We start from the raw sequence: 276,705 nt of genomic DNA, 5'->3' as shown, positions 1-276,705 counted from the left end.
GCTCCAAGTCTCTGATTGTCAGAGAAATGCAAATAAAGCCAACAATGAGATACCACTTCACTCCTGTGAGAATGTCATACATCAGAAAAGGTAACAGCAGCAAATGCTGGAGAGGGTGTGGGGTCAAAGGAATCCTCCTACACTGCTGGTGGGAATGTCAATTGGTCCCACCTCTGTGGAAAACAGTCTGGAGAACTCTCAGAAGGCTAGAAATGGACCTACCCTATGATCCTGCAATTCCTCTCCTGGGGATATATCCTAAGGAACCCAACACATCCACCCAAAAAGATCTGTGTACAACTATGTTTTTGGCAGCACAATTTGTATAGCCAAAAGCTGGAAGCAACCCAGGTGTCCAACAACAGATGAGTGGCTGAGCAAGTTGTAGTAAATATACACAATGGAATACTACTCAGCTGTAAAAAATGGTGACTTCACTGTTTTCAGCTGATCTTGGATGGACCTTGAAAAATTCATGTTGAGTGAAATAAGTCAGAAACAGAAGGATGAATAGGGGATGATCTCACTCTCAGGCTGACGTTGAAAAACAAGATCAGAAGATTTGAACTCAGGCACCCATGTGGGACTGCCAAGATCTGAGAGAAGCTCTCCCACTACTCTGGTGCCTTTTTCTCTCTCAGTCTTTCTGTAAAGTCCACATGGAACAGTGAAATAATGCATGTGTGAGGCTCCAGCCCTCCCCTCACCCCCCTTAAAAATAAGTGTAATAGTTTGTCTTTAAAAAATCAATGTTGTATAGATGAGTATACTTTTTTCTTTTTTTAAATTTTTTATATTTATTTGCTTATTTTACCTTTTGTTGCCCTTGTCATTTTATTGTTGTAGTTATTATTGTTGTTGTTACTGATGTCATCATTGTTGGAGAGAGAGAAATGGAGAGAGGAGGGGGAAGACAGAGAGGGGAAGAGAAAGATACACCTGCAGACCTGCTTCACCGCCTGTGAAGCAACTCCCTTGCAGGTGGGGAGCTGCGGGCTTGAACCGGGATCCTTATGCCGGTACTTGTGTTTTACGATACATTTTTTCTTTTAAAAATATTTATTTATTTATTCCCTTTTGTCGCCCTTGTTGTTTTGTTGTTGTAGTTATTGTTGATGTCATCATTGTTGGATAGGACAGAGAGAAAAGGAGAGAGGAGGGGAAGACAAAGAGGGGAAAGACACCTGCAGACCTGCTTCACTGCTCGTGAAGCAACTCCCCTGCAGGTGGGGAGCCGGGGGCTCGAACTGGGATCCTTACGCCGGTCCTTGCACTTTGTGCCACCTGCACTTAACCCGCTGCTCTACTGCCCGACTCCCGAATATACTTTCCTTAAAAAAAAGATTTTATTTATTTATTCATGAGAAAGATGGGAGGGAGAGAAAGAACCAGACATCACTCTGGTACATGTGCTGCCAGAGACTTTATTTAGGACCTCATGCTTGAGACTCATGCTTTATCCATTGCACTACCTCCCAGACCACTCAGTATACTTTTTTTTATTGCCAGCAAGAACTTCCAACTTCTATCTTTAAAACTTGGTTTGAAATAATTTACCAGAGCAGGAGACATTTTAGAAGGCCAAGGAGCCAGAACTGTGAGTCATGGAAAACTAAGAATGTAGAAAAAAACAAAACAAAACACTACTGTCTCTTTAACACTTCTGCCCAAGTTCACTCCCCCTTAAAGTAAAATCAGTTGCAACTATCCTTCTCCAAGTTTCTCAGGCCTGGAAATACTGAGTATTATCATCATTCATTCATCTCAAAAAGCCCCTCAGAAATCACACATACCTTAGATGCAGGGCTGAAGTATATAACTAGCAACTGTAATTGCAATGTGTACAAGAAGTCCTGAGGCCACTGAGATGGAAGAAATTAATTCTGCCTAGAGGGGGCGCAGGAAGGAGTGGACCCAGGAATGCAGAGACATCTGAGCCAGCCCTAACTGAGTAGGATTTGCCCCAGTGAAAACCTGGGGGTGTGGGACACTGGTGAAAGGGGAAGAGGAGGGAGGGAGGTGGGTAAATAGAGTAGCCTGCTAGGTAAAAATCTACTCATGCTGAGGAATGACAATTCTAGTTTCCAATTCCTTTACTCTTCTTTTTTTTTTTTCTAAATATTTATTTTATTTACTTATTCCCTTTTGTTGCCCTTGTTGTTTTATTGTTGTAGTTATTATTGTTGTTGTCGTTGTTGGATAGGACAGAGAGAAATGGAGAGAGGAGGGGAAGACAGAGAGGAGGAGAGAAAGATAGACACCTGCAGACCTGCTTCACCGCCCGTGAAGTGACTCCCCTGCAGGTGGGGAGCCGGGGTTCGAACCGGGATCCTCATGCCGGTCCTTGTGCTTTGCGCCACATGCGCTTAACCCGCTGCGCTACAGCCCGACTCCCTCCTTCACTCTTCTTCCACCCACTTTCTTCACATCTTTTCCCTTTTTCTTGGAAAATTGGTACTAAAGCTGTTGTTTTCCTTCGTGGAAGAGTCCAGTGTAGACAGTATATATATATATATATATATTATTGGGGAATTAAATGTTTTACATTCAACAGCAAGTACAATAGTTTGTACATGCATAACATTCCCCAGTTTCCCATATAACAATACAACCCCCACTAGGTCCTCTGAATCTTTCTTGGACCTGTATTCCCCCCACACACACACCCACCCCAGAGTCTTTTACTTTGGTGCGATACACCAATTCCATTTCAGGTTCTACTTGTGTTTTCGTTTCTGATCTTGTTTTTCAACTTTAGCCTGAGAGTGAGATCATCCCATATTCATCCTTCTGTTTCTGACTTATTTCACTCAACATGAATTTTTCAAGGTCCATCCAAGATCGGCTGAAAACAGTGAAGTCACCATTTTAAAAAATTTCTTTTATATTTTATTATTTTATTTTTATTTATTTATTTTATTTCTTTATTGGGGAATTAATGTTTTACATTCAACAGTAAATACAATAGTTTGTACATGCATAACATTCCCCAGTTTCCCATTTAACAATACAACCCCCACTATGTCATTTATTATCCTTCATGGACCTGTATTCTCCCCACCCACCCACCCCAGAGTCTTTTACTTTGGTGCAATATGCCAATTCCATTTCAGGTTCTACTTCTGTTTTCTTTTCTGATCTTGTTTTTCAACGTCAGCCTGAGAGTGAGATCATCCCCTATTCATCCTTCTGTTTCTGACTTATTTCACTCAACATGAATTTTTCAAGGTCCATCCAAGATCAGCTGAAAACAGTGAAGTCACCATTTTTTACAGCTGAGTAGTATTCCATTGTGTATATATACTACAACTTGCTCAGCCACTCATCTGTTGTTGGACACCTGGGTTGCTTCCAGCTTTTGGTTATTACAAATTGTGCTGCCAAAAACATAGTTGTACACAGATCTTTTTGGGTGGATGTGTTGGGTTCCTTAGGATATATCCCCAGGAGAGGAATTGCAGGATCATAGGGTAGGTCCATTTCTAGCCTTCTGAGAGTTCTCCAGACTGTTTTCCACAGAGGTTGGACCAATTGACATTCCCACCAGCAGTGTAGGAGGATTCCTTTGACCCCACACCCTCTCCAGCATTTGCTGCTGTTACCTTTTCTGATGTATGACATTCTCACAGGAGTGAAGTGGTATCTCATTGTTGGCTTTATTTGCATTTCTCTGACAATCAGAGACTTGGAGCATTTTTTCATGTGTTTCTCGGCCTTTTGGATCTCTTCTGTGGTGAATATTCTGTCCATGTTCTCCCCCCCCATTTTTGGATGGGGTTATTTGTTGTCTTGTTGTTGAGTCTGGCAAGCTCTTTATATATGTTGGTTATTAAACTCTTGTCTGATGTATGGCATGTAAAGATCTCCCATTCTGTGAGGGGTTTCTTGGTTTGGGTAGTGGTTTCTTTTGCTGTGAAGAAGCTTTTTAATTTGATGTAGTCCCATAGGTTTATGTTTTCCTTAGTCTTCTTTGTAATTGGATTCGTCTCACTGAAGATACCTTTAAAATGTATGCAGAAAAGAGTTCTGCCAATATTTTCCTCTAAGTATCTGATAGTTTCTGGTCTAACATCCAAGTCCTTGATACACTTGGAATTGACTTTTGTATTTGGTGAAATACAGTGGTTCAGTTTCATTCTTCTGCATGTTTCAACCCATTGTTTCCAACACCATTTGTTGAAGAGACTCTGCTTTCCCCATTTAATAGTCTGAGTCCTTTTGTCAAAGATTAGATGTCCATAGGTGTGGGGGGACAGTATATTCTTGATTAAGTGGGGTCTACTGCTCTGCTCTGTGCCACTGTGAACACGGAGGTTGAGTCTGAGGATTGGCCCCAGGGCACACTGCAGAGACTGGGATGTACGGAGGAAAAGAGAAGAGGCAGAAGGTTTTCTATTGTGTCATCTCCACTTCTGCCACCCCTCCACACACCTGTTTCATACTTACGTTTTTCTATAGCTTCTAAGTCTTTTTTTAATGTTTTTTATTTTTTTTATATTTATTTATTCCCTTTTGTTGCCCTTATTATTTTATTGTTGTAGTCACTGTTGGATAGGACAGAGAGAAATGGAGAGAGGAAGGGAAGACAGAGAGGGGGAGAGAAAGACACCTGCAGACCTGCTTCACTGCCTGTGAAGTAACTCCCCTGCAGGTGGGGAACCAGGGGCTCCAACCGGGATCCTTACATTGGTCCTTGTGCTTTATGCCACGTGCGCTTAATCCCCGGCGCTACTGCAGGACTCCCAGCTTCTCAGTCTCTTTGTCTCTGTCTCTCCCATTTGCTCATGGCTGGAAATTCCTTGTTCTAGACGGAACGGAGTAGGAGGGGACCTGGGGGTGGTGGGGGTGGGCGGAAAGCAAAGAACAGACATCTCAGCAACTCCGGTTGTGGGGGCGCTCTGGGCCACTGGCGGGGCTTAAGTCAATTCTCAAAATGTATACGTTTGAAAAAGCTACAGATCAAGACTCACAGGCAAGTCCTGAGTGAGACAGACACACAGATACAAAAGTATCGGAGAAGGAACACACACACACACACACACACACACACACACACACACACACACACACGCACACACACATTTTAGGGCACAGTGGCACAAGCTGGCAGCAGCGCCCAGCAGGGGCTTTTTCCAAGGGGCAGCCACCCATGCCCGCCTTCCTCCCTTAGGCACCGAGAAGTCTCCGTCTCCCGCGGGGGTTCGCTCCCCACCAGAACACTTCTGAGGAAGTGGGGAGCCCCGCCCGCGGAGGTTACTGGCTCCTTCTTTCTCTGGCCTGGTAGCCGCCCTAAAACGGGGGAGTAGAGCCCTAGAATCAGTTCCTCCCTCGCCCTCCGCACTGGGCCGGGTCCCAGGCGCGCAGCGCCCGCTCGGTGCCGCCCCCTAACTTCAAGCCTCACCTCGCCCCACTCCCCGCTCCCTGGGGGCCGCTCCCTCTGGCTCCGGGGGCTCAGCGCCGCCCCGAGGGCCCCGGGTGGGATGAAGGGGGCGCCTGGAGCAGAGGCTGCGTGGGCGGAGGATGTGCGTCACGGGGAGCGTGGGCCGGGAGAGGGAGGAGGCACGTGGAAACCCGGGGCCAGCGGCTGGCAGCCCAGGCCCCAAAATAACCAGAGGGGAGAGGGGGAGGGGACGCCCACACAGTGCTCAGGAGGTCGAGGAGGGCCCCCCAGGAGACCACGGGGACTCACCCTCCAGCTATTGGATCGCAGACTGGGAGAGGTGGTGGGGACCCATCGCCGCCCCCCGACCCCCACCCAACACAAAATTTATGGAGTTGAGTGGGAATGGGGGATCTAAACTACTACAGCCGCCCCCACCCCGAGTGATGTACCCCTTCTCTCGAGCCCACCCCGCCCAGGAGGAAAGATCCCATTACAGGCCGGGAAGCAGCGCCAGCCTCCACCCCCGCCGCCCCCGCCCAGCCGGCCGGGTGGCTCAGCAGCGCCAGGAGAGCCCGGCACGGAAGGGGTTTCGGACTGGGGGGGGGGAGAGATGCTGTCCTCGGGCGGGCCCGCTCGCTTCCCGCCGCCCGCCCCCGCCCGCCCCCATTTCCTCGCAGCTCCGAGCCACAGGGCCTTCAAAGTCCCTCCCCCCAAAACCGTGGGCGAGAGTGTAATGGGAACCAGATGGGGCGAGGAGAAAGCAGAGGGGGAGAGAGGGGGGGCGGCTGCAGAGTCTGGCTCGGCCCCTTGGAGGTGCCCCTCTCCAGCTCCTCCCGGGGAGCCCCCGGGGGGGGGGGCGCTCCCAGTCTCTGGTCCGCCTCCCACTAGATTCCCGTACAAGTCTCTCCCACCCCCGGGTAGAAGTTCCCTGAAGGTGGTCTCATCAGGCATATCCCACAAAATTCTCCAGAAGCAGAGTCTCACTTGTAGAAAACAGGGTGCCACGAACAGAGGAAGGCGGAGCACCCCACAACCCTGCCTGACCAACGTGCCCACGAATTCCAAAGCATCTATCAGCGTGTCTATTAAGGGGTGGCTGAACCAGCCCATGCGTGCTCCCCAAACTTCTGCATGGAGTCCAAGCAGGGATAGAGGGAGGAGGCCTGGTTTCCCAAAGAAGCCCCTCCAAAATGCTCTTGGGGGTCCCGGAAGGAGCAATGGGGTGGCTCGGGGATGTCTGCAGAGCCTCACGCTATCGGGGAGCCCAGTGCACGCGCGCCCCGCACCCCAGCTAACTTTCACCCCGCTCCCGTTCGCGGGGCGGCTACGCAGGGTCCCGGGCGGGCAGTGGGCTCCCGCGGAGTTGTTTGGGCGCGTGTGCTTGGCCATGCGCGCCTGTGTCTTTATGGATCTGTGCGTGGTTGTGAAACGCCACAGTGGTGGGGGGCGACGACTAGGGGACCGGAATGTCGCCGACTGGGCGCTCACGTGGGCACGTGGGCGAGGAGAGGGCCGGCTGTGCATCCGGCGTGGGCGGCCGAGAGCGACCTCGCCCCTCCCGCCGGGTCCCCAAGCCCGCCCCCTGCGGCTCGGCCTGGGTCACCTCGGTCTCGGGCTCCGAGGCGGTCGCGCCGAGCCAGTCCCCGACTCCGCTCGCCCTTCCTGGCCCCGCCCCTCGCGGCTCCCCGCCGCCCGCCCGCAGCCCGCCCCCCGCCCGCCCCCGGCTCCCGCCCCCGGCTCTGCCCACGCCCTCCCCCCGCCCGGCAGCCTGCGCAGCGCTGGGCCTCGCTCCCGTGCGTCCTGCGGGGGCGGAGGCGCGGAGAGGCGGCAGGCGCAGCCGGCGAGTGGGGGGCAGAGGCGCAGACAGGCGCCGAGCAAGGAGTCGCCGAAGGAGGGACGGAACCCCGACCGCGGCGGACACGGCCTCGCGCAGCGGGCGCCGAGCGCTGGGCACCGGTAGGGGCGGCCGCGGTGGTCCCGAGCTGTCCATGCACAGAGAGTCCGCCCCCGTCGCCGAGCAGCCGCCGGGCGGAGGAGACAGCGCCCGCCGGACCCCGCAGCCCAGACTCAAGTTAGTGGGGAGAGGGGCGCGGCGGGGATTCGGGATGGGTGGAGCTGGGCGAGGGGGAGCAGCGAGAGAGATCTGGAAGGTGAGGGTCGAGGAGAAGCCAACGGGGGTAGAGGGTAGAGACTGGTGGGAAAGGGGGTGCGCCTTGGAATTAGGGGAGCACTCAGGAATCTGATGAAGCTGGAGATGGAAGAATAGTATCTTAATTCTTCAGTCTCCGTTTACTCCGTGGGCACGACCTGGTATGTGAGCCCCTACAGGGAGTATGGGGGCCCCCCAGCGCCAGGGAAGCCCCGGAGCTCTAGCTGAACTACAGTGGGGTGAGGAGGGGAGAGTGGGCTCCGCCATCGCTGGCGCTGAGTCTGGGGCCCTCAGCCTAGGGCGAAGGGAGCATCAGTGGTACTGGGCGCTAGTAGGGTGTCCCTTAGGCTTCCTTTCTTGTCGGAGTGGGAGTGGGACGGTTCAGTGGCAGCCCCTCCCTCGGCAGGCCCTGAGCCGCTCCCCCACTCCACCTGAAGGTGTGGGTGGAAAATGAAGAGTAGGCGGGAGCCCCCGGGCGGTTGTCGCCCACAGACGCTACGACTGTGGGAGTGTGTGAGGGTGGAACAAGCCCCAGAGCAGAACAATTGAGGCAGCCCCCCCCACCTGCCGGCAGGTGGGAAAGGTGATTTGGGGGAGAGGGGTTATCTGAGGGACCTTGACATGTGGGGGGTGGGGAGGCTGCTAAGAAAGGGCAAGGTTACAGCGCTCTGCTTCATCTGTGGGAAAACTCGAGGGGGAGGCTGGGGGTCCACCCTGCTCACCCAGTGGGGAAGGGGCCACACCCCTCCCTTTGGGCGATGACGTGGGCGCTGGATGCCACCAGGGAGTGAAGCTCGCCAGTCCATTGTGGTAACATCTTATCCTCAATGCTCCCTCAAGTAAAGCAGTAGAGTGTTGGAGACTGAATGGGGGCTGGTGACCATCCCAGGGCTGTGCTGCCTGCCCCAACACTTGAGAGCTACAAGCCTCACTTCTACAGAGACTGGGGCTGTTTTCTAATAGTTGCTGGCCAGCCCTGGCTCACACTGGCATGACTTCTCTTAACCTGTGCTCAGGCTTGGGCACTGGGTATGGAGGGCATTCTGAATAAAGGAAGAGAAGTGGGCAGGAGAGAAGATAATTGTGAGTGTGGGTTGGTATCCAGCAGGGGCGTGGGGTTGCTCTAACCCTCCCCCCTTTTCGTGTCCCTCTTCTGCAGGCCAAGTGCCCGAACCATGGCACTGCCTCGGACACTGGGGGAGCTACAGCTGTACAGGGTCCTGCAGCGTGCCAACCTCCTCTCCTACTATGAGACCTTCATCCAGCAGGGAGGGGACGACGTGCAGCAGCTGTGTGAGGCAGGGGAGGAGGAGTTCCTAGAGATCATGGCCCTCGTGGGCATGGCCACCAAGCCTCTCCATGTCCGACGCTTGCAGAAGGCACTGAGAGAGTGGGCCACCAACCCAGGGCTCTTTAGCCAGCCAGTGCCTGCGGTGCCAGTCTCCAGTATCCCACTCTTCAAGATCTCTGAGACTGCGGGCACCCGCAAGGGGAGCATGAGCAATGGGCATGGCAGCCCTGGGGAAAAGGCAGGCAGTGCCCACAGTTTTAGCCCTAAGAGCCCCCTTGAACTTGGAGAAAAACTGTCACCACTGCCTGGGGGTCCTGGGGCAGGGGATCCTCGGATCTGGCCAGGCCGGAGTACTCCAGAATCTGACGTTGGGGCAGGCGGAGAAGAAGAGGCTGGCTCACCTCCCTTCTCCCCACCTGCAGGGGGGGGAGTCCCTGAGGGGGCTGGAGCTGGGGGACTGGCAACAGGTGGAACTGGGGGTAGCCCAGATCGACTGGAGCCAGAAATGGTCCGCATGGTGGTGGAGAGTGTGGAAAGGATCTTTCGGAGCTTCCCAAGGGGCGATGCTGGAGAGGTAACATCCCTGCTGAAGTTGAACAAGAAGCTGGCGCGGAGTGTGGGCCACATCTTTGAGATGGACGATAACGACAGCCAGAAGGAAGAGGAGATCCGCAAATACAGCATCATCTATGGGCGCTTTGATTCCAAGCGGCGGGAGGGCAAGCAGCTTAGCCTGCATGAGGTGAGGGGCCACCTACAGGCCTCTGAGGAGCCTCATGTCCCAAGTCTGTTTCATTGTCCCCTGGCAGGGACCCCATGTTCTCATCCCCACTTATTCCTAAATCCAGCTGCTACTGTGCTTCCATCCTCAATGGAGTTCAGCTATCCTAATCCATGCTATGTGGGGCTCCACAGGAATGGGGGAGGTCTCAGTCTCTGGCTTTCCTAGGAAGCCTGAGGGTGAAGGGCTGTGAGGGTTCTAGGCTTCTGATGTCCCTCTCTCCCCTACAGCTGACCATCAACGAGGCTGCGGCCCAGTTCTGCATGAGGGACAACACACTTTTACTGCGGAGGGTAGAGCTCTTCTCACTGTCTCGTCAGGTGGCTAGAGAGAGCACCTACTTGTCATCTTTGAAGGGCTCCAGGTAAGACACCCCAGATCCCAGGTTTTGAAGCCTGCCACAGACCTGGGTCCTGTCTTAGAGCCTGCCAGCCATGTGTGTTTGGGTATTCTTCCCAACCACCTGTGATTCCTGTCTCTGGTCAAGTCAACTTATCTGAACTTTGACCCGCTCTCCCCTCCCCACCCCATAAATAGTGCCTTTGTTGGCCAACTCTTGCTCATCCCGCCCACTTTCTTTCCAGTTGGAGGTCCATGCATACTCCAGGTTCACCACATATCCCAACCTCACCTTCATTGCTTTTGACCTTTTCAGGCTGCATCCTGAAGAACTGGCAGGTCCCCCACTGAAGAAACTGAAGCAGGAGGTAGGCTCCCTAGGGTGCATGTGGGAGGTTAGGGTGGCCTTCCCCAACCTCCTCCCTGGCCAGGCCTTCATTTAACTCCTTGGGTAACCCACAGGTTGGGGAGCAGAGTCACTCTGATGTCCAGCAGTCTGCCCCAGGCCCTGAGTCTTATGCAGTCCCTTACCGACCCAGCCTGGAAGAAGACAGTGCCAGCCTATCGGGGGAGAGTCTGGACGGACACTTGCAGGGTGAGTGTCTCCAAGCAGCCTCGCTGGCGTGGAGGCGGGAACAGGGTGGAGGGAGGCAGGTGACCACTGCCTGGAGCAGGGTTGGGAGGTCTGTCTGGATGGGGCAGAAGGGCCGGGGCCTCCGGGGTCTGGCTGTGGTTGAGGGTGGGGGTTCGATTGACTGTAGCCCCTTACCTGACCCATGCCCATGCCCACAGCTGTGGGGTCATGCCCAAGGCTGACGCCGCCCCCTGCTGACCTGCCTCTGGCATTGCCAGCCCATGGGCTGTGGAGCCGCCACATCCTGCAGCAGACACTGATGGATGAGGGGCTGCGGCTCGCCCGCCTCGTCTCCCATGACCGCGTGGGCCGCCTCAGCCCCTGTGTGCCTGCGAAGCCACCTCTCGCAGGTGAGGCAGCGGCAGAGCTGTCCCCAGCCACCCCTCCTGCCAGACACAGGCCCCACACCGCAACCCCAGCGTCCCAGAGGGAGGGTGCAGTTGCCAGAGAGAGCTGTAACCAACGGGACTGCCCCACCAGGATGGGGCAGCCTTCAGTGGACACCTGTGAAGGGGACAGCTAGCCGACAGAGTGGGCGCCTAAGGGGTTCAGAAGCTCCACATTAGAACTTACACTCAGTACTCCGAGGTGGAGGTGCCCACAGGGGGGACACTGTGTGTGTGTTGGGGGAGAGGGCAGGCCACTGTAGGGCCGGGCGGTGGCTGGGCTGAGTGATGCAGCAGACAAAGCCACCAACCCTGGCTTGGTATTTTTAAACTGCGTGGGTGGCAAGTGGGGGCGGGGACTGGGAGGGGGGTTCTCGGAGGAGGAGCTGGGAGGCTGGCTTCCTGTGTTCCCCCTGATTTGGCTTCTAAGAAACTTGGTTGGGGGGCAGGGCTGGAGGTGGGGGGAGGCAGTGCTGGGTGGGTGGGGTCTGGGAGAGGGACTGGGATGAGTGGAGGCGGCAGAGCCTGAGAAGGGGGGAGGGGGAGAGGTCAGAGCCAAGCCGCCCCCGCAGCTCCTGACAGAACCAGAAATTCCAGCAGAGCGGAGGCGGGAGAGACAGAGATACAAAACAGAGACAGATAGCTACACACTGTTAGAAAGGGGAGGGGGTGCGCACTCGGCTGGAAAACCCCCTCACACTACAGGAACAGTGGACAGGAGGCAGCAAATTCTGTGAATCCAGCCCGTTCCGCCGGCTTCTCCACCCCTGCCTGTTTCCAGTCCTCTCTCTCCAGCCTCCTTCCAAGGCAGACAGCCTCCTAACCTCCCCACTCTCCCCGCAGAATTCGAAGAAGGTCTGCTGGACCGGTGCCCAGCCCCAGGACCCCATCCGGCGCTGGTAGAAGGTCGCAGGAGCAGCGTGAAAGTGGAGGCTGAGGCCAGCCGGCAGTAAGGAGTGGGCTGGTGTTCTCAGACTCCCACCCCCACCCCCCACCCGCGGACCCAGGACCCAGAACTTTTGGCTCTCACAGACCCACATCTGGATCCCTGGCATCAACTCACAAATCTGGATCCTTCCGCTGCCCTTCTCCTGCTTCCCCACCTGCTCCATGGACTTAAAACTATGGAGCTTCAAGCAATAACAAGCAGGGCCTGGCGAGAGGACACAAGGATGGTGTGTGGTGCCCCCTCCCCCAGAGCAAGGGGACAAGGCCACTGTCCCCAGGGCATTTGGGGTTCTCCCCTCCTAACCAACACACTCCCATTCTCTAGTTTAAACCAGTGGATTAGTTTGAAGCAGTTGGACTCAGTCTGGACATGGGGAGAAGGGGGGCTTCTCTGGGAAAGTCCAGCAGCTAAATATGGGAACATTAGCCTCCAGAATTGGGGGTGGGGTGGGGCTGGGAACACTTGACCTCCTGCTCCTCTCCTCTGCACCCCATCTTTGTGCTTCTAGTTTGTTTCTTTAATTTAACACAGTGAGTGCTGCGGTTTGCCCACCCATTCCTATCTCCCCCCCCCCCAGCTCAGCAGCTCTTTTCCTCCTGCTCTTTCTGTGGGGAGTGGATGTGGGGTCCCTTTCACCGGCCCCCTTGGGAGGCCTGGGTTGGACTCTCTCCTGCAGCTGGGAGCTGGGCCGCAGCACCTATCTGAGCAGTTAGAGCATCTTTCTTTTCAGATTGTGTACAGTAGATTATTTATTTTGTTATTTTTGAATAAAATTTATTTTATGGCTTAGGACCTATGATCCTGCCCTCCAAGAGGGAGGAAGGGTGACATGGGATGGGGCAGCGGAGGTGAGTTGGGAACTAGAACAAAAACAGTGGGCAGGACCTCCTACTACCCTAAAGGAACCACACACCTGGGCTCCTCCAGACTCTCACCCTCCCTCTGGGTGGGATTGGTAGTTCAGAGCCACCAAAGCTATAGCCACATGCAGAGGTCACGGTCACATGAGTCCCTTTGAGCGCACAGCTGTACTGAATGCCAAGGTTAGTTAGTACCCATGCATCAGAGAGGCCAGCATATGTGCTGGGGTTCCACATAGTGCCTTACTATATGGTCATCACTGGTAAAACCAGACAGGTACGAGATAAGGGCGTATAGCTGACATAATGGCATCTGTGTACTAGTATATTTCAGGTACACACACTTCCACTCTGCTACCCACAAAGGAATTCAACCCTTATCCTTCCACACAGTCTCATACACAGAACCCAAACCCTCCTGACAGGGATCTGGAACTGTTTGGAACATGTTTTTAATCTGGACAAATCCCACAGCAAATGGATGTGGCATTCTTCCTGCCCCAAGGTCGGACCTGCTTCCCATTTCCTGCACCCCACAACCCAGCTCAAGGGGTTCCACTCCCAGTTGCTAGTGCAAATGTGCACATATGTCTACCTGTTTCTACAGGTGTCCCCTGGGCCTTGGATGGAAAGGAAGCCTGCCCTGCCCTGTGCTGTTGCCCAGCCTCTAGTCATTTAGTCCAGTCCTTCAGAAAGTGAGGGTGTGTGTGTGTATTTGCGTGTGCAGGCGCGTTAGGGTGTGTCTCAGGTGCAACTTGAATTTCCCTTCCCAGAGGAAGGAGGGAGAGCAAGAGTGTGGTGGGAGGGCAGGAGTGGATAAGCTCCACCCACTGTCTCCTGGCAGTCTTTCTCCTGACCAGGTGGGGCTAGGAGGACATCTCCCCATCTGCTGCTTGGCAGGAGTACAGGCAAATGTCCAGAACAGTCGTAGGGGCAGAAGAGCTGTTTGTCTGGATTCCCCATTCCAGCCACCATCACCAACTGGGGTTGGCCCTTAGGTCCAGGTGGGACATTGAGATCCCAGGCTGCCCATAGGGGGAGGGCTGCAGAAGAGGCTGGGCTCCTGAGGACCTACCCCCTGACTCCCCTTGCCCTTCCAGGAGAAGCTTGGTGAGGTCCTGTTCCGTGGGAGGGAGCAAGGGCGGGAACATGTCCTCTCCAGCCCTGCCAGGAGGAAGGGAAGATGACAGGATAGGCATGAATCTGCTCCTCTAGCTGCCACCCCCAGCCACCACCCCCGACCACACTCACCAGGTGCCCTGAGGAAACCCCCCCACTGGCTGACTCAGGCAGCTGTCTTCTGCCATGGTCACATCTGAGCAGAGCAGGGACTCAGAGCTGGATACAGCATGCTCCCGAGGCTGGCAAGGCATCAGGCCCCTGCCCGGGCTGGGGAAAGAAGAATCAGGCTGGAGTGGGGGGTCTGAAGCTAGAAATGAGTGGGAATTGTGGGATGGGGGGTATCACTCACTGGGGGTGAGGCTGTTCAAAGGGCAGGGTCATCTGGCTTATGTTGGGGGTCATCGACAGGTGAGGTCTAGAGGTAGAAAAGAAGGCACAATAAAAGAAAGGGAAGGGGCTGGGTGGTGGTGCACCTGGTTGAGCACACGTTACAGTGTGCAAGGACCCAGGTTCAAATCCCTGGTTCCCACCTGCAGGAGGAAAGCTTCACAAGTGATGAAGCAGAGCTGCAAGTGTCTCTCTTTCTCTGTCCTTCTCTATCACCCCTTCCCTCTGTTTTTGGCTGTCTCTATCCAGTAAAAAAATAAAGGTAATAAAAAAATTTAAAAATTTTTAAAAGGGAAGCCTGGGTGGATCCCAACTTGAGGCTCACTGATGATATAGCCTTGAGTGAGCCATCTCTTCCCTGAACTTAGTCTTCTCATCTGTCATGTGTGTATACTGGGTTCTAGGAAGCTGTGGGGGAAGAGGGGTGGACTGAATGAGCTAATTTTTGATGCTTTTTTGCACTCTGAACTTTTGGGGTTCCAGGTCTCCCAGTTCCCATTCACACCACAGCTCCTAGGAGGAAAGATGTTTATGCCCTGAAGAAGAGTTTAGAAGCACCTGAGTGTTACCTGAGGAACAAAAGTGTTCTGGTCACTTCAAGGCCAAAATGAATAAATTTTAAAAAACAGACCTTAAAGGGACATGTATATTTCAGGGATAGGACTGTAATGATACACAGCCCTTTCAGCCAGGCACTGTGATTCACTCCAGATACATTACTAACTCACTTAGCCTTCACCATAATTCTGTGAGGCAGGTGGTGTTACTGCTACACTGTTACCCCCTTCCCAGTTTGCAGATGAAGTAACCTGCCCAAGCCAGTCAGTGGCAAAGTCCCAGTTCAAGCCCATGGAGACCTTGATCTTAACCACTAGTGCCTCAAGGGAATTAGCAGAAGAAACAGAGTATTAGCTATAGACTGCCCTTTTTTTCCCAAAAGAGTCTCTCCTAACTGCCAGTTCCTTCCCCCCCCCCCAGCCCCACCCCCAAGCACATCCACTTACTCTGAGAAGGCTGACAACACACTGACTGGTTCCTCAGGGGGGAGGGCTGGATAAGAGGGGATGGAGTGAGAGTGTTGTGGGTATACCTGGGGCCTGGGGAGAGAAATCACATGCTGTGAGGCCAGTGCTTCTCCTGGGTACCCCCTGCCCCCCCCCAAAGAAGAATTAGGGAATTCCTTTCACAGAGAAGGCAGCTCCTGATATTTTAGTCATGTTCTCCCTGCTGCTTAGCCTGCCAGCCCATTCACACACAGACCACCCCCAGTCCTGCCAAGCCCCTACACCATGTCTGGGCAGATCGGCATATTTAAGGAGGGATCACGGGCCATTCCAAGCTCATAGGTGGACAGCATGGCAGCCATATGGGACTCTGGAGCAGGAAGTGGCTGGTCCCTGTAGGAGGGGAAAAGGTAATTGTGACTGACAAAGAGTGGGAGCTGCCGCCCCTACCACCTACCATGCCTGCAAACTCACCTTTCCACGGTCATCTTGATGGTCGCTGGGACGTAACCCCTGCCGTCCTTACCCATCTGTTCAGCTGTGTAGGGAGGAAAGGAGAGCCATGTGGTACTCCAGAGTGAGGGAGGGAACAGTGAAAAAGATGGGCGTGGCTGCTGTGCAGGTAGAAGGGGGTTACAGAAATGGTGAAAGAATTCAGGAATGATACACAGCATGCACAGAGCAGGATGGGGGAGGGGAGAGGACAGGGCGGAGGTAGGCCAAGGGGAGTCCCAATGCTGGTGCCAGCTCACGCTTGTAGTGGCTCCGGAAAGCTTCGTCCTTGGGTTTCTTGGGATAGAGGTTTTTTAGTTGAGCAAGGTCTCGGATTCGGTCCCCCAGTGAGCGAATGGATAGGTCTTTGGCTGAGAATGGCTGGATGTTCTCTATCTGTGGGGAGCCTGTGCAAGGAAGAAGAGACTGAGTCATCTGTCTAGATGTTCTGCCCTTCTCCAGCCTCCAGAGGACTCATTTTCAGTGTGCCACATAGTGTGGGGGTCCTGAAGGAGGGGGGAACCCCCTAGTCTCCATTCTCAGAGCTCACAGTGGGAAGGTACACAGCTAAACCACAGAAAGACAGAAGAAAGAATCTTCCTGCAGATCAGACTGACACCATGAACACTTCCTTCCCAGGAATAACCCCAGAGTGAGGGCACAGGCACAGAGACAGGATGACTAGGGTGACCTCACCATCCTGGCCCCTGATGACATGCGCAATGGTGATGCCACCGATCTCCGAGTCACTGAAGCGAAGGAGGAAGGTCCCGTCTGGCTCGTTGAGGAGGAGGTTAGTGACATACTGCTTGCTGATGAAACCAATGATCAGCCTGGCCAGAATGAAGAAGAGATGGGCTGGGGGCTCTGGAGGAGCTAGCAGAACTGCTACTTGGGCCATCTGGGCCAAGGACTCACCGATCGGACCAGTAGCTCCGGAGACAGCGTTTGGTGAGGTCCAGGACCCCATCGAACCACTGCCAGAAGGTGAAGCCACGACCAAGCAGGATCTCCTGTGGGACGAGGGGAGCAAGTGTGAGAAGGAAGGGCCAGAGCCAGTGCTGTGAATGCCTGCCTGTAGGACAGAGTCACAGAGCTGAGATCAGTCTGGAGCCAAGACCCTATTCATAGCACTGACCAACACTCAGAACATTGAGGTCTGACACCAAACCAGGCCCTTCCTTCCCATGTATGAATCTATATGCTTCTTACAAACCTGGGAGGTAGCGGCCTACAACTAATTCACCCTACATTTTGTTTTGCTGCCAGGGTTTTACCTAGGACTTCATGCTTATATGATTTCACTACTCCTGGCATCCTGGTGGGCTACCCACCCCCCATCTCTCAGATATTAGGTGAGAGACAAAAAGAGAGGGACAGAGAGAGGAGAGACACCACAGCAGGGTTCCATCATTCATGAAGCTGCCCCTTTGCACAGTGCTTTGGTCCTTGAGTAAGATGAAGTGTATGCTATACTTGGTGAACTAGCTCCCAGTCCCCTAACCACCTCTTTCTTAAAGCTGGAACCTTGGGGGGTTGGGTGGTAGCACAACAGGTTAAGCACATGTGGTGCGAAGCACAAGGACTGGAGTAAGGATCCTGGTTTGATTCCTCCAGCTCCCCAACTGCAGGGGGGTCGCTTCACAAATGGTGAAGCAGGTCTCTCCCCCTCTGTCTCCCATCGTCTCTCAATTTCTCTGTCCTATCCAACAACAAGATCAATGGCAATAGTAACAATAAGACAACAACAAGGGCAATAACAAGGGCAGAAAATGATAAAAAATGACCTCCAGGAGCAGTGGATTCATAGTGTAGGCACCAAGCCCCACCAATAACACCGGAGGCAAAAAATTTAAAAAAGCTGGAACCCTGGAATGGTCAGCTCATTTACCCAGGTCTGTAGCTGGTGAGAGGCAGAAGTGGAGGGAGGGGTTTATAATCACCACACTTCACCCTCCCTAATGATACTTGGGTGAAAGTGGGGTCCAGAGAGGGCAGCTTGAGAGTGTCCTCTCTCTGTACTAGCACATCCTCTACGGACGTGGACTTGCTTTTCTTCCTTTTTTTTTTTTCCCCCTGAGAGAATAGTGCATGGATGCATTTACTCATCCAGTCATCTGTCAAGACACTTTGTTCTCCTTTTCTTATGACAGACCCAGTCCTGACCACATTACTTAGGAGGCAGCAGCAAGATACAATAGCAAGAGGCTGGGGAGAAATCTCACCTAGTTGAGCACTGGACTTGCATGCCTGAGGTTTCTGATTTGTTTTTTTAATGCTGTGATTTATTTATTTTACCAGAGCAATGCTCAGCCCTGGCTTATGGTAATGCTGAAGATTAAACCCGGGACTTTTCATGCCACAAGCATAAAATTCTTTTTGTATAACCATTATGCTATCTCTCCAGCCCAAGATTCCCAGTTCAATCCTCAGTGCTGCATTCACCAGTGTATTCTGGTGTGCATCTCTCTCTCTTTCACACTCTCACTCTTTCTCCTCTTTGTCTCATATGAAACACTCTCATATGTTATTAGAGAGAGAGAAGCAACAATCAGAACCCTGAAGGTTCATTCCAGCCATGCCACACTCCTACTTTGAGGTCTTCACCAGTCTACATAACCCTTGGAGCATCAGGCTCCTGGTATGTAAAGTGGGGATAAGAACACCAGCTTGCAAGGATGCTGAGAGGGTGAAGTGAGATGACACACAGGCAGGGCTAAGCCCAGTGCCTAGTTACCCTCACGACATACATCCCTGCAAGGTTTCATCCCAATTTTTGCAGTAGGAACTATTTTCCCCATGGGTCAAAGTCATTTTGAATTTCAGCTGTTTACACACAATAAGTCATGGAAGTCATTGGTTCAGCAAGAGGACAAAGGGTTCCCGGACCAAGCCCTAAGGGCTGCCAGAGAACACATCCTTTAGGCTAACCCCAGAGCTGAGGTGTCTCTTTGCCTTAGCAGAGAGGCTACTACAGAGACTTGACCCTAGCCATGATGGCAGCCATGACAGGATACTGGGCAGAAGTTGGAGAGGTCTTGAGTAGCTTAGGACTGAAGAGTGTGTGTGTGTGTCTGTGTGTGTGTCTGTGTGTGTCTGTGTGTCTGGGGGGGGGGTAAAAGGGTTGGGAATGACCTTGTTGAACTGTGACCAGGACACAGAACGGTGCTGGAAGGCCTCCATGCTGAGGCTGTTATCACTGAAGATCTTCTGAGCCAGGAAGAGGAAGTGCTCAGGGAGCAGCCCCTGGTTGGTCCCCACCTCGGCCATGAACTTGAGGTTCAGAGTTTCACACATCTTCTCCCAGGGCACTCGCTCAGCCACCACAAAGGGCACACGGTCCTGAGGTGAAGGGAGAAGGGAAGCACCTGAACTGTCAGCCCTGCCTCAGGTGGGTCTCATCTTTCCTGTCTCCCCCAGGCTGCCTCTCCCCTGCCCTGTCCCTCTGAGTTCACTCTCAAACTGGTACTTTTCAACAGTAGTTTTAGCTGCAACAACACAGCTTAGTGGGTAAAGCTCAGGGCTAAGCCTGAGGACCAATGTTTAATCCCTGGTGTTCCATATACCAGAATTCTGGCCTACAAACCCTTGTGATAGCTCACCCAGTACAACGAGGCCCCAGGTTGGAGCATCAGCACTACATGGGTGCATCCCAGCATCAGGGAATCTCCAGGGATGATGGAGTGGTGCTGTGATGTTTCTTCCCCTCTTCTCTCATCCTCATATACATATATGTATACATATATGTATGTAAATGTGTGTGTATATATACTTGAAAGGAAAATAAAGGAAAAGATGTAGACATGGGGGGGGAGTCAGGCTATAGCACAGCTGGTTAAGTGCACGTGGCACAAAGTGCAAGGACCAGCTTAATGATCCCGGTTCGAGCCCCCCTGCTCCCCACCTGCAGGGGAGTCACTTCACCAGCAGTGAAGCAGGTCTGCAGGTGTCTTTCTCCTCCCTTCTCTTCCCCTCCTCTCTCCATTTCTCTCTATCCTATCCAACAACAACAACATCAGTAACAACAATAACTACAACAATAAAAAATAAGGACAACAAAAGGGAATAAATATTTTTTTAAAAGTGTGCTCTACCACATGAGTTGTCTTCTGGTCCCAAAGTAAATCATTAAAAACAACATGAGGTGGCAAGATAAACCACAGGGTAGGGCAACTGCCTTGCCATGCTATCAGCCCCAGTTTGAGTCCTGACATCACATGGGAGTGTCACAGCATCTCTGGTGCTCTGGTGTTTCTCCCTCTGTCTGTCTCCTGGTTTGAATGAAAAAGCAGCCTGACAATAGTGAAACTGTGCATATGTGAGGCCCCAGATTGTCAAACAAATACAGCATGAAGCATGATAGTTGTTTAGACAGCAGGTCTACGAGAAGGTTCTAATTTAGGTCCCTTCCACTTGAACATGCCTGTCACCCCACCAGCCTGCACCTGTCCCTGTCCCTCTGACTCCTTCCAGATCCTTCCTCACCATTTCAGAGAAGGCATTGTCCCACAGGATGGTAGCTTTGGCATTGTTGTCTTGGTTGCCATGGACGATGACCACCAGGGGCAGAGACAGGGCCTGGAGGTGGGATGTAGAGAGAAGGCTTTGCTGATGGGGCTAAAGGCTTTCCTCAGGGGCTGATTCCAAGGGTGAAGGGAAGTGACTGGACACACACAAAGGAGTTCAAGCCTCTTGGTGTGCTGTGAAACACATTCTGGAACATAGTTATGGTCTCACTGTGAAGAACTGGTTATGTATCTGCACTAAGGAGCTGGATCTCCAGCTGCCCATGGCCCCCTCCAACACTCAGCAGTTGGGTGACCTGGGCACTTACTCCATCTCCTGTCGCCACGTCCTTATCTGCAAAGAGAGGCTAGTCATGATAGTGGCCTTGTCATGATAGTGTGAAAACTACATGACTAATCTTCAAGAAATATGGAAAAAATGAAAATAAGAAGAATGCAATGATAAAAGGATGGTTCAGGTCTGTCAGGCTTGTAACATGCTTTAGGCCAGTAACCATGGACTGAACTCAATTCTTTTCATTGACTGTGACTTCTCCAAAATTAATATTTTAATGCTGAGGTGCTCTGATTCTCTCATTAATAAGTTAATGAATTAATTTTTTTTTAGGCTAGAGCACTGCTCATCTGTGACTTATAGTGATGCTGGGGATTGAACCTGGGACCTCAGAGCCTTGGCATGAAAGCTTTTAGCATAACCACTATGCTGTTTCCCGACCCACAAATCTTCAAATAAATAATAAGAGCCAAGGGGTGGCATACCTGCTTGGGTACATACATTGAGAGTGCACTTAACAATGTGCAAGGACCCAAGTTCAAAGCCCCTGGTCCCCACCTGCAAGGGGAAGCTTTGTAAGTAGTGAAGCAGGGCTGTAGGTCTCTCTCTCTCTCTCTTTCTCTCTCACCATCTCCTTCTCTTTCAATTTCTGTCTCCATCCAAAATAAATACAATAAATAAATAATAAAGAAGAAGAAATGTAGGGTTGGACTTATAAAGCACGAGGCCCCAGGTTCAGTCCCAGCACCACCATAAACCAGAGCTGAGCAGTGCTCTGGGGAAAAAAGAAAAAGAGGGTGGAGGATAGATAGCATAATGGATATGTAAACAGACTCTTGTGCCTGAGACTCCAAAGTCCCAGGTTCAATCCCCTGTGCCACCATAAGCCAGAGCTGAGCAGTGCTCTGGTAAAAGAAAGAAAAAGAAATTCAAGTGACGTGGATGTGCGAGACTTAGCCAGTGCACAAAGCGTGTAGGAAGTGCTACAGTTCCCACATTGCTGTCCCTGGCCCCAACCCAGGCATTTGGGATGGGGTGGGGTAGGGGGAAAGCTCCAGGTTGCGCTGTGTGGCCTGGAGGGGACTGGATGGGAAGGCCCAGGGCCCTGGTTCACCTGTAGTTGGATGGGGAGCTTGCTGGGCCCCAGTGTGAAACTGGTGGAGAAGAGCACAGCACACTTCTCCTCGGTGACAGACTCAGTGCCCTTTCTCTCACAACGCTTGATTTTCTTCAGGAGCTGCAAGGGGAGGGAGAAGAAGAACAGAATTAGGCCTGAGACCACCCCCCAACACACACACACACACACACACACACACACACACACACACACACACACACACTCCTCCAAGGACCCTAAAGTCCTCACCAAGTTCTTGAAGAGGGCAGAGCAGCAGTTCCCGGGGATACTATTCTCCAGTGGCACTGTGTGGTTGATGATTTCTCCAGTGCTTTCTCTGCCAGGAAGGGAGAAAAACATGTTCTGCTCTCCACTTAGGTTCCCATTTGACCCCATCAGGGTACCACAACCCCATTCCAGCCCCATGGGTCCCTCCTTTTCCTCCCTGCCTTGACTATTCCATATGCCCACTGTCCTCATCCAGCACCAGCTTACGTTCCAGCCCCCGGTCCCTGGGGCATGCTGAGCTCCCTCGCCTGCTTCTCGGTCACCATGTCCGCCCTGACCAGAGGAGGCTTGGTTGCAGACCCCAGGAACCTAAGACCCAGCAGGAACCGGACCCCAGCCTGAAACTTGGTCTGAGTCTTCAGAACCTGAGGGGGCTGCTTCTCCACCAGGAAAGAGCTAGGAGTGAGGACACAAGAGGAGTTAGAAATTGGGGCCATCTCCACACTCAATGCTCTTCCTTCCTGAGGATGTACTGTGGACAGACTGGGGACCATGGCACATACCTGGTGACCAGGGCTCGAAGGACTTCATCCAGCCGCTTAATCAATGAGGCCCGGGTCTTGGGCTCAAGCTCCCCACCAGCAGCCCCCACTTCCTGCTGCAACTGGGAATAAATGTCCACCAGGCTCTCACACCTGGGGCCAGGACACAGGTCAGGGGGCACAGGGTTCAGGCTGCCCACTCCAGTCCATACCCCTTGCCTCTAAGTCCAGGAAGGAAGCAGGAAAGTGTGTGTAGAGAGGTGATGTGAGTGGTGGGAATGACTGGGCTACCGGGGTCCCAGGGCCTGCCTTGGCTCTGAGTGGGAGGTTCTCAGTGCTTAGAGCACCTCTGGAAATCCAGCACCTCTTCCCCAGACCTATTCTACCCAGGCCAGTATCAGCATAAATGGTGCTTTTGCACAAATTGGAAGGTGTCTGAGCCAAACAGGAAAAAAAAAAAAAAAAAAAGGGAGGGGGATAGCAAGAAAGACACCACAATGTTTATTTGAAAAGACTCTCATGCCTAAAGTTCCAAGGTGGCTCTGAAGTCCCAGATTCAATCCCCAGCACCATCAGAAACCAGAATTGAGCAGTGCTCTGATAAATAAATAAATAAATAACAACAATAAAGGAGGAGGCAGTAATACACCCAATAGAGTGTGCATAGTACCATAATGTTAACATGTGCAAGGACCTGGGATCAAACACCTAATCCCCAATGCTTCTAACAAACACCTAATCTAAAGCTTCTCAAGCATTGGAACAGTGCTGCAGGTCTCTCTCTCTCGCCCCATTATTATTTCTATCTATAAAAAAAAGAAGAAATTTTTAAAAAAGAAAAGAAAAATATGGCCTTCAGGAGGCATGGAGTCAATGTTTGGACCCCTACCACCAGTGACCCTGATAGAAAAATAAACAAACAAACAAATAAATCAAGAGATAGCTCACCCAGTAGAGGGCACACTTTACCATGTGTAAAGATCTGAATTCAAGTTCCTGATCCCAGAATAGAGTACCACACACAGGAGAAGCCCCATTAACAGACATGCAGTTCTATGGAATCAGTCTCTCTCCTTCCCCCTCACTCCTCTCTCCCTCCCCTTCCGTTTCTATCAGAAATCAAAAAGGGAAGAAAACATCTGTAAGGGAGTGATAGAATCACACATGCTCAAGATCTTGGTGGGCAAAATAGGGATGGTGGTGAAGGTTCAAGCCCCCCAGTCTCCATCTGCAAGGGGAAAGTTCACAAATGGTGAAGCAAGTCTGCAGGTGTCTCTCAGTCTCTCTCTCTATATATATCCCCTGTTCTCTCAGTTTCTGGCTGTTTCTATCAAATAAATAAAGATAAGAAACAAAAAGAAAGAAAGAAGGAAAGAAAGAAAAGAAAAGCAGGAGCTATTGCATCTGAGGAAATAGCTCAACTGTGTTTGCAAGTCTGAGGTTCCCATTTCTATCCCTGACACCACAGATGCCAGAGTGGTACTCTGTCTTCTCTCTGTTTCATGGGAATTCTCTCTCTTGCATATGTACTAAATAAAATAAATCTTAAAAGAAATTTTAAGAAAGCATGAATTGAATGCACTCCCACTCAAGCTAGGCCCAACCTGAGCAGCAGTGTACATGGCTCTGTGGGTGCGGGCCACACTGAGGTCTGGCCCAGCTCCCTCTCACATGCGTGGGCCTCTAGTAGGGACAGCAGGTGCCCACTCCTGCTCTCCGTCAGCCATGCTCCAACCTCTCCTGTAGCGGTGCCAGGCTCTCCTCAAAGGGCGCGCCGTTCCCTGCCAGCTGCTGTTGCCGTTTCCAAATCTGGATCCTTTTCAGCACCAGCACCTGGGCAGCCTCCAGCTCCCCCACGTTCTCCTGCAGCAGTGTGGCCAGGTCCTGTAGGGAGGGGTGATGGTGGTGCTGAGCAGGCAGAAGGGTCCTTCTCTCTCCAGCATCCCTGTCCCCATGGGGGCTATTCTCTAGCCCCCCTCTCCCACACACAGATAAGAGATCCCTCATAGCTGGTCGCTACAGCCCAACCTCCACCTTTCAGCCCATTACTCACCTTACTTGGCCCAGTCCCATTGGCAGAAGTTTCTATCAAGCTGTGCAGGGACACTGAGGGTTGAAGCAGAAACGGGTGTAGTGATATTTGAGGCCCAGTTATGGCTGAGACCCAGGAGGAAGTTGCTCCCATATACTACCCCCCAAACCCCCTTTAGGTTCTTGGCCCAGGCTCCCACCTTGGCCAGCCTCAGCCTGCTGCTGCAGGGCTTCTCGGAGAAGGCGGGTTTCCCCCACGTGGTGCTTCAGTCTCTGCAGGATTGTGCTAAACTTGAGCTCTTCCTGCTTCCAGTGAAAGGGCATTGGCAGGTGACGGAACTGCACAAGAGGGACAGATGCCAAGAGGTGAAGCACTCTCCCATCCCTCTACACTTGGCTTCCACTCCCTAACAACGTACCTGCCCTCACACTCTGCAGAGTATGATTTACTTATTAACGAAGTAAATAAATAAGATTTACTATTCATTAATGAGAGAGAGAGAGAGAGAAGGAAAACCAGAGCATCACTTTGGCACATGCAATGCCAGGGATCAAACTCTATACCTCATGCTTATAAGTCCAACATTCTAGCCACTGTACCACCTCCTGGGTAGCCAGATCTTCTTTTTTGTTTGTGATTTGCTTTGTTTTGCTTGGTTGTTTTCCAGACCAATGCTTAGCTCTGGCATATGATGATGTGGGGGTATTGAACCTAGAACCTTGGAGCCTCAGACATTAGAGTATATTTGCATAACCATTATGCTATCTCCTTCATCTCTAGATCACTTCTTTTTTTTTTTTTTAATTTTTATTTATTGATTGATGAGAAAGATAGGAGGAGAGAGAGAAAGAGCCAGACATCACTCTGGTACATGTGCTGCCGGGGATTGAACTAGGACCTCATGCTTGAGAGTCCAGAGCTTTGTCCACTGTGCCACCTCCTGGATCACTCTAGATCACTTTTTAAAAAAGATTTTATTTATTTATTAATGAGAAACATAAGAGGATAAAGAGCCAGACATCTGGTACATGTGCTGCCGGGGACTGAAATCAGGACCTCATGCTTGAGAGTCCGATGCTTTATCCACTGTGCCGCCTCCCGGACCACTCTAGATCACTTTTTATTTCTGGCTTCCTTCTTTCTCCTTTCTGACCTTTTCCCCTGATCTTTTGGAATTTCATGGGCATAAGGCATCTCTCCTGGCAGAATCTGCTTTTTTTTTGCCACCAGGGCTATTAGTGTGGCTTGGTGCCAGCATTACAAATCCACTGCTCCTGGTAGCCATTTTTTTCCTTTCTATTCTGTTTGATAGAACAGAGATAAATTGAGAGAGGAAGGGGAGATAGGGAGAGAGTAAGATAGACACCTTCAGACCTGCTTCACCACTTGTGAAGTATCCTTCCTGTAAGCTACGATTAGGGACTCAAACCTGGGTACTTGGTAATGTGTGTACTCAACTGGGTGAACCACTGCCCACCCCCAGAATCTGTTCTTTACCCCCTATTTATCCTCCCTAGGTCTCACTACCCTCAGTCCTTTATTTAAAGCTTCTAAGGCTTGACTTGGGGTTCACTGTCAAGGGACCTCTTTGGGTCACTCTAGACCCAGAACCCAGAGCCTTTCCTAAAATTCAAATTCTTTCCCATTTCTCATGACTCAGGCTAAAGTCCTAGGGAGCTGAAGTGGGGTGGGAAGTGAGGTGTTATGGATACCTGTTCCATAATAGCTTTTTTCTCTCCTTGAAGTATTTGTCTGAAAGTAGCTACCAGCTTCAGGGGGTCCCGCTGATATATGCTCTATGGAAAAGAAAGGTGTTGGAGAGTGTTAGCTTGGCTCTTGTCCACATCATTCTCCCATTCACTCTCCCCATTCATTCACATATACACTGAAAGACAGTCCAACTGTAGACTCCAGAAGTTTTCATGCATTTGAATGTTCTTAAAATCTAATTTGCATGCTAGCAAATAGCTGCCCACAGGAATGCCAACTTCTTCCAGTGTCCGACCAATTTTCTGTCGGTATCCCATGCTTTCCAGAGCTCCAGTGCCCTGCTCAGACCTTCCTGGCTTCCTGTCCCCTTACCTCCAGAGTGCTGATGTGCTGCAGGAGCGTGCTCCCCTCGCCCTGCTCTCCAGTGGAGGTCTGCAGGCGCTGCACGGTGGCAGACAGCAATGCACTGGCCATGTTGTGGCAGAAAGTGTCGGAGCCAACCAGGAACTCCCTGCAGGTAGACAGTGCCAAGCAGCTCCAGGTCAGGGCTTCAGCCTCTTCCACCCAACAGCTCAGCAGCTCCTTTCTCCCTCCTAGTCTCTTCAGCCATCTGCAGCTCTCACCCACACCTCCTTGTCCCCCAAGACCAGCTGCTTCAGGAAGTGCCCATGCCCGCCCCCCACCTCCAGCTGTAGTCTCCTTCCTCTTTGGCTCAGCCTCTCAAGGAGACAGGAATTCCGAGTATCAACACACACAGTCCACTTGATGTGACAGAAACTTCCCAGTAAAGCTAGGTGAACCCCATGAAAGAACAGGTCCAAGTCCCGAAGTGGAGAGGAGAACACTAAAAGAGGAGAGGTGGGTGAGGGAGACCTGGGGACCAGCCTGGGCCAGCCAGAACTCACCAGGGTTGGTTCTCTAGCCAGTCCCCCAGAAGATGCCGCAGGTGTTGAGGAAAGTCAATGTAAAGCCGCTGCAATTTCTCTGGGGGCATCTTGGAAACCAGGTCCCACAGAGACATGATCTGGGGTTTGGAGGGTGCCTGGAGGAAAGGAAGGTATGCACTGGGAGAGGCTCTCGTGGAAGCTGGCCTGTGCTGTGGGCGGACAGGGATGACCTGTTGGCAGCTCCTCTGCCCCGCCCTCCCCCATTGCAGCCAGGCCACCTCCAGCCAGGGACTCCCCTGGTTAATGATGGAGACAGTCATTCCTTCAGTAGGAGACACAGTAAGGAAGGAGGAACAGAGTCATAGTCAGAATGAGGGGTGGGGTGGGCACAAGGGAGATGGGACAGTGGGGAAAGTGAAAAGGTAGAGGATGTTCCAGACTTGGTGGTGTGGGTCCTAGGGTCCAGGGACCTCCCCTCTGTGTACACTTATCTTCATCTATAGAACACAGAGCTTGAGGGAGTCGGGCAGTAGTGCAGTGGGTTAAGCACACATGGCGCTAAGCACAAGGACCTGATGCTGGTTGGAGCCCCTGGCTCCCCACCTGCAGGGGAGTGGCATCACAGGCAGTGAAGCAGGTCTGCAGGTGTCTATCTTTCTCTCCTGCCTTTCTGTCTTCCCCTCCTCTCTCCATTTCTCTCTGTCCTATCTAACAACGACGACATCAACAACAACAATAATAACTACAACAACAATGAAAAACAACAAAGGAAACAAAAAGGGAAAATAAGTATAAAAACATTTTTTTAAAAAACTAATAAAAAAAAAGAACACAAAACTTGGGTAAAAGCATAATTTTCTCTCTCTCTTTTTTTTTTTTTGCCTCCAGGGTTATTGCTGGGGCTTGGTGCCTGCACCACGAATCCACTGCTCCTAGAGAGCATTTTTTTTCCCCTTTTTAACTTGCTGCACTACTGCTCGACTCCCAAAAGCACAATTTTCTTTATCTTTCTAAAATTTTTATTGTCTTTATTTATTGGATAGAGATAGTCAGAAATTAAGAGAAAGGGTGGTAGAGAGGGAGAGAGACAGAGACACCTGCAGCACTGCTTCACCACTCATGAAGCTTGCTCCCGAAGGTAGGGACAGGGGGCTTGAACCCAGATCCCTGCATATTGTAACACATATACTCAACCAGATGCGCCCCCGTTTTAAAGATTTTATGTATTCATGAAGAAGGTAGGAAGAAAGAGAGAAAGAGAACCAGACACCACTCTGGTACATGTACTGCTGGGGATGGACCACATGCCTGGTAGTCCAATGCTTTATCTGCTCTGCCACCACTAAAAGCATAATTTTCTAAGCTTTTTAAAGCAGTGAACAATTTTAACCTGTGGAATCCCAGTTGAAGACTAAATTTATAACTGGGGTTTCTCTGTTGAAAAGCAAATGTGGAAGGTCTCCTCCTGTCTCCTGGCCCTAGAAATGCCCTTACAGAAATCTTTTAAAATTCCAGGGTTCTGGCACTGGGGAGACAGATAATGGTTATGCAAAAGACTTTCAGGCCTGGGGCTGCAAAGTCCCAGGTTCAATCCCCAGCACTATCATAATCCAGAGCTAAGTGCTCTGGATTACAGTGCTCTGGGTCTTTCTCTCTGTATCTCTAATTAAAGTAAAAGAAACAAAATATTTTTAAAACTCCAGGGTTCCATGAAATAATTAAAAATCACCAGGTTAGGGGCCAGGTGGTGGTGCACCTGATTAAGCATACACATTACAATGCACAAGGACCCAGGTTCAAGTCCCTGGTCCCCACTTGCAAGGGAAAGCTTCATGAGTGGTGAAGCAGGGCTACAGGTGACTCTCAGTCTCTTTCTCTTTCTATCTTCCCCTCCTTCTCAATTTCTGTCTTTATCTAATAAATAAATAAATAAATTTTAAAAGTCACCAGGCTAGATGATGGTGATGGCAGTAATAATAGCTAGTAATTATTGAGCACTTGCTGCTGAGGAAAGAGCTCATCTGGCAGAACATCAGACTTGCATGACCGAGGTTCTCATTTTGATCCCTGGTGCTGCCATGTACCATAGTGATGCTGGGGCTAATCTGCCTCTCTCTCTCTCTCATGTGAAACTCTCACTTTTTCTCATAAGAAACAAGTCATATAGTGGCTCAGGAGGTGGCACAGTGGATAAGGCACTGGACTCTCAAGCATGAGGTCCCAAGTTCAATCCCCAGCAGGACACGTACCAGAGTGATGTCTGGTTCTTTCTCTCTCTCTCTCTCTCTCTCCATCTATCTTTCTCATTAATAAATAAACTATTAAAAAAAAAAAGAAGCAGGGAATTGGGCGGTAGCACAGCGGGTTAAGTGCACATGGCGCAAAGTGCAAGGACCAGCATAAGGATCCCAGTTCTAGCCCCCAGTTCCCCACCTGCAGGCGAGTTGCTTCACAAGTGGTGAAGCAGGTCTGCAGGTGTCTCTCTTTCTCTCCCCCTCTCTGTCTTCCCCTTCTCTCTCCATTTCTCTCTGTCCTACCCAACAATGATGACATCAGCAACAACAACAATAACAACTACAACAATAACAGGAGTCGGGTGGTAGCGCAGCGGGTTAAGCACAGGTGGCGCAAAGCGCAAGGACCGGATTAAGGATCCCGGTTCGAACCCTTGGCTCCCCACCTGCAAAGGAGTCACTTCACTGTCAGTGAAGCAGGTCTGCAGGTGTCTTTCTCTCTGTCTTCCCCTCCTCTCTCCATTTCTCTCTGTCCTATCCAACATCGACGACAACAATAATAACTACAACAATAAAAAAGGGGCAACAACTACAACAATAAAACAAGGGCAACAAAAGGAATAAATAAATAAATATTAACAAAGAAACAAATCCTATAAATCTTCAAAGTTATCTTTTAAAAATATTAAGCATTATGTAAGAGGCATCATATAAAATGCACTAATTAGAGTCTCTCAAAACAATTCTTTAATTTTTTATATTTATTTATTTATTGGAGATAGACAGCAAGAAATTGAGAAGCAAGGGTTGGATAGAGAGGAAGAGAGAGACACCTGCAGCACTGCTTTACTACTCGTGAAGCTTTCCCCATGCAGGCGGGGACCAGGAACTTGAACCTGGGTCCTTGCACATTGTAACATGTGCACTCAACCAGATGTGCCACAACCCAGCCCCAAGTCTCAAAACAATTTTAAAAATGCACACTTGCTGGGCGGTGGCACACCAGGTTAAGAGCACATAGTAAAAATGCACACTTATCCTCTTTCACAGATAAAGAAACTAAGGCCCATGGCCCAGGAGGTAGTACAGTGGTAGAACTCTAGACTAAGAAGCGTGAGGTTGCACAGTCAATCCCTGTACTACTATAGCAGAGCGCTACTCCAACCTCTCTCACTCTCATAAAATAAACATAGTAAATACAAAAATAAACAAATATGCAGCCTGGGAGATTGCACAGTGGATGTGTTTCTTGTTTTAAAAATTTTCAATTATGGGAGTTGGGCGGTAGTGCAGCAGGTTAAGCACATATGGCACGAAGTGCAAAGACCTGCATAAGGATCCCGGTTCGAGCCCCCCTGCTCCCTACCTGCAGGGGAGTGGCTTCACAGGCTGTGAAGCAGGTCTGCAGGTGTCTATCTTTCTTTCCCCCTCTCTGTCTTCCCCTCCTCTCTCCATTTCTCTCTGTCCTATCCAACAATGACGACATCAATAACGACAACAATAATAACAACAACAACAACTATAAAACAACAAGGGCAACAAAAGGGAAAATAAATTTAAATATTTTAAATTATATTTATTTGGTAGAGACATCCAGAAATTGAGAGGGTAGGGGGAGGTAGAAAGGGAGAAAGACAGAGAGACACCTGCAGCACTGATTCACCTCTTGCAAAGCTTTCCCCCTGCAGGTGGGGACTGGGGGCTTGAACCTAGGTCCTGTGCATTGTAACATGTGCACTCAAACAGGTGTACCCCTTGGAAAATGTGCTGGATTTGCAAGTATGGGGTCCTGAATTTGATGCCTGCCATCACACATTCTCTGTCATATATATTATACAATTATCAAATAAATATATAACACAAATTATTAATATATATTTAAATATTTATTCTCTTTTGTTGCCCTTGTTTTGTTTATTTATTTTTTTTAGTCATTGTTAAATAGGACAGAGAGAAATGGAGAGAGGAGGGGAAGACAGAGAGGGGGAGAGAAAGATAGACACCTGCAGACCTGCTTCACAGCCTGTGAAGCCACTCCCCAGCTGAGATCCTTCCATGGGTCCTTGCGCTTTGTGCCACATGCGTTTAACTCGCTGCGTTACCACCGGACTATATATATATATATATATATATATTTTATTTTTTTTTTTTAAGAGGAAGAAAGTTAGAATTAGCTTCTTACACTTGTCAAGACTACCCTGAAAGCAAGTTCAGAAATCAGGATTTGATTCCAAGTGGGCCTTAGCCACCAGCTTGAAATGTTAGGCACCCTACTGAATCCTGTCATCCTAAGAGAAGGCAGAAGATAAGGATGGAAGGGAAAAGAGAAAGGAGAGAGGAAAGGAAGAGTTAAGAGCAGGGGAGAGGGTTGCACATACACTTCTGGAAGGAGTAGGTGAACTAGTGGCTCCCCAAGTTTTCCCAGTTCATGTTCCTCATATGAAACGTCCCTTTCCCAGAGACCCAGGGAGGGGATGGGGATGGAAAGTCCCTGGGTGTCCCCCAATTCAGTACCCTAAGTCCTGTTGGTGGAAGACAGGGAGAGAGGGAGAAAGGGAAAGAGGGAAGGAGGGAGGGAGGGGCCAACAGGGGGCGTGGCCACCATGCCCCCTCCGCCCACCATGCCCCCTCCACCCCAGGACAGACAGCCTGCTCTGTCCAGAATCCTCCTGCTTCGATGGCCTAAAGCCCATCACTTCACCCCCTGTTTCCCTGCCCTCTGACCACCGGACCACAGGATCAAAAGTCAAAGGCGCTTCTCTGAGTTGCCCAATTGGGGGGTGGGGGCGGAGCCAGGCCAGCACGAGGAGGGTTAACCCCGCGGGAAATCTCGACTCTCCCGGCAGCTCGCAGGGCATCTTTAAGGGGGAATTCCACCCCCCCCTTTCCTGGAGCACCATGAGGTCTACTGCTGGGGCTCACTCACCCCCAGCCACACCCTTGAACAGGACCCTTGGGGGGAGCAGGGTGGGGTTTGTTAGCGATCTCCTGCTCTCTAGCATCGGCCTGCTAAGGAGGGGCAACCACTTCCCCCAGGGGCAGAAGGGTACTTCGGAATCCCCCTTCTTTGACTTCACATGTCCCGGGAGGGGAGGGAGTAAGATGTGGAAAAAGTGACCTGGGGGACGTGGGTGAGAGCACTGGGCCTGCACCCACCCCAGATTCCTCTGAGTTTGAAACCGTCCAAACCCAGAGCCACCAACTGAAACCAGTTCTTGGGGGGACCTTCCACCCTGTAAAAGGGAGGATCCTCAGAGACACCCCCCTACCCAGCCACCTCCCCACACACTCAAAGTCAGAGGCCCCCACCCTCCCCTCCTCCAAGCTATCCCCTCACCTTGGCAACCCCTCTGTTGTCTTCTCCCTCTCAGTGGGCGCTGCCAGGCCCCATGGGACTGTAGCTCTGTCCAGCGAGTTCAGGGCTGGCCCTGGGAGCACCCCCTTCACCACCACTGAAACACACACACACACACACACACACACACACACACACACACACACTCCTCTCAGTCCTCCCTCTTCAGAGTAAGCAGTGGCTGCCCCAGCCCGCTGTTTCCGGCTTCTCTGACTACCCAGGTCCCTCCCTGGAGCTCTGACGACACAGAGAAGAGAAAGTGGGCTGGAGGAGGAAGAGGAAGAAAGTGGGGTGAGAGCCTCGGCCTCCTGTGCTGGGTGGGGGAGCACAGGGAGAGGGAATCATGACTAGGACTTGGGGGCTCTGGTGACAGGCTGTAGGGGAGACAGCCACATTTTTCTCAGAAAGGACTAACTTCTCCAGGAAGTGCCCAGTGATCAAGCAGAGACTTGCCACCCCAAACTGACACCAACTTTGTCGGGGACCCCCGGGTTTGGGCCAGGAAGACCTGTGTCCCCCCGCACACACACACAAAGACACCCACAAGGCTTCTGAAAAAGCAAATCCCTCTGGGCTTTGCACTCCCCCCTATGGAGGACCCCGTCAGCTAGCTGCAGCTCTGAAGCAGCTGGGAGTCCGAGGTCCCCCTCCCTTTGGACGGGAACGCCTCAGAGGTCTCATGATCACTGAGGGGAGGGACTGGAGGTAGAGACCCTAAAGCACAGCTTTCTGGAAGATTCCAGGAAAGTCCCCAAGGACTGAGACCCATTTCTGCCCCCTTCGTGCAGGGCACTACTCCTCAGCTTCTGGAGGGAGGGCATAGAAACTGGAGCTGCTGCCTGCAGACTCCCTAGGGACAAGTTTGAGTAAAATCTGCTCTGCTGTCTTGGCGCATTTCCTATCAGTCTCTGGGGTAAACACTGAGACACGCCCAGAAACAAACACATCCACAACTTCCTTGGCCACAAGACCACACACACACACACACACACACACACACACACACACACACACGGCGGGCTCACAGGCATGTCAGCACACAGAGCCACAGGCAGCCACAGCAAAACACACACACACACACACACACACACACACACACACACACACACACACCTTGCTCAGCTTTTGAGTCACCGTCGGAACTTGTGCAGAGTTTCAGCAGCTTTTGCTGGAGAAGGAACTGCAGGAGAGGAAGGGACCCAGGGAGGCCTTCCTTGGCCCAGACCTGAGGAATGTGCCCAGAGAGGGTGGGCTCTGCGGGGCCTTGAGGAGTTCCCACTTTCCACTTCTCTCCCCAGACAGGGCTTGGCTGAAGGAGCAAAGCAAGGCTTATGCTGCCCTCTGGTGTCCAAACTGATTCTTAGTTCCAGGTTTCTCACATCCCCTCCTTCCCAGCCCATGTGGAGGGGCTTGTGTGTGCATGTGGGGCCACTCAGGTAGCCCTTCCACTGCTCCCGTGACTTTTCCTTCCCCTGTTCCCCCCACCTTCACCATTTAAGGTGGAGAATGATAGACAGAGGGGACAGGCGGTGAGGTTAAGTTCACATAGTACTAAGCACAAGGACCTGGGTTCAAGCCCCCATCCCCACCTGCAAGGGAACACTTCACATGGGGTAAAGCAGGTCTACAGGTGTCTCGCTCTCTCCCTATCTCCCCTGCCCTCTCAATTTATCTCTGCCCTATCAAATAAAATAGAAAAGGGAAAAAAAGGCTGTTGGGAGCGACGATTTGTAGTAATAGCAGTCAGCTCTAGCAGTAACTCTGGAGATGAGAGGATGAGAGAGAACCACAACACTGCTCCATCATTCATGCTACCCCAGTTCTGTGCATGGTACTCCCAGGTGGTACTAGGGCCTCCAACCTAGGTGTCTTTCTTTCTTTCTTTTCTTTCCTTTTTGCCTGTTTGCTTGTTTTGTCACCAGGGTTATCACTCAGGTTCAGTGCCTGCACTACAAAGTCACTGCTCCTGATGCTCATTTTTTCATATGTATATGTATATATACTCTTTCTATTTTTATTTGAAAGAACAGAGAAAAATTGAAAGAGGAGGGGAGATAGGGATGGGGAGAAAAGATAGACACCTGCAGACCTGCTTCACCGCTTATGAAGTGACCCCCCTGCAGGTGGGGAGCCGGGGGCTGGAACTGGGATCCTTGCGTGGGTCCTTGTGCCCATACTATGTGTGCTTAACTTGGTGCGCCACTGCCTGGCCCCCCAGTTCACACTTCTTAATGATTTTTTTAAATTGTATTTTGTTATTTTATTTGATAGGATAGAAAGAAATTAAGAGGGATGGGGAGACAGAGAGGGCGAGAGAAAGACAGACACCTGCAACACTGCTTCACTACTCATGAAACTTCCTTGCCTGCATCCTTGTGCATTGATAACATGTGTACTCAACCAGGTGCACTGCTGCCCAACCCCCTTAATCCACACTTTGTAGTTTGGTTTTGTAATCTGTAAAATGAAGAAAATTATCTTTTTTTTCTGGCTTAAAATTTTTTTTATTGGGTGGATTAATGGTTTACAGTAAATACAGTTGTTGGTGTCCAAGTAAAATTTCTCAGTTTTCTTTTTTAAATTTAAATTTTTTATCTTTATTTATTCATTGGATAGACACAGACAGAAATTGAGAGGAAGAAGGAGGTAGAAAGGGAGAGACACAGAGACCCCTGCAGCCCTGCTTCACCACTTGCAAAGCTTTCTCCCTGTAGGTGGGGGCTTGAACCTGGGCCCTTGCACACTGTAATGTGTGCACTCAACCAGGTGTGCCACGGCCTGGCCCCCTTTTTAATTTTTTTATTCATTTATTTATTATTGGATAGAGACATAAAGAAATTGGCAGGGGAGGGGAAGATAGAGAGGGAGAGAGACAGAGAGACACCTGCAGCCCTGCTTCACCGCTTGTCAAGCTTTCCCCCTGCAGGTGGGGACCGGGGGCTTGAACCTGGGTCCTTGCACACTGTGATGTGAGCACTTAGTCAGGTGTGCCACCTCCTGGCCCCCAAATTTCTCAGTTTTCTACAAAATATTCTTACCCCCAGCCTACGTTCTCCTTCACCACCATGCACCAGGACCTGAAAGCCCCCCAGTCTCCCCAGAGTCCATTACTTTGGTGTAATACATGATCTTATCTCTTTAAGAGTGAAATGTGAGGCAGAGAAGATAACATAGTGGTTATGCAAAAAGACTTTCATACCTGAGACTCCAAAATCCCAGGTTCAGTCCTCTGTACCACCCTAAGCCAGAGGTGAGCAATGCTCTGGTTTCTCTCTCTAGCTATCTTGATCTTTCTCTCTGTATTCCTTTCAATATATATACTTATTATGGAGAAAAATAATGGGAGGGGAGAGGGAGAGTATGAAATGTGATCATATACATATGATGGTTACAACTATAGGTGGAGGGATCAGGAGGTAGCACAGCGGTTAAGCGTACCGCACGTGGCACAAAGCTTAAGGACTGGCCTAAGGATCCCGGTTCAAGCCCTGGCTCCCCACCTGCAGGGGAGTCGCTTCACAGGCGGTGAAGCAGTTCTGCAGGTGTCTATCTTTCTCTCCCCCTCTCTGTCTCCATTTCTCTCTGTTCTATCCAACAATGATGACATCAACAACAACAATAATAACTACAACAACAATAAAAAAACAAGGGCAACAAAAGGGAAAATTAAAAAAAAATTTAAAAAAGAACTATAGGTGGCACAGAGTAAATACTAGTAAATGTGACTAAATTGGGTGAGAGAAAGGCAGCAGACCTTCTTCCTACAGAAAAGTCCCTGGGGTGGGGCTATAACGCCTGCCACAAAGACAGACTCCGTTGGAGCTATTTGAGGGTGTGCTCATTGTGTCTGGAAAGCAGCAAAATGAAGTGGGAGAATTAGGGCTAGAAATGGGGAGCCAGGAATTTGCCTGTGAACTTGAATGGCTAGGACTGCAGTGTGTGCATGGCAGTGCTGAGCACACACCCTTTACACACACACACACACACACACACACACACACACACACCCTGGTGCTCACCGTATCTGCAGATATCATCAGCAATTAAATCAGGTTTTGCCAGCTAAGACCTCAGAAGGCCCAAGCCCTCTCCTCCCCTCTGCCCTCCTCCCCACTTTCCCTTCTCCTCTCATCCCAAACCCCAAACTTTGGCCTGGTGGGTGGTTTGAACACATGTTCTTTGACTCTTGGTAGGAGAGGCAGGTAGGAAGGTGAAGTGCTGATAGACAAAGAATACTGTGGGGCTGGGTGGCGTGCCTCCTCGAGCGCATGTTACAATGTGCAAATGGACCTACCCTACGACCCTGCAATTCCTCTCCTGGGGATATATCCTAAGGAACCAAACACACCCATCCAAAAAGATTTGTGCATAACTATGTTCACAGCAGCACAATTTGTAATAGCAAAACTTGGAAGCAACCCAGGTGTCCAACAACAGATGAATGACTGAGGAAGTTGTGGTGTATATATTATTCAGCTATTAAAAATGGTGATTTCGGGGGTCAGGAGGTGGCGTAGTGGGTTAAGTGCATGTGGCACAAAGCGCAGGGACCGGTGTAAGGATCCCGGTTCCAGCCCCCAGCTCCCCACCTGCAGGGGAGTCACTTCACAGGCGGTGAAGCAGGTCTGCAGGTGTCTCTCTTTCTCTCCCCCTCTCTGTCTTCCCCTCCTCTCTCCATTTCTCTCTGTCCTATCCAACAACGAACAACATCAACAATAGCAATAATAATAACCACAACGAGGCTACAACAACAAGGGCAACAAAAAGGGGGGAAAAATGACCTCCAGGATCGGTGGATTCACGGTGCAGGCACCGAGCCCAGCAATAACCCTGGAGGGAAAAAAAATGGTGATTTCACCATCCCATCTTGGATGGAGCTTGAAGGAATCATGGTAAGTGAGATAAGTCAGAAACAGATAGATGAATATGGGATGATCTCACTTATAGGCAGAAGTTAAAAAACAAGATCAGAAGGGAAAACACAAGTAGAACTTGGACTAGAGCTGGTGTATAACAAAAGAGAAAAAAATAGCTTCCAGGAGCAGTGGATTTGTGAGGCAGGCACCGAGCCCCAGTAATAACCTTGGAGGCAAAAAAAAAAAATTACCATTCAAATATTGGTGACCATCACTTTGCATTGATTTTTAATTATTTTGTGGTTATATCCCTTGTCATCAATGAAAACACAACCTCTGGACAGAGGTAGATAGCATAATAATTATGCAAAGAACTCTCCTGCCTGAAGCTCCAAAGTCCCTGGTTCAATCCCCTGTACCACCATAAGCAGGGCTGATAAGTGCTCTGGAAAATACACACACACACACACACACACACACACACACACACACACGCCTCTGGGGGGGGCACATAGAGTCATATTACTTAGTACACACTTCCATGAAGCAGAAAAGACAACATGCTGGTGACTCTAAGGACAGCCACTTACTGGGTGTTCACTACGTACCTGATACATACACATGGTCACATAGGCTAGAGGGGACTTAGGGAAAGACGGTCTGCAGGAGACAGCATGCTCCACAGGCAGATGAAAGTCTGCCCAGTGTTTGAGGAAGGACTGAGAGATGGGAGGAAAACACCACAGGTGAAGTGTGGGGAACTGCTGTGGTAATTAATGGTCAGCTCTGTCAGGTCTTTGCTGTTCTCCCCAGCTTCCCACTCACCTTGATGCTGACTGACTCATCACCTTCATGAGTAGAAAGAGAGGCCATCAGGTGGGAACTACCTTATTTGCCTCCTCCCTTGAGGCATAGTTACCAGAAGCTGCCCCCTGCCTGCAGACTCAGAGGAGATGTCCAGGGATGTTCCCCCACAATGCCAGCACCTCTTCCTGCTGCCTCTTCAGTCATCCTCCCTCTACCTTTTGATTATCGTTTTTTTTTTTGTTTGTTTTGTTGTCACAAGGATTATTGCTGGGGTAAGTGCTTGCTTCTAGTGGTCATTTTTTTCCTTTTTTTTTTTCTCTCTCTCCTTCTTTGTATTATTTTATAGGACAGAAAAAAATTGAGGGGGGAGATAGATAGATAGATAGATAGGCAGACAGACTAAACTGCAGCACTGCTTCACTAATTGTGAAGCTTCCCCCCACCCCACCCCCACAGGCAGGGACCAAGGATTTGAACCCAGAAGTCCTTGTGAGTGATAACATGTATGCTCAAACAAGTGTACCATCACTCAGTCAGATCTAGACATTTTCAACCCCTCCTTTAAAAAAAATAAAATCGATAGCAAACAAGCAGAATTGACTCTCCCAGAGTTTGTTCTCAACTAGTTTGACAAACATTTGTCAGGTGTCCATTGTCAAGTTCTTGCACCTGAGAGGGAGAGTCAGATTAGTTAACAAATTATAGACTATAGGATATAGTCCAGCTTGAGTCCAGTGAAGCACAGGGTGTCAGAACAGGAAACAGGGGAGATCAGGGAGGGCATCCTTGAAGGAGGTGATACCTGAACTGAATCTTGAAGTCATTAATTGAATAGAAATTATTCTGGCAAAGAACAAAAGGAGAATTAACCGAGGTAAAGGATTTAGCATGTGCAAAAGCATGGAAACTGTGGAAACATGGCACCTTCTGAAACCAAGTAGCAATGGGTAAAACAGTAGTTGGCAATGGGCAGCACTGATGCATTTAGATAGAGAAGTAATATGATGAAACTGGGCATACAGACAACTGACCTGCAATATAAAAGGTACATTATATTCACTTTGTTATCACTAGGGCTTCACCACACTGATGTTTTCAGATAGAGAGAGGCAGAAGCAGAAAGAAAGACATCACAGAACTGACGTTTCCCACAGTGCAGTGGGGAACAAGCTGGAACTGGGGTTGTGGGCAAAGCAAAAGTTGGTGCACTATCCAGGAGAGTTATCTCACAGACCGAAGGATGGTGTAAGTGTAAATTTTGCCAGAACAATGTAGGCCCTCTTACCATATCATTTATGATGTAAAACAAATAGATCTTTAAAAAAATACTTAGGGGGTCGGGCGGTGGTGCAGTGGGTTAAGTGCATGTGGCGCTAAGCGCAAGGACCGGCATAAGAATCCCGGTTCGAGCCCCCAGCTCCCCACCGGCAGGGGAGTCGCTTCACAAGCGATGAAGCAGATCTGCAGATGTCTATCTTTCTCTCCTCCTCTCTGTCTCCCCCTCCTCTCTCCATTTCTCTCTGTTCTATCCAACAACGAACAGCATCAACAATGGCAATAATAATAACCACAACGAGGCTACAACAGCAACAAAAGGGGGAAAAATGGCCTCCAGGAGCGGTGGATTCATGGTGCAGGCACCGAGCCCAGCAATAACCCTGGAGGGGAAAAAAAATTATTTATTCCCTTTTGTTGCCCTTGTTGTTTTATTGTTGCTGATGCAGTCGTTGTTGGATAGGACAGAGAGAAATGGAGAGAGGAGGGGAAGAAGGGGGGGGGATAAACACCTGCAGACCTGCTTCACCCCTTGTGAGGTGACTCCCCTGCAGGTGGGGAACTGGGGGCTCAAACTGGGATCCTTATGCTGGTCCCTGCGCTTTGTGCCACCTGCGCTTAACCCCCTGCGCCCGACTCCCTTCCTTCTTTTTTAACCAGAACACTGTTCAGCTCTGGTTTATGGTGGTGCGAGGGATTGAACCTGAAACTTTGGAGCCTCAGCATGAGAGTCTCTTTGCATAACCATTATGCTATCTACCCTCCACCCTTCTCCTCTTCCTCCTCCTCCTACTTCTTACCAGAGCACTGATCAGTTCTGGCTTAATGTAGTGCATGAGAGTTTCTTTGCATAACCATTAACCACTCTCTCCCCCTCTCTCAATTTCTGCCTGTCCTATCAAATAAAAATAAAGAAACTTTCAAAAAGTTATATTTATTTTCCATTTTGTTGCCCTTGTTATTTAACATTGTTGTTGTTATTGATGTCGTTGTTGTTGGATAGGACTGAAAGAAATGGAGAGAGGAGGGGAAGACAGAGAGGGGGAGAGAAAGAGAGACACCTGCAGACCTGCTTCACCGCTTGTGAAGCGACTCCCCGGCAGGTGGGGAGCTGGGGGCTTGAACTGGGATCCTTATGCCGGTTCTTGCGCCTTGCGCCATGTGCGCTTAACCTGCTGCGCCACCGCCCGACTCCCAAAAAGTTATATTTAAAACATAAACAAATAAATAAAAATAAGTGTGATTTCCTGGAGAAGATTCATAAGAATGGGTTAGAACCAAAGCTGGTTTGGAAGACAGGCCACGAGGAACCAGTGGATAAGGAGAGAACAGAGTCCAGGAACAGGAAGTCTCAAAAGACTAAAGGCCAGCCTTTGTGGGAGTTGGGAAGAAATAGCTGGAGGGCTGGAATGCTGAGGTCAGAGATAAGAGGGTGAGGTTTCAATCCAGTTGTCCCTGAAGAGTATGATGCAGGTTGCGCCATAGGAGTGAGTGACCATGGCGTCTCAGAGGTGAGTCATCGGCATTGAGAGGAGCAAGGAGCTCAGAGGCCACGGTGCTGATGAACATAGAAATATGGGAATGGGGGCAGTTTTCGAAAGATCTGAGGCAGGTACACCACCACCTGGCCCCTAGGATTTATGCTTTACTTCAATTCTAGCTTCTTTTGTCTATTTTATAAGAGGGGGAGAGAGAGAGAGGGAGAGGGAGAGAAAAGAGCAATGTTGGGGGCCAGGCAGTGTATATCTAGTTAAACACAAGCACTATAGTGTGTAAGAACCTGGGTTCAAGCCCCTGGTCCCCACCTGCAGGGGGAAACTTCATAGGTGGTGTAGTAGAGCTGCAGGTGTCTCTCTTTCTCCCTTTTTTTTTTTTTTTTTTAACCAGAGCACTGCTCAGCTCTGGTTTATGGTGGGTGGTACAGGGGGTTGAACATGGGACTATGGAGCCTCAAGCATGAAAGTGTTTTATGCTATCTAGCCCCACCTCTCTCCCTCTCTATTTCTCCCTCCTATCACAATTTTTCTCTGTATCTATCCAGTAATAAATAAATAATTAAGAAATAAAAAAAAGAGTAATGTTTAGCCCTGCCATATGGAGGTGCAGGGGATTGAACCTTGGGGGCATGGGGCTTCAGGCATACAAGTTCTTTGCTCTAATGTTGAACAATCCCATGCTCTTTCAATACACTGAAGCACTGTACGTGCTTCAATTCTATGTACAATTCTATGAGACAATATAGTAGCTGCTAATCATGGCAATTAAGATTATTTTATGTGGGCAAGGAAGATAACATAATGGTTATGCAAACAGACTCACATGCCTGGGGCTCTGAGGTCCCAGGTTCAGTCCTCCACATCACCATAAACCAAAGTTGAGCAATGCTCTGGAAAAATAATTAATTAAAACAAATAAGTAGGGGCTGGGGAGATAGCACAGGGATTATGCAAACAACTATGCATGAGGCTCTGAGGTCCCAGGTTCAGTTTCCTGCACTACAATAAGGCAGAGCTGAGCAGTGCTCTGGAAAAAAAAATTACATATTATATATATGCCAGAGAATAAATGGAGGTCCTCACAAGTGAGCAATATATAAGCTATCTTCCCAATTCTGTGTTTTTTGAGAGCTAAAGGGATACAGAGAGATGGTTTGGCTCCTAGAGACACCAAAACCCAGCTCTGTCATCTACAGAGCTTCCCCTGGTGCTGCTTATGGTGCTCGCATGAGGTGTGGGAATCAAACCCAGGGCCTACTGCGCTGGAACCGAGCTTTACCTGCTGACTCATCTCCCTTCTGGCCTCTGGCTATTTAATTTAATCAAGTAATTAAAAAAATATTTTGCTTTCCTTTGTGACTTTATCTTTCATCATTTTTTTTTCCAAAATGTTTTACTTAGCACTTTCTAAAATCAGAGTGCCCTTGGCTCTTTTTTGCCTCCCAAAAGATCTATTTTATTTATTACACATGAAACAGTCTCACATGACACAGAGAGAAAAGCCAGAGCACCACTCGGGTCCGTGCAGCATCTGGCGCTCGACCAGCTGAGCCATCTCTCCAGACAGCCTATTTAATTTTAATTTAAAAAATTCAGTTTCTTGGCTGCACCAGCCTCATTACAGATGCTCAATAGCCACATGCAGCTGACGGCTACTATTGATACTATCGTTACACAAATTCAGGTCATTGCCGTCATCACAGAGAGTTCTGTTGGGTAGCATTGACAATCCTTTTCTCACAGCTGAGGAAATATTAAGTAACTTGCCTAAGGCCAAAGAGCTAGAAATCAAGAGAGCCAGGATTTGAACCCGGTTAGACTGGTGCACACCCTGTTGCCCTCAAGCAGTTCTCTCTATGTGTTCTCCTTGGAAGGTAAAGAAAGTCACTGACCCTTGAAAGCAGCAGGAAGGTACCTAACTGTTGGAGTGAGCAATGAGAGTGCCTACTCAGCAGATGCTTTTCTTGCACCTGGCAGTGACTGGCTCCCTCCTAGCTGTTCCCCTCCTGTGCATCCAGGACACAGATCTAAATGGCTCAGTCAACTATGGCACCTTCCACCCCTTGGCCAGAGCTCCACTCCTAGACAGCAAGACCTAATGGGGGTTCTGAGGAAAATTTTATTTTATTTTATTTTATTTTATTTTATTTTATTTTATTTTTGAGAGAAATGCAAAGAGAGAGGGAGAGAGACACAGAAACACCAGAGCACTGCTCAGTTCTGGCTTATGGTGGTGCAAGGACTGAACCTGGGATTTAGGAGCCTCAAGCATGAGAGTCTGTTTGCATAACCACTATAACACACAGACACACACACACACACACACACACACCCGGCCCTGAGGAAAACTTTTGCTCTTCTTGGTAGCCAAATCTGCAAGTGAGAACTTAACAGGTTGCAGCTGTGCTGGGTGACACCGTCAAACCACTGAGAGCAGAAGAGCAGTGCTGAAGAATCTAGTGGCTCTGGCTCAGTTCTGGAATTCCTTGTTGTCCACTCTGTGTTAATTGTATCTTCTGTTCCTTGCTGCTAGATGTGGCCCTGAGACCTCACTGCAGCGATATTGGCTGCAGGGAAATGGAGAGCTCAAAGTAGGCTGACTTCCCAATGTTTCCCAAAATGCCACTCATTTTGAGCACATGGAAGAGTCAAGGCTAACTCTTTAAAAGGACAGTGATCGGGAGTCTGGTGGTAGCACAGCAGGTTAAGCGCATGTGGCACAAAACGCAAGGACTGGCATGAGGATCCCGGTTTGAGGCCCCGGCTCCCTACCTGCAGGGAAGTCGCTTCACAAGTAGTAAAACAGGTCTACAGGTGTCTACCTTTCTCTCCCCCTCTCTGCCTTCCTCTCCTCTCTCCATTTCTCTCTGTCCTACCCAACAACAACAACAACAACAACAACAATAACTACAACAATAAAAACAAGGGCAACAAAAAGGAATAAATAAATAAATTTTTTTTTAATCTTAAAAAAAAAAAGGACAGTGATCTCAGGGAAGAACCTGGTTTCAGACCAGTAAAGAGGAGCAGAGCCAGCTGAGCATAGGGGGTCACAGGCTCGGTGCAAGAAACGGGGTAGGGAGTGTGGTCAAGAAGAGGAACCATTGGACTGGGCAGAGAAGGGTGGCCTGCCAACGATGACAGGATGTAAGCAAAGGCAGCTCAGCAGATCTCTACTTTCCAAAAGGAGGCCTAGTCGGTCAGGGGCTCCCTGTGGCCCACAGACTTCAGAGAGTAAAAGTGGAGACCTGGGAGGGTGGGCAGACTTAACTCTTTGGGATGGGACCAGCTGTGGTCAGGATTGCGCCTGACAAAGAAATAGCAGCCCTCTGATTACTATGTTCATCTCTCTCTCTCTCTCTCTCTCTCTCCCCACTGTGGGGCCAGACTTCTTGGGAATCATTCCCATTCTGTCTTCCCTTCTTCACTTCCTCAGTGTACTGCCAGATGGTTGCTGCCCTCACCAATCCAATGAAACTGTTCTGACCACCAGTGCCACACATGCCATTCCAAGTGCCAAGCCTGGTGGTGTGTGTCTGACCTTTTCTTGCTAGATCTTCAGCCCCCAGACAGTTTTTCATGTTCACATTATCCTTCCTGGCCTTTCTCCTGTCTCTCAAGGTGCTCTGCTTCTCATTTATTTATTTAAACTATATTTTATTTATTTTAGCTTAGTGAGAGAGAGAGAGATAAAGAAGAGAGAGAGACCATAGTAATATTCAGCTTCTATTCATCTATTTATTTTTTACCAGAGCACTGTTTAGCTCTGGTTTGTGGTGGTGCAGGGGATTGAACCTGGGACTTTGGAGCCTCAGACTTTGGAGTCTCTTTGCATAACCATTATGCTATCTACCCCCCCATGCTCTTTCGTAGGCTTCCGTCTTCACAGACTGCTCTTCCTGTGCCATCATGCACAAAAGCAAGGCTGTACATTTCAGGGGCCAAGCAACTAAAACAGTGGTTGAAACTTTAGCCTTTGGAGCTAGGCCACCTGGGCTCAAATCCTTGTCCTGCCACTTGGTTGCAGCAGAACTTCCAAAACCACCTCAGATGTTGATCATTGCCCTCATCTCACCCACCAGGGAGAACCACTGTTCTAATGTTTGTTTGTTTGTTTGTTTTACACTTCAAATAAATGGAATAAAATAAATATGATTTTATTTCTGGCCTCCCCCCACCCCAACTCATGTGAAGCTCGACTTTGCCTTGGTGTCATACTGCTCAGTAGTATCCCCAACCCAGTTTTCTATTTTATCTTACTCACTTTTTAAAAATTATTATTTGTTGTGGGATTATTGCTGGGGCTTTTTGCTTGTGTGATTCCACTATTCCTAGACTCTTTTTCCCAGGTAGAGGGAGAGACAGAGAGGGAGAGAGACACAGAAGAGAGACACCATAGTGTTGCTCCACCATTCATATCGTAAAGCATGTACTACTATAGTAGATGAGCTTTCAGCCTCCCCTATTTTAAATTTTTTTAATTTATTAATTCATGAGAAAGATTAGGAGGAGAGAAAGAACCAGACATCACTCTGGCACATGTGCTGCTAGGGATAGAACTCAGGACCTAATGGTTGAGAATCCAAGTGCTTTATCCACTGCACCACCTCCCGGACCACAATTTTTTTTTTTTAAGATTTTATTTATTTGTGAGAAAGATAGGAGGAGAGAGAAGAACCAGACATCACTCTGGCACTTGTGCTGCCGGGATTGAACTTGGGACCTCATGCTTGAGAGACCAAAGCTTTATCACTGCGCCACCTCCCGGACCATTTTCTTTTCTTTTTTTTTTAACCAGAGCACTGATCAGCTCTGGTTTATAGTGGTGCAGGAGATTGAACTTGGGACTTTGGAGAGCCTCCTTGTTTTATTTCTGAGAAAGGAGAGAAGAAACAGACAGATAAAGAAGAGAGATGCCACAGCACTGCTGCACTACTCATGGAGCTCCCCCTGTATCGTCCACAGTGCCAACTGTGGTGTTCCCGTGTTTTTCCCGGGCTCAAACACAGGACCTTACACACAGCAAAGCACACACTCCTGCCCCTTTTTGTCTATCTTATTTTATTCACAGGGCTTTACCTGTGGTTTTGCAAGTACTCATAGCTTGTCCATTTTTATTACTAAGTAGCAGCCATTGTGGCGATATATCGTTTTGTTTATCTTTTTTCAAAATAACAGACACCTGTGCTGTAATCAGTTTGGGGCTATTATGAAGAGAGATGTTATGAGTATTCCTGCTCAACTTTCTGAAAATCCTTTTTTTTTTTTTATGGTGGTGCGGGGGATTTTTTTTTTATGGTGGTGCGGGTGCCTTTGGAGCCTCAAGCAAGAGAATCTTCTTTGCATAACCACTATGCTATCTATCCTCATACCCTGTTCAACTGTATGAGTATGCTAGTCAAGATCACAAGATGTCTGCCTCCATGGGTGGCCAACACTATATCGTTTCTTCTCCAAAACAGAAGATTCCGGGTGCATCTGGGTGACAAGTCTAGCAGATGGAGACTTGTCTCAAGTGGCCTCCCTCAGGGCTCTGTTCTGGCTCCTACGCTAATGTTTACATCAATGACCTTCCAGAAACTTCTTCAAGGAAGTTCATCTACACCGATGACATCTGCTGTGCAACTCAGGCATCCAAGTTTGACATCCTCGAGGAAACACTCACGAAAGACATGTCTCTGATATCTGATTACTGTAAAAAATGGCAACTAATCCCTAGCACTGCAAAAACGGTATCATCTGTTTTCCATCTACACCATGCCTCGGCCTCGTGTGAGCTTAATGTGCAGCTTGACGATACGAGAATCCAGCATGAAGCCCAGCCAGTCTATCTTGGCGTTACTCTTGATCGCACCCTGTCATTTCACGAACATCTCATAAAAACTGCAGCAATGGTGGGCGCGAGGAATAACATCATTGCAAGACTGGCCAGCTCCTCATGGGGCGCAAGTGCTTCCACACTACGATCATCATCTCTGGCATTATGCTATTCCACTGCAGAATACAGTATGGTTCCGTAGCCCCCATGTCCACTTGGTGGATTCCAAATTATCCTCCATGAGGATAATTTCTGGAACCATCCGTTCCACCCCGGTTCCATGGCTGCCAGTTCTTAGCAACATCGCCCCGCCAGATATTCGTCGGGATGCGGCAGCATCTAAGTTCATTTCCCACGTCTACGCTCGACCGGACCTGCCAATATACGCGGATATCTTCGCCCACCCTGTCCAATGGCTTGACGTCTCATCATCCAATCTGGTCCCCTACGCCTACACTGAACTTCTCTGTTCCAGACTCTTGGAAACAGAGTTGACAGTCAGCTGAGGTAAAGAACAAACACCTCATCACAGACCCCTGCAAGCGTCAACCCGGCTTTGACCTAGCACATTATGATTGGGCCCTCCTCAATCGCTATCCAACAGGCCATGGCCGGTGCGCCACTATGTTCCATCGCTGGGGAGCCAGAGACGACCTGAACTGCCCCTGCAGCTACAGACAGACTATGACCCACACAGTCAATGACTGCCACCTCTCCAGATTCAAAGGAGGTCTCGAAACTTTACATCAGGCTCAACCTGACGCTGTTGACTGGCTACGGAAGAAGGGCAAACGCTAGAAGAAGAAGTATGCTTTAACTTCTCGTGAATAAATACATCAGAGTATAACTGATGTGTCATAGGATATGTCTATGCTCCATTTTATCAGAAACTGCCGTACATCACTCCACGTGGAGCATATTGTATATCCTCACGCACACTATAGGAGAGACATCCTGCTGATTCACATTCTAACATCTAATCATCTCCAGTTTTTGGTTTTGTTTTGTTTTTCCCAGCAGATCCTCTTAGTTTTGAAAGTGTAACCATTTGGGCAGGTGTGGAGAGATATTTCAATGTTGTTTTAATTTATGCTTTCTTTTTTTAAAGAAAAAACTTTATTATCTTTATTTTGTTTGATAGAAACAGCCAGAAATAAAGAGAGAGCAAGGTGATGGAGGAGAGACAGAGAGACACCTGCAACACTACTTCACCACTTGCAAAGCTTTCCCCCTGCAGGTGGGGACCAGGGACGTGAACCTCCATCCTTGTGCACTGCAATGCATACACTCAGCCAGTTGTGCCACCACCTGGCCCCTAATTTATGTTTTCTATATGATTAAAAATATTTGGTATTTTCACTTATTGATCATTCATGTATCTTCTTTTGTGAAGCTTCTGTTCAAATATATTCAAAAGATTTATTGGGCAGGGGTAGATAGCATAATGGTTATGCAAACAGACTCTCATGCCTGAGGCTTCGTCAAGTCCCAAGTTCAATTCCACGCACCACCATAAGCCAGAGCTGAGCAGTGCTCTGGTCAAAAATAATAGTAATAAAATAAAATACAAAATTATCTGTTTGTTTATGAGAGAGGAAGAGTGTAGAAGAGACAGAGTGCGTATGTCAAAGAAAGAGAAAATCAGAACCTCAGTCTGGCACACACAATACCAGGGATTGAATTTGGGACCTCATGCTTGAGAGTCCAGTGCTCTATCTACTGCACCACCTCCCGGGCCAACTATTCAAATCCTTTGCCCATTTCTTAAATTGGGCTATACTTGTAAGACCATATTATAGAAATACTTTCAGGGGTGAGGGTAGATAGCATAATGGTTATGCAACCAGACTCTCATGCCTGAGGTTCCAAAGTTCCAGGTTAAATCCCCTGTACCATATAAACCAGAGCTGAGCAGTGTTAAAAAAACAGACAACAACAACAACAAAACAAACAAAGAAATACTTTTGATATACACTGGATATCAGTCATTTGTAATATCTTTATTTTTTTTAGGATTTCTTTTTAAATTTTATTATCTTTACTTATTTATTGGGTAGAGAGAGCCAGAAATCAAGAAATAAGGGGGAGATAGAGAGGGAGAGACAAATGCAGCCCTGCTTCACAACATTCAAAGCTTTCCCCCTACAGGTGGGGGCAGGGGCTTGAATCCTGGTCCTTGTGCACCACCTGGCCCCCTTATCTTTATTTATTATTGGATAGAGACAGCCAAAAATTGAGAGGGAATTGGAAGATATAGAGGGAGAGAGGCAGAGAGACACCTGCAGATTTTCTTCACCATTTGTGAAGTTTTACACCTGCAGGTGGAGATTAGGGGCTTAAACCTGGGTCCTTGTGCAGTGTAACATGTGAGTTCAACCAAGTGCACCACCACCCGGCCTGATACCAGGTGTTTGTCAGATCAACATTTTACTTAACTCTTTGACTTATTCTTTCCATCCTTCCTTCCTTTCTTTCTTTCTTCCTTCCTTCCTTTCCCTTTCTTTCTTTCTTTCTTTCTTTCTTTCTTTCTTTCTTTTATTTTTTAACCAGAGCACTGTTCAGCCTGGGAGTCTCAGGCATGAGAGTCTCTATGCATAACCATTATGCTATCTACCCCTGCTCCACTTATTCATTTCTTAATATTATTTATTTATTTATTTATTTATTCATGAGAAAGATAGGAAGAGAGGAGGAGATAAAGAACCAGACATCACTCTGGTACATGTGCTGCCGGACCTCATGGTTGAGAGTCCAGTGCTTTATTCACTGTGCCACCTCCCGGACCACGACTTATTAATTTCTTTTGCTTTTTCTTTTTTTAAAAAAAAAAATATATATATATATATATTTATTTATTTATTTATTTGTGAGAAAGATAGGAGGAGAGAGAAAAAGAACCAGACATCACTCTAGTACATGTGCTGCCAGGGATTGAACTCAGGACATCATGCTCGAGAGTAAAAACATTTATCCACTGCGCAACCTCCCGAACAACCCAGCTTTTCTGCTTCTTTAAAAATATATGTTTATTGGGAGTCCAGCGGTAGCGTAGCGTTAAGCGCACGTGGTGCAAAGCACAAGGACCAGCATCAGGAGATGGGTTAGATCCCCCAGCTCCCCACCTGCAGGGGAGTCGCTTCACAGGCGGTGAAGCAGGTCTGCAGGTGTCTTTCTCTCCCTCTCTGTCTTCCCCTCCTCTCTCCATTTCTCTCTGTCCTATCTAACACCAACGACATCAATAACAACAATAATAATAACTACAACAATAAAACAACAAGGGCAACTAAAGGGAAAATAAATAAATAAAATATAAAAATAAATAAATATATTTATTAATGAAAGAGAGAGAGAGAAATCACCAGAGCTCACTCTGGCACCTGTAATCCTGGGGACTGAATTAGGGATCTCACACTTAAGAATCCAATGACTCATTCACTAGGCCAACTCCCCAGTCACTGCTGTTTTTTCTTTTTTCTTTTTTTTACAATTTTACTTTATTTTATTTTTTACATAACAATACAACACCCACTAGGTCCTCAGTCATCCTTTTTAGGAGCCGAACTGCCCCTGCGGCTACAGACAGACTATGACCCACATAGTCAATGACTGCCACCTCTCCAGATTCAAAGGAGGTCTCGAAACTTTACATCAGGCTCAACCTGACGCTGTTGACTGGCTACGGAAGAAGGGCAAATGCTAGAAGAAGAAGACCTCCCCCACCCACCCCAGAGTCTTTTACTTTGGTGCAATACACTGTGTTTTTTTTTCTTTTCTTTCTTCTATTTATTGGATAAAGACAGTCAAAATAGAGAGGGAAGGGGAGATAGTGAGGAAGAGAGACACCTGCAGCAGTTTCACCACCTGTGGAGCTCCCCCTTCTCCTCCCCTACCCCTGCAGGTAGGCTCGAACCTGGGTCCTTGTGTATTGTAAGGTGTGCTCAACCAGGACACCACCACCTGACCCTTTATTAATTTATTTAACCAGAGCACTGTTCAGCTCTGGCTTATGGTAGTGCGGGGTATTGAACCTGGGACCTTGGAGCATAACTATTATGCTATCTACTCTACCTCCCGTCCTTTATTTACCAAAGCACTGCTCAGCTCTGGTTTATGCTGGTGGTGGGGTTGGGAGGACCAAATTTGGGACTTTGGAGCCTCATGCTTAAAAGTCTCTTTGCATAACCATTATGCTATTTATTCCCCCCCCCCTGCTCTTTTCTTCTCTCTCTCTCTCTCTCTCTTCTTCTTCTAGCGTTTGCCCTTCTTCCGTAGCCAGTCAACAGCGTCAGGTTGAGCCTGATGTAAAGTTTCGAGACCTCCTTTGTTTGAATCTGGAGAGGTGGCAGTCGTTGACTATGTGGGTCATAGTCTGTCTGGAGCCGCAGGGGCAGTTCGGGTCGTCTCTGGCTCCCCAGCGATGGAACATAGCGGCGCACCGGCCATGGCCTGTTCGATAGCGATTGAGGAGGGCCCAGTCATAACGTGCTAGGTCAAAGCCGGGTTGACGCTTGCAGGGGTCTGTGATGAGGTGTTTGTTCTTTACCTCAGCTGACTGCCAACTCTGTTTCCAAGAGTCTGGAACAGAGAAGTTCAGTGTAGGCGTAGGGGACCAGATTGGGTGACGAGACGTCAAGCGTTGGACAGGGTGGGCGAAGATATCCGCGTATATTGGCAGGTCCGGTCGAGCGTAGACGTGGGAAATGAACTTAGATGCTGCCGCATCCCGACGAATATCTGGCGGGGCGATGTTGCTAAGAACTGGCAGCCATGGAACCGGGGTGGAACGGATGGTTCCAGAAATTATCCTCATGGAGGAATATAATTTGGAATCGATCTCTCTCTCTCTCCCCAGCCCCCCTTCTCTCCCTCCCTCCCTCCCTCCCTGCCTACCTCTCTCATCTCAGGAGCAGTGCTCAATTCTGCCTCTGGAAGTGCTTGTATAGACCCTGCAGGCCTTAAAGTCATTTGCATAACATTATGCTGTCTTCCCAGACCTTTTTTTTTTTTTTTTAATTTACTCACTTTTTGATGGTGTCCTTTGGTAAGCCAAAGATACTATACTGGATTTTTTTTAATTAATTTTTTCTTTATGGTTATTACTTTCTATGACTTCAGGAAATTTTTGCCTACCTCATGAAATCATAAGAATATTCTTTCACTAGTCTTATGCTTTTTATGGATTAGGTCCATCTTTAACTGAAATACAATTTATATAATATCTGGTATAATCTGATATATGTATATATTTCAAATAATCACCATAATAATCTAATTATCATCCATCACCATATGTAATTAAATTTTTTTCTAGTGATAAGAACTTTTAAGATACACTCTATTGCTAACTTTCAATATCAAATACAGTACTGTACACTACATCTCTAGGATTTATTTGCTTTATAACAAGAAATTGTACAATTTAACTAGTTTTATCCATTTTGCCCATTCCACTATCAGTCTGTTCTCTGCAGTTGTGAATGTGTTTTTTAGATTCCACATATAATTGAAACCACACTGTATTTGTTCTCTGTCTGGTTTATTTCACTTAGCATAGTACCCTCAAGTTCTACCCACATTGTTGAAAACATAAGAATTTTTTTCACGGATAACTGATATTCATATATGTGTGAACATTACGGCTGTGCCTGGGTGAATTACCATCCACTGATTGGTGATCCACACTTGGGTTATTTTCCTGTCTTGTCTGTTTATTGCAAGTAATAATGCTGCAATGAAATTTGAGTACGATCTACTTTGAATTAATTTTTTGCATATGGTGTAAGGTAGAGGTCAAGGTTTCCTTTTTCTCTCATATGGATACTCAGTTGTTCTATTACTATTTATCAAAAAGGCATTCTTGGGTTGGGGCGATATCAAAATGGTTATGCAAAAGATTTTAATACCCGAGGCTCTGAGGTCCCAGGTTCAATCCCCAGTACCACCATAAGCCAGACCTGAGCAGTGCTCTGGTCTCTGTCTCTGTTTCTTCCTTTCTGTGTCTCTCACTCATTAAAAAATAAATAAATAAAATATTTTTTAAAAAAAGACAGATGGGTCTGGGGAGACAACATAATGGTTATATAACAGACTTTCATGCTTAAGTCTCTGAAGTCACAGGTTCAATCTCCAGCTCCATCATAAGCCAGAGCTGAGTAGTGCTCTGGTCTTTCTGTGTCTTTTTTTTTTTTTTTTGGTATCTTTCTCATTAAAATAAAATAAATATATATTTTTAAAAGAAAGAAATAAAAAGGAAAAAAAGGAAAGAAAGAAAGAAAGAAAGAAAGAAAGAAAGAAAGAAAGAAAGAAAGAAAGAAAGAAGCAGATGGATTCTTTGGCATCTTTGTCAGCATCAAGTGACCCATAAGTACAAGTCTATTTCTGGTTCTGACTTCAGTTCCATGGGTCTGTTTGTAGCTCTTTATTCTAGTACTGTGCTGTGTTGATGACTGTAGTTTACAAATCTGGAAGTCAAGCAATATAAATCCTCCTGCACTGTGATTACATTTCTTTAGCACTGGGATTTTTAAAAGCTCCCCAGGTGATTCTTCTAATGTGCAGCCAAAAAATGGAAAACATGCTACTGTGAGCCAAAGTTTCTAGACTCAGCTTTCTAAGTTCCTATCCTCTAGGCTGATGTGATAAAACAATTATTATAGTTGATTCCTGCCTTCTTAGTTCAGAATCCTTTCCTTCTCCTCTATGGTTGATACATTAAGAACTTCATCAGTTTCTCATCTGATTCTCCACTACTTCTTGAAAAAGAAAAAAAAAAGTTCTAAGTCCTCAGTGTGGCTAAAAACAGCTGCTGGAGAAATAGCTTGACTAGTGGGACATTTGCTTGTGTGCCTGGGGTTCCACCACATGTGCTGGAGGGTACCTTGGCTTGCCTCCCTCCCTTTTTTTTTTTTTTTTTAAAAAAAGTAGGGCACCAAAGGAAAAACGCTGAGGTGAGAGTAAGGGTGGATATCCGGGCTTACCGGGGCAGTGTGAGGGTGGGGTGGGGCGTGGGTGGGATGGGACATGGTCTTTTGGTGGTGGGAATGGTGTTTATGTACACTCGTATTAACTTGTAGTCATATAAGTCATTATTAAATTAATACGAGAGGGGAAAAATTGATTGTATGTCTCAAACTTTTTAAAGCACAGACTGAATCTTTTTTATATTTTTTTATTTTAATTTTTTATATTTATTTATTTTCCCTTTTGTTGCCCTTGTTGTTTTTCATTATTGTTGTTATTGATGTCATTGTTGTTAGATAGGACAGAGAAATGGAGAGAGGAGGGGAAGACAGAGAGGGGAAAAGAAAGACAGATACCTGCAGGCCTGCTTCACCGCCTGTGAAGCGACTCCTCTGCAGGTGGGGAGCCAGGGGCTGAACCAACGTCCTCACGCTGGTCCTTGTGCTTTGTGCCATGTGCCCTTAACCCAATGTGCTACTGCCTGGACTCCCAGACTGAGTCTTTTTAAAAAACAAAGCGCAAGGACCTGCGTAAGGATTCACGTTTGAGCCCCCTGGCTCCCCACCTGCAGGAGCTTCACAGGCGGTGAAGCAGGTCTGCAGGTGTCTATCTTTCTCTCCCCCTCTCTGTCTTCCCCTCCTTTCTCCATTTCCCTAATCTAACAATGATGACATCAATAACTAAAATAATAAAAGAAGGGCAACAAAAGGGAAAATAAATAATTTATTTTATTTTGGCTTTTAAAAATGTCTTATTTTATGTGGTCCGGGATGTGGCGCAGTGGTTATGGAACTAGACTCTCAAGCATGAGGTCCTAAGTTCAATCCCCGGCAGCACATGTACTAGAGTGATGTCTGGCTCTTTCTCTCTCTCCTCCTATCTTTCTCATTAATAAAATAAATAAAATCTTAAAAAAAAATTTTATTTTAATGTGAGAAATATAGAAACTAGAGCACTTCTCAGTTCTGATTTATGGTGGTACTGGGGACTGAACCTGAGACCTCAGGCTGGGGAGACAACATAATGGTTCTGCAAAAAATGATTTTCAATCCTGAGGCTCCAAGGGTCCCAGGTTCAATTTCCAGCACCATCATAAGCCAGAGCTGCACAATGCTCTCTGTATCTCTCTCATTAAAATAAAAATATTTATAAAAGACTTAAATAAATCTTTTTTTAAAAAAGTCAGACTAAATAGAGACTAGAGAGAGGGCTCAGTAGGTAAAGCCCATGCTTTGCAAGTATGTACTCCAATCCGCACTGATTTGGGAGGAAGGTCATTCCTTAATCTCTCTGAGCTTCTTCCTTCCTTTCTTCCTTTCCTGTTTTTTTTTTAAACAAAACACTATTTTTTCCTTTTTTTAAAATTTATTTTCCCTTTTGTTGCCCTTGTTTTTTATTGTTGTTGTAGTTATTATTGTTGTTGTTGATGTCGTCATTGTTAGATAGGACAGAGAGAAACGGAGACAGGAGGGGAAGACAGAGGTGGAGAGAAAGATAGACACCTGCAGACCTGCTTCACCGCCTGTGTAGCGACTCCCCTGCAGGTGGGGAGCCGGGGGCTCGAATCCTTACTCCGGTCCTTGCGCTTTGCTTGCTTATAGTGGGATGGAGGACTGAATTTGGGACTTTGGAGCCTCACGCTTGTGAGTTTCTTTGCATCACCATTATGCTATCACCCCAACCCCCAAGTCTCTATTTCTGCATTTACAAACTGGAAATCTCTTTCCTGCCACAGGTGGTTATGAGACTTAAGTGAGCTAACCTATGTGCAGCCCACTGTGTGGACCTAGTACATGGTGAGTCCTCAATAAATCTTGATTATTTTTCTACTTTCCACCATGCTGTTCAGACCTTTCCTATTGATGATTCTCTAACTGGCCACTAGGTGGTGTCATTCTCTGACCTAACGTTGAGTGTCAGAACTGCCCCTTCAATGCCTCATCCCAGTGTCAGATTCTGACCAGAAATTAGTGTGAGGGTCAAGAAACATTTTCCCATTTTCCCACACCAACTTCTTTGTTAATTTCCATCTTTCCAGATATGTCTATCATGTATTGCATGAGATGCCTTCTTGACTTTCCAATATTTTGGTTACAATGACAACCTAAGGATTTTGAAGATGAATAGAAGTCGGGAGAAAGAAGACACTGAGGCAGTGAGAAACTGCACGTTGAGTTCTGTAAGAGAAATGTGGAACTGACTGACGCCTACAGTCATATTCTGTTCCACAGGAATTGTGATCATCTCTTCTCCCAGGCAGGCACCCCTAGTTACTCTTGCCAGCCTTCCCATCAATCAGGCAGGAGTGCCAACTACTGGTGGGATACAGAACTGGAAAAGACACAGTCCCTGCCCCCAAGGAGTTTATGGTCTGATGATGGACACAGAGCCCAAAAAATTAAGAGCTACATTTTATACACTGAAACTATCTTGAATGCAAGCTTGGAATAGGAGAGATGGGCAGAGCAAGAGTAACAAGGAGAGCTTTTCTGGCAAGTATAGGGAGGAGCCAGGACAACAGTATAATTAAAGGCTCAGGTAGAAATATGTGTTCTCTCATCTTACACAGACACCCTCAGCAGTTCCCACACTGGAAATAACCCAAGTGGTCAACAATCCCAAAAGACCGTAGAGAATCACATCAAGGGGTACCCCAGTAGCCACAGAAAGAGGCCTCCCTCCAGCTCCATCATAAGCCAGAGCTCAGCAGTCCTCTGGAAAAAAGTAAAAATAAAAGTTTAATAGAAGTATGTATGGTGTGGAAGGGGTCAAGAGAACTGGCAAATTAATTGACAAAATTAAGTTTCTGAGCAGTATACATTGCATGGGCTCTTTAGTACAAATATTAGAGGTTTATTCATTTATTTATTACTATTTAAAAATATTTATTTATTTATTCCCTTTTGTTGCCCTTGTTGTTTTATTGTTGTAGCTATTATTGTCGTTGTTGGATAGGACAGAGAGAAATAGAGAGAGGAGGGGAAGACAGAGATGGGAGGAGAAAGATAGACACCTGCAGATCTGCTTTACCGCCTGTGAAGCGACTCCCCTGCAGGTGGGGGAGCCGGGGGCTTGAACCAGGATCCTTACGTCCTTGCACTTTGCACCATGTGCGCTTAACCCACTGTGCTACCACCCGACTCCCTATTCATTTATTTCAAGAGAGATACACACAAAGAGAGCAGAGTGGTCTAGGAGGTGGCGCAGTGGATAAAGCATTGGACTCTCGAGCATGAGGTCCTGAGTTCAATCCCTGGTAGCACATGTACCTGAGTGATGACTGGTTCTTTCTCTCTCTCCTCCTTTCTCATTAATAAATAAAATAAAAAGAGAGCACTATTCAGCTTTGATTTATGGAAGGGTGCTGGGGACTGAAGCTGGGTCCTCAAGCATACAAGTCCTGTGTTCTAAAAATGACTGAGTTATATCCCTAGTTTTTGTTGGTTGTTGATTTTGTTTTGTTTTACCAGAGCACTGCTCAACTCTGGCTTGGGAGACGGGGGGGGGGGGGACTGAACTTGGATCTTCAAAGCCTCAGGCATAATCTCTTTGTATAACCATTATGCTATTCTATCTACCCCACCCTGTTTTGTGCTTTTAAAGTGAAATTTCTATTAGTTTGTCATTAAAAACTAACCCTCAGAAGTAGTTACACCAAGGGTAGAACTGAAGAATGGAAACAGAGAGTGGCAAACTTACTTCTCACCTTGTACTTCCTTTTACTCCAAATGTTTGTTTTTTTCCCTTAAACTACTAAGTATGTGTGTATTTACAGTATAAAGATAGTGAAAAATAAATAGACATTCAGGAGATCGTGAAGGAAAAGAGGTAGCCGGTACAAAGTGTCTATATGTGGGCTGAGGCTAGATTTGGGAAGGCCATAACTGGGAAAGTTCACATGAATCCTTGTCTCAGACAGCCATGAAGAGACACAGGGAGAAAGGTCTCCTGGGGACCAGGTGGTGGCACACCTACAAGCACGCAAGGGCCCAGGTTCAAGCCCCTGGTCCCCCCCTGGAGGGGGAAACTTCATGTCTCTCTCCCCTCTCAATTTCTGGCTGTCTCTGTCCAAGAAATAAATAAAGGTAATTTAAAAAGAAAGTCTCCTGTGAGATACCTGGAAAAGGAAGGAAACCACCATCTCACAGTCTTCCCATGCCAGAGAGATTTTCCCTTTCAAAACTGTTTGCAGTCTGTTTTAATCTGATGCCACTTAGAACACAATATCAGGTGTTCTGGGAGGTGGCACAGTGGATAAAACATTGTATTCTCAACCACGAGGCCCAGAGTTCAATCCCCCACAGCACATGTACCAGAATGATGTCTGGTTCTTTCTTTCTCTCTCTCTCTCCTAGTTTCCTCATGAATAAATAAATAAATACATAAATTCTTTAAAGAAAAAAAAAAAAAGAACACCAGGAGGGAGTCCAGAGAGGAAGGAACTTAACAAGCATTCATGCAAAACATTTAGTGAGTCCCTGCCATGTATCTGCAGCTGTGTTGCCAATGAAAACTGGATCAAAGGGCAAATAAGTATGTAAGACCCAGGTTCAAGCCCAGCCCCCAGTCCCCTGAAGGAAGCTTCAGTGCTGTGTTTTCTCCCATTCTCTCTAAGCCTCTCTCTCATAACAAAAACAAAAACAAAAGGCAAATAAGATCTGGAGAAACCTTCTGGCAGTGGAAATGAGGCAGTGAGATCTGTTTCAAAGCTGTTTTTTTTTTAATTTTTAATTTTTTTTTATTTTTATCTTTTTGGAGGCTAAGACTCAAACCCATACCCACTGGGAATTTGGAATTTTTGCCTTTGGAATTTTTTTTATTTTTTAAAAATATTTATTTTATTTATCCCCTTTTGTTGCCCTTGTTTTATTGTTGTAGTTATTATTGTTGTCGTTGTTGGATAGGACAGAGAGAAATGGAGAGAGGAGGGGAAGACAGAGAGGGGGAGAGAAACAGACACCTGCAGACCTGCTTTACCGCTTGTGACCGCGACTCCCCCTGCAGGTGGAGAGCCGGGGGCTCGAACTGGGAACTGGGATCCTTACCCTGGTCCTAGGGCTTTGCGCCACATGCGCTTAACCCGCCGCGCTACCGCCCGACTCCTTGGTTTTTTTTTTTTTGTTTTTTTTTTAAGACCGACTTGCAAGGTTGGATATACTAAGTCTATAACTCGGACAAAGTCAACAATTTCTGAGGTTTCTAGCTTGGGAATGGAAAGCTAGGTGGCCTTGGGTCCTTGAGCTGAGTCAACAGGGAGGAAGCTCTGGCTGGGGGCTGGGCGTGGGGGGTGGGCTGGGGAACTGAGTTCCTTTAGGATTTCTCTGCTTCTCAATGCCACCAAGGGGCACATTCTCAGTGCTGCTGAGCTTCCTGCCAGGGGCAGATTGAGGACTCGGGGCCCTTTCTCGACTGGAATTTTAAAGAGGGAGAAGGGTGGTGGGAGGCTCTCATCCTTTAACGTCAATCTCTGGCAGCAGATCTCGGTTGTCTCCTGAACTCTGACACCAGAAAAGTCAGTCACCCGGGCACAGCCGCAGGACACCGACCGGAAGGGGGCAGTGGTCCTAAGCACACCGACCGCCCCTGGGAGCCGCCCGGCGCCGCACTCCCGAGCGGGCTCGGGGCCAGGACAAAGGTCCGACTCCCGCAGACACCCTCCTCTGGACCCACCCGCGGCTGCAGCCCAGGTCCAGAGTCCCTCCTCTGATCCTCAATCCCTGTGGTTCGGAATCTGAAACCCCGATTTGGTGGGGAGCCAGTCAAAAGGTATTTCTTAAAAACACACATAAATAAATGAGCCCAATCTCTCTGAGCGCTGGGTGGGGGTGGCTTTCCCTCAACCCCACCCGCTGGTGACTCACCTCCCTCCCGGCCGTGCCTGCCCCTCCTGCGCCCAGTGCCAGGCGAGCGGGGCGGGGCGGGCACTAAGGTGGGCTCCATCCCTAAGCCTGGGCGGGCGGACAAGCTTCGGCGTGTCCCCGCGGGTGTCCCTGTTTACTCCGAGCCTGGGGGGGGGGGGACTGGCAGCCCCGCCCCCGCCCCGCCCCCCTGCACGGCCAGCCCCAAGCCAGGTCCGCGTTTCACCAAAGTCTCCAAATCACAGCACCGCCTTACCCCGGACCTGCCCTGTAGGTTGGCGGCCTCCATCCCAAACAAGGGGAGGACGGCCAAGATCCCCCCACTGCCTCCCTGATATCAGGCCTCTGCCCAGACCCACTGGGTCAGAGATGCCGAGTTTCAAAGAGAAGCCGCTCATCTCTCCCTGTGCACTGCCCAAACCCCCTGCTCCTCGCTCCCGGCCCCCCACAAAAGCTCCCCTTCAGCTCTGCAGCGCGAGCGATCAAGAGAGGCCGGGCCCGCGGGGAGCGCGCTGCAGGCACCGCGCCGCCCCGCGCCCGCCAGCGACCCCCGGCCCCGAGCTCCGCAGCCGCCCGCCGGCGCCTGGAGCGCGGAGGCTGCTGCGGCTCCCCCTCCCCAGGGCAGCACGCCAGGACGGCGCATGCGCACTCCCCGGGCTGCCGCGTAGCTCTCCCCCCTTTCTTTCCCCGCCCCTTCTCTCCCTCCCTCCTCTCCGGGTCCCCTCCCTCTCTCCCGTTACCACCCCCCGCAACTCGCGGCACCTCAGTCCAGGGAACAGTGGTGCGAGCTCCAGGCCTGTGCACTGAGGAGGCGGAAACGAGGGGAGCCCCCAGAGCTCCCTCAAGCCCCTTCCAAGGGCTCCCCCACCCGGTCCACGCCCCCCACCCCCCACCCCCCACCCCGCCTCCTCCCAATTGTGCATTTTTGCAGCCGGAGGCGGCTCGGAGATGGGGCTGTGAGCTCCGCCTGGGGAGGGGGGAAAGCAGAGCCGAGAGAAAAGCAGGGGGTGAAAGATTTGGATTGGGGGAGCAGGGGACGCGCCCGGGTCAGCAGGCCCTCCCCAAGGGGCTCAGAAGTCTGCCTCTTCACCTACGCCCCTGGTGCGCTCTACTGGAGGATAGGATAAGAATAGAGGAAGGGGGAAGAAAGGAGGAAAAAAGGGGACCCCCCAAGTGGGGGGGGGCGACGGCGAGAAGTAGCAGGACCAGCGGGGAGGGGGCGGCTGCTTGCATCAGCCCACACCATGCTGACCCCGCCGCCTCTGCTGTTGCTGCCCCTGCTCTCAGCTCTGGTAGCTGCTGCTATCGACGGTGAGTGTGATTCCGCGGCCCCCCGGACCCCTGAGGATACCCCCTCTGTAGTCCCCTGTGCTGCGCTGGGATGGGGACGGGAGACGCGGGAGGGGTGCCTTTTGTTATCCCAGTCCAGCTGACACAGCAGCGCCAGACTGGGGGCGGGGATGGGGGGTCTGATTTAGAGAATGGGGCACCCTGGGCTAATGATGCTTCCGGGACCCCCCAGCCCAAACAAAGACCCAGAGGCCTGGGAAGGGAGGAGAGGACTCCCCCTTTTCTGATTCTGGGATCCAGAGGCCTGCTCTTCCTATCTGGTCGGGGAGGGCCTCCGCCTCCCTCCATCCTCCACCCCCCCATCTGAATTGTGAAGGAATCCGGATTTGCGATGTATGCTGCAAGGGGTGTGGGGGGTAGGTGGCAGTAGGGACTGTGGCCTGTGAATCCGGTCAGGGGGTGCTCACTGGGTGCAGGGCAGGCAGGCCAGGGGAGATTGTGGGGAGGGCCCCCAGTTTGGGTGTGGAATACGGCCCAGGCGACCAGGCTTGGAGGCCCAGGTTCTGAAGTGGGCACTTCCCCCTCTCAGGGCCTCTGTCAGTGGCCTGGATAAGGCTGTGCTGGGGGGTGGAAGTGGGGGCTGCTGGCTGACGCTCTGTGACTTTGAATTTTCCTTCTTAATTCCTGGGAGCTCTGAGATGGAAACACATACACAAAACGTCAGATGTCATCATTGGGGAAGGGGACTGGAGAATGGCCTGGAATGTTGAGGTGGGAGGACTTGTGCTTCACCACAGTTTGGGCTGGAAGGAGAGTTGGAGGTTGGCTGGGGGTTAATGCCATGCCCGCTGGGCTGGGTGCACCCCCCCCCCATTCCTTGCTCCTTGGGTAAAATGTCTTTCTTGCCTCTGCTTCCTCTCCGACCTGCCCCCCCCCCCATACATACACACTTTGTATACTGCATTTATGTTTGGGCTGTGTCCTTTTGGGGAAATGGGGTGCTCCTTCTCCCCTTTTGCTGTCAGCTATTTTTCCTTTTACTTGTGAGTCATTGGTTCAGGTCTTGCCCAAGCTTTGAGCTGGGGTCATAGGACTGTGCTTTGCTGTGCTGGGTTGGGCCCCTAATTTGAGAAGGGGTGGGATCTCACCCCTTCCGGCATTTCAGTCCTCTTTCTAGCACTGGGCTCATCCTGCACCCCTCCTCCATCTTCTAGGTTTTGCCAGGTTAGGATTGGGAAAGTTTTTCCCTGAAATGAGATGATCTCTTCCTCTTTCCCCCCCTTCCCTGGACTTGCTTCAGTTGAGGGAGGGAAGTAGGAAGGGGGGGTGTCAGGAAGTGACAGTATATTCATTCAGTGGCTTTCAATTATGCCATTTTGGGGACTGTCTCACCCCCACCCCATCCCCATTACTTTAATTATCTGCTCAAGGTGAGGAAAGAGGCTGTGCTGGGAATATCCTCCAGGCCAGCCCTGACAGCTAACCCTGACCCATAATTCTCTTTCTTTCATCTTTTCCTGAGGTGGGAAGGGAAACTGAGGCCAAGCTATATGGTATGGTGACTTCTGGGAAGAATAGAAAAAAATATTTTAAAGAGGGAAAGCCCCACCGGGGACCTCATGGAGGAGAGTCTCTGTGGAGACCAGAAGTACCCGGCCCAGTCACAGACTGCCTCAGGTAGCTTCACCCCAGTTTTCCAAAGTCATGTATTTATCACATCAGTTTGGTTAATGGTGACTGGAATAGAGAGACCAGACATGTCCTTAACAATATCCTAGCCCTTTTAAAAAACCCTTCCCAACCCACACTGCATCCCTAACTAACACCAAACTCTGTCCTGAGGCCCAGGGAGAGGACCCCTCACCAGACTCTGTCCCTCTTACTTTGGGAGAGGAGCATGATTGATTTGCTCCCTCCCCCCCATCCTGGGGCCCAGAAGTGGGTAGTTGTCTAAAACACGTTCACCTCTGTACGGGACAGCCTAGAGGGCCTTCCCATCTTTTCCCCTGCCTTCACGTTCCAGGTCAACAGGTACAGAACTGTCTTCTCAGTGTTGGGAGAAGAGAAAACATGGGTCCTCTTACCTTTAATGTTTTTTTCCTGCCGCTCTCACAAACTGCTGTTCCCAGCTGATGTCACAGATTTTGATCACAGACTTCTCCAGGGAAGCAACCTGAGGAGCCTTTCCCACTCCCTCTGCCTCCTCTTCTAGGTCTGAACCCATCCCTGGGCCCACTATCTCTCTGGGCAACTCTATCTCTCCCTAGTAGATGAAGTCAGGGAGCTGTGAGAAGCCTGCTGAGATGGGACATGTTGTACTGGGGAGGGGAGTCCCAGACAGATATTATCTGCTTCCCTCGCCACATATCCTCCTGAGCAAGGCTCTTCCCAGTGACCAGGTGAGGTGGGCAGTGGCAATGAGTTATTAAGCTGAGGTGTTGGCCTTCTGGCTCCCTGAAAAGAGAAAAAGTTGCATTCTCCTTTCTCCCTTGGCTGCCCCTAGATCTTTGAACATGTCCTCTTACCTTCTTATCTTAACACAGGGATACGTAAGACATTAATTTTGGGATTGGAGGAATATTCTGACATTTGGGAATGCTTTATAAGATTTTCTTTTCTTCCAGTCTTGTTATCCTCTCTAACTCTATATTTAAAAATATTTATTTGTTTATGTATTTATTGAGAGAGAGTGATAGGAACAGAGAATCAAAGCATCACTCTGACATATCATTGTTGGGGTTGGAATATGGGACTTCATGCCTATAAATCTAGAACTCTAGCCATTGCACTGCCTCCTGGGCCACTCCTCCCTCCTCCCAACCTTCCCTCCATCACTGGTCCTCCTAAGGGGGGGAGGCAGCTGGACACCTGACTTACTAGAGCCAGATCCTCTCCAAATCCCCCCAACTCTTCAAAACTCTTTTATTACCTTTGGGAAGGAACTCTCTCTCTCTCCTTTTTTAAATCTTTATTTATTTATTGGATAGAGACAGCCAGAAATCGAGAGGGAAGGGGATGATAGAAAGGGAGAGAGACAGAGACACCTGCAGCCCTGCTTCACCACTCACAAAGCTTTCTCCTTGCAGATGGGGACTAGGGGCTTGAACCCAGGTCCTTGTGCACTGTAACATGTGCGCTCAACCAGGAGCGCCACTACCCAGCCCCGGGAAGGAACTCTTTCCTTACTCAAGTCTAATTTTCATTCCTATTGCATCTCAGCTTTGGCACATCAGAACCCCAACCCCTAGGATCCCCCCCACCCCCAGACCCCACCCTGCATCCTGTAGTCTTTTCCCTGAAACCTGCCCCCATCATCTTTCCAACCTTCAAGTCCTCTGGTGTGTGACGATGGCTCCTCTGGGTGCAGTTAATGTGTCCATGGGTCCTTGACCTTATGGGGGCTGTATACCAGGTGTGTGCATTTTGGGGAACCCTGCTATGTGTCCCCTGTAGTCCCTCCCCACACTCCCCCATATTTAGTCCCAGATTTCAACCCAGTTAGTAGGATACTGCATTGTTTGGAGAAGGAAGCTGTTGGCTCTGGAGTGCTTCCGGTGCAGTGGCCCAGACAGCCATTTAAGATGGGGGGGGGGGACAGGGAGGTAGCATTTGCTCCTCTTGCTCCCCCAGGGGAGACTCTGAGGCGACACTTGGTTAGCCAAAGACTCCGGTATTTTTTTCCTCCCCATTCTCCCAATTTCGTGGCAGGCAGTAGCCTCTATTTTGGGTCTCCATTGGTCAGACACTGCCAAGCAGGGACTTTCTCCCCAGATCAAGATTTGCCTGCCTTCACCCCACTCTCTCTGAGTCCCTGGGGTTGTATGGAGTGTGGCGTTATTCTCTGGGTTCAGCCCCAGACAACTGTGTCATTATCTTGGCGAGCTGAGACCAAGACTCCTTTCTGTCTCTTCTGCCCCTCTCTCCCTGTCATTGCTGTGTGCTGCCTTGGCACTCGGAACCTCTGTCTCCTGTCCTCTTGCTGCCCGTCCTCTGCCCTCTCTTGCTGTGTCTCCCAGTCTCTGTTGCTTCCTTTGTTCCTGCCTGTCTCCATCCACCTCCATGCGGACGGACCTCTTGGTGTCCCTTGAGCAGCCTAGAGGCAGAACTTTCCCACATGCTCCCAGGTCCCCTCTCACCATGTGGGCCTCCTCAATAGTCCAGTTTGGCAGGGAGAGTCTCTTCCACTTCCCTTCAAGTTCCTCCTTCAACCCTCCCACCCCCATTTTGGGAATGACTTTTGGAGAGAACTGTTTCTTATAGAAAGGAACTTGATACCCTTTGTGGACTGGGGGGGGGGGGTCCTGGAATGGAGGTATTTTTGAAGGAAAGAGGAGAGGCTAGATTTCTAGCAGAACTTCCTGGTGACCAGGAGCCTGAGGGCTGGAGAAAGGGGATGAGAATGGGCCAGGAGCTCCAAAAGTTCACACAGTGAGTAGAGGCCAGTGGGTGTTGAGGGTGGGCTGAGAGAGGGTGGTGCCCAGAGAGGCCTGGGGAGCAAGGCGATGACCTCCGGACCCATTCAGGGATATGCGTTTTATTTGTGAGGAGACAGGAGACGAAGGGATGCTGGTAAGGTCACTGGCCAGGTTGATGTCCCGCTGAGTCAATATTGACTCAGGATGGAGGGGGAGACCCTTCCCTGCCCCTGGCAGTCCACGCCATCCAGTCTGTCCTTCTGTCCAGGCCGCAGAGCAGAGGCCCAGACTCAGGAATGACAAAAATGTGTCTGAGCCTCACAGAGCTGCGGGGAAAGAGCCACCGGTAACACCCAAAATACATAAAATTCAGTGAAAAGCTCTCGTTTTTTGGGTCTGGAAGGCCCCACTCCCTTACCCCCACATGTTTGAAAGTTCAGATTCCTGCAGGCTGTATCCTCCACCCCCTGCCCACCCCACCCCCCAGCTCCTCTGTACCCTCAGAGAGAGCATGTGGTTCCCTTTAGAAAACACTCCCCCCACACAGCCTATCTCTGTCCGCTGCTGAGAAGGGCCTCAAGGCTTCTTTCCTGCTTTTCTTGCCTCCTGTCCTTGTCCCTAAGAAGAACCACTGAGGTTTCACTTCTCTCCCTCCTTCCCTCCTTTCTCCTTCCATGGGGATCAGCAAATGGGTCCCCTCCTAGAGAAGGCTCTGTCAGGGTCTGTCTTCTCCTGTCCCCACTCTCTTCCACTCTTGGCCCCTTCCCCACCCACTGCCAAGGTCCTGGAACTGGATGGAGGATGCCAGCCAAGGCTCAAGTGGGGTGGCAGGGTCTGTGTTGTGTCTGGATAGATACACACCCAACCCTACACCTCCTGTCCGGGCTCCAGCATGGTGGCCCTGGGGGCCAGGGCTGGGCTGGGTGCCTGGCTTGGAGGGGAGGCAAGGGTGTTGGCCAGTGTTAGCATGTCGGTCACATTCATCTCCAGGCAAAGCTGAGAACAGACGGCCCCTGTGTCCTGGCATTCTCTCTGCAACTTCACTCATGCTCCTCCCTCGCTAGTCCTCTCCTCCTCCTTCTCCCTCTCTCTTCCTTCTCTGTTGTTCTTCCTCTCTCTCCTCCATGTCTTCCTCTCTGCTCTGAAGGTTGCTGAAGTCCACCCCCACTCCCAGGAGACCACTCCCCATTCCTAGTGCCCAAGAACCAACATTTTTTTCCTGGTGTCTCCAAACCTCGTTCTCTTCATCTGTCTCCATTGTAGTGGTCAAGAGGAAGTTATCCATTCAGTTATTCACTACTCTGTGCCTCAGTTTCCTCTTCTGTAGAACGGGGACTGCAAAGGCTTGTGAGGGTCTAACTGAGTTAATAGGTACAAATGCTTCAGAACAGCAACTGGCACCCCTTTGCCATGTTGAAAGGCATCTGGGACTTCCCATAGTTGGGAAGTCCCAGTTCTAGGTCTCCAATTTAACACCCTGTTGTCCCCTCATCTAGGCTGCAGGCCATGAAGGTGGAGTTTCTGGGTGCTGGCATCAGACTAGGGTTGGCTGCTGGCTCTGAGCAGATTACACATTTCCTCCCCCCTCAGAGTGAGGCTGCCTTGGCTGTGTAGACTGCCCCAAAGTAGGTTATTTGTTTCTTCCCTCTCCTCTCCCCCTGAAGGAAATCAAAGACAGGCCTCAGACTTCAAATCTGAGATTCCTGGGGCTTTCTCCACCCTGACTGACTGGAGGTAAAATCTCTCACATGTTTCTCCACAATCCTTTTGCGACTGGCCCCTGGGAGATACGCCCCCCCCCAAAAAAAAAAAAAAACACCTCCCAGACCCTAGTCCTGAAGGGATGTACCAGGGGACAGGGGTCCTAGTGCTCCTAGTCCCTCCCCCATCCCCCACTCATTTCCCAGCACATCTGGTTTGTGAATCTCTCTCATTCCAGCTTTTGGAGTTTGCCAGCTGCTGTTTCCTCTGTCGAGTTTAGGCCAAAAGTGGGGGAGGGGGACAGTGGGGGGTGAAGGGTAGACGACAAAGTGAGGACACCAAGGAGGGAAGCATGGCTGGGATGCAGAATGGGGGGGGGGGCTGGAGTGACCAATAGTGACCCCCAGCTGGGGGCTGGGATTGTGAGTTTTGCATTGAGGAGGAGTGGGTATATGAACTGAGTTCAGGTGTGTGTATGTGTGGGGGGTGCTTGAGGGCATGGGGGCTATTTCTGGGCTTCAAATCACCCATCTGCCTGAGTTCCATTCCAGCCTCCTGAACTCCCCCAGCCACTGTGGCTGGCCAGGGGATGAGGAAGGTTCTCGGCATGCTAACGAGGTTGGCCGGCTGTTTCCCTGGGAAGACCTCACAGCTGGCCCAGTGGGGCAATGAACTCAGCATTATCCACCTCCTCAAGGGGCCTTTATTCCCTACTCAAAGAGGGTTGGGGTGGGGGGAAGCTGAGAGAGGGCTGGGGGGGGGGGCGGCGGGCTAGCCTATCCTTGATGTGTTTCCTGAACTCCCCGCCTGAGTGCAGTCCCCTCTGCCAGTGATGGGGGTTAGCAAGGAGGACATCACCTCGGACTCTGTCCCTCCCAGCATCCCTCCCTGCACAGAGTCCTGACATACTTTACTGATTCTTGATCCCAGCCTTGAGTGCTTGGTGTCCTGCATATGAGCTAGTGTGGGCAGCTGTTGCCCCAGGGGGCTGTGGCTTCTGAGGGGACAGCTGGTTTCTCTTTGGCACCCCAGGGCCTAGGACAGCACCAGTACAGAGCTGGGCTCCAGTGCACATAGCTGAACAGAAACATCCCAGGAAAGGGTGGCTGAGGGCTGGAAAGCTGAAAGCCCAGCCCTGGATGGACATGGAGGCACCTGGGGAACATTTCTCCTCGTGAGGGACAGGGCTGTGGATAGCAGAGAAAGCTCCCCAGTGTCTGTCCTGAGGGGAGATGGAGAGACTGGTGTGGATCACACCGTTGGAAAGCTTAGTCAGCCAAATGGGTTTGAGTCACTGTTTGCTATGGGGCCCCACCCTCTCTGAGCCGAGTTTTCTCAGCTTCGAAAGGGTGGTATTTGAAGACATAGCTTGTCATACTGTGCAGGGGATTAAATAAGGTGATACCGGAAAAGGACTGGTTTACCATAGTTCTTGCCACACAGAGACCCCACAATAAGAGTCAGTGGTGCCATTCTCATTTCCTCCTTGGAGAATGAGCTCAGGGTTGGGCCTGAGGTAAAGATGGGAGTCAGAGGGAGGTTGCTGTAGGTGGGGAGCTTTGGCCCCACAGTCCTGGCTATGGTGACTTCACAGGCTGGCTGGACCCAAACCATCCTGACGGTCATCCTGGACATCCTGATCAGTGTTGGGTGTCTCTGCCTTCCCATGACATCTGCTGAAAGTCCTCCCCTCCTAGAGGCCTAGCTGGCAAGGGAGGCTGTATTTTTAGGGGGTGGAGGTGGAGACAGGGAGCCTTGCGTTGCCCTGCCCTGCCCAGCCCAGCCCTGCCCTGCCCTCCTCCTTCTCAGCTGTTACCACCTGCAGGTCACCCCTGTGTCAAGGGCACCCCACACATGGACTTCCGTTTGCAGGCCTAGTGATGAAGGCTTGAAGGTGGGTGGGCTCCATCAGCTGGGTGTGTCCCAGTGGGTGAAAGAGCCAAGCAGTTCCATGAAGACCAGCTCTGACCTTCCAGAGGGAGGAGAGGAAGTAGAGTTACTGCTCCCTTCTCTTTGTGCAGAAATTGTTGAAAATTTATACTTGAACCAGATGCCTTGTACCAAAACCCAGGCCTCAAATGACAGTTCCTTTTTTTAAAATATTTATTTATTTATTCACTTTTGTTGCCCTTGTTTTATTGTTGTAGTTATTATTGTTATTGATGTTGTCATTGCTGGATAAGACAGAGAGAAATGGAGAGAGGAGGGGAAGACAGAGAGGGAGAGAGGAAGATAGACACCTGCAGACCTGCTTCACCGCCTGTGAAGCGACTCCTCTGCAGGTGGAAGGGAGGGACTCGAACTGGGATCCTTACGCCGGTCCTTATGCTTCGCGCCACATGCGCTTAACCCACTGTGCTATCGCCTGACTCCTGACAGTTCTATTCCATAGTGCTTAGGATTCAATTTTTCTTTTCTCTTCAACCTTGTAGTGAGACTATGTTGAAGAAGATGCTATTATTCCAGGACCTGCTATACAGAAAGCATGTCAAAGACCTAAATGCCTCATCCATCATTGTCAGTCTGTCAGCAAAGTGGGGGGTGCTGGCATCTGACCAGTATCACCCAACACAGCTGGAGGTTTGACCCTGAGTCTGGAGGCACGGGACAGGCAGCCCAGGGATTAGATGGGGGGAGACAGTAAAATGTGCATCCTGAGCCCTCTCTAGTCCTACCCCAAAGGTGCATGACATCCCAGGAGTAACCCTGAGTGACCTGGTTACTCCTAGCACAGGAACTGGGGCTCAGAGTCTGGACCAGTGGGAACTTGTGCTGGGGCAGGGGGAGGAACCCAGGAGGCGTTAAGGTAACAACCACCCTTCATTTACATCTCCCCCTTTGCCCTTGCCCCTAGCCCCCAAGACGTGCAGCCCCAAGCAGTTTGCCTGCCGAGACCAGGTCACCTGCATCTCCAAGGGCTGGCGGTGTGATGGCGAGCGGGACTGCCCCGATGGCTCTGACGAGGCCCCTGAGATCTGTAAGTCCCTTTTCTTCACCCTGGGCCACCTTTTTTCAGTCACCCCCATGCTTCTGATCTCACCCCTTTCCTTTTGGCCTTGGCCTTGGGATGAGGACAGCTGATGTCCATCCTGCTGTGGACCTTGCTCTGGGATTGTTTGCCTATGACACAGCTGGAACTGTCCTCTCCTGCTCTTCAAAGTGGCCGGCACAGTGGGCTGTGCCCTTAACCTCTGGCTACAACCCAGAGTGCTCCTAGGCCTGTCTGGCTCTGCTTTCTGGGCAGAGGAGTGGCCAGGCCTCTCTTCCTTTGTCCCTGAACCACTTGACCATTGATGGGTGCCCCCAAGTCTTGTCCTCAGGTCCGAAGACCAAAGGCCACAGGCTCTTGCTCAGTCTGCCCCTCCCTTGCTTGTGTCTTTCCCGCCACCCCTGCTCCCAGTAAGTGGTGTAATCAGAGGCAGCTGTTTAAACTGGGAGAAAGGTCCCTGCCCAGCCTTTCCCCTACCTGTGGGGGGTTGCAGCACATGCTGGCAGGACCTCATAGTCCTGGGCAGCTGAGAGAGTTTTGGGGTTACCACTTTTGGGTGACTCAGCCTGGGTCTTGGCCACCCTGCATCCTCAAACCCGTCTCTCTTCTCTTTCCTGGGTTCATCCTGCTCCAGCCCCAACCCCTGTCCTTTCCCTACACCCCCACTCATAATTATCAGGGGGTAATTTTATGGCCTGAAATGGATCCAACGGTTCTCTCTATCTTACCCCTACACCCTGCCCTGGAGAGCGGATGCCAGGGGTAATCTACTGTGTCTCTGCAGTGGGGGCACTTCAGCTGGAATGTCTTCTTCCTGATGCCACCTTTATGCCCCTTGCATCTGACTCCATGCTTGGGGTTAGGAAAAAGAAAACCATGCTGAGAGGCAGGGGTGGATCTGGCTCTCCTAGCCTGTCCTCCCCATAGTTTGGTGCAGGGCTCACCACCTATCTACACATCCCCATACTGTCCCTGCTCATGCATTCCCAGGCCCCACATACTCACGCAGCCACTTCTGGGGTTTGACATCCCCCTCCACATGTCAACACACAAAGGTAGATGCAACTCAGGTGCACCCTGAAACAGATGTAGAAACAGCCTGTGTGCAGACAGACACTCCCACCCCCAACCCAGATTCAGCCTCTATGCACCCGGAAACACGCTGCAGGCACCAGCATGGGCTGACACACTAGCACACCCTCTTTGCACCCTGCCACAGTCCTGCCCCTCAGTGTGCTCAGACCCAGGCCTGAAGGAAGATGCTCGTACATGCAGACCCTCCTTGGCTTCCATGCCCTGTCCAAGCCTGGGAGCCCACAGTTAGTGATCTCTCTGCTAGTGCACATGCCTCACTTGTTTGGCCTCCTGAGTATGGCCTGAGCAGCTCTTCCTACCAGTTCATCTTCTTGGGCAACAAAGGAAAAACCAGACACACCACTAGTAGACTATAACCTTTGACCTTTCCCAGATCTTTTTATCACACAGATCACTCAAGAATACTGCTTTGGGGTGGGGGTAGATAGTATAATGGTTATGCAAAGAGACTCATATGTAAGACTCCAAAGCCCCAGGTTCAATGCCCTGCACCACCATAAGACACAGCTGAGCAGTATTCTGGTAAAATAATAATAATAATAATAATAATAATAGCACTTTCCAGTGGCCTGGGAGGTGGTGCAGTGGATACAGTGTTGGACTTTCAAGCATGAGTTCTTGAGTTCTATTCCTGGCATTGTGTGTTCTCTAGTGATGCTCTAGTGTCCTCTCTCTCTGAGAAAGAATGTATTTTAGTGAATGTGTTCAAAATATTTCAGTATGCTCTATTTGATAGGTCAGAAAGAATTGGGAAGGGAAGGGAAAATAGAGGGGGAGAAAGAAAGATAGACACCTGCAAACTTGCTTCACTGCTCGTGAAGCATTCTCCCAACAGGTGGGAAGTGGAGGCTTGAACCCAGGTTCTTCTTCATGGTACTGTACCACCAACTGGCCCCCAAGATTATTATTTTTAATTCAGTGCCCACAGCCTTTCACAGACATGACACCTCAGAACTTGATTTAAAAAAATTTTTTTATTCTCTTTATTTATTTATTTATTGGATAGAGACAGCCAGAAATCAAGAGGGAAGGGGGGGATAGAGAGGAAGAGAGATAGAGAGACACCTGCAGCACTGCTTCACCACTCGTAAGGCTTTTCCCCTGCAGGTGGGGACTGGGGACTCGAACCTGGGTCATTGCGCACTGTGACATGGGCGCTCAACCAGGTGCACCACCACCCAGCCCCTATAATTTTTTTAATCTTTATTTATTGGATAGAGACAGACAGAAATCGAGGGGGGAGGGGTGATAGAGAGGGAGAGAGACATCTGAAACACTGCTTCACCACTCACAAAGCTTTCCTCCTGCAGGTGGGGACCAGGGACTCTAATCTAGGTCCTTGAGTTTTATCACATGTGTTCAACCAGGTGCGCCACCACCCGGCTCTAGCTCCTCTTATGTATTTATTTATTTATTTATTTATTTATTTTTGCAGATGTAGTATTAAGCCTTCAAAAGTAAGCGTGTATAAGTGTATGTGTGTTTTATTTTTTCACCAGAGCACTGCTGCTTATGATGGTTCCAGAAATCCAGTTTAGGACCTTTGAGCCTCAGGCATGAAAGTCTTCGCATACCCATTATGCTGTCTCTGACTCCAGTGTGTGTGTTATACTTACAGTTTTACTACAGCACACCTGAATAGCTGCACATGACTGGTGTTATCTATTTGTCCAGTTCCAGGAACCTTGGTCCAACTCTCAGCTCCAGGCTCTGTGACCTGGGGAGCTATGGAGATGAAGTGTTCTTCATCATTCATGTTTTTCTTAGTGCATTGAAACCTTTCAGCTCTCACCTCAGCCTACATACACCCTGAATGTGGAATATTGGTGTATTGGGGTGCTGACGTGTGGGGCACTTGGCAAGTGGCCTCTTCACCCAAGGCTGCCCCCAGGCATGTGACATCTGTTGTGTGTAGAAGAACTCTAGGTGAAAGAATAGTTAGCCCTGGGGCTGGGAAGTGGCGCACCTGGTTGAGTGCACATGTTATAATGGACAAAGATCGGGTTCGAGCCCCTGGTCCCCACCTGCAGGGGGAAAGCTTTGTGAGTGGCGAAGCAAGGCTGCAGGTGTCTCTCTGTCTCTCTCCCTCTCTATCACCCTCTTGCCTCTCAATTTCTGGCTGTCTATCCAATAAATACATAAAGATAATAAAAAAATAAAATAAAAAGAATAATCAGCTCCTGAGACTTTCTGAGAGCTAAAAATGCACGTGTCCAAAACCCCAATGCCCCTTGCCCCAATGAACAAATGGCTTGGTCACACCTATCTGCCTGTCCTTCCAGGTCCACAGAGTAAGGCCCAACGATGTCAGCCGAATGAGCACAATTGCCTGGGCACTGAGCTGTGTATACACATGTCCCACCTCTGCAATGGAGTCCAAGACTGCATGGATGGCTCTGACGAGGGCGCCCACTGCCGAGGTAAGGAAACTCCCAGCTGGGTTTAGTAAGTGCTCAGCTGGCACTTGATAGTTTGGGCTACCTCCACCGGAAGGTTGTCCTCACACATTCGTGGGGAAGAGGTGGCGGAGGGTAGATAGCATAATGGTTATGCAAACAGATTCTCTTGCCTGAGGCTCCAAAGTCCCAGGTTCAATCCCTCTTACCACCATAAGCCAGAGCTCAACAGTGTTCTGGTTAAAAAAAGAGAAAAGAAAAGAAAAGAAAAGAAAAGAAAAGAAAAGAAAAGATAATCCTGTTGTCCTGCACAGAGTACCAGCAGAGAGTAGTCCTAGGTCAAGCTTGCACTTGTCTTTTTTTTTTTTAATTTAATTTATTTATTTATTTTCCCTTTGTTTTTGCCCTTGTTGTTTTATTGTTGTAGTCATTATTGTTGTTGTTATTGATGCCTTCGTTGTTGGATAGGACAGAGAGAAATGGAGAGAGGAGGGAGAGACAGGGAGAGAGAAAGATAGACACCTGCAGACCTGCTTCACCACTTGTGAAGGGACTCCCCTGCAGGTGGGGAGCCGGGGGCTTGAACTGAGATCCTTATGCCGGTCTTTGTGCTTTGCGCCACCTGCGCTACCGCCCGACTCCCTTGTCTTTTTTTTTCCCCCTCCAGGGTTATTGCTGGGGCTCAGTGCCTGCACCACGAATCCACTGCTCCTAGAGGCTATTTTTTTCTCTTTTGTTGCCCTTGTTGTTTTTAAATCATTGTGGTTATTATTATTGCTGTTATTGATGTCATTGTTGTTGGATAGGACAGGGAGAAATGGAGAGAGGAGGGGAGGACAGAGGGGGATAGAAAGACACCTGAAGCGACTCCCCTGCAGGTGGGGAGCCAGGGGCTCGAACCAGGATCCTTACGCCAATCCTTGCGCTTCGTGCCATGTGTGCTTAACCCGCTGTGCTACCACCCGACTCCCTGCACTCAAGTCTTACTCTGTGAGCCTTGCAGGCCTCTTGTGGGGCTGACTGGGAACTTTCCTCTGGCTGTATGTACTTGGATAAGTCATTGTCCGCCTCCAGACCTCAGTTTCTCTCTTATAAAATGAGAGTTTTATTTATTTTCCTTTAATTTTTCTTTATTTTTATCAGAGAGAGAGAAAGATACAGTGAGAGAGAGGCCAGAGCACTGCTCAGCTTTGGTGTATGATGGTGCTAGGGCTTGAACCTGGGGCCTCAGAACCTCAGGCATGAAAGACTTCTGCATAACCAATTATACTGTCTCCCCAGCCCAAAATGAGTGTTTTATACTAAATCAGTATTTGTGTACTTTTTGTATTTTTTTTTTCTTTTGGGCAAATGGTGGGGTTCTTTAAATAGTTTATTACATGAAATCTGAGTGTTAGCAGAGCAGAGCCCATGCTGTGATGCAGTTGGGGGATGGAGGTCTGGCTTTTCACTTCCCCTGCCAGTGCCCCCAATCATCCCTCAGGAACTGCAGGTCCTCAGTCCCTTAGAGCGGGGGCCAGCCACCTGCGCGAGAAGGGATTGCTAAGCAAGGCTTCCTTCCTACTTGTCACTGGAGTTACTGCCATTCTACCCTCAGGCCAGGGCTTGTTTGAGGGAGGACTCTCAAGGAGGGAGGCACAGCCCTGGGCCTGGAGGTCAGGGAATCATAATTTCTGCCTTCTGCTGCCCTCAAGGTCTTGCATGGAGGCCAGAGCAAGCCCCTCAGGGGTGGAGATGGCTTGGGGGAGGAGGGTGCCCTATACTGGTACACATGTCAAAAAACACATCTGCCTGTGGGAGGAGACACATCTGGATCCTATTCACTGTGGACAGGGAGCTGGTGGGAGATTTTTATCCTACACTTTGGTTGATGTTGCATGTTTTTGCCTGAAGCTTCTGGGATGAGGGTGGGCATTGCACTGCCTCCCGTACCACACTCAGCCCATCTTCAGTGGAGCACATTCAGACCCGCTTCCTCCCGAATGTCTTTTCTGTTTCAAAAACAACAGTGAACTCTGAAAACCTAGAGTTTGAACTGCCTTCTCTGGTCTTATGGAAATTGGTCCACCCCATATTCAAAAGAGAAAGTCTTTTCTAGATTTTTCAGAATAAACTATACTCCCCTTTCTGGAGGATTACTGGATAGGCTCTCTGGTAAAGAGGGGAGGCGTATCTGGGGCCTCCCATCAACCCCTCTGTTCCCAGCAGGCTTAGTGCCTCTAAATGTCTCAGCATCTTGGGCAAGCTCTGTCTCCTAGGTGTGGGGGGGTGGGGGTATTAGGCAGCTGGACAATGGGGGCTTTGTGGTAAGGCCACCCGGCCCCACGCAAAGCCATTAATTGGGTCGCTGGTCTGGGGGTGAGGGGGAGGCAGCTAGCTCCCACCTCTCCGCCTCCTGCCTCCTGCCCTTCTGTCTCCCTGTGGAAGTGGGTCAGTGACAGGAGAAAGATTAGAGAGGGGTCCCGTGGGAGCTAGTTTTGCTCCACCTCCTTCCCTCCACCTGGACCTGAAGCTTTCTGTTTGAGGTCTCTAGGCCTCAAGGGATTATGCCGAGGGGTGCTTCCAGACACCTGGGACCCTGCATAAAAATTTGCCTTCTAGGCTCACTCTCCACTCACAGGCCTGAAGCAGTTTGACAGTGCCCAGGCAGTACAGACAAGAGGCATGCAAGGGGAGTAAGAGTCACTGTCCCCAGGCCCCCACTGATGTCAATAAGTCATGAGGACCCTCTCTCCATGGGGTCAAGTAGAGTCCAGAGTAGGGGAGTGTGAGTCCTAAGACATTAGCTGATTGTGTGATGTTGGACCTGTCTTATACCTTCTCTGAGTATCTGCTTTTTAAAAAAAAATTTTTTTAATTGTATTTATTAGTTGGATAGAGGCAGCCAGAAATCAAGAGGGAAGGGGGAGATAGGAAGAGAGACAGAGAGACACCTGCTGCACTGTTTCACCACTTTCCCCCTGCAGGTGGGGACCGGGGGGCTCGAATCTGGGTCCTTGTGCATTATAACATGTGCACTCAACCAGGTGCACCACCACCCTGCCCCCCTTCTCTGAGTATCTGTTTCCTCTCTTCCAAAATCTTCTGAAACCTCTTCTGCATCTGACACTGCAAGTCTGGAAAGTGGTTTTGGGGGAAGGTTGTAGTTGAGATGTGGCTGCCAGGTCTGGAGGCCTGAGTGTGTGTTCCTGCCTCACACAGAGCTCCGGGGCAACTGTTCTCAGCTGGGCTGCCAGCACCACTGTGTCCCCACACTGAGTGGGCCTGCCTGCTACTGCAACAACAGTTTCCAGCTGCAGGCAGACGGCAAGACCTGCAAAGGTACGTGAGCACACATGGCCACGTGTGTGTGTGCTGGGGTGGGGTGGGGCCAGCGGGTCAGAGACTGGAGGTCTGACTTGGGGGAGGGGATGGGAGTTTTGAGGGAGAAGTCTAGCCTAGAGGCAGGACTCAGGAGCCTTAACCACTTGTTTCCACCAGACTTAAAACTCTGGTCTTAAAATTATCCAGCTCATCTGTTTAGTTTTCTTGTAAAGAAATCAAAGCAGTGTATCTGAAACCAAAGTCCCCCTTTGACAAATGCACTTCAGTCCTGGCCCCTTTCCCATATCTGTGGAGGTCAACAGTGTTATCAGTTTGTTCTCTCTCCTGCTGGGTCTCTCGGTGCGTTTGTGTACACACACTCACAGGAAACCAAAGCGAGAGCATTGTCTCAGGGCATGTGCTTGTGCTTTGCTTTGCTTTGCTTTAATTTGGTTTTCTTTCCTTTTCCTTTTTAACATGTAAATGTCGTTTTGTGCATATCTCTTTTCAACTTTTCCACTCAGTATGTTCTAGAGATGTTTTCCATGTGAATGGAAAGGTAGAGCAAGTTCTACCTTGCTCGTTTAGAAACCACTGTGATGGAGGACTAGTACAATAGTTTACTTGGCCACCTGATGAGTAAAATGTTCCCTCTTTCTCTCTATTACAAATAATGCAGACTTTTCTGTTTTAAATTTATCCCCTTGAGCCATTGCCTAGATGCAAAAAACTCCCAGTCACTCTCCCTTGCACTTTTCACATATAATTTATCTTATTTTATGTGTTTTGGTAATAACAATGTGTCATTCCTTAGCAGGGTTGAACTTTCACAGAAGTAGCAATAGGAATCTGTGTTATTCACTGATGCACCCCTCCCCCAGCCTTCTGGGCATAGAACCTGGCACATAGTAGTTCCTCAGGATACCTTTCCTGAGTGGGCGGCTGCTAGGCCACGTGGAGCTATTTCTCTAGGGCAGGTTCTGAGCCTGGACTTGCCGAGTGATAAAGTTTGTCCTTTTCTTGTTGTCATGGATTCTACCAAGCTATCTTCCCACATAACTGTGGGGATGGACACACCCATCAGTGGCAGCTGAGGGGACCCACGCTCCTTCCCTTAACACCCTGGAAATGACCTCTGCTTGTCCTTCCCCACAGACTTTGATGAGTGTTCAGTGTACGGCACGTGCAGCCAGCTATGCACCAACACCGATGGCTCCTTCCTGTGTGGCTGTGTGGAAGGCTACCTGCTGCAGCCGGACAACCGCTCCTGCAAGGCCAAGAATGGTGGGTGGTGTCACTTGTGGCCACAATGCTGGGTTTCTGGGGGGGCCATTTCCAGAGACATCCTGGAGGTCTTGGTGATATTGACTTGTCTTTCTTCCATCCACAGAGCCAGTAGACCGCCCCCCAGTGCTGCTGATTGCTAACTCGCAGAACATCTTGGCTACGTATCTGAGCGGGGCCCAGGTGTCCACCATCACGCCCACCAGCACAAGGCAGACCACAGCCATGGACTTCAGCTACGCCAATGAGACTGTGTGCTGGGTGCATGTGGGGGACAGTGCTGCCCAGACACAGCTCAAGTGTGCCCGCATGCCCGGATTGAAGGGCTTCGTGGATGAGCACACCATCAATATCTCCCTCAGCCTGCACCGTGAGTCACCAGCCCTCCACTTGGAGGATGGGGTGGGCTGGGGAGATGGGCAAGATGGTGTCTTGGATGGGTCCACCCCCGAACTAGAAGGCAGAGGCAGAGGGCTGGGCATAGTGATGCCTAGTTGGGGTGGAGACAGAGCCCTTCCTGGCTCTACTCTTTCCTCTGTCTCTGGACTAAGTCTCTGGACAGATCCTGTGTTTTGGGCCCAAGGCTGAGGAAGGCCTCCTAGGAGAACTGAGGATGGACAGAGCAATGCTTGGTCAATCTCTAGAGAGTAGGTACTGTCCCTTCTCAGAGAAGAGTGCTGATTAGACTGCAGAGGGGCTTTCCCACACTCTGAGAGGTCGGGCAGGGGAAAGCAGCCTGGGCCTGGCTAAGGGCACAGAAGCTGGGGCCTGGCTGCTATTTTCTCTCTGTGTCCCATCCTTTCACTTGCTGAAGGCTGGATGTGAAAGTCCTGAGGCTCTTTGGGGAAGACCATGTGGCAGCACATGAACTTTAGGAGGAACAGTGCGAGCTGAGGTCTAGTGAGCATTTTTTTAAAAGATTTTATTTATGTATTAATGAGAAACATAGGAGGAGAGAGAAAGAACCACGCATCACCCTGGTACATGTGCTGCCGGGGATTGAACTCAGGACCTCATGCTTGAGTCTGTGCTTTATCCACTGCACCACCTCCCAGACCACTCTTGTGAGCATTTTAAGACCCCCGATGTTCCCATAGGGGCTCCCTTCACTGGCTGTACTTGACTGTCATGAGGTAGAAGAAGGGGTGTCAGTGGGGACAAGACTCTGGCACAGAGCCACCACCTGGAGCAGTCCTGCTCATCTCAGATGCTGTTAATTAAGCAAACAAAACATCCCATTTCCAGAAAATGAACCAGGGAGCATGGTTTGGTGTGTGTGTGTGTGTGTGTGTGTGTGCGCGCGCGCGCGCGCGCGCGTGTATGTGGATTGAGGGATGATTTGACTCTCAGCGGGGCAGGTAACTTCATCTATGACTGTGAGCAAACCTGAATTCCCTGCCTCTGCTCTGATTTCCTAATCTGCATAATGGGTTTGAGATTATCTACTCAGATAAATTCAAGTGACAGCCAGAGGTAAAAAGAGGAAGGGCCTGTGTGAGGGCTAGAATGGTGAACCATGGACACTGCCTAGAAGATCTTGGAGTTCCTTCAGGGGAGCCCATAAGATGATGCACACAGAAGACAGAGACCCCCAGAGGACACAAGGGAGAGACCTGGGGGCTCCATGGTCCCCCATAATATGGCCCACACCTGAGAACCAGCTCCTCCAAGCATCCCAGTGCTGTCCTTGGCCACTGGTGAGCAGGACTCACCTGTCAGAAGACCTATGTCCTCTTGGAGTGCTGGGCTGGGGGCTGTCCCACTTAGTGGTTGAGCTCTGGAAGGGTGAGCAGCTCAGGGATCCCCATGGCACAGAGCTTAAGATTGGGGCAACCCCCCTGAGACAACTGTCCTCTTCCTGCTCCTCTCTGCAGCCCCACCCAACTGGCCTGTCTGGGCAAAGAGCCCTGGTGGTTCCTTTCCTGATCCTGCCTCAGGCCCAGCTCTGGGCGGACCTGATGGCAACTTCCTCAGCTTCTGCTCCAGCCTGGCCCTTCTCCTCCCTTCCTCTCCTGGAGAACCAGGAAATAATCTCAGACGGGTATCCCTCCTTTGGCAAACAGAGGTCTGCTGGATCTCCTCTGGGGCAGAGTTCTGGAGGCTGAATGAGATCAAGGTTCTGGTGGTCCTCTCTTGCCCCTACCATTCCCTGCCCTGCCCCCACCCCACGCCCCATGTCGCCTGAATGTCTGGCTGTCACCCGAAGATGGTTGTTTTGCTCTCATCCCACAAACTAATTATGGGCCCTAGCTAAGGATGTCGGAAGTGTCTTTTCCCTAGCACCCTCCCCGCCCCCAGTCAGTCCCCCTTTCCAGAAGGGGCTGAGTGGGGTGCCCTGGTGTGCTAGGCACCTGGGCCCAGGCTCACCTGTGTGGTGAACTGCTGGCCTGTAATTAGTTTCCCCAGGGGGCTGGGGCAGAAAGGCTGCTGCTTTCTCCTGCTTTCTCCCTGCCCTCAGGGGCAGCCCTCCCTGCAATCAGCCCGTTCTTGGCTCTGACAGTGACCTCCATCAGACCAAGGGCTGAGCCCTCTAAGGGGAGGAGGAGCCTGACAATTAGAGGTTCTGGAGCTGGAGAGAGAGGCCTAGAGAAGCCAAAGGAAGCCCACCTGCTGGTGTGGGAAGAAGGGGGAGCCTGCCCCAAAGAAAACTCTGGAGACAGAAATAGAATAGAAAGAAGGAAGGAGGCCAGGAAGTGAGGCTGTTTCACATGGGTGCTAAAGCATGTGTGAGCCTGACCTGCTATGAGTCCTGCGAGCCCCCAGCCCCATGGTCAGTGCAGCTTCAGGGAGTGGCTCCAACCCTTTGCTGTCCTGATCCTCTGTTCCTACTCTAGAGCGGGGGAGACCTGCTGACCTGTGTCCTCTGCCTTCCAGGAGGTGTGTGGCTGTGTGCTGTTCTTCCTTAAACCCACCACTGACTTTTCTTAATCCAGCCCCACTGTATTTTACTGGTCTGGGCTGGGGTGCCCACAGGGAACTCCATGTCTGCCCCTCCCTCCTGCAGTGGATTCCTCCTCCTCTGATTCCAAGACTCCTCTTCCTCTCATTCATTGTCTCCGATGGAGGGGGGGAGTCTTTGAGGACTCTGACTCTAGGACTGGAGAATAGGATGGTGACAGTAACAAGACGTAAAGAGAGGACCAAGGCCAACCATAGTTATCATGTGGGGCTTGGTGCCTGCAAGACTCCACCACTTTTTTTTTTTTTTCATTTTTTATTTATAAAAAGGAAACATTGACAAAACCATAGGATAAGAGGGGTACAACTCCACACAACTCCCACCACCAGATCTCTGTATCCCCTCCCCTCCCCTGATAGCTTTCCTATTCTTTATCCCTCTGGGAGTATGGACCCAAGGTCATTGTGGGATGCAGAAGGTGGAAGGTCTGGTTTCTGTAATTGCTTCCCCACTGAACATGGGCGTTGACTGATTGATCCATATTCCCAGCCTCTCTCTCTTTCCCTAGTAGGGTGGGGCTCTGGACAGAGCCCCAGGACACATTGGTGGGGTCATCTGTCCAGGGATGTCTGGTTGGCATCATGTTAACATCTGGAACCTGGAAGTTGAAAAGAGAGTTAACATACAAAGCCAAATAAATTGTTGACCGATCATGGACCTCAAGGCTGGAATAGTGCAGATGAAGAGTTGGAGGGGTGTCTCCATTTTGTAGATAGCTAGTAGGCATATTTTAGTTATATTCCAAAGGGTCTATGGCTATACTAGTGGGTTTTTATTTTTTATTATTTTAATTTTTTGCCTGAGCCTGAAATCTGATATGCAGGTGGATCCTAATTATTGTCTGGGGAGATGATGCCATGGCTGGAAAAAGGACCAGAAAGCTGGATCAGGGAAGAGAGTAGCTCCCAAATATGGGAAAGGTGTATAAATATTGTTGATTATAAACCCTATCTATTTGATGTGATCTGGGGCCCATATTCAGCTTAGGAGCCTATGTGACCTCTGCATCCCTGTAGATCTGAGCTCACATTCTGTGGTCATAAGTAGGAACATTCCAAGCTGCCCCAATATCAGGATCCATCTTCCTCAGGTGTAGCATAGAGTATGTTGTCCAGCCTCCCTTCGGAGGATGGAACATTCTCTACCATTGTTGGTCCAAGTTGAGGGCAAGGTCCTATGGGGGCCCACAATGGGGTCTATTGTGTTGTTCCTGATAGGAATGACTGATAATAATGGAGAGAGGGATTTATTTGAGGTCTAGGCTCATCATGTCTGTTTGGGAATCTCTGGACTCCCCGATTAGGGCCCATGACTCCACCATTCTTTGGTGACCATTTCCCTCCTCTTTCTTTGACAGAGAGTTTGTGGGGTGGGGAGAGAAGGAAGAAGTGAGAAGAGAGACACCTGCAGCACTGCTCCATTGCTCATGAAGCTTCCCCCACCCCCTGCAAATGGGAACTGGGTCCTTGTGCATGATAACCTTGCACTACCATCGAGCCCCACCTCTTGATTTTTTTAATTCTCTTTCCCAAAGTGAGGATGACTTGATTTGGGGTTGAACATAGATGTACCTTTTTAAAATTTTTACGCTTTACTTAATATTCAGTGAGGAACTTTGTATTATAACTGGCATATCAAATCTGTGATTTGATAAATTGTGATTTCATGAATTGTTTAGATTGAAGCAAAAAAGTGAGTTGACTCAAAGAAACACTAGACTGGAGCCAGAGAGATAGCTCCTTTAGTAGGTAGGATACCTGCCTGCCATATGTGTAGCCCAGGTTCGAGAACTAGCACCACATGGGAGATACCGTGGCAGTGGGGGAAGCTCCAATACTACAGTGTCCATTCCCCCCACCCTCTGAATGAAAAATTTGGCCCAGGAGTGGTGAAATCATGCAAGGCCCCAATGTTACCAAATAAGCAAGTAGTGGAAGATAACAGTGCAGGCTGTGTATGAACATGGGAAGCATTTTAAAAGTGGTAGATACTGGAGTGGGGCGGTAGTGCAGTGGGTTCAGCACACATGGAGCAAAGTTCAAGGACCGGTGTAAGGATCCCGGTTCGAGTCCCGGGCTCCCCACCTGCAGGGGAGTCACTTCACAGGCGGTGAAGCAGGTCTGCAGGTGTCTATCTTTTTCTCTCCCTCTCTGTCTTCCCCTCCTCTCTCCATTTCTCTCTGTCCTATCCAACAACGATGACATCAACAACAACAATAATAACTACAACAACAACAACAAAAACAACAAGGGCAACAAAAGGGAGAAAAAAAAGTGGTAGATACATAAGACTGAAGTTCTGGGAAATGAGGCCCAAAGGAGTCAACAGGTTTGGTAGTGCCAGAGACAGTAGTGGCCTGCCCACCCTGTCCCCCACCTCTGACCTCCCTTGTACTCCTGGCTGAAGGTCAAGTCTCAAGTCGTATCCCTCACCACTGTCCCTCACTGCCCAGACTGAGCTCCTGTGACCTCAGTTTAGAGAATGTTCCACTGTAGAAAGAACAAGGGCTGACTGCAGGAGTGGGCCCAGGAAAGGTGTGTGTGATGAGGGGAAGGTCCTGAGGTTGCAGGCCGAAGCTTGGGGTGGATTAAGGTTTGCTGACGTCCCTTTGTTTTGGTCCGGGCATGAGGGCTACTCAGGAGTCCTTGGGGCCCCTCCTGGCATCATGCTGCTTTGAGGGAAGAGGAGTAGGCGCTGAGGCCCAGAAAAGGTCTAGGCTGCAGGCAGCAAGGTTTCGAAATGGGTCCCCTAGTCCAGCTGGCCTACTTCACTTTTCCCTCCCCCATGTGCGTGCGTGTATGCATGCGTGCGTGCGTGCGTGCGTGCGTGCGTGCGTGCGTGTGTGTGTGTGTGTGTGTGTGTGTGTAAAATCACAACAGGACATGGTGTAGTGATTTGTCTCACTGGGAGACAGAGAGTTGCCCCTCTGAATCTGGGGTGACTAGCTGCTCCATCTGGAAGGAGAACTGGACTGGGGACCCCTGACCCTCTCAGCTCCACGCCATACTGAAGGTTTGCTTCTAGATTCTATATATGTGAAAGCCACTCTCCCATTTCCCTGGCTTTTCTTAATTCACAAGGGTCAGAGTATTGGGGGAGCTCTAGTCACCCTGTCCTTTGGCCTTGGGCCCCTGAATCCTGGGCTTTTGCTTCCTATTCCAGTTCCAAGTTTCCCAATCATTTCCCAGCCATTTCTCTCCATTTCCCAGCAAGGGCCAACCGTGCATCTCCCGGCATAGCTCCAGCCCTGTCCTCTCCTCCCCCGCTGTCTCCTTGAAGTTGCCTCTCCACCCAGCCTGTTTCCAAACACCACCCCCCTTCCCTGTTTCCAGCCAAAGGAAGTAACTTAAGCAAGAGAGATGTGTTTTAGAGCACTGCAAGGATTTCTCAATAGTGGGAGGATGCCTGTTCTGATTCTGAATCAGATCTACAGCATCCAGCCCTCACAACCGCAAGACCCAGATCCGAATACCTTTGTGGCCCTGGTTCAGATGGCCAGGGGAGAGGAGGCTTAAACCCCAGGCTGGGAGTGTGTGCAGGTGGGAAGGGAGCCCAGGGACAGAGGTTGCACATGGTGGCTGAGCCGTGAGCTTGCAGGAGGAATGAGAAGCGCTGCAGCCAAGAGAGGCAGGAAGCAGGAGCACGAGGGTGTGCTGTTGAGCAGAGCCTCTGCCAGGCCAGCCTCGCAGTCTCTTCCCGCCCTGTGAAGACTCCACATTCCCGCTCACTCTTTTTTAAAAATTTTTTTTAGAACTCTGGGTTCTTCTTTTTTTATATATATTTATTTTATTTATTTATTCCCTTTTGTTGCCATTGTTGTTTTATTGTTGTAGTTATTATTGTTGTTGTTGTTGTTGGATAGGACAGAGAGAAATGGAGAGAGGAGGGGAAGACAGAGAGGAGGAGAGAAAGACAGACACCTGCAGACCTGCTTCACCGCCTGTGAAGCGACTCCCCTGCAGGTGGGGAGCCGGAGTTTGAACCGGGATCCCTACGCCGGTCCTTGTGCTTTGCGCCACCTGCGCTTAACCCGCTGTGCTACAGCCCGACTCCCTCTTCTTTTTTTTAAATATTTATTTATTTATTCCCTTTTGTTGCCCTAGTTGTTTTATTGTTGTAGTTATTATTGTTGTCGTTGTCGTTGGATAGGACAGAGAGAAATGGAGAGAGGAGGAGAAGACAAAGAGAGGGAGAGAAAGATAGACACCTGCAGACCTGCTTCACCACGTGTGAAGCGACTCCCCTGTAGGTGGGGAGCCAGGGGCTTGAACCAGGATCCTTAGCTGCTCCTTGCGCTTTGTGCCACGTGCGCTTAACCCGCTGCGCTACCACCTGACTCCCTCTTTTTTTTTTAATTTTTTTTTATTATCTTTATTTATTGACTGGATAGAGACAGTCAGAAATCAAGAGGGAAGGGAGGGATAGAGAGGATGAGAGACAGAGAGACACCTGCAGCCCTGCTTCACCACTTGTGAAGCTTTCCCCCTGCAGGTGGGGACTGGGGGTTTGAACCCTGGTCCTTACATATTGTGTGCTCAACCAGGTGCGCCACCACCCAGACCCCCTTTTAAAAAAACTTTTATCTTTATTTATTAGAGACAGCCAGAGGGTAAAGGGGAGAGACAGAGAGGCACTTGCAGCCCTGTTTCACCACTTATAAAGTTTCCCCTCCGAAGGTGGTGGCTGGGGGCTCAAACCTGGGTCCTTGCACATTGTAACAGGTGCACCACCATCACCTGGCCCGAAGACGCCACAACTCTCTGTCACCCCCCCAGCCCCTGGGCAGCCCTGACAGACAGCCAGGATTACTGGACAGGCATCTTCTCCCACTGTTCTGGGGCATCCCAAGACCAGATGTTAGAAGGGAAGGCACTAGTCGCTTCACAGGCGGTGAAGCAGGTCTGCAGGTGTCTATCTTTCTCTCCTCCTCTCTGTCTTCCCCTCCTCTCTCCATTTCTCTCTGTCCTATCCAACAACGACAACAACAATAATAACTACAACAATAAAACAACAAGGGCAACAAAAGGGAATAAATAAATAAAGTAAATATTAAAAAAAAAAGAAGGGAAGGCACTCTGTGACAAGAGAAAGAGGACTGTGAATTCAATGAGTGTTTGTTTTTTTAATTTTTTTTAAATTTTATTTATTTGTTATTGGATAGAGACAGAGAGAAATTGAGAGAGAAGGGGAGATAGAGAGGAAGAGAGACAGAGAGACACCTGCAGAACTGCTTCACCGCCTATGAAGCAGGTGGGGAGCCCTGCAGGTGGGGAGCCAGGGGCTTGAACCGGGATCCTAACTGTTACTTGTGCTTTGCTCCACATGTGCTTAACCCGCTACACTACCACCCAACTCCCTCAGTGAGTGTTTGTTAATTGAATCAGCTCATGTGTGCCAGGTGCTGGGGCAGACACCAGCCTGTGTCTTGCCCTCACAGTACCCACAATTAAGTAACAGGCTGTGAGAAGGCAAGCGCTGGCCATGGGAGTGGGTGAAGAGACATCTCTCTGTGGGGTCTGAGCTGCTATCTTCCTGGAGGGTCCATCTGTAGTCAGAGTGACCGGAAGCACAAGTGGCAGCTTGGTAGAACAGGGAAGAAGACTGGGGGTGGGGGGTGGGGTGTGGGTTGGTGCAGGGGCAGCACCAAGATCAGTCCTACTTACTGGTAGAGTGTTAACTCCAGGCCCTGCTGCGGCTACTGCAGATAAGCAAATTGAGTCTGAGGGACATTGTGTCCCTAGCTCTATGGCAGGGGACAGATTCCAAACCAGGCCTGGCTGGGCCCAGGCCTAGAGCAGTGTGGAGGGAGAAAAGGGGAGGTTTCTGGGGTAAAGGCCAGAGGCACTGCATGTCTCCAGGGATGTGGTTAAGGTGGGAACGGAATTCTCTTTCCTCCTGCAGGGACCTCACATACTGTCCCACCACCTTTGAGTTTGTGAACAAATTGGGGGACATCTCCTTATGGCACAGAGACAGATTTTCCTCTCCAGATTTATGGGGTGGGTAGTGGGGGTTGAGTGACTGGAACCCCGAAGCTAAAGCTGAGGTTCTTGGGAATGGGACAGAGGCTTAGAAAGGGCCTCCTGAACTCTGTGAATGGTGGGCAGCTGAGGAAAGCTGGAGTTTTGGGGACTGCAGAATGCTGATCAAGAGGCAGGGGTGCAGGCGCTCACACACCCCACATCTATTCTGGGGCCTGGAACTGAAAGTCCTTTGCAACATCACAGGCAAACTGTGGTCTGGACTCTGTCTTCATCTGCTTCCCAGCTTCCTAGCGTCCTCCACAGTTTTGTGTAGAACCCCACTTTTGTCTCTCCCAGACCACCCCCAGGCTCCTCCCACAACATGGCATCCCTCCCCTGCGTTTATCTGAGATTCTCCTGACCTTAGCATCCGAGGCCCTTGTCAGAGCCCCTCTGGAGGGTGCTATGGATGGGTGCTTAGGGTTGGGCCACTAGGTCTCAAACACCCTTAGGGAGTGGAACCAGGACTTTGCCCTCCCCACCCACCAGAGACAAGAGGTGGTGGCTCAGATATTGCCTCCAGGGTAGGCAGGGCGTTGGGGGTGGGAACCTCTCCTCTCTGCACTGGTCTCCGAAGGGTACAAGAGGCCAAGCATATACATGCAAGTGTCCGTGTGAGTGAGTGTGTGTGTGTGTGTGTGTGTGTGTGTGTGTGTGTGTGTGTGTTAGGGTGGGCAGAGGAATCTGGACTTTAGGAGAGAGGAAAATAATGTGGTGGAGGGGGGTTGGATAACAAAGGATTTTTGCTTGCAACTAATCATCTCCAGCTGCAAAAATACCAAAGGGAAGGCCAGGCCACATTGGGGACTCCAGTTCTTGCCAACTCCTCACCGGCCTGCTGAGTGGGGCCCTGCCTGGTCTTCAGGAGGTGGAAGGGGCAGGCAGCCAAGGGTAAATATCTGCGAGCAGGCACAGTCCCTCTGCCTCCCTTCCCCAAATCAGGAGGGAAGCCACACAGGACTGCGGGAGGCTCTAAGCCTGGCCATGCACGTCCTGAAACTTGTGGGGGATGACTGAAGAGCTGCACCTGGTGGTGGTGGGGTGCAGCATAACTTTTCAGGCTTCTTCCTCCCCCCCTCCAGGGTGGGGGGTAATGGTGGGCAGGGTGTTGCCAGGCCTAGAGTTGGGCAGTGATTCAGGGAAGCCTCAGGAAATGGAGAGAGGGACACAGCTGCACCAGCCGGTGCTGGGAAAACAGTTTTGAATGATGACACTCCTGGGCATGCCAGCAGGCCCCAGACCCCCACTGCACCCACCGCCTAAAGGCTACACAGCCTTGTTTGCCTCTCAGCAACCCTGCGGTGGGCCGCCGTGGCAGGGCCCCACTGGGACTCTGGTTTCCTCTGGAGGTGGCCCAGCGGTGTTCATTTTCCTCTGTTTTCTCAGTGAAAACAGTGTGGGGGGCAAAGGCCTTCCCCTGCACCAGGCCCTCCTGCCCACAGCCCCCATGACAGGTCATGGTGGAGTAGGTCAGGGGACCTAGGGTCAGAGTAGTGGCTGTCTCAGCTTTTATAGAGGAAGCACCTCATCTCTGTGACCTCTTTCTCCAGTCCTCTTGGAGTGGGGCTAGACTCAGGGGAACCTGGAAAAGAAACCAGTTTGATGAAAGCCCTGCACTGGCTCTTTCCCCTCCTTTTTCAGCCGAGGTCCTGTGACTGTGAGTCAGTGTCAGGGCTGGGCCAAGTGCCTTAGGAGCCACGTTCCCTCACACCATTAGGAAACAGCCCCTGAGTCTTTTTGGGGAAGGGGAGGAACTAGGCAGGGACTGAACAGAAAGCACAGACTTCATACCTGTAGCTGTGTGGGGGCAGAATGATCCCTGGTGGGCAGCCTGGAAGGTTGAGCATGGGACTTGCAGGTTCAGAGTTCAATCTCTGGGACCCCACATGCCAGAGTGATACACTGGCCTCTCTTATGAGGTAAAGTCTTTAAAAGAAAGTGGAGAAGGAGGAGGAGGAAGAGGAGACTAAGAATAGGAGCTGGAGGGGGTCAGGCGGTAGTGCAGCGGGTTAAGCACATATGGTGCAAAGCGCAAGGACTGGCATAAGAATCTTGGTTCGAGCCCCCGGCTCCCACCTGCAGGGGTCAATTTATGGACAGTGAAGCACGTCTGCAGGTGTCTATCTTTCTCTCCCCCTCTCTGTCTCCCCTCCTCTCTCCATTTCTCTCTGTCCTATCCAACTGCAACAACAGCAATGACAATAATGATAACAACAACAAGGATAACAACAAGGGCAGCAAAATGGGGAAAAATGGCCTCCAGGAGCAGTGGATTCATAGTGTAGGCACTGAGCCCCAGCAATAACCCTGGAGGCAATAAATAAATAAATAAAAATAAAATAAAATAAAACCATAAAAAAAGAATGGCAGCTGGAGAGATATTTCAAACTATTAAAGCACAGACCTTGCTTGTATCCACGAGGTCTTAGAAGCTACAGGTTCAGTCCCTGGCCCCTCTGTATGCCAGGGCTGAGCTGTGTTCTGGTTCTCTCTCTCTCTCCTTCCTCTTTGTCTCTTTTATAATATATATACAAATAATTGTTTTAAAAAGAAGAAGACAGTGTGGTCCCGGAGATGGTGCAGTGGATAAAGCATTGAGCTCTCAAGCATGAGGTCCTGAGTTCAATCCCTGGCAGCACATGTACCAGAGTGATATCTGGTTCTTTCTCTCTCTTCTATCATTTCTCATGAATCAATAAATAAAATTTAAAAAAAAAGAAGACAACTCTTCTGGGTTGAGTGTGGGTTTCAAAACAGGTTGTCCTGTCCAGGAAATTGTAGGAGTTGACATGTGAGGCTGGGGTCCAGAGACCTGGAAATGTCCCAGCATGCAGGAGGCCTCACTTCTGATGGTTGTTGTGAGCAGTGGACAGATAAGAGCCAATTGGTCCTGGGGAGGTCCCAGAGAACACCAGCAGGGGCTCCTGTTCCAGATGTTCTGCCTCCAGACCCTTGCCATATACCAAGGCTGGGTACTTGATCTTCATCCTCCCCCTCCACTCACCCTTCTGAGCCGTGCCTCAGTTTATCCTCGAGTTCTCTGAGGTCCCTCTCTTATGCACTGCGTCCTCCAGCCTCTAGGTCTTAGTCCCTGCTCCTTCACACCCTCCTGAGGCCCTGAGGACATTGAGCAACAGGGACATATAAGAAATAGGGAAATGGGGTGCACAGAGGAAGTGACTGTCATCACTCCTTTGCTACTATGACCTTCTCTTTCCATCACAGTGAGCCCCATGTTCCTCTCTTTAAGGGCTAATTGATGGTTGTCATGCTTTCGCACTTCTAAAAGTCATGCAATGACTTCACACCAGTGCTCCTAGTTCCCTTAAGCTGCTGTAGGCACTATGTAAGGCTGATGGAAGCCCACCCCAGGCTGTGTAATGGCTGGCTGAGCAGAGCACCCTGATTGCAAGTAAAAGAAGATTCAAAATATACAAAAGCATATAGATGTGTAGTAGTGCATGTTGTAAGTCATTGTCTATATTAACTTTAAAAGACGTTATCAACATGAGAAAAGAGGAGAGCCGAAGAATCACTCCACCACATAAGATGCAGGGAGCCAACTAAGGACCTTATATGTTTTTGTTTTAAGATTTGTTTATTTATTTTAAGGACCTCATGCTTTGAAGTCCAATATCTAGCCACGGTGCCACCTCCCAAGCTGAGTAATTATGTATTACAAATGGGTAACATAGATTCCTCTGTATGCATATATATTGGACTAAGTCAGTGGGCCTGTCCTTACTGATTTTTGATGAGAGGAGAGGCTAGAGTTGGGGAGCCTGTCAGTCCACTAGTTGGTCAGTGTTTACCCACTGTCCACTGTGTCTGCCCTGAGCTTGGGACCATGGCTGTGTAGGAGCACTCAGAGACTCCTCTCTGGAGAGACCAGCTGCGTGGAAAGGGAGCTGGGACTATGTGGCAAAGGGTACTGTCGCTGGCAACCCTTTTAGGGGCTCAGGGAGCAGAGGCAGCAGCCTGGCATGGAGGAAGGCACCCCCCAGGAGGTGGGCCTCCAGCCGTGAGGGTCCCACAGCAGAGGGCAGGTATGTCTGGGGGAGGACATTCCCTCATGGCCCTTCCACTGTTTCCCTCCAGACGTGGAACAGATGGCCATCGACTGGCTGACAGGCAACTTCTACTTTGTGGATGACATCGACGACCGGATCTTTGTCTGCAACCGAAATGGGGACACATGTGTCACTCTGCTGGACCTGGAGCTCTACAACCCCAAGGGCATTGCGCTAGACCCTGCCATGGGGTGAGGATGGCCGGCGGGAGTGGGGGTTGGAGCTGGAAAGGGGGAGCTAGAGTCTCTGGTGGAAGGGAAGGGACTACATCTCCTGACACCACTGATTGCCTTGCCGTCTGCCCACGCGTAGGAAGGTGTTTTTCACCGACTATGGGCAGATCCCAAAGGTGGAGCGCTGTGACATGGACGGGCAGAACCGCACCAAGCTGGTGGACAGCAAAATCGTGTTTCCTCATGGCATCACGCTAGACCTAGTCAGCCGCCTCGTCTACTGGGCTGATGCCTATCTGGACTACATTGAGGTGGTGGACTATGAGGGCAAGGGCCGGCAGACCATCATCCAAGGCATTCTGGTGAGGAGAAGCCTTGGCAAGGGCCTCTAATAAGGAAGTTGGGCCTCGAATAAGGGAGGAGGGCATGGGCACGCTAGACAGAAGTTGTGGGAATCATCACTGTAAGGGTACTCTTTGCTTACCTTTTTTCCTCTGATCCTTCCAGCACCTCTGGGAGATGAGCCAGTGGGTGACCTTGCTCCCTTTTGGCAGATGCAGGACAACAGGGTTCTGGGACTGGGAGGTGGCACACCCACATGACCATGTGCTAGGACCTGGGGGTGGGTGGGGAGAAGCTTCATGGTGGTGAAGCAGGTCTGCAGGTGTCTCTCTCTTCCTCCCTTTCCCTCTTAATTCCTCTCTTGTCTTATCAAATAAAAAGTAGAAAAGAGAAAAAGGGGAAAAAAATGGTCATGGGGAGGAGTGGTTTCATAAGTCATCATCAAGCTTTAGCCATAATCCTGGTGGCAATAAAATTAAAATAAAAATAAACAAAGGAAGAAAGGAAAAGAGGGGGAAGCAGGGTTCCAGAAGGTTAGCTAAAGTGCTTGAGGTTGCACAACAGGGGAGTCTGAAGTGGTTCCCCCAGGGTTAGATGATGAGGGTCACCCATTATCTCCTCTGCTCAAGATTTCCTGGTGTCAGCCCTGCAAGTGCCACAACTAGCAGATCCCTTTGTTCTAATCAGACTATGACAGTGGGTCACCCTAGATAAGTTCAGTGGGTACAGGACTTGTGTGGGGGGCCACTGTGTCCTCTCTGCCCTTTCAGAATAAGGGACTGGAGTCAGGCTAAAAGTGTTTTCTGTAGGGGTCAGGTGGTGGTGCACTTGGTTAAGGGCACATATTATCATGCACAAGGACCTGGGTTCGAGCCCCCAGTCCCCACTGTCAGGAGGAGAGCTACAGGTCCCCCCCCCTCTCTCCCTTTATATCTCCCCCTCCCTCTCAATTTCTAGTCTATCAAGTAAAATAATCTTTTTTAAAAAAAAGTGAGCTGCAAAAGTCTCTTAAAAAAAAAAAGAGTCGGCGGTAGCGCAGCAGGTTAAGTGCAAGTGGCGCAAACCGCAAGGACCGGCATGAAGATCCCAGTTCAAGCCCCCGGCTCCCCACCTGCAGGGGAGTCACTTCACAGGCGGTGAAGCAGGTCTGCAGGTGTCCATCTTTCTCTCCCCCTCTCTGTCTTCCCCTCCTCTCTCCACTTCTCTCTGTCCTTTCCAACAACGATGACATCAATAACAACAACAATAACTATAACAGTAAAACAACAAGGGCAACAAAAGGGAATAAATAAATAGATATTAAAAGAAATGTTTTCTGTAGACAGATTTTAGGACCCCACTTCCAGCTTAGTCCCAAATTATACCCTCGCTTACTGTGTGTCAGACTCTGCTGGCCTCTGGGGCTTGAGCAGAGAGTGTGGGTAAGTCCGCAAATCACCAGACAGTGGATGGGAGAGAGATGGAGCATAGAAGGAGAGATAGTCTCAGGCTAGAAGAGTCCAGAAACTCTCCAAAGAGATGCTCTGTGAAGAACAAGCAGGATTTTGATGGGCAAGGGTTCATAAGGGCTAGAGAAGAAGCTCACCAGGTTTGAGTCCAGGCACCATATGGGAAGTGTTAGAGCACTGGAGGAAGTTGTGGTGATGATGGCATATCTCTCCCTATCTCTGAATGAAAGAGTGACCTGGTGACTTGGGAAATAGCTGTGTTGGTAGAGAACGGGACTTGCATGCTCCAGGCTTTTGGTTCAATCCCTGGCACCACATGTGCAGAATGGTGCTCCAAATTCTCTTTCATAAAACTCTTATCTTGTGTGAAATAAATATATATTTAAAAAAAATAGCCTGGAGCTGTGAAATCACACATGTATGAGGCTCTAGCTCTGGAAAGAAGACAAACCAGACTTCGTAAGTAGGATAGTGCAGTCAGGAGATGCGTTAAAGCACAGAGTAGACAACTGTGGAGTACACTTGGGGTGTGAATAACCATGTTTGTTTGGGAAGCTGGGATCAGAGGGAAGACTCCCCTCCTCTCTGCTGCTGACCATTCCCACCCGCCCATCACAGATCGAACATCTCTATGGCCTGACGGTGTTTGAGAACTACCTGTATGCAACCAACTCGGACAACGCCAACGCCCAGCAGAAGACAAGCGTGATCCGTGTGAACCGCTTCAACAGCACCGACTACCAGGTCGTCACCCGTGTGGACAAGGGTGGCGCCCTCCACATCTACCACCAGAGGCGGCAGCCCCGAGGTGAGCAGGCCTTCTCCGTGGCTGCTTCTCTCAGCCATCACCCGGACTGTGTTGGCCCCTCAACTCTGTCAGCCCAACCTCCAGGGCTTACCCCAGGGAGCCAGGGATGGTGGTGGCCCCTCCTGTCCCACTGTGACTCTCTCACCACCCCACCCCACCCTATCCCCAAAGTCCTCACCCAGGAGTCTACAGGCTAGCTAAGCCCACTGTGCATAGGAGCTAAGTCCTGTGACTTCCAAGTACTCAACTGGGATAACAGGCCCAGAGACTACAGCAGAGGGGAATATGGGCAAACTTGAGGAAGCCTGCTTAAGGCATGGGGCCTTGGGCTCTTCGGGGTCCTGACCAGCTCTCACTCTGCCCCCCCCCCGCACCCTTCCATCCGCAGTGAGGAGCCACGCCTGTGAGAATGACCAGTACGGGAAGCCGGGTGGCTGCTCTGACATCTGTCTACTGGCCAACAGCCACAAGGCTCGAACCTGCCGCTGCCGCTCAGGCTTCAGCCTGGGCAGTGATGGGAAGTCATGCAAGAGTGAGTGATGGGGAAGGGCCGGCAGCCCTGCTGGCATGGAGTGGGAGCATGTCTTTTTTTTTTTTTTTTTTATGGGAGAGAGAAAGAGAGAGTGAGAAGACCAGAGCATCAGTCTAGCACATTAGATGCTAGGGGTTGACCTCAAGACCTCATGCTTGAGAACCCAACACTTCTTCACTGCACTGCCTCCTAGGTCATAGGAGAGTATCTGTCTCCTGTAGCCCAGCTGCTTCTGTGGAGATGCAGAGATGAGGGGGTTTACCCTGTGCCCCGGTAATGCTCAGAGATAGAACTTGACCCTACATCCAAGAGCAAGGTTCTCCTACGACTACACTCGGAGAGTCGGTCTCTCTTTCTCTCTCTGTGCGTGTTTTTAAAGATCTCTTGCTATTGCATTTTTTGTTTGTTTGTTTTTTAAGATTTATTATATTTGAGAAAGAAGAGAATTTCACATGAAATACAGAGAGAGAAGTCAAAGCACTATTCTGGTATAAGCAGTGTCAGGGCTCAAACTGGGAACCTCAGGCACAATGCTCTACCAGTGGAGCTATTTCCCTGGTTGACTGTTAACTGGTCACCTCCTCTCTCATGCAGCAAGTGTCTAGTGACTTCTCTCTGTGTGTCTGCCCCTGTCACAATGGTGAGGTGTCAGCCCTGGAAGCTTACAGTTGGGTAGGGAACAGGGAGGAGCAAACCAAATGCATCTGTGGTGGTGGTAGGTGTTAGGAAGAGTATAGCATGGAGAAGAGGGTCAGTGATGACAGTGAGGGATCTGCCTTAGAGGCTGTAGTCTGGAAGGCATCCCTGCAGAGGTGAAATTTGAGCTGAGCTCTCTGTGAAGTGAGGAAGGGGCCACGTGACTACCTGAAGGCGACCATATCTGCAGAGTTTACCAACCATGTACTGGCCCTGTGACCAGGCCAGGCTGGGGTGAGAACAACACAGCTCAGAGGCCCCAGGTAGGCAAGCACAGTGAGGGAAGGAGGCCCAGTGAGAAGTTGGCTTTGGCTCTCCCTGAAGTGAGGTGCTCTTGGTGACTTTTGCCCAGAGACATGATGTGAGATGAGCCACGCTTGTGAACTTACAACACTGGTGCTATTGGGGGGCTGGGCCAGAGGGAAGTGGCAGGGAGTTGTTTCTGTGGCATCTGCAAGAAGCTTTGTGGCTCAGACCAGGATGGCAGCACAGGAAGTGGTGAAAAGTGATAGTGATCAGATTCCAGCATGTTTCAGAGGTATTCCTCTTGGGCCAGGAATTTCACCACTGATTAGAGGACGCTTAACTAAAAACATGTGACTTGCTACTCTCATTCCCTGTCCCTCTCCTACAGTGCATAGGTAACCTCTTAGGTCACTATCCCTTTTTCTGTCAGTCTGAGTGACCAGGAACCCCTGCTATCGTCATATTCTCTGACCTAGTTCAGTCGGGGTGGTGATGGTGCTTGTGGGCCTGAGTCTGACCTTGCACCCCTACCCATGCCTGTCTCAGAGCCAGAGCATGAGCTGTTCCTCGTGTATGGCAAGGGCCGGCCGGGCATCATCCGGGGCATGGATATGGGTGCCAAGGTCCCAGACGAACACATGATTCCCATTGAGAACCTCATGAACCCCCGAGCCCTGGACTTCCATGCCGAGACTGGCTTCATCTACTTTGCTGACACCACCAGCTACCTCATCGGCCGCCAGAAGATTGACGGCACTGAGCGGGAGACCATCCTGAAGGACGGTAGGGCCTCCTGGGTGGGAGGCGCACCAAGGGGACTTCTGCAGCCTAGCTCCCTCTTTCCCAGTGGCCTCAACTTGCAGAGTCCCTGCTGCCTGGCTGTTTGGGCTGTTGGCATGGAGATCACGGGACAGACAGATTGACCCCTGCATGACCCCCGTCTTGGCTGAGCTGAGCGGGGAAGAGGCAGGAGGATGGATGGGTTAGGAGTGCAGGCCGGCCTTGCCAGCCCTGGGAAACACGCAGGGTCTCCCTGTCACTGGCTCTGGGCCCCTGAGCTGTACTCAGCTCACAGCCGGGAACTGGAATGGGAGCAGCAGCACGTGTGCGTGCATGCTGGGGCCATCTGCCAGCATGCACAGCCGCCCCAGCCCACATGCCGCCATGGCCCAGGAAGTGTGCTTTGTGGAGTGAACCCAGTGTTTCCCTCTGAGCTTCTTGGGCACATCAGCAGAGCCTTGTCTTCTGATTACCCATCTGCATGGAGGCGGCTGAACTGCCAAGTTCTGTTCCTACCCTGCTCCTTGACTCATCAGTCACTGCTCTCTGCTCTGCTTCCCACCACAGCAAGGAGAACCTTGGTTGTCAGCAGTCATAAGACTGGGGGAAATCAAAAGTTAACTCCTCATCAGGAAAAGATTGGGGTTCCCTATACCAGGGGAACTGCTATTTAAAGGGCACTTGAGATGAAGCCTTTGGCTAAGTGAAAAATCACTTCCTACTTTATCTATTTTGTTAATTCAGGATTTTCAGGCTTGGGACATGGCATCACATTTTGTGCCCAGAGCCACACGCACATTGTGTTGCCTCAGCTGTCCATTCCAGCTCGGGCAGGTCACACACTCCCACAAGTGCCTATGTCCACCTGGCAGGCTTCCTGGCTGCCACATAAAGCTCTGAGAGGTGCCAGGTCTCAGCACAGTGACAGCAATGGTTTCTCCAGCTCCTTCCTCCACCCTCCAGCCCCATCCTACCCAGCTGCAGAGCACAAGCACTTGCTGCACTACCTGCCAAGGAACGTGTGTCTGAAGGGTCTGAGGCAGATATTTGGAGCTTCCTTTGGGGTTCTCCATCATTTCTCCTTTCCATCCTCACAGGCATCCACAATGTGGAGGGTGTGGCCGTGGACTGGATGGGCAACAACCTATACTGGACGGATGATGGGCCTAAGAAGACCATCAGTGTAGCTAGGCTGGAGAAAGCAGCCCAGACCCGCAAGACTTTGATTGAGGGCAAGATGACCCACCCCAGGGCCATTGTGGTGGATCCACTCAATGGGTGAGTCCTCCCAGGACCTATGTGGGGGAGGGGGGCAGGAACTCAGTCAGTCTTGGAACTGGATGCTGAGATATGAACAAGGGAAGGCAACCTACATGGGATGTTGAGGCTGGAATCAGGCTGGAAGGGGAGGCGTCAGTCTTGGGGCGAGGGGAGTGATGTCTTCAGTGCAACGACAGAGATCTGCTCCATCATTCCCAGCTCAGAGCCCATCATGGAATCCTGAGAGTGACACCTGTGTTCCTCCTCAGGCCAGCGTCCCCTAGGGCCTGCCTGCCACTTGCAGGGCCTCATCTCCACCTCACTTCTAGCTCCTGGAAGCTCTGCTCCCACTCCAGCTCTTCCTGCTCCACCCAGCCCCCTCTGCCTGCAACTCCCAAATATTTGCAGAATTAGCTTCTTCTCAGTGTCTGAACTGCAACTCAAAGGCCACCTTCTCAAATAGGCCTTCCTACTACCCTTTCTCATACTCACCTCCCCCCCACCCCCCCCAAGCCTCCTCCCCTTCCTGGATTTTGTCACTCTTCAGTGGGTGACTTCTTGCTTGGATTGTTTCTTGTCTGTCTTCCGGGGTGGGGGGTGGGGGTGGGATGTGAGTGTCAGGAGAGCAAGGGTGTGGAAACCCTTAGTCCTAACCAGGCCTACAAGTGCCAGAACTATGCCCAATCCATAACAGGCACCCCATTTGTTGAATGAAGGAATGAATTAATTTAATGTGTGGCCCCAGGATGAGCTGGGCAGGAAGGACCCCTGTGAGGGACTCTGGGATGTCAGATCCTGGATTGGGCTTACAGGGGTGACTGTTGAAATTTAAGGTGCTGACCAATCACTGCCCACAGGTGGATGTACTGGACAGACTGGGAGGAGGACCCCAAGGATAGTCGTCGGGGACGGCTGGAGAGGGCCTGGATGGATGGCTCCCACCGAGATGTCTTTGTCACTTCCAAGACGGTTCTTTGGCCCAATGGGCTGAGCCTGGACATCCCAGCTGGGCGCCTATACTGGGTGGATGCCTTCTACGACCGCATTGAGACCATACTGCTCAACGGCACAGACCGGAAGGTGGGTGGGCCTGCCCCTGTACTCCTGTGTTCACTGTGTATTGCTAGACCATGGCTGCGCTGTATGTGTTAATGTGGTACTTGTGTATCCAGGGCTGGCTTTACATCTGTTTGTCTGTGGACTGTGCTGCTGGAGGATCACCTTTGTGAGAGATGGTATCTGTGACTGTGCTTGTTGTTGTGAGACTTGACTGCCCATGTGCACCTCCGCACACAGCCTCTGTGTAGTGAAAAATGGCTGCACCTAGCAGGTGTGAACACGGGGTGGCTCAGTGCCCCTTGAGACATTTACACATCAAGTGTGTGAACCAAACTACTTTATGGTAGACAAAATCCAAGACCCTTTGGCATATGGCCCCTGACTAACTTGGAGCTATTGCTCCCCCTGTTACCTGTGCCCTGAAAACTTTTTTTAATTGAGGGGTTAATGGTTTACAGTATAGTTTTTGGGGGGGGCGGGGGAGGCACTACTCCCATCACCAAAGGTCTGTGTCCCCACCTACACCCCTGTAGATAACCACTATAGTTTATACACCGTCTTAGATATAGTTTGACTTTTTTTTCACATTTGTATGTTCAATTCATTACATTCCACATATGAGTGAAACCATTCTGTAGTTGTTTACCAGCTTACTTACTTCACTGAGCATAATCTTCTCCTATTTCATCTACTTTATCCCAAAGGACACAGTATCATTTTTTTTATTGCTGCATAGTAGTCTGTTCCATGACTTCTGTTTTAAAAAGTATTTATTTATTTATTCCCTTTTGTTACCCTTGTTGTATTGTTGTCGTTATTACTGATGTCATCATTGTTGGATAGGATGGAGAGAAAAGGAGAGAGGAGGGGAAGACGGAGAGGGGGAGAGAAAGATAGACAGAAACCTGCAGACCTGCTTCACTGCTTGTGAAGTGACTCCCCTGCAGGTGGGGAGCCAGGGGCTCAAACCGGGATCCTTACGCCAGTCCTCGTGCTTTGTGCCATGTGTGTTTAACCTGCTGTGCTACCACCCGACCCCCTATTCCATGACTTTTTTATCCAGTCATCTGTCGAAGGGCATTTTGGTTGTTTCCGTATTTTTGCTATTGTGAATAAAGCCTCTGTGACACGGGGGTGCATATATCCCTTCAAATCAGCGTTATATCTTTTGGGTAAATGCCTAGGAGTAGAATTGCTGGACCATAAGGTATTTCCATTTGTATTTGTTTAAGGATTCTCCATACTGTTCTCCATAATAACTGTACCAGTTTGCATTCCTGAGAGCCCCAATAGGGAAGAGCTAGAGCGAGAGAGAGAACTGGGGCTTCACCACTCCAGGCCTCTGTGTGTGTGCACATGCTTATGTGGAAGGGATAGGAATGAGTGTGAATGAGCACAAGAGAGGGCAGCATGGACAAACTCTCCATCAGCATCCTGTTAGGTTCAGGGTCTGGTACCTCATGGTGAACAAGCTATCACCAGGTCAGGTGATAGCTTTGTAGAGTGCACATGTTACTATGCTTGAGGACCTGAGTTCAAGCCCCCAGTCCCTATCTGTAGGAGGGACCTTCATGAACAGTGGAACAGTGCTGCAGTTCTGTTTCCCCTCTCTCCTCCCCTCCCTCCCACTCTCCCTCCATTCCTTCCTTTCTACCTTTGTATCTCTCTCTGTTTCTCATCCTCTATCAAAAAAGAAAGAGACCACCAGTGCGCACACATTACCATGCGCAAAGGCCTGGGTTCAGGCCATGCAGGACAAAGTTTCACAAGCAGTGAAGCAGTGCTACAAGTATCTCTCCTCTCTGTCCCTGTTTTTCTCCCTTTCTTTCTTTCTTTCTTTCTTTCTTTCTTTCTTTCTTCTTTTTTTAAAGATTTTATTTATTTATTAATGAGAAACATAGGAGGAGAGAGAAAGAGCCAGACATCACTCTCGTACATGTGCTTCTGGGGAACCTCACGCTCAGAACCTCATGCTTGAGAGTCCGATGCCTTACCCACTGCGCCACCTCCCGGACCACTATTTTTCTCCCTTTCTATAACATCTACAAAAGAAAAGGGAGAGGGATGACAGAAATGTCACTGGGAACAGTGGAGTCACCATGCCTTAGCAGATAGCTCCAGCAGCAAAAAAAAAAAAAAAAGGAAATTTTTAAGAAGGCCTCTGGGAATGATGGAGCTATGTAAGCACTGAGTCCCAGTGATAATCCTAGTGGCAAAAAGGAAGAAAAGAAGGAGCGAGCTATTCCCTATGGGGGCTCTCAGGCTAATGGAGGAAGCAAGACCCACGCTGAAGACATGGATAATGAGTATGCAGAACAGTGGTCCTGGTCTCCCTTGGCCACCTGAGCCTCCCACCTCAGTAGCCTCTCTCTTTTCTTAGATTGTCTACGAGGGTCCTGAACTGAACCACGCCTTTGGCCTGTGTCACCATGGCAACTACCTCTTCTGGACCGAGTACCGGAGTGGCAGCGTCTACCGCTTGGAGAGAGGCACAGAGGGGGCTCCCCCCACAGTGACCCTTCTGCGCAGCGAGCGGCCCCCCATCTTTGAGATTCGCATGTATGACGCCCAGCAGCAGCAAGGTACTCCTAAGGCTGTGGCCAGGGATGTGTGTGAGCCGGATGGGGTGAGACTTCTCTGGCATAGTGAGTGGAGGAGACCTCCTGGCCTCTTGACAGATAAGGTTGGAGGAGAGAAGTGTGATGCTCAGGGAACCTGCTCCCCTTCTACCCCTGTCTCCGCTCCTCATTTTCTCCTGTCTCCTTCCTTTATTGCCTCTCTTCATCATCCCCATGCCTCCGTGCCTGGTGGTCGCTGTCCTTCCCTCCACCGCTGACCTCCTCAACTCTCCTCTGCAGTGGGAACCAACAAATGCCGGGTGAACAATGGTGGCTGCAGCAGCCTGTGCCTGGCCACCCCCGGGAGCCGCCAGTGCGCCTGTGCCGAGGACCAGGTGCTGGACTCCGACGGAGTGACTTGCTTGGGTAAGAAGGGCCTGGCCAGCTGGAAGGGCCACGAGCGAACCCCAGAGGGAAGAGACCAGAGGGTTCAGTCAGAGAGGACCCGGTGGTGACAGCAGGGAGAGAGAGCTCTGGCCAAGAGGGGCTTCAGAGATGAAGGGAGAGGCCCTAAAGCTTAGGGGAAACTGAGTGATGCAGGGACACCGTGGAGAGAGGAGACTTCTCTTACACTTCTCTCCCCACATTAAAGCAAAAGTGACAGTTCACAGTATTGGAAATGAGACCAGAAATCCAGCCCCGCGGCTGCACTGTAATGACGAGGAGGCTTGGTGCTTGTTGCTGATAGTGTCGGCTCGTATGCAGCTGTGATCACACCGTGAGAAACGCCTCCTGCCCCTTTCCACTCACATGTGTCGTGGCGCTTGCTGACTAGGGCTGTGTTTTTATAAGGATTTATCTTACTTATGTGTATGAGGGTTTCATAGGCGATAGAGAAAGAGAAAGAAGCCAGAGCATCATTCTGGTACGTGTGGTGCCAGGAGTTGAATCAGGAACCAAAGGTATGCAAGTCTGATGCTCTGCCTTGAGCTACTTTCTTGACCACATGGTACTGCATTTTAAATTGTCCCCATCCCTTCATTGCTACCACGGTCACTGCTGGGGCTCTGTGCCTGCATATCACATCACAGCTCCCAGCAATTTTTATTTTTTATTATTTTTTATTTTTTTTAATTTTTTTTAAATATTTATTTTATTTATTCCCTTTGTTCCCCTTGTTTTATTTTTTATTTTTAACCAGAGCGTTGTTCAGCTCGGGCTGATGGTGGTGCGGGGGATTGACCTGGGACTTTGGACCCTCAGGCATGAGACTGTTTGCATAACCATTATGCTGTCTACCCTCCACCCCAAACTTTTTTTTTCTTTGTAAGATTTTATTTATTTATTAATGAGAAAGAAAGGGAAAGAACCTGACATCACTCTGGCACATGTGCTGGCAGGGATCAGACTCAAGACCTCATGCTCGAGAGTCCAGCGCCTTATCTACTGAGCCACCTCCCGGGCCACAAAAACTTTTTTGTTTCCTTTTTAGATAGAGAGTAAGTATCCAAGAGGGAGACAGAGCGAGGAGAGACACCATAGCACTACTTAGTACCTGTCCCACTGATCATCACCCTTTTGCATGGTGCTCCCATGTGGTGGCCAGGCTCAGACCTGGGTCCTAGAGCATGGCAAAGTATGTCCTCTATTGGGTGAGCTATCTCTGGCCCCTTAGCTCTATTTTTTAAATAAAAATGGGTCATGCTTATTGTACAAACAAAAATATATAAACATAGCAACTGGAAGCAGCACAGTGGGTAGACCTTTGGACTCTTAAGCATGAGATCCCGAGTTCTGTCCCATCATTGCATATGCCAGAGCATTGTTCTGGCTCTCTCTCCCTCTGGCTCCCTCTCTCTTTCTTTCTTTCTCTCCCTCCCTTCTTCATTAGTAAATAAAGCTTTAAAAGAAAAAAATTACTAAAGGAGAAAGTACAAAATACCCCAAATTTCACCTCTGTTTTAACTTGGGGGACCGTCCTCTCAAACATTTCTCCAAACATGAGCTTACTTAAAGGGACTCAAGCTGCACGTGCTACTGTCTGCCTGCTTTTGTCCCTTGACGTTATGTCATGAGTGTGTCAGAAGAATAATTTTCTTAAAAATGTGTTCATTGTGTGTGGGGGGGGTAAGGGGCACCAAAGCGCATATGTAGTGCCAAGGATCAAACCCGAAGCCTCATGTATGTGGTTGAAATATATTCCACTTCAGAAATGAGCCGTAATTTCTTCAGTTGTTTCTCCTGATGCATTTTCAGTTGGCTAGTACTGGGCATTGCTATAAGTACATGTGGTAAAGTATGTGTCCCACTGGTAAGCTAGTTTCCAGCCCCAAGAAAATATCTAAGAAATTCTTACACTAAGGGAAAAAATCGTTCCATATAGTTTTTGAGGTAGACTGGGAGGTGGCAATGCACCTCTTTGAACACACGTGTCGCAATGTACAGGGACCCAGGTTCTGGCCCCCAGTCCCCACCTGCAGGGGGAAAGCTTCATAAGTGGTGAAGCAGGGTTGCAGTTGTCTCTTTGTCTCTCTCCCTCTCTACCTCCCCATTCCCTCTCAATTTCTGGCTGTCTCTATCCAATAATAAATAAATAAAGATAATTTAAAAAGAGAGAGACTAGAGCACCCCCTTGTCCTATGTGGTGCTGAGGACTAAACCCTTGGATTCAGGCATGCAGAGTATGCTCTACTCCTGAACCCCCTCCACAGCCACAGGGGATATTACTTTATTAATAAAACAAGTGAACAGACAGGGGACCAGGTGGTGATACACCTGGTTAAGTGCACATGTTACAATGCACAAAGACCTGGGTTTAAGCCCCTGATACCCACCTGCAGGGGGAAAACTTCATGAGTGGTGAAGCAGGGCTGCAGCTGTCTCTCTCCCTTTATCTCCCCCTCCCTTCTCAATTTCTCTCTGTCTATACCCAATAATAAATAAATAAATAGGGAGTCAGGCGGTAGTGCAGTGGGTTAAGTGCACATGGCACAAAGCGTAAGGACCTACATAAGGATCGCGGTTCGAGCCCCAGGCTCCCTGCCTGCTGGGGAGTCGCTTCACAGGCGGTGAAGCAAGTCTGCAGGTGTCCATCTTTCTCTCCCCCTCTCTGTCTTCCCCTCCTCTCTCCATTTCTCTCTGTCCTATCCAACAACAATGACATCAATAACAACAACAATAACTACAACAATAAAACAACAAGGGCAACAAAAGGAAATAAATAAAAATAACACTATATATATTTATTTAAATAAATAAATATCTTAAACAACAACAGCAGCAATTGAACAGATGGGGCAAGGCTTAGCACCTGTCCCACGATCTGGGTCTCACTTACCCCTCACGTCCCTGTGGTGCCCACAGCAAACCCATCCTACGTGCCCCCACCCCAGTGCCAGCCAGGGGAGTTTGCCTGTGCCAACAGCCGCTGCATCCAGGAGCGCTGGAAGTGTGACGGGGACAACGACTGCCTGGACAACAGCGACGAGGCCCCTGCCCTCTGCCGTGAGTCACCCGCCCCACAGAGGCAGAGCCTCTGCCCTCTCAGAGAACGGAGGCCCCACCCCATAGCTGACCACTGACCCACCCCCTCCCCAGATCAGCACACCTGTCCCTCAGACCGGTTCAAGTGTGAGAACAACCGCTGCATCCCCAACCGCTGGCTCTGTGACGGGGACAATGACTGTGGGAACAGCGAGGACGAATCCAACGCCACTTGTTCAGGTGTGAAGGGCTGGGGGGCGGACCGCACTGCACACCCTGAGTCAGTGTGGCCAGGTGGGGCCGGGGGCAGTCAGGCTGAAGAAGATAGAGCGGTGGTGGGGCCGGGGGCAGTCAGGCTGAGGAAGATAGAGCAGTGGTGGGGCCGGGGGCAGTCAGGCTGAGGAAGATAGAGCGGTGGTGGGGCCGGGGGCAGTCAGGCTGAGGAAGATAGAGCGGTGGTGGGGCCGGGGGCAGTCAGGCTGAGGAAGATAGAGCGGTGGTGCCTGGGGAGAGGAAAGAGAGGAGGGCCCAGGCGGGAGCACCTTGCTGTCCCCTCCAGGAGGACAGGATTAGCTGGGGGCACAGAGCTCAAGTTGAGACTGGAAGTGAGGCTTGAGGAAGGGGAGATGGGTGACTCTGTTAGGGATTACCAGACACCCTTGGAGAGATGAGGCTACACAGCAGGTTTTTTTTTTTAAATATTTATTTATTTATTTATTCCCTTTTGTTGCCCTTATTTATTGTTGTAGTTATTATTGTTGTGTTATTGATGTTGTTGTTAGATAGGACAGAGAGAAATGGAGAGAGGAGGGGAAGACAGAGAGGGGGAGAGGAATATAGACACCTGCAGACCTGCTTCACCGCCTGTGAAGCGACTCCCCTGCAAGTGGGGAGCCGGGGCCTTGAACCAGGATCCTTATGCCGGTCCTTGCGCTTTGTGCTACGTGCACTTAACCCGCTGCGCTACCACCCAGCCCCCTCACACAGCAGTTTTTATTTAAAGATGTGTGTATTAATAAGAGGGAGTGACAGAGTTACACTCTGGCACACGCACCACCAAGAATTGAACTCAAGACCCCATGCTTTCAAGTCTGGCTCTCTACTCAGTGCACCACCTCCTAGGACACATGTGGAGGTGGTTTTATATTATTTTATCTTAACCAGAGTACTATGCACATAGGTGATTTTATATATCTCTAAGAGAAATGGCTTTGAGACTCAGGGGAGGACTTCCTGATGGACAGAGCAGAGCAGGAAAGTAAAGGAACTAAGGTACATGTGGGGGGAGCAGGATTCTCAACGCTTGTGCTCATCCCTGTCCCTAGCTCGCACCTGCCCACCTAACCAGTTCTCCTGTGCCAGTGGCCGCTGCATCCCCATCTCCTGGACATGCGATTTGGATGATGACTGTGGGGACCGCTCCGATGAATCAGCTTCATGTGGTGAGAGGGACAGCAGGAAGGCCAGGCTGGCCTGAAAACACGCCAGGGCTGGGAAGAGGTGTGGAGGACACCACCCGGCTCGTGCAGCTTATTGTAAAGAGATAGTGATGGCAGAATAGTTCACCTGGATTGCGTTCCTGCTTTGTCATGCGCTCAACCCAGGTTCAAGTCTGGCCCCCACTGCATTGAAGGAAGCTTTGGTGCTGTGGTTTTTCTCTCTGTCTTCTCTCTGTGGTCTTCCCTGTCTCTGTCTATCTGAAAAAGTTGGCTTATAACAAACTAAAGAAAGAATTGCTCATAAGGAGTGGGGGTGGGCAGAATACCAGGTTAAGGGCCCCTGCCAAGCTGTCCCTGCCATCCCGCTGGGACAGGGGCTGCTGGTGGTGGGAAGGACCTGCCTACCTGCTCCATGTTCTCTTCCTGTGTGCTCTGGAGGCCCTACTCAGCTACTCTTTCTCTCTGGCAGCCTATCCCACCTGCTTCCCCCTGACTCAGTTTACCTGCAACAATGGAAGATGCATCAACATTAACTGGCGATGTGACAATGGTAAGAGCTCAAGTCCCTTCACCTGCCCTAACTCCTTGGAAAGTTGGCAGTGGCAGCCTCATCCTGGTGGGAGGGGATGGGCATCAGCACCCAGTGGGCTGTCCTCCAGCTCACTGAAGTCCCCTTGGAGTCACCAGAGAAATAGGGATGAGCTAGAAATGCCACAGAGGAACCATGATGGCTGCAGGGGGGCTGCTGTCACCGGGTGATTCCTGCACCAGGCAAGGCCTGAGCTATGCATCCCTCAGAGGTGGGAAGGGCTAGAAGGCAGAGCAAGGACAGCCCAATGCCAGCTCCCTTCTCCCTGTGAACCTCATCTCATGGGATCCCTGGTGCCCCCCAGACTCAGGCTCTAGGCTCGGGACCCTGCCTGGTAGTGAGCCACGTTGCAGGTGATGTCAGCCCTGTGCCACGGGGGCCAGAGGCCTGTTCTGTGTGTGTCTTCCTGTATGTCAGTGGGGCTCTGGGTGTGTCTGATGTGGGGGTGTGTGGCAGCAGTGGCCCCAGCCCTGACTGCCGTGTGAGAGGACATATCAGTCAGTGCCTCGTGGCCTCTCATCCGTGCCGTGTCTCGAATGCCAATGGTTGCCTTGGCGGTTTCTGTGTTTCAGAGAAGGATTGTGGGGACGGCTCTGATGAAAAGACCTGTCCTGAGCCTGCCGGTCAGTGCATAGAAGCACATGCACCATCACCCTAGGGCCTCCAAGGCCCCCATACAGCACCCCTTCCTAGAGCTCCTGAGATACAAAGAGAAAACACAGGAGACACACATGGGGGGAGGGGGAGGGAGAGAGAAGGAAGGAGCAAAATAGTGGAAGAGAAGGAGCCTCTCTGAGAACAGGAAGTGACAGAGGAGTGAGGACAAGAAGACGAAGACAGTGGGGAAGAGGGGAGAGTAACCAGCTTGGCTAAAAAGAGGCAGGAACACAACCAGAGCAGATGGAGGAAGCTTCCATCCCAGGGCCTAGGAAGCAGGGCCCCTCAGATGCCTCCACACAGGCCCCTGGCACTCCCCCGTTGCAGGCATCACCCTGGCATATGAGCCCCCCCCCCAGGCTCCTCTCAGAGCAGACTTTCCACCTGGCAGAGGCCTCACCTAGACACCACCCACTTCCTCTCCCTGGAAACCCGAGAAATCCCTGCCTTTGCCCCTAAGCACCTGTCCCCATACCCTGCCAGAACAGGAAGGGAACATCCTGTCCCAGCCCAGCATTTCTGAGACTTAGAGCAGGGCCTCCCAGTGCCCCCAGCACGGGCCATGGTGCATGCTGCAGCCTATGCAGTTTCTGTGTCTTTTCTGTTTGTTATTTTCTCAACTGGGCGGGCACAAGGGGTGGAGGAGGGCAGGAACGGGGTAGGTGGGGGTGTGGGCCCCAAGCTGGGGTCACAGAGAAGGCTACTGCTGACCCCCTCCTCACCTCTCTCCTTCCTGCCTCCCCCCAGACAATGACTGTGGGGACAACAGTGATGAGGCCGGCTGCAGCCACTCCTGCTCCAGCACCCAGTTCAAGTGCAACAGTGGCCGCTGCATCCCAGAGCACTGGACCTGTGACGGCGACAACGACTGCGGGGACTACAGTGATGAGACACATGCCAACTGCACTAACCAAGGTGGGCGCCCAAGGGCTGGTGAGGTGACACCAGCCTCTCTCCCCCACACCCACTTACTCACCCGATGTTGTGTCACTGCTCACTGGGAACAGATAACCTTTATCTTTTGGGACTTTCCAGTCCTGTGGGAGGAGAGATTATCATACATGCTGTTAGCATCTTAGATTGAGGACTTTGCAGTTGGGTGGCCTTGGGTCTGAGCTCTAGCTTTGCAACTCACTATCTGGGTGGCCTTGAACAACTTCCTTAATCTCCATGGGACTCTGAGTTTTGTCTGCAAAGTGGGGTTAACAGGAGCACCTGCAGCACAGCATCGATGTGGGGGTTCAGTGAGCTCATGCATGAAAAGCACTCAACACAAGGCCAGTGTTTGGAAGCTGGTAGCCTAAAAAAATGGTGTCCCGATGGATGGGAACACATGGGGACAGTGGGAGCCAGTGGAGAGGGGTTTCCTTTGTGATGATCCCAGGGCCTAGGCCTCCAGGGCCCAACTAGGATGCAGGGGGGCTGAGTTAACTGGAAGGTACAGGCCCTGTGCAGAGATACTGGTTGCTCAGCTGTTTCCATGGAGGGATGCAGACTCTGAATTGTTCTGGCTTCAAGAAATGCAGATTTTATGTGAAATATTCCCCTTCTGAAGCACTGGCATATGGTTTTCCCAGAACTGCTGTGACAGAGTACCATAAACTGAGACAGCATAATAGTCACAGAAAAGGCTCTCATGCCTGAGGCTCCAAGGTCTCAAGTTCATTCCCCAGCACCACACCATAAACCAGAGCTGAGCAGTGCTCTGATATTTCCCTCTGTGTTTCTCTGTTTCTCTCATTAAAATAAATCATTAAAAAAAGAAAGGAAAAAGAAAACTAAGGAATAATTAAAAAAAAAAAAAAAGCAGTACCATCAAGTGGAGCAGGTTAAACAGTTTATTGTCTCACAGTTTTGGAGGCTAGAAATCTAAGACTAAGATGGGGGTGGGGGTGGTCCCTTCAGGGCAGTGTGAGAGAGACATCCCCAGGCCTCTCTCTGGCTTCTGTGGCATCGCTTGGTTGGCATGTGTTTCCCCCGTTCTCTGCCTTCATCTTTACAGGGTGTTCTTGCTGGGTCCACATTTTTTCTTCCTATAAGGACGTAGGCCTAGTTGGTCAGGACCCACCCTCATGACCTCATCTGAAATTGATTATCTGTAAAGACCAATTTCCAAATAAGGCCCTATTCATAGGTACTATAATTTAGGACTTCAACATCTTTTTAGAGCACTCAAATCAACCTATAACAACTGGCAATTGATTTTAGAAAACTTTTTATTAAAAAATAAAAATCTTTATTTATTGAATAGAGACAGCCAGAAATAGAGAGGGTAGGGGGAGAGAGAGAGAGAGAAAGGCAACTGCAACCCTGCTTCACCACTCGCAAAGCATTTCCCCTGCAGGTGGGGACCAAGGGCTTAAACCCAGGTCTTTGCACATCACAATATGTGTGCTCAACCTGGTACGCCACCACCCAGCACCCCCCCTTTTTTTTCACCAGGGTTGTCACTGAGGCTTAATGTCTATACAACTTTACTTCTTCCAATTACTATATATATATATATATAGAGAGAGAGAGAGAGAGAGAGAGAGGAGAGAAGGAGGGAAACAGGGAGAGACAGACACAGAGACACAGAGAGAAGGAAAGATATCATGGCAGTGCTTTACCACTCATGAAGTTCCCCCTGCAGGCACTCCCATGTGGCTGGGGTCTTGAACCCAGATTGGTAATGTGTATATCTACCTGGTGAGCCACCTGCTGGTCAACCAACCTTAGAAGTTAGATACATGGGGCCAGGTGGTAGCACAGCGGGTTAAGTGCACGTGGCACAAAGCACGAGGACCTGCATAAAGATCCCAGTTCAAGCCCCAGCTCCCCACCTGCAGGGGAGTCGCTTCACAGGTGGTGAAGCAGGTCTGCAGGTGCCTATCTTTCTCTCACAGTCTCTGTCTTCCCCTCCTCTCTCCACTTCTCTCTGTCCTATCCAACAACAATGACATCAATAGCAACAACAATAATAACTACAACAACAATAAAATAACAAGGGGAAAAAAAGTTTTTGAAAAAGTTAGAGTGGTCCAGGAGGTGGTGCAGTGGATAAAGCATTGGACTCTCAAGTGTCCTGAGTTTGATCCCCAGCAGCACATGTACCAGAATGATGTCTGGTTCTTTCTCTCTTTCCTCCTATCTTTCTCATTAAGAAATAAATATTTTCTTTAAAAAAAGTTAGACACACACATAGATTTTCCTAACTGCCACCAGTGTTACTGTTGGGACTTAGTGCCTGCACTATGAATCCACTGTTCCCAGAATCCTTTTTTTTTTTTCTCTTTCTGTTTTATTTGATAGGACAGAGGGAAATTGGGGGGAGATAGAGAGGGAAAGAGAGACACTGAAGACCTGCTTCCCTGCTTGTGAAGTGCCCCCTCCTCCCCGCAGATGGGAAGCAGGAGCTTGAACCCAGGTTCTTGCACATGGCAATGTGTACACTCAGCTGGATGTGCCATCACCCAGCCCCCTTAAAAGTTTTGTAAACACTGTAGGCTAAGGTCTTTCCCCCGCTTTCATGGGGATCCTTGGACCACTGGCTTATAACCTCTGTTCCTAGAGTCAGAGTGCACTTGGTGGAACAATAGTGATAGCATGAGACACCACTGTGGGGCCAAATTTAAGAGGATTGAAGGGCTCCTCCCAAACTTCAGGAAACAGTAACTGAGTCTCAAAAGCTGCTCTGAGAAGGCCAGGGTTAGGGGAAGGGCTAGGGGACAGGTAACTGTGCCTTGGGATTCTGAGAAGGGGCCCATAAGATCTGGGGTAGGGTCAGGTAGGATGGCCAAAGTGTCCTGCCCCTTACTTATGATCCAGGCAAAAGGGGACAGGCTACCTCCCCTGAACCTTGGCTTGTCTAGGAAGCAAGAGCTGACACACAGAGCAGGGTGTCATGACCATGATCATGGTCACTATGGCCATGAACCTGCAGGGTCCTGGCCCCAATAAGGGGTTAGACTGCAAATAGACGGATTAGAGGAAGTCTTCAGATGAGGCCAGCTGACCTGGAGAACCCAGCAGCAATTCTTAGATGAGGACTCAGCACTTTTGTGGGGGCCAGCGGGGACCTGGTACAGGAAAAGGCAGGAATGAGACCGTCCCCAAAGCAGATCACCACAGCATGTGAAAGCCAGGCACTGGAGACCTTGCGAGGGGTTCAAGGCTGGGTGGTGATACCACAACGTAGGAGGTGCTTTAGGGAGACAATCTGGAAGTGGATTAGGCTGCAAAGAGGTCCAAGGGCCCCGAGGAAGGGAGGCCAACTCAGAGGCTGCTGCTGGAACCCAGGCACAGACTGAGACCATCCCCATGTGCACAGTGGTATGGACAGGGGCAGCTGTTTGAGCGTGGATGGTGCTCATACAGTCATCTGCTCCTGCGCCTCCCCCAGCCTCCTGAGCCAGATCTCAGCACACAGCCTTGTGATCTAGCAGAACATAAGCAGATCAGGCCCAGACTCAGCACCCAGCCTAAGATGTAACTGGCAGGGCTCGCCCACCTTTATCCCTGCCCCTCATCTCCTTCCCTCTACTCTGTTCTAGAGCAGGGCAACCTGTTGGGCATGTTCCTTACATGCCCTGCAGAGACGCCTAGCTCAGAGACTTTGCACTGGCTGCTCCCTCCTCTCAGAACACCAGGGATTCCCACGTTTCACCCTCCCGGGTCACGTAACCTTCTGCTCAGATGTGCCCTCGTCATCTTATCTGAAGCTACTCCCCCATCTCTCTCTGGCCTTGACCTGGCTTTATCTATTAAGCTTTCATCACTCCCTGCACTTGCGTTCTACATTTCTGTCCTCACTGTCCCTTTCCCAACCCCCAACTTCAGTCCTATGAGGGCAAGGACTTGGTCATGTTTGCTCTGGTGCCAGGTACATACACAGCAAGTGCTTAAGAATGTTTGTGGGGTAAAGAAATTAGACCGGGGAGTTAAGCGCAGGTGGCGCAAAGTGCAAAGACTGGCGGAAGGATCTCGGTTGGAGCCCCTGACTCCCAACCTGCAGGGGGGGCACTTCACAAGTAGTGAAGCAGGTCTGCAGGTGTCTTTCTCTCCCCCCCATCCTCCCCTCCTCTTTCCATTTCTCCCTGTCCTTTCCAACAACGACATCAATAACAACAAAAATAATAATAACGACAACAAACCAAGGGCAACAAAAGTGAATAAATATATATTTTTAAAAAAAGAAAGAAAGAAATGAAACAGATGAGGCTGAGGGTGGGGCATTTGAACTCTAGCCTAGACAACTACTTATTCATCCGTGCTCTTCTATATGAAATGAAAGGTGGATGGATGATCCTTGGGGTCCCAGGAGGTGTAACATCCAGTTCTAAGCTGGTGCTCCAAAGAGTGGCAGCAGTACTCAGAGAATGCTCCCTGTTTGCCTCAGTTTCCAGCCTCTGGCTGGGCAGAGCAAAATGGCTGAGGAGAGCAAAGAGGAGCTCTGTTAACCTGGGGCCTTGCCTCCTCTGCCCATCGCCTGTGCCCCTGCAGCCACAAGGCCTCCTGGCGGCTGCCACACTGATGAGTTCCAGTGCCGGCTGGATGGTCTCTGCATCCCCCTGCGGTGGCGCTGTGATGGGGACACTGACTGCATGGACTCCAGTGACGAGAAGAGCTGTGAGGGAGTGACCCATGTCTGTGACCCCAACGTCAAGTTCGGCTGCAAGGACTCTGGTACAGAGCAGGGTTGGAGGGTGCTGGGGGTGGGCAGTGTGGGCAGGAAGAGGGCATGAGCAAGGCACCAGCACTCATTTGCAGAGTGAGAGTGACCACATCATGAGGCAAAAGGCAGCACAGGGAAAGCTTGTGCCTGATGTGTAGGGAGAGGTTTGAAAGGGCCAGGGAAGCAAAGCCCTCACCAGAGCTGAGCTTCCACACCTCCCGCGGCTTTCTGCCTTCTTTGCAACCTGACAAAACCTTCTTTGCAACTTGACAAAAAAGGCCTCAGAGTTCCTAGAGGACCCCAAGGCCTTGTAATCACGACCTACTAGAGAAGCCCACAGAGTCAGGGGAGAAGGGCACAGATAGCCCTGTCCCTCACACTAGCCCCATCCCTCAGCTCGGTGCATCAGCAAAGCTTGGGTATGTGATGGGGACAGCGACTGTGAAGACAACTCAGATGAAGAGAACTGTGAGTCCCTGGCCTGCAGGCCACCCTCACATCCCTGTGCCAACAACACATCTGTCTGCCTGCCCCCTGACAAGCTGTGTGATGGCAACGATGACTGTGGAGACGGCTCAGATGAGGGAGAGCTCTGCGGTGAGGCCCAGGCTGGTGGGGTGGGGTGTGTGTGTGTTTTGCAGAATGAATGAGAAGATAAGCAGAGGAGGGTGTACATTTTAAGCTCAAAATAAATGAGTGAGTAGGGCTGAGAGGTAGCTTAGCCAGTAGAGCACGCGTTACCATCCACAAGGACCTGGTTTGAGACCCAGGCCACCCATAGGAGCACCTGCAGGGGGTATGCTTCACACATGGTGAGACAGTACTGCAGTGTCTCTCCTTCTCTCTCTGCATCTCTCTTGGTCTCTCACTCTCTTTAAGAAAAAGATATAAAAGGGGCTGGGTGGTGGTGCACCTGGTTGAGCGCACATGTTACAATGCACAAGGACCCAGGTTCAAGCCCCCAGTCCCCACCTGCAGGGGGAAAGCTTTGCAAGTGGTGAAGCAGTGTTGCAGGTGTCTCTCTGTCTCTCTCTCCCTCTCTATCATTCCCTCCCCTCTTGATTTCTGGCTGTCTCTATCAAATAAATAAAGTTAATTTTTTTAAAAAAATTTTTAAAAAAGAAAAAGAAGAAAAAAATGCTGCCAGGAATGGTGGAGTCAGTTGCTGGCAGAGAGGCCCAGCAATAACCATGGCGGCAAAAAATAAAAATGAAAGTAAAAAAGTGACCCCAGGATGTAGCACAGGAGGTAGTGGATAAAATGTTGGACTCTCAAGTATAAAGTCCCAAGTTTGATCCATGGCATCACCCATGCCAGAATGATGTTCTAGTTTTTCTCTCGCACACAAGTACATTTTTTGAGTGAAAGAAAGGAATGAACCAGGAAGGTCGCCAAGGCAGCAAACTTGGACGCCTGAAGCTTAGAGATCCCAGGTTCAGTCCCTGGCCCCACCATAAGCCAGAGCTGAGCAGTGCTCTGGGCTCCCTCTCCCTCCCTCTCTCTGTCTCATTAAAGGAAATCAATTTGGGAGTCAGGCAGTAGCGCAGTGGGTTAAGTGCGCATGGTGGAAAGCACAAGGACTAGCCTAAGGATCCTGGTTCAAGCCCCCGGCTCCCCACCTGTAGGGGAGTCACTTCACAAGCAGTGAAGCAGGTCTGCAGGTATCTATCTTTCTCTCCCCCTCACTGTCTTCCCCTCCTCTCTCCATTTCTCTCTGTCCTATCCAACAACAACGACATCAATAATAACTACAACAACAAAAAAAAACCACAAGGGCAACAAAAGGGAATAAATAAATAAATAAATATTAAAAAGAAACCAGTCTTTTTTAAAAGGAGCTAAAGAAAATGAGAATTTGGAAGTCGGGCAGTAGCGCAGCAGGTTAAGCGCACTTGGCATGAAGCACAAGGACTGGCGTAAGGATCTGGGTTCAAGCCCCTGGCTCCCCACCTGCAAGTCTGCAGGTGTCTATCTTTCTCCCCCCCCATCTCCTCCTCCCCTCTCCACTTCTCTCTGTCCTATTCAACAACAACAATAATAACTACAACAATAAAACAACAAGGGCAATAAAAGGCAATAAATAAATATATATTTTTAAAAAAGAAGATGAGAATTGGGGGATTCGGGCAGTAGCACAGCAGATTAAGCACACATGGTGCAAAGTGTAAGGACCCGCATAAGGATCCCAGTTCGAGCCCCCAGCTCCCCACCTGCAGGGGAGTCACTTCACAGGTGGTGAAGCAGGTCTGCAGGTGTCTATCTTTCTCTCCCTCTCTCCATTTCTCTCTGTCCTATCCAACAATGACAACATCAATAACTACATCAATAAAACAAGGGCAACAAAAGGGAATGAATAAATAAATAAATATTTTTTAAAAAGAATATGAGAATTAGGAAGCACCACATGAAAAGTGGTTCAGGGATGAAGAACAGAGCAGAGCAGTCTTATTTCTGCTGCGCCAAGCAAAGCATAGGTTCCTTGAAGTAGAGGCAAGGTGAGGGCGGTGAGGCAGGCCAGGGCAGGCCCTGAATGCCACTGATAGGTCACCAGTCAGGGTTGGCAGGTTCCAGGGTGTGTCAAAAGGTCCCAGGGGAAGACATGCCCTACCACACCCAAAATCAGGAGTGATCGAGGAAAGAGGAATGGGTCCAGGAAGAGAGTACAGTATGGGGCCCCACCATGGGCTGAGTTGGGGGCAATAGAGTGAGATATGGCAGTGATGTGGGTTGCTTCTTGGAGAAGGGGAGAGATGCTCCTGGGAGGCAGGTGCTGCAGCCCCAACCCTGGCCTGGGGGGCAGAGGCTTGGCCAGAGGTGGAAAGCAGGACATCTCAGGCTGGGCTCCATCTGCACTGGCCAGGACTTGGGACCTCTTCCCTGATGATGACCCTGTTCCTGCCCCCCAGACCAGTGTTCCCTGAATAACGGCGGCTGCAGCCACAACTGCTCTGTGGCACCTGGCGAAGGCATCGTGTGTTCCTGCCCACTGGGCATGGAGTTGGGGCCTGACAACCATACATGCCAGATCCAGAGCTACTGTGCCAAGCACCTCAAGTGCAGCCAGAAGTGCGACCAGAACAAGTTCAGCGTGAAGTGCTCCTGCTATGAGGGCTGGGTGCTAGAGCCAGACGGCGAGAGCTGCCGCAGCCTGGGTGAGCCATCGGGAGTGGTCGGAGGCTGAAGTCGTCACCCTGACACCAGAGCCCCAGCCCTGGCTGTGGCTGCTGACTCCTTGCTGACCCAAATCATGGCCCTTCCCCAGACCCTTTCAAGCCATTCATCATCTTCTCCAACCGCCATGAGATCCGACGCATCGACCTTCATAAAGGGGACTACAGCGTCCTGGTGCCTGGCCTGCGAAACACCATTGCCCTGGACTTCCACCTCAGCCAGAGCGCCCTTTACTGGACGGATGTGGTGGAGGACAAGATCTACCGCGGGAAGCTACTGGACAACGGAGGTGACCACTTTCCCCTTGGCTACGGGGACTGACAGAGGGTGGGGTGTGTGCAGATGGGGACGGGGTATTCAGTGCCACTGGCCCAGGTCCAGGTGGCCCGAAGTAGAAGCCCTGAGTGCCACCATCCTCCACACTCTTGTTAATTGGGTTAGATTTTTGCTGTGGGTCTCGGTGCCTGACGCCCCATAATTATCGTCAGCAGAGCCGCCAGCCTGATAATTAACAAAACGATCAGCCTTTCTCTAGAACGGCCTAGAGCTTGGCTCCCCAAATCCTAGAATTGCAGGCTCAAACAGGGAAATAAAGCATTTAGGGGTGGGGTCTTTGCAACCCACCTTCTGTCCCAGGGTGACCTGACCCATCACACACACTGAACCACACTGAGCAGGGGTTCATGCTGGGCCCAGCAGGCTGGCAGTGACCTCAAGGCCTGTCCTCATGGAGCTTGTGTGCTGTGGGGACATCATTATGTGAACCAAACACTGATTCAAGATGGGAGATGGGAGATGGGAGTGGAGGCTGGTGCACAGAGGGTAGGGAGAAGGAATGGCATTTTAAATTGATTGGCCAAAGAAGGTTTGTCCTCCAAGCAGAGACCCGAAAGAAGCACATTTTACTGGGGGAGTTTGTATTATTTGTAATAATAGGGCAAACATGAAATCATCTCAAATGTTCTCCTAAGGAGACAGTGACAGTGTCCACACTGTCAGCAGTTTGCTCTGACCTCTGCTTATGGGTTAACCCTTCAGGGAACTGCAGGCAGAAGATCTCTCCCACCTCCCCTTCTCCAGGATTCTGGAAGCCAGATTTCTCCTTCTTCTCATTTAACCTCCTGGTGAAGCAGGGAGCCTGAGTGAGGGTCTTGGGGGGTGGGGTGTGTGGAAACCCCAGTTGAATTCAGGGCGCATCAGAGGTATTGGCACAGTTGTCAGTGTTGAGAATGGGTCCTCAAGGGTTTCTGAGTCTTCCACATGTCTCTAACTCACTGCAGGGTGCTCTGACCTCCTGCAATCCTCTCTTTATCTCTCTCTCCAGCCCTAACCAGTTTTGAGGTGGTGATTCAGTACGGTCTGGCCACACCCGAGGGCCTGGCTGTAGACTGGATTGCAGGCAACATCTACTGGGTGGAGAGTAACCTGGACCAGATCGAGGTGGCCAAGTTGGATGGGACCCTCCGAACCACCCTCCTAGCTGGTGACATCGAACACCCAAGGGCAATTGCTCTGGATCCCCGGGATGGGTGAGGACCCTGCCGAGTCCTCTTCTGGCCCTATGGGCCCCGCGAGCCTGATAGAACCTGTCCTGTCTCCTCACTCTCCTTTGCCCTTGACTGAGGATCTCTTGCTGCCCCTCCACAAGCCCCTGACCAAGGCCTTCCTCCCTTCCCCCTCCCAGGATCCTGTTCTGGACAGACTGGGACGCCAGCCTGCCCCGAATCGAGGCTGCCTCCATGAGTGGGGCCGGACGCCGCACCATTCACCGGGAGACTGGCTCGGGCGGCTGGCCCAACGGGCTCACCGTGGACTACCTGGAGAAACGCATCCTCTGGATCGATGCCAGGTCAGCATCTGCCCCCAACCCAGGGCCTCCTTCCTCCCAAGGGACGGGGTGGGTTGGGGGGGGGGTCTGGGACCCCGGTGAGAACCAGGGGAGCTTGAGCCAGAAGCAGGGTGTCTATGAGCTGGTACAGTAGGACCAAGGTGAGGGTCATGGCTGGGCTGGGGGAGGGTGCTAGTGAGGGCTGGGAGGGGGGGCGGTAGAGTCAGGGCTGGCCCTGAATAGGCTTGTCTGCCAGAACCTCCTGTGTGCACTCAGTCTGTGCAGGGGCAAGAGGGAGTACCTGAATCCTGATGGTGGCCCTGGGGAAAGTGAACTTGAACTGAGGTCTGAGAGTTGGACTCCCAGCCCTTAAACCATGTGGTCTCACTCCATAATTGCTCCATCTGCCTTTCCCAGCCCCAGGGCTGAGGGTGCTGTGGGCTGGGTGCTCTGGAGGCTAAGGCCCCAGCAGCGTCCTCACTGTGCCCGACCATGCTCCCAGGTCAGATGCCATTTACTCAGCCCGTTACGATGGCTCCGGTCACATGGAGGTGCTTCGGGGACACGAGTTCCTGTCGCACCCGTTTGCAGTGACGCTGTATGGGGGGGAGGTGTACTGGACCGACTGGCGAACCAACACATTGGCCAAGGCCAACAAGTGGACTGGCCACAATGTCACCGTGGTACAGAGGACCAACACCCAGCCCTTTGACCTGCAGGTGTACCACCCCTCCCGGCAGCCCATGGGTAAGGGGTCTCTTAGGAACAGGAGACGACGGGGCAGGGAGGGAGTAGCTTGCTGATAGGGGGCGCTTTGCCGTGCACGAGGACCCAGGTTCAAGCCTTTGGCACCATGCATATCTCTATTTCTCTCCCTTTCTGTCTGAAACTAAAAGGGAAGCGAATGTCCAATAGCAGTGAAAACTGCAGACACAGGTCTCAGCAGGCAAAAAAATAAATTAAAAAAAGAGAGGAAATGAAAACAGGAGGGGTTTTGTTGAGCAGAGGTAGGCCAGCCTGCTGAGTGAAGGGTCAGCAGTGCGTGATCCTAGCACTGGGAGGGTGAGGCTGGGAATCGTGGATGAGAAATACCAGGTAGGGACCAGCAAGTCACCTTGCTTCTCCCCTACCCCCAGCTCCCAACCCCTGTGAGGCCAATGGGGGCCGAGGCCCCTGCTCTCACCTGTGTCTCATCAACTACAATCGCACGGTCTCCTGTGCCTGCCCCCACCTCATGAAGCTCCACAAGGACAACATCACCTGCTACGGTAGGAGACCCACCCCTTCTGCAGCTGGGGTTAGCAACCAGGGAGGTGGCACAGTCAAGCGCAGGGCTTGCAGACTTGCCCCAAGTCCCATCCCTGGTACAGTGTATGCCAGAGTGCTACTGTACTTCTCTCTCTAGCTAATAAAAATAACCTTTGTAAAATGCCTGTGGTAAGTGGAGGTGTCAAGCAGCCAGGCCCCCGTTTGTAAGTAAATCAGACAGCTGGAAGGGTTGGCAGGGGAGGGTACAGAGGCAGTCACTGTCAGAAGAGTCTAGAAGTCCAGCAGGCAGGTGACACAGGCAAGGATCAGCAGAGGACTAGAGGGGGGCCCCTCGGTCTAGGCAGTGGGTAACACAGAGACAGGGGCCACCCTCAGTGACCTGCCCGCCCCGCAGAGTTTAAGAAGTTCCTGCTGTACGCACGTCAGATGGAGATCCGGGGCGTGGACCTGGATGCCCCCTACTACAACTACATTATCTCCTTCACGGTGCCTGACATTGACAACGTCACGGTCCTGGACTACGATGCCCGTGAGCAGCGCGTGTACTGGTCCGACGTGCGCACGCAGGCCATCAAGCGGGCCTTTATCAACGGCACGGGTGTGGAGACTGTCGTCTCTGCAGGTGCTGTCCCAGCCTGGCCCTTGACCTTCTAGCCTCCTGTGCCCTGTAGACACTCCACACCAGCCCCCTCTCCCATTGTGCCCCCAGATTTGCCAAATGCCCACGGGTTGGCTGTGGACTGGGTCTCCCGGAACCTGTTCTGGACAAGCTATGACACCAACAAGAAGCAGATTAATGTGGCCCGGCTGGATGGCTCCTTCAAGAACGCAGTGGTACAGGGCCTGGAGCAGCCCCACGGTCTGGTGGTTCACCCCTTGCGCGGGTCAGTCCAGGGCCCAGGGCTGGGGAGCATGAGATATGGGGTATAAGAAGGGAGTGTCTCTGACTCTTCCTGATGCCTCTCCCACAGGAAGCTCTACTGGACTGACGGTGACAACATCAGCATGGCCAACATGGACGGCAGCAACCGCACCCTGCTCTTCAGCGGCCAGAGGGGCCCTGTGGGTATGAGCTTGCCCTGCCTGCCCAGAGTGTGCCCCAGTTCCCCCTCTAGAAAGAGGCTCACTAAATTCCCTCCAGCCCACAAACTCTCATGGTACCACCCTGGAGTGCTGACCCTGCCCCAGGCTCTCAGGCAGTCACACACACCCCCCTTTCAGGCCTGGCCATTGACTTCCCTGAAAGCAAACTCTACTGGATCAGCTCCGGAAACCACACCATCAACCGCTGCAACCTGGACGGGAGTGGGCTGGAGGTCATCGAGGCCATGCGGAGCCAGCTGGGCAAGGCCACCGCCCTGGCCATCATGGGTGAGGAGTAGGGACGGTGCAGGACAGCCTATGGGCCTGGCCAGGGGATGGGAGCTGGGGAGGGTGGTGTGAGAGCCCACCCTAGGATCTCATCCCTTCCTGCCACCCCAGGGGACAAGCTGTGGTGGGCAGACCAGGTGTCAGAGAAGATGGGCACGTGCAACAAGGCTGACGGCTCGGGCGCCGTGGTTCTGCGCAACAGCACCACGCTGGTGATGCACATGAAGGTGTACGACGAGAGCATCCAGCTGGGTGAGGCGGGCAGACAGAGCGGCTGCCCAGGCCAGGCTGGGCCAGGGGACCGGTGGGAGTGAGAATAGCTCAGGCTCCTCTCTCCACCCAGGGGCCCTTCTTTCCACCACTGCCATAGGAAGTATACTGTATGCCCCTCAGCTGCCCTGGCCAAGAGGCCCGGGGTCAGACAACCTAAGAGTTGGAAGGGGGGAGTAGCAGCAGCGGTGGTAGCGTAGCGGGTTAAGCACACATGGTGTGAAGCCCAAGGACCGGCGTAAGGATCCCAGTTCAAGCCCCCAGCTCCCCACCTGCAGGGGAGTCGCTTCACAGGTGGTGAAGCAGGTCAGCAGGTGCCTATCTTTCTCTCCCCCTCTCTGTCTTCCCCTCCCCTCTCCATTTCTCTCTGTCCTATCCAACAATGACGACATCAATAACGACAATAACCATAAAAAAAAACAAGGGCAACAAGAGGGAAAAAATAAATAAATAATTTTTAGAAAAAAAGAGTTGGGAGGGGTGGTTGACCCCCACAAGGTCCAGAGTGAAGTTGGTGACCATCCTTCCCTGAGGAAGGCCCTAACCCTCTCTCTCTCTCTCTCTCTCTCTGCCTCCCACTGGCCTCCAGGCCATGAGGGCACCAATCCCTGCAGCGTCAACAACGGTGACTGCTCCCAGCTCTGCCTGCCCACATCAGAGTCCACCCGCGCCTGCATGTGCACAGCTGGCTACAGCTTGCGTAGTGGCCAGCAAGCCTGCGAGGGTCAGTGCCGGGTCCCCCATCCCCACCCCTTTCCCTTCCACCTTGGGGTGTCATTCCAGGCCCCTGGAATCTCAATAAGACCTTTGAAAATGCAGGGTTGAAGACTTAGAGATGGGGCTAAGGTTCCTGGCCTGTGTCCGCAACCTGAACCAGGAAGTGGGGAGCAGAGGGACCAACGCATAAGAGAAACTGAGCTGTGAGGTGGCTCAGCTGCTGGCGCCTGCAGCAGACTTGTGGAGAGACAGGCACCTGCAGGCAGCTTCTCAGAAAAGATTGCTGAGTGTGGGAGAAGTCAGCATGTGGGTGACACGTCAGGGGTGACGTAACACGTCAAGCAGTGCCTGGAAAGTGGTGTTTGAGGCTGTGGAGAGTGGAGGAGGGAGAAACCAAGGCACTCAGACCAGTTAAGAGGTGTCTTGGCTTGAGTAACCTTGATGGTGTTGGTGTGAGGAAATGGGCCTAGACTAATGTTAGCAGCCTTGGCTCAAGAGATGGACAGATGAAACTGAGGTGTTTCCCCAGAACTTGATGACTGATTTACGAGCTTGCCTGGGGACAGCATTTCTCACAGTGCGCTCCTGGGAGCCTTCCTCTTTGATGTGGGAATGTTTCAGAAAGAGAGAGATGTGAGGTTGGACAAGGTTTAAATGCTTTTGTCACTATAAAACTTACCAGAGCCTTGAACGTGCTCTTCAACACAGAGGGTTTTTCAAGAGAAGGTGCTCGTATCTGAGGTGTCCCCAGACTCACTTGACTGAATCTTTCTCCCCCCGGATCCTGAGCAGCCTGACCTGATGGCACTGCAAGGCCTGGTGTAGCAGAGAGAGAGCAAGGGCAGGTCGTTAGGATGATGAGCTCCGGTGGCACAGGCCAGACGGAGGGCAAAGAAGAAAATAAAGTGAACACCTAAACTTTGGAGCCATCCAGTCCCAACTGTCCAGTCTGAATCACCCTCCAGATTCTTCCTAAATCCTTCGGAGGCCCAGGTTACATGGTTGAAAGAGAAGTGGGGTTGGGGGTAGGGGTTGTAACACACAGGGAGAGCAAGCCAGGCTCTGCTTCCCCCTAGTGGTGAGTAGTAATCTTGCAGGCGGTTGCCCAGAGTGCTTTCCACGCCACAGCCGGGGGCTCCAAGTTAGGTGTGTGTGCTGGTGTACTGAAAGCCAAGGAGAAAAAATTGAGGGGAAATACCAGGAAGCGAGTGGGGAGATAGCACAGTGATTTTGCAATAGACTTTCATGCCTACCGCTTAGAGGTTCCAGATTCAATTCCAGGCACCACCTTAAGCCAGGGCTGGTGGGTGCACACATTACCATGTGGTGGAGTGCCAGGGCTGGTGGAGAGCCTGGTGGAGTGCACACATTACCATGTGCAACTATTCAGGCTCAATCCCCTACTCCCCACCTGCAGACAGGATGCTTCATGAAGTAGTGAAGCAAGTCTGTAGGTGTCTATCTCTCTTCCTCTCTATCCCCCCTTCAATTTCTATCTGTCCAATCAAAAAAAAAAAAAAGGCCACCAGAAGCAGTGGATTCATAGTTCTGACACTGAAGTCCCAGCAACAACGTTGGTAGCAGTTAAAAAGCAAACCCAAAGGAGGCCAGGCTGGCGCACCTGATTAAGTGCACACATTACAGTGTGCAAGGACCTAGGTTCAAGCCCCTGGTCTCCACCTGCAGGGGAAAGCTTTATGAGTGGTGAAGCAGGGCTACAGATGTCTGTCTCTTTCCCTCTCTAGTTTCCCCTTCGCAATTATCTCTGTCTCTATGCAACAATAATGTTTTTTAAAAATTTTATTTAAAAAAAATACCAAAAAGTAGAGGATAGGTCTGAGTGTGACAGAAGCCAAGTTGCAAGGGGTTGTGTGGGCACAGCATATGCCTAAAGCGGCCTTGGGTTTCAGGTGTGGGCTCCTTCCTGCTCTACTCTGTGCACGAGGGGATCCGGGGAATTCCTCTGGACCCCAATGACAAGTCAGACGCCCTGGTCCCAGTGTCGGGGACTTCCCTGGCTGTAGGCATCGACTTCCATGCCGGTGAGCTATTTGGTGGCAGGAGTGAGTGGGGGTGGTGTACTCTTGGGGTCGACTGAGTGCCCACTGACCACAGTTGAAGGGGGCACTTCCCACAGGTGCCCCAGCCCTGCTCTGCCCCCTCCCCAGATTCATCCATGTATCTCTGTCCTAACCCCCATATGATTGTCCCCCCACCTCCAGAGAATGACACCATTTACTGGGTGGACATGGGCCTGAGCACCATCAGCCGGGCCAAGCGAGACCAGACCTGGCGTGAGGATGTGGTGACCAATGGCATTGGCCGAGTGGAGGGCATCGCTGTGGACTGGATTGCGGGTGAGCACGGGGAGCACTATGTGTGAGTTTTGGGGTGGGGTAGGCTGTAGCCAGTAGGGGAGCCTCAGGGGTCCATGGGGCTAGGAGGGAGGAGAGCACACACACATGTCCCCATCCAGCCCCCATGCAGCATGGCACCTTTCTCTTTAGGCAACATCTACTGGACTGATCAGGGCTTTGATGTCATCGAGGTTGCCCGGCTCAATGGCTCTTTCCGATACGTGATCATCTCCCAGGGCCTGGACAAGCCCCGGGCCATCACTGTTCACCCGGAAAAGGGGTGAGGAGCAGACAGGCTGTCCGTCGGCCCCTCTCTTCTTAGAGTCTGGGTCCTGACACCTCCCCACTTCCACCTTCTCCCTACAGGTATCTGTTCTGGACCGAGTGGGGTCAGTACCCACGCATTGAGCGGTCTCGGCTCGACGGTTCTGAGCGAGTAGTGCTGGTCAATGTCAGCATCAGCTGGCCCAACGGCATCTCCGTAGATTATCAGGTCTGAATGCAGGCGTGGCCCTGGCACCAATAGGGTGGACCCTTGCTCAAGGGGAAAGTTCACTTCACCCACTGCCCCACTCCCCCACCAGTCTGCCTGCAAGGAGGCCCATTCAGTGGGGAGATATAGACTGAGGGGAGTTGTGGGGTCTTCTGGCTCAGCCCTCTTTTTAAATTAGGATTCCTGCTCCCACACAGATGGTGGGCAGTAGAGTGGGGTAGGTCACACAGAGGTGGGCAACGGAAGGACAGCTAGAGGGCAGCAGTGGGGACCATGGGGGTGCTGAGTATTCAGGGCCCCTGAGGTGAGGTGGGTGCTGTGGCCTGCAGGATGGGAAGCTGTACTGGTGTGATGCCCGCATGGACAAGATCGAGCGGATCGACCTAGAAACGGGTGAGAACCGTGAGGTGGTTCTGTCCAGCAACAACATGGACATGTTTTCCGTGTCTGTGTTTGAGGACTTCATCTACTGGAGTGACAGGTGAAGAGGAAGGGCATCTGTCTGGCCTCCTTGGCAGTGTGTGTGCCCTCTCCACTGGGCTCCTGTCAACCTCCTGCTCCTGCCCCTCCCTTCTCTCAGGACTCACGCAAATGGCTCCATCAAACGTGGCAGCAAAGACAATGCCACAGACTCTGTGCCCCTGAGAACGGGCATTGGCGTCCAGCTCAAAGACATCAAAGTCTTCAACCGGGACCGACAGAAAGGTGAGGTCCTGGGCCCCTGTGCTGGGTATGCTCACCCAGGGGACCCAAGTGAGAAGGACCATGAGAGAAGCTGGGTCCAAAGGGGGCACAGAGATCCCAACACAGCAGGAGAGGCTGGGAGGTTCTAGGACTGTCTGGGTATTGGGTCTGGGGCAGGAGATGTCTGACGCAAGGATGCCAAGGCAGGGCAGGGCTTCATGCAGGGCTGGCCCGTGGGTGAGAGTTGCCCTCTGTGACCTCCTCCTCCAGGCACCAACGTGTGTGCAGTAGCCAACGGTGGGTGCCAGCAGCTGTGTCTGTATCGGGGCGGCGGGCGGCGGGCCTGTGCCTGTGCACATGGCATGCTGGCTGAGGATGGGGCGTCGTGCCGAGAGTACGCCGGCTACCTGCTCTACTCGGAGCGCACCATCCTCAAGAGCATCCACTTGTCGGACGAGCGCAACCTTAATGCGCCCGTGCAGCCATTCGAAGACCCCGATCACATGAAGAATGTCATTGCCCTGGCCTTCGACTACCGCGCCGGCACTGCCCCCGGCACGCCCAACCGCATTTTCTTCAGCGACATTCACTTTGGGAACATCCAGCAGATCAATGACGACGGCTCCCATAGGATCACCATCGTGGAGAGTGAGCCCAGCACCCCCCCCCGGGAAGTGGGGGGTGTCTGGGGCCGGGGGGTGGTCAGACTCAGGGAATAAAAGTCCTCAGCTACCCCAGGTGTGCCTCCTGCCTGCCCCAGAGTCCCTGACTCACACAGTGACTTGTGCAGCCACTTCAAAGTTTCTCCTCCCTTGGAGTCCTTTTTCTCCCCCGTCAGTCCTGGTTCTGCCCCCAGGGTGATACAGAATAAGCCAACACTGCCTGTGAGTGTGGGTTCGGGCTTCTAGTCCCATGGTCTTCAAGCCTCAGACCTGGTGTCTGTGTAAAGACACAGGGTTGGGGGCCTAGGAGATGGCTCACCCAGCAGAATGTACACATTACCATGTGTGAGGTCTGGGATTCGATCCCCTGGCACCAACCACATGGGAGCACCATGCACAGGGGAAGCTTCATGGTCTCTGGAACAGTGCTATGGTGTCTCACCTTCTGTCTCTCCTTTATCTCTTACATTTAAAGGGGAAAGAAAAAACAGGCTGTCAAGAGCAGTGGGATCAAGGTGAAGTCATAAGGAACAGTGGCAGGAAAAAACAAACTTTTGTTTTAAGGGTTTAGACTGGAGGGGGTCAGGCAGTGGTGCACCCAGTTAAATGCACATACCAAGTGCAGGGATCTAGGTTTGACCCTCTGCTCCCCACCTGAGGGAGGGATACACACTTCATGAGTGGAGAGTCAGGTCTATAAGTGTCTTTCTCCCTATCTCCCCTCCCCACTCAATTTCTCTCTGTCCTATTGAATAAAAATTAGGGAAAAAATTAAGGGGGGTGGGGAGTGCTAGAAAAACCGGGAGAAGTGGATTTGTAGTGCTAGAACTGAGCCCCAGCAATAACTCTAGTGGCAAACAAAAAAAAATTAGGCTGGATACCACCTTTAGGATCTGGATGTCCCCGGTCTGTGACTCTTTCATCTGTCTCTTTACCTAGTCAACCTGTCCAGGCACTGAACCCAGTGATGGTCTGAACAGACCTGTCCTTTCATAGTCCTCTGGACATTTTTGCTTCACACAATCTCATCTGCATGTCAGTGTGAAAACGCAGTGTCCAGAGCTAAACCTGACACTCCGCAATCTAGGCTCGATCTGGCAAGGCTGGCAGCACTGCCCCCTCCCTTCACAGTGTTGTTCAGGCTACAGAGCTCCCGTTAAAGCACTTCTGGCCGTCACATTGTCACATGTTATGAAGCCACAAAAATCTTGTGTCTTCTCTTAAGCTGTTGTCTGCTGCATCTCTCTCGTTGGGCACTTATTGTTCTTAAAGTTGAGTTAAAGACATACTGTTTTTTAAGACATTTCTAAAGCAATCTGGTGTGGGGTCTTTAAGTAGCAAGTTTTTTTAGTACAAGACAAATAAGATCTGAAGTCCCATGTTCAGTCCCTCACAACACCACCATAGATCAGAGCTGATTAGTGAGATGGTAAAAATGAATAAACAAAAACCTGTGTACAAAAGACGTGTGACCCTACTTGTAGTAGCTCTGAATATAAAGGCAGCCTCCCGGGCGGGGGGGAGGTGCAAGGGTGATGGGCCAAGCGCCACTAGGCAGGAGCTGCTAAGAGCTGGGGACACTGAGGACCACACCCCACAGGCTCCCCAGTGCCCACTTTTCATAGGAGTGAGTGCCACAGAGTAACCCCTGAGTTCCTCCCCAGGTCTCTCTTCTGCTCGATGTCCAGTCCCATCCTCATGCACGACTGCTTTTGTCTCCTCACAGATGTGGGCTCTGTGGAAGGCCTGGCCTATCACCGTGGCTGGGACACTCTTTACTGGACAAGCTACACCACATCCACCATCACCCGTCACACAGTGGACCAGACCCGGCCGGGGGCCTTTGAAAGGGAGACTGTCATCACCATGTCTGGAGATGACCATCCTCGGGCCTTTGTGCTAGACGAGTGTCAGAAGTGAGCCTGGGGCAGGATGGTGGGGGGTGGGAATGAGGGTGGGGGCTGGGCCTAGAGCAACAGAAACTGCACCAAGCAGACTGGGGAGGGGGAGCAGGAAAGACTGGCTGTGACCTCAGCTCAGCCACTTGCACTGTGGGAGCTTGAGCCAGCTGTGCGACCTCTCTGAGCTTTGGTTTCCTCATCTGAAACACCAGGCTGATAATACTTCAGGTGCCTGAACCCAAGGGGACTTTGGAGGGCCATTCTGGCTCTATGTGGGTCCATCCAGTCCTTCAGTTGAGAGCCATGTGCAGGCACACAGTGGGTGCTCTGCCTTTCTGGGATTCCAAGCTTCAGGCATGTGCATTGAATGTGTGCCCTATGTTAGGAGGTTGAGCTGGGGAGAGAATTCAGACTGACAGGAAGTGCTGTGTGCATCACAGAGGCAGGGAGGGCTGGCACAGGGCCTGGAAGAAGGTCCGGACAGTGGTATGCCCAGTAGAGCACAGGTGTTACCATTCACAAGACCTGGGGCTTAAGCCCCTGGTCCCCACCTGCAGGGGATAAGCTCAATAAGCAGTGGAGCAGTGCTACAGGTGTCTCTCTTTCTTTCTGTCTCTCATACTCTATCAAAAACAGAAAGGAAAAGATGGCCACCAGAAATGGTGGAGTTGTACAGGCACTGAGCCCTAGCAATAATTCTAGTGGCAAGAAAAAAAAAAAAGAAAGAAGGAAGGGATTTGAAAAGCATAAGGATAGAAAGAGGGAGAACTCAAAGCAGAGAAAGGGTGTAAGGGGTTCTCCCCTTGCCCTCTCAGAGGCTTCCCAGGATTGGGGGCAGCCTGAGGAGGCCCAGGAAGCTGGCATCAGGTTGTGCAGGACTTGAAAACAGGGAACATTTGGGAGGAGGGAGTGGTGTCCACTAGCAGCCCTGCCAGGCAAGCTCTCCTGCCCCCGCTGTGGGGCTTAGCCAACATCCTCCCCCATTCACCTTAGCAATCCTGGCTCACATATGAGCAGGACATTTTTCCTTCGACTCCAGCAGCACTTGGAATGTTTCCCCAAAGCATCACTAGGAAACTAAGGGACAAATAGAACCCAAAGCAACTACATAGAGACACTGAGTGGACTGAACCCAGATTCCTCAGCGTGATGTAACTCAAGGCCAGCCTGGTCCAGCCTGCCCAGCCCAGTAACCAGCACAAGGGCCCTCTGTCCCCTTCTGGCCTCTGCTCTGTCTGGCACATACTGTTCACGATACAACTCCCATCTCCCAGGCCATGAGCCTTGTTGACTTCACCTGTCTGGAACTGGCTCCAGGACCTGTCTCTCAGGGCTTCCAACCTCCCTGAGGTGGCCAGGTTGCCTCCCACTCCAGGTCTCGAGGCTGAAGGAGCCTCTCAAGGCTTCCAGCAAGTTCCTCTGCTCCATGCCCAGTGAGGCTGCCTAGGCACTCAACTCAGCACATGGCTTTGGGGAGCCAGACACGTGCTCAAGCCCCCAGGGGTGGCACAGGGGCATGAGCCTTGAATGTAGTTATTTTTAGTTGTGATGAAGTAGCAGAAGGCTTCCTGAGTGTGACAAGGACCTGAGTCAGGTTGGCAGTCCCAAGACTGCTTTTGAGGTGACATGAGCTGGATCTGGAGGTAGTGGATCAAAAGCTAAGCTACTCTTGACCAGAAAGAGTAAGGGCTTTTTTTTTTTTTTTTTTTTTTTTTTTTGGTGGTGGGAACAGTGTAGACCAGACTGCTGAGTTCAACCCTGACTGAGATCCCCTGCCCTCAGGGGCCTAGTTTCCCAGCCCACTAGGGCAGTGGCTTTAGCAGTCACACTTGCCATGAGTGGCACTCCTCTACCTGTCACCCAGGAGGGAGCACTGCTCATGGCTTGGTGGGCTGAGAGTCCTGGTGTGTGTGTGTGTGTGGGGGGAGGTATGGGAGAGAGAGCACAAGGGAAGAAGAAAACTGGCTGCCTCCTCCTCTCCCTTTTGTCATCCAAAGCCCCTCAGTGTGGAGGTGGGAGGCAGCAGCTCAAATGTGCAGGCTACAGGGCAAGGGGAGTGGAACTGCTGTAAGAGTGAGACCTGGACCAAAGGAGAGCTCACCCGAGAGGGTGCCACCTTGGCCCTGGGGGAAGCTTTTGTTTTGTGGTACTTCTCTTTCTCTCTCTGTCTTTTGTCTCTATCTGAAAAAGCTGGCCCAGACCACTGATGGCAAAAAAAAAAAAAAAGTGAGACCTATGGCTGGAGAGAGAGCTCACTGGATAGGGTTCATGCCTTGCCATGCACATGGCTAAGAGTAGGGCTCCCACCCCAATGGCGCAAAGGCCCCCAATTAAATAAAACTTCTAGGGGTGGGATCCAGCACACAGCGGTTCTCATCCATGGTTTCTTATTACAGGGAGAAGAGAATAGATATAAACTAGGTAGTGACACACTGACATGGGGGTTAGGTGGTGGTGCACCAGTTAAGCACACATATTACCTTGCACAAGGACCTGGGTTCAAGCCCCTGCTCTCCACCTGCAGGAGGAACACTTCATGAGCAGTGAAACAGGTCTGCATGTGTCTTTCTCTCTCCCTCTCTTCCTTCCCTCTCAGTTCCTTTTTGTTCTATCAAAATAATAATAATAGGTGGGGGTAAATAGCAAAGAGATTCTCCTGCCTGAGGCTACAAAGTCCCAGGTTCAATTCCCTGCACCACCATAAACCAGAGCTGATCAGTGCTCTGGTAAAATAATTAATAATAATAATAATCATAATAATGTAGGGAGAAAAAGGGGAAAAAATTGGCTGCCAGGAGCAATGGATTCGTGTGCCTGCACTGAGCCCCAGCCATAGCCCTTGTGGCAATGAACATATTACAAAGAAGGAATAAAGAAAACTAACATGAAGATGGGAACCAACTCATTTAGTCCTCAGACTATTCTCAAAACAGAGAGTAGTGGGTTCCTCAGCTCATTAAGAAGAAACTGTAGTACAGAGAGGTCAAGTAACTATTTATTTACTTATTTTTGTTACCAGGGCTTCACACCTGCATGATTCTACTGCTTCTGGTGGAAATTTTTTCCCTCTTCCTTTTGTAAAACTTTTTTTTAAGATTTTATTTATTTATTTATTTATTTGAGGTAAAAGGAGAGAAAGAGAACCAGACATCACTTTGGTACATGCACTGCCGGGTATCGAACTCAGGACCTCATGTCTGAGAGTCCAACATGTTAGCCAGTGCACCACCTCCCAAATTGCTATTTATTTTTAAAATATTTATTTATTCCCTTTTGTTGCCCTTGTTGTTTTATTGTTGTAGTTATTATTGTTGTTGTTATTGATGTCGTCATTGTTGGATAGGACAGAGAGAAATGGAGAGAGGAGGGGAAAACAGAGAGAGGGGAGAGAAAGATAGACACCTGCAGACCTGCTTCACTGCCTGTGAAACAACTACCCTGCAGGTGGAGAGCCGGGGGCTCAACCAGCATCCTCACGCCGGTCCTTGCACTTTGCGCCACCTGCGCTTGACCTGCTACCGCCTGACTCCCTGTTGACTTTTAACCAGAGCACTCTTCAGCTCTGGCTTATGGTATTGCTAGGGACTGAACCAAAGACCTTGGAACCTCAGGCATGAAAGTCTTTTTTGCATAACTACCATATTATTTCTCCTGCCCTTTTCCCCCTTTCAATCACAGATAGAAGCAAAGTGGGAGAGAGTCGGGCAGTAGCGCAGCGGGTTAAGCGCATGTGGTACAAAGTACAAGGACCGGCATAAGGATCCCAGTTCAAGCCCCCAGCTCCCCACCTGCAGGGGAGTCGCTTCACAACCGGTGAAGCAGGTCTGCAGGTGTCTGTCTTTCTCTCCCCCTCTCTTTCTTCCCCTCCTCTCTCCATTTCTCTCTGTCCTATCCAACAATGATGACATCAGTAACAACAACTATAATAATAACTACAACAATACAAATGGGAAAATAAATAAATAAACATTAAAAATATATATTTAAAAAAAAAAGAAGCAAAGAGGGAGAGAGACAGCAGAAAAAAGAGACCTTAGCACTGTGGTACTGGGGAGCCAAACCCAGGCTCCGGCCCAGGGCCAAAAAGCCAGTTGCTCCAGATTTCATTTATGACCCCGTGCTTCTCTCACCCCCCAGCCTCATGTTCTGGACCAACTGGAATGAGCAGCACCCCAGCATCATGCGGGCAGCCCTGTCGGGAGCCAATGTACTAACTCTCATCGAGAAGGACATCCGCACCCCCAACGGCCTGGCCATCGACCACCGGGCAGAGAAGCTCTACTTCTCTGATGCCACCCTGGACAAGATCGAGCGGTGCGAGTACGATGGCTCCCACCGATACGTGAGTCTCTGGGGATCCACCTTCCGGTGCTGCGGGATCCACCTTCCAGGCTTGGGTCCTCAGTCACGTGCAGGAGATGCCAAGATGCTTCTTCTACCTGCTGTGTCTAGACAGCCCAGGTCTGCTTCATTCTCCAAGTCAAGCACAATGGGGTGACATCACAGGTGATGTTCTCTGGCCTCCCCACTGTCCCTTCAGGTGATCCTGAAGTCAGAGCCGGTGCACCCCTTTGGGCTGGCTGTGTACGGGGAGCATATTTTCTGGACAGACTGGGTTCGGCGGGCCGTGCAGCGGGCCAACAAGTTCATGGGCAGCGACATGAAGCTGCTGCGTGTGGACATCCCCCAGCAGCCCATGGGCATCATTGCTGTGGCCAACGACACCAACAGCTGTAAGTGATGGCTGCCCCCATCCTGACTCCCTAAGCCAGCGCACACACACGCACACACACTAACACGCACACACACCACCCTCTGCTCCTGATATACGTGAACACACATTTACCTTCAAGGAATCCCAAAACACCTGACGCCTCTGCTCCAGCTCCCCAAGTCAGCCGAGTGAACACGCACACTCAAATCACCCTCAGTGGGGCTCCTCTGCATCCTTGGAGCCTCCAACACAGGCTCCACTCCTCATGCCCACCCAGAACCATCCTCAGAACCTGATAGCACACACACACACACACACACACACACACACACACACACACGGCCAATCCTGCCTACAGTGCACGTGCACTCCCATGCTGGGTTCTGATGGCCAACGGCCCACACACTGCTGAAGCTTCCTCCCTGCCTCTTTGTCTCCCTCCCTTGCTCTTTTCCCCTCTTTCTTTCCTTCCTCCGCCTCCTCTCCCTCCTCTTCATTCTCTTCTTTCTCTTGTATAGTCAGGGCCTCACTTATTTGTGATTTCAGCACTCCAGTTTCACTTTTTTTTTTTTCATACAGAGAGAGGGAAAGATACCATAGCTACAGAGCTTCCTCTGGTACCATAGCGCCTCTCAAGTCATGCTGGGGCTTGAACCCAGGCTATGGGCATGGCAAGGCATGCACCCTACCCTCTCAGCTATCTCTGGCCCTTCTCCCGGCCTCATGCATTCTGAGCCCCTCACATGATCTCAAGGCTCTTTAAGTTTGTATCTCCTTGAAGCATCCCTCAAAGTCTGTATCACCCCACAAAGAGCGCATGGCTGAGTGTGGACATAGCAGCTGACACTCAACCCCACCTCACCCCCACTCCCCATAGGCGAGCTGTCCCCCTGCCGCATCAACAACGGAGGCTGCCAGGACCTGTGTCTCCTCACACACCAGGGCCACGTCAACTGTTCCTGCCGCGGGGGCCGCATCCTCCAGGAGGACCTCACCTGCCGGGGTGAGCCAGGGAGTAGAGAGGGGACCTGGTGGGACCCCAACACAGACTCCTCCCAGACTCTCCAACAGTCCAGTTCCATATAGCCCCCCCCCCAGAGATGGTGAAGAGGACTGCAGTTCTAGGCCTCCAGTCCCCAGCCCATCTCCTGACACCCCTCTCTCCTGGTCCCTCCACAGCGGTGAATTCCACTTGCCGGGCACAAGATGAGTTTGAGTGTGCCAATGGTGAGTGCATCAACTTCAGCCTGACGTGTGATGGTGTCTCCCACTGCAAGGACAAGTCTGATGAGAAGCCATCCTACTGCAGTAAGGGTTCTTCCCAGCATCACCCCAGCTCCCAACAGGCAGACCATGGGACTGAGAGCAGAAAGCTACACAGCCTGGGAGTTTGGAGACCCAATGAAGTACAGTCCCCCTGTTAGCCCTAAGCAGGCCAGGAGTGGGGCTGAATGCTCTGCCAAGGAACTAGTGCCTGACAGTGTGTGTGTGTGTGGGGGGGGGGCTTTATACCTCATGATTCTATTACTTCCAGCATACTTTTTCTATTTATTTATTTATTTATTTGTAATTTAAGATAGAAATGTGGCCTAGGAATGTCACATTGAGCAGAGCACAGGGCTTGTAAGCATGAGTTTGATCCTCAGTACCACATATGCCTCTCTGTCTCTCTCTTATGAAATAAGTAAATAAATCCTTTTAAAAGGGTATATAAAGGGCACCGGCCAGTGGTGCAGCGGGTTAAGCCCATATGGCGTGAAGCACAGGGACCAGTCTAAGGATCCTGGTTTGAGCCCCCAGCTCCCCACCTGCAGGGGGGTTGCTTCGCAGGTGGTGAAGCAGGTCTGCAGGTGTCTATCTTTCTCTCCCCCTCTCTGTCTTCTCCTCCTCTCTCCATTTCTCTCTGTCCTATCCAACAATAATACTACTAACAACAATAATGATAACAGCTACGATAAACAACAAGGACAACAAAAGGCCTCTAGGAGCAGTGGATTCATGGTGTAGGCACCGTGCTCCAGTAATAACCCTGGAGACAAATTTTTTTTAAAAAAAGTATATAGAGAGGAAGCCAGGAAACAACCCACCCAGTAGAGTGCACACTTTCCCATGTATAAGGACCCAAGTTCAGGTCACCAGCCACCACATGGGAGCACCATGAAATGGAAGCTTCATGAGCAGCAGAGCAGTGCTGTGTTGTCTCTCTCCCCCCGCCCCTCGTTTCTCACCCTCTCTATCTGGAAGAAAAAAAATGGAAGTCTGCCAAGTGGCAGGCACAAAGCCCTAGTGAAGTCCTGACAGTGGAAAAGAGATAGAGTGGGAGAGAGATATAGAATGAGAGACACCACAGCAGCAGTCATGCATGGTGCTCCCATATGGTGCCAGGGGCTGGGTTCTGAGTCCCAGATCCGGGCAGAATCAGTCCGGTGAGCCAGTCCTGGCCCCGTGCTATGCCTCTCAGCAGAGGCAGCTCCTTCCCTGGAGACTCAGGCCTGCTCCCCACACAGACTCGCGCCGCTGCAAGAAGACCTTCCGCCAGTGCAACAACGGGCGCTGTGTGTCCAACATGCTGTGGTGCAACGGGGCAGATGACTGCGGGGACGGCTCTGACGAGATCCCCTGCAACAGTGAGTGGGCCCCAGACCTCCACTTGCACCCTTCCTTGCTGAGCTTTGAGTCTGTGCCGGAGCTCAGCCTGACTGTTTACAGAGACGGCCTGTGGCCTGGGTGAATTCCGTTGCCGGGACGGCACCTGCATTGGGAACTCCAGCCGCTGCAACCAGTTCGTGGACTGTCAGGATGCCTCTGATGAGATGAACTGCAGTGAGTGATGCTGCCAGGAGCGGAGGGGGGTGTCCACTGCTCTGCTTGCCTGGCTCCCTACTGAACCACACTCCCCTCTAATCCCTTCTTTGGGGATGAGCAACTGCCCTGGGAGGGTGTTTGGAGGGAACCTGCTTTCAGCCCTTGTTCCTGCCCCCACCAGGTGCCACTGACTGCAGCAGCTACTTCCGCCTGGGGGTCAAGGGTGTGCGCTTCCAGCCCTGCGAGCACACCTCCCTCTGCTATGCACCCAGCTGGGTGTGTGACGGCGCCAATGACTGCGGGGACTACAGTGACGAGCGAGACTGCCCAGGTCTGGCTGGTGGGTGGGCCTCAGGGTGGAGGGCAGGAGGCAGGGGACCACCTGCCCCCAGGGTCACCCTCACACCTCCCTGGCCCCCAGGTGTGAAGCGCCCTCGCTGCCCCCTGAATTACTTCGCCTGCCCTAGTGGGCGCTGCATCCCCATGAGCTGGACGTGTGACAAGGAGGATGACTGTGAACACGGAGAGGACGAGACCCACTGCAGTGAGTCACCTCGTGTCACTCGCACAGCTGGAGCCCAGAGGGCTGAGGAGGGGTGGGAGCTTCACCACGGCCACTAGGACCCCGGCCAAACCCTGCCTCCTGGTTCCCTCCAAGGTGCCCTCACCTCCCAACCCCCAGGCTCAGAGAGGACCAGTTCTCTGGCTCCAGCTGAGCCCTGCCAGAGAGATGTCATCCATCCCACAGCATCTGTCACCCCCCTGCCCTGTCTAACTGTGGCTTCTGGCTCCCCCAGACAAATTCTGCTCAGAGGCCCAGTTTGAGTGCCAGAACCATCGCTGCATCTCCAAGCAGTGGCTGTGTGATGGCACCGATGACTGTGGGGACGGCTCAGACGAGGCGGCTCACTGTGGTGAGGAAGGGGAAGGCTCAGAGTGGGGAGGGGGTCCACGCACACGGCACCAATGCAGCCCTCCTGCAGCAGCAAAGCCTGCGGTCTGGGTCTCTGAGTGGCTCCCTGTCGTGTCCACCTTTCCCCCCACAGAGGGAAAGACGTGCGGCCCCTCTTCCTTCTCCTGCCCGGGCACCCATGTGTGCGTCCCTGAGCGCTGGCTCTGTGATGGTGACAAGGACTGTGCCGACGGTGCTGATGAGAGTGTTACGGCCGGCTGCTGTGAGTGAGGGGCAGAATTGGGGGAAGGGGGAACAGACTGCTAAAGTCTCACTTTGTAGGAGGGAAACTGAGGTCAAGAGACAAAGTGTAGTGGTTTGGTAATTGACACAGTGGATGAAGCTTGGTTGGACTCTCAAGTATGGGGTCCTGAGTTCAGCCCCTGGTGTCATATGTGCCAAGAGTGATGCTCTGGTTCTCCCACCCCCCCCATAAATACCACTAAATCTGAAAATAAAAGCAACATATATGAACCAGGAGATGGCTCATCCAGCAGAGGACACACTTTGTCCTATGCAAGAACCTGGATTTGGGTCCCTAGTCACCATATGGGAGCATCTGCATAGGGGAACCTTCATGAGCTTCTCTGTCTCTAAACCATCTATCTTGAAAAAGGGTGGGTGGGGGGAATAAGACTGGGGAACAGCATAATGGTTATGCAGAAGACTTTCATACCTGAGGCCTTGAAGGTCCAGGTTCAATCCCTAGCACCACTATAATCCAGAGCTGAGCAGTGCTCTGGTCTCTCTCTCTTTCTCTCTGCATCTCTCTCATTAAAGTAAAATAAAATAAAATATTTTATGGGTGTCTGGCAGTAGTGCAGTGGGTTAAGTGCAGGTGGCTCAAAGAGCAAGGACCGGCCTAAGGATCCTGGTTCGATCCCCTGGCTCCCCACCTGCAGGGGAGTCGCTTCACACGTGGTGAAGCAGGTCTGCAGGTGTCTATCTTTCTCTCCCCCTCTCTGTCTTCCCCTCCTCTCTCCATTTCTCTCTGTCCTATCCAACAATGACGACAACAACAACAATAAAACAACAAGGGCAACAAAAGGGGAAAATAAATAAATAAAAACTTTAAAATAAAATAAAATATTTTATAAAAGTGAAAGAAAAGAAAAAAGAGGAAGGGAACGAGTCTGTAGGTGCAGAAAAATCACTCAGGTATGAAGCCCCAGCAAAACCCTGCTGGCAAAAATCAAACATAATAAAAAGACCCAATGTTCCGGCCAGGCTCTCAAGGGGCAGGGAGGTCCCATGGATCTGGATGTCCCACCCCGACCTCAGGAGGGCTGTGAGGGACAATGGGCGGGCTCTCAGGGCTTCTCAATTGCAGTATACAACAGCACCTGCGATGAGCGAGAGTTCATGTGCCAGAACCGCCAGTGCATCCCCAAGCACTTCGTGTGTGACCACGACCGAGACTGTGCCGATGGCTCTGACGAGTCCCCTGAGTGTGGTGAGTCCGGGGCTGTGGTGGGAGGTGGGCCAACCCCACCTGGGACCACCCCCTCACTCACCCCATTGCTCCCCCAGAGTACCCAACCTGCGGCCCCGAGGAGTTTCGCTGTGCCAACGGGCGCTGCCTGAGCTCCCGTCAGTGGGAGTGTGACGGCGAGAGTGACTGCCATGACCAGAGTGATGAGGCACCCAAGAACCCCCACTGCACCAGCCCAGGTGAGCCATCTCCGCATCCCTGCCTCCTGGCCCCCTGGGACTCTCTCCCACTGACTTGCTGCTCCCTCCACCCCAGAGCACAAGTGCAATGCCTCCTCCCAGTTCCTGTGCAACAGCGGGCGCTGCGTGGCCGAGACACTGCTCTGCAACGGCCTGGACGACTGCGGCGATGGTTCCGATGAACGTGGCTGCCACGTCAACGAGTGTCTCAGCCGCAAGCTCAGTGGCTGCAGCCAGGACTGCGAGGACCTCAAGATTGGCTTCAAGGTGGGCACCCCATTCCCCACTCCCCGCAGGGGCTCCTTGATCCTTCCCTTGCTCACTCACTGAGGGCGTGTTGCACCCTCTACCCCCATTCTGCCAGACAGTGTTCTGGGCCCTAAGAATGCAGCCGTGGACAAGACAGAGATCTGTGTGTGTGTGAAGACAAAGCCTGCAGGCCTTGTTAGCCAAGGAGATAAGGAGTATGAGAGCAGGAGGGACATATGGGTGTCAGGGAGTCAGCAGGTCTGCAGGTCTGCGGCTCTAGGGAGAACAAATAGTACAGTGAAATTGTGGAGTTAGCTCCTAAGACCCCGTCTCCAGAGACGATCCCAAGGGAATGGGGGAGGAGGTAGCATCTAAGGCCTATCAGCGCTTAGCCTGGGACTGCAGACCTAGCCCTTCTAGGACTCACAGCGGTGTTTCTGGTTGGGGGGAGGGGATCCTAATGTGTTTGCTGCCTGCTCCTGGTCACCCCTGCTAGGGCTACCAGTGTGAGTCAGCCACCCAGGGTAGAATGCATCCCAAAGTGGTGGAAGGCCTGCAGCTCTTGGGGAGCCCAGCCCAGCGCCCCCGTTCTTGCAGTGCCGCTGTCGCCCTGGCTTCCGTCTGAAGGATGATGGACGGACATGCGCAGACGTGGACGAGTGCAGCACCACCTTCCCCTGCAGCCAACGCTGCATCAACACCCACGGCAGCTACAAGTGTCTGTGTGTGGAGGGCTATGCCCCCCGTGGTGGGGACCCCCACAGCTGCAAGGCTGTGACTGGTGAGGAGGATGTGGGGGCTGTAGGTTGGGGCCCAGGGTGCTCGAATATAGCCCGGAGAGCTCAGCTGGGGCTTCTGTCTCCAGACGAGGAGCCGTTTCTGATTTTTGCAAACCGGTACTACCTGCGCAAGCTCAACCTGGACGGCTCCAACTACACGCTGCTGAAGCAGGTACCGGTGGCTCCCCGGGTCCCTCCTCACCCCGTGCAGCCCCCTCACCTTCCTGGCCTCCTCCCCATTCTAATTCTGGAGTCTTCCTTCTCCCCCACCCCTTTCCCCCCAAATTCAGGGCCTGAACAACGCTGTTGCCTTGGACTTTGACTACCGGGAGCAGATGATTTACTGGACAGATGTGACGACCCAGGGTAGCATGATCCGGAGAATGCACCTGAATGGGAGCAATGTGCAGGTGAGATGGGCCAGCCCGCACTCCTGCAAACCAGGAAGCCCTTCATCCCTTCCCGTGTAAAGCCAGCTCTCCTCCACATCCACCTACCAAATGACCCCTTCCTGGGTGGAAGCACTGGCTGCCTGCTGGCTCTTTCTGTCCCCTCCCCTCTGAGCCCAGGAAGCAAGGGCTGGGAGACTCCATGTTCTCTTTCCCTAGTCATCAGTGACTTCCTCATTATGTCTGCCACCTTGAGACCACTCCCAACACTGAGCTTAGGTATGGGCTCTCTCGTTCCTGGAGCCTCATTGACATGAGGCGTGAGCTAGGTATCTCCCATCACTGCCCCCTCAGTCACCTAAGTCTACTCCCCCCTGCCCTGCCCGCAGGTGCTGCACCGCACAGGACTCAGCAACCCTGACGGGCTGGCTGTGGATTGGGTGGGCGGCAACCTGTACTGGTGTGATAAAGGCCGGGACACCATCGAGGTGTCCAAGCTCAATGGGGCCTACAGGACTGTGCTGGTCAGCTCCGGCCTCCGCGAGCCCAGGGCGCTGGTGGTGGACGTGCAGAATGGGTATGTGGGCAGAAGGGTGGGGGCTGCCACCAACAGCAGGCAGTACGCTCAGGCATCCAGGCCCAGCCTCCTTGCAGGGTCCTGAGGGGACTGGACATATTTCCTGGGACTCACACAGCTCACACCCCTGCAGGTATCTGTACTGGACAGACTGGGGTGACCACTCCCTGATTGGCCGGATTGGCATGGATGGGTCTGGCCGCAGCGTCATTGTGGACACCAAGATCACATGGCCCAATGGCCTGACGCTGGACTATGTCACCGAGCGCATCTACTGGGCAGACGCCCGAGAGGACTACATAGAGTTCGCCAGCCTGGATGGCACCAATCGCCATGTGGGTCAGTCTGTAGGAACCAAGGGTCTGAGGCCAGAGGGCATGGTCCTGGGACACCATCTGGGGTGGAGGGGATGGTGAGGGGTCAGCACCCCAAGGTACACATCCTGGACCCCCTCAGCTCTCTCAGAGCAATGAGAAAGGGTCCTATAATCAGTTCCATATGACAGGCACCCAAAGGAGGTGGGTATGGGAACATCAGCCCACTTCCTGATGGAAGAACTCTCAACACTGCAAACAGGAACCTTCTATGACCATACAGGCCTGGATTTTTTTTAATGTTTTATTTATGTATTTATTAAGTGAGAAAGACCAGAGCACTGCACAGCTCTGGCTTGTGGTGCTGCTGGGGCTTGAACCTGAGATTTTGGAGCTTCAAGCATGAAAGTCTTTTGCAGAACCGTTATGCTTCATCCCCAGCCAGGCCTGGGTGTGTGTGTGTGTGTGTGTGTGTGTGTGTGTGTGTGTGTGATGGGAGAGATTGTGTGTTAGGAAGAGACTGGGTCACTCCTGGCCACTTTCTCGTTCAGACAGACAGAAACATAGAAGAGGGAGAGAGAAACACCACAGCACCAGAGCTTCCTCTAGGGCCATCGCGCCTCTCATGTGGTGCCATGGCTTCTGGAACTGGGGCCACTTCCTGCCTCACAGAACCTTGGAGGCTCTGTAGGAATGGCAGCCAGTAGGTACTCAGCACTGACCTGTCCCCTCCCTGCAAACCCTCAGTGCTCAGCCAAGACATCCCGCACATCTTCGCACTGACCCTGTTCGAGGACTATGTCTACTGGACCGACTGGGAGACCAAGTCCATCAACAGAGCCCACAAGACCACAGGAGCCAACAAAACGCTCCTCATCAGCACTCTACACAGGCCCATGGACCTGCACGTCTTCCACGCCCTGCGCCAGCCCGACGGTAGGCGGCTCAAGAGCGGAGGGGCCCTGGCAGGGTGCTGTAGACATGCTGGGGTCAGAGGCTGGCAGGCAAGGCAGGGGAGCACAGGAGGTGGTTAGCACATAACCAAGGAGGGGCACCAGTGAGGTGGCCTGGGGGTCAGGCCTGGCCTGGTCCTGGGACTGTAGAGGAGCCTTTCTCCCAGGGGGTGGAGCAGACTTAGGAGCTTCTAAAAGACCAGGAAATGTGGGCGAAACACTGCCAAGCTCGTCCAGCGACCACTGGCTAGAGTGGGGGACAGAGCCTCACAGAGTGGGCCCAGTTAGCACCCCTCTCTCTGGCAGTGCCCAACCATCCCTGCAAGATCAACAACGGCGACTGCAGCAACCTGTGCCTCCTGTCCCCTGGGGGCAGCCACAAGTGCGCCTGCCCCACCAATTTCTACCTGGGAGGTGATGGACGCACCTGCGTGTCCAACTGCACAGCCAGCCAGGTGCGCTCTCCTGAGACCTACACACCATGGGGCAGCTCCCCTGCCCCCAGGACCCCAATCCTGTTCAGGTGTCCTCACACCTGCAGGGCCTCCACACTACACCCCCATGTTTCTCGCCGGCCTCTTGTCCCCCTCCCCCCACAGCAACTTAAATCTATCACCTCACACAGATACCCCTGACCATTCTTCACTAACCCCCCCACTGTGACCTCCAGTCCCCCTTACACACCCACAAAGTCCCCTGCCTGACCTTCCTGCACCTCCCATTGCCCCAAACTCACATCCAGCTCAGCGTCATGCCCAAACAGCTTGACCCAGCTGCTGTCTCTTTAAAACTTCCCAGACTCTCAAAAGAAAGCCACTGAGCTACCCAGACCCCACCAACCCCCTCCTTCCCCGTCTGCCCTCCAGTTTGTGTGCAAGAACGACAAGTGCATTCCCTTCTGGTGGAAGTGTGACACAGAGGATGACTGCGGGGACCACTCAGATGAGCCCCCAGACTGTCGTGAGTGCCCAGAACAGGGTGGGGAGGACATGGCCTGAGGCTGCAGCAGTTCCGTCCACCCTAGCATTCTGAGCTGGTTTTATTTTATTTTCTTTCTTTCTTTATTTTAAGATTTTTGTATTGGGCTGGGCAGACAGCAAAATGGTTATGCAAACAGACTTTCATGCCTGAGGTTCCGTTGTCCCAGGTTCAGTCCTTATTACTACCATATGCCAGAGCTGAGCAGTGCTCTGAAAAAAAAAATTGTTTATTAATGAGAGAGAAGGAAAGAAAAAAAGAAAGAGGAAAGGAGGAGGTCTAGAGCATCACTTTGGTATATGCAGTGCCAAGAATCCAACCCAGAACCTCATGCCTTCAAGTCCATGGCCCTGGTGACTGTGCTACCTACCTCCCACTACTCCCCCCAGCTCTCTGACTTTGCACCTCCCTCCTGGCAGCTGAATTCAAGTGCCGCCCAGGACAGTTCCAGTGCTCCACTGGCATCTGCACAAACCCTGCATTCATCTGTGATGGGGACAATGACTGCCAGGACAATAGTGACGAGGCCAACTGCGGTATAGGACTCCCCGACCAGGCCTGTCTCTCCCTGGGGGTTGGGGGTTCTGTCCTGTGCTCTTCTGAGAGGAGGAAAGAAAGAAAGAGAGAGAGAGAGAGAGAGAGAGAGAGAGGGAAAGAAAGAAAGAAAAAAAGGAACGAAGGAAGGGAGGGAGGGAGGGAGGGAGGAGGGGGGACTGGAGCATCCCTCTGGTATATGCAGTGCCAAGAATCTAACTCAGGACCTCATGCCTTCAAGTCCATGGTCCACAGCTGTCACCTCTCCAGGCTGAGCTCCCCACCCATCACCACCCTGAATTCTCTATCCACCATCAGTCACCCTCCACCCTTCCCACTGCCCACAGACATTCACGTCTGCTTGCCCAGCCAGTTCAAGTGCACCAACACCAATCGCTGCATCCCCGGCATCTTCCGTTGCAACGGGCAGGACAACTGCGGGGATGGCGAAGACGAGAGGGACTGCCGTGAGTGTGGGGCGTGGGGGTGGGGGTCCTGGGCTGTGGGCAGGGTGGAGCCGGTTCACATGCTGCTCTGGGCAGCCTGGCTCCCCTCGGTGACTTGATTAGATGGTCAGCTTGAATGATGTTGGCTGTGACTTGGCTTGCTCAGAAAGTCATCGTGGCCAGAGAGATGGCTTAGTGATGATGCAACAGGCTTTCATGTCAGAGGCTCTAGGATCCCAGGTTCAACCCCCAGCACCACTATAAGCTAGAGCTGAACAGTGCTCTGGTTTAAACTTTTTAAAAGGAAGAGAAAAGAGAGTGGGGGGAGAATCATCATGCTTGTTATAAACATGCAGATCCAGAAGACAACAAAAGCACCAGAATCATAGCTGAACAGCCCCTGCCTCCCACAAGAGATGAGGGGAGTGGCAGTCTTGAACCGTGAGGCAGGCCCTCACGTTCTTCCACCCACCCCTCCCACAGCTGAGGTGACCTGTGCCCCCAACCAGTTCCAGTGCTCCATCACCAAGCGCTGCATCCCTCGGGTCTGGGTCTGTGACCGGGACAATGACTGTGTGGATGGCAGTGACGAGCCTGCCAACTGCAGTGAGTGGCCTAACCCCCAGCTTGAGCAGCCCCTGTCCCTTCAGCCCCTCCCCCCCAGCACTCTCCTGAAGGGAGTCCCACTCACTGTACTGCCCACCCCCTGCAGCCCAGATGACCTGTGGTGTGGACGAGTTCCGCTGCAAGGACTCAGGCCGCTGCATCCCTGCCCGCTGGAAGTGTGATGGCGAGGACGACTGTGGGGACGGCTCAGATGAGCCCAAGGAAGAGTGTGGTGAGCCTCCAGGGTCCCCCATGCCTGGTGCATCCTGCCTGGCACGACTAGGGCAGCAGCTGCCAGCCAGGAGCTGCCTGCCACGGTGCCTCTGTGCTACCTGGCAGCAGCTTCCTGTGCCACCTCCCTCCACCCCCAGCTCCTTATCTGCACGAACCTGTGTGGAGTCTCCTCAGTGGATTCTACAGGATCTGTCAGCCTGATCCAAAAAGCAACACCGCCTCCTCCCCCTGCCCTATAACATCATAGAGCCCACATCTGATCATGGCCTGGGCTCCCCACTGCTGCAGCACCCCCTCCCCGCCCCACTCCTGGCCAGCCTGGCCCGCCTACCTGCGACCCTAACCATTGCCCCCCACCCTCTTCTGGCCTCCCCCAACCCCACCAGATGAGCGCACCTGTGAGCCCTACCAGTTCCGCTGCAAGAATAACCGCTGTGTGCCAGGCCGCTGGCAGTGCGACTATGACAATGACTGTGGGGACAACTCGGATGAGGAGAGCTGCAGTATGTCCCCCACCCCACACAGCCCCACAGACACCCTTCCCTGGGAGACCCAGCCCCCCCCACCACCACCAGGCTGCACCAGGGCAGGTGGCCCCCTCCCAGGAGGGGTCAGGAAGCCCTCCCTCCTCACCCACCCCCACCCCCACTCCATGCTGTGTACTTGAGTTTGTGCCATTTCATCTCATCTCATGTTTCTCTCCATTTTCACACTGTCCTTGCGGGGGTGCAGAGGTAGGTGTCTCGGATGTGTCCGTGCTCCCGCCACACTCCCTGCCTCTGCCCCCGGCCTGCCCGTCCCCTGCCGTGCCTCAGCCTGCCATCCTCCACCGGCCTCTCCAATAATCCTGGTGCTTGTCTCAGTGGTTTTGTCCCATCCCGCCGCCCCCACAGACAGACAGTCTGTCCTGAGTGCAGGGCCAGGCCTGGGGCCTGTGAATGTCCCTGAGCCAGGCTGGGCTGAGAAGCAGCCAACTGACTGGCACAGCATTGGTTGAGCACCTTGGTCTTTTACCAGCCAAAGGGTGGGGTACGCTCTGGCAAGGGCTGAGTCCCTCTGTCCACCTCCCTGGGACCTATCTCTCCCTGTCCTTCTCTAGCCCCTCGGCCCTGCTCCGAGAGTGAATTCTCCTGTGCCAATGGCCGCTGCATCGCTGGGCGCTGGAAATGCGACGGGGATCATGACTGCGCAGACGGTTCCGATGAGGTGGGCAAGGGGGGGACCCAAGGAGGCAGGAATGTCCTAGGGGAGGGGTAACCAGGCCTGACAGGGAGACCTGCATTGGTGCCCACAGAAAGACTGCACGCCCCGCTGTGACATGGACCAGTTCCAGTGCAAGAGTGGCCACTGCATCCCCCTGCGCTGGCGGTGTGACGCAGATGCCGACTGCATGGACGGCAGTGACGAGGAGGCCTGCAGCACTGGTGGTGAGCTCCTCAGCTCCATCCTGGTCCCTCAACACAGCAGAGGCCAGCTGGGTTGAAATTCAGCAGAAACTTGGGGAAAAACCAAGCAGAAACCCCAACCCCGCCCCACAAGCTCCCCAAAGCTGCCAGGTACCCTGAGAAGTAGTCCCATCTTTCCCCAGCCAGAAGGCAGGGCCCAGAGGATACAGTGTGACGCCCAAGTGAGAGAAAAAGTTGGACCTTGGATCAGAGACCTAAAGGTGAGGGCAGAGTTCCTGACTCTGCTCTGGGAGCTGGGGACGAGGATAGTCCCCGTGGGGACTCCCAGCTCAGTGCTCCTTGGTTCCTGCCACTGAACTGCAGAAGCCCAGTGCCCTGTATGCCTGCAGCCCCAGGCCCTTGTGAACACTGACCCTCAAAAGGCTTCTCCCCAAGGGGGTCAGTCGGTAGCGCAGTGGGTTAAGCGCACATGCTGCAAAGTGCAGGGACCAGCATAAAGATCCCAGTTTGAGCCCTCAGCTCCCCACCTGCAGGGGGTCGCTTCATAAGCAGTGAAGCAGGTCTGTAAGTGTCTATCTTTCTGTCATCTTCGCTGCCTTCCCCTCCTCTCTTGATTTCTCTCTGTCCTATCTAACAACAACGATAAACAACAAGGGTAACAAAAAGGGGAAAAGTGGTGTGGAAGGTGGCAGCAGTGGATAAAGCACTGGATTCTCATCGTGACTTCAATCTCCGGCAGCACATGTGCCAGAGTGGTGTCTGGTTCTTTCTCTCTCTGTCTTTCTCATGAATAAATAAACAAATTCTTAAAAAAAAAAAAGGGGGGGGGAGAAAAATAGCCTTCAGGAGCAGTGGATTCGTAGTGCAGGCACTGAGCCCCAGTGATAACCCTAAATGCAAAAAAAAAAAAAGGCTTCTCCCCCAAACATCAGGGGAGACAGTTTCGCCCCAGCTGCCTGGCAGGTAGAAAGCTAAGGGACCCGAGTTCACTCCAGCTGTGCCTCTGCTGGCCCGGCCACCCCTTTGGTGGCCCTCCCAGCTTGGGGCTCAGGACTTATCCTTCGCTCTTCCGGTCATGCCCAGTGCGGACCTGTCCCCTGGACGAATTCCAGTGCAACAACACCTTGTGTAAGCCACTGGCATGGAAGTGTGATGGCGAGGATGACTGTGGGGACAACTCGGATGAGAACCCTGAGGAGTGTGGTGAGAATCCCAGGGCAGGGAGGTTCCAGAAAAGGGGCGGGACCGGCTCCAGAAAATGGCCGGGGCTCCAGGATAGGGGCGGGGCTCCGGGTGGGACCCGCTCCAGAAGGGGCGGGGCCAGGGGAGGACCAGGGCATCATAGAGACCCATGTGGGCTCTTCCAGACTGATTCGGGTTCTCTCTCTTCCCTGCACTGCAGCCCGATTTGTGTGTCCTCCAAACCGGCCCTTCCGATGCAAGAATGACCGTGTCTGCCTGTGGATCGGTCGCCAATGTGATGGGACTGATAACTGCGGCGATGGGACTGATGAAGAGGACTGTGGTGAGCAGGGAGAGGGAGCCTGAGGTGGGGGGGGGGGGGTCTCCAGCCATAGGAGCTATTGATGTCTGTCCAGGAGGCCCTTTGTTGGGAGAGAGCAGCTCCTGAGTGAGGCTCCTGAAGCCTTCCAAGTGCCGTCCCTCTTGCAGAGGAGACAGGAATCTAAATGTTTAGCCAGCTTGGCCTGAAAGCTTGAGCAAAGGCCAGGGTTGGGGGCTCACCTGTACCTGGGGGGCCCCCACGGGTGGAGGCACAGGGTGGACAATAACTAGAATCTGAAGTCCCTGCCTTTGCCAGAGCCCCCCACGCCCCAGTCTGCCCACTGCAAAGACAAGAAGGAGTTTCTGTGCCGCGACCAGCGCTGCCTGCCCTCCTCGCTGCGCTGCAACATGTTTGATGACTGTGGGGACGGCTCTGATGAGGAAGACTGCAGCATTGGTAAGAGGGTGCGGGGACCGTGCTGAGGAGAGCAGTGCGGTGCCACTGCGCAGGCCCCTAGTGGCTCAGAAGACAGTCTCTCTGTCCCCTGCAGATCCCAAGATGACCAGCTGTGCCACCAACACCAGCCTCTGTGGGGACGAAGAGCGCTGTGTGCGCACTGAGAAGGCTGCCTACTGTGCCTGCCGTCCCGGCTTCCACACCGTGCCTGGCCACTCCGGCTGCCAGGGTAGGAAGGCAGGGTCCAGAGGGCTCAGGCAGGAGCCCTGATGCCCAGACTGTGCCTTACCCACCCCTGTCACCCCCAGACATCAACGAGTGTCTGCGTTTCGGTGCCTGCTCTCAGCTCTGCAACAACACCAAGGGCAGCCACCTCTGCAGCTGCGCCCGCAACTTCATGAAGACGCACAACACCTGCAAGGCAGAAGGTGGGCACCTGGGCAGGAGGCCTGGGAATGCGGGGAACTCTTACAGTCAGTCTAGGGAGGCTGGTGGCGGCTCACCCAGGAGAGTGCACGCAGTAACATGCACAGCTACTGGGTGGGGGAGGTTCCACGAGCAGTGCTGCCAGTGCCTCTTCCTTCTCTGTGTCTCTATCTTTCTCCCTTGCTTTCTGTTTCTCATCCTCTATTAAAAACAAACAAAAATTGCCACCAGAAATGGTAGAGTCATGCAGGCACTGAATCCCAGCAATAAACTCTGGTGGCAAAAAAACAACAACAAAATCCCTAGGCTGGGTGGTTCCAGGAGGTGACGCAGTGGATAAGGCACTGGACTCCAAGTGTGAGGTCCTAAGTTCAGTTCCTGGCAGCACATGTACCAGAGTGATGTCTGGTTCTTCCTCTCTCTCCTCCTCTTTCTCATGAATAAATTAAAGGAAAAAAAAAACCCTAGGCTGGGCTGTTCCTCTTCAGACTCAGGCCAAGCAGAGTCCCTGGGCCACAGCTACAGCACCTGAGGACATGCGGGGGGGGGGGGGTGAGACACACACACACCTACCTACCTCCTCACCAACCACTCCCAGGAGATGTGCTGACTGGCACATGTGCCACTCAGAGTATCCCACCTGTGTCTGCCTAGTCTGCTCTTTTTTTTTAAGCTTTAAGATATAATTGACAAAACTATTACATTGAATGGCGGTGACTGGATAGACACTGTCACCTGGGAAAGGATTCCCCTCACCTAGTTAATTAACACATTCATTGGGAGTTGGGCGGTAGTGCAGCAGGTTAAGAGCAGGTGGTGCAAAGTGCAAGAACCAGCGTGAGGATCCCGGTTTGAGCCCCTGGCTCCCCACCTGCAGGGGAGTGGCTTCACAGGCAGTGAAGCAGGTTTGCAGGTGTCTATCTTTCTCTCCCTGTCTCTGTCTTCCCCGCCTCTCTCCATTTCTCTCCGTCCTATCCAACAATCACGACATCAATAACAATAATTACAACAATAAAACAACAAGGGCAACAAAAGGGAATAAATAAATAATAAAAACTTTTGAAAAAATTAACACATTCATCACCTCACTAGGTATCACCTTGTTGTTTTGGTGAGAACATACAAGTTCTACTCCTCTCATGCTTGACACACACCTGCACCCTCCTCATCTTCAAGCACACACACATATGCACACATGGTAGGTGTGTGCACCCCATCCCCATGCCCGTGTGCCCACGAGCTCACATCTGACACTGTGCAGCACAGGCCGCTAGGGGCCGTGGTCCCAGCAGTGGGTGGGGCAGCGACAGCCTCCTGGAGAACAGGTCACGTGAGAATGGTTAAAGGTGAAAGGGGAGTGGGGGGGAATCCGAGGGCTGAGGCTGGAGTCCTCAAGTCTAGCACCGATGACATGAGTGAGGCTTCTGGCTGGAGCAGATAGCTGTTAGAATGGAGGACAGGCCGGTGTACAGGTGGCTAGAGTGGGTGGGGAGCATGTGGGTTGGAGAATGTGGCCCCCATCCCTGGCCTTTCACCCTCCCCCAACATCTGGCCTCCTGCCCCTCCAGGCTCGGAGTACCAGGTTCTGTACATCGCTGATGACAACGAAATCCGAAGCCTCTTCCCCAGCCACCCCCATTCGGCTTATGAGCAAGCCTTCCAGGGAGACGAGAGTGTCCGAATCGACGCCATGGACGTCCACGTCAAGGCCGGCCGTGTCTACTGGACCAACTGGCACACGGGCACCATCTCCTATCGCAGCCTGCCCCCTGCCGCCCCGCCCACCACCTCCAATCGTCATCGGCGACAGATAGACCGGGGCGTCACCCACCTCAATGTGAGCTGCCTGGGGGTGGGTTCTGCCCGGTAGCAGCTCCACATGGCAGTCACAGAGAGCACCCCCCATTCAGCATCAGGACCACAGGGTCACTTCCTGAGCCGTCACTGCCATCCACTGTGTCAATCTTGTCAAACAGTTGCATCTCTTAGGGCCCCTCTTAGCTCCTCCACAAAACTGAGTAATAACGTCTAATTTGGCAAAAGACTAGACGCTTTTAAGTACTATCTATATGGACAAATATCAGTTGAATCTTCAAAGCCAGGAGACTGACCCTCAGCCATGAACTACTCTTTACATAAACAGAGGTGCAAGGGGAAAGAGAAAGGCATCAGCCCCCCAAAACCATGACATCCCCATTCAGATTTCAGGTCTCAAGATGCCAAGGGGTATTGCCATCGACTGGGTGGCCGGAAACGTGTACTGGACTGACTCTGGCCGGGACGTGATTGAGGTGGCACAGATGAAGGGCGAGAACCGCAAGACACTCATCTCGGGCATGATCGACGAGCCCCATGCCATCGTGGTGGACCCACTGAGGGGGTTGGTGCAGAAGAGCCCTGGGATGGGGGTGGGCACCCAATATCCTCTTCCAGGCTGCCCTAGCCTGGTCTCCTGAGGTGTTCCCCCTGCTCCAGGGCAGCTCTGCCCACTTTGATGGTTTCAGTCAGCACAGGCAGAGTCAGTGGACAGTCCTTGCACCAGTCAAGAAGCTGGCTCCTCTGCAGAGCCCAGTCCTCCCAACTCCCCAGCCATCCCCTGCCCTGACCAGGAGTCTGTGGGCCACCTTGATTGCTCCCCCCCCCCCGGGTAGCCCCAGTCCCAGCCACACTCATTGCTTCTCTCTCTCCAGCACCATGTACTGGTCAGACTGGGGAAACCACCCCAAGATCGAGACTGCCGCCATGGATGGGACCCTGAGAGAGACACTGGTGCAGGACAGTATCCAGTGGCCCACAGGTCTGCCCCCACAGGCTCATGCCTGGAAGGGAGGGGCCTGGGCTGCCTGGGGCAGAGCGGTGGGGGGGGTGGGGGGGGTTCCTGACGAGGTGTTGGAAACGGCCATGGGAACAGGGTAGAGCCACCCCAGTGAGTCAGTTTTGCTCTCTGCCCACCCCAGGCCTGGCAGTGGATTATCACAATGAGCGGCTCTACTGGGCGGACGCCAAGCTCTCAGTCATCGGCAGCATCCGGCTCAACGGCACTGACCCCATTGTAGCAGCGGACAGCAAACGAGGTCAGCACATCAGGCAGCCTGGGCCAGCCCTGACCTCGCACCTCCCATCCTCCCCTTAACCCAGCGCCTCTCTCCACTGGGCCAAAGAGTCCTGCAAGCCCTCGGGCACTTGTCTATTCAGCCCTACTCCCAATGAGTCCTGAGTTGTGTGGAGGCGACACAGGTGGCATGGGGACTTAACCAACTCAACCAACGGCATGGAAGTGTCTCCTGACCCCACAAGTCCTTTGTGTCTACAGGAGGAATGGGGCTGGGGGGAGTTTGGGAGTTTGGGGAGTGTTAAGTCTGAGGTGCCTGGGAGCTATGAGGACCCCTCTGAGTCCACCTCCCCACCAGGTCTGAGCCACCCATTCAGCATCGATGTCTTTGAGGATTACATCTATGGTGTCACCTACATCAATAACCGTGTCTTCAAGATCCATAAGTTTGGACAGAGCCCCCTGGTTAACCTGACAGGGGGCCTGAGCCACGCCTCCGACGTGGTCCTGTACCACCAGCACAAGCAGCCTGAAGGTGGGCTGTGGGGTGGGCGGGAAGCCTGGGGGAGCTGGGGACGCTGGGCTTCCAGTTTCAGCCTCGGGTCCTGGCGGGCTCTGGACCTGAAGGGTTCAGCGGCCTCCTTTCCCCTGCCCGTGCCCACAGTGACCAACCCCTGTGACCGCAAGAAGTGTGAGTGGCTCTGCCTGCTGAGCCCCAGCGGGCCTGTCTGCACCTGTCCCAATGGGAAGCGGCTGGACAATGGCACCTGTGTAGCAGTGCCCTCGCCCACACCCCCACCTGACGGTATGTCCCAGTCCCAGCACCCGCCCCCCAAGACCCTGGATGCCCCTGCAGCTCTAGCTATCTGCTCACTGCCCTTCCTTCAGCTCCCCGGCCTGGAACCTGTAACCTGCAGTGCTTCAACGGAGGCAGCTGCTTCCTCAATGCCCGAAGGCAGCCCAAGTGCCGCTGCCAGCCCCGCTACACTGGCGACAAGTGTGAACTGGACCAGTGCTGGGAGTACTGCCGCAACGGGGGCACCTGTGCCGCCTCCCCCTCCGGTACGGCCTTCCCTTCTCCCACTGGGACTGCCCCGGCCCCCAGTGCCTGCCCTCCATGGCCTCACCGCTACCTCCCCAGTGTCCCATCTGCCTTATTCCCCTGCTGCCACCAGGTGGGGTAGCTCAGTGGGCCACTGCCCCACTCACACCTCCTCTCCTGCCAGGCATGCCCACGTGCCGGTGCCCCACAGGCTTCACGGGCCCCAAATGCACCCAGCAGGTGTGTGCAGGCTACTGTGCCAACAACAGCACCTGCACCGTCAACCAGGGCAACCAGCCCCAGTGCCGATGCCTCCCTGGCTTCCTGGGTGATCGCTGCCAGTACCGTGAGTGAGCCACCCCGGGGCCCAGCTCTGGGGGCTGGAGAGCCTAGCGTGCTGGTCACAGGAGCAAGCTTAGGATTGTAGCCAGGCCCAAGCAGCTTGAGTTCCCCGCTGGGGTGTCATCATTTCCTGAGGTAGTGAGCCCTCCAGCCTGGATACTATTCAACAACAATAGTCGTTTTTTTTGAACAGTGCTTCTGTGAATGATGTTTATGCCTGAGGGTCTGGAGGAAAAGTCAGCAATAAGCAGTGCCCCTTCATCATACCGGGGGACAGACTTACACCCCAGAACCTATGAATGAGGGGAGGTGGGTGTTGCCCATAGAAGCTGAGAGGTGCTCTTGGTGGGTCCCCCAGTCACCAGAGTGCCCTCCTCGGGTGGATCTGAGGCACCTCCCCTCCCGGTGCAGGGCAGTGCTCGGACTACTGTGAGAACCTGGGCACGTGCCAGATGGCTGCCGATGGCACCCGCCAGTGCCGCTGCACCGCCTACTTTGAGGGCCCGAGATGCGAGGTGAACAAGTGCAGCCGCTGCCTGGACGGCACCTGTGCCGTCAACAAACAGAGCGGGGATGTCACCTGCAAGTAAGTGGACCAGCTGTGGCCCTGCCCACCCTCGGCACTCCCCTCCACCCACCTCACCCAGCGTTTCTCTCCTCTGCAGCTGCACTGACGGCCGAGTGGCCCCCAGCTGCCTCAGCTGCTTAGGCCACTGCAGCAATGGTGGTTCCTGCACCATGAATAGCAAAATGATGCCCGAGTGCCAGTGAGTTGGGTCCAAACTCCCGGAGACCTCACCCACCCCTCCCTGCCCCATGCCCGAGCAGCTGTGGCTGTGGAGGACATGCCAGCTCAGCCCTGCCCCTCCTGCCCACAGGTGTCCACCCCACATGTCAGGCCCCCGGTGTGAGGACCCGGTGGTCAGCCAACAGCAGCCTGCACGTAAGTGGCCAGAGCAGGCGGGCAGAGTGTCGAGCACCTGGGGCACCTAGGCCTCCTGCTTCCCCAGCTCTCTAACTTGGTTTCCCACCTGCTCCCTTCCAGACATGGCCTCCATCCTGATCCCTCTGTTGCTGCTGCTGCTGGTACTCCTGATAGCTGGCACGGTGTTCTGGTACAAACGTCGAGTGCGAGGGTGAGGCCTAGAAAATGCTGGTCATTCTCTTAGCACCCCAGCCTGATGCCCACGCCCCAGAAGCCCTGAGCACTTAGACCTCTTATTTTTAGATTCATTTGTTAATTACAGGGTGGCGGGGTGAGAGGGAGAACCGGCGTACCACTCTGGCTCATTTGATACCAGAGATTAATCTCGGGACCCCCCACTCCTGAAAATCTGATGTTTTAGCCACTGTGCCACCTCCCGGGCTGCTTATCCCTCCTGTCTCCACCCTCCCCAGGGCTAAGGGCTTCCAGCACCAGCGGATGACCAACGGGGCCATGAACGTGGAGATCGGGAACCCCACCTACAAAATGTACGAAGGCGGGGAGCCTGACGACGTGGGGGGCCTACTGGATGCTGACTTTGCCCTGGACCCCGACAAGGTGGGCTGGAGCAAAGAGGAGGCAACTCCCAAGCAGGGAGAGAAATCCAGGCTGGGGCAATGGAGGGTGTTGGATCTGATGGTATAACGGGGCTGGGGGTGGGAGACCTGGGCCATGGGGTCCCTCCCCAAGCCCACTCTGGTCTCTCGCCTTGCAGCCCACCAACTTCACCAACCCTGTGTACGCCACGCTCTACATGGGTGGTCACGGCAGCCGCCACTCCCTGGCCAGCACAGATGAGAAGAGAGAACTGCTGGGCCGGGGACCTGAGGATGAAATTGGGGACCCCTTGGCATAGGGCTCTGCCCCCTTGGACTCCCCAAAAGAGCCTTCTGCCCCCTGCCAGAGAAGCCCTTCCGCGTGAGCCCCGCTCCTGCCCAGCCAGCTCTTCCCTGGCCCACCGGGATGTATAAATGTACAAATGAAGGAATTACTTTTTATATGTGAGTGAGCAAGCGAGCAAGCGAGCACAGTATTATCTCTCCCTTCTCCTCCCTGCCTGCTCCTCAGCACACACACCCCATGCTGCCTTCAGGGAGGGGGCCGGGGAGGGCCCTGGGAGCGCCCTCTACCTCCAGGAATGAGGGAGCCCCCAACCCCCGCTAGGAGAGTGAGCAGGTAGTGCTGCCTGCCCCTCCCTCAACAGACACTTTGCCAGGCTCTCCCTTCTGCCTCCCCCCTCATGCCCCCAACCGCCCAGTTTCACGAGGGCTCCTGGGGCCAGAGAGGCCCAGCTGCCTGTCTGGAAGATGCGGCTCTGGCTGGGGTGGGAAGGAAAGAAGGGGGTCTTTTAGTTCTTCTTTGGGGAGGCCACCCCAAGCCCCAGAGGCTTCTCTGAGATGGCCACGGTCAGTATGCTCCCTGACAGTCCCAAAGCTAGAGACTTTCTTTGGTCCCCAGGCCCCCAGCCACCCCTCCCCTGGGGATGGTGAAGAGGTGGGGCACGCCGAGGAAGGGCAAGCAGGCAGCCCCCGTTTTGGGGACATGAACGTTTTAATAATTTTTGCTGAATTCCTTTACAACTAAATAACACAGATATTGTTATAAATAAAATTGTAAAAAAAAAAAAAAAAAAAGTTTCCTGTGTATTCTGACCCGTGTGAGATTCTGGGAGCTGAGCTGTGCTTGCCTGCTTCTGCCACCAGAGGGCACCTTGCTCTGTGCTGGAGGCAGACTGGGGAGCCTGGTTTCAGTGCCCCTCCCTGAGAGGACTCGGTGCTCTCCTTCTCCTGCAGCTGGGGAGGGGTGGCACTACACTAGACAAGGAAAACCTGCTGCCCCTGGCTGTGAGACCAGTTGAGTTAACCTTGATGCACCTCACATGCCTTCTGCCTCTAGGACACTATCTCGAAAGCCTTATTCTCTGCATTATCACTTTTGTGGGAAACCAACACTACCTCTGCCCAAAATGCTGTCCCACAGTAAGAAGTCCCACTAGAAGGGAGTCGGGCAGTAGCGCAGCGGGTTAAGCACATGTGGTGCAAAGTGTAAGGACCAGCGTAAGGATCCCGATTGGAGCCCCCCGGCTCCCCACCTGCAGGGGAGTCGCTTCACAAGTGGTGAAGCAGGTCTGCAGGTGTCTCTCTTTCTTTCCCCCGTCTTCCCCTCCTCTCTCCATTCCTCTGCTATCTAACAATGACGACATCGATAACAACAATAACAACTACAACAACAACAATGAAAAAACAAGGACGACAAAAGGGGAAATAAATAAATTTCATAAAATAAAAAAATTGTGGTCTGGGAGGTGGCGCAGTGGCTAAGGAACTAGACTCTCAACCATGAGGTCCTGAGTTCAATCCCCGGCAGCACATGTACCAGAGTGATGTCTGGCTCTTTCTCTCCCTCCTCCTATCTTTCTCATTAATAAATAAATAAAATCCAAAAAAAAAAAAATTTAAAGAAACCCCACTAGAATAAATGAACACAAAAGGCTGGGTGGTGGCTCACCAGGTAGAGCACACACTTCACCACACACAGAGTGGGGTTCAAGCCCCTGGTCCCCACCTACAGGGGGAAGCTTCCCAAGTCAGAGCAGTGCTGCAGATAGATGTCTCTCCTCCCTGTCTCTGTCTCCCGCTATATGTCAGAAAGAAGGAGGGGAAAGGAGTCAGCCAGTGGTACAGTGAGTAGAGTGCACATTGCAAAGTGCAAGGACCCTGATTCAAGCCCCCAGTCCCTGTTGTTGCGGTGGTCTGGTGTCCGGCTGCACCGCGGAGAAGAGAGCGGACGTCCAGAGCAAAGGGGTACACAGATCTTTATTATAGGATGGGGGGAGGTTTGGTTCAGACCACGTGGAGCCAGCCAGCAATGGCCGACCACGGGGGGAGAGCAGAGCCGAGAGCCCAGAGAGAGAGGGGGGAGGGGTGAGGGGGCTTTTTATTGGGCGACAACCAGGGGTGCCTAGGGCCAGGATTGGTTGAAAGGGGGCACTCTAGGATTTAGCGAGGCATAGAAAAACCTGGGGGCGGAGCCAGGATTGGTTGAAAGGGGGCACTCTAGGATTTAGCGGGGCATAGGAGACTGCATCAGAATAAGTCCTCAGCAACAAGTCCCCATTTGCAGGGGGAGGCTTTATGAGCAGTGAAGCAGTGCTGCAGGTGTCTCGCCCTATCTTTCTCTTATTGACTTCTCTCTATATCTAATAAGTAAACAAATAAATAGAAGGTGAAGAAGGAAGAAGAAAGAGCTGGGGAGATAATGTAATGGTTATGCAAAAGTGCCCGCATGCCTCAAGCACCAAAGAGCCCAGGTTTAATCTCCAACAGCAACATAATCCAGACCTGCAGAGTGCTCTGGTCTGTCTCTATCCCTTTATCTCATTAAAATAAATAAAATGTTTTTATATTTTTATATATTTATTTTCCCTTTTGTTGCCCTTTTTTATTGTTGCTGTAGTTATTAATGTAATTGTTGTTGGATAGGACAGAGAAATGGAGAGAGGAGGGGAAGACAGAGAGGAGGAGAGAAAGATAGACACCTGCAGACCTGCTTCACCGCCTGTGAAGCGACTCCCCTGCAGGGAGTCCCCCCAGATAAATTTTTTTAAGATTTAATTTATTTATTAATGAGAAAGATAGGAGGAGAGAGAGAAAGAATCAGACATCACTCTGGTACATGTGCTGCCAGGGATTGAACTCAGGACCTCACACTTGAGAGTCCAATGCTTTACCCACTGTGCCACCTCCTGGACCACAAATAAAATGTTCTTAAAAATAAGAAGGGAGTAGGGCACCAAAGTAAAAACCCTGAGGTGAGGGGTAGACATGCAGCTTCCTGGGACAGTGGGGGGTGGGAGTGGGTGGGAGGGATGGGTCACAGTCTTTTGGTGGTGGGAATGGTGTTTATGTACACTCCTAGTCAAATGTAGTCATATAAATCACTAGTTAATTAATATGAGAGGGGGAAAATTAATTGTATGTCTTGAAGTTTTTCAAAACACAAACTGAATCTTTTCAATATATGGGCTGTGTATTTGATATGCGGACTCTCTCAAAAGCCTAGACCAAGTAGATCAGAAGCAACCAATAGCACAGCTATATACAAGATACTGGGTACTGTACAGCAAACCCTAACAAAAGGACTTTTCAAAGTTAACCCAATTACCAAATAATGCGATGATAACATTAACTATCGACTGTCTTTTTGAACCCCAAGACAGCAGGAACCTCACATCTCCACTATAGAGCCTCTACCCTTGGATAGGGCCCGTATGCCTCTCCCAATCCATATCAAATAATATTGCATCTGCCGATCACAACCTAACCAACACAACGATGACCACCTCAACATGCTTCACTTCAGACTGTGTCCAGAGACTTCACGTGTGGAATGACAACCCTTCAGCTTCATTACTCGGGTGAGGCCTTTCCTTTCATAGTATACTCTAATTCCATCTCAGGTGGTTCACTTTCTAACAAAGTCCCAAAACCTAGATATACACCAGTTTCTGTGAGAGAGAGCATATGTTCACACGTATCCATAAACTACTGCAAAATATATACCTGAAAGCAGAAGTACACTAAAGTTTGCAGTGAGTACCCCCCTAACACTTCCTCTCCACTATTCCAAGCTTTGGGTCCATGATTGCTCAACAATTTGTTTGGCTTTGTATGTTAACTCTCTTTTCAGTCACCAGGTTCCAGATGTCATCAGGATGCTGGCCAGGTTTCCCTGGACTGAAGACCCCACCAATGTATCCTGGAGCTCCACTTCCCCAGAGACCCACCCTACTAGGGAAAGAGAGAGGCAGACTGGGAGTATGGACCGACCAGTCAACGCCCATGTTCAGCGGGGAAGCAATTACAGAAGCCAGACCTTCTACCTTCTGCAACCCACAATGACCCTGGGTCCATACTCCCAGAGGGATAGAGAATGGGAAAGCCATCAGGGGAGGGGGTGGGATATGGAGATTGGGTGGTGGGAATTGTGTGGAATTGTACCCCTCCTACCCTATGGGTTTGTTGATTTATCCTTTCTTAAATAAATTAATAAATAAATAAATAAGAAGGGGCCAGGCAGTAGCATAGCAGGTTAATTGCATGTGGTGTGAAGCGCAAGGACCAGCCGGTTTAAACCACCGGCTCCCCACCTGCAGGGGAGTCGCTTCACAGGCAGTGAAGCAGGTCTGCAGGTGTCTCTCTTTCTCTCCCCCTCTCTGTCTTCCCCTCCTTTCTCCATTTCTCTCTGTCCTATCCAACAACAACAATGGCAGTAACAACAACAAGGGTAACAAAAGGAAAAAAATGGCTTCCAAGAGCAATGGATTTGTAGTGCAGGACTCGAGCCCCAGTGGTAACCATGGAGGCGAAGAAGAAGAAGAAGGAGAAGGAGACAGAGAAAAAGAAGAAAATGGAAAAAGCCATTAGGAACAGTAAAGTTGTGCATGTATCAATAACCCTGATGGGAACATAACAATAATGATGATATAAATAGGCACAAGTCTGTGGCTGGGGCGAGTACTGGACTTACAAGTATGAGGTCCCAAGATCAACTTCTGGCATTGCTATGCCGGAATGCTGTTCTGGTCTCTCAGATAGACAGGTTTTTCTTTTTTTTTTTTTAAAGATTTTATTTATTTATTAATGAGAAAGATAGAAGGAGAGAGAAAGAGCCAGACATCACTCTGGTACATGTGCTGCCAGGGATTGAACTTGGGACCTCACACTTGAGAATCCAATGCTTTATTCACTGTGCCACCTCCTGGACCACGATAGACAGGTTTTTCTTCCCCTACTTCTCCTCCTCCTCCTCCTCCTCCTCCTCCTCCTCCTCCTTCTTCTTCTTCTTCTCCTTCTCCTTCTCCTCCTCCTCCTCCTTCTTCCTCTTCCTCCTCCTCTCCTTCTCCTTCTTCTTCTCCTTCTTCCTTATTGCTGCCCAGTCCTCACACTTGCACAATTCTTTTTTTTATTATTTATTTTCCCTTTTGTTGCCCTTGTTGTCTTTTTATTGTTGTTGTAGTTGTTGTTGTTGTTACTGATGCATCATTGTTAGATAGGACAGAGAGAAATGGAGAGAGGAGGGGAAGACAGAGAGGAGGAAAGACAGACACCTGCAGACCTGCTTCACCGCCTGTGAAGCGATTCCTCTGCAGGTGGGGATCCAGGGGCTCAAACAGGGATCCTTTCACTGGTCCTTGGGCTTTGCGCCACATGAGCTTAACCCACTGCGCTACCACCCAACTCCCAACACCTGCACAATTCTAAGCTCCCTTTTTTTCTTCTTCAATTTCAGATAGAGGCAGAGAGAGAGAAGGAAAGATTTCAGCACTGCTCTACTACTCATGGAGATTCCCTTGGGTGTTGTGCATGCTGTTTCCACGTGTTCCAGGTACCCAAAACCAGTTATTGTCACATAGCAAAGTGTGTATTTTACCGACATCCCCCCCACACACACACACACACACACACCCTCCAGAGCACTGCTCAGCTCTGGCTTATGATGGTGCTAGAGATTGAACCTGGGACCTTTTCTGCCTCAGGCATGACAGCCTTTTGCATAGCCATTGTGCTATCTGCCCAGTGCAAATCAATCTCTCTCTCTCTCTCTCCATATGTGTGTGTGTGTGTGTGTGTGTGTGTGTGTGTTTCTCTAAGCCTGTAGGGTGTTTCCATATAGTTCTCTCTGTTTCAGTTTGTTCTTGAAGTACTAATATCTCATATTTCATGGAGATTAATAAGATGCCAAGAGTAGAATTCTGGGGCTGGAGGAGAGTTAAGCTCAGTTTCCTGGGTCTCATGGGGCACCAACAGCACTAGCTCATCAACCATTTTTGACTTCCTAGGGAAAAAATGCCACAAAGAACCCCAGGTCTATTTCGTCCCCCGACCAGAAAGAGAAGCCTCTTACAGAAAGTCACACAGTTCCCCCACTGTCCACAGTTTGAAAGAGGGTTAGAACCTCACTCTCCCTTCAAACCCTAACATGAGGGCTGGCAAGATAGCTCACCGGGCTAGTCCACTCTCTGTCTCGGGCACAACTAAGGTTTGTGCCTGGTCCCCAGTGCCCTTAAGCGCTGTGATATTTTTCTTTCTCTGTTTCTCCATCTGAAAAAGCCAGCCTAAAACAACATAGCTCCAGTGAAGGCAAAAATAAACAATAAGTAAAAATAAGGAGAAAAAAAAAGCAAAGGAGATCTGGGAAGAAGACTGCATACACCCAGCTCCAGAGGAGGGTGTGGGGAGGGGTTACTGACTTTCATTCATCTGCCCTCCCAGGCTCAGCTTCTATCCCTGCTTCCTTGGGGGACCTAGAAGCTTAGACACCTCTGGAAACAAGAACTTCCCCTTCCGTCTTATTCCTGAGGTCTCATTTCCAACAGTAGCTTCCAGGCCCGCTCCCTTAGGCTCTTCTCTGCCTCCCTAGGGGACTCTGGGGAAACTGGGCATCTTGTTGATTGTTGAGAGGGAGATCTATGCTCTAGTTGTCCACCAGGTGGCGCATGCACTCCTGCAGAGCCTCAGCCAGAAGCCCAGCAGAGCCCCCTCCCCAATGCTCACACTAATTATGCACCTGCCCGCGGACCCCAGCCCAGCCCCTCTCTTCCTTCCCTCGGGCTATTCTGCCACGCCCCCTCTGCCCTCAGCCAGCCTGTCCGCTCCTCTCCCTCCCCCAGCACTGGCCCGCTCCCCACCCCCCACCAGCCCCACCCCCACCCTCCCTCCCTCTGCCAGCAGTGCATCTGGCGCCCCCGGGGAGCTACTGATTCTCTGCCTGTCGCCTCAAGATCCTGGGCAGAATGTGAGGGGCTTCCAGCTGTGGAATGGAACACACACCCCTCCAGTCAGTATCCTCACTCTGCCCGCCAGGAAAGGGCCTACTGAGAGGCAGTTTCTGCAAAGTCCCCAGCTGGTGAGGAAAGCTGGAGGGACCTGACGGAATGGAGAAGAAACAGGGGCAAAACCATAGGCAGAGGCTGGGAGGGGCAGAGAGAAAGATACAGAGATGGAGAGACAAGAACAGAAGCAGAGACTCAGGCAGTGGTGTGTATGGGTGACCTGACACCTTAGCAAAACCAACTATGAGGTGGGTCCGCACTCCAGAATATTGGACCCTGGCAATCGGCTAGTGTCCTGGGCACCCTGGGCCTGGGCGTGCCCACTGCCCCCACCCGACACCTGTGGTTGGCACCTGGGCTCAGGGTTCAGTTGGAACCTTGGGGCCATGGGCCTGGGTACTCCTGCCCCTTCTTGCTGCTCCTCTCTTCGCCCCGTCCACACCTGGATTCCTGTCCCCTGGCTTCTGTCTCTGGAGGTGTTACTGCCTTGACTTTTCAGCACCCCTGATGCTTTCTGCCTGTCTGTCACTTCCTCTTATCCATCTGTGGCTGGGCTTGTCTTTTGGACTGAGGGCACAGCATACATCGGTGTGGGCCTACCCAGGGTGGGTGGGCTCTGAGGACCTGGGTGGCTGTGCTCGCCTCCTGCTGGGAGTATGCCTTTGTCTGTCTGTCTGTATGTGGCAGTGTGCACACCTGTCTGTGTGTGCCTGCCTCTATGGTGTGGCCTCAGTGTGCGTGTGCACCCCTGTGGGGGGTTGTTGGTGTCTGCGGGCATGTATCTGTCTGTCTCGCCATCTCTTTGCCCCTGTCTCTCACTGTCTAGGTGTCATTCCTACCACAACCTCAGCCACAGCCTCAGTGCACAGCAACAGCTGACAGCTGAAGACTACAGGGCAGGGGAAAGAGACTTCAGGGAGGAGGGAAGGGAGGCAGGAACCAGAGGATGGGGACAGACAGGGCTGGGCTGTGGACAGACACAAGGACAGCGACGGAGGAGGGATGGGACGCGAGGAGCTGCTGGTGAAAGATGAGCCACTGGCAGGGAAGGGACGCTCAGTGCCCACCCCGCAGGGGCGCTGGGGGCGCGGGGCAGAGGTGGGGCGGCGATCCGGCGAAGAGGTCCCCGAGACGGCGGCGGGGGCGGGGCGGGGCGGGGCGGCGGCGCCGTTTGTCAGCCCTATTGACAGACGTGATGGGGTTTCCGTCCGTGATCAATGATTCTCATCTCCGGGCCGAATGAGCCGCGGGGCGCCCATCCATCCCCGTCAGCGCCGCGGCGGCCGCCCCGGGCCCCGCCCGCCCCTCGCCCCGGGCCTGCTCCTGCCCCCGGACGCACCGGGACCGGGAGCGCCTGAGGGCAGGGCATCCGGGGGCCGGTCCTGCAGGGTCCCCGAGTCCAGCCCGGAGCCTCCTCGCCGCGCAGACCCCGGCTCTCGGGTACGCGGCCCCGCCGCCCGCGCCGCTTCGCACCTGGGCGGGGGGCGTGTCCAGGGTGTGTCGGGGTGAAAGTCACCTTCGGTGCCCCCCGCCGGGCGGGAGGGGGCGCGCAGGGCGCGGCCGGGATTGGAGCGCGCGGAGCCCCGCCCCCCGCCCGAGTCAGACCCAACTTTCTCCCCCGCCCGCACCCCGCGCCCCGCCCCCCGCGCCGCTGCTCCGCTCAGTCCGCTCAGTCCGCTGGCCCCGCAGCCGCCGCTCGCCCGCGCCCCGGGACCCCCGCGCCCCGGGCTCCCAGCGCCCCGCGCCGACCCCGGCCGCACCATGCAGCTGCTCCAGGAATGGCTGCTCCTGCTCCTTGGCCCGTGGCTCCTGAGAAAGGTAAGGGCGGCGGGGGGCGCGGGGTCCCGGAATGCCAGGGGCCCGGTGCAAGCTGCGTCCCCAGTCCGAGCCGCCCAACTTTGCGTGGCGTGGGGGGCACGGACAGACCGACTGCCCTGCTCAGGACAGGCAGAGCCTCCCCGTGCAAGTTGGTGGAAGGCTGGGCGCGGGGACCGGGGTGCGGGCCCTGCGAGGAGCTGGTTCGGGCGCGGCGGGGGAGGGGCTGCAGCCCGACCCGCGAGTGCGCCAGACGGAGCGGGAGTGCGAGACAGACAGACAAGCCAGCGGGGTGTCAGCCTCGCCGCCTCTCCGCGCCAACCTCGCTCGCCTCCTTCGCTGTCTGTCCTTCCACCCTCCACCCCCCTCCTGCTCAAGTCTCTTCTCTGCACTTGCCACAAGGCCAGGTGGGCACCAGGCTCCGCGCCTCCACGGCCCGGGCACGCTCCCGCGAACTCACACCCGCGCCGCCCAACTTGGCCCGCGGAGACAACCCCCTCCCGGCTACAGCCTCAGACAAACCCCTCTATCGCCCGCCGACAGGGGTGGGGGCACTCTGAAAAGGGGACCCCTGACTGCCGCGCCGCCCCAGGCTCCCCGGCCATGTCCCCAAGGCTCAGGGGACCCGGACTTGACCCGCGTCTGGCGGCTTGGCGCCCTCAGCTCCTGCTGGTGCGGCTCCTGTGTGGCGGGGTAGTGCGGGGTCAGCGTGCCCACCCAAGCGTGTGCCTTTGCCCTCCCCAGGCGTGGGTGTCTGGTGTTGGGGTGCTCTCCGCATGTGTGTGCCACTGTGCAGAGTGCTGCCCTTTTGAATGGTGCTACTGTCTGCCTTTGGGCATCCATCTACTCCTGCTGTACTTCCTACCAAGGGGGCCTAGGTCTCCCTCTCTTTCCATCAGTCTCCCCTGTCCATGGTTACCCATATTCCTGCACCCCAACTGTGACTTACCTAGTTTGGGGACAGGTAGTTGGCTTCCTAGAATCCTGCATCTCAACCCTCAGCCCCAGAGAAGTCTGGAAAGGGGTGGTTCTCCCTCCCCCCACTCTGCCCCATCTCTTGCACCCTGGTCTCCCAGCAGCCCTAGCAGGGTGGGGGAAGCTGACGATTTGAGTGCCTAGATCCTCCCAAACCTGCCCAATGACCTTGAGGGGCTGGGAGATGGGCAGCTGGGGCCTCTACCTCAGTGGCTCCACTGGCAGGTGCTTCCTTTGGACCTGCTGCCCAACTCTGCCCTTAGAGAACCAAGGCTGGGTCTCTGCCATCAGGTCTGAGGTGGAGAGGAGGTGGGACTGTGCACCCCATCCTTTCTACTTCCTCCTTGCTCCTCTCACCCTCCCCACCCAATCTCCCCACCAAATCAGCTCCCCTGTGGACAGATCTGGTTTAATTTCCTTTGCCCCCTGAAGGGGAAAGAAACATCTGGCAGAGACTGGAGGGAGGGTAGGCGAGAGGCTGTGAGGGATGGGATCTGGCTGGGTGTGTGGGAGCTGCAGCTGTGGGCCTCTGTGGGGAGGGGCATCTACTGTCTAGTCCAGTTTGTGTGTGCAGGCCATGGCTGACTGGTATGCATAACTGTGCTCACGTGGCCAGCTGCCTGGGTGTGTTCATGTGCACCTGTGAGTATGGGCACACACCTCTGTGTGTACCCCAAGGTGAGTCCCTGATGCCTCTGTGTGCCAAGGTGTATGTGCTGTCTACACCTGAGTCTTGGGGATTGTAAGTGTATATCTGTGTGTTTGTGTTTTTGAGTGCATTTGAGCGTGCATGTGGGATTGTGAGCCTGAGGGTGTGTGTGTGTGTGTGTGTGTGTGTTGTAGAAGGAGAGAAAGAGAGGCTGGTATGTGTATATGCAGACTCACTCAGCACTCTCAGTGGGTAGACACACGCAGGGTAGGTATGAGACTAGAGGGGCCAGATTATAGCACAGCTTTTTGGGAAACCCTATCAAATGTTTCCAACCCTGATTTTTCCAGGGCTGCTTACTCACCCTTCTGCTGGGCTTTCCACTCCTGCTCCTCTCCAGACCTGGGACTCCTGCCCCTTGGGGCTCTGGCTTTGCATCCAGGCCTTCAAGATATTTCCAACAAGGTCTCTCTACCTCCTCTCCCGCTCTGCCTGTCCTCTTCACCCCTTGCCAAAGCCACTGCCTGCTGGGAGAAGTAGTAGCGATCAATAGCCACTAATCAGTAATAACTAATCACTAATTAGCTGGGGGAGGGCATAGACCAGGGCCCTGGGGAACCTTCCAGTTCCATTCTGCCTCAGGGAAGGATTAGGCCCAGAAGCTAGTCTCAGAGCCCCTGGCCCCAACCTGGTGTCTAGCCACCCCTCCCGCATCCTCCGTGGGCTCCTAGCCCCCCAGCTAATCTCTGGCTGGGCCACTCAGGCACGTGCAGTCTGGGCCCTGAGCTGCTGCTGGAGATTTGGGGGGTAATCAGGGCTGCAGCTGGGCCTGGGGCTCTGAGAAGGAGGTGCAGTGACAGCTCCCTAGGGCAGTGTTGGAGAAGGGAGGGGTTCCGCTGCAAAGGAGAATTTTGAGGGCCCTGATGCTGGTGGCGGTGGTGGTGAGGCCGCTTGGAGGTGTGGGACAGGATGACAATGGGGCAGAGGTGAGGTCATTGGAAAGCAGAAACTAGGTAAGGGAGGGTCACGGGGGGCACAGCCGGGGTCACAGGAAAAGAGACAGACAGCGGACACCAAGTTGGCAGGTGGGGGGAGCGAAAAGCACTGAGGTCAGAGTTACAGTCATGTCAGCAGGTGGCCAACTTTGGACCTAGCCCCGCAATTCCAGGGTGGGGTCCTGGAGGGAGACCTGGGACTCAGAGAGGGTGGGGTCGTGGGCGGGGTCCCTGGACTCCTAGATGGCAGGGTGCAGTGGGGGTGTGGAGGCGCGGGGTGGGGAAGCAGAGAGCGCTGCCTTGAGCGCTGGAAATTGGAAAGTCCCCCCCCACCTCTCCCTCCCCTGCCCCTCCTCCACCTCCACCCCGCCCACTCCCCCTCCGGCTCCGGCTTCGGGAAATTACATCCCGGCTCCGCTGCTCACCCCCCCACCACCGCGCCCTGGAGCCCGCGCCTTTATAGGCACATTTATTGCAATAATAAAGTGAGGCGCGGGGCGGGGGGCGGGGGGCAGCCATTCCCGGGGGGATGGCGCCGGCTCTAGGAAGCAGGGAAATAAAATAAAATAAAATAAAATCAAAATTCAGATAACGGTGAGCTTCGCGCTGCAGGCCGCGAGCTGGCGAGCAGGCGGGGCTTTGGGGGAGGGGGCGCCCGGCCCAAGGGCAGAGCCCGCCCGCCAGCGGTCCCGCCCCCTCACGCTATGGCGGGGCCGGGAAGGGGGTCTCTGCGCCTCCACCTGCTAGGCCCCTCTGCAGCCGGATCCTGCCGGCTTCCGCCTCCGCCTCCGCCTGGTCACCCCGGCCTGTCCTCAGCTCCTGTCTCCCGTCTCCTCCCTGTCTCCCCTTTTCCATGCAGATCCTACTCCCAGGTGCCTGCAACCTGGTTTCTGTCCCCATTTCTGTTCCCATCCCATCCCCAGTCAAGCCTGTACCCAGTGTCCATCCCTCATGCTCTGTCTCCTTCTCCCACACCCATTCTGGTCACCCCAGCCACCCCTATCTTCATTCCGGGTGTCCCTTGGCCCACCTGCACTCCTATCTCTGTCCCTCATTACTGCTCTGTTGCCCAACCTTAGCTCTGTGCCCCCTGGTTGTGCCTGCCATGCCCCCCTCACCCCCAAACCGGCCTGTTCTCTCCATCTCAGCCTTCACCCTTCACTCCTAGTCTCCTGTCAGACCCCAGCCACGACATGCGCGCGCGCGCGCACACACACACACACACACACACACACACAGTCCCTTGACTTTCTTGGTGCAAAGGCTCAGTACAGCCCTCCGCCCCAACTAAAGCCCAGTTTCATCCAGGGTGTGGGTGCTGTTCCCTCCCCCATCAGAATCCTGAGTGGCCTGGCCTGACCCAGCAGCTGGTGAGAAGCTGACCAGTCTGAGGCCCAGGGAGGTGTGCCCTGCAATGCGGCTGGGGGCCTGATCCTTCCCTATTCCCAGTGGTCCCGGTTCAGAAAAGTCCTCCCCACACACACATATATACACACACACACCAGTTTGTCAGCCGCAGGAGGCAGCCTCGACTCTTTTCCAGTGCGTGGGCTCGATGCCTCAGGGGCAAGTGCTCCTGGCTGGGCTCCCACCTTGCTTGGGACTGGAGGCGCTGGTGAAGCACCCTCCCTCTCCTACCCACACTCCAGCCTCAGAGCACCTCCGCCCCTCACGCTAACAGGCAGGCGGGCAAGCCTCTCCCCTCTGCAAATGTCACAGCGCCCAATTAGCTTAATTAAAGCAGCTCTGGAGTGAGGGGGACCAGCCTCGGACAGCACCCTGCACCGTGGTCAGTGGAGAAGGAACAGCTCTGCCGCTCATGGGCATAGGGGAGATCCTTCTACACCCACCCAGCATTCCCCTCACTCCACCCTCCACCCACAGTTAGAGACAGGCAGCCTGAAGAATAGAGGGGAAGAACCACAGACAGATAGATGGGGGGACACTGAGAGAGTTGGAGAAAAAATTAGAGACAGGACAAGGAAGAGACTGAGAGACAGAGTCTCAGAGAAGAGTCAGTGAGAGAAAGATGGGAAAAAAACGGTGAAGGAGGGTGAGCAAGAGAGAGAGTGAGCTTGCGAGTGAGCAAGGAAGCCAGAGGGAGGATTTGATTTTATTTTACTCCATGTTCCCATTTCTCGGCTCGTTTCCCCGCAGACGCTCACCCCTCCCTGCCTGAGCGCCACCAAGGTCGCTTTGGCCGCTCCCCCTCCACTCTCCCCTTTTATCTTGACTGTCTCCTGCTGAGGGTGGGGGGTGCTGGTGCCCAAAGCCCAGGGATTTGCTGGATCAGACAGCAATTTGTCTGGGATCAGGGGTGGGCATGGGGGGGGGGGTAGAGGAACAAGATACCAGGCACTCCTCACCACCTAGCCAAATCTCCTTCCCTCACACACACACACCCCAAGCTGATGTCTGGAAGGAAGTCTCTGGACTAGAGTGGACAGGGTGCTCCTGGGGCTTCCTGGAGAGGTTCTGGCAGTGGGGATGGCTGGATGCCACCGGAGAGAGCGGGTGGTGGGCCCTGAGGGTGGGGAGATTAGGAGTCTAAAAGCAAATGGCACACACACACACACACACACACACACACACACACACACACACTGACTTTCCTTGGAAGCTACCAGTACTTCCTCCCACCTCCAGAGTCCTCCAGGGCTCAAGCCCTGGCCTCTGCAAACCCATCTTTTGGCATTGGCCTCTGCTTCTAGAGGCCCCTCCCCCTCTCCTGGGGGGTCTCCTGTCCCCAGCCTCTCTCAGGCCTACCAACAGGGTGTTAGCTGCCAGCTGAAGCTGTCTCTCTGAGTCAGTCACTCATGCCACCCCCGCCCCCCTCACCTGCGCCGTGAGGAGGGACGCCTGGGAGGAGGGATGAGGGGGCGATAAATATGTATGATGAGCGGGTGGTGGCGGCATTAATAACCCGGGATCTCAGCACTGCAGGGATGGGGACCAGGCAGTGGAGAGTCTAGCCCAGCAGCTTGACTGGGCCATTCCTGGCCTCCTGGGATGCATGTGCGTACACACAGGTGTGTGCAAACACTGGGGACACCCACTCTACCAGGGCTCTTCACCTAAAGCTCAGTTTGCAGGCCACCACGTACCCCCACACCACTCATGCCGCTCACACACGCACCCCCTTGGGGGTGCACTTGTTATCCCACTGTGGACACACACCCTAAAGGAAAAGCTAAACACACAGGATCCAGAATGACAGGTGCTCACACAGGGAAAATAACACCGCCAGTGGATCACACAACCCCCTCAGACTCACCACTAGTCACAACTACCACAAATGAACACACAGCCTCATTAGATCAACACACAGAAAGAAGATAAACACAGCCAGCTCAGCCACACAAAGCCACCACAAATAGGCTTCCCCAAGCTGGCACACAGGGGCATACACACAGTCACCACAGCCCTGCACACAACCACCACATCCAACCAGTTATCACTACTGGCTTGCTCAGTCACTCACAATCGCTTCAGGTAGACAGACACTCACCCCGTAACGCCAGGCTGACAAGCACAGCCACCCCAGACTGACACACGGAGTCTGAACCCACACACAGAAAGGGCCATACTGACAGCCCAGCCCTCTGCCAGCCAGTACAGCCTGACTGACACACTCTTGATACACACACACACACACACACACACACACACACACACACTGCTCCTCTTCCAGTCCCCTCCCAGAGCGGCATCTCCATATTTCTTCCTCTGCTTCACACCACCTCCTTCACTCCTGGCCACCCCCACCCCGCCCTGCCAGATAATTGATAGCTGGGGCCAGGCCCCGCTGCTCCCGCCTCTCTATCCATCTTGTACACGAGCCCGCGCTGTCACCCAGATAGGCTGCCACCTGAGACACACTGCGTGGTGAGGGCTGTTTGGTGGCTTCCAGTGGCTACCAGGACATCTCCCCCACAGAAGAAATGATGGGGCCTGGGGGTGGGTGTTGAACACAACCAGATTCTTCACTCCTCTTGGGGCTGAGGCTGGCTGGGGCTCTAGTCCTGGCAGAGGCTTCCCGAGGCTTGACTGCTCTTTTGATGTTCAGTGATGCCAGGGGCCATGCTTGCTCTAACCAAGCCCACCATTCCCAACCAATCTGGCTTCAGTGACCTAGTTCAAAATCATCTGGTTTGGTCTTTCTTGTCTGACCCACACTGGGGTTCTTCCTGTGAGAGCAGGTGCATTCTGAGTGTCATTTCACAGATGTAGAAACTGTGGCCCACAGACAGAAAGTGACTTGGGGCGAGGGTAGCTTGCATAATGTTATGCAAAGAGACTCTAATCTCTGAGACTCCAAAGTCCCAGGTTCAATCCCTTACACCAGAGTTGAACAGTTTTCTGGTTAACAAATAAATAAAATAAACAAGGAAGTGACTTGGCAAGAACTCAGGGCTTAAAAGGGCAGCCGCCTGCTCCCCTGCACGACCCCTGAGAAGCCCCCATCTCCCAGTGGGGTGACAGGAGTCTGGGTGGGTTTTGTTGGGGCGCCAGGCGGCAGCCCAACGTCGTTCTGTCCTCTCTTGTCCGCAGGCTGTGAGCGCGCAGGTGCCAGATTCCGGAAGACCGCAGTACTTGGAGCTGCGCCCCGCCGCTGCGGGAGAGAGCGCCCCAGGCCACCAGCTCCAGGTGCCCAGGTCCCCAGATGGCCTGGGCGCCGCCCGCGCTTGGAGCTGGGCCTGGCCGGCTAACCACACGGGGGCGCTGGCGCGCGCCGGGGAACTGCCCGCGCCGCGCACCAAGAGGAAGCCGTCCATCAAGGCGGCGCGCGCGAAGAAGATCTTCGGCTGGGGGGACTTCTACTTCCGAGTGCACACCCTCAAGTTCTCGCTGCTCGTCACCGGCAAGATCGTGGACCACGTGAACGGCACCTTCAGCGTCTACTTCCGCCACAACTCCTCCAGCCTGGGCAACCTCAGCGTGAGCATTGTGCCGCCGTCCAAGCGCGTCGAGTTCGGGGGTGGCGTCTGGCTGCCCGGGCCCGGCCCCCACTCCCTGCAGTCCACGCTGGCCCTCGAGGGGGTGCTGCCCGGGCTGGGGCCGCCGCTGGGCTTAGCGGCCGCGGCGCCGGCGCTCGGGGGCCCCTTCGGGGGCGCGCTGGCGGGCCCGCTGGGGGGCGCGCTGGGGGTGCCCGGGGCCAAGGAGTCGCGCGCCTTTAATTGCCACGTGGAGTATGAGAAGACCAACCGCGCGCGCAAGCACCGCCCGTGCCTCTACGACCCGTCGCAGGTGTGCTTCACCGAGCACACGCAGAGCCAGGCCGCCTGGCTGTGCGCCAAGCCCTTCAAAGTCATCTGCATCTTCGTCTCCTTCCTCAGTTTCGACTACAAACTGGTGCAGAAGGTGTGCCCAGACTACAACTTCCAGAGCGAGCACCCCTACTTCGGATAGCGCGCTCCCTCCCTGCCCACCCCCCCCGTGCCACACCCCGCCCGAGCCCCGCCCAGTCCCTGCCCCCCCACCCCCGTCCTGCAGTTCCTCTCTTTTCATTCTGGGGGCCGAGGGCAACGACCCTCCTGGAGGGCCATAGGCCAGCGTGGGTCTCCCCTTCTTCCTGGGGAGTCACTAGGGGTCACCCGCTCTGTAGGCTACACCCCCAAAGTGGAGGGGCTTGAAAGCAGCCTCAGAACAGGTGGGGATTAGGGGAGCAGTTCCAGCACCTCCCCACCTCCGTCCACTCTGGGTCGACCCCTCTGTGTCCTTGGCGAGGGTTGGACGCTCCCCTCGGCCCGCAGCTTTAAGGCCCGGCCTGCCCCCCTCACCACGCCCCCGCTCTCATTGCCCCTGTCCTGCGCTAGACATCCGGTTACACCCTGTCCCGCGTAGACTGTATCCCTGCGCCCCACTGCCTGCGCTGTGCCTCCCCTCCCCCGCTGCCCCCTTGGGGGCGACTCCGGCCCTCGCCCCCCCGCCCACCCACTTCCCTCCCGTCCCTGCAAAGCCTGTGCCACCCGCTGCTTCCTCTCGGCGGTGTTTTTTCTACGCCAAAAACAGACGGGGAAGGGAACAAAATAAAGTGAAATCCAGTGCGCATCTGTGTGAGACCTCTGTCCGGAAGGGAAGGAAGGCTGTGGGCTCGGGTCTGGCGGAAATCCCCGGCTGGGGTCTCTCTCCCCGACCACTCCTGGGGAAACCGAGACAGTCTGATCTTGGAGGTCAGCCAAGACTGGCTAGGATAAACATGAGGGGTCCCTTGGGTCAGGCGCCCTGCCTGAGAGGCAGTTTTTCTCCCCAGGGATGGGCGAAGGGTGGTAGGGTTCACACTGAGCGGATCCCCCTCCCCCAAGGGTCTGGCGGAGGCGGCCCAGGCCTTGGGTGGGACCCGGACGTAGAGACAGCGCGGGCTGAGCGCTGACAACCTGCTAAGCTCTCGGGCCCGGGGGCTGGCAGGGGGAGCGGGGCGGTGTTTGCGGCATCTGGAGTCATCGATCTTCCTTTTCCTTCCTAATTTCGTGGGCGCTGAGTTTGCAGACGGCTGAAGGAGGGAGAGAGGGAGGCCTGAGACAAGCGGGTGGGGGAAGGGACCCGCGCGAGTTAGGAGAGCCCTGGCTCCGTCGCGCTCGCAGCCTGCAGACCAGGCCCCTTTGCCTGCTGCCCACCCTCCACAGCCTCCCGCCGCAGGCTCCCTCCTGCCGCTGCCGCAGCTAATTTTATCCGCCCCCAGCCCTGGCCAGGGCGTTAATTGGCTGTGGCTTCATTAGCAGTTCTGGAGCTCAGCCGCTCCCACTCCCCTCGGGACCCCTGATTGGGGCGAGAGAGGGGGGTACAGTCAAGCTGAGACGGGAAGACTCCTCTGCTTCCGCCTCGACTCCGCCTCCCATCGCCTGGAGGTGTCAACGTGGACAAGGTTGTGTGCTCCAAGGGAGTGCTCACCGGCTCTGCGGGGAAACTGAGGCAGAGGTGAGTCTAACCCAGACAGGCCTAGGATTGAGAAGCCCTAAGTGGAGGGGGGGAGCGGCGCACCTGGTTGAGCGCACATGTTACAAGGCGACAGGACCCAAGTTCAAGGCCCCAGTCCCCACCCGCTGGAGGAAAGCCTCACAAGTGGAGAAACAGTGATGCAGGTGTCTCTGTCTCTTTCCCTTTCTGTATCCCCCTTCCTCTTGATATCTGCCTGTCTCTATAAAAAAAATAAAGATAGTAAGTAAACAAAGTTCACCTGCTTTTGAAAGAGAGAGAGAAGTGGCAAATAGGACTGAAAGAAGTGGGAGGTGGAAAGCAGTACTGGGACAAATTGAGGAAAAATCCAAGCTACTCCGCCCCAATCTAATGACAGGCCTGTTGTTGGAAAACCCAGGAACACCTGAGGATGGAGACAGAGGTAAGAAAGACAGAGGCTGGGAGCCTGGCGGTGGCTAAGCGGGTTAAACGCACATGGCATGCACAAGGACCGGCTAGGGATCCGGGTTCGAACCTCTGGCTCCCCATCTGTAGGGGATTCCCTTCACAGGCAGTGAAGCAGGTCTGCAGGTGTCTTTCTCTCCCCTCTCTGACTTCCCCTCCCCTCTCGATTTCTCTCTGTCCTATCAAACAACAACGACAGCAACAATGATAGTAACAACAACGATAAACAACAAGGGCAACAAAAGGGAAAATAAAAATAAATTAAAAAAAGAAAAGAAAAAAAGAAAAAGAAAGACAGGCTAGGACTAAAGGGGGCGTGGGCCTCAGGCCTAATGCGAGAGCCAAGTGGAAATGACTAGAATTAGTGAAACAGCCCAGCCACACTTGCAACTGGAGGATAAAATAGTGTGTCCTCTTCTCAAGAAACAAATATTTTGTAACTCTGTGTGGTGACAAATCTTAATTAGACTTAACTCTGCTGACTGTTTTTGTAATATCTACAAATGTCAAATCAATACGTTGTACACCTTGAATTAATATAATGCCGCATGCCAATTATACCTCAATTTGAAAAACCATGCCCTGGAGGTTAAATGAGATCTTGCCTGTGAGATCTACATGTCCAGTGACAGATTGTCCTCCCTCCCTTCTGCTGACTCATAAAACGACCTCTTCCACAGCCGTGCTCCTCCTCTTTGGACTGGACATCTGGGAGAGTGTGAGGTGTCTCTGCCAGTAGTTGCACTCACTGAATGTTGTCACTTTCCACCTCTCAATGTCCTAGCTGTCAGTGATCTAGATCTCTGGAGGCCTGGCACAGAGTAGGAGCTCAATATGTGTGTTGAATATATGTGTAGTATTGCTTTATTAAAGGCAACGATTCTCAACATCACTACTTATTGGACTCACTAAGAATAGGTTTTGTGGTGTGTCATCAGGGGTGGCAAATCGAATGTCCATTCTTTTTTTTCTTTTTCTTTTTGTCCAGAGTACCACTCAGCTCTGGCCATTGATAGTGCCAGGGATTAAACCTGTGGCCGCTCACATGCAAATCCTGTGTGCTACCACTGGACTGTCTCTCTAGTCTAATGTCTACTCTTAATACTTTCTTTTTAAAATTAGTTAATTTTATTTTTATTATTTTTTATTGTTGTAATTATTAATGTTGTCGTTGTTGGCTAGGACAGAGAAATCAAGAGAGGAGGGGAAGACAGAGAGGGGAACAGAAAGATAGACACCTGCAGATCTGCTTCACCACTTGTGAAGGGACTCCCCTGCAGGTGGGGAGCCAGGGGCTCGAACTGGGATCCTTATGCTGGTCCTTGTGCTTAGCCTCATGTGGTCATGTGCTTAACGTCATGTGCGCTTAACCCTCTGCGCTACCGACCGACTCCCATTTTATTATTTTTTTAATATTTATTTATTTCCTTTTGTTGCCCTTGTTTTTTTATTGTTGTAGTTATTATTGATATTGTCGTTGTTGTTGGATAGGACAGAGAGAAATGGAGAGAGGAAGGCAAGACAGAGAGGGGGAGAGAAAGATAGACACCTGCAGACCTGCTTCACCGCTTGTAAAATGACTCCCGTGCAGGTGGGGAGCCAGGGGCTCGAACCAGGATCCTTTCGCTGGTCCTTGTGTTTTGTGCCACGCGCGCTTAACCCACTGCACTACCACCCGACTCCCTATTTTATTATGTTTATTTTAACCATAGCACTGCTCAGCTCTGGCTGGTAGTGGTTCAGGTGGTTGAACCTGGGACTTTGGAGCCTCAGGCATGAGAGTCTCTTTGCATAACCATTATGCTATCTACCCCTGTTCACTAATGTCTACTCTTCAAAATTCACTTAATTTGGGGCCAAGTGGTGGCACACCTGGTTGAGTGCACACATCACAGTGTGCAAGAACTTGGGTTCAAGCCCCCAGTCCCCACCTGCAGAGGGAAAGCTTCACAAGTGATGAAGTAGTACTGCAAGTGTCTGTCTCTATCCCTCTTATCTCCTCCTTACTCTCAATTTTAAGCTGTCTTTATCCATTAAATAAATAAAAAGATAATTTTTTAAAGATGTATTTAATTAGAACCTCTGAAGGGAGACCTCCTCACTCATATATATTTATGTCATATTTCCCAGTGAATTCTGATGCCTGGGTCTAGAAACCTACTTCTGGAGGGGTTATTAAGTTCCTCCCTAAAAGATGAATCCAGATGAAATCAAGCTATAAGGAAGATCCCTTCCAATTCTAAATATCTATAGACCTACAGGAGATGAACAGTTGACAGAATTCAATAAGTGCAGTGATAGGAGCAGACACTCCAGCTTCCAGATCTCTGAAGGAGACCATTAAAGAGGCAGGTTTGTGATTCAGGAGACATAAGAACAGCCTATCCCAAGGGGCCTGGTGGTGGCACACCTGGTTGAGTGCACATGTTGCAATGCGCAAGAACCCAGGTTCAAGTCCCCGGTCCCCACCTGCCGGGGGAAAGCTTTGCGAGAGGTGAAGCAGGGTTGCAGGTGTCTCTCTGTGTCTCTCCCTCTCTGTCTCCCCCTTCCTCTCAATCTCTTTCTCTATCCAATAAATACATAAAGGTAATAACGAAAGAAAGAAAGAACAGCCCATCCCAGAGTGTGTTTACATTTGAAGTCTCATGTACTCCCCACATGCTTTACTATTGCTTTACACATGAGGAAACTGAGGCCCAGGAGGCTAACTTGCCAGTTAGTCCCAGAGTTGAAATCAGGATCTTTCACCCTTTCAAACCAGGGTGCTTCTCAGAGTTCCATGTTTCTCTTATAATAATCTATGTTTCCCAGAGAACTCATTACTTCTAAGTTCTCAGTAGAATCCAGTAACAGATTGTTTAGACAACAGACGTGGTGGAGTTAAAAACAAATAAACAAAACCTGAAGTGACTCAGGAGGTGGCACAGTGGATAAAGTGTTAGATATTCAAGCATGAAGTTGTCAGTTCGATCCCAGGCATAGCATATGTCAGAATGATGCTCTGGTTCTTTCCATATATATTTTTTATTGCTTCCAGAGTTATTGCTGGGGCTTGGTGCCCGCACTACGAATCTACTGCTCCTGAAGGCCATTTTTCTCTTTTGTTGCCCTTCCTTGTTGTTAATCGGTGTTATTGTTATTATTATTGTTGTTGTTGTTGTTGGATAGGACAGAGAGAAATGGAGAGAGGAGGGGAAGACAGAGAGGGGGAGAGAAAGATACCTGCAGACCTGCTTCACCACTTGTGAAGTGACTCCCCTGCAGGTGGGGAGCCAGGGGCTCCAACCGGGATCCTTACACCAGTCCTTGGGCTTTGAGCCACCTGCGCTTAACCCACTGCGCTACCGCCCAGGCAGGCCCCTCTTTCCATCTATTTATTTCTCAACAATAATAATAATAACAACAACAATAATAATAAATATTCAAAACAAAATAAAACCTGGAGAGCTTCCTGACACTAAGGAGATGGGGCAACACTGACTCTCTTTTCTTTCAGGCCAGCACCTGTGACCTCTGGGGCTACTGCTTGGGACAGAAAAAGCAAGTGGGAGAACTACAATTCCGGGAGTTGGGCTGTAGTGCAACAAGTTAAGCGCATGTGGCACAAGCGCAAGGACCGGGGTAAGGATCCTGGCTCGAGCCCCCGGCTCCTCACCTGCAAGGGAGCCACTTCACAAGTGGTGAAGCGGGTCTGCAGGTCAGCATTACTCTTTTTCTCCCCCTCTCTGTCTTCCCTTCCTCTCTCCATTTCTCTCTGTCCTAACAACATCATTAACAACAGCAATAACTTCTTCTTCTAGCATTTGCCCTTCTTCCGTAGCCAGTCAACAGCGTCAGGTTGAGCCTGATGTAAAGTTTCGAGACAATAACTACAACAGTAAAACAACAAGGGCAACAAAAGGGAAAATAAAAAAAAAATTTAAAAAAAGGTGGCCCAGGAGGTGGTACAGTGGATAAAGCACTGGACTCTCAAGCATGAGGTCCTCAGTTCCATCCCCGGCAGCACATGTACCAGAGTGATGCCTGGTTCTTTCTCCCTCTCCTTTCTCATTAGTAAATAAATATTTAAAAAAAAATAAATAAAAGGGGGTTGGGCGGCAGTGCAGCGGGTTAAGTGCACGTGGCGCAAAACTCAAGGACCAGCAAAAGGATCCTAGTTCGAGCCCCCGGCTCCCCATCTACAGGGGAGTCGCTTCACAGGCGGTGAAGCAAGTCTGCAGGTGTCTATCTTTCTCTCCCCCTCTCTGTCTTCCCCTACTCTCTCCATTTCTCTCTGTCCTATCCAATATGGAACGACATCAACATCAACAACAACAATAATAACCACAACAAGGCTACAACAACAAGGACAACAAAAGGGGGGCGGGATGGCCTCCAGGAACAGTGGATTCATGGTGCAGGCACTGAGCCCCAGCAATAACCCTGGAGGCAAAAAAAAAGGAAGAAAAAGAAAAACTACATTTCCCAGCAGGCTTTATAGGGACCTCTTTGCGCATGCGTATGTTCCTCCCCATAGCTCCTCCCGCTTTCTCCCTGCGCATGCGCTCTCAGTCCACTCCTCTTCCGACCCCCTTCTTCCCCTGGCCGGAGTTGGTGGCTGGACCTCCTGTGACCTCGGCTCAAGATGCTTCCTTTCTCGTTCCTCCGGGCGGCTCGGGTAAGAATGGAGCTCTGGAAACTAGGCAGCAGTAGAAAGTAGAGGCTCCACCCACCCCAGTTTTCATTCACAACTCTGGGGTTCTCTCGCTTTCCACGCACGTGGTCTGAATCCTCGGGGCACAGGAAAATACTGCGGAACCCCTGAGACCCCTGGGTACCCCACCCCACTAACAAGGCGCTCGCTGCAGGGCCTCCTGACGTGGCGTCAGTGGGAGAGCCCTCCTGGACGCCTGCGGACCGGAGCTGGCCAGCGAGTTGGGTTCCGGGCCTGCACCGGCAAACTGGCCTTTCCAGCCAGCTGTACAGCTGATGCAACCGGGCTCTGCTGCTTGCATCAGGGGTCCCGTGCTTAGGTGGGCTGGAGGAAGTGAGGTGGGCACTGAGGACAGGAATGTGGCTTCCCTACCACACTGCAGCCCTCACACGTCTGCCCCAGGGACTGCTGGAGGGCCGCTGTTTTTGCCGCCACGGCTCTGGAAGCCACCTCTGCAGCCTGTTGCCTTCACCCTTGGAAGGGTAGGGGTCGGGGGGACTGCACCTGACTGGGGTATAGTAGCACTTTGAGAAGTTTCTGCAGGAAAGTGCTTTTGTGTCAGTGGATGAGGAAGGAGCTTCTGTTCCGAACCTCAGTGTACCTTCCCTGAATTCCAGAGATTTAATCTTCTAGAGGATGAACTTTGCTCTGTGGCTCTGCAGAGTGGCTCATGGGTCAAGGAGGAGGGAGATACTGGGATGAGGTAAATGGACCGAATCAGAACCACCCCCTGAACATTGATCTCAACCTTGGCTCCAGACCTGGTGTTTGAAGGTGGAGGTGTGGGGATGGTGAGAACTGGAACAGCCTGGTGGCACAGCTGGCAGTCGACATCGGAGCCAGAGAACCAGCCGGTTATTTCAGAGTGGCTGAGAGACTCACTCGTGTCTGGATGCCTTTTGTTTGACCTGACTTTTTCTTCCTAGCCTCTACAGAGATGGGGGCAGCTGGTGAGCATGGCCACACGGTGCCAGCACAGTGAGGCGGCCCAGACCCAGACTGGAGAGGCATCCAGGGGCTGGACAGGCCAGGAGAGCCTGTCGGATAGTGATCCTGAGATGTGGGAGCTGCTTCGGAGGGAGAAGGACAGGCAGTGTCGTGGCCTGGAGCTCATCGCCTCGGAGGTGGGTCTTGGGGAAGGAACCAAGGCTGGGCTACCACATGGATGCAGGTGGTGACAGGTCATCTCAGTGCTGTTTCACTAGATCTCCTTTTGAGACTCTTTTTTTTTTTTTAAACTGTTCTTAAAAATAAAAACTGGGTGGGCAGAGACAGCATAATGATTATGCAAACAGACTCTCATGCCTGAGGCTCTGAAGTTTCCAGTTCAATCAATAATAATAATAATAGTGAGAGAAAGAACGAGACAGTCACTCTGGCATATACAGTGCCATGGCTTGAACTCAGGACCTCACACCTGCAAGTCCATTGTTCTGCCATCTCCTAGGCCATGTCTCTTTTCTTGCTCTTCTCTGAAACAAAGTCAAGGCCAGTCTGGGTTATGGGGTGAGGGTATTAGAGACTTTCCAGAGTCTCCACAGCCTAACCTGGCACCACCCTCCTCCCAAGAAGAAAAGAGGAGCCTGGAAGTACAGGTTCAAGTCGACAGGTGGCCTTGCTGGAGACACCTACCATAGCAGCTGGTGCTGCGAGGATGCTGCTTCTGGTCCTGTGCAGGCCTGGTGAGGGACCATGAACAAACAGAACTTCAGATAGAATCTGGCTCCTCCCTGCAGCCAGGGGTGCTGTCAGGGTGGAACTTTGGGGGCGTACGAAAGGGCCTCAATGTCTTCTGACACTGCCCCCTCCCACTTGCCCAGAACTTCTGCAGCCGAGCTGCGTTGGAGGCCCTGGGGTCCTGTCTGAACAACAAGTACTCGGAGGGTTATCCTGGCAAGAGGTGAGAGCTAGGCACCAGAGGACTGGAGGGGGCTGTTTCCCTGGATCCCAGCTGCACAGAGGAATGGTCTCCCAGTCCTGTGCTGCTCAAGGGGGCTTTCTTTGTGCCCTCATACACCCCATCACTTGGCAGATATTATGGGGGAGCAGAAGTAGTTGATGAAATCGAGCTGCTGTGTCAGCGACGAGCCTTGGAGGCCTTTGACCTGGATCCTGCACAGTGGGGAGTCAACGTCCAGCCCTACTCGGGGTCCCCAGCCAACCTGGCTGCCTACACTGCCCTTCTGCAGCCTCATGACCGAATCATGGGGCTGGACTTGCCCGACGGGGGCCAGTAAGTGTGGGTAGGGCATGGGATAGGAGTTACTTGTCGATGAGAGGGGCTCCTCTCCCAGCCCTGCATGTTACAGTGGACATAGGGAGGGGACAGAGCAGTGAGGGTGGCACCTGTGGGGCATAGCAGGCAGGGGAAGTCTGGAAGTTAGCCCGCCTGAAGCTGTCTCACTAACTTTCCCTGCAGCCTCACACATGGCTACATGTCTGATGTCAAGCGGGTCTCAGCCACGTCCATATTCTTCGAGTCCATGCCCTACAAGCTGAATGTGAGTCGGTGGTGCGAGGAGGAGCCAGGCAGGCCCTGGGGCTGCTCCTGGGGAAAGTGGGGTGTTAAGGAGCAGGATAAGCTAGCTGCCTTCCTGCCTTCCCAGGGCTTTAGCTCTCTGTCTGTCTATCCAGCCCCAGACCGGCCTTATTGACTATGACCAACTGGCCCTGACTGCTCGCCTTTTCAGGCCGAAAATCATCATAGCTGGCACCAGCGCCTATGCCCGCCTCATTGACTATGCCTGCATGAGAGAGGTCGGTGAGCCCTGGGACACTAGCCACTCCCCTGGGGCCTGTGGGGAACAGCCTCGGGCAGGCCTGCTGGGCCCTCCCCTGACTGAGGCCTGTACCTCTACCTGCCCAGGTGTGTGACGAAGTCAAGGCTCACCTGCTCGCAGACATGGCCCACATCAGCGGCCTGGTGGCTGCTAAGGTGATCCCCTCACCTTTCAAACACGCGGACGTGGTCACCACCACCACTCACAAGACCCTCCGAGGGGCCAGGTCAGGCTCCCCTTAATGTCCTGTCCTGTGGCTGCCACTGGGCCAGGTCAGAGAGGCTAAGGTCCTGAAGACGTCTGCCTAGACTGCAGTAGCATCCTCTGGCAGGGGTGGCTAAGGGGCTCCCTTGACCTCTGGAACCCAGCAAATGGAGCCCAGCTGAGGCCAACACCGGGGCCAGGAAGCTCTGCTTCCTCATCCCTTTGCAGCTTGGATTCTGACTGCTCACTTCCCACTTAGGTCTGGACTCATCTTCTACCGGAAGGGAGTACGGACCGTAGACCCCAAGACTGGCCGGGAAATCCCTTATAACTTTGAAGACCGAATCAACTTTTCTGTGTTCCCATCACTGCAAGGAGGGCCCCACAACCATGCTATTGCTGCAGTAGCTGTGGCCCTAAAGCAGGTATACATTGTCTTTTAATTTTGTAAAGATTTATTTCGGGGCCATGTGGTGGCTCATCTGGTTGAGTGCACATGTTAAAATGCACAAGGACTCAGGTTCGAGCTCCTGGTCCCCACCTGCAAGGGGAATGCTTTGCAAGTGGTGAAACAGTGTTGTAGGTGTCTCTATTTCTGGCTGTCTCTATCCAATAAATAAAGATAATTTTAAAAATACTTAGTTCTGGGAGTCGGGCGGTAGCGCAGGGGGTTAAGTGCAGGTGGCACAAAGCCCAGGGACCCACGTAAGGATCCTGGCTCCCCACCTGCAGGGGAGTCGCTTCACAGGTGGTGAAGCAAGTCTGCAGGTGTCTTATCTTTCTCCCCTTCTCTGTGTTCTCCTCTCTCCATTTCTCTCTGTCCTATCCAACAATGACGACAGCAATAACAACAATAATAGCCACAACAATAAAACAACAAGAGCAACAAAAGGGAATAAATAAATAAATATTTTTTTAAAATACTTAGTTCTATATTTAAGGAGAGGGATAGAGAATAGAACATTGCTTGGTCATAAACTGGTGTTGAGGTTCGAAACCGGGACCTCACACGTGCAGACTGTGTGCTCTACCCTCTGAGCCCCCTCCTGGGCCACAGGACACCTACTCTCTCTTTTGGCATGGTTGTGGGGCACTGGTCTGAAAGCTTGGACCCTGTACCTTGCTCACTGAAGATGGACCTAGCAGTTGGGATCATGGGGGTGGGAGGGGCGGTCATAGTTCTGTGAGGGGTATAAGGGCAAAAACCTCAGGGTCTTGAGTCACAGGCTCTCCTGTCTCGTCTCCAGGCCTGCACCCCCATGTTCCGAGAGTATTCCCTGCAAGTTCTGAAGAACGCTCGGGCTATGGCTGATGCCCTGCTAAAGCGAGGCTACTCACTGGTGTCTGGTGAGCTGGGGGTTGGGGTGAGGTGGTGGCTATGTCTGTGGCCTCAGGCAGAAGCCCTGAACTTAGCAATCTTGACCTGTCCTCCCCGACCACCCCGCTTAGGTGGCACTGACAACCACCTAGTGCTGGTCGACTTGAGGCCCAAGGGCCTGGATGGAGCTCGGGCTGAGCGTGTGCTGGAGCTTGTGTCCATCACGGCCAATAAGAACACCTGTCCAGGAGACCGAAGTGCCATCACCCCTGGGGGACTGCGTCTCGGTGAGCTGACGACTAGAGGAGAGGAAAGGGGTGCTGGTGGGCCAGGGCTGTGTTAATCCCTTTCTGCGCCTCCCTAGGGGCCCCAGCCTTGACCTCTCGACAGTTCCGGGAGGACGATTTCCGCCAAGTGGTGGACTTTATCGACGAAGGCGTCTGCATTGGCTTGGAAGTGAAGAACAAGACTGGTGAGTGGGAAAACACCCTCTGCCCACCCACCCCTGGCTGATCACCTTCACTGGGACTCTGACCACCCTTTCTTTCCCCTTTTCTTTCTAGCCAAACTCCAGGATTTCAAATCCTTCCTGCTTAATGATCCAGAAACAAGGCATCAGCTGACTGACCTCAGACAACGGGTGGAGAAGTTCTCCAGGGCCTTCCCCATGCCCGGTTTTGATGATCACTGATGGCATTCTGGAGATGAGGTGCACAGACTGAGATTTGCTGTTACTTTCTACCTGGACCAGTGGAGGGGAACTCCCACCTCCTACTTCTGGAGGAGCCCCTCACTTTGTGAAGAGCCAAGCTTTCTTCATCCTCCTTCCCCCCAGAATTTGTAGCAGAGATTTCTTTTTGTAACCAGACTCAGGAGGAGGTGGGAGCCTGGGGCTTTCTACCCCCAACCTCTCCTGTTTTCTCAGTGTTAGAGATTCCCTGCTCTTTCTTGGGAGGGGGAGGGAGTGGAGTCGCCTTTGTGAGCCAGAGGAAGGGGGGGGGGTAGGTGGACACCTTCCTTGCAGTTTTTATTAATAAAATGCTAACCTGTCCTGGGCTGTTCTTGTGGGAGGGTCCCCGGGCCAGGTGGTGGTTTGTCTCCGTGCACGTGTTCCTCCCACTATCACCGCCACAGGGACCCCCAGGGCTGCAGCCTCCTCCCTGTCTGTGATCAGAGCCGACACCAGACGTGATTAGCAAGCGCAGCAAATTCAATTTGTTAAATGAAATTGTATTTTGCCCACGGCTGCTTCTGTTTGATCCCTAGGGACAGAGGGGAGCAAGAGAGGGGCGGGTGATGGCTGGGGGAGGCTCAGGTGCTGGGCTGGAGGAGGTGCTTGGTGGAGGCGGCGGGTTGGAGTGCACACACCTCCCAGGGTGGTGGTTCCTTATTCAGGGCAGGCTGGGCGCCAGGCAACGAGCCCAGTCGAGCCTGAGCAGCACCGCCTCTGGGCTGGTGTCTGGCGTCTGGAGTCTGGGCTAATGTGAGGCCCGCCACGTATCTTGGCACTCAGGCCTCTGCTTATTCTTGACTCACGTAGGCCACGCTCAACACGTAGCCTGCACCACGCCCCTGTGAAGCCTGGGTAGGGGGGCTGGGGTCAGGACTTGGGTGACAGGGCTGCTGCCTGCCTTCCTAATTCCCCTTCTCCCACATGGGAGTCAGGCTTTGGGTCAAGGGTGCTTCCGCTGTTGGGAGCTAGGGAAGGGGGGGGGTGCCTCCCCCCTGCGTGGGAACAGGCCTCTGAAAGCAGGAGCTGGACAGGGTGGCTGACTGGCTGAGGGTGAGTTCCATGGGTCCCAAGGGTTTAGAAGTCTGGCCGGTCCTTCTTCAGCTTCTTATAATCAGTGGAAACTGCAAGGAACTATGGGAAGGAAAGGAGGATTGCACTGAGTACCCCAGGCCTCTGGGCTAGTGGTGGTCGAGGGCTAAAAGATTAGAGTGCTGGGGGCTACCTTATATTGGTCATTGGGGCTCAGGCGGTTCCAGGGTTCGGGGTTGTTCTTTCTGTCCCAGCTGTGGAGAGAGGGGGAGAGAGAGGGTTAAGGTGTCCTTCCTGGAGAGAGGACTGGGCTCTACCCCTACCCAGGCACCTATCTTATCCTAGGATGTGTGGGGGGGTTATGCCAGAGTCTGGCAGGAGGGGCAAGTCATGGGTCCTGACATGTAAGGCAAGAAAGCTGTCACCATTGCCAGAGTAGGGCCAGGTAATGACAACCAAGCACAGGGAGCTCCACCTGCTCTCTGTTAGGTTAGCTTGGGGAACACAGTGGGGCACAAATCTGATGGGCTGGTGAAGTGAGGTGCTTCCATGGGGTTTTTGACTTGTGCAAAGGACCCCTTCCTAGCCCCCCCCCCCCACTGCACCCATAGCGGCTCCCCAGACCACACCCCCAGCGCTCCTACGCTGTAGCAGAGACAGAGGTACCCAACCCAAAGGCCGCCAGCCATCGGCAGAGCGGCGTCGCCATAGCAACCAGGCGAGTTTCTGTAGCCTGAAGCCAGCTGAGTCGCGACCCACTGGAGTGAGCCTTCTGAGCCGTCAGGTGGGTGGGCCAGGCCCAAAGGGAGGTTGGGACCTTTTGTGTTAGGAGTGGGTCCAAGCCCACAGATGCCCTGCAAAGATGTCACAGGTGTGCATCTGGGGGCTAGGACCACCCCTGCCCAGGTCCTGAAACCCCCTCCCCATAAGCACCTGCCTCATCCTACCCCACCTAGACCCTTGCCTAGAGCCCAGCCAGCTTTTACCATACATCCGGGCTGCGCAAGGCCAGTCGAAGCAAGTAGAGTGCAGCACTGCCCATGCCCAGGCCAATGAAGCTGATCATCGGGATAAGCTGAGGAGAAAAGGGGGGCTCTCAGGGCCAGCTTTTGCCCCAAGCAGCACACAGCCCCTTTAGACCAGTCATCCTGCCCAGCCCCCACCCTGGCCTTCCTCCTTGTCTGGGAGCAGGGACTGACCATCCTGTACTTTGTCTGCAGTCTCCCCTGAGCTGGCTAGGGAGAGGAGCCCTGGAGGAGATGAGGAGGCCTGGGGATAGGATTCTGGGGGGCCACAGGGGCAGAGAGAGTCAGAAGCTGGAATCAGTGGGTACAGGGTCAGACTTACCCCGGGGTGTCTCTTGATCTGCCGGAGGAGCTGGGCCCCGAGGCTGGTGCCTGCCATAGCTACTCTCTTGGGTCTGGGCTACCCCCACAGTCCAGTTCCCTGCTCCTCCTGGGGTCCCGCCCATAGCTGGGGAGGGGTCAACCAGGCCCAGTTAGGCCCAACCCACTTGCTTCATTAGACTCCTAACCACCCCCATCCATGCCTCTCCTCCCCTAAGTTCAGGCTGGGAGGGAGGTGGAAGAGAACTACCGGGGAGCAGAAGGGTCACTGATCCTCCAGCTGACCACCTCCTAGTGCATGGGATACCATCATGCTGGGGGCTGGCTTCTGGGGGAGACCTCAAAGTCTCTCACCTGTGAGACTGATTGTGGGGCAATCCAGAAGTAGGAGGGGCACGAGACAGCAGAGTGCTCCTTCACTGGGGAGGCCAGCAAGGGCCCCGGATGAGTGAGGTGGCATTCCTGCAACACCTCTCAGAGCCATGGGGCTAGCAGCTCCACCAGGGCCTGCTTCTACCTCCCTCACAGCGCAGTGTGGGGAGGGAGGCACAGCCCACAGCATTTGAGCCAGTCCCTCCATTCCTAGCTGAATTGCTGCTGGCCTCGGGGCGGGCGCATTTGGAAACCAGGGGCAGCAGTCACAACTTACAACTGGCTCAGGTTAGAAAAAGTCAGTCTTTGAAATTTAGGGCATAAGACACTGGGTTGCCCTGCCCTCCTCTGCAGAGGTAGTGGGAAGGCGGAGCTACCCAAAAAGATTGCTGGCTGTGGGACAGAAAACCCAGAATGGAAGAATGAACTAGTCATGGAAAGAAAAAAGGGGCTGGTGGTGGTGCAGCTGGTTAAATGCACATATTACTATGTGCAACGACAGGTGTTCCCCACCTTCAGGAGGGACGCTTCTTGAGTGGTGAAGCAAATCTGTGGGTGTCTATCTCTTTCCCCCTCCCTTTCCCTCTTAATTTCTCTCTGTCCTGTCAAATCAAAATAGAAAGGAAAAATGAATGTTGGGAGCAGTGGATTTGTAGTCCAGGCACTGAGCCCCAACAGTAACACCGGTGGCAAAATTTTAAAAAGGGGGGGGGGGTCAGGAGGTTAAGCGCAAGTGGCCTGAAGCACAAGGAACATCATAAAGATCCCAGTTTGAGCCCGCCCCCACCTGCAGGGGAGTCGCTTCACAAGTGGTGAAGCAGGTCTGCAGGTGTCCATCTTTCTCTCCCCCTCTCTGTCTTCCCCTCCTCTCTCCATTTCTCTCTGTCCTATCCAGCAAGGACAACATCAATAACAACAATAGTAACTACAACAATAAAACAACAAAGGCAACAAAAGGGAATAGATATTAAAAAAAAAAAAAAGTTCAAGGAGGAAAGGGGACCAGACATGGAAATGTGTAACCACTGACGGCTCCTTTTAGCCCACTCAGGTGAACGCTCTGCTGCCAGAGTGGGAAGACTCAAGCCTCTGACTTGGGACAGTTGGGGTCCTGGGAACTCAAGGGTCAAGCCTCCCCACTCCCGTGCCACCCATCCCCTCTGCCTGCACTCTGCCTTGCGAGGGTCCCCCTCCTCTCCGCTCCAGAACATTAGGCAGGGAGAGTGGTGACCCCTGGACTGGGTTCTGGGGTACAGAGGAAGGGGCCCTTCCAGGGGCTCACAGGAGGCCCTTCTCAACCCCCTCCCTCCCTTTCTCCAGCTCTGATACCTCCCTGCCACCACCTCCCTGCGTTGACAAGCTCGGTTGTAATTAGGCTGTGGGGTCCCGGGCTCTCCGCCTCCCTCCGGCGGATAATGAGATAAAGTGTCAGAGACATGGCGAGAACAAAGAGACAGAGACTCGTTGCGATGTGTGACTGGGGCGGGGGAGGGGGACTGACGGGGTGTCAGAGGCTGGAGGCGCGCAGAGTCCGTCCTCCTCCAACACCCCCCCCTTCTGCCTCCGGAGCGGGGATGGGGGGGTGGCATCCTGTCACAGGAGCCCCCGCTTCTCGCGTTTCTTAGACTGAAAATTGCTGCCGGCATTAGAGGAGTCCACGGGGCTGCACAGCTGGCACGCCCTGGCACAGCTGGACCCTCGTGGCCGTGTCCCTTCGCATCCCTGCCCTCGCCCGGCTTCGTGACCCCTTTCCCAGGGTCCCGGCGACCCGGGCCTGGCGCTCAGGACGCTCCTCTTGCCTAGTGCCCTCCAACCCCACTCCCGCGCGCCCCTCGTTCCATTATTGGTTCTGCAGTGGCCTCTGGGGCTCCTGGACCCTCACCTGCTTCTGGGGTCATTCTGCCCTGATGTGACCCTATTTCTAGTCCTGCTCCCGTCTCCGAGGCCGGTGGGGACACAAAGCTCCGTCTTTCACTTCTCCACCACCAGGACCCAGGCCACGCCAGTCGGGCCCGGTGGGGGCCCGCAGGAGTCATGAGCTGCGGGTTAGGGGTGGGGGCTGCGCGGAGGGGGTCTCGCCAGGCCGCGACTCTACGCTGAACCGCACGGGGACTCGAATCCGCGCTCTGGCGGCGTCCCAAGCCCTAAGCAAACCGGTTTGCAGGAGTGAGACGGCTTCGGGGCGGCGGGCGCGGGCGCCTCCTGGAGATGGAGCTGCTCCGGAGCTTTCGGGGGAGGTGCCTCGGGCGCCCCCTCTCGAGCCCTGGCGGCCCTGCGCCTGTTTCCGAGAGGTAAGTGAGCGCCCCAGCCGCTCGCCCGCCGCCCCCCTCCTCTCGCCGGCTGAGACACTCGGGGCTCGGTCTGCCCCTGCGACTCCCGCTGCCTTCTGAGCCCGCCCCCTTTCCCTGTCTCTTTCTCACTTAGGCCCGTTTGTTTCTTTCTGTTCCTGATCATTCTGTGTCTGTACGTGTCGCACTGTGCAGTTCTCTCCTCCTGGCTTTGTCCCTCTGCATCTGCTCCTCTGTGTCACTCGCTCAGTGATCGCCGCCCCTTCCCTCTCCATACCTCTGCCTCACAGTGTCTCTTCATAAACCTCTGGTAGTCTCTGACTCTGCCGGCCCGTTCCCTGGTTCTATTCCTGTCCTCTAGCTTGCTATCCCGGGAGGCTGAGGCGGTCCAGCAGGACAGCCTGGGGGGACAACTCGAGCACTTTCTGGGGCTCTCTTCCTGGTCACTTCGGCCTGGCCTCAGTCTTTCCTCTGCAGCTGTGGGGCTTTGTGGTGGGAGGGGTAGGAGGAGGGAAGATACAGTGCCCTGCATCTGTTCGGACCCGGCCTCTGACCCCTTCTGCTGCTATTAAGGGCTCGGGGTCCCGAGGCTCCGAGATGATCGTGATTGCATCAGCCAGAAAACCTCAGACCCGGCCGCGCGGCGGGCAAACGAGACAAAGGCTCCTGCGCCATCTGTTTATGCAAAGAGCTCTCCGCCGGGGACCCAGGCGTCCCGGTGCCCGGCCCGGCTGGGCCACCGGGTCAAGAGCCCGCCCCTGCCTGGAGCCCCCGCCGCGCCGCCGCTCCTCCTCCCCAGCACCCCCAGGGGCCGCGGGGCAAACCGAACGGAGGGGGGCGGGGGTGTTGATGTGATTGGAGCGGACGCGGCTGTTTCTTCAATAATGGATGGAGATGATGCGGACGGAGGAGCCAAGCCCGCCAGAAGAGGAGAGAGGAATAGAAATGGAGAGAGGAAGGGGTGGGGGCGGGAGATGCACCCAGGCTCGCGGACACACACACACACACACCACACACACACCACACCACACATACACACACCACCCACACCACACACACACACACACACACACACACACACACGCGTGCGCGCGCTCGCGAGCATCACACTGTCATTGGAATCCAAGCCACAGCCGCTCACACCCAGGCATACGCCCACACACTGTCACAGAGACACACACCTGCAGGCAGAGACGCCTCCTGCTTCTCACATAGACACAGTCCTGCCTGTAGAAAGCCACGGGAATGCCCATGGCCCGGCACACCCTGGTATGAATCGAACACACAGACACTCAGAGGCACCAAAGCACATAGACACGTTCAGATGTGCAGGGGGTTAAAGTGACACAAATAATATTTGGGGTAGGATGGGGACAAGACCTACAAATATGTACTCAGGACAGATACACATCAGTGGCACACACCGCATCTGGGGCTCGCAGACATATCAGGGACACAGAAACCCACAATAACGTGGAGACACAGACATGCCTCCCACCCCTAACATACATACACACACACACACACACACACACACACACACACACACATCTGCACATATGCAGGAGCTGCTGCCTGTGCCCTGGGGTGGTGGGATGTGGCAGAGAGGTGACTCCTAAGTAGGCCTTGTTAGCCTAGCCATATAATGAGGTCTTGGTGACAGCAGGTGCCTGAGGCTGTGGACCCTGCATGCCCCTGACTGCTTGCAAGCAAGCTTTCTTCCCTGGCTCCCAGATCTTGGGCTATTTCGGCCACAGCCAACTCAGCTGGCCCCAAGTTGGGGAAAGGCTTGGGGGATGGAGATGGGCACTGGCAGCTGTGGCAGAGGGACACTACACTCCCAGGACTCCCAGTACAGTTGGGAGGTAGAAGTGGGTTGTTGGTGTCCCTCTAACCCCCTAGACTGCTCACTCACTCACTCTTGTAGTTTCCATGGGCACTCTCTAAGCTGGCTGGAATGGCAGTGGAAAGGGGTAGGATGTTGTCTGTGTCCTGGATCCTAGTAACCAGGTTTGTCCTCTGATCTGTTTTCAATTCAGCGGGCTCCTTGGTCCAGACTTATGACCTTTGAAGCACGAGGCAGCATCATCCATCACCCATGCTGCTGCTCCTGGGTGTGGGGGGCTAGGGAGGTCGACACAGGGTTGCTGTTGGCACCCTCTCTCTTGAGATCCGATTTCCCCGCCTGCTCAGCCATGGGCAAGTACGGGGGAAAGGACATGACCCTGGAACTCAATCAAAATATTGGGCTTCCTGTCCCTGCCCCTGACACCCACCACCCGTACTTAGCTCTGCACAGCCGGCCTCCCAGCTCCTCCCACCCTCCCTCTCTCGGGCCCTTTGCTTAATTTCCTATTAACTGCTGATAAATCCAATTAAACCGCCGCTCTAATTAGGGACAGCTGCCGGCTCGGCAAGGCGGGGAAGGGGGGTTGCCCCCCGAGTGTGGGGGGAGAACAGCCGTTCTGTTTCTCTGCACCCCCACACCAGTATCCACGCCCAATGAGCCAGTAAATTGGTTTTGCTACAGCACTGTGCCCCCTCCCCAGGTCTCGGGCAGCTCTGGTTTTGAGTCCCTCAAATGGCATGATGGAGATGCAACCAAACCCTAGCTGTCCTCTCCCCTGCCTCCCCACCCCATGTTTGGGGTGGGCAATCATAGAGGTTTGATTTTTGTATGGTGGTGGATAGGGTACTGTCATCTGCTCCCAATCTGGCTCAAGCATGATTTAAAGGAGGGCCTCTTGTCTTCCTCTATGACCCAGCTGCCACCCCCCTGATGTCAGGACTGTCAAGGGCAAAAGGAGCAGGAAACTGCATGTTTGGTGGGGAGTCTGGTGTTTCCCTACCCCCACCACACCTCGATTTTCCTTGAGGAAGGGCCCTCCTCTCTTCTCCAGCCCAGCTGAGTCTCTGCCCTCCCTCCCGCCAGCAGCAGATGGTGCCCAGGCTCCCGCTGCCAACCTTGCTAGGCGGTGCCAACCTCAGGCCTGGCAGACAGCGGGCAAAAGAGAAGAGGATCTCTTGACTGACCAGGCTGACCTCCCCTCCCCCAACCAATCTCAAGATCCTCCGTCTGTCCCACTCCAGCAGCCACCCCAGGCTGCCCCTCACTGGTCTGCTCCCAGGTTCCCAAATTCCGTGTCTCCTTCAGCTCTTTTCCCCACACCTTCCGGCTCCTCGCCACCTGCTACCCTGACCAGGGCCGGCGTATTAGCATATTTGCATATGCAAATAATAACATTTGCATACGGCGCGCCGCAGGGGGGGTCTTCGCAAGAGCCCGCTCGCTGACTGCCCTGCGCCCTCTCACTAGGTACCTGTCGCCAAGGGCCGGGGCGGGGAGCCGCGCGGGAGGGGTGAGGCCCCCGGCCTCGTTCGCAGGGCTCCCTGAGGACTTGTGGAACTGTTGCCATGGAGACGGCACGCACCCCATCCCCTCCAGGACCAGGGTCTCTGGCTTGGTGTCTCCGGCTTTCTCCTCCCGCCCCCCCCCCCCCCCCCCCGCCCCATCCTCTATCTCCAGCCCAGATCTCGCATCGCCCCCTGGCGGTCTTGCTCGGCACAGAGCCAGAACCCGGAGCGCAGGAGCTGCCAGCAGTTGGATCGCTAGCGGCAGGGCAGGGCAGGGCGGGGCGGGGCGGGGGGGGGCGCCCATCCAGCCCCCCGGGTCCTGCTCCCAGCAGTAGGGGCACCTGACCTGCTTCCCTTCTTTCACTGGCAGCAGAGGCCCCGCCTGGAGGACGCACTAGTCCCTCCACCATCCACCGGCGGTGAGCTTGCCGCCTCTTCGAAGGCCCTCTCCTCCCTCTCCCCTTCAGCGGTAGATTAAAACAAAACCAAAAAAAAACTTTTATAACTTTTGTTGAAACTTTAATAAATCTCCAACAGCCCCCTCCCGCTGCCTGCCCCCCAACCTCCCAGAGGACTCTTTTTCCAGTGCTCCAAGGCTGGGCCTGAGGGGTGGAGGGCGAGGGTGAGTGAGGGCTACTCTGGGCACCCGGCTGCGGCAGGGGAAGGGAACCAGTCCCTTCGCAGAAGCCGCATCTCGTTCTGGTGAACCGTCCCACTACTATCCCACCCAGCAGAATAGATGCTTCTGTCCCTTTGCTCCCCAGCCTCCACTGGGCCTGCCCGTGAGGGGGCTTGGGTGTGTCCAGCCTCGCCTAGATCTCCTCCAGGAAGTCAGCGGGGAAAAGTCCCACCTTGCGACCAGTGTAGACCTTGACGTAGCCGCCAGCTTCATCTCCTTTCTGCACCACAATCTACAGGGTTAAAGGGTTCAGGAGGAAAGGGTAAAAGGAGAGAATGGGGGAGCCCAGAGTTCGGAAGGCTCATCCTAGTTCCATTTTGGCTTAATGCCAGGTCTGCAGGGAGTGTGGTTCCTAGGTGAGCCTGGGGCTAGAGGGTGGACTGGGACAACAGAACTACCTGATCCTTCTTGAGAGTGATCTGCCCTATCTCTCGGTTCCCCACGAAGGATCTTGTTACGCGGTGCACACGCTCTCCAGCACGGACTCGAATGATGAAATTTGGAGGGAAAAATCCGACCTTCTCCCCTATTTTCCCCTAGAGGAGATGGTAGGGGAGAATCAGTCTCAATATCAGGTTCTATATTTAATCTGTGTCCCACCCAAGCCTCAGCCATTTCTCTTACCCGCCACCATTCTTCATTGGAGTCATCAATGACTGTGATCTTCTCTCCAGGTCTGGGAGAGGAAGGGAGAGGTCTTGGAGATTTCTATCACGGCTGTGCCCAGGACTAGCCCTAGTAGACTGTAATACAGCCAGATCTCCCCCCAAGCCCCATTTCCTTTCCCATGGGGAGTTGGGTTCTCCTCTTTCCATTCCCAGCACAACCCCACACCACTCATAAAGCCTCTCACGGGAAATCCAGATCATCCTTCTCCAGGGCTTTGAAGCGATAGAGAGCCACAAAGTAATGAGACTGCTGGAAGCCAGGATGTTTGTGCTGAGGATAAAGAAGGCTGATGAGTTTCAGGGCTTCACTGCTGAGCAAGAGTTGAAGGGAAGGAATCCCAGGCAGGGCCATTCTTAAGACACACTGCCTCCCAACTGTTTTCCAAGTCCCTGAATTAAAAGAAGTTGACGTGTGTGGTGTGTGTGTGTGTGTGTGTGTGTGTGTGTGTGTATGTGTGTGTGTGTGCTGGTGGAGAAGGCAGATTAAGAATGAGGGGAACCCACACAATAAACCCTAGCTTCCTCTAAGGCTGGGGTGGTATCAGACCTAGGTTGGGGAAAGGACTGGGGTCTGCAGGAAGGAAGGATTCTCACTTTGTCATCAGGTGTCTTCTTTTCAGCCTTCTTATCTCCTTCAGGGTTTCCTGGGTTGGGAAGCACCAACAAACTCCCTCAGTCTTCTGGAGGGCAGTCCTTATTCTGTAATCCTTCAGTGGAAGGATCTCTGCTATCTCCAAATCTGGCATGTCCTCTGACCCTCCCTCCCTGTGCCACAGCTGAAGCCCTGAGCCTGTCCCATCACTATGGATAGAAATGAGCGACACTCACCATGCTGGGGCTTGCCTTCCTCTGGTCTGGAAGACTCTGGCTCCTCTTCCATCATGGCTGCTAGAGGCTGAAGAGGCACTACAGTTAGGAAGATGCTGTCTTTGGAAGCCATGCTTACCCTGCCTCTCCAGGTAGTTCAGAGAACTACAGAATGACAGGACCTCAGAGTTGAAAGGATCCTTGGAGGAAATACCTAGTCAAACCACTTGAGAATGCAGGGAATTCCTTTGAAATGCAGCTAATGACCTGTACTTCACCACTTTGCAAAGAGCCATCTGGTTTAAGAGCAGTTCCCTATTTTATGAAACCTGTTTCACTCTTCCTGTAATTTTTAATTTATTGGTCCTGATTTGCCTTCTGGAGCAATACAGACTAAGTCCCTAAGGACAGCTGGCATGTCCTTCTTATCTTCTCTAATCATTCTCCATCTCTTTAAATCACTCCTACTATCCTAATTCCAGGCCCTTTATTATAGTGTCTACTTTTGAAAATAAACCTGGGTTCTTGAGCACTGTAACATGTACGCTCAGGTACACCACCACCCAGCCCCAAAGTACTACTTCTCAAGTGGTAGTGTTCCCAAGTGGTGGTGGTGGCTCAAACCCAGGTCCTCACACATGGTGAAGCATGTGCTGTAACAGGTGAGCCATCTCCTAACCCCCACCCACTTTCTATCTGAAAAAGTCAGCCTGGAGGAGTGAAGCCCTAGTGACAACAAAAATGATACTCCAGTGTATAAGAGGAAAATGGGCAGCATTTTACAATTCCCTCAAGAGAAAAGAACCAGAATATACTAGTGCCTTTCTGCAAGTAGCCAGATGCTAATGGCTTTTATTTATTTATTTATTTATTTATGTGGGGATTAATGTTTTACAAGCTAATGTCTTTTAAATCATAGTTCACTGCACAGAAATCCCTAACCCAACCTCCATATTTACTCAACTTCCATGTCAACTACTTTGAAGCCAGATTTTTGGTTTTGGTTTTTTTTTTTTTAATACTGAGTGTCAATTCTGGCTGTTGATGGTGCCAGGGATTGAACCTGGGACCTCTTACACGCAAGTAGGGTGCATTATTGCTGCATTAGCTCCCTGGTCTTAGGTTTTATTTATTTATTTATTTTTATAATTTTTAAATTACCTTTATTTATTGGATAGAGACAGACAGACAGAAATCAAGAGGGAATGGGGAGTTAAGAGAGGGTGAAAGACAGAGAGACACCTGTAGCCCTGCTTCACCACTCATGAAGCTTTCCCTCTGCAAGTGGGGGCTGGGGGCTTGAACCTAGGTCCTTGCACATTGTAATATGCGCGCTCAACGAGGTGCACTACCACCTGGCCCCAGGTTTTATTTTTTAAATCCAAGAACAGATATGTACATTTTTCTTAAAGGATTGAACATTGTAGGTTTAGAGACACAGATCTGAAGAAGAATGCATGTTTTACATGTATGAGGTTCTAGTCCAACCCCAGCCCTTCTCCTCTGTCATCATCATCATCATCATCATCATCATCATCATCATCATCATCAGTATTTTACAGAAGCACTGCCCAGCTCTGGCTTATGGTGGTGCAGGGGACTGAACCTGAAACTTTGGAGCCTTAGGCATGAGAGTCTCTTTGCATAACCATTCTGCTATCTAACCCTGCTCTCCCTCTTTTTTTTTTATTTCAAATTATTTGTTTTGGGCCCTTCTTCTAACCTATAAGCTCCTTGACTACATTATTTAGTGTATATTTTTTCCTAAGTTTCTCACAAACTTAATGGATATAGCATTTATATCTTCATTTGTATCTGTGAGAAAAATGTCCATATGTGAGGAACAAGGACCATATCATGTAAAAATGACTGAATTCCCACTCTAGCTGGACACTTCCTAAAGGACCAGGTACTGTCATTCAACCGATTTTAGGGATCCACTTAACAATTTTACTACTCATGTTAGTCTGTCCTGTTATCAATAAAGATACAAAGATATGTAGCAGATTATTTGTCCAAGTGAATGTAAGTCTATGGCACTGGCAGTCCAGTAACTCTATTACAAAATAAAGATGAAGTAACTTTTGGCCATTTGCTTTGTGCTTCAGGTTCCTCATGTATAAAAGGGTCAGATTAGATGATGTTCATAGAAACTTGCACAGTTCTGGAATTCTCTGATTACTTGGCATGACAAGTTCTCTTCCCCAAATCCAAAAGCACAGATAGCTTTTCCCTCTGTTGCCAAGGCAACACCAGGGGCCTAAGGCCTAGCCTTCAATTGGGTCTGGTACTTAATTTAACAGGTACTTGGAGAAAACATGCTGTGTGACAGGAGTTCTTAACCTGATGCCCTCTAAAATTTTATGCAAAAAATTTTAGGATGTGTGCAGTTGTAGGGGAAAAGGGTCTTCAGCTACTGTCAGCTTTGTCAGAGAGGAGACATGACCTGTAAGGTCTCTGGGAGGGACATCAAGTAGCAATGCATGTTGCTCACATTTTTCTTATCTTCCTGTCCCTTCTTCCGTTCCTTGTTTGCCATGATCACCCCAGTACGCAGGGTTTCAAACACAGGGTCATTGCGATTGGCAGCAGCTAGTGTGGATGGGAGAAAAACAAGACATTACTGGAGAGGCAGAGAAAGGGTTGGAGGATGGAGAGACCTATGTAAGGAGATGTAAGGGAGATGTAGAACTGAGTAGCTAGATACCTATGGTTGTGCAGGAGTGTGTAGGAGGAGGGTGGAGGGCCAGCTGTGCATACATAAATCATTAACTTAAAAAACATCAATGGAAATGGAATATGACAGAGAAGACATTGACTAGCACTCCTTCCAGGAAGAGCATTATATGAGCTTTGTTAGCAAGTTGCTCAAGAGTTGGGGAATGCTCAGAATCAGTTTTCCTTCCATTGTTTTGCTGAGTGGCATATGCAAGCTGAGGTGACACTGCTAGTGACTTTCTATGTCTTCTCAGTGGTTAATCTCTCTGCCAAGTAAGTATCAGGCAAAGTGTCAACGAATATGTTTTTAAAGGTCACCATACCATGAATCTGCCCAGGATGCCTACAACTCTTGGTCTGGCCTTACCCTGTAACAAAGAGAACAATCTAGACTCTGCCTTTTAGCTTAGAAGTGTCTTTGCAAATGAAAGCATACAACTTAAAGTTAGGTAAATGAAGGTCTTGGCTGTCTCTTGATAGCTGTGTGGAGTAACTAGCTAAATCTTATTTCTCTCCATTATAAAACAAGAGAATAAATAATGCATCCAGGATGGCTAATGTTATTAGGTTGTGAGAGAACCATGCATTTCAGAATCTAGAGGTGGTGCCTGCCCCTTTCCTCAGGTCCCATGTGGGCACTTACAAGCGTACTGCTGGTTGCTGTAGAGAGGGGAGCTATAGGCTCGACGGAAGCCAGGGGGCTGTAGGGTGGGATGGGAGGAAGCATTAGAGATAGCAAGGTAGGGCCCAGAACCCCTTTATCTTAGCATTAAAGATAGGGTGAAAAAGAAAGAAGCAGGTAAATGTGGGTTGACTTGAGGAGGAACTGGCAAGGGCAGGTAGCTTACAACATGCCCCCTCCCTCCCTCTCTCCCTTCCTCTTGCTCCCCAGGGCCCACTCACGATCTTGCCGAAGCATCTCTGCATCTCCACGTAGGACCGACAGTGCTCATGGATGTTAGTTTTGCAGTTCTTACAGCGAAGCCCAAATTTGTTGTTGACTTGGGAGAGGGGAAGAACACTGGGTGAGGTTTCCAATTTCCCTTGCCCTTTGCACGTCTGTTTCTACACTAGTTCTTAGGTTCTGAGACCTGACACATTCAATCTCTTAACAACATTTTCTTAAAAGTCTGATTTTGTTGCAGCCTGTCTGCTATCCAAACACTCATTCCCTCCACCCCCCAAACCCTTTGCTCCATTCTCTGCCTTTGACATTACACTGTCCCCTCAAAACTCACGCACAATCATCCGGGCACAGACATCACAGAACTTTGGCTTCTTGAAGAAATGATCTTTGAATTTGTGGGGCTTATCATTGACAAGCTTAGGAGGTTCTGGGGGTGGCTCCTCCTCTTCCTCCTCCTCTTCCTCCTCTTCCTCATAGATGTAGTAGATGGGCCCACCCCCAGCTCCCACAGCCTCCCCATTGGCCTGGGGCTCTGGGGGGAGCTCCATCTCCTTTGTCTCTGGAGACTCTTTCCTGAATAACTGCTTCAGCAGCTGGAGCTGAGGGAGGGAGTGAAGGAAACTCAGTGTTAAAAGAATTGTCATGCTCACTTGAGTAGATGAGGCTATAGCTAACTGGACATACTCTGGCCTGGGGTTAAGGACACACTCTGGGATTAGGGGATACTGGGTGCCGTAGGTGCTGGCTAGCACTCTAACTAGAAATGAGTCACATACAAATGCAGTCAGTCCAAACATTTTTCCTCATGGGCTATAATGACTTCCCAGATCCCCATACCCAGTGGTCAGAGGTCCAGACTCACCCCACTTTGTCGAGTCTCTGCTGGGAAGGAGGGCTTAGGGGACTCCAGCACCTCCTTTTCTGTCATCCTGCAAGAGGTTGGACCCCACTATGAAATCTAATCCCTGACTGCCATTCTTCCCTCCCTTATTCCTGCCCCTTGGACTAGGGTGGTCCTTGGAAGAAACTTAAACAGAGACCCTTTTACAGGGATGTGAACAAAAAAACTCTACAGAGGTCCAGAGAAAAGTCCAATAGACTAATGAACTACCACAGTTTCTCAGACCAACACTGATCCATTCACCCTCAGGAGGAACCCCCAACTTTATGGTTCCAACACAGTCCTCTGCTGGAGACTATGAGGTTTAGGGGTTTCCTACAGATGGTTTGCTTCTCTTGGGAATCTGTGGGCAATTGAGAAGTGATACACATCTTCTCAGATCCCCTTTCTCCAAGAGGTGTGTGAGTGTGTGCATGGGGAAAAGGGTTGGGGATATTTGTTCTCCTTAACTTCTTTCTTGAATCCTGGGGGGTGTGTGTGTGTGTGTGTGAGGCAGTGCCTACTTCCAAGCCTGCCTCAGGCCTCAGCTATTTTAAGTTTTCAGAGTAATATGAGCCTTTCCTCCCTTTACTAATGAGTTCCCTTGACCCCACCCCCACCCTGTCCTCCAGTGCTAGCATAGAAGAGCAATTTCACTCCTGAAATCACAACTATTCACACACAAGGAAAGAAATGAAGAAGCTGAATAGACAGAACTGGGAAAGTTGGGGTGAACAGTTCTGGAAATGGACAAAGGATAAACAGACAACTTACGTTTGGAATTCCCTAAGTTAGTCCACAGTCTGTGGAGGGAGGAAATAGTCTCTGAGGTCTTGGTGGTGGTTGGTGCTGGGAACTGGTTCTCTTCCTTGGGGGCTAAGCCACCCACCCCCAGTTCCCGCTGTACTCACACTGGCTACTCAGACGGTATTTGTAGACCTCCTAGCCTCTTGCCTTGGTGTCAGAGATGAAATGACAGGGCTAGAGGAAAGTGGACAGCTGACAAACAGCTGACACTGAGAAATTGGACACGGTAGGTCTGAGCAGGCTTGGACCCTAACTCCTCCCTCCTCCACAGCTGTAGCTGGCTTTTCATCTATGGCAAGCTGACTAAATTCAAGGGCAGTGTCGGTTCATGCTAGCCACACTCATTTGGGTGATTGTATAAGACTGCAGGAAAAGTGTAAGTAGCTTTCCTCATTCCCTTTCCCCAGGCTCAAATACCTTCTCAGTTCTATCCTCCCTTAGGCCCTCTGGAAATTAACCTTTGACCTTTCAGCAACTGTGTTCTTATGGCCAAGTGTTTCTGTATCTCAGAGCGTCAATCTCTTCTCAAACCTCACCTCCAAGTTGGACTAGGTTGCTTTCTCACCTGTGGCTCACCGAGGGATATCCTAAGAACGAAGACATGCAGAACTGCTTTGCTCCCTCCAGTTGCCATCCCCCACCTCTCCCCCTATTTTTCAAAAATCTTATCCTCAGGGCGAAGGGGGCCATAAGCTGCTCAAAAGCCAGGTTGGGATTTCCCATCAAGGGGCTCTGGGGGACTAAAGGGATAATGATCAGGTAGAGATGGCTTCGTTAACATTGGAGAGAAGACAACAGCTGTCTTCTTTCACTTCACAGAGGTGTTTTTAATCATCTGTAAGCAATGTCCCTCTTCCTATGGGAACTGCAACTCCTTGGGTGTAGAATGGTCAAGCCTCATACATCCTGAATCACTTTGATTCTCTGATCCCATGTCTCTCCTCTGAAGCCCTGGTATATGAACTGATGGTGCAATGAGATTTCTGGCATTCTTGGCTCATGGGGACACAGCCCCCTACTCTGGGCTGTGGAGTGGCTGAAAGAAGAGATAATCTCATCTCAGAGAACAATTTGGAGGTGGTATGTAGTGTCAATTTACCTCTTGTATCTGTAAGAAATAAAAGGATTATGTTGAAGGTTGAGTCAGACAAGCCTAACTAGAGACACAGCTACCTAGACTCAAGGAATTCCCAGAGCAATGAGCTTTGTCATTTCCACCCACAACGCTTTCCCCCTTCTCTTTTTTTGTTTTAATTATTTATTTATTCCCTTTTGTTGCCCTTGTTGTAGTTATTGTTGATGTCGTTGTTGTTGGATAGGACAGAGAGAAATGGAGAGAGGAGAGGAAGACAGAGAGGGGGAAAGAAAGATAGACACCTGCAGACCTGCTTCACCGCTTGTGAAGTGAATACCTTGCAGGTGGGGAGCCAGGGGGGAGGCGGTCTCGAACTGGGATCCTTCCGCTGTCCTTGCTTAGCACCACATGCACTTAACCCACTGTGCTACCGCCCGACTCCCTCCCCCTTCTCTTTAAGGTGTGAATGTGACTGAATAGAAGCAGCTAGATGATTCTGGGTCAAAAGGCTCTTAAATGGCTCTGGTCTGAAAAGCTCCATCTTGCAGGTGGTGACTTCTGTTCTTACTCTTCTTCAGTGCACAGGAGGGGGACTGCTGAACCCCTTTGGGGAATACAGCATATTGACACTGCAGGCTCACTGGTGTGACTTTTATTGTAAGAAACATTCACTTCTGCTCCTGCCGGTGCAACCCAATTCTTTTTTTTTTTTTTTCCCGCTTTTGTTGCCCTTGTTGTAGCTTCGTTGTGGCTATTATTATTGCCCTTGTTGATGCAATTCGTTGTTGGATAGGACAGAGAGAAATGGAGAGAGGAGGGGAAGACAGAGAAGGGGAGATAAAGATAGACACCTGCAGACCTGCTTCAACGCAACCCAATTCTTTGACTTTAGGATTAAAGGCCCAATTCTTCTATGCCTGAGGAGTTTTTAGAAGATTGATTAGATGAACAAGTTTGAGAACAGCATCACAACACAGTTCTGGACCTTGCTCAGCCCTCTCCAGCTCAGTGCCCCAAATGAGTATCAGAGATTTATCAAAGGGGAAGGATCCTTAGAAGTCACCTAGTAAGTCCAAGTCTCTTATTTTACTAATGAGAACTCAGAGGTACAGTGTTGACAAGTGATAGGCTTATTGAGTCATAGTTAGTGGTAGACTTGAGAGCCCAGAACCAAGGTACCACTAGAGACCCAACCACCTATCAGAATTCGTACAAGGCAGAGAATGGGATGGAAGGAACAGTGTCAGGAAGATATGTGTGTACATGGTAGGGAAAGCCATCCCCACCCACATCAGACCCCTCCAACACACACCCACACCAGGGCAATAACAGAGAAACAGGGACTGATATCCAGTGACAGATTTTTTTTTATATTTAAAAACAAAAATCAACCTCCCTCCCAGTAACCCCCAAACAAACAAAAAAAAAATCAGATTAAATAAAATTTACAGTAAATATACCCAGCAAACATCTTTATGAGCAATTAAATACTGTGTCTGTTACTGTGGCACAAACCTTAAACAAACAATATACAAGTGTTTGGGGGTGGGGAGGCCCAAGTTTTAACTCCGGGAGGCTTAGGGAGACAAGATGGAGGAAGTGAGAGAAAGGGGAAATCAATTTTGTTTTTTTCTTAATTCTGTCCATATAAATATATTCATAAAGACCAAAAAAGAAAAAGAGATTGGGATGGTAAGGAAATAGGAGAATAGGAGAGTGTGAGGGTCCTCCCAATTCTACCTGACCAAAAAATATGAAAGAAAGTAATTAGGGGAAGAGATTTAAAAAATGATAGTAGAGGATGGGAAGGAGAGGTAAGCAGAGTGGGGAGAAAGAGGGGACCCATGGCAGGTAAGGAGTCCAGTAGCAGTGTGTCTGTTTCCATCTTCATTTCTGTCTTAGACTCCAGTTTAGTGTCTGTCCTTACTTTCTGCCTCTGTCCATGGTCTCAAAGGTTCCCTTGACTCCCTCCACACTGCCCTACCCCAGCTGTGCTGGTCCCTTCCTCTCCTCCATTTATTGGGAACTGGCTCTCTCCAGGATCCTCAGGTCATAGTTCTTTTTGGCCACTCGAAGTTTGAAGCGACTCACGGAGTTGTTGAGGCGAAGGGAGGCATTTTGGGCAGCCAGGGGGCTGGGGAACACAGCCACGATGGTGTACAAGGCAGCGAGGTCCGCGTGGCGGCCATTTTCAGCAGTCCCACCGTTGTCTCCCCCACCCCCACCAGGCAGCCCCTGAGCTTCCTTGAGCCACTGGATCTTGGCGCCGGACATGGCAAGCTGAGTGAAGAGTTTGTCCGCCTCAGTACGGGTGATGCCCTCAGGGAGATCTGTCACCTCCAGCACCCGCCCCAGGACTGGAAGGGGAGGAGAGAGGACAAGGTTGTGAGAGGTGTAGAGTAGGGAGTGAATAGTGGCCCAGTAGAGCAGCTGACCAAGTCTGTATACAATGTCCTCAAAAGCCTACCTTTCCTACATAAATTGTTCTTTCCTCCCCAAACCAACATGAATTCCCCACCATCCAGACTCTGATTAGGGAAACTAAAAGGAACAAAGGACATTTTCTCTTTTCCTAGGCTAGAGAGATACATAAGAAGAGATGGAGAATCAGAATATCAGATTTAAGACCTGGAGGCCTAATACTCCAGTTCTCTCAGGATGCCAGTGCTATGAAGTACGCTTTTGCTAATGTTCTTCCACAAAGTCTTCAGCCAAATTTGAAGTAGGTTCCTTGGCTCAGAAACTGGCCCAAATAGATTCTCGATTACTTTGTATCATCTAGAAAAGTCAGTTTCCCTTCCTTTCCTTAACAAAATGGTCCAAATAGGGGAAATCCTGAAAAATTTTACTTTTCCTAGTATGGAAGTCCTGCAGGAGAAGAGTTAGCCCCCCCCCCCCATAATCTCTAAACTGGGTCTAGAACTACCAAAAGTAGGAGGAGGACCAGGACCACCTCACAAGACTATTAATAAATGGCTCAGCAATCCCCATCATTTTGTTATTCTCAATTTTTACCACCATTTTTCCAGGACCTGGGATGACTTGGTGAGGAAGACAGATACTTTACTTCTCCAGCTTTTTCTTGCTCTTGGTAGGAAGAAAAAAAAAGCCCCATTTTCACTGTCCAGCCCAAGCTAGCTATTCCCACCCATCCAAAACTGCTAATACAGGGGCTGAAAGGGTAAAACCTTATCTTGGGAAATCAGCATCTTGCTACTTACCAACATCTGTAGTCCCCAGGTCAGTGGAGGCAGATTTGAGTGCTTGTCTCTTGCTGCGGTTTCCATGCTTCAATCCACTCTGTCCCTTCAACATTTGAAATATATCATGACTAACCCTTTCCCACTAGGCAGTCAGATTTGCTAGAGAGCAATCAATGAGAAATAGTCCTTCTCATTTGGCACTGGAAGGAATGAGCACAGGTGTGGGGTGGGTGGTACTTTTCTCTCTCTCTCTCTCTCTCTCTTTTTTTTTTTTATCATTGCAGGGTGTTACTGCTCTGGGTTGACTTTCAGATGGAAAGAGAGTGCTCTACTGGGCCATTGAAGTGCTGCTTTAATCTACTCCCATGTGGTGTGCTGAGGGCTTGAACTTGGGTTGTGTGCATGGCAAAGCAAGCACCCTCCTAGGTGAGCTAGCTTGCTCTTTGTTTTTTCCTTTGTCCACGCAGTTAATTAAGGCGGGTAGCTCAGAGATAGGGGTCCATATGAGAATGGAACTCTGATGGCCTAAGGCTAATAGTAGATATTTTTACCTGGTGCACCGTGTAAGATGATTGGCCATGGAGCAAGGGAGGACAGATGGACAGATTGTACTGTAATGGCTGGCCCAGGAGAGAGTAGCGCCCATCACCTAGTGAAGAAAAGCAGATGGTTTTCTAGGCATTTGAGTTTCATGGTGTAACTTTCGTGAGACTTTAGAGGGCTTTGGAGATACCTAGCAACAATGCATACTATTTCTACTTTTTCTATGATAGGAACAATCATGTTTAAGAGTCTCTTTCCTTGGTTCTCAGCTGTACCACAAAGAAACATGACTCAGTGACCTTGAAGAAGGGCTCTCTCCACTATAGGAAAAGCCCTACAGAAAACCTACAGACTTTTGAGAATGTCTCATATCTTTTATATAAATTTGTTTTACACACACACACACACACACACACACACACACACACACACACACATACACACACACACACACACACACACCTGTCTGACTCTACCCCTAATCCAGGGCTCAAGTTTATGACTCATATAAAAGCAATACAGGGGGAGCCAGGCAGTAGTGCAGTGGGTTAAGTGCACATGGCGCAAAGCGCAAGGGCCGGCGTGAGGATCCCAGTTCGAGCCCCTGGCTCCCCACCTGCAGGGGAGTCGCTTCACAAGCGGTGAAGCAGGTCTGCAGGTGTCTTATCTTTCTCTCACCCTCTCTGTCTTCCCCTCCTCTCTCCATTTCTCTCTGTCCTATCCAACAACAATGACAACAATTGTAACCACAACAATAAAAAGAAATAAGAGCAACAAAGGGAATAATAATAATAAAAAAAAGCAATACAGTGGCAGGAGTAGATAGCATAATGGTTATACAAACAGACTCCAAAGTCCCAGGTTTAATCCCCTGCATCATTATAAACCAAAGCTGAGCAGTATTCTGGTTAAAAAATTAATTAATTAAAAAAAAAAACCAATACAGTGGTACATTAAGAGTACAGACCTGGAGTCAAGAGTACCTTGGTTCAGATCCTGCCTCTGCTACTGGAAATGGATGTTGGCTATGGTTCCTACTCATTCATGTTGATGTTGCTGTGAGGTTAGATGAATGTAATACACCTAATGCATTTATAGCAATGCTTGATTGATATATTCTCACCTCATTTTGCATACTTGTGACAGGCAAGGCAGAAAGTAGATAAAATTACTCCCATGTCTGTTGTAATTAACCCCATTTTACAGATTTGTTTATAGATTTGTTTTACAAGCTCAAGGAACATATTCAACATCATAAGCTAGTCAGTGGTGAAACTGGAATTTGAACCCAAGTCTTACAATTAAATCTAGTGTCCCTCTTCTAAAATGATAGTTTCTGTATTCTCAGTCCCTAGATTCATTGATAATGGTTTACATCTTTGGTTCATTAGAAAGCTGAGTGAATTTCTTTTCCGCAGTTCAGTTACCTACCTTACTTGGTAGGGAATACTAAGTATTTAGTAAAGGAAATCTGTAGTATGTTAACCATGGACAGTACTACAAAGGGGAGGTGTCCCTGGCCTAACCAGGTGTATTAAAGGAAGAGTCAAAAGCAGAGTTGAATGATCAGCCATATTGGTTCTTTGCTGCCATCTCAATCTCCCCACTTGGGTATGCAATGTAAAGGGTGGACTTGATAGCAGTCTGCCCAAATCTAACCCCTTACCCTGTGCTGGACCCCCAGGCCGTGGGAACTGTGTAAGGACAGGAAGGGGACTGAGTCCTGTGCAGACATTGCTGAGGCTGGTGACAGGAGAGGGTGCTGGAGACTGGGTAGGAGATGTGACGGGGCTGTTGCTCAGCTGTGTGCTGGCCTATGGGAGAGAGAAAAACATGTCATTTGCTTGCTTGTTTGTTTATTTTGGTACACCAGGGCTTTGCACCTGTGTGATTCTACTGCTCCTGGTGGACAATTTTTCCTTTTAAAATTTAAGATAGAGAGCGTAGATAGCACAATGGTTATTTATGCAAACAGACTCTCATGCCTGAGGCTCCAAAGTCCCAGGTTCAATCCCCTGTACCATAAGCCAGAGAGATGAGCAGTGCTCTGGTGTTGGGAAATTGTGAGGATGTGGTAGAGCCTGGCAGGGCTTGACCTGAGGAGTGCGTCTATCCTGTCAGTTTCTCTCTCTAACGAGAGGTTGAGCAAGGAGGGACAGGAGTAACCCCAAAGGTTTGCCCCGTCTTATCAGGCTCCCTGCCTCACAAAGCACCCCACATTCCTGATACTATGGCCATTAGATAAAAAGAAAGGGGGAGATGTCGGGAAATTGTGAGGAGCCTCACAAAGCACCCTGCATTTTTCTGACTCCAGGAGCCTGGCATTCCTTAAAACATTAAGCCAGCTCCCCCTGCTCCACCCTGCATTCCTGATACTATGGCCTATCTACATAATCACTGTTTTGCTTGAAAGATTCCCCACCCATTCCATTCCTTTGATCTATCTTCTTTCTACCCTCAAGACCCTCCCTGCCTGCAGGGTATTATTATTAATCCTACCAGTTAAAACCCTCGCAACAGTAGCTAAGGAAGTTCCTACCTTTCCAGCCCCTTTTGCCTTTCTCTGCCCCTTTCCTAGCCATTTCCATTTCCAACTTGCCACTTCCGGGTCTGCCCTTAAAAAGCCTTGGCTCTCTGATCAATAAAGAGCTGCACTGCCTCTCCGCTACGTGTTTGGTTCCTGAGTCATCTCCCTCAAGTTGCTGAGTGAGTAGCAGCCCAGGCTGGCTCCGGTTGAGTTCTCTCCAATCCAGAGAGTACGCACCTGAGAAGAGGCACCCCCACGCTAGCCCAACACTCCAGTAAAAAAAAAAAAGAGAGCGAGAGAGAGAGATAGAAATAGAGAGAAGGAGAGACACTACAGCACCTGTTGTGCATAAGCACACATCATATGCACACCATACTTTATCCTCTGGATAGTTCCACATGGCTTAAAATTCAATTCTCAGAGGAAATGTCTTTTGCTGAAGTTGGCCAAAGTCAGGCTACTCCTTCAAGTTCCCCTCTTAGCTTCTAATTACTTTGCATTATTTTATCATCTTATTTTTGACATATAGCTTTAAATATCCTCTTAGTATTTTCAAGTATGTGTCCTATCTCCCCCCCCCCTTAGATCTTAGGTTCTTCAAGAGATGTTCCCTTAAGATTATTGTGTTTCTCCTCAAAAAGTACCCAAGGAAAAGACACACGAAAAAACTGCTTAATCAATGCAGAAATTCCTCATTAAGGAGAACCAGTTTTTTTTTTTTTCCCAAGACAGAGCTGGGCTGCAGGACTTACCTGGGGGCTATTGTCAGGATTGTACATATCTCCAGGTTTCTGCCCCCGCTGATCCATGCTATAATATTTACAGTGACTCCACTGGACCATGGATGGGTTCTGAGGGGGTTGGGGTCCATTTGGAACATTCAGCTGCATGACCACCACACCTGGTCCAGAAGGTGACACTCCTGAGTGGCAGGAAGAAAGTGGCTATTGAATTCAAACCATACTTTGACCTTCAGGCTAGCCCTGAGTGAGAAAGCCAAAAAGCTAATTTATCTACACATCTCAGGGTCATTTAAACAGTGTCCTGCCAAGAATCTAAGCTAGCTACAAATATATATTTATTTCCTCCTTCCATCACCAGGGCCTCATGACTTTTTCAGATAGATAAGGAGACAGAGACAGGAAGAGAGAAAGACATCACTACACCCAAGCATCCCCCAGCAGGGTGGGGGGTAGGGCTTGAATCTGGGTCATGTATATGGCAAAGCAGGTACCTTCCCAGGTGAGAGCTATGTTGTTGATTCTACTTACTAATTTCTGACTTTTCTCCAAACCACTGGCAGTTCGGAAGAGAAATGAGTTCCAGATGCCTGTGCTCTCCTGGTCTTCAATGGGTAAGGTGTACTTAGGCATGCTTGGCAGAAAATTATCTCATTCCTTCAAAGTTAGTAAACTACCCAAGGGGCTGTGAGGTGGTGCACCTGGTTGAACTCACAAATTACAACGTGCAAGGACCCGGGTTCAAGTTCCCAGTCCCCACCTGCAGGAGGAAAGCTTCATGAGTGGTAAAGCAGGGTTGCAGGTGTCTCTCTGTCTCTCTCCCTCTCTATCTCCACCTTCCCTCTCAATTTCTGGTTGTCTCTATGCAATAAGTAAATAAAGATAATATAAAAATTAAAAAATCAAAAACTACCCGATGCCCAGGTAAGACTGCTCAAATGTCTGGTCATGGACAGATTCTAGTTTGGGGATGGGCTGAGTGTGCCGGCACATGCAGGCTTTTCTGGTAAAGGGTAATGACTACAGATAAGTCTGTGATCTCTGCTTGTTCTGGAGATGAATATGCAGAGCTTCACTAAGTCAAAGCCAGGAAGTGCTTTTTGAGTTGAGGCTATTTTTTAAAATATATTTATTTTCCCTTTTGTTGCCCTTTTTTTTATATTGTTGCTGTAGTTATTATTGTTGTTATTGATGTCATTGTTGTTAGATAGGACAGAGAGAAATGGAGAGAGGAGGGGAAGACAGAGAAGGGGAGAGAAAGATATACACCTGCACACCTGCTTCCCTTCCTGAGAAGTGACTCCCCTGTAGGTGGGGAGCCAGGGGCTCAAACCAGGATCCTTACACCAGTCCTTGAGCTTTGTGGCTTAACCCGCTGCACTACCGACTCCTAAAGTTGAGGGTATTTTAAGCAGAGGGAACTGCATAAAGACATATGTCATATTCAAGGAAATGACATAATTCAAGGCACTAAGGCAGAGGGTCTATATAGGGGAAGTAGTAAGAAATAAGATGTACTTAGTAATTTATTCAACAAACATTTATTAAACATTTACCATGTGCCAGTTCCTATTATAGGCACTGAGTATACAACAAAACTGATCCCTGCCCTCAAGGAACGGGCCATCTATTAGACAGTCAGACATTAGACAGATAGTTGATGTCAAGAGTTTGAAGTACATTCTGGTGAAAGATGTAATCCTGTAGTTGTCGGAATTAGTACCTGTATTTTAGAGAGCTAACTCAAGTATCTGAATGTAAGATGGCTAGAGGGAGGGAGAAATGAGAGGCAGGAAACAGAATGAGGAGGTAAAGTAGGAACACCAGGAAGGCAATGAGAGTTAGACTGTCTCACAGTCAGGCTCAGGTAACTCAAAAGATGCCATCCTCAGGTCCTAGCACAGGTGACCATGGTAGCTTTACCCTCTCGTAGGCTGGGGGAAAGGAAAGAAGGGGTTTAGTGGGGATTAATATTAAGTCCTGACTCTTTCCCATGGTTAAAGCAAGGTAAGGGGTTAAGGAAGCATTATGGACAGGGCTGCTGGAAGGGATGGGTGGAAGCTCTGCTTCCCCACAGAAGACTTCCCAGCATGTAGATCTGATCTAACCCCCGGCTTTCTGCTGAGGGCTAGGATGAGATCATGAGTGTGTTGAGAAAGGGACTGGTGGCTGCTAGCCTGAAAACCTGCTGCAGCGCTGCTGTTTTCATGGCTCGGTGCTCTGAGACTGCCACCACTGCTGCCATCACATTGCTTTCTGTGACAGGAAATGTTACAGCCTCTGCCCTGGGCACCAGTCATGCTGAGAAGTGAGTATGATTGCTTTTCTCAGGTAGCATCGGTCAAAGGAAGGAAAAAGAAATAGTGGGAGGTCTCAAGAACAGCTCAGGAAATAGAGCATCTGTTGTATCCTATTCTCCAGTCAGTGTGTGCCTCCCCCCTTCCTCCTGGGCTCACCTAATCAGAGAGCACAAATACTTAGGCATGACAGGTTCACATCTCCCCAGTCCCTGTCAAGGGAAATAGCACGTTCACATGCATGGCTTGTAGAAGGGTCACAAGAGGGGCTAGGTGGTGGTGCATTCAGCTGAGTGCGCACATTAACCATGTTCAAGCACCCGGTCCTCAGCTGTGGGGGTGGGGCGGGGGTGGGGAGAGTTTCACAAGTGGTAAAGCAGGGCTGCAGGTATCTCTCTTTCTCTCTCCCCTCAGAGATATTTCCCTCCTCTCTCAATTTCTCTTTGTGTTAGCAAAACAAATATTAAAAAATTAAAATAAAAAGGGTCACAAGAAAATTAGGCATTTAACTTCCCCCTCACTATAGCTGTCCTGGGCATTTTCTTTCCCCATCATATGAACCCCACCTGCATCAATATCCTCTACCAACAAAATTGTAACTGGCCACATTCTAATGCCTTATTGTTTACCTTGAGGGGGCCAACACAAAAATACTGAAGTTTACGGATTTTCTGGAAGGCAGCTCCTAACTGAATCCAGTGCCCTGGCCAGGAAAGCGTGGGTGAGTAGGATGTGGCGTAAGCAAGGTGGTGGTGGGAGATCTTCCTAATACCACCATGTGGCCAAAAGGAAATAAATGGGGGCTCAGGGCAAGGGGGAAAAGCAAAGTTCTCATATTTTTCTGATCTCAACAAAGAAAACACAGGTTTCTCTGTTGCAGTCTTGATCCTGAGCTCCTCCCACACTGAATCCTCCCCCACTGGCCTGGAGCATTGTTCCTTCATTCAGCCGAGGACAGAGAGCACCACTCCAAAGATGAGCTGATTTTTATGCTTCTCTTCCTCAAGCCAGAAGCAGGTGGCATCCTTTAGCAACTGAACTGTCACTACTTCTTAATGGACATGGCAGTAAAAAAAAAAAAAAAAAAGAAAGAAAGAAAGGAAAGGAAAGGAAAGGAAAAAGAAAAGAAACCACTGCCGAGTGACAGCAGTTCTATATAATCAGGTGTGTGTGGGGGGGCGGGCTGGATAACAGTGGGAAGGAGTATAAGGGGGTTGAATAAGGAAATCAATTTCAGTTTGAAAGCTCTGGAAGGAGAGGGGACGTGTGAATGGCTTTTTAAGTGGCATCATTAAACCTGGCAGAAAGGTCGATTGGACAGAGCAAACCACATAAATACAAACAGATGACATTTATGTCTGGCAGAATTGGTTTTTGTTTAGGGGTGTGTGTGTGTGTGTGTGTGTGTGTGTTTGTGTGTGTGTGTGTGTGTGTGAGTGTTTAATCACTGAGGTAGAAAACTGATAAAGCTTCTTCCTCACCACCAAGAACCAAATCTTTGGGAAGGAATGTCTAGAGAAATAAAATTCATAGGCATCTTTCCCAAATTACAGGATAGAATCAATAGTATGGCCTCTCTCCTTTTTTTGTTGTGAGTGAGAGGTAAATTCACAGGGAGTGTGAGAGGAATAAGTTAGTCTTAGCTTTATAAACTGCTCAGTTAGAATGAGTCAGTAAGTATGTAAGAGGTTATTTCTACATGTACCTCATTCTGGCCATACTGCTGTGTCACTGTGAGTTGGGAGTCTGTGTATTGGTATCACTGTCATTTCATGTTTCTGTACATCTTCTCTGGAAAAGCATCCCTGAAGAAACCTCAAGGGACTAGCACATCATCATTTTAGTAGGAACAAAACTGTTTCTTGGAGTTATAGTTTTATCAAATATCATAGTGGAATAATTAAGGACCAGGCCTAGAGTTTACCTGGTAAACTGGGCAACTGCAAAAAATGTATTAATAAGCCAGAACAGTTGTTCCTGGAACAGCCAATCCTAATCCCTGCCTTTATTTTTGGAAAAGTGACCATGTTGCTACATGGGAGAAAGATGGGTGGCTGTCCTTTGAAGGTGACATAGCAGCTCTATGGGCTATGCCTGTTTTCTATCTTCCCAGTAAAGAGTAAACTGGAGGGACCAGGTGGTAGTTCACCTGGTTAAGTGTACACATTACAGTGCACAAAGACACGAGTTCACGTCCCTGGTCCCCAACTGCAGAGGGAAAGTTTCACGAATGGTGAAGTAGAGTTGCAGGTGTCTCTCTGTCTCTTTTCTTCTCTACTCTACCCTCCCTTCTTAATTTCTCTCTCTCTAAATAAATAAATAAACTTTTTAAAAAAATATTTTATTTTATTTATTTATTCCCTTTTGTTGCCCTTGTTGTTTTATTGTTGTAGTTATTATTGTTGTTGTCATTGTTGGATAGGATAGAGAGAAATGGAGAGAGGAGGGGAAGACAGAGAGGAGGAGAGAAAGATAGACACCTGCAGACCTGCTTCACCACCTGTGAAGCGACTCCTCTCCAGGTGGGGAGCCGGGGTTCAAACTGGGATCCTTATGCCGGTCCTTGTGCTTTGTGCCACCTGCGCTTAACCCGCTGCGCTACAGCCCAACTCCCCTTAAATAAACTTTTTTAAATAAAGTAAACTGGGAAGGAAAGCAGAAGCAGAACTTGTTTCTCTCTTCCACTCCCTCTTAGATTGCCATGGGGGCCTGGGAGAAGGTACCATGTAAGGCACTGCACTCTTAAGCATGAGGTCCCAAGTTCAATCCCTGGCATTGTATGTAGCAGAGTAATCCTCTGGTCCTAATATAAACAAACAAATTTCCATGTGAAAGTATTGAAGACTTTGAAAATCAATAATGTGGTGTGCACAACATTAAGGGAAAGTTCCAGGAATAGTGGAACAATACTGTGATGTCTCTCCTCTGCCTCTTGCTCCGTTGTCTCCAACTGAAATTAAAAGAAAAGAATCCTTCCATATGCAATGGAATTATGTAGGAACAAAAACCCAGTGTCAACAACAATAAAACCACAATAATGGCATGGTAAATATGATCTCTTAGATGATGTGGGTAGAGCAGAGGATCCAATCATGTAGGAAAGGCAGAGGGTCAGTAAGAAGCCTAGGATCAATCCACATAATGAAGAAGAAAGGAAACCGAACAACAACAACATCCACAGTTCCACAGAAACAGGGGAACTACATGATGAAGAGTACTTTCTACATTTTATTGATTGGGAAGAGCCTCGATTATCCCCTTCCAGTTTGAGCCCAGATCTCTAGTGCTGCCAATTTTCAGAATAATAATTGTTTCATTTTCTTAGCCTAGGTCAGAGTAGGTGGTGCAAAATTCTTTTCACTTGGCTTATGTTAATGTTTGCTGATAAAACCAGAGACCCGGGAGTCAGGCGTAGTGCAGTGGTTAAACGCACGTGGCGCAAAGCACAAGGACCAGCATAGGCTCCCGGTTCGAGCCCCTGGCTCCCCACCTGAAGGGGAGTCACGTCACAAGCAGTGAAGCAGGTCTGCAGGTGTCTATCTTTCTCTCCCCCTTTCTGTCTTCCCCTCCCCTCTCCATTTCTCTCTGTCCTATCCAACAACAACATCAATAACAACAATAATAACTACAGCAATAAAACAACAAGGGCAACAAAAGGGAATAAATAAGTACTTAAAAAAAACAAAACAAAAAACCAGAGACCCTACAGATATACTGATATGCCACTAAAGACTCACAAGTACAAATACACAAAGTATTGTCATATGTAATATGTACATACTTATTCTAACAGATAGGAGAGTTAATATCCCGTGGTACCAAACACTATCACAGGCTTCAGTGGTTTTTGGAGCTGGTTTCTACAATTTCTATAACCTGCTGGGAGAATCAAGGTCAAGTATCCCTGGTGGACACTAGAAGAAATAGCCAAAGAGACTAATACACAATAAAGGGCAAGGCCTGTTGAACTTAGAAACTCTCAGCTGGTGAGAGATCTATGTTTGGCTTGGATAAAGGCAGAATTCATCATTTCTTGAAGTTAAGAGTTGATTGTGTTTTAAATATACAAACACATTTTAAAATTTTATTTATGGGAGCCGGGCGGCAGCGCAGTGGGTTAAGCGCACATGGCGCAAAGTGCAAGGACCGGCATAAGGATCCCAGTTCGAGCCCCCGGCTCCCCACCTGCAGGGGAGTCACTTCACAGGCAGTGAAGCAGGTCTGCAGGTGTCTGTCTTTCTCTCCCCCTCTCTGTCTTCCCCTCCTCTCTCCATTTCTCTCTGACCTATCCAACAACAATGACACCAATAACAACAATAATAACTACAACAATAAAACAAGGGCAACAAAAGGGAAAATACATAAATAAATAAAAGAGAGTGTACCCCCTTTGGGGAATTTTAAAAAAATTATTTACTGTGTGAGAAAGAATGAAATGGAAGGGAGAGAGAGAATGCCAGAGCACTGCTTAGCTCTGGCACAAAGTGGTGCCAGAAGCCGAACATGCAGCTTCTTAGACCCTCAGACATGCAATCTGATGCGCTAACAGGCTAAGCTATTGCCCTGGCCCAAGATTTGATAGCCTTATTATTATTTTTTTTTTATTATCTTTATTCATTTATTGGATAGAGACAGCCAGAAATCAAGAGGAGGAGGGGAGATAGAAAGGGAAAGAGACAGAGAGACACCAGAAGCCCTGCTTCACCAGTCATGAAGCTTTCCCCTGCAGGTGGGGACCAGGGGCTTGAACCTGGGTCCTTGTGCACTGTAATATGTGTGCTCAACCAGGTGCGCTACTACCCGGTCCCTGATTTGATAGTCTTATGATCTAATTTTAAATAGAGAAAACTAGCAAATACCTTCCTTTTGCCAGAAGAGGGCACTCTAACATTCCCACAGTAAAACCCAAACAGATGGCTGCAGGCTAATTCATTAAGCCTTTCTCGGTGCCAGAATCCCTGAAGCTTCTTTAACCAGAGTGTTATGTCAGGGTGCAGTAAAGGGCAGCTAACAAGTGCAACTGTACTTGGTGTCTTAAGGGAGTTCTTGGCACAGACAGATGGTGAGAGGCTATATGGCATAAACCTATTCATCTGGGAGAACTGGCTTCTCCAACGATGTTTAAGATGACAGGCATTTATTTCCCACTGGAGAGAAAGGAATGAAATACAGAAGTTTGTTAAAGATGAATTATTAAAGAAGGAGCATGAGATAAAGTCAAAAGATTCAAGTTCTAGGACTGTGATTTCAAGTTATTTGCTGTATTTAAATCCTCTTTTCTTCTTTGTTTTCTCCTCTCTTTCACTAGGGCTCTATGCCTGCATGATTCCTCCATTCCTGGGGGATTTTTTTAAAATTTATTTTATTTATTTATTCCCTTTTGTTGCCCTTGTTGTTTTATTGTTGTAGTTATTATTGTTGTTGTCGTTGTTGGATAGGACAGAGAGAAATGGAGAGAGGAGGGGAAGACAGAGAGGAGGAGAGAAAGACAGACACCTGCAGACCTGCTTCACCGCCTGTGAAGCGACTCCCCTGCAGGTGGGGAGCCGGGGTTCGAACCGGGATCCTTATGCCGGTCCTTGTGCTTTGCGCCACCTGCGCTTAACCCGCTGCGCCACAGCCCGACTCCCCCGGATTTTTTTTTTTTAAATAGAGGGTCACAGAGAGGGAGAGAAAAATAAGGAGAGACAGACAGAGAGGAGAAACATCATAATTCTGTTGCACTGCTTGTGAAGCTTCCGCTTCTCTTGTGCTCCCACATGGTCCTCATGAATGGCAAAGTATGTGCTCTACCAAGTGAGCTATCTCCTGGCCCCCATTAACTTTCAGTCTCACACTTCCACTTCACGATACCATCTCACACCTGAGAGAATGGCTTCATCAACACATTAGGAAATGACAGGTGTTGAGAGGTTGTGGGGAAAAAGGATTCTGCTACTCTGCTGGTGGGAATGCAAACTGGTGAAGCCCCTTGGAAGACTATATGAAGAGTCCTTCAACAAATAAAAATGTAAAACAACAAGGGCAACAAAAGGGAAAATAAATAATAAAAATTAATATATATATTTAAAAAAACAAATAAAAATGTAATTACGATTCAGCAATACCACTTAGGCATTTATCTTATAGACAAACACTAATTCAAAGGGACAGATGCACCCCTATGTTCATAGATGCATTTTTCACAATAGCTAAAGATAGGAAGGAGCCTAAATGCCCACCAACAGATATATATTTCCTGGACTATTACCTGCAACCAGAAAAGATGACATTGTGTCCTTTGGGACAAAACAGATGGAACTGAAGGTGACTATGATTAGTGAAATAAGAGATGAGAGACAACTCGGGGTTCCACTCGTGGAATTGAGAGAACTAGTAATCATATACTTGAAAGGAAAAAAAAAGAGCAAACTTTCTAAGACTAGTGAGAACTATGGTGGTTATCTTTGGGAGGTGGGAGGGTGGGGACACAGATTTGGTGGTGGGTGTGGTGTGGAGCTATACACTAACCTTACAATCTTGTAATCTACTATTAATAACAAATCCTTTTTTTAAAAAAAGGCTTAAATTTCCTCTTCATGAAGAATCAAAATGACACAATATATATAAGTACACACACAAAAAAAACTGCTAGACAAATCTAGAAATGATTTAAAATGTACTTTATCAGCCTCCCTTACCCTCCCAAGAGGAAATATTAGAGGTCGATGGCAAGAATGAGTGCAGGAGACAGAAGTAGTCATCTCCATACCTCAAAGGCATGTATGTGGTGAGAATAATGCCAGATTCAGGTAAAAACCAAAACAAAACCCCCAAAGAACCAGTTGTAGATGCCAACCAGTGTCACTTTTCTTAGGAAGTCAACTTTAGCACCCCTGGAAAACAAGCTAGGACTTTGGTCTTTCCTCATGGTGGGGTCACTGTTGGGAACACAACCAGTTCTTGAACTCTGTGCTGCCCAGGTCCAGAGCACTAGTCCCCAGCAGCACCTGTCCTTGCCAATGCCCAAGATCCACTAAGTCTGCATCTTCTTACCTGAGTACTGCTGTGGCATCTGTGGTGGACTGCAGGGAGAGGGAGACTGAGGCATCTGGTACTGTTCAGAACCAGGGGGTTGCAGAAACCCCACAGAAGGGCTGGAGAGATGGAGAAGAGAGGAGTGGGAAAGCGGTAGAGGGAGGAACACGGTTCCTGGCAAACAGCTGCTGTTTCCCAGGCCTCCCCTGTGGGAAGCAGAGGCAGTTCCAAGCCATTCCCAGACCAATTTGCCATGCAATTTCTAAAATTACTCGTCAGTTCAAAGTTAATTATATATATTTGTACTTGATCATCTTTCAATTAGGAAGCTGCTAATCAGTGCTACAGATGGAATATCAGTGACACATGCTCTTCTTAACTGTGTGGAAACATCAGACACAAACATGTGTACAGATGTGTATGTTCTCTCTTTCTCCTTCCCTCTCTCCGTCTTTCCGTCTTTCCCTCCCTCCCTCCCTCCCTCCCTCCTTTCCTTTTTGTCCATCCATTCCTCCCTCTCTCTGAGCAAAAGTGAGAAAGACAGACACACAGTGCTAGAGAGGTTACAAAGGGAACTATGGAAATATGTGACTTAGGATATTTATACAACAGCAAATACAGGTAATCAGTTGAAGACAAATGGTGGGAAAATGCCACAAAAAATAAAGACAATATGTAGACATACATAAAAAAGGCAGAAATAAACATACACGATGAAAGAGACACAAATGCATAAGGTAGGGTTAGACTTGAGTTTTAGTTCTAGTACTGCTTTTAACTAAGCTTGCTTGACTTTGGTTAAGTTTCTTATCATGCCTATCTAGAATTTCTTCATAACAAAAGAAGAGGAAGTAAACAGATAAAGTATTGGACTTCCAAGCAGAAAGTCCCAAGTTCAATCATTGGCATCTCATGTGCCAGAGTGGTGCTCTCATTTTCTCTCTCTCATTAATAAATAAACATTAAGCAAACCAATGGAAAAAGGGAGAAAAAAAGAGTTAACGAAGTATTTTTTTTACTTTTTCATCTTTAATTTTAATTAATTAATTAGATAGGAACAGAGAGGAATGAGGGGAAGGGGGAGAGAGATAGAGTCACCTGCAGCCCTACTTCACCGCTTGTGAGGCCTCCCTCCCCCCTGCAGGTGGGGACCAGAGACTTGAACCTGGGTCCTTACGCATTATAATATGTGCTTTACCAGATGCACCACCACTGGGTACCTGACTAGGTATTTCGAGGGTAACTTCTACCTCTGAAATTACATTAGGGCTGGAAGGTAGCTCAGTAGTAAAGCACATACCTCACTTGCTGAAGCTCTGAGTTTGATTGTGAGCATATTAGAAAAATTCAAATAAAATTTTATTAATCATGATTGCTTTTCTTTCTTTCTTTTGCTTTCTTATTTTAATTACCACCAGTTATCTAGGATGGAGTTCTGTGCTTGAATGATAAATCCACTACAACTCCTGGCAGATAAGTAGTACATACTTTTTTTTTTTTATAGAGACAGAGAGAAGTTGAGAGCAAAGGAGGGGGGAAGAGAGCACATGCAAGTGAGCACAAGAGAAAGAAGGAGACCTGTAGCATTGTTTCACTGCTCATGAAGTTTCCTCCTGAAGGTGGGATCTGGGGGCTTGAACACAGGTTCTTGTGATGGTAGTGTGTGAGCTCTAGGAGATATACCACTGCCCAACTACTGTGACTGTCTTTTTTTCATTTAGAGAGAATGAGAAAGAGGAAGAGAGACCACAGTACTGAAGCTCCCTCTGTCGTTACAAACTTCACATGGGGTGCTGGGGCTTGAACCTGGGTTATATGAAAGCTATGGTCTTCTTAAGATACATATAAATAGACACAGAAATAGACCACCAGTGATTCACCCATGAATACAAACAGAGATATACAGAAAAATTATATATATTCATTCCAAATTTCTTCTTCAAATGATGAGAACCCTCTACCCCATAGTTCTGAATCCCACTGATTAGGAAAAACAAAATATGGGAGAAATTATATAAAGCCTGTGTCTCTAAAGCAGGAATAGTCTTTTAACTGCTGATGAACTCTTTGCAAATGTCAAATCAACTAAGAGAAAAGGAAAATGAAGCCCCTCAGAGGGAGTTCTACCTGCTTTAGGGCACCACTGGGATCTTTACTCTTGCTTTTATTTTCTTAGGTCACAGTGAAAAACCATGGTTCAGCAGTTGCTGAAGGTCTATGGGACATCAGTCCCACTCTCTGAGAGTCCTCACCTCGTACCGTTCTGCTGAGCTGAAGGGATCATGCTGTAGTACACTGGTACACCTCCTGCCGGGAGGCCCCCTTGCACAGACTGGCTCGCAGGGACCAGCATAGGTTGCTGGAAAGGCGGCTGGACCACATTTTGAGAGTCATTACCCACTGGGACCTTGGTGGAGACAAGACGAAAATAACCACTAGATTCCTAGTGAGTTCACCCGAAGAACAGCCTAGAATAAGACACTCTAAACTTTCTTCCCTGCCTCTTAGGAACTCCTAGTCTCCTCATCTACCCAAAGAAAATGCTTCCAGAGCTCATTCTACTTCCTTCTCCTAGAAATAGGAGAATCTGACAGAGAAGGTGACTGATTTCCTTTAGCCTCTACTTTCTTGAGCATAAGCTCAACTGAATGACTTACAAAGGCCAACTGAAATAACGACACTTCCCAAACTCTCTGGGATTTCTCTCAGAAGAAAACTGAAAACTAAAATATCAGGGATGATATTTTAGTGTTGGAGTTGTCATAAAGGACGGCTGTCCTTCTTCTTATAGCAAGGGGTAGGGTGATCTTTCCCCATGCAGAGTGCACCCACCTGGTAAGAAGGCAGTGGAGTGTACTGAACCACAAGGCCTTGCATCTGGCCCCCCATGCTGTTCCTCTGGTTGCTGAGCAGGCCCTGGTTCTGTGGCTGCTGGACCCCAATCATGCCTTGGTAAGCTGCCTGCTGCTGGTTAGGCATCATGGGCTGTAAACCTAGGATGGGCAAGGCAAAGGAGACATTAGCATGGTCTCAACAATGTTTTGGAGGTCATACTTTATCTGCAATTTCCCTTCTATTTTACTCTTTTTTCCTTGGGTCCCCCGTTTAGGACCCTAAGCATTACCGACATTATTTTTTTCAACTGGGAAAGCAGTTCTCTCTTTTCCAAGCCGCCCTGCCCGCCCCCCCACCCCCACCTCCACCCCCATTCACTGAGTTTTTACATCAGGAGTTCCTCTTACCAGGCTGTTGGGATGGCTGAGGCAGCTGTTGACCACGTTGGGGGCTGTAGGCCACCGGGTGAGAGAGAGGTCGATATTGCTGGTTGGAGTTAGGATACTGTCCAGAGGGGTAGTAAGAAACCTGGATCTAAGGTAAGTAGAAATAGATATGTGATAGGAGGATTCACATTTAGTCTCAACATCTCCAAACTATTTGATGTACAGAGGTTGAAGGTTACATGGATACTAAAAGGAGAGGTTTGGAGTTTGTAATTGCACAATTAGTAGACAAGTTTGAATTCGACTAGGAAGAGCTTATGTTATACAGAAAAATGACCTTCTAACTAGAAAGACAGTTATCAAGCAAAAGGCAGGGAGATGGAAGTGGGGATAGATATCCTGCTGGTCTGTCTATGCTACACAAATGGCTCAGGTGATGGTGGTGCAATGGCTAGAACACTGGGCTCTCAAGCATGAGGTCCCACATTCAATCCCCAGCATCACATGTGCTGGAATGATGCTCTTTTCTGTGTGTGGGTGCGAATCTCTCCCACTAATAAATAAATAAATATTTAAAAATGACTAAGGGGGTCGGGCAGTAGTGCAGCAGGCTAAGCACATGTGGTGCAAAGTGCAAGGATCAGCGTAAGGATCCCAGCTCCCCACCTGCAGGGGTTCGCTTCACAAGCAGTGAAGCAGGTCTGCAATTGTCTGTCCTTCCCTCCTCTCTCCATTTCTCTCTGTCCTATCCAACAACAACAACATCAACAATAGTAATATCCACAACAATAATAACACAACAAGGGCATCAAAAGGGAAAAAATAGCCTCTAGGAGCAGTGGATTCATGGTGCAGGCACTGAGCCCCAGCAATAATCCTGGAGGCAAAATAATAGTAGTAAAAAAATGAACTGGGGGGCAGTCAGTGGCACACCTACTTGAGCACAGTACTACCACGCATAAGGCTGTGGTTCCAGCCCTGCTCCCACCTGCAAGAGGGACGCTTCACAAGTGGTGAAGCAGGTCTACAGGTGTCTATCTTTCTCCCTATCTTCCCACCTCTTTTCTCAATTTCTCTCTGTTCTAGCAAATAAAACAGAAAGAAAAAATGAAAACAATAGCTTCCAGGAGTGGTGGATTCATAGTGCTGACACTAAGCCCCAACAACAACCCTGGTGGCAATAAAAAATAAAAATAAAAATAAAATGAACTAGAGGAAGAAAGATTATAGTACTGAACACAGTGAATCAGTGATTTAAGCTGGGATTGGATCCACTTACCTGTTGAGGGGGCTGCATATAGCCCTGGGGTGGCAGGACTTGCTGAGTAGGTGGTCCATGGCTAGAGGTGGAATAGTTGGAAGTGGGGAGGGGTTGTCCTGTAGAAGCCATGATGAAGCTAGTCTGCTGAGGGTGCTGGGAGATAAGGGGGGGCTGAAACAGAGCAGAAGATGGGTCTGCTGCTTCAGTAGAACCTTGGCGGCTAAGGCTCATTTGTCCAAAGGGGTTGCTGAGGTCATCTGCCTGTTGAGAGAGTTGGGGAGACTCAAGGACTGAGCCCCATGCCTGGCTTTAGCATAGATAAACAGACACAGACAGACAGACAGACAGAGCTACCTTCTATATAACCTTCCTTACACCAATTTGGGGTGCTTCTGCATCAGTGCCTCGGGAGATGCTTTTAGCCCTAAACCTGTCAAAGAATGTTCTACAAATTGAGCCGCTTTTTGAAATTCAAATTTAAAGCCAACGTCCCTACTATATATGAGGCAACACTGGTCACCCTGGTTATGATATTTATTAGAATTAGTCCTGGAGATATAGGAGCAATGATACAACTTCTGTATAGAGAACAGGACAAACTAGCTACTAGAAAACAAACAAACAAAAGACATAGGACGAAAAAAAAATGAGTATTTCCAATTCCTGCCTTCCTTATACACTGAACCATAAAAAGGGCCTCTTAAGTTGCCATAAATCCTATTTTACATAAAGGCCATATCTTTGTGAATTGTAGGTGGCTAAGTTTGTGTACTTCTGCAGCTCTGTCTGTGCAGCAGAAAGACTGGTGGGCTCCATTCCTGCTGCTTATCTCTTACTCCCTCTCAAGGTCATTCCCACCTCTGTTTTCTGACACCTGCCTAGAGTTCTCCTGCCCATCAGAAACCACTTCCAATTCTCGCCTCTGAAAGGAGGCCAGGGTGAGTGGCACAGCTAGAAGGTGAGACTGGCTAGTCTGTAATTGCCTTCTTTCCCGGCCTACTTCCGAAAACAGCAAGAGTGATGGTGTTCCATCTCTTACTTGTACGATGATAAGTTAGGATTTGTTACTTTCTTCTTGCTTTTTTTTTTTCCAACAGTAATTCTCTTTCTCTCTCTCCCTCTCCTTCTCTCTCTCCCTCTCTCTCATACACACCCCACAATTTTTTTTTTTTTTGCACACATTTGTAAAAGAAACTAGTAGAAACAAAAGACAATGTTTTCCTATGGTATCACTCCACTTTCAGGAATCTGATCTTCAGATTTTGTTTCCTAAGTGGGCAGGACTAGATAAGAGAATTAGATTGAAGATTATTCTGTGGTCTATATTTCAGGACTCTATGTGGAGTCAGGGCACCTCACATGCATGATTTCATTGTTTTGGGAGGCTTTTTCATCTAGACAAAGTCAGAGAAAGACACCACTACACTTGAGCTTCTTCAAGTGTCACAGCACCTCCTATGTGGTACCAAGGGCTTGAACCTGGGCTGCAGGTGTGGCAAGGCACAGCCCTATCCAATGAGCTATCTCTCTGGTATTTCCAGGTACTTTGCTGTTGTTGCTACCAGAGCTTCACTGCTCCCAGGTGATTTTTTCAAATAGAAAGAGACAAACAGAAAGAGAAAGACACCACAGTACTTAGGCTTCCTCCAGTGTAGTGGGGGCTGGGCTCAAACCTGGGTCATGTGCAGCGGGCACATCATCTAGGTGAGCTATTTTGCTGCCTCCCTCCAGCAACTTTTTAGAATGGAGAAAAGAGATGGGAGGAAAGCGAGGGTAGGGGTGGGAGCAGATAGGTGTAATTAACACAAGATAAAAAAAAATATCAGGGCTTCCACAACTATGTGGCAAATCAGATCATCAAAGGATCTGTAGCCATGGTACAAACAATTTAAACAGCATGTAGAAGAGGATTTAAAAAAAATGTAAACTGATATAGTAATATAGGGGGACATTTTAAGTTTTTAAAGCTTTTGCCAGGGGTATCTGAGAGTTCTTATTTTGAAATGAAACTATAAAGAACTATTCCACACAGAGTAAACTGGATTCTTCAGATATGTCCAGAGAACAAATGACATGAAGTGTACACATGGTAGAAAGATGAGGAGCCCAGGTCAGGTAAATGACCAGTTTCCTTCCTTTCCTGAAATTTGGGGGGAACTGTTTCCTCTTGGTCTTACATTTAGGTAAAGCACTGTGTGATGAGGTCCCTAGAATAGTTTAGTCTGTGCTGGCTGCTTTTCACACAGACCTCCAAAAGGCACAACTGCTGTGCACGACTGACCCAGACATACACACAGATGAACAGGTCACACATGAACATGACAGAGCAGGGTATGGGGCAGTATATACCATGTTGTACTGCTGGGGTGGAGAAACTGGCAGAAGGACTTGGGGACAGGAACTTGGAGAGAACTGAACAGGCTGCGGAGAGGGCTGCAGAGCTGGGACTGGCTGTGGACCAGCAGAGAGACATATGGAAAAGGAGAGAGAAAAGGGAGGCACAAGGGTTGGGGGGCAGAGATAGGGAGGGAAAGAGAAGGAATATCAAGGTTAATCATAAAAAAGAGATTTCACATGAACAGCAAGGCTGTTGAGCAGGCTGTAGATCAAGTTCAGGACAGCTTATGACTTCTATCTCTGGAAAACAGACAACCCCTCCTTTCAGAGGAGCTCCACAGCACATGCCCCTGTACTAATCACTCAGAACTCAGATGGATGTTGTGGGCAATCTTAGCTCATTTAGAGCCAGGGTCCACTGCCTAGTTCCAAACATAGACCTTCACCCACCACACCAGGCATTTTTTTTTCTGAATACATAATTCCTGAGGCACATAGTCATCCCCCTCCTCCTCCTTGAATGCACATTTAAGAAGAGATTCCCATCTGCACTGCTGTATTGCCTCTGTAGGAAGGGTCATCTAAGGTCTGGCACAGCTCTCCCCACCAAGCTCCAGATTTCACGCCACAGCTCTCCTGGAGGAAGTGCTCATTCACAGGCTCCCTCCCCAGGGCAGAGCAGGGAAAACAGCTAGTTCATGCCTGGTTTCAGCTACTTTCTCAAGCACTATTCTGTGCTCCTCCAGGCTATGGGAGCAATAGAAAAAAGGTCCCTGAATACAAACAGGCAGGGATTTAGGAATAAAATATAAAGAGTGTAATTTCAGCTTTTGTTCCTTCAGTCCTTTCACTAGCCTCAAGCAGGAGAGTATGTTTCTTACGAACATGATGCATTCTAAACTAACAAATGGGGGATTACTTCTTCTCCCTGTATTCTTCCCTTTCAGTCATCTCATCAGTTCAACAGTCACATTCCTTGGTGGCAGAAGGAGATAGGCTAGGAAGAGAGGGGGAAATAGCCGTGCTATAGCTATCTCATTTATAGATTATCTCTCTATAGGCTCACAATACTTATACAGGGAGATATGATTTCCAGTTAAGATAGTAACAGTCAGGAGTCGGGCGGCAGTGCAGCAGGTTAAGCCCATGTGGCGCAAAACCCAAGGACTGATGTAAGGATCCCAGTTCGAGCTCCTGGCTCCCCACCTGCAGGGGAGTCACTTCACAAGCGGTGAAGCAGGTCTGCAGGTATCTATCTTTCTCTCCTCCTCTCTGTCTTCCCCATCTCTCTCCATTTCTTTCTGTCCTATCCAATAACAACGACATCTATAACAATAGGAATAATAACTACAACAGTAAAACAAGGGCAACAAAAGGGGATAAATAAATAAACATTAAGAAAAAAGATAGTAAGACTCATAGAAGTTAAATTACACACACCTAGCATCACAAAGATAGTATGGCAGAGCTGGGAGGAGAGCTTAGTTCTGCTTTCCATCAGCTCTTTCTACTCTAGGTTAGCAGTAGGAAGAAGGTACAGGAAGAAGTACAGCAGAATTACATAGACATCTTTTTGTTGTACACACAATTCTCTTCCCTTCCTACAAATTTAGAGTATTAAGAATTTAGGGGGTAGGGGTAACATATCAATAACATTTCTAGTCATGTTTCCTCTGGAACACCCTTTCTTCTCTCTCTCTCTCTCTCTCTCTCTCTCTCTCTCTCTCTTTTCTTTGCCTCCAGGGTTATTGCCGGGGCTCAGTTCCTGCACTACAAATCCACCGCTCCTGGTGGCCATTTTTTCCATTGTTGTCATTACTGTTATTATTGTTGTTACTGTTGTTGTTGGATAGGACAGAGAAATTGAGAGAGAAGGGGAAGACAGAGAGGGAAAAAGAAAGATAGACACTTGCAGACCTGCTTCACTGCTTGTGAAGCAAACCTCCCCCCATCCAAGGTGGGGAGCCAGGGGCTCAAAACCAGGAGCCTTGCACCAGTCCTTGAGCTTTGCACTATGTGCACTTACCGTGGTGTGTGATCACTGGCCCCCACTTTTTTTTTTTTTTACTAGAGCACTGCTCAAGTTTGGTTTATGGTGGTGCAAGGAACCGAACCTGGGACTTTGGAGCCTCAGGATGAGAGTCTCTTTTGCATAACCATATGCTATCTACCTCCACTCCACTAGGACACCTTTTTACAAAGTAGACCAACAGTTCTAGAGGCAGAGCCAGGAATTAGAAGGCTCCACTTGTTCCCACTCACCAATCTGAAAAAAAAAAAATCAAAGAATATTTCTTATACTTGGATTAAATACAATGTAAATCACCTTGGTTGAGAAAAAGTCACCAAGAATCCAATATGTGACCACAAGCCCTGAAAATAAACTCTCAGCTCTCTGGTATACAACTATTTTCTGTAAGCCAATGGCATTCCAGATATAACTGTCAGCCAAGCTGCTCAGCATGTGCTATTTGTGCTGGTGGCTCTGAAACCCTTTCTCTGTTATCTTAACCCATTGCTTTTTCTAGGGGAAAGGCTTATTGTGCTTCAAATATTAAATAATTTTTATTTTAAAAGGTTTTATTTAATAATGAGAAAGATAGGAGGAGAGAGAGAAAGAACCAAACATCACTCTGGTTACATGTGCTGCTAGGGAGCGAACTCGGGACCACATGCTTGAGAGTCCAATGCTTTATCCATTGTGCCATCTCCTGGACCACCTTCACATCTTATATACTTTAGGGGAGAAAGGGTGGCACAGGAAGAATGGAGTGGAGAAACAATTCTTTTTCTCAGACTTGGGAGTTTTCAATCAAAAGTGAACAGAGAAGATATGGTACTCCTCTCCAGACTGAAGGAAGGTAGTGGTAAAGACAAGTGTCTCAGTGAGATATTTAACTTATTTCGTTACTACTTTCAGCTGAGGTTTTACTCTCATAGACCTGCAAACTATGGAAGCTGAAAAGCCACAAGGAAGCCAAAGACTGACTTTGGGGTGTGACTGCCATCTACTGGTGAATTCTAAGCTACATGATTGGCTTTTGAATGCCTGACTAGGAAACCACAAGACTCAGAAGACTCTTCTTCAAAAAGGCCCACTCCTGGCCAGACAACCAGGACAACCATGTGTCCTAGAGCCCCAGCTCCCCAGAGCCTTGCCCCACTAGGGAAAGAGAGAGACAGGCTGGGAGTATGGATCATGGGGAAGCAATTACAGAAGCCAGATCTTCCACCTTCTGCATCCCATAATGATCCTGGGTCCATACTCCCAGAGGGATAAAGCATAGGGAAGCTATCAAGAGAAGGGATTGGATACAAAGTTCTGGGGGTGGGAATTGTGTGGAATTGTACCCCTCTTATCCTATAGTCTTGTCAATTTTTCCATTTAATAAATAAAAATTTTTAAAAAGTCTACTCTTTTGAATTAAATTAGGCAAAAGGTAAGTCACTAGTCCTTTAATTCCCAGTTGAGACTTTACATGTAGACCTGCTCTGACAGCAAAGGACTGCCAAGAAGGGAAAGAGAAGGATCAGGGATAGAGTTCAGTAGCAGAGTACATGTTTTGCATATATGAGGTCTTTGAGTTTGATCCTTGGCACTGAAACAAAAAACAAAACAAAAAAATCCCTCAAACAAACAAGCAAACAAAAAACCCTAACAAAGAAGGGAAAGAGCATAGCTTAGCCAGAACTATTTTGAGGGCTAGGGAAAATACCTCTTGCCATAGGGCTTAATTTCATTTATTTAATAAATTATTTTCTAGATAAGAGACAGAGGCAGAGAAAGAGTTAAAGAGGCCACAGCACTTCAGTGTGGTAGTGACTGGGCTCTATCCTGGATCACGTACATAACAAAGCAGCACACTATCCAAGTGAACTGTTTCATTACCACAGAACTTAAAAGTAACTACCTTTTCTCAGTTTTTCTTTGAAACTACTGTAAGCAAAGCAGGTGTGTGTGTGTGTGTGTGTGTGTGTGTGTGTGTGTGTGTGTGTGTGTGTGTGAGTTCACTTCCTTCATCTCTGCATAGTTATCTACCATCTGAGAAGTAAATAATAAGTATTCTAGGGTTCAGCAACTTGAGCACAAAGAGCCTTCAATGTTGAGAGACAGTCAGAAAAAGAGAAAAGACAGGCAGTACGAAGAGGAAGAAAAAGAGAAAAAAGAAGGAGGGGGGGTTACATATACAGTGGTGTGGCAATAAACTATTAGCAGTGATCCTAAATGTTTCAGGGACACCAAAATGTAACCAGGATAAAATGTTTTAATTTGGAGTTTATGGTCACAATTAACATTGTGAATAAACTTCTGAGACAAGTGTTGCATGATAGCTATTACATGTGGAATCTAAACAAGTTATTAAATCTGTGAAAAACAGCAATATGATGGTGGGAGGAATAAAAGTGATGGTGTTTATGGGTACAAACTCCCAATAAATAAATAAATAAGCCAACAATATCTAATGGGCAGTATAATAAAAATGGTAATCATAATTACGTAGAGTGAACAATATAGTATCAGTAATCCTATCATGAAAGTATTAAAATTACAGCAGTACACTTTAAAAATATGCCTAACAATGTCAAATATATTCAATGAAAAAAAATAAGATAGGGTCATAGAGGTGGCTCAGTGGTAAAGTGCATGTCTGAAATGTGTGAGATGCCGAGTTTGAGCCCTGGCACTAAAAAGTGGTGGAGCAGTGCTCTGATCCTTTTCTCAGTAAAAATAAGCTGACCTAACTAGTAGCTCCCCCCACACCAAAAAACAAAAACAAAAAACCAAAAAAACAAACACCTGAAAAGAGAAAATAACAAGCACTGACCCTTGTTGTCCCAAAGAACTGCCATCCATCTGTGAATAAACATTTGGGATTTAGGGGTGAATACCTGAAAATTCTGTCTCCATTGTTTTCAGTCCCAAATGGTTACTCTCTTTATACTCCTATGCCCCTTCCACTCCTGTTGTCTGTTTCTAGATATGCATGGAGGGAAGGAATAAATGAAAACTAAGAGGGGGAAATGAGAGTAAGACGATGTTAGATACACACATTTTAGAAAATAAAACAAACACTGGGACCTTAGAAAAGCAAGATATGTACACAAAGAATGTACGATATGTACACCAAGCAGGAATTAGTCAGAAAGAAAAATAAAGCCTACCCATATATAGGTCTGAATTAAAACACAAACAAGGAAAAACACACAAAATATGCAATGTATCAGTAGGGAGTGATAAGCTGATATCAATGAAACTTAATGAGGTAAATGGTGGAACAAAGTCAAGATTACAGAGAAACAAATTAACGAACTGATATGAGGCACTAGGATGATTTACATGTAGTTTATATTAAGATATAAATGAGATGCTGTCGGGAAATTGTGAGGAGTCTCACAAAGCATCCTGCATTTTTCTGCCTCCAGGAGCCTGGCATTCCTTAAAACATTAAGCCAGCTCCCCCTGCTCCACCCTGCATTCCTGATACTATGGCCTATCTACATAATCATTGTTTTGCCTGAAAGATCCCCACCCATTCCATTCTTTTGATCTATCTTCTTTCTACCCTCAAGACCCTCCCTGCCTGCAGGGTATTATTAATCCTACCAGTTAAAACCCTCACAACAGTAGCTAAAGAAGTTCCTACCTTTCCAGCTCCTTTTGCCTTTCTCTGCCCCTTTCCTAGCCATTTCCATTTCTGACTTGCCACTTCCGGGTCTGCCCTTTAAAAGCCTTGGTTCTCTGATCAATAAAGAGAATTGCATTGCCTTGCCGCCACATTTGGTTCCTGAGTCATCCCTCGCATTGGCTCCAGTCGAGTTCTCTCCAACCCAGAGAGTAGGCGCCTTGGAAGAGGCACCCCATGCTAGCCTGGCAAAGTGCAAATAATTGAAAGAGATGAACAAAAGAAAGAAAGGGAGAAAAGAAAGAAGGGAGAAAGAGAGAATGTGTGAGAGAGTGAGAGAAAGGGAAGTCAACTGTCTCAGATTTTGTGAATACTATAGTGGTTGTTGCAGGAGAGGGAGGGTTTAGAACTTGATGGAGGGTTCAGTGAGGAACTGTGCCCCTTTAATCTTATACCCCGTAAACTATTATCCAATGACTAATAAGAACTATAATAAAAAATAAAACACAGGTTGGGAAGAGAGCATAATGGCTATGCAAACGACTTTCATTCCTGAGGCTCTGAGCCCCCAGGTTCAATCCCCAGGTCCACAATAAGTCAAAGCTGAGCAGTGTTCTAATAAAAAACAAGACACAGACCAGGGTTTCCACATCTTCACTGTCTTTTATTTTAGTTTCACTTCACATTACTTGAATGAGATAGTAGTGGGCCATTCTTGGGTCTTTCTATTTTAGTTTCCAATCCCTGGGGCATTAGTGTTTAGGTCTTGTATCTCCATTTGGAAGAGTGTATCTCAAGCTAAGTTGGACTAACTGAGCAGGGAAATGAGGGCACCAGGGAGATGAACAAGAACTTATACTACAGGAAAGAGTACAGACACTGGGGTTTCCTAAGTAGTAGAGAATACTTCAGGATAGAGTACAGACTCTACTCATCGAGTTCTTTCATTTTTTGTTTTTAAAGATATATATTTTGTGGGGGTTGGGCGGTAGTGCAGCGGGTTAAGTACATGTGGCTCAAAGTGCAAGGACCAGCGTCAGGATCCTGGTTTGAGCCCCCTGCTCCCCACCTGCAGGGGAGTCACTTCACAGGCGGTGAAGCAGGTCTGCAGGTGCCTATCTTTCTCTCCCCTTTTCTGTCTTCCCCTCCTCTCCATTTCTCACTCTCCTATGCAACAATGACATCAACAACAACAATAATAATAACTACAAAAACAATAAAAAACAAGGGCAACAAAAGGGAAAATAAATAATAAATGAATAAATAAGATATTTATTTTATCCACTGTGCCACCTCCTGGATCACAAAAGATATTTATTTTAATGAGAGGCATAGAGAGAATGGAAAACTGCTCAACTCTAGTTTACAGTGGTGCCAGAGATTGAACCTCAGACGTTTGATCCTCAAGTATAAAAGTCTGATGTGCTACTCGTGCATTCTTGTCCAAGAATTCTTTTCATGGTAGAAAATATGTGAAGATCATAGATCTCTGCTCAAAGGTTTTTTTTTTTTTTTTGCCTCCAGGTTTATTGGTGGGGATCGGTGCTTGCACCACGAATCCACTGCTCCTGTAGGCTGTTTTTTCCCTTTTGTTGCCCTTGTTGTTTATCGTTGTTGTTGTTAGTATTGTTGTTATTGTTGTTGGATAGGACAGAGAGAAATCAAGAGAGGAGGGGATGACAGAGAAGGGGAGAGAGAGACAGATGCCTGCAGACCTGCTTCACTGCCTATGAAGCAACCCCCCTGTTGGTAGGGAGCCAGAGGCTCAAACTGGCATCCTTAGGGGTCCTTGCACTTTGCTACCACTCAGCCCCCTCAAAGTAATTTTTAATTAAATATTTATTTATTTAGAGACACCAGAGCACTGCTCAGCTCTGGCTTAAGGTGGTACTGGAAACTGAATCTGGGACAGCATAACCATTATACTGTCTCCCCAACAAAGCTCAAAGTATTAAAGAGACCTTTTAAAAGTTTATAAGCACTTGACTTTAATGCACAGAAGCAAGTGACAGTGTACTAGAGTGGATCCTGGCAAGATTCAGTGGTCAGAGCCTACTTCCACCTGCTCCAGTCCTTCCAGTCCTGGCAAAGACTCCATCACTTCAGGCTATTTTTAAACCCAGAATACGAAGTTCCAGTTTAGAATAGGTTCAAATTCTTCTGATAATTTGCATGACATCCACAGAAGCAAAACTTCACTCAAAATCTACAATTGCCAGTCCAGTAAAAAATTAGAGAGAACTCTTATATGGTAGGGGAAGCAACAACACTGGTCTTGATTTTATTTATTTATTTACTTATTACCTTATGGTATATATGTAACAGGAGTCTTGAGAGAGTGTTACTTCTTTTGTCCTTAAACCCCAATATATAATTAGGTGCTTATGGGTCAGAAGTCACAAAATACATTTAGTCAGGCCATGCTGGCTTGCTGTGATCTTTTCAAACTTCATGCGAGGATAAAATGAGCAATATCAGCTTGCTAGTAACACAGGATGCATAGGGAAATGGGGTACAGTAGAAATGTGGAATGGGATAAAAGATCTCATTGACAAGTCTCAGAAGGAGAAAAAGCAAACAAAAATTCCCAGGCTGACTTTACTAAGAGCACTTTGGTCAAATCTTTATCCTTACTCTTCTACAATTAACGAATGAGAAATGGGAGGGGAGGGGAGTGGTATGTCTCCCCAAACAGAATTTTTCTGCCACCCACAGCAGGAGAAACCTGATGGTACTTCCAGAGCTCGCTTGAATCAGAGTGGAGGGGGCTCCCACACTGAATGGTGACTCACCTGTGAGATCATGTGATTATTCAAGGGTGGCTGTTGCTGAGGTGTGGGTGGGAGAGCAGGAAGTTGCTGCTGCTGCTGCTGCTGCTGCTGCTGAGCTGTACAAGGGAGAAGGCCCCGGACAGACTGGGATGAGGTGACCTGGTTACACACTTCGGGGGCACCTAGCACCATACCTAAAGCAAAGAAGAAACCCACCAAAAGCTGTAAGCACAGGTCACAAATATACTAACTCTGGAGTGTGCCCATTTATAGGGCTCCTCTCTTTCCTTGCTGTTTCTCCTCAGTCCTCTCCTGCCCATTCCCCCCTCTGCCGTGGGAAGATCCAAGCATGGGCTTAGAGGTATCTCTGCAGGTTTCTGCTGCCCATGAACAATAACCACCTTGACTATCAATGTTTGGTATTGAAACAAAGCAAATTGAGTTGCTGAGGCACTCCTTAAAGTGCCTAGAGTCTGTCCATCATGATTAGACAGCTGAGATGTATGTCCCACGAAGGTACAAGTTCCTAATTTTATTTAGTTATATTAGTGATTTAATATTGATTCAAAAAATTATAAGGTAACAGGGGTATAATTCCACAACATTACCACTACCAGAATTCTGTGTCCCCTTTCCCTCCATTAGAATATGCATTAGTTCTCCCAAGATCACAGATACAGGTTGATGATTATTTCTATAACTATATATATATATATGTGTGTGTGTGTGTGTGTGTGTGTGTGTGTGTGTGCGTGTGTGTTTTTTCTATGATCCTGCCTTCTCTTCCTTTTTAAGTTACACCTACTACCTTTGAGCATTTTCCCTCCTCTTCTCTCTCAGAGTCCTTAATGGACTTGAAGTTCAGAGCCCTCTAACATTTGCCCCTCTGGGAGTATAGACCAAAATTCTTTATTGAGTACAGAAGGTGGAAGGTCTGGCTTCTGTAATTGCTTCTTCACTAGACAGTGGATACTGGCAGGCTGATCTATACTACCAACCTGTTTCTATCTGCCTAATATATTATTTTTTTAAATTACTTTTATTTACTTATTGGATATAGATAGCCAGAAATCAAGAGGAAGGGGTGATAGAGAGGGAAAGAGACAGAGACACCTGCAACACTGTTTCACCAAAGTTCTCCCCCTGCAGGTGGGGATGGGGGACTGGAATCCATGTCCTTTACATTGTAACATGCACTCAACCAGGTGCACTACCACCCAGCCCATGCATTTATTTATTTATTTACTATCATATTTACCAGAGTACTGCTCCTTTCTGGCTTATGGTGGTGCAGGGGATTAAATCTGGGATTTTGGAGCCTCAGGCATAAGAGTATCTCTGCATAACCATTATGCTACCTTTTGTGGCCCAGGTTTCTGATCTCTCACGAAACCTGTCTTTGCTTTGATTTCTTCTCAACTTGCAGTCTTTCATAAAGTTGCTGAGAGGGCAACCTTGCCTCTCCAAGTACATGTGTTTATACACATGCACACCACTGCCAACCAAATATTTTTCCTGTTCTGTAAGTCATACACAAATTCGCACAAATCAATTTTACTAAATAGCTGGATACCATGTGCCAGGCATTATGTAATGAACTGTGAACACAAAGGCAAAGAATACAGTACTTGCAGCACAGGATATTCTGAGGGGCACTCCACATAATGATTACAATTTGATAAGGATAAGGCTAAGAATAAGGATAAAGATAAGGGACACATGAATGGTGTGAATAGAGGAGCTGGGAGATGGATTAGTGGGTAGAGTACATACTTTACTATGAGTGAGGACTCAGGCTCGAGTCCCCAGCACCACATGATAGCATCAATCATGGCACCAGGAGAAGCTTCATGAATATGGAGTGATGCTATGGTTATTTCTCCTCTCTGTGTATCTCTTTTCTTTTCTTTTTCTCTCTTTCTTTCTTTTTAAAAGATTTTATGTATGAGAAAGATAGGAGAAAAAAAGAACCAGACATCACTCTGGCACATGTGCTGCTGGGGATCGAACTTGGGACCTCATACTTGGAGAGTCCAAAGCTTCATCACTGCACCACCTCCTGGACTACCTTCTTTTCTTTTTCTATCTGAACTTAAAAAGAAAAACAGTAGGGGGTCGGGCGGTGGCACAGTGGGTTAAGCGCATGTGGCGCAAAGTGCAGGGACTGGCCTAAGGATCCCAGTTCGAGCCCCCAGCTCCCCACCTGCAGGGGAGTCGCTTCACAGGTGTTGAAGCAGGTCTGCAGGTGTCTATCTTTCTCTCTCCCTCTCTGTCTTCCCCTCCTCTCTCCATTTCTCTCTGTCCTATCCAACAATGAACAGCATCAACAATGGCAATAATAATAACCACAACGAGGCTACAACAACAAGGGCAACAAAAAGGGGGAAAAATGGCCTCCAGGAGCGGTGGATTCATGGTGCAGGCACTGAGCCCAGCAATAACCCTGGAGGGGAAAAAAAAAAAAAGAAAAAAAGAAAAACAGTAGACTGGGAGTCATGGAATTGTGCAAGTGTGAAGCCCTGGGACCAAAAAAAAAAAGCCAAGATAAGGAAGCAATGGTTCTTGGGGACACTTAAAGGAGTTAGGAAGTGGCAGAAAGGACAGGCTTGAAGGAAAACATGTTTGTCAGACTAGGAGAGGACAAAATTAATGCCATATTCAGGAAATGGTTGGAGGGCTGGAGGAGGATAAATGAAAGACTGGAGTCAGCCACCATCACTGGTCATCAGGAACAACATATAAACCCTTTTGTGGGCCTCTACAGGACCTGGTCCTCAACGTAGAACAATGTTAGAAACTGACCCTCTCCAAAGGGACGCTGGGCCAACATACTCTTCTGGTCCTGAAAGACGGGTCCTGAAATGAGTGCAGCCTAGAATGTTCCTAGTTATGACCATGGAATGTGAGCTCAGACAGACAAGGATGCAGAGGTCACACAGGCTCCTGTTCTGAATATGAATAGACATTGGCCCTAGGTTAGATGGGTGAGGTTTACAGTTACTGGTATTTATATACTTTTCCCATATTTGGGAGCTACTCTCTACCCAGATCCAGCTTTCTAGTCCTATTCCCAACTCTGAAACCATCTTCTCAGACAATACCTTCAGCCCACCTGCATGTTAGTTGTCAAGCTCAGGCAAAAATTAGCAAAGTCATGGGCCCCTTGGAATACCTAAAATAGACTTCTTAGCTTCTTCCAACATGAAGACCCCAAATCTCATATGCTGTATTTTTACCTTCAGTTTCCTGATTATTAAACACTTTGTTCTGCTTTATATCTTTTTAAATTTTTTAATTATTTATTTTCCCTTTTGTTGCCCTTGTTTTATTGTTGTAGTAGTTGTTGATGTCGCTGTTGTTGGAAAGGACAAAGAAAAATGAAGAGAGGAGGGGAAGACAGAGGGGGAGAGAAAGACAGACACCTGCAGACCTGCTTCACCGCCTGTGAAGCAACTCCACTGTAGGTGGGGAGCCAGGGTTCAAACTGGGATCCTTGAACTGGTCCTTGTGCTTGGCGCCACATGCACTTAACCAGCTGTGCTACCGCCCAACCCCCCTCTGCTTTATATCTTAATGCTTTTCAGCCACCAAGCTGCAAATACTACTATGACAACAACCTGACTTCCCTGGGCAGACGACCTCATCAATGTGTCCTGGAACCCCACATTCCCAGAGCCCTACCCCACTAGGGAAAGACAGAAACAGGCTGGGGGTATAGATCAACCTGCCTAGCAGAGAAAGAATTACAGAAGCCAGACCTCCCACCTTCTGCATCTCATAAAGATCTTTGGTCCATACTCCTAGAGTAAAAAACAGGGAGGCTTCCAATGGAGGGGATGAGATACAGAACTCTGGTGGTAGGAATTGTGTGGAATTGTATCCCTTCTTATTCCACAATCTTGTTGATCATTATTAAATCACTAATAAAAAAATTTAAAAAACTGCTCAAGGGAAAAAAAAAAAGAAAAACTGAAGTCAGGAAGTCAAGTTATATTTGGTAATTTGGACTTTATTATGGAGGGAATGCTGAAACATGAAAGTTTTTTTTAAGAAACGACTGACATGATTAGATCTAAACTTAAGGTTGGTCACTTGGTTCCAAATAGGGCTAAAGATGGGGTATGGAAACTAGTGTGAGGGTTAGTATCAACTAAATGAAATAAAATAAACGTCTAGGTAACGAAGGTGGTAGTGGTACTAGCAAGGAGGTAACAGAGAGACCAACAGCGTCCTAAAAGTCAGAGGCAAAAAACCTTTACCACTACTCATGCCCACTGAAGACAAGGCCCTCAGAACCTGTGAGATGAAATTCAAGAAATTCTTCAGAGGCAGGAAGATGGTACAAGGAGGTCCACTGGGCATAGAGCGCAAAGTGTCTTTCTGCTGAGAGTACAGCAGGAATAGGTGGAGTAGTTTACAAAGACGACCATAAGAACCACGGGTATTTACAGGGATGCCAGGTGTAACATGTGATTCTTCCCAGTGACTAAGCTCCCAAGCCACAACAGTATTTATTAAATTTCTGGTGTATTGGTTGCTACTGATGATGAATTATAAACAACTAAATAAACTCCCTGCTATATAAACCTTTTTAATTTCAGAGAGCACAGAATGAGAGTAGTTATCTATCTTTGTATATAAACTGAAACTATAGCTGATAGAGATGTCCTCTAAAAAATCTTTTAGTAGATTTTTTAAATATCTCAATTTTTTTTTAAATTTAGACACAGCTTGGAAATGAAATTTTAGATGGAGGCTGGCAAAATAGCTCACTTGGATAGTACATCTGCTTTGCCATGAGTGTGACCCAGATTTGAGCTTAGCCTTCACTGAGTTGTAGGATGCTTTAGTGTCTTCTCCTCTCTACTTTTCTTCTCTCTCTCTCTCTCTTTTTCTTGCCTCCAGGGTTATTGCTGGGTCTTGGTGCCTGCACTACGAATCCACTGCTCCTGGAGGCTAATTTTTTTTTCCATTTTGTTGCCTTTGTTGTCCATCATTGTTGTTATTAGTATTGTTATTACTGTCGTTGTTCAATAGGACAGAGAGAAATCGAGAGAGGAGGGGAAGACAGAGAAGGAGAGAAAGACAGACACCTGCAGACCTGCTTCACCACTTGTGAAATGACCCCCCCCCCATAGGTGGGTAGCCAGTGGCCCAAAATGGGATCCTTACGCCAGTCCTTGTGCTTCGTGTCATGTGCGCTTAACGTGCTGTGCTACCGCCTGGCCCCCTCTTTCTTTCCAGATTTGTTTGTTACTAGAAAGGATCAAAGCACCACCCTGGCAAATGGGATACTGAGGGTTGATCTTGGAACCTCATGCTTTAGAGTTGAAGGCTTTACCCATTGCCTCACCTCCTGGGCCCTAGTGCCTCTCCATATTGAAAAAGTCAGCCTGGAGCAATAAAGCCCCAGCAAGGGAAAAAAGAAAGAAAGAAAATCAAAATCAGTGTTCTGGGAGGTGGCACAGTGGATAAAGCACTGGACTCTCAAGCATGAGGTCCTGAGTTCAATCCCTGGCAGCACATGTACCAGAGTAATGTCTGGTTCTTTCTCTATCCTCCTATCATTCTCATGAATAAATAAAGTATTTAAAATAATAATAATAATTAAAAAAAGAAAATCAAAATCATAAAAGGGTCTCAAAAAAGACAATGGACTCAAGAAAGCAAATTTCTCCTTATCTGGCTGTGTTAGGTTTCCAGGACACCATATTTAGATCATGTTGTTGTTTCTTTTAATTAGTTTATTTATTTTTTATTAGAACAGAGAAATTAAGAGGGGCAAGGGAAGAGCAGAAGATAGGGAGAGAGTGACACACCTGCAGTACTGCTTTACCACTTGTGAAGCCCCCCAACAGGTGGGGACCAGGGGCTCCAACCTGGGTCCCTGTGCATGGTAACATGTGCACTCAATTGGGTGTGCCTCCACCTAGCCCCAGAACATGTTTTGTTAAAAGCAAGTAACAGATCTTTTGCAGAAGCTAAGCAGGAAATGATCTGCATGACATGGAAGAAGAGAAGTTTAGTACCTGGCCTGGAGAGTCTTCCTGCACTGCCACCTTTACTGTTCCCGATACTATCACCCCGGGTGAGGATAGAGATGCCACTGAAGCTGCTGGCTTTTGTGACCGGAGGCCGCATGCTACGGACAGAGCCATCAGAGTCCGTGCTGCTCCAAGGTCGTGGCTCCAGGGACTTGAGTTCGCTGTCTGTGCTGCTTTGGCGGCTGCTTGAGGTGCGGCTCAGCCCCTCACGGTTCCCCCTGCAGAGAGCACAGTGGTCAGAGCACCCCCCACCTACCACTTCAGTTGAAGGGCTAGGAGAGAGTTTATTTCTACTCTTTCAATAACAAAGAAGGGGTGAGGGCTGGGGGAGGATGGACACTGACTTCTTGCTAGTTGGCTGACCAACCAAAACTTGATGGAAGCAGACAGAACAAGATCCAGTACAATAAAAAAGAGAACAGAGGCCAATCAAGAAGACAGTGCACTGGCAACTAATTCAATACATCAGAACAGAGATGGATGGGAAACCACATATGCAATGCTGACATTGGCTGTGGTCCCTTCCCCACTCCTTGCAGGCATCCCACACATGCAGGAAATGGGGAAGGGGGAAGCACAAGGGTACCAGTTCCTTTAGAGAATTATAAAGATAATTAGACTCCTAGAAGTTACTACTGCTAGAAGGCAGTAGCGGTCAATGACATGGTAAATACCATTAACAGGCTTTCCACATAACATATTGAAGCCAGCAGAGGGTCAGGCATGGGAAGAGACTAGTGGACTCAGATTATTCTATAAAAATTTAGTCTAGTAGTCTGGAATTCACCCAGTCTGCTTTTTAAGATGTTTGTGTCTGTGTCTGGGAATGACTGGTCCCAGGGGCTCTATGGGCTAAAGTCCTCAGCATGGCCAAGCAAATATGCCTTTGAGACCCAGGATGGGGACAGACAGGAGTGCTGACTATGCCTAGCTGCTTCCATATTGCCCTGTGTTGCAAGAATAGGAATACACGGGATTTGAACCCACGAGAAATAGGATTCAACTTCTCTTATTTTGCTCTAGAAAACACCACAGTAACCCTGATACTATAATCATTAACTGTGATTATGAACAACCATATTCCTCAAAAGAACCAGGTTGATCTGAAAACCATTCGGTCTTATTGAGTTCATATTGCTTCTTAATCAACAAGCAATCAAGAATCAGGCATTTCCCTTCACTTTCCTCATTCCCAAGCACTAATGACCTAAGGAAAGCAAATGACAACAATTACAAAGATTTTGGCATGTACCCTGGGGTGGAATTAAGCAGAAATTACAGTAGTTTGGCATTCCCTTTTCACCACTCTACCTAAACAGAAAATCCCATTTCAATTCCCAGAGCTCCAAAGGCACTAGGGTTCATTCCAATAAAGTGTTTTCCCCAAGATGTTCAAGTAAAGAAAATGCTCTTTCTTTATTAGAATATCTGCCCCAAGGAAAATATAGGGGGAAATGTGAAAAATATATGCCTGGCTCACTATTATTCTTCCTTTGTTTCTTTCCATTTTATTAGGGAGCAAATGGTTTATAGCATAATTGTCTACATATAGGCATAACTTCCCAGTGCTCCATGATGGTGTCTGCAAAATATTCTCATCCCCAGCCCTTCCTCAGTCCCCCTCTTGCAAGTCCCTTGCTTTGGTGCCATATACCACACCCAATCCAAGATTCACCCTCTGCTCTCTCTTTCTGACCCTGTCTCCTGAGTTCCAGCTACATGTGAGGTCATCCAGTATTCATCTCTCTTTTCCTGACTCATCCCACCCAATTTTTCTTCAGGTTTCATCCAAGGTGAGGCAGAGATTGGGATTTTAGAGTTCCTGGTCTTTGATAGTTGGCCTTGGTTCACCAACACTGATAATACGGCGCTGTCCATTTTTCCCTGCTTTTCCTATGCATTTGACTTCTTTTACTGTTGTTACTGGTTCTATTCTACTGCTGATCACTTCCTTTAGAATTGGAGTCCCTTTGCTTCTTTTCATGCAGAACTCCTTTCAATAATTTTTGCAAGGCAGGACTGTTGATAGTAAATTCCTTCAATTTCTGTATGTTTAGGAAGATTTTTTAAAAATATTTATTTCCTTCCTGTTGCCCTTGTTTTTATTGTTGTTGTAGTTATTATTGTTGTTGTTACTGATGTCATCATTGTTGGACAGAACAGAAATGGAGAGAGGAGGGGAAGACAGAGAAGGGAAGGGAAAGATAGACACCTGCAGACCTGCTTCACTGCCTGTGAAGTGACTCCCCTGCAGGTGGGGAGCAGGGGGCTCGAACCGGGATCCTCACGCCATGTTTGGGAAGATTTTAATTTCTCCTTCATACTTGAAAGATAATTTGGCAGGACAGAGTATCCATGACAGACAATTTTTATCTCCCCCCCTTTCTATTTTATTGGATAGGACAGAAAGAAATTGAAAGAGATGGGGGAAGTAGAGAGGGAGGGAGACACCTGTAGACCTGCTTCACTGCTAATGAAGCATCCCCCCTAGCAGGTAGGGAGTGGGGCTCAAATCTGGGTCCTTGAGCATGGTAAGGTGTACCACTCACCATCTGTGCCCTCAATTTTCATTTTTTAATACTGTGAATGTGTCATTCCACTCCATTCTTGCCTCTAGGGTTTGTAATTAGAAATCTAATGAAAGTTTGATGGTTCTCTATATGTCAGCTTCTTCCTTTCTTTCCTTACAGCCTGCAATGTTTCTTCCTTGTCCTTATGTTTAGATAGTTTTATAGTGATACTTTGTGGTGTGAGCCATTTTGGATTCAGGAATGTGGGTGTTTGTTCAGCTTCCTGTATGTCTTATGTTTTGAATGCTGCCCAGTTGTGAAAGTGTTTCTGCTCTGATTTCTTTTTAATTAGTTCTTTTTTATAAACTTATGTTTATTTATTTATTATTGGATAGAAAGAGACAGAGAGAAACTGAGAAGGGAGGGGGAGATAGAGAGGGATAAAGACAGAGAGACACTCGCAGCACTGCTTCACCACTTGTGAAGCTTCCCCCCGGCTTGTGGGAACCAGGGGATTGAACCCGGGCCCTTGCACACTGTAATGTGTGTACTTAACCAGGGATGCAACTGCCTGGCCCCCTTATTTCCTTAAATATGCCCTCTTCCCCCTCTCCTTTTATCCTGATAACTCTCACACATTTGTTTTTCTCATGAGGTCTGCTATTTACAGACAATTGCTTCATTTTTCATGAACTTTCCCTCAACAGTTTGGCATTCAGAGAGTGTGGTGGTTTTAGCCCTGATATTCTCTCCTCAAGTTGATTTATTCTATTTACTAGGCCACTTATGTAAGATTTAACTCCATCCAAAGTGTTCTTCATGTCTTGTAGCTCTGTTCATAATTTTCTTTGTGCATCTTGTAGTTTTTGGTGAAATGATCTCTGAGATCCTGAATTTCTGCCTGTATGTTATGGTTAGAGTCTTGAATTGCCTTCATAGTAATCTTTCTGAATTCAAACTCAGACATTTTTTCCAAATCTTTCTGAGTTTGAACAGTCGATTCCTACTCCCACTCCCCACCCCCCATTTTTGGGAAATGTAGTTTTCTGTTCAGCCAGATGATGGCACTGTGGCTATGTTTATATGTCATGGTGGGGTGGGGGGGAGGGGAGAGTCTTCTGTATAATCCTGGGTGGGTTTAGATGGAATTGATTTTTCCCCTCATTTTATTTATTTATTCCCTTTTGTTGCCCCTGTTGTTTTATTGTTGTAGTTATTATTGTTGTTGTTACTGGATAGGACAGAGAGAAATGGAGAAGGGGAAGACAGAGAAGGGGAAAGAAAGACACCTGCAGACCCACTTCACCGCTTGTGAAGTGACTCCCCTGTAGGTAGGGAGCCGGGGGCTGGAACTCGGATCCTTGCACTGGTCGTTGTGCTTTGCCACGTGCGCTTAACCCACTGCGCTACCATTAAACTCCCAATGGGAATAATTCTTGTTGCTTTATTTCAGATTGTACTCTGGCCTTTGGTAGCCCTTTACTACAGTCTGGCAGGCTGCAATGTTTTAGTTTCTGACCAGGATTTTTTCTCCTTTCTCAGGCTGAGCCTGTGTTCCACTATGTATCTACCAAAATGGCACTTGCTGCCAATTACTAGTCCAAGCTGTTTTAGTCGGGAAAGTTTGCCTTGCGCCCCTCACCACAAGCGCCTGTACCCACCTGTGGCTCTGAATTTCTCCAAACGTTGTGTCCATTTTTGGTTTCATTTTTGAATTTTTATTAGTGATTTAACTTTTGCAAAGTTATATGATTTCAGAGACATAATTTCATATCCATATATGGTTTAAGTCACTGCATCCTTCACCAAAGTCCTGTACCCCCAGCTCCCAATAACCACTATAATTCTCACAAAATCTGAAAGACAATATTTTAGTTTTTAGCCAAACCAGTCATGGTGAACTAAAAACACACTGGCATGACTAGGTAGGACTATGCTAATTCTTTACTGAAACCCAAGAATGGAGATAAAATCTGAATGCTTCTTTTTATATATTTAGAATAAAGGACTGCAAAACATCCCTATCTCCTTAAAACTTTACTCTTTTTCCTTTTGGGATGTCAAAGTAGAATGGGAAACAGGAAAGAAGTATAAATCAGAGTCTATCCAGGAATAAGTAGCACCAGACGTGAAGTGAGAGCCAACAGTTCTGTCTCAGAAGTAAGTGCACTATTGATGGAACTCAATAAAGATGTATTGTGGAATAAGGGGTTCAGCAAGGGCAATAGATGACATTGTTCATTGGTTATTAGAGCTTGAATTTTTCAAGATAAATCCTAGTGGTCTTTTACATTTAATCAAACACTATAGTAGCTATTAGGATAATTTTGGCATTTATTTACTCTTTCTACCAGATATAGACAATGAATGAATCAACTTTAAAACAAATACACTGGGAAGCTTAGGCCAAAGTGGCAGTACTTCTGTATTCATCTAGTTCCCCCAATAGTGATAACCAAGTGCTCAAAATGTATATTGTCGGGAGTCAGGCGGTAGTGCAGTGGGTTAAGTGCAGGTGGTGAAAAGTGCAAGGACCAGCATAAGGATCCCGGTTTGAGCCTCCCAGATCCCCACCTGCAGGGGAGTCCCTTCACAGGTGATGAAGCAAGTCTGCAGGTGTGTATCTTTCTCTCTCCCTCTCTGTCTTCCCCTCCTCTCTCCATTTCTATCTTATCCAACGACGACATCAATAACAACAACAATAAAACAACAAGGGCAACAAAAGGGAATGAATAAATAAATAAATATTTTAAAAATGTAGATTGTCTGATGATCTTCTGACTAACTTGGGTAAATATATACACCTCCAAGACTTAGAAAATGTAAATTGAGTCTCAGTCATAAAAGACATCAGTTTTTCCTCTCTACAACTAACTTAATCTCTAGTCATATCTTTCAACTTCATTAAAAACAAAGCAGTTAAAGGAAAGCCACCAGACTCAATTCTGAGTAATGCATGAGGTTGTGTGTTGGAGAGTTGGGGTGAAGGAGAGAGAGCACTCATACCTCATACTGTTATGAAATCAGAACTGACTTAGTTTCGAGAAGTAGATTTTGTGCTGATGAAAAATCCAGTTTATTGTGGCCTGGGAATAGGTAGAGATGCCTGTGGAAGAGTTGGCAATAAACGTCAGTAAGCTTAACTATGGTTTATTTATAGTTGAATAGAATTATCCCCCAAACTGGGAAGTTGTTGTAGTTATTGGCACTGTGGATAATGGAATCTAGTGTGTTTTTGGAATCTGATTTGTTTCATAACTTGGGAAGAAGGATATAAAGCAGTTAGAGAAGATCAGCTTCTAATCATCAGAGTTCAGGACTAGTACCCAGAGGAAGAAGTATATTCCTATGAGTTCATGGAGTTGCATTTTAGATGGCTTGGATTTGTATTCAAAAGTCAGCATGGAAAACAGCTTCTTAGAATGAGGTCTGGATAGAAGAGTGCTATACCTGCTCACTAGATCCTTCTGTTATCTGTAGAGTTTGATGTCATTTGATGCTCCACAGCACTAATGGGGGCATTATTCTTAGCAATGAATCTGAACTTGAGCTCTGAATACAACACTACTCAGAGAGGAAGAGGTCTTGTTCATATAGAGTTTGTGTGACATGGTAAAAAGAACCCTGGACCTTTATCAGTCAGTCCCAGTTTGTCACTAATAGCCCAATAAACTTGTGCTAGCCACATAATTGCTCTGTTTCTGTTTTCCTAATGTAAACAAACTTACCAAATCAGCACCTGGGATAACTGAGTTAGCTACAGTATATTTTAACAACCACAAAGCATTAAGTTACACAAAGGAGTTAGTTTAAAACTGTTTGTTACAGATATTCTGGCATGGTTTATAACTCTACCTGCTGTATACAATATGAAAGTGAGACTGATTTTTTAAACATTTACTTATTTATTTATTTATTAATGAGAGGGCTAGGAGGAGAGAGAAAGAACCAGACATCACTCTGGTACATGTGCTGCCAGGGACTGAACTCAGGACCTCCTGCTCGAGAGTCCAGCCCTTTATTCACTGCACCCCTTCCCGGACCACGAGACTAATTTTTAAGGGGAACTATATGCATCTTTACTGCCAGAAGCAATGTAGAGCCTTCTCTGTCTGGTCACTTTAGATGGAGCTCAGGGTAGATGATGTAGGAGATTTGGAAAGACTGATAAATCTTCTATCCCAGAACAGGAAATCTCATCATGCCAGTTCTCACATATTTCAGACTAAGCTTTTACACTGATGATTTAGACTGCTAAGAGCTCTACCTAATTTGAGTAGTTCAATTCCTATCAAGTTTAAAATTCCAAAACAAAGAAGTCTTTTAGAAAGGATTAGTTCTGAATTCAGTTATTAAATGCTCTGATTCTCTGTGACCTAGTTTTTTCCTTTGCTATATGGGGAAGAGTATACTTCATAGGAGTTAGTGTGCTTCTCCTCAGCATTGTCTTGTATAATTCTGTGGGGTACGACTAACAGACTGAAATGAAAGGGATAATCTATGACTGCTTTGTGGAAAAAGGAAAAGGTAATATAGCTGTTTTCACTAGCATTAAGAACAAGTCATGGACAATCATATAAAAGTCATGCTCTCGAGCTCATTCTAAGGTAGACATTGTCCTAAAGAGTATATACTATTCTTCTTCCTCTTCTTTCTCTGGTATCAGAGGTCAAACTTAGGCCTTGTAGATGCAAAGCATATATGTACCACTACATCCTTGGCAATATATATATGTGTATATATATACATATTTAATATTTTATTTTGTTTTTGAGAGAGATAAAGACACAGAGAGAAACACCAGAGCACTGCTCAGCTCTGGCTTATGGTGGTGCAGTGATTGAACCTGGGAATTTGGAGCCTCAGGCATGAGAGTATGTTTGCATAACCATTATGCTATCTACCCCCACCAATATATATATTCTTATATATATTTATTTTTAATAAATATATATTTTATTAAAGGTAAAAATATGATATGTGCTGAGTCAGGGGTAAATTCTTCACATTTTTTTCACAGATTCAGAAAAGGCAGCAAGAAGACACCCACTCTTTTACTTTAATATAAATACACCCTTAGATCCAGTAGATTTGGGGAGAGCATTATCTATCCTAGACACACCTATTTCATCCTGTTTACCACTTATCCAGGACTTAATGATATTAGCAACAATAAAAATAAGTAGTTGAGCAGAAGCTACTTTTAATGGGAAAGAGATCTATTTTGCAGAAACCACATATTGAATTATTCCACAAGCAGCCATGCATGGAGCAGACTCACTCTGCTGAAAAACAAACTGAAACTGGAAAAAAGAAAGAAAGAAAGAAAGAAAGAAAGAAAGAAAGAAAGAAAGAAAGAAAGAAAGAATCCAAACAAACAAACAAACAAAACCCAAAGAAAGATATAGATCACACAGAAGTACCTAAAAATCTGCCTTCTCTTGTGAGAGCTAGAAGAAAAGGCTTCTTTGGAGAGTCTGTTGGTTAACATCAAAGAAAAGCGTCATTACAGGATTATATTAACCTCACTGACAAAGCTCAATGAGAAGCAGGGAACATGCTAAGTGGTACTAACCTGATGTCATTTAGATATCCGTTCTGGCCAGTCTAGGTGAGGGGGAGAAAATGGAAAATAACTTATAAGAAAACAGCATGGCAAAACCGAAAAGGGTGTCCATGATGCTATGAATACCCAAGGTCCTCAAACCAAGCTCACCCCCCAACAGAGAGAGAGGGAGCAGGGACAGGATGACCCACACCCCCACACCCAACCTAACATCTCACCTTTAATGGGAAAGAGCATTCAGCGTGTTTAGCCTTCCCATAGAGTATTTAAAAAGAGAGGTTGATAAAGAAAGGTTGGGGAGTATGAAAAGGAGGAAGAGGGAAGTATCAGTCTATTAATTTCTTTTTTAGCTCTAATTCATTCTTTTTTTTTTTTTTTTAGAGATAAGCTGAGCATAATAAGTGGTATGCTTGGTCCTAAAGAGTGTGTTCAAAGGAAGGGAAAAAGGGAGACAAGAGAAGAAAATTTAGTTTTCTGGTAAATCATCCTCACAGACTATTCCATTAATGTCCTCTACAATGGCCAAAATGAAAGACATTCTGGCCTGAGACCCAAGGAGAGTAAGAAATTGGGAAAGCAGGTAATTATCAGAGCATAGAAAAATGAGAAAGTTAAAAGCCTGACACATTTCTTTTAGGGATCATTTCCTGACAAAGCTACTGAGCTGAGTGAAGTAAGCATATGGTGGACTCCCAAACCTTAGAAAAAGGTACCAAGAGTGTCCAGCTGCTGGGCAGAGTGGGCTCCACACACCGTAGAGCCTATATGGAGCAGCTCTCCCAATACACAGCTTGGGCTTCAGAGAAGGCTGCAGTGGCAGCATTTCCATCCAAATACCCTTCTTGCCACTTCTCTTTCTTTTGGCTTGCCTTTTCCTCTCTTCTGTCCCAATCAATAACTCCACTCTTAATCAGCAACCTTTAAGTGGACAGGTTCTTCTTCACGTGAGGATTTCTGGAGTATGGTGGGTTTTGACCTCCTTTCTAAGCTAGAACTTCTGAGATTTCTGATGCCTCTACCTCAGCAAGAGTTAGAAAGTGATAAATCCACAAGGATTTAACAAAGAATACATACATCAGTAGAGGCTTGAGAGACTAGAAATAAGGAGAAAAAAAGGAGATAAGAACTATTTTGACTTTGTTATGGTTGCAGGTACATATATTATAGTATTGTTGATAATTAGCCCTAATACCCTATTAAAAGTTGTTTGTTCTTTCAGAATATCTGTGGCCTTGATAACGGGTGGCATGGTGGGACAATGATTTTCCATGTGCCAGTGAAACAGAGAGCTCCCTATGATGTCACTGGTATATTTTTTGTTAACCAGAACTCCGCTAAATTCTGGCTTATGGTGATGCTGGAAATTGAACCTGTGGTCTCTGGGGCCTCAGGCATGAAAATCTGTTGCATTTCAGATGGTGTTATCTCCCTGGCTGCTATATTTTTTTAAACCAGAGCACTGCTCAGTTCTAGTTTATGGTTGTGCTAGGGATTGAACCTAGGAAACACAGACATGAAAGTGTTTTTGCATAACCACTGTGTTATCTCCCTGTATTCCTATTCCACAGCCGACTAGACTATGGAGAGGAGGTTTACTTCCAGGGTTAGAAGCACGGACTGTGTTGTGGGAGTGAGATCACCTGCTCTTTTAATAGCTAGTTAGTAAGATCTTTGGTAACTACTTAAGTCTTTCTACGTCCTACCTTCTCATTTATAAAATGAAGAAAATGAGGCTCAGTGTGAGGATTAAATTAATTTATGAAAAGTGCTATGAAAGTGCAGAAAGACAATAAGCACTAGAAGTGGTTGCTATTATTATCCACCAACATGATATGTCATCACTGGTCATAGTCATATATGAAACAACTTGTCTTATTCCATCCAACTGATTTGGGCTTAGAAGGTTTGTTGTGTTTTGGCTACAATGAGGATCCTTGGAATATTTGGATCTTCTGAGATGATAGAGCAAGTTCATTAAGAAATTCTGTTTCATTAATGTTGGAGATAGTGCTTTTCTGAGTTAGGTGATGATGAAAATATAATTCTTTTGTGATGCTGGGATTGAGAGAACATGGAAATGGGAGCAGTGTCTTAAGTATATTTGTTAGAGCTGGTTTTCTTTTGACAATGAAAGGAGGCTAGCTTCCTTCTTTGTTGATAATTTGGCAGTACTAGTACTTGAAATTTCATTTTCTGGAGATTTTTTTCCTGGCTTGCCTATCCACAACCTTTCCTGAATTTTTTTTTTTATATATACTTCCTTTCAGTTAAGTAGATAAAGGCTACCATATACAGAAGTATCAGGTATATCTGATATGGCCACAACTCTTAAGAATAAAGTTACATAAAATAATTCATGTTGCCTTTTAGTTTATGGAGTTAGTCTATACTAAAAACTGAGGTAAGAAATGTAGGAAGAGAGAGACTTCCTATTCAGGTAGAGACTGGAGGGAATGGTACATGTGGAATGTGGAGGTCACAGAAGGAATGCCAGATCTGTGTTATAACAGTCACCATATCCTAAAAATGAGGCTAGTCAAATAAGATGAATGTATAGGTTGTGTGGATACTAAGTCTTCCACTTAGAAGCAAAGATATCTAAAATGGACAGTGGAAGTGAAAGAGGGTAAGCAGGAGAAGGGTTTGACAGGTAAGAGACAGGGCCCTTACATAAGCCCTGCCAAAACCATTTCTATTTTCAGTCTAATTATATTTACCAAATTCAGCCACTCCATTTGTTCTCTTTGTATATCATACAGCAGACTGTATTAAAAATAATACAAACAAAAATCTGCAGCTTTTCAATAAGCCACATTTCAAACTTGAGATCAAGTCTGGGCTGGCTGATGTTGGTTAAAAAAAATAAAAATAAAAAAGACACAAAACATTTATGGAGGGAGTTCATTCCAGTCACAGTCCCAAAGATTAAGAGCTAAAAGCTATGGGCTGACAACTCTCAGAAACTACACTTACCTCTCGGGCAAATATTCTCTCTCGGACCCTTTGATATTCCTCCTCTCTCTCTTCTATTGACTTGCTCCTCCTTCCATCCTGCAATGGAACTCTGATCTAGATCGATGAGCAGAATTAAGCTAGTTAAGTTCTCCTCGTACTGCAAGCTCACTGCACACCAGCAAGGAAGAGAAACCAGGAGAGTTTACAGTTGCCATAAAAAAAAAAAAATGAAAAAAAAAAAAAGAAAGAAAGAAAGAAAAAGAAAACTTCCAGCGTTGGACAGATTTCACTGGGTACACCTGACCATGCAGTTTGGGAGATCAGGTTTTGTGGGTGGTTGGGGGCCTCTCCATTTCCCTACCCCCTCCCCCAAGTATCAAGAACAACAACTATTTATAAAGATTATGTTGCTTCCCTGTAGTAAACAGGTACTCTCCAGTCAGCAAAGATCAAGAGAATAGCCCAGGGAATAAATAACATTACTTTGGAGGGAAAGCAAGGGATAGGAGGAAGCTAGAGAAGGAGAAGAAATATGCATTTAGTAGAGCTGAATACAGAGAAGAATTTTATAGAACTAGCACTTAACTTTATCCCTTCTTTACTCATTAATGCCATGGTCTGAAGACCCAAGTCACACACAGCTCAGCAAAGAGGGCCTTGGAAATGAAATCCCAAGGACGAAGCTAAACTTAAAGCTTAAGCACTTTTTTTTTTCCATCTTAATTATAGCCACTGGAGGGAGGGAGAGAAATTACAGAAATAGGAAAGAGAACAGGGTAACACAAAGAGAAAAGAGAAAGAAAAGGAGAATTGAATAGAAAGAAGGATGGATAGAGAAGGGAACAGATAAATAAGGTTTGGTGGAGGGAGGGGGATGGCAAAAAAGGAAAAGGAAATGGAGGACAGAGAACCTTACATTCTCAGAAAAATGAAGTGAGGTGACTAGAAGGGATGGCTGGGCAGATCACCGCCTCTGATAGCCTGCCGTTCAATTTTCCTGTCATTCTTTCTTAGGTTATGAGTTGTGAGCACTGCCCTGGCAAGGGCGATACAGAGTATCCTTTTCCATACTGCTTTTGAAGGCAAGGAGCTCTGAGGGAGATAACCTAGTAAAATTATGTCATCAGGTTATAAAAGATTCTGACCTTTAATCCAGAGTCTTTGAAAGTTTCAGATGAAGCAACCAAGGAGACCGCTGTCTTAGGCTGATCTTCCTGATCTTCACCCATCTCCAGAGGTAGGCATAGCTTCAGCTGTATCAACTCTGACTAGGTTTAGTTCTCACTAGCCTTAAGAACCTAAATTCTGGGGCCAGGAAATAGTTTACCCGGTAGAGTGCACACTTTACCATGCACAAGGGTCCAGGTTCAAGACAGAGCACCCGCCATCATCACCACGTAAAGGGGAAGCTTCACACGCAGTGAAGCAGCACCATGATGCCTTTCACTCTCTCTCTCTTCTCCCTCTTCCTCTCTGTCTCGTACCCTCTACTCAAAAAAAAAAAAAAGAAAAAAGAAAAATAGTCGACTGGGAGTGGTAGAATCACAGTCATAAAGCCCTGATGACATTAAAAAAAAAAGCAAACCCCAAACTGGATTCTATTAAATGTTCTCAATCCAAGAAGACACAGAATCTCAAGTTGCTATATTATCCTCAGCTCCTAGCACTGATAAACTAGTAGCAAAGTAGAAAGAGCACAATATACTCTGAGGTCAGTAGATTCCTAGTCTTGCTGATTTTTTGTGATGTGACTTCAGGCAAATAACTATCTCGTAACCTCAGTTTTCCTATGCTTAAAGTAGGGCTAATAACCCATATCCACACTGAGTTGCAGAGAAAGTTATAATAAAAGAGATAATGTATATGATGTGTTTAGAATAATGTCTAGTTTCAGGGAAACATTCTAAAATAGCAATTACTGTGTTTATTAATAACATTAGGGACAGAAATTGCACAGAGCCTACCCTATTATAGATCAAGCCTGAAGCTGAGAGATGAAACATTTACAACAGGAACAGATTCCACTCAGCCCCAATTAACATTAAGGCCTTAATAATTCCTGATCCACAGGGGAAAAAAGGGGGGTATGGGAAAATGGAAAGAAGGGCATCAGGATGGAAAGGCTCTTTTAAAAAGTTAGTTGTATTTTTACATGTTTCATTGGTGTTTTTAATTAGTCCCAGCATATTTGTCCACAACAGATAATGACACTTTCCTCAACAGGCCTCCCTTAAATACTCAAGTAGCAAATATGAAAAGTCATGGTCTCAAAACCATACAATATTTCAATAAAACTTTTGATACCTCTAGTGGTAATTATCATTAATTAGTAAGACTATTATTGGCTCTACCCAACAATGCTTTTAAAACCTTAATCTTAGTTGTCAGCCTAGCCTCCTTTGGAGGCCAAGCAGAAGTAGACTAGTCTAAACTATGTATGTGGCTAGTAAAACTAACCACTAAATAAACACTATCTTAATAAAGGCAGGGTTAGAAGTCAGAACAATAGGCCCATAAGTGAAAGGATGGGATAGGTTGTTCTCTTCTTATTTCCATAGGAGTGGACAAAAAAGGAAATACTATCTGAAGTTCCCAGCATCAAATGTCAAATAAACTCACTCACCTTGGTAGAAGGAGTTGGGAAATGGCTAAGGAGTTTGTAGAAGGGGCTAAGAAAAACCTTTATAAGTAGGAAAATTAGGTTACAAGTTTTGCCAGTTCGAGGCTAGTCATAAACTAGGATAAGAGTGAAAGGAGAATAAAGTACTTTTTTCTCTTTTTTTATTATTTACAAAGAAATTCCTAACTACTAAAGAAAAAAAAAAAAAAAAGAAGTCAGCTGAATCAAGGCTAAAACAGGGAAGGCACTTCCTTTGTCCCAAAGTGACATGGAATTATAAGTCAGTGGCAGAACCAGGAAGTTCCAATCCAAATAAGAAAACCCAGCAAACCTCAGCACCATGTTTCTCTGAGCCTACATGGGTGGCTTTTAGCTCAACAAGTGTAGTCAGCCATTAATAAGTCAACATAAGCCAATACCAACTCAGTACAGCTCAATATATTTTTACATACTAAGATACTTCAAGTTTCCTCCACCCTACAAAAATTCTTCTCCCCTCCCAGTTTCTCTTATTGCAATCTCTCTCTAATCCACCCCTTCCCATTCTTCACCTGGTTATCATCTCGGTCCATACTGGCATCATCTCTCTTGAGAATGAATCTCTGTTGAAATTCTGTATTCTTCTCATCTTTTATATGTTCTGAGAACCTCTGTTCAGGGCTGAGATTGGAAAAGAAATGTGCAAGGAAGGGGGGGGGGAGATCTTTTAGCTAAGAAGCAGACCTTCTAGTATAGTCCTTTTAAATTCCAGAGTTCCCACTCAGAACTTCTAAAATCAAGTGCCCAAAACACATCAGGATGTTCTTAATAAAATACGTGAAGTTTTTTCTTCACATATCTATAGCTTGGTGATCACTTGAGAACTCACCCACACTTGTCTCCAAGTGTGTGCTCTTGCTCTCTCTTGCGATAAACCTGAACTAGCCACTTCAAACAAACAAACATATACTGTCTCCCTCCTAAATTATAGATATTTGTCCTTTCATCGAAGGTAAAGAGAGGTCAGAGGCCTCTAGATTTTGTCTTCAATGCCTTAAAATGGACAGAAATAATAAAATCCCTCTCCCTAGAGACATCTTGATCCTATATCTTCCTCTTTCACCCCAAAGACTTTCTCAAGAAAGTCTTCCTAATCTGTGGTTTCTTCACTTACATTCTTGTGTTACTGGTTTTGTTGATGATGACAGCTTTTCCAGTTTGATCAACATTGTGGTCCATGCCAAAATAGGCAGCTACCCGGTGTAATAGCATCCGGTGATAGGAGGTCATCTGAGGAAACTTCTTAAACTGGTTACTGGAGGGAAGATGGAGGCAGGGAGTATAATAAGCATAAACAACAACAATAACAAACACTTATGTTTTTTCCTAAAGGTACCTCAAGTGGGAGATTAGGAGAAAGAAAAATAATACAAGGAAGAGAGAGATTTACTCACTGGCAGTGAAAAGTTCTCTCAGCACTTTTATCTGCATTATTTTATAGATTACTTCAACTCACTGTCCTCATTAAAACTACTCCTTAAATCATAAAGTTCACCCACCAGGATGACATTTTATCAAGAAAAGGGGAGATATTTAAGAATGACAAAAATATGGAATAAGTGCTGGCTATTTAATAGATTTAAATTTTTCCAACTCAAAGTCTATTCCATAAAAGTTTCACATAAATTTCATACAAACACTTTTTAAGGCATTCTGACTTTTTCCTAACTCCTTTTTATTTTTAGTGAATAGTTGTTTCAAAGTTTAGATTTCAAGGGAACAATGAATAGAAGATACTTGAAACTGTTGCTAAATTTCTTTCTAGAGCTCCCTCCCACCTCAAAATACATATTTCATTCAAGTAACTTACTTGTTGTCATTAATAAATTCCAGAATCTCCTGTTCTAATTTTAGCAGCATCATTCTGTCCCTGTTTTAAAAAGATTAAAACAAGAGAAAAAGCAGCCCTCTCATAGACACTGAAAGTAAGGATAGAAAATACAACCTACCTACTTCACAGAATCTGAAGAGAGAACTAGACCCAAATACCTACACGGATCTGTCTTCCATTATTATAAAAAAAGAAAAACAAACAAGTTCACATTCTAAAGATCCTCTTCATATATTTTGCTTTCTATTATCTGAAACTTATTTCTCTTGGTAGTAATATTCATATAAGAACATACTTTTTACTAGTAAATATAATCATTACACTACAGTTCATATGTTTTATTAAAGTTCTAAAAACAATTGTGATTGAACCTATGTAACCATCATTTTTCTCCTGTGCTTTGAAATTGCACTCCCAAGCTTTCAGACTTTTCTTCCATAGCATTTTTCTCAACAATTTTGAAAGCAGAAACTTCAATATGAAAGTATCTGGAGTCCTTCAGAATAAGAAATTACTCTGAAGATAAAAAGGTGTTGGGGGGGGTAGGCATCCTAGACTTTAATAATAGAAAAATTTTGAGATGTAACTTGGCTTCATGGGTATCCTACTGGCTCCTCATCCCTTTTCCCCCTTCCATCAAAACATATTATTACCTTGGATTCTTTTTCAGTGTATTTACAAGAAATTCATGGAGGTCTATTCCAGTGGAGTCAGTGTATTCTTGGCTGGAGTCTAGAACCACCACAACAAAAGAAATATAAAATAAATGAAACTGTCTTGCATTGTATCTAACCCAAACAGAAGTCCACAACCTGCTCAAGAGAAATAAGATTTGGAAAGCAGAATCAAACTTCAGAGGTTTCAGCTTAAAAAACAGGATGACCTTTCCATCCCCCTCAAGATTTCCCCCTGACAATGACAGAAGATAGAATTTGGGTCACAGTGTTGCATCAGTATAATAATGAAATGCTATTTGACCAAAGTATTACTCAATATCCTGCCAAAACAAAGTACTTAAGGAAACAAAGTACTACTTAAAGAAAATAAATTCCAGGTAAGAGCAGACAATGCTATATTTTCCAGAATCTTAGCATATACACGCACTTATTGGTTACCATATAAAAGCATTCACTTTGTAAATTTAAGATTTTAATCTCAAGGTTGCCTTTCCCTCTCAATTATTATTTTTATGAATTGTGTCTGATAGTAGCCCAAAGGCTTAAGACCACAAGACAGCTTAATGATTAGATTATTTTTAATAATAAATCTATATTATTAAAATTATTCCAGGTATCCTAAAACCATAATATAAATGGTATCTGGGGAATCTTCTATCAGTGATGATCCATATGTCACTGTTTATTCCAAAGAAAATCAGAATTTAGTACAATGTCCTCTTAAGGATAAAGTCAGTGCAGTTACAACTGCTCTCTGTAGGGTGTGAATCCCAAAAACAGGGTTGGATAAAGCAGCAAAGAAAGTAACCTAGTTAGGTTCCTCCCCAAGCAACCATACAGATTGTTAGCAATCTCTGAAAGCAGGACACTACATGCTGTTGGGTCAGAAGGTACCAGGTTTCAACATGGTAAGAGAAAGGATACCACAGAGTCAGACCCTGAGACAGCCAAGAGAAGGGGAAAGTACTGACCTCTAGATAGCATTTTCCTTGGAACCTTTTCTTTATTTTTGTCCTTGTCTTCCTTTTCAGAGCCATCTTTTGTAGATTTTTCTTCCTCTTTGTCAGAGGGGCAGCTGATGTGCAACTGAATTATATCCTTGGGAGAAGGGAAAAAAGGAGTTTGTTTGCTGCAACTCCCCTGGAACTCAAAAGCAGCAAATCTTGGAATGGCAATGTGCTCTTATTGAAGAGAGTATTTTATTAATTGTATTAGCTTTTGTTCTACTAAAAGAGTAGAGCCCAAGCCTTTTCTGCCAACAACCACCAACTACTACACAGAGAGCTTAAGGTACACTAGCTGCTCTTGGCATAGGAAATGGGAAGCGGCAATGGTTCTAACCACCAGGGTGGGGAAAAGTGTGGGTGGGAAAACAAGATCTAGTCTTGGGATCTCCTTGCTGCATCTTCCTGGTGGCCCAGGTGTGGAGCCTATACTTTGTGCTCTTATTCATGCCTCCCTTACTGCAACAGATTGCTTTGAAGCTCCTTCTACTTTATTTAGAAACCCAGTGTTGATGCTATGGTTGCTATACTACATTTTACTAAACAACTACCACATTCAAAAGTTATACTTTCTCATAACAAACCTACCTGGGTTTCTAGTGGCCCATCTGCAAATGGGACAGAGGATTCTTCACATACAGCTAGGCTGCGCACCAACTTCAGCTTGGAGTTAGACTGAAAAAAAATCAAACATGTATATTCTCTTGGTGGATTGTTGGTATGCTTCTAATTCTGCTTCTAAAAACCTCTTCTGTTTCATTTGGTTTAATCCCCTCTGCTTATCACTGCATTCTATTTACATAACCACTGTATTCTATTTACATAACCACTGTTAACAAGCACCACCTTCCCTCCAGGGCATTGGTGGTTCAGTGGTAGAATTCTTGCCTGCTCCGCCCCCTCTCCTTGTCACACCCTGATTTTCACCAGTCACTTTTCTCTCTACCCTCTCTGTGTCACATCCTGTTCACACCCTACTTGGAAAGTATATAAGGACAGCATTGTTCGTTTTAGATTAGTTTTAGTTTAGCTCGGCTTAGATTGTGCTGCGTTCTACATGAATAAAGAGATACTGCGTACAGCTCAACCATGAGTCCCGGGTCGTCTGTCTCCAGTCAGTGAAGCTCAGCCCGGCAGTGGATATTTAGGTAACTTTCGGCTGAATGGAGGGCATTCTCTTGGACTCTGTTAGTTGCTGCTTCCATTTGAAAAGAACTCACAGGTTCTTGTCAAACAGGTCTACTTGCCAGTTAGTGATTCACTTGAAAAATAATTCTGCTTACAAACTATAGACATATAAAAACAAAACAGGTATGGAGCCAGGTGGTGGTGCACTTGGTTGAGCACACATTACGATACACAGGTTTGAGCCCCAAGTCCCCACCTGCAGGGGGAAATTTTTGTGAGTGGTGAAGCAGGGCTGCAGGTATCTCTCTGTCTCTCTCCTTTTCTATCTCCCTCTCCCCTCTGTATTTCTGGCTGTCTCTATCCAATAAATTATTAAAGATAATCTAAAAAAATCATCACTATCCAAGGTAAAAACAAACAAACAAAAAACAGCTACTTTAAGGCCAGGGATGTAATCTAGCACTATATACTATACATATGATTTATCTCTGGCACCATTCCCCACCCATACCTACTCACTCTGCCCCCTCAAAATACTACCACCACTACCCACAAAACCCAGTTACATTAGCCAGGGGATGGGGAAAGAAAAGTTGATTTGCTTTCCGCTATGACCCAATGTGTTCCAACTTCAGACTCAGAAATTAATTGAGAATACACAGCAACAGAATTTAGTAGGATGACAATGGATCTAAGAGGCAGGAATTTTAGCTTTAACTCCTCGTTTTGTATTTATAAGTTCTGAGATCCTGAGAAGATTACCTGACCTCTTTGAATTTTCATTTTTCCTCAATAAACTGGGACAGAAATACTTAAAAGAGTTGTGACACTTTGGTGACATAAAGTATGTAAACATACATACCAGAAAGATCTAAAATTCACTCTGTAAGTTACTGATCTCTTACAGACCTCCAAATTTACAATTTGTAGAGAGCTCATTAGAAATCTAACCCAAATAATCTGCTGAGAGTTGTTGTTGTTGTTGTTTTACCAGAGCACAGCTCAGCTCTGGCTTATGGTGGTGCAGGGGGTTGAACCTGGGACCTTAGAACCTCAGGCTTGAATGTCTCTTTGCTTAATCATTATGCTATCTTCCTGCTCCTGCTGAGAGTTCTTAAGATAAAACTTAAGGTTTACAGTACACACAAAAGCAAAAAAAAAAAAAAAAAGTATGTATGTTTCAGCTATAGGGGCCAGGCAGTGGCACACCCGGCTAAGTGCACACATTACAGTGCACAAGGACCCGGGTTCAAGCCCCCTGTCCTAAGCCTCCCCCCATCCCCCGCCAGGGAGCTTGTGCCCAGGGTGAGAGCTTCATTAGTGCAATTAGTAAAAACTTGCATGTCTGAAGAATTGACTGAGTTTTGCTCAGACATGCACTAATGAATATCTTCTGTCAAATTCATTGAGTGTCTATAAGCCTAAGTTTCATCATCTGCAAAATGGAGCTATCTCCAGATGGGGAAAAGTGAAATTCCAACAACACCTTCTACTTTGAACTTTAATGTCTAAACCTCACTGTGGATTAGGCCATGTAAGGTAAGACAGAGTCAACTGTCTTTTTCAAACCCCCCCACATGCTGCCAAGGTCATCCCAAATGCTGCCATTATTTTGCTGAGGAAAAGGGGCAGATAACTTTAATTATTTCTTCTTCTGAACTCTTCTTCACTGAAAGATAAGTTTCACATTTTATGGTTCCCCAGTTATTAAAAAGCCATCATATGCTAACATATATAGTCCTCCCTGACAACACTGCCTAAAACAGTGTGTGATGTGTAATTTTATCATACAATGATTAAAAGCAAAGTCTTCCTCCCTGCCCTAATATAAAAAGTGAGACAAACAAACAACAACAACAAAATTTTTATTTTTTATTTTTCAAAAAGTTTATTTTTAGAATGCACAAAAATTTTAAGTAAGTTCTATTAGTGGGACAGAATTTATCGTAAAGAACATTCATATGCAGAAAAATAAAGTTCATGCTTTGTGATAGAAGTCAGTGTGGCTAAACTAAATAATGGAGACAAATCAAGCCAGAACTTGTAGTAGAAAGCATTTGTGTACAAGTTCACACTGAAAGCATGTGTGTGCATGTTCACACTGAAAGCATGTGTGTGCAAGTTCACACTGAAAGCATGTGTGTGGAAGTTCACACTGAAAGCATGTGTGTGCATGTTCACACTGAAAGCATGTGTGTGCAAGTTCACACTGAAAGCATGTGTGTGCATGTTCACACTGAAAGCATGTGTGTGCATGTTCACACTGAAAGCATGTGTGTGCAAGTTCACACTGAAAGCATGTGTGTGCAAGTTCACACTGAAAGCATGTGTGTGCATGTTCACACTGAAAGCATGTGTGTGCATGTTCACACTGAAAGCATGTGTGTGCAAGTTCACACTGTGTAAATGCATACATGAGTGTATATTCACAATTAAGGTATTAGGTACAAAGGAAGAAAAACTTGCCTATACATTATCCAAATAACTACATATTGGTGACAAGTTCATTAGGAAACATCATACTAATACACCAGGCAAGAAGCTACAGAAAAAGGACTTTTACCTTGGCTCTTTTCCTGGCATGACCATGGTTAGATGTTCGCCTCTGTTAGAAGGGGGTTAGAAAATATTAACGGAGGAGAAAGTCAATATTTAGCTAAAATTAATACAAAGTTACAAAGAAAAAAAAACAGTAACTATAAAAACCATTACAACAGCCAAACTATGATGTGGTTATTCTTATACTATAGCTCTAAAAACTGTGACAAAGAAGGGACCCATGAGTCACCTGCAGACAAATCACTACTTACCATGGTAAGACAAAGAATAAAAAGATAACAGTTGCTTGGTCTATTTCATAAACTGATAAAATTACTTTTGGATAAATCATAGAATCCTCTCCTACTAGGATGCTTCTGAAAGTGTCCTTAGTCACAACATGTTAAGAGTGACGCCCCCCAGGTTTGCTCAGGAGCCTGTTTAACCCATTATATGTGAAATATTGCCCCAACCATTGCTTATCATAGTAGCTTTCTAGGACAATGTACTCAGCATTCCAACTTGAGATACTAGTTCCTGTGGCTGCAGAAATGGAATAAAGGTTCTTGCCAACTGTCTCCCTATTTAAATCTGAGATTAGTCCTAGTCCTGAGCAACTAGTGGCAACTCTTAAAAGATTTGGGTCATGAATGTAAGATGGAATAGAATAAAAAGAAGGGAGCATGGAAGTTAAGGACAAGATCTCCACAGTAAGAGGAAAAAGAAAGTGAGGGACAGGGTAAGAGCTGAAGACACTAAAGAATAAAAGCCTGAGATGGGATGAGAGAAAGAATGATTAACTAAGTGATAATGTTTCTGACTTGGGGACTTTTTGGGTTATACATGGCATGAGGCGCTTAGGGCTTTTCAGATGTTTGGAGCAGAACTCACTGCCACCAGGGTGTAGCATGAAATGAAGTTGGTGAGTAGTTAAGGGGAAACAAGACAGGCAGAGCACCAGCACGGTCCTGGATAAGTCAAGATTTCTATCTCCTTTGGTCTCTGCATGAGTTACCAAATAATACTGCTATAGTACAAAATGGAGAACCAGAAAGATGGAATGAAAGAGTAAGAAATGATTGTGAAGTTGATCAGTGACAAGATCTGTTATGGCAATGGAAAATTTATAGTGAAGGAATAGGGGCCAGGCAGTGGCGCACCTGGTTAAGTGCACACATTACAGTGCACAAGGACCCGGGTTCAAGCCCCCAGTCCCAAGTACCCCCCAGTGCCTACCTGCAGGAGGAAAGCTTCACAAGTGGTGAAGCAGGGCTGCAGCTGTCTCTCACTCTCTATCTCCCCCTCCCCTTTCAATTTCTCTCCATCTCTATCTAATAAATAAAAAATAAATAAGTGGGGCCACCTGGTGCACCTGGTTGAGCACACATATTACAATGTGCAAAGACCCAGGTTCAAGCTCCTGGTCCCCATATGTAGGGGGAAAGCTTTGCGAATGGTGAAGCAGTGCTGCAGGTGTCTCTCTGTCTCTCTCCCTCTCTATCACCCCCTTCCCTCTTGATTTATGGCTGTCTCTACCCAATAAATAAAGATAACAAAAATAAAAATAAATGAAAAAATTGAAATTAAAAAATAAATAAATAAGTAAAAATTATAGTGAAGGAATATGAAGCAGGATTTGTCCTTATTTTTCAAATAGGTGATAATGAAAACCTGGCACAAACATTCAAGGAAGTAATAATAGGATATCTGTTCTTACTTATATGGTTCCCTCCTAAAAGATCAAATGACACTGAATTTCATATTATCCTCACAGAAATCTTTATGCATATAGAAGCTTATTGAATGTGCATAAAAATATTTGAAAAACAAATGGAAGCTTATTGTACATAATGCTCAGTCTTGCTTTCAAATTCTTTTCCTATGGATATCATATTAGAGAACACCAATGGTTTTTCTCTCTCTCTCTTTTAAATAAAACTTTTAAAAGTTTTTTTTAAAATTTATTTGTGAGTGAGAAAGGTATCTAGAATACCACTCTGGTGTACATAGTGCTGGAGCTTGAATTTGCACTCTCATGCACCTCCTGGGCTGCTCAACATAAGGTTTCCTTGATGGCGACCTGCTGTCCATGGTGTAGCTGCACCATAACTTATTTCACCAGTGTCTTAGATCATACCCCTTAGGATGTTTCTGGACTCCTGTTAGTATGAACAATGCTTCAATGTCACTAAATAAATCTACAAAGTACAGCAATATATCTGTGATCTATCTAAACATTTTACAAAGTATTGCTAAGTTATCCTTTAAAGAAGTTATAACAGGCTGATGAGATAGCATAAATGGTTATGCAAAAGACCTTCATGCCTGAGGCTCTAAGGTTCCAGTCCCCTACCCTCATACCACTGTAAGCCAGAGCTGAAAGTGCTCTGGTAGGTGTCTTCCTCTCTCTCTCTCTTTCTCTCTCTCTCTGTATCTTTCTATCTCTCTCATTAAAAATAAAATAGATAAAATATTTTAAAATGAAGTTATATCAATTTTAGCCCTACAAGCAACATATAAATCAGCTTATTTCCCAGAATGGGTAGTTTATTCATTTAATGATCAAATACATATTGAAAACCAAGTAACAGACCAGGCATCATGCTAACTTTTGGAGGATACAGAGATAAGAGACACAAACCTTGTCAAAAAGGAACTCATAATCCTGTTGGAGAAGACAGACAAATAGACAATTATAATACAGCACATTAAAAGCATTACAAATGTATTCATGGAGCACTATGGGAGCACAAAGCACAAGTGTCTAACTCAGACCTAGCAATTCACAAATGCTCACATTTATAAAATGAGTTCCTAGAAGGAACTGTATTGGATCTTAGAGACAGATACAAATGGTGAGCCCAAAGTAATCTACTACTGGATCTCATGGAACATATAGTTTTGTGAGGGAGACATACACTAACAGAAGAATTACACATTGTAGTCCTACAGTGGGTAAAGTTTTCTAGGAAGGCTTCCTGGAGGACACATGAACTGAGGTTGAGAGGATAAATACATATTAGACAGAAGTTGGTAGAGGTTTCAGGAGTTGAGGCAATATAAGCAGGCAAAGATAGCATATATGAAATCATGCCTTCTCCCAAACTTTTCAGTTCCTATTTATAATGAATATCAAATAATTAGGTAACAAGGAAGCATAGCAAGCAAGTGGTGGATGACTGGCAGACATGGGACTAGCTAACAATGTATCATACTAGCAAATCTGGTAATCTGGTTTCAGCCTACGTATGGTAAAGACACACAGAACGTCAGAAAAGAACATATTTCATAACTATCTTTCTAAAGCAGTATGGTAGATGAAATCAGAAAGGATTACAAGTTTAAGTGCAGAACACCACCTAGGAGACCATATCCAGTACAGGACCCACCAAGGTTCAATATTTGTTAAGTCATGTTCTTTTACAGCACTGCTTCTATGCAGAAAGTGTTCTGAGTTCCAACTGCTTTTTTTTTTTTTAAGATTTTATTTATTTATTAATGAGAAACATAGAGAGCCAGACATCACTCTTATACATGTGCTGCCGGGGATTGAACTCAGGACCTCATGCTTGAGAGTCCGATGCTTTATCCACCGTGCCATATCCCAGACCACCCAACTGCTTATTCTAAGAATATGTTTCATACATTACAAATACTGAAATTCTCCTTTCCAGCTCCAATTTATAACAGGCATTTCTTTGACGGTTTCAGTAAGATTTCTAGAAGAATTACAGGTGCGGATGGGGGGAAGGTAGGAGAATGAACAAAATATCTAGTTTAGTTGAAAGGGCATAAGATACGCTGGAACATGGGAGTGGAGAAAGAGCTTCAGAAGGATGGCAAGACTTTGTAGAAGGAGCAGGATCTCCAGTAGATGGCAGCAGCAGATACACCTGCTCAAGTAGCAGCAAAAGGAGCCAAAGGCAATTTCTCTTCCAGTCTCTCACACAACAACCTATTTGTATATTCAGGGGAAAACATTTTAAAATTAAGTGACTATCCATAAAGTTATAAAACCTACTAATAGGCGACCTGGGAGGTGATGCACTGGATGCCACACTGGACTTGAAGGCATAAGATCTCGAGTTCAGTCCCTAGCACTGCATGTGCCAGACATCCTCTTTCTCCCTGTTTTTCACATCAATCAATAAGTTTATCCTTTAAGAAACTTATTAATTGGGGGCCTGGTGGTAGCACATCAGATTAAGTGCACATGGTAAGAAACTTATCGATGGGGGGGGAAGCCCTCAAATGTCCTTCCTTTTGTTCTGATCTTTTTTTTTTTTTTTGCCTCCAGGGTTATTGCTAGGACTTGGTGCTCCTGGAGGCTATTTTTTCCCCCTGTGTTGTCCTTGTTGTTTTATTGCTGTTGTGGTTATTATTGTTGTTGTTATTGTTGTTGGTTAGGACAGAGAGAAGTGGAGAGAGGAAGGGAAGACAGAGAGGAGAGAAAGATAGACACCTGCAGACCTGCTTCACTGCTCGTGAGTCGACCCCCCCCCAGATGGGGAGCCGGCTCAAACCGGGATTCCTGCACCAGTCCTTGTACTTTATGCCCTGTGCACTTAACCCGCTGAGCTACTGCCTGGACCCCTGTTCCTATCTTTAAAAAGTATATACAACATGAGTTTAGAATACCATTTAAAATAGTCACCTGAGAATAAAGTAACTTGGATTCGAAAGTTCATTTAATTTTTATATTTCATGTAGCATGACAGTACATAATTAAACACTCATCACTTATTTATCCTGAGGATTTAACATTTATTATTGGTATCAGTGGAAGCTGGAAAGTATAGTTGAAATGGTAGAAGACTGTCTCCACAAACTGTGGGAAGGATGGGCAGAGAATGACAATTCACATGCAAAAGATAATAAGAAGAACAGTCACGACAGAGATCTGGCAAACTGTAAGAAGAAAGACGGTAGAAGAATAGGCAGCTAGACAGCAAAATATTTCAGAGTTGTCTGATTTTAATTCATCTCTTTATGCAGGTGCTATTCTAATCTTTAAAGAAAACATAGACTGGGTGAATTGGATTGTCAAGAGAAATTATGCTTCAAATTTCTAAACCCTTCAAAATGTTGCTGCTACTCCCTTTTAAAAAAGCCAATTTTCTAGAGTTAACAGTCTCTTTTCTTTTTTTTATTTTAATTTTTTTCCCTTTTTGTTGCCCTTGTTTATCGTTGTTGTTATTGCTGCTGTCGTTGTTGGACAGGACAGAGAGAAATCAAGAGAGAAGTGGATGACAGAGATGGGGAGAGAAAGACAGACACCTGCAGACCTGCTTCACCGCCTGTGAAAGGAATTCCCTGCAGGTGGGGAGCCAGCAGCTCCAACTGGGATCCTGATGCCGGTCTGTGCACTTTCCGCCATGTGGGCTTAACCTGCTGCGCCTGGTTCCCAACAGTCTCTCTCTCTTTTTTTTTTAAATCTTTTTTAAAATTTTATTTATTTATTTTCACTTTTGTTGCCCTTGTTATTTTTTAGTGTTGTTGTAGAAGTTGATTATTTGTTTATTTATTCCCTTTTGTTGCCTTTGTTGTTTTATTTTTGTAGTCATTATTGATGTTGTTGTTATTGGATAGGACAGTGAGAAATGGAGAGAGGAGGGGAAGACAGAGAGGGGGAGAGAAAGATAGACACCTGCAGACCTGCTTCACCACCTGTGAAGCGACTCCCCTGTATGTGGGGAGCCAGGGGCTTGAACTGGGGTTCTTAGGCTGGTCCTTGCACTTTGCACCACCTGTGCTTAACCCGCCGCGCTAACACCCGACTCCCTCTTTTTTTTTTCCTCTTTTTTTAAAAATATTTATTTACTTATTCTCTTTGTTGCCCTTGGTGTTTCATTGCTGTTGTTATTGATGTCATTGTTGTTGGCTAGGACAGAGAGAAATGGAGAGAGGAGCGGAAAACAGAGAGGGGGAGAGATAGACACACCTACAGACCTGCTTCACCGCTTGTGAAGCGACTCCCCTGCAGGTGGGGAGCCGAGGGCTTGAACCTGGACCCTTATGCGGGCCCTTGCGCTCCATGCCACCTGTGCTTAACCCACTATGGTACCACCCGACTCCCAACAGTCTGTTTTCTAAGCATACACTAAAGACCAATCTCACTCACCGCTGGGCAAGAAGAAGAGGATGTATACATAGTAATTTGGGCTTGGATAGCAAGAAAACTAGCAGTAACTACAGAAGAACTGGAAGCTGTACACTAGAGGAGTCTCAGAGTCTGGGAAGGTTAAGTAGCAAAGACAAACTCTGAAAGAAGCTTGCCTGCCTAGCTGCTGCCATCACAGCTCCACTGCAGTCTAGATTTGGATAGAAAACAACATGTCAACCAAAGAGTGAAATTTTTCTCATTCACATTTACTTAGTGGCAAGTTCAGAGACTATTTCTGACCCATAAAGTGCTGACCGTTTTAGCACAGCCAGAACATGAATTTAACACTGTGTGTCAAGACAAGCAGCTCTAATTTTAATAGTTTACTGTAGGTGTCATATTATGACTTACTAAATATGCTTGTATTATTTATTTTTGATAGCTAAGAAAATATCAAAATGTAGCAAGAAATAATGTAACTCAAGTCCAAATGGATTAGGGGCTTCATTTTGTCTTCCTTGTGGACTCTATGACAAAAAAGGGGAAAGATATATAATTCTAGAGAGCTACAGTTGGGTTTTCCGGGCAAATACAGTGTTCATGTAAGTTACTGGCTTCTTACAGATTCCCAGTGCCATCTATAATGACACTTCTATATAGGTCTAAAGAATTGCATATGAGCTACTTTTAATTCTTTTTTTAAAATAAGAAACAAAGATCTTTTAAAAAGTATTTATTTATTTATTTCCTTTTGTTGTCCTTGTTGTTTTGTTGTTGTAGTTATTATTGATGTCATCGTTGTTGGATAGGACAGAGAGAAATGGAGAGAGGAGGGGAAGACAGAGAGGGGGAGAGAAAGACAGACACCTGCAGACCTGCTTCACTGCCTGTGAAGCAACTCCTTATGCTGGTCCTTGCGCTTTGCGCCACTTGCATTTAACCCGCTGCGCTACCACCCAACTCCCACTACTTTTAATTCTTACCTGTGTCTCCTGGCGTACACTGGTATCTTCACACTCTTTCTCAATTTCTTCCTTACTTGGAGTCTTAGATATAAACTTGTTTTTGTTTACAGATTCTTCCACCAGTTTTTTTTCTGATTCTTTCATTATTTCCAGGGTCTCTTGAGTAGTATTACTGTTAGACATCTTCTTCAGTAGAATGCAGCAGCCTTTATGAATTCCTTTAAAAAAATGCATTAAATGTGTGGGGGTGAAGGGTTGTATCCATACTTAACAAACATACAAGGTTTCAGCATCCTTTCTTAAAATCCCAAAATGGTCTGATAAATACTATCCCTTAATTAATTTGTTTTATTTTATAAGCCTTTTAAGGTAAAACTGACATACAATAAAGCAGCATATGTTAAAATGCACAATTTTATGAGTTTGAAAGATGCATACAACTGTGAAACCATCACTACAGTGAAGACAGTAAGCCCATTCATCACTCTCAAAACTTGCCTCCTGCTCCTAAGTCCTCCTCTTCCCTAGTCAATCATTGATCTGCTTGCTTTCTCTCACTACAAATTAGTCTGCATTTTCCAGAATTTCCTTTTTCTCTTTCTTTTTTCCTCGTGGTGCCAGGGATCAATACAGGTTCTCATGCATGTAAAGCATGTGCTCTATGCCTTACCTACATCCCTAGCCCTGTTTTCTAGATGATGGTTATGATTATTATTATTTTTACATAAAGGCCGAAAGCTTAGGAGAATGAACAAGACCACAGCATTAAATAATGCTGTAGGGGCAGGGCTCACACCTGAGCTGTGTACATGATAAAGCAGTGTATCATCTGAGTGAGCTATTTAACCCAAAAATGGAGGTGTTTTTTTTTTTCAATCACAGTACTGCCCAACTAAGGTTTATGGTAGTGTTGGGGATTAAATTTGGGGGTCTAGGAGTCTCAGGCATCAGAGTCTTTTTGTATAGGCCTCCCTAGAATTTTATATCATCTATGAGCTATTTTCCTTAACAAAGTTAATGTATTATTATTAATGGGATTCAGTTCTAAAGCAAAAGAATCACAGGTAACATCATACCGGCATAAATTAGTCTACAGATTTTCTTTTTCGTTCACATTCTAGTGTCTCCTAGATAGCTGCTTAGAGACAGTTTTGCATAGAGTTAAACTCTCTTTAAAAAGTCAGAGAACCATTCATAGAAGCATATTCATATAGCTGAATTTAAAGATTAGAAATAAGAAAATAAACACAAAGGAGACTGGACAGTGGCACACTCAGTTGAGTATACATGTTACCATGTGCAAGGACCTGGGTTCAAGCTCCCAGTCCCCACCTGCAGAGGAGAAACTTCACAAGCAGTGAAGCAGTGCTGCTGGTCTCTCTTTCTCTCTCTCTCCTCTCTCTCTCTCTCTCTCTTTCTCTCTCTCCCTCCCTCCTTCATTTCTCTTTCTTATCAAAAAATGAGGGGAAAAAAAGAGGAAAAAGTGGCCATTGGCAATGGTGGATTTGTTACATAGGCACTGGACTCCAGCAATAACCCCAGCAGTAAGAAAGAGGGGAGGAATGGAGAGATAAAGAGGAAGATAAGAAAAGTACAAAGGAAACTGGGTGGTGTTCTACTTTTTATCTGCAGGTTCCTATAAGAAAAGTTAAAGTCTATGGGCTTTATGGATTACTGGGAATGCATACACACATGTACAGGGAAATAAACATACATTTATTTCTCCCCATTCCAGGTAAATCAAGACTCCTTTCTCTTCTGTTTGAAGTACAGTAAAACTCAGCATATGCCTTCTCCATGTCTCTTAAACTGGGAAACATCAAAGACCAGAATTGGAAGAGTTTTCAGATATGATCTCATTTAATTTCCTCAACACCCCCCCACCCCAAAAGTTCCATTCTAAAACTTCCTCAGCAAGGCCTGCATGCCTTTCCTGGAAAACTGCTGGAATAAAATCATCCTCAATTTCCTTAATAGTCTCAACAGTTACACACATAATTGTACTTATAGTAAGTTGTGAGCTGCTTCAGTCTGGATCCCAAATCTGTCATAGAGTCATAGGAAATTAAGTTTACTTCTTTTATCATACAACAGGCTTTCACCATTTTTTATTTTTCAGGCTTAAATATCCTCAAACATACTGCTTTGTTTAAAAAAAAAAAGTGGAGGCTGGAAGGGGGGAATTGGATGAAGGTAGTCAGAAGGTTAAACTTCCAGTGATATGATAAACAGGTATATTGCACCAAAGCAAAGGACTCTGGGGAGGGAGGATAGGAAGAAAACTTTGGGGGCCTATTACATAATGAAATTGTATGCCTATGTCAATGATTGCACTGTAAAGCATTAACCCCCTTAATAAAAAAGTAGAAACAACAAAAAGATAAATATGTACTAAATGTAATGTATATGACTATAGCTAAAGCTGCTGTATAGTATATTTGAAAGTTGCTAAGAAAACAAAGCCTAAAAGTTCTCATCATAAGGAAAAACATTTTTTCAACCATATAAGGAAATGCATATTAACTAAAGTTATTGTGATAATCACTTTATAGTAAGTGTATGCCATTATGAGATGTGCCGTAACTTTCTATGTCAAGTGTATCTCCATAACTGGTCTCGCAAATTGTATCTCAGTAAAACTGGAAAAAAAGAGAAGGTGAGATGGAAAATACAAAGCATTCAACTTTTTATTTTTGTGGAATATATAAGAGCATAACCTTTGTGCTCTAATATTACCTCTGTTGCAAGGAAAATGTTGAGCATCATTAAAGAGTGTGTCAGGGATAACACCCATCAAAAAAGTAACAACAGAAGCCTGGAAGGTTGTGCAGTGGCTAAAGCACTGGACTTGGAATCATGAGGTCCTGAGTTTGATCCTCAGCATTATGTGTGCTAGAGTTATGCTCTGGTTCTCTTGCATTTCAATGACTAAATAAAACATTTACAGGAATAAAGAACAACCAATATCCAGAGTGTAAGAGGCAGCAAGCATGTTATAGTAAGTGTATGGGCCATGCAGCTCGACATTAATTTTACTATCAGATTACAGTTTTCAAAACTTATTAATCATGTAACTGAGCCACAGTCTTCTCATTTGTAATATTAGCCTTGAGACATAACTCATAGAGCCACTGGGAAACTTCACAGGATAAACATAATACACTGAATGCCATAGATACTCAGTAAAGGTCAGTTTCTCCTAATCATTTTCTACATTAAGAAGAGAAAGATAGGGGGAGTCAGGCAGTAGCACAGTGGGTTAAGCGCATGTGGCGTGAAGCGCAAGAACTGACATAAGGATCCCAGTTTGAGCCCCCATTCCCCAACGGCAGGGGTGTCGCTTCACAGGCGGTGAAGCAGGTCTGCAGGTGTCTATCTTTTCTCTCCCCCTGTCTGCCTTCCCCTCCTCTCTTCATTTCTCCCTGTCCTATCTAACAATGACGATATCAATAATAACAACAATAACTACAACAACAATAAAAATAACAAAGGCAACAAAAGGGAAATAAATAAAAATAAAAAAGAGAGAGAAAGATAATTGAGAGATCCCCACCCTATGTTGTTGATTAGTACTGCTTTTCTGATGAATGAAAACTCATTTCAACTCAGAACTGCCATGGTGTATCTACCCTTGTCCCGACGATTGCTGGACCTACATTATCCTAAATAGGTAAGGTTCTTTCATATTTCCACGAGAACTAGACAAAGACAGATTGTAAGAAAAAGATAAATCTATTTAACTCTTTCTGAGCTGGCTTCCTATTTTTCTTGGCACTTTAGTCTTTTAAGAATTATTCTGAAAAAGTCAATTTAGGTAAATACTTCATCCAAAAGAAAATGTTTGATAGGGGTGTAAGTACAGGTGTAAGGCAAAAGATAAATCAGTGAAGAGGGCTGGTTCCTTCAAACTCTTGTTACCCATGATGGCCACCCAGGTATTTTAGAATCTTTAATGGCTCAGATTCTAAGGAGATCTCACTTCTAAAGTGTTTGTTATTGACCACACTATTATGTGTACAGAACTAAATATTTATCAGCAGGTGTTATCAACTCTCTTTTATAGAAGATAAACTAAAAACTAATATGATCAGGAAACAAATAATGTTTACTTTAATTTAAAAATAAATCACAAATCTAATGACTAGCTACCCTTCCAAAAGGTACCACTAGACCAAGCCATCATCCTCAATTGGATAAATGGCTATAATTGCCTTATACTGGTCTCCTGCTTCCAATCTTATTCCCCTGTGATACTCTCTAAGCATTACAGTCAGAGTATTGTGTAAAAAATATCTTGAGAAGACGTTCTGTCTCGAAATGCTCTAGTAGCTCCCATCTTAGTCAAAGTAAAAACTAAAGTGCTTAAAATGACTTAAAGTGGTACCCAGCAGTAGCGCAGCGGGTTAAGCACACATGGCACAAAGTGCAAGGGCCAGCATAAGGATCCTGGTTTGAGCCTCCAGCTCCCCACCTGTATGGGGGGGGTCACTTCACAAGCAGCAAAGCAGGTCTTCAGGTGTCTATCTTTCTCTCTCCCTCTCTGTCTTCCCCTCCTCTCTCGATTTCTCTCTGTCCTATCCAACAACAACAGCAGCAATGACAACAATAACAATAAATACAACACCAAGGGCAACAAAAATGGGGGAAAATGGCCTCCAAGAGCAGTGGATTCATAGTGCAGGCACAGGGCCCCAACAATAGCCCTGGAGGCAAAAAAAAATGACAACGTGTTTTTGGAAGGTAGCTTAATGGGTAGAGTTCAGAATTTCCATGAAATTTCTCTCTCTCCCTCCCTTCCCCTCTCCCTCTCATTAAGTCAATCCTTTAAAAATGTCTTCTGACCAGGCTGGGAGTATGGATCGACCAGTCAACACCCATGTTCAGCAGGGAAGCAATTACAGAAGCCAGACCTTCTACCTTCTGCATCCCACAATGACCTTGGGTCCATGCTCCCAGAGGGATAAAGAATAGGAAAGGTATCAGGGGAGGGGATGGGATACAGAGATCTGGTGGTGGGAATTATATGGAGTCGTACCCCGCTTGTCCTATGGTTTTGTTAATGTCTCCTTTTTAAAATAAATAAATAAATAAAAATGTCCTCTGAGGAGGCCAGGCAATAACACACCTGGCTGAGTACACATGCACAATGTGCAAGGAACCAGTTTCAAGCCCTCAGTCCCCATACGCAGGAAGATAGCTTCATAAGTGGTTAAGCAGTGCTGCAAATGACTGTCTATCTCTCTTTCCCCTCTTAATTTCTCTCTGCCCTATTAAATAAATAGAGAAAAAAGGCCCATTAGACCTCTAATAACATAACCACTGTTTGCCTGATGACCCTACCTCTTAAGACTCTCTCAATATGTAATTCCAGTCACAATGTCCCTCTGGTCCTTAAACACAGTTTAGGGTAGTTACTTTAACAACCTGAAATAATCTCTTCTCAAATAACAGCATGACTTGCTTACCTGTCAGTCTCTTCAGATCTTTACTTAAATGCCATCTCAGGGGGCCTTTCTCTAATCATAGTAACAAAAACTACAAAACTGCAAATACTTACTATCCCACTTCCCTAAAATCTCCCCCACAAAAAGTTACTCAATCAGATACTAAACAGACTTTTTGCATCTCTCTGCTTAACAGATGAATGTAAAATGTGTGCTTTTTCCCCTTATGAGACAGAAGGTATCAGTATAATGAAAAGTTGGCATCTCACTAGTAGAGATTTGAATAGCTCAAAAGAAGGAAATAAACTCATGGATCTCTTGAGGTTTCTTTCAATTTTTCAAATCTGTAACTAGCTAAGCATGGACATGATGAAGAGAACAAGACTCACTATAATTTCTCAAATATCTCTGGTGTAAAATTTAATTATAGAAACGCAGTACTCCTGATTTTTTTTAAGTTATAAGTTCTACAGGGGGAATTTTCTGCATATTAATAAAATATTCTCAGTATCTAGTGGAATAAGGTATAGGAGATATATCCCATGATTTGCTATGATAAGGAATGAACATTGAACCATGTGTAATCCCCCAGACATATGTCCATAAATATGAATTAGGTAGGAAGGTAAAGATGAAAGACCTAGAAGCTACTCTCAGTTCATTGACTATTTCCAGACCAAATATGCAGGTAACATCAACCAGGATCTACCACATCAGAGTAGAAGAAAAAGAAGGGGGGAACCTGCCAATTTCTGGCTCCTTTTTAAAGCTACTAAAATAAGCAAATAAGCTTCAGATATAAAGACAATTTCCTCTGCCTTGAAGGCCAGAATTTGACTTACATTTGGTACAAGTTCAACTGACTGCAGGAGGAGCTTGATTGAGAAACAGATGATAGGTGTTTCCCACCTGGTCTCTCAAGCCACATTAGGAAGATTATATATTATTGTAGTGTTTACATTAAACAGCAAATTTTAAAAGAGAAGAAAAATAACTTACACCATTCTTGAACTATCTGATTTCACAGTTCAATGCATCTATAGTATTAATGCCATATATCACTGAGTAAATTAATTCTGCAAGGTTAAATAGTGATGTGTTTATATTCTACCTGCTCATTGGTTCTGGGTCAGCCAATCTAATCCAGAACTCCATGGCAACAAGCTCTATCACTAAGAGCTACAAGATAAGATTTTCCTCCTTGCCTTAAAAAAAACAAAAAAGGAAAGAAAGAGAACAGCATTTCTCAGAAACTGCTGCAAAAACTATTCAAAGAATAGCATCTAAAAACAAATAAGAAATACTGCCATTCTGATATACTAAAAATGAATAGTAGAGGGGAAAATGACTATCAGTGGCAATGAGTTTATGCAGATAACAAGGAATTCTCAAAACTCTGGAGATCTTCCCTTGCTGAATTTCAGTAAAGAAATTCAGGAATCCCTGAACTGGGAAAAACCAATACCTGGATAAATTGAGATATTTATATAATAGGAGAGCTGAAATCACAATATTGAAGCTTTCCATATCACAATATACAGAGAAAGCAAAAAGTTTTAAGACTGATAACCTGATATATACATTTGGGGTGTTAAAATGAACATCAAAACTCATAGATCTCCGGCTCTTATTCATGATTTTATCAAATCAGTATCAGCTTATATAGTTCTTGGAGCTCTATAATGTCTGTCCTCTTCCCTACATTCACCTCCCCCTTACCACTCCCTCCACAATGCTCAAGGAGAAAAGTTTCCATGTCCAAACAAGAAAATAATACATGTATTTGTTCATCACACTCTATAAGTTTCCATTCCTTCTCCCTCAATGCAGATCTCTTTGATGCAGAAGAAACAAGATATTTACAAATTAGACAAGGAGACCAGACAAAAAGCCCTATCATTCTCCTTAGTGGTACATATGTACATTCTAAAACCCATCTGATGGGACTAATACAAGGTATTATTTCCCTTTCCTGGCATGCTTTCCACCAAAATTGATGTATTATATATGGTTGCAAAAAGTAACATCACTGGCGTCCACCTTCTGGTACATGAGGTAAGTGAATGCCAAAAAGTGGACAATAGGGGAGTCGGGCTGTAGCGCAGCGGGTTGAGCGCAGGTGGCGCAAATCACAAGACCGGCATAAGGATCCCAGTTCGAACCCCGGCTCCCCACCTGCAGGGGAGTCGCTTCACAGGCGGTGAAGCAGGTCTGCAGGTGTCTATCTTTCTCTCCTCCTCTCTGTCTCCCCCTCCTCTCTCCATTTCTCTCTGTCCTATCCAACAACGACGACGACAACAATAACTACAACAATAAAACATCAAGGGCAACAAAAGGGAATAAATAAATAAAATAAATATAAAAAAAAAAGTGGACAATAGCTGAGATGTCAAAGTAAAAACTAGCTTTAAAACTGTATATTTTAATTGGGTTCCTTTTTTATCTCAATTTAAGTTTACTCTATTTCATGTGCGAGTATATTATATAGAGTTTCACAAGAAAGAAAGAAACAGAGAGAGAGAGAGACAGAGAGAAGCCAGAGCACCACTCTAGCACATGAGGTGCTGGAGACCAAATTGGGAGTCTTGGGCTTCCAAGTCCTGCAGTCTAACAGCTGAGCTATTCCTCTGGCTGCTTTTATCACTACTTATCCTAATCCTGACTCAGTATGTACAAAAGGTCAGCATCTTTACTGAACTCAAAAGAAAGTGAAACTACAAAAATGTATTATGTTCTTAATGGCACTGACTCTGAATATTCAACCCCCAAGCTCTGATCACAGGAGGCTATGATTCTCAAATACTAACAGCAGCACCTGCTATCATTTACTGAGCACTTACTGTGTCTAAACACTATGTTTAGAAATTCATCTAGGTCATTATATTTATTTTCACTTTAACACACTCGGAAATGTTATCTCCACATACAAACAGGAGGGATTTATTTATTATTACTGTTGGGTCGATGACTCAGCAGTAAAGTGTGTGTCTTATGTGCTTAGAATCCAGGTTTGATTCCCATCACTGTGTATGCCAGAGTAAGGTTCTGGGGTCTCTCTCATTAAAATAAAATAGAATAAAATAAATATTAAATTAAAAATATAATTTAATGCTTAGAGAAGCACTGTAACTTCCTTTAAAGCACACACAAAACTGTACCCATAACAGATAATTCCTATTAATGATAGCAATTTTTTTCTAAACTATAAGTATGAAATTTGTATACATATCTATTTTTAAAATATTTATTACATTTGAGAGAGTCTCATAAGAGAGAGTGGAGCTAGAGCATCATTCTGATAAATGCACTGCTGGGGATTAAACTGGGAGCTTCAGGCATGTACACTCAATGCTCCACCAGCCATGCCTCCATATGTATTTTTTTTTTTTTTGCCTTCAGGTTTATTGCTGGGACTTGGTGCCTGCACCACGAATCCACTGCTCTTGGAGGCTATTTTTCCCCTTTTGTTGCCCTGTTTGTTTTTTTTTTTAATCATTGTGGTTATTATTGTTATTGATGTCATTGTTGGATAGAACAGAGAGAAATCAAGAGAGGAGGAGAAGACAGAGGAGGGGAGAGAAAGATAAACACCCCGCAGATCTGCTTCACTGCTTGTGAAGCGACTCCCCTGCAGGTGGGGAGCTGGGGGCTCAAACCGGGATCCTTACACCAGCTCTTACGCTTTGTGCCATGTGCGCTTAACTCACTGTGCTACTGCCTGACCCCCTCCATATATACTTTTATGATCATATTAGAGAAAACATTGTTTTAATGTTTATTTTATTTATTCAGTTTTTGGACAGAGACAGATTAAAACTGAGAAGGAAGGGGGAGGTAGAGAGGGAGAGAGGAAGAGAGATGCCTGCAGCACTGATTGACCACTTGTGAAGCTTCTGCCCTGCACGTTGGGACCAGGGACTTGAACCCCGGTCCTAGCCCATTGTAACATGTATGCTTTTCTGACTGCACTACTGAATGCTTTCCCACCCCCCACAAAACATTTGCTCTGCTTTAAATCTTAATGCTTTTTAACCACTAAGTTGCAGATGCTGCCATGAAGCCAACTTAACTTCCCTGGGCAGATGACCTCACCAATGTGTCCTGGAGCCCCACCTCTCCAGAACCCTGCCCCACTAGGGAAAGACAGAAACAAGCTGGGGGTATGGATCAACCTGCCAACATCCATATCCAGTGGAGAAGCAATTATAGAAGCCAGTCCTTCCATCTTCTGTACCCCATAAAGATCTTTGGTCCATAATCCCAGAGGAATAAAGAATAGGGAAACTTTGGGGGGGGGATGGAACTCTGGTGGTGGGAACTGAACTATAAGGAATCAAAGCCCTCTTATCCCACAATCTTTTTATTATTTTTTATTAGGAGGATTAATGGTTTATAGTAAAAAAAATACAGTAACAAAAAATAAAACACAGTAGTTTGTATATGTATAACATTTCTCAGTTTTCCACGTAACAATTCAATCCACTCTAGGTCCTCTAACATCGTGTTCCAGGATCTGAACCCTCCCCCTCACTTCAGAGTCCTTTACTTTGATGCAATACACCTTATCCCAATCTTGTCAATCATTATTATATCACTAATAAAAACTTTATTTATTAAAGAGAGAGAAAGGGGAAGTAGAAAACTAGGGTATTACTCTGGAAATGAAATACTAGGGATTGAACTTGGGACCTTATGCTTGAAAGTCTAAAGTTTTGTCTACTGATCACCTCCCAGGACACTATATAAAACTTACTTATTTATTCTAGATGGAGTTAGAGAGACTGACACAGAAGGGGGCTGGGTGGGGGTGTACCTGGTTGAGTGCACATGTTATAATGCACAAGGAACCAGGTTCAAGCCCCCAGACCTCACTTGCAGGGGGAAAGCTTTGCGAGTGGTGAGATAGGGCTGTAGGTGTCTCTCTGTCTCTCTCCCTCTCTAATTCTGGCTGTCTCTATCCAATACATAAATAAACATATTAAGAATGAGAGAGAGAGAGAGAGAGGCAGACACAGAGAGAATAGAGACCACAGCACCAACACTTCCTTCAATGTGTTGTGGAGGCCAGGCTCAAACCTGCGTCACATACATGCCAAAGCAACATGCTATATGAGTTAGCTATTTCACCAGCCCTGTAAAACATTTTTATACCATATTTCTAGCCTATTACTAAGACATGATTATTAAAATGAAGTCATTTTAATACTTATCTAATATCCAACTGCATAAATGTACCATAATTAATAGATATTAGAGATATGTAGAAATTTGTTTATTTTAATAATAAAATAATGCTGTGATGACTATCTATGTATTTAAGTCTCTATTCACAGTTTCCCATCAATTCCCTAAGATACATACATTCAAGAGCATGGGAGATGAAAACATTTCCACCTAGTTCATTAAAGTTAGTACAAGTAAGGACAGACAGACACACTAACCATGTTTCTCAACTTATGGAGAATAGCCCTCCATATCCAATGGCAGTATCTAGACTTCAAGGATATTCATCCAGGCAGTCTTTCTTACTCTTTCCCCCATATATTTCCCTTTTATTATTTCCTTTTCTTTTTGCCTCCAGGGTTATTGCTGGGACTCGGTGCCTACAATACAAATCCACTGCTCCTGGAGGCTATTTTTTCCGTTTTGCTGCCCTTGTTGTTTATTGTTGTTGTTGTTGTTATTGCTGTCATTGTTGCTGGATAGGACAGAGAGAAATGGAGAGAGGAGGGGAAGACAGAGAGGGGTAGAGAAAGATAGATACCTGCAAACCTGCTTCACCAACTGTGAAGCGACTCCTGCAGGTGGGGAGCCGGTGGCTCTAACAGGGATCTTACGCTGGTCCTTGCGCTTTGTGCCATGTGTGCTTTGCGCCATGTGCACTTTGTGCCTCGTGTGTTTAATCCACTGAGCTAACACCAGGCCCCCATATCTTTCCCTTTTAAATAATATTAATGTTCTTTCCCCATACACTCCACGGGAGACTATATGGACTCTATTGTCCAGAAGATTCTCTGAACTCAGGATTTTTTTTTTTAGTAGAAACAGAAATTGAGAGAGAAGGGAGATATAGAAAGAGAGAAAGAGATGAGACACCTGCATCACTGTTTCACTCCTTGTAAAGCTCCAGGTGGAGACCGGAGGCTTGAACCTGGGTTTTTGTGAATTATAATATATACATACACTTAACCAGGTGTGCCTCTGTCTAGCCTCCTAGCCTAAGAAAATTAATAGGGAAGAAGAATAAAAAATTACAAAGGGAGAGTTTCTTTGCCACTAATGTTACATACATGATTGCTCTTACTAATGTACTTT

At 49.1% G+C, this 276,705-nt stretch overlaps 8 protein-coding genes and 1 long non-coding RNA gene across 61 annotated transcripts in view; 5 read left to right on the top strand and 4 right to left on the bottom strand.

Annotated features, from left to right (window-relative positions):
• The first annotated feature begins 6,736 nt into the window (after positions 1 to 6,736).
• Positions 6,737 to 12,704, top strand: NAB2 (NGFI-A binding protein 2). Of its 2 annotated transcripts, XM_007534970.3 has the most exons (7): positions 6,816 to 7,454; positions 8,692 to 9,565; positions 9,835 to 9,968; positions 10,260 to 10,311; positions 10,406 to 10,538; positions 10,736 to 10,927; positions 11,807 to 12,704. In XM_007534970.3, exons 1-7 carry the CDS (start codon positions 6,850 to 6,852, stop codon positions 11,914 to 11,916), a joined length of 2,100 nt encoding a protein of 699 aa, XP_007535032.2. In that variant the 5' UTR covers positions 6,816 to 6,849; the 3' UTR covers positions 11,917 to 12,704. The 2 variants fall into 2 exon arrangements, with proteins under 2 accessions (XP_060051102.1, XP_007535032.2); XM_060195119.1 differs by lacking the exon at positions 10,736 to 10,927 and having other exon boundaries at positions 6,737 to 7,454.
• A 504-nt stretch (positions 12,705 to 13,208) lies between these two features.
• Positions 13,209 to 32,881, bottom strand: STAT6 (signal transducer and activator of transcription 6). Its single transcript, XM_016193369.2, has 22 exons — positions 32,665 to 32,881; positions 27,112 to 27,248; positions 26,579 to 26,717; positions 26,209 to 26,292; positions 24,696 to 24,834; positions 24,518 to 24,570; positions 24,200 to 24,348; positions 22,486 to 22,617; positions 22,190 to 22,378; positions 21,944 to 22,031; positions 21,692 to 21,814; positions 20,263 to 20,355; positions 18,913 to 19,119; positions 16,696 to 16,790; positions 16,474 to 16,610; positions 16,038 to 16,184; positions 15,760 to 15,823; positions 15,568 to 15,678; positions 15,286 to 15,378; positions 14,244 to 14,309; positions 14,024 to 14,161; positions 13,209 to 13,936 (listed from the first exon to the last, which is right to left on the bottom strand). Exons 2-22 carry the CDS (start codon positions 27,225 to 27,227, stop codon positions 13,747 to 13,749), a joined length of 2,553 nt encoding a protein of 850 aa, XP_016048855.1. The 5' UTR covers positions 27,228 to 27,248; positions 32,665 to 32,881; the 3' UTR covers positions 13,209 to 13,746.
• A 27,627-nt stretch (positions 32,882 to 60,508) lies between these two features.
• LRP1 (LDL receptor related protein 1) lies at positions 60,509 to 154,771 on the top strand. Its single transcript, XM_007534967.3, has 89 exons — positions 60,509 to 61,063; positions 70,013 to 70,135; positions 73,525 to 73,662; positions 76,840 to 76,959; positions 78,097 to 78,225; positions 78,332 to 78,595; positions 91,306 to 91,468; positions 91,590 to 91,812; positions 93,859 to 94,048; positions 94,437 to 94,580; positions 96,069 to 96,305; positions 97,400 to 97,580; positions 98,420 to 98,642; positions 101,002 to 101,203; positions 101,480 to 101,605; positions 104,543 to 104,683; positions 104,777 to 104,902; positions 105,988 to 106,104; positions 106,571 to 106,651; positions 108,095 to 108,262; positions 112,829 to 113,011; positions 113,397 to 113,597; positions 115,907 to 116,152; positions 116,263 to 116,460; positions 117,496 to 117,700; positions 117,856 to 118,020; positions 118,502 to 118,746; positions 119,136 to 119,267; positions 119,663 to 119,890; positions 119,978 to 120,152; positions 120,240 to 120,334; positions 120,490 to 120,639; positions 120,751 to 120,891; positions 121,499 to 121,633; positions 123,537 to 123,668; positions 123,849 to 123,983; positions 124,134 to 124,263; positions 124,350 to 124,476; positions 124,806 to 124,957; positions 125,057 to 125,181; positions 125,431 to 125,808; positions 127,549 to 127,738; positions 131,861 to 132,065; positions 132,264 to 132,456; positions 133,315 to 133,440; positions 133,617 to 133,745; positions 134,945 to 135,064; positions 135,147 to 135,260; positions 135,424 to 135,573; positions 135,664 to 135,786; positions 136,040 to 136,156; positions 136,289 to 136,417; positions 137,525 to 137,647; positions 137,725 to 137,865; positions 137,942 to 138,132; positions 138,712 to 138,895; positions 138,980 to 139,065; positions 139,184 to 139,303; positions 139,672 to 139,859; positions 139,993 to 140,198; positions 140,921 to 141,109; positions 141,433 to 141,581; positions 141,993 to 142,086; positions 142,524 to 142,640; positions 142,986 to 143,105; positions 143,568 to 143,690; positions 143,797 to 143,922; positions 144,311 to 144,427; positions 145,024 to 145,130; positions 145,219 to 145,351; positions 146,414 to 146,533; positions 146,733 to 146,855; positions 147,150 to 147,290; positions 147,385 to 147,519; positions 147,599 to 147,718; positions 149,285 to 149,553; positions 149,918 to 150,096; positions 150,407 to 150,513; positions 150,674 to 150,790; positions 151,127 to 151,303; positions 151,433 to 151,573; positions 151,657 to 151,830; positions 151,995 to 152,156; positions 152,564 to 152,738; positions 152,818 to 152,919; positions 153,031 to 153,095; positions 153,198 to 153,288; positions 153,551 to 153,695; positions 153,853 to 154,771. Exons 1-89 carry the CDS (start codon positions 60,997 to 60,999, stop codon positions 153,991 to 153,993), a joined length of 13,635 nt encoding a protein of 4,544 aa, XP_007535029.1. The 5' UTR covers positions 60,509 to 60,996; the 3' UTR covers positions 153,994 to 154,771.
• A 7,748-nt stretch (positions 154,772 to 162,519) lies between these two features.
• NXPH4 (neurexophilin 4) lies at positions 162,520 to 171,454 on the top strand. Its single transcript, XM_007534966.3, has 2 exons — positions 162,520 to 162,789; positions 169,957 to 171,454. The coding sequence occupies exons 1-2, from the start codon at positions 162,733 to 162,735 to the stop codon at positions 170,812 to 170,814; spliced, it is 915 nt and encodes a 304-aa protein (XP_007535028.1). The 5' UTR covers positions 162,520 to 162,732; the 3' UTR covers positions 170,815 to 171,454.
• Positions 171,455 to 177,270: 5,816 nt separating this feature from the next.
• Positions 177,271 to 182,813, top strand: SHMT2 (serine hydroxymethyltransferase 2). Its single transcript, XM_007534963.3, has 12 exons — positions 177,271 to 177,424; positions 178,387 to 178,584; positions 179,281 to 179,360; positions 179,493 to 179,693; positions 179,880 to 179,961; positions 180,095 to 180,217; positions 180,327 to 180,466; positions 180,704 to 180,869; positions 181,692 to 181,791; positions 181,894 to 182,049; positions 182,127 to 182,234; positions 182,326 to 182,813. Exons 1-12 carry the CDS (start codon positions 177,392 to 177,394, stop codon positions 182,451 to 182,453), a joined length of 1,515 nt encoding a protein of 504 aa, XP_007535025.1. The 5' UTR covers positions 177,271 to 177,391; the 3' UTR covers positions 182,454 to 182,813.
• A 158-nt stretch (positions 182,814 to 182,971) lies between these two features.
• On the bottom strand, positions 182,972 to 185,023 carry NDUFA4L2 (NDUFA4 mitochondrial complex associated like 2). Its single transcript, XM_007534962.3, has 4 exons — positions 184,872 to 185,023; positions 184,511 to 184,599; positions 183,718 to 183,778; positions 182,972 to 183,626 (listed from the first exon to the last, which is right to left on the bottom strand). The coding sequence occupies exons 1-4, from the start codon at positions 184,926 to 184,928 to the stop codon at positions 183,570 to 183,572; spliced, it is 264 nt and encodes an 87-aa protein (XP_007535024.1). The 5' UTR covers positions 184,929 to 185,023; the 3' UTR covers positions 182,972 to 183,569.
• Positions 185,024 to 191,378: 6,355 nt separating this feature from the next.
• STAC3 (SH3 and cysteine rich domain 3) lies at positions 191,379 to 198,545 on the bottom strand. 6 transcript variants are annotated; one of them, XM_060195111.1, is made up of 13 exons: positions 198,455 to 198,545; positions 198,318 to 198,346; positions 197,526 to 197,592; positions 196,995 to 197,262; positions 196,660 to 196,757; positions 196,400 to 196,457; positions 195,533 to 195,630; positions 193,060 to 193,126; positions 192,826 to 192,875; positions 192,417 to 192,502; positions 192,188 to 192,239; positions 191,962 to 192,099; positions 191,379 to 191,795 (listed from the first exon to the last, which is right to left on the bottom strand). In XM_060195111.1, the coding sequence occupies exons 3-13, from the start codon at positions 197,589 to 197,591 to the stop codon at positions 191,697 to 191,699; spliced, it is 1,080 nt and encodes a 359-aa protein (XP_060051094.1). In that variant the 5' UTR covers position 197,592; positions 198,318 to 198,346; positions 198,455 to 198,545; the 3' UTR covers positions 191,379 to 191,696. The 6 variants fall into 6 exon arrangements, with proteins under 6 accessions (XP_060051094.1, XP_060051097.1, XP_060051095.1 ...); XM_060195114.1 differs by lacking the exon at positions 197,526 to 197,592 and having other exon boundaries at positions 198,455 to 198,538; XM_060195112.1 differs by lacking the exon at positions 198,318 to 198,346 and having other exon boundaries at positions 198,455 to 198,538.
• A 53-nt stretch (positions 198,546 to 198,598) lies between these two features.
• On the top strand, positions 198,599 to 200,525 carry LOC132539484 (uncharacterized). 2 transcript variants are annotated; one of them, XR_009550805.1, is made up of 3 exons: positions 198,599 to 198,726; positions 199,300 to 199,439; positions 200,014 to 200,134. It is a non-coding gene; the product is annotated as an uncharacterized LOC132539484 (long non-coding RNA). The 2 variants fall into 2 exon arrangements; XR_009550804.1 differs by lacking the exon at positions 200,014 to 200,134 and adding an exon at positions 200,318 to 200,525 and having other exon boundaries at positions 198,607 to 198,726; positions 199,300 to 199,430.
• A 249-nt stretch (positions 200,526 to 200,774) lies between these two features.
• The window catches only part of R3HDM2 (R3H domain containing 2), a 165,870-nt gene continuing 89,939 nt past the window's right edge, over positions 200,775 to 276,705 (bottom strand). For 19 of the 46 annotated variants that reach the window (XM_060195095.1, XM_060195064.1, XM_060195063.1 and 16 more), the window contains 26 exons: positions 264,965 to 265,164; positions 260,520 to 260,543; positions 257,904 to 257,945; positions 254,801 to 254,887; positions 254,180 to 254,306; positions 253,185 to 253,263; positions 252,511 to 252,570; positions 251,815 to 251,955; positions 251,213 to 251,321; positions 248,060 to 248,155; positions 245,096 to 245,127; positions 244,944 to 244,997; positions 236,996 to 237,228; positions 230,988 to 231,160; positions 222,584 to 222,685; positions 220,253 to 220,495; positions 218,995 to 219,121; positions 218,585 to 218,745; positions 218,005 to 218,159; positions 215,771 to 215,871; positions 206,451 to 206,620; positions 204,838 to 204,985; positions 203,180 to 203,277; positions 202,647 to 202,731; positions 202,441 to 202,512; positions 200,775 to 201,782 (listed from right to left, as the gene is read on the bottom strand). In XM_060195095.1, coding sequence (XP_060051078.1) covers positions 201,442 to 201,782; positions 202,441 to 202,512; positions 202,647 to 202,731; positions 203,180 to 203,277; positions 204,838 to 204,985; positions 206,451 to 206,620; positions 215,771 to 215,871; positions 218,005 to 218,159; positions 218,585 to 218,745; positions 218,995 to 219,121; positions 220,253 to 220,495; positions 222,584 to 222,685; positions 230,988 to 231,160; positions 236,996 to 237,228; positions 244,944 to 244,997; positions 245,096 to 245,127; positions 248,060 to 248,155; positions 251,213 to 251,321; positions 251,815 to 251,955; positions 252,511 to 252,570; positions 253,185 to 253,263; positions 254,180 to 254,306; positions 254,801 to 254,887; positions 257,904 to 257,945; positions 260,520 to 260,543; positions 264,965 to 265,129 — 3,225 coding nt within the window. In that variant the 5' untranslated portion in view covers positions 265,130 to 265,164 and the 3' untranslated portion in view covers positions 200,775 to 201,441. Of the gene's footprint in view, positions 201,783 to 202,440; positions 202,513 to 202,646; positions 202,732 to 203,179; positions 203,278 to 204,837; positions 204,986 to 206,450; positions 206,621 to 215,770; positions 215,872 to 218,004; positions 218,160 to 218,584; positions 218,746 to 218,994; positions 219,122 to 220,252; positions 220,496 to 222,583; positions 222,686 to 230,987; positions 231,161 to 236,995; positions 237,229 to 244,943; positions 244,998 to 245,095; positions 245,128 to 248,059; positions 248,156 to 251,212; positions 251,322 to 251,814; positions 251,956 to 252,510; positions 252,571 to 253,184; positions 253,264 to 254,179; positions 254,307 to 254,800; positions 254,888 to 257,903; positions 257,946 to 260,519; positions 260,544 to 264,964; positions 265,165 to 266,660; positions 266,756 to 276,705 lie in introns of all 46 variants that reach the window. The other 27 variants (XM_060195088.1, XM_060195093.1, XM_060195066.1 and 24 more) reach the window with 26 other exon arrangements.

This window comes from Erinaceus europaeus, chromosome 7, assembly GCF_950295315.1.
Source record: "Erinaceus europaeus chromosome 7, mEriEur2.1, whole genome shotgun sequence".
Classification (NCBI taxonomy): domain Eukaryota; kingdom Metazoa; phylum Chordata; class Mammalia; order Eulipotyphla; family Erinaceidae; genus Erinaceus; species Erinaceus europaeus.
Note: the sequence above shows the minus strand (reverse complement) of the source record. Positions and strands in the feature narration are given on the sequence as shown.

Bases quoted from the DNA above. Each gene is read 5' to 3' on its own strand.
- NAB2 (XM_007534970.3), top strand. From the start codon at position 6,850: ATGTCGCCGACTGGGCGCTCACGTGGGCACGTGGGCGAGGAGAGGGCC. The intron at 9,566-9,834 runs GTGAGGGGCCAC...TCTCCCCTACAG, and splicing joins AGCAGCTTAGCCTGCATGAG to CTGACCATCAACGAGGCTGC. The intron at 9,969-10,259 runs GTAAGACACCCC...TGACCTTTTCAG, and splicing joins TCATCTTTGAAGGGCTCCAG to GCTGCATCCTGAAGAACTGG.
- STAT6 (XM_016193369.2), bottom strand. From the start codon at position 27,227: ATGTCTCTGTGGGACCTGGTTTCCAAGATGCCCCCAGAGAAATTGCAG. The intron at 15,824-16,037 runs GTGAGCTGGCAC...CTCCCTACACAG, and splicing joins TTTCCGGAGCCACTACAAGC to CTGAACAGATGGGTAAGGAC. The intron at 14,310-15,285 runs GTAAGTGGATGT...TTCTACCTCTAG, and splicing joins GTGTTGTCAGCCTTCTCAGA to ACCTCACCTGTCGATGACCC.
- LRP1 (XM_007534967.3), top strand. From the start codon at position 60,997: ATGCTGACCCCGCCGCCTCTGCTGTTGCTGCCCCTGCTCTCAGCTCTG. The intron at 78,226-78,331 runs GTGGGTGGTGTC...TTCCATCCACAG, and splicing joins CTCCTGCAAGGCCAAGAATG to AGCCAGTAGACCGCCCCCCA. The intron at 147,520-147,598 runs GTAGGAAGGCAG...TGTCACCCCCAG, and splicing joins TGGCCACTCCGGCTGCCAGG to ACATCAACGAGTGTCTGCGT.
- NXPH4 (XM_007534966.3), top strand. From the start codon at position 162,733: ATGCAGCTGCTCCAGGAATGGCTGCTCCTGCTCCTTGGCCCGTGGCTC. The intron at 162,790-169,956 runs GTAAGGGCGGCG...TCTTGTCCGCAG, and splicing joins GCCCGTGGCTCCTGAGAAAG to GCTGTGAGCGCGCAGGTGCC.
- SHMT2 (XM_007534963.3), top strand. From the start codon at position 177,392: ATGCTTCCTTTCTCGTTCCTCCGGGCGGCTCGG. The intron at 180,218-180,326 runs GTCGGTGAGCCC...CTACCTGCCCAG, and splicing joins ACTATGCCTGCATGAGAGAG to GTGTGTGACGAAGTCAAGGC. The intron at 181,792-181,893 runs GTGAGCTGGGGG...CACCCCGCTTAG, and splicing joins AGGCTACTCACTGGTGTCTG to GTGGCACTGACAACCACCTA.
- NDUFA4L2 (XM_007534962.3), bottom strand. From the start codon at position 184,928: ATGGCAGGCACCAGCCTCGGGGCCCAGCTCCTCCGGCAGATCAAGAGA. The intron at 183,779-184,510 runs GTAAAAGCTGGC...CTCTCTCCACAG, and splicing joins TTGCGCAGCCCGGATGTATG to CTGGGACAGAAAGAACAACC. The intron at 183,627-183,717 runs GTAGCCCCCAGC...TCCTTCCCATAG, and splicing joins GCCCCAATGACCAATATAAG to TTCCTTGCAGTTTCCACTGA.
- STAC3 (XM_060195111.1), bottom strand. From the start codon at position 197,591: ATGACAGAAAAGGAGGTGCTGGAGTCCCCTAAGCCCTCCTTCCCAGCA. The intron at 196,458-196,659 runs GTGAGTGGGCCC...CCCACCCTACAG, and splicing joins AGAGATGCTTCGGCAAGATC to CCCCCTGGCTTCCGTCGAGC. The intron at 192,876-193,059 runs GTGAGTGTCGCT...TTCCCAACCCAG, and splicing joins GGAAGGCAAGCCCCAGCATG to GAAACCCTGAAGGAGATAAG.